This window comes from Desmodus rotundus, chromosome 7 (assembly GCF_022682495.2).
Source record: "Desmodus rotundus isolate HL8 chromosome 7, HLdesRot8A.1, whole genome shotgun sequence".
Classification (NCBI taxonomy): Eukaryota; Metazoa; Chordata; class Mammalia; order Chiroptera; family Phyllostomidae; genus Desmodus; species Desmodus rotundus.
The window spans coordinates 25,059,098-25,347,455 of NC_071393.1; the positions used below are offsets into that span (position 1 = coordinate 25,059,098).

Sequence of the window (288,358 nt, forward strand, 5' to 3'; positions counted from 1 at the left end):
AGGGTGAGGTTGGCCCTAGGAATTATTTCTCTGACTCATACTCCCCTTGCTCTTTTCACACACTCCGAATGCAGGGACTCTGGGCACCTCATAGCCCTGGGCAGAGGGAGGCCAGGGTTGGGGCAAAGCCCTGCTGGGGCCCACTCCCAACACTGAGAGACAAACAGGGAGGTGTCTTTCCCATCACCCCAAGCTATCTGGGGACACCATTGCCACACACCTCATGAAGAAGCCTCAAACTGGTTCTAGCTCTCAAAGGTGCAAATAGGCCTACTTCGCATTCGTCTACACAGCCGACAGAGAACTGAGCTAAGGAAGGAGGGAGGTGGCCTGTTAGGCATCTGCCCTTCTGTTGGAAAAAGGAGTGACAGGGCCCTCCACCTTCCGAGACTTAGGCTAACATGACAGACACAGACCCTGGCCCAGAAAAGCAGCAGGACTGTTTAGGGCACCTTGTCCCATGCTTTGTTTGTGATCATCGGATTCGGCAAACATTTACTCTGTTGACGCTGACGGTGCAAAGATGGTACAGATGTAGTACCACCTTCAAGAAAGCCACCGTGTAGTAGGAGAGGCAGGCACATAAGCAGCTTCAGTATGAAGGTAAGTGCTGAGGCACAGTCATGCGGGCAGGTCTGGTTTCTCTTCCCCAAGAACACAGGCAGTGACACACTCTTCCCCCACACATGTACATGTGTGCACACACATGCTCACTCAGAGCATAAGCTCTGTATTGGTGTACGTCCCTATCCGTGGCTGGAAGAGCAATAATATTCTAGGTGGAGCCAGGGAAGCTCTGGCAGCCCCAACAGTGAGAGAGTTTGCGCAAAAGCCACCTTTGTTACGCCATTTTCTTGAAGGTGCTCTTACTCCCGAAATTTCATTAGCTGTGGCTCACTCCATCTGAAACAAACAAGTGTACAAACCCTGTCGCATGCACGGCACAGCTGTCCTGTCCTCTCACACTCCCTGGAGAACAGAGACAACAGGTTGTCAGCTACCCAGGCCTTGGGGGTCCCAAATTTTCTGCCCCTCCCTGACTGGTTTTGAATAAGTCTCTGCCTTTCTATACCCTGAGAGCTCTTGAAATAAAATGTAGAAATGGGGTTTTACTGGAACGTGACTTTGGAGTAGTAAGATCATGATGACAGGTGATGTTCATTCATTAATTTGTTCATGTGTTGTGTCTGCATTCCACACTTGCATTCAAATGTGTCTTATGTGTCAATGTTGGTGCAAAAGTCACAAATGTGCAGCAGACAAAGGTGAGTACAATGGGATGCCCTCAGGAGTTTGCCGGGAGTGTGGGAGACATGAGTGAATCAATCAACATAAACCCAAGGAGGAAAGACATAAATGCTCTAATAAAAATGTATCAGTACAGCCCTGGCGGTGTGGCTCAGTGGATTGAGTGCCAGCCTGTGAACCAAACGGTCGCTGGTTCGATTCCCAGTCAGGGCACATGCCTGCGTTGCAAGCCAGATCCACAGTGGGGGGCATGCAAGAGGCAACCACACATTGATGTTTCTCTCCTTCTCTTTCTCCCTCCCTTCCCCTCTCTCTAAAAATAAATAAATAAAATATTTTTAAATGTATCAGGAGAATTTCTAGCAACAAGCCTGCCTACACTTACTCAATCTTTCCCCCCTTATTTTACCTACGCTAGCTAAAGAAAAGAAAGAACTCCAACCCAGAGAGCGTGGGAAGTGGGAGCTTATATCACAGTGGCCCAAGAGTCGTCTTCGGCTCGCATGTGGGCCCCGGGGACACCAGTATACTCACGGTTGTATTGACGGGGGGCGTGGTATGGAGCATGCATTGATTTGGAACTGAGACTAAGTACCATTGGCTAAACCCAATGATTTGAAAGGTTTCTCAGGCTCTGGAAAGGAAACTAGGAAAACATCATCCGTCAACCTATGGAAGCAACAAGGCATCTTGACATCCCTTTGGGGCTTTGATGGAGTTAAAAGAACAAAGTCATTGATAAGAAGGCAGAATCCCAGGCTGGTGTCACCTGAGTGTGAGGGGTCTAGGTGTGTGTTGTACACGCACACAGGAGCCCCGAAACCAGACATGAACATGTCACAAACATGAGTCCTAAACCACAGACATTTCTGCGGCTCCCGTCGAAGCAACTGAAAAGGCACTTTGAAGCGGCACTTAAGCCATAGCAGCCAGGACTTCCTCTGGGGGGAAAGGCTGTGATGAAGATCAGCTCACAACCAAAGTTTATAAAGCACGTGAGGAAACAAACCACCATGGGGTGAGGGAGTGTACGGGGATCTTAAGCAGATGCAGCAAACAGTCTTAGCACCTCAGTAACTGGAGCAAATTACACAATCTGAATGAGATTATAATATATGGATGTTTCAACTGATTAGACAGATAAACGAAGACATAAAAGTTACAAAGACAGTGGAAGCTAGTGTGGAAATGTAAAAGCAAATTCAGTGAAGAACTACATAATACTTTTACCAGTGAAAAATATGGGCACTGGGAACGAACAACCCAGCGGACAGATGAATAGCAGGTCTGTTTGGTACAACCACCTAGGAAAACAGGCAGCACTATTTTGGAAGTCGAGCATTCACACAGTCTGCAGCTCAGCAATTCCATTTCTTGGAACAAGACCAAGTAAAGCCAAGAGACATGAATAATGATGTTTATAGTAGTGCTGTACATAATAGCACAAACCTGGACGCAGCCCAAATGCTCACTGACAGAACTGCGAATAATAAACTGTGATAGAGTCACACGATGACACAATGGAACATTACAGTGCAGTCAAAACACATGAATCACAGCTATGTGCAGCAATAAGTGTGATCTTAGCATAATTATGAATGAGTGAGTCCCAGAAGACGATTTCAGCACAGAATCATTTTTATAAAGTTACACACATTTTTAAAGTTAAAAAACAATTTTATTTTTTAAAAGATTTTATTTATTTATTTTTAGAGAGAGGGGAAGGGAGGGAGAAAGAGAGGGAGAGAAACGTTGATGTGTGGTTGCTTCTCATGCATTCCCCACTAGAGACCTGGCCCACTACCCAGGCACGTGCCCTGATTGGGAATCGAACCGGCAACCTTTTGGTTTGCAGGCCCGCACTCAATCCATTAAGCTACACCGGCCAGGACAAAAAACAACTATATTTTTAAAGCCCCAGTTCTTCCTACCCTACTTTGGAAAGACCCACTTATGAGCAATGCTGGAACAAAGGAAATTCAGCTTCCATTGTGCTCTTTGTGTGACCCCAAGGGCGATCTCTTTCTCCCCTGATTTTGTAAGTGGTGGTGGACGGGGTTCCGTGGGGTCCTTGACTCTTGGCAGGGTAACAGTGGCCTTCAGGCTGAGTACCACCAAGGTCGAGTACCACTGTGTGGGAGTCACCGACGCTTCTGACTGACGCGTGTCCTGCCTCCCATCAGGGAAACCCAGCCGGAGCAGGGAACTTCTGTGGTGTGAAGGTTGGCCCATCCCCAAAGGATCTCCTCTGCCCGGTGTCATTTCCGCCTCTGCTTCTGGCCTCATATTCCTGTTACTTGAGCCAGTTTGGGGGTGGGGGACATCACAGATCACCTTGTAGCTTTGTATTAAAACTTTGCTCTACACCATTTAACCTTTTTTCCGTTAGTTCTATTAGAAGCTGGGGTTTCAGCAACTCCAAGCCCTTTTCAAAAGGATGAGTCTGGACCAGAGGCCAAGCAAACAAGCTGTAATACTTAAGACCTGAATGGGACTTAAGAAATGATCTAGTTTGAGCTCAGCCGTTTTAGTGTACGGGTGAAGGAACTAAGGCCCAGACGGGCAGATGCTGTATTATTCTTTCCATATATTTCTGGCTCCATTTGCTAAAACTTTGTTACAAGTTTTTGAGTCTGTAGTCGTGAGGAATATTGCTCTAATTCTCTTTTCTTATGATGTCTTTGTCTATTTTTGGTGTTGGATGATCCTGATTTTATGAGAATAAAATGAGTTGGAAAATGTTCCCTCTTTCTCCATTTTCTGAAAAAAATTGTGTTGAATTCAAAGTATTTTTCCACTTACTGTTTTTTTAGAATTCATATAAGAACCTATCGGGGCCTGGTTTTTGCTTGTTTGTTTTTATTTTGTTTTGTTGTGTTTTACGGGAAGGATTTTACATACAAATTCAACGTACTCAGTAGTTACAGGGTCGTTCAGACTGTTCTATTTCTTTTTGTGTCAGTGTTGGTGATTTGTGTCTTTCACCAAATCTGTCCGTTTCATTTAGGTAATCAAATTTATTCCTATAAAATTATTCATAATATATTTTATTGTCCTTTTACTGTCTCTAGTTCTCTCTTCCTTTCCCAATATAGTACGTTGTGTCTTCTCTCTTCTTTACCAGTCTAGCCAGAAGTTTATCAATTTTGCTAACCTTTTCAAAGAAATCACTTTTAATTTCATTGCTTTTTTCTGTCCTTTCTATCTTATTATTGCTGTATACCTTTCTTTTCTAATATAAGCCTTTAAAGCTAATATAATTGCCTTGTAAGTTCTGCTTAGGGGACATCCCACAAAAGGAAATGTTTTCATTTTCACTAAAATGTTTAAGTTAAATGTTTTCATTTTCACTTAACTTTTCAGTTAAAAATTTTTTTCTAACTGCTTCTATGATTTCTTTATTGATTCATAGGTTATTTAGAAGCATACTGTTTAATTTTCAAACATTTGGGGCATTTTCCAAACATTTTTTTATTATTGAGTTGTACATCTAATTTGCAATCAGGGAACATGATTTCAGGCTTTTAAATACACAAAGAATTGTTGTATAGTCCAGGATGTAATGATGTCAGGGGCTAGCCCACGTGCACTAAAAAAGAATGTGTCTCCACGACTGGGGGATGTATTGTTTGTACAATGCCGAGGAGGTCAAGGCCACTGATAGCGCTTTCAGGGCGTCTATATTCTCAGTGGTTTTCTGTTTCCTTTTTCCATCAGTCACTGAGAGAAGAATTTTTAAATCTCCAACCATAACTGTGGGTTTATCTATTTCTGTTTTCAGTTCTGTCAGTAAGGGCATAGACATTTAGAATTACGTCTTTCCTAATTAATTTTCTCTATGACTGTGACGAAATATCCCTTTTTATCTCCAGGAAAGTTCCCTGTCCTGAACTCTACTTTGTCTTTTATTCATACAGCCGCTCTAGCGCTCTTATAGTTAGTGTGTGCATAGCACATGTTTTCCCACCCTTTATTTTTTAAACCTTTTTTAAAAGACATGAAAGCGCTATCAGTGGCCTTGACCTCATCACACTTTTGAGATATGATTGACATGCAAAAACTTTATATATTTAATGTGTACGGCCTGATGAGTTTGGGGGTGAGAACACACCCACGAAACAATCAACCACCACGATCTATGCCATAAACATACACCCATCAGCTCCAAAATTTTCCTCCTGCCCTCTTTATTATCATTATTAATTATCATTGCTATTTTGTGAAAGACCACTTTACATAAGATCTACTCTCTCAGCAAATTTTCAGCATGCAATATGGTATTGTTAATGACAGGCTCCATTCTGTAAAGTAAATCTCTAGGAGTTATTATAACTGAGATTTTATACGTGGTTATAGCTGCCTGCTCCCTCCTCCCCTGGCCTCTGGAGACCACCATTTACTCTCTGCTTCTGTGAGTTTGACGACTGTAGATTCCTTCAGGTAAGTGATACCATGCAGTATTTGTCCTTCAGTGTCTGGCTTATTTCACTGAGCATAAGGTCCTCCAGGTAACATCCATGTTGTCACAGGCGACAGGATTTCCTTCTTTCAGGGCTGAATAGTATTCCATTGTCTGTCTATGCCACGTTTTCTTTACCCATTCCCCCACTGATGGACATCAGGTTGCTTCCCTGTCTTGGCTGGTGTGCATAACGCTGCAATAACGTGGGAGAGCAGATATTTCTTGGAGAGCTTGATTCCAGCAACCTTTTCTTTTCTTTATATTCAGGTACATTTTCTTTGCACTTGAGGCATTTCTTATAGAAAGCCTATAGTTGGGTCTTGCTGTTTTCACAAGCCTGAGAGCTTGTCTTTCATTTCAACTGTTCAGAGCCTTGGTCAGTGGAGAACCCTGGGAAGGGAGTGTGGTAGGGCCTCTTCCTCCCGCTGCTGGCTCATCTTCCCTGGTCTATAGAGCTGTCAATGTTCCCAGCACCTTGGTTTTGATCCTGAGAGTTTCGCAACACATATGATGTCGACATACATTAATTCAACCTGCACTAAGGACAATATTGGTCTTTTCCTGTGTTCACCGGGCCCCCGGAGCCCTAGAGAATGTTAGCTGTAGATTGCTCCCCCTGAGCACATTCTTATGTCTACCCAGTGCACAGGAAGAGACACCAGCCTGGGCCCCTCAAGGCTAAGAGAGGCTTTGCTTCTAACCTGTGATGACCCTCTGGCAAGTTTTGACATTCTGGGTTTCACTGTCCCCAACCGTAAAGTGTGGAATTTCCAAAGGACCTCTAGAGCCCCTCCCAGCCCTAAACTTCTATGGGGCTATTAATTGCTAAGGGTCATTTACAGGCAAACAGCAGAGAACATGAACTACAACTAGACAAGTCCTGAAAAGCAGCTAAGAAACAGGCTACAGAGTCTCCACAGTGGGAAGGTGAGTCGGGCCTCAGCATCCCCCTTGCGACCAAGGCTTCCTCGTCCTAACGATTTTAGTTCAGTGGCACCTGTGACGACAGGTCCTTGCCAAGGTGCTTTGACGTTGACACCAGTACAGCACTGGGGATTGGATGGATTTTCTTCAGTAGCCCCTTCCTCCTTGTCTTCCCCTCGCTCTGTCCCTGCCTTGCCCCTTAAGAACTGTGCATACCCTTGTCTGGAAAAAGCCCTCGGTAAACAAGTGTCAGTTCCTGAAGACCTGAGCTAGGACCTTTCGGAGAAGTCACATGACCCAGGAATCTCTAACGGTGCACTCGCTACTGTAGGAGCCGCTCGCCGCCCCGAGTGCTGGCCAGTCCTAACTGAGACGGGCTGTAAGCATAAAATACACACCAGATATAGAAGACTTAGTATGGAAAATACATATAGAATATCTTATTAATAATTTTTATATTAATAGCATGTGGAAATGATAATGCTTTGTATATATTGGGCTAAAATAGAGCATTTATAATTCATTCCTTCTGCTTCTTTTTATTCTTTAATGAGGCTACTAGAAAATTTTAAGTTATGAATATGGCTCACTGTGTATTTCTGCTGGACAGCACTACTCCCTAGAGTATCAGATGGAATACCTTTTGTGATAATAATAAATCTATTTATAAAAGGGAACATCCTGTGATTGGATCCTCATTACCCATTATGTAACTGCTGCTACTCTCTATTGAGGGTTTTTTTTTACCCTTCTCTCTCTCTCATATATTTTTAAACAAGTCAATCTCTCAAGACCAAATGAATGAATCTTTTTATGTTTTTCTCCTTTTTCTTTAAAATCCCTGGAGCTCTTTGGGGACGACAGTGATAGCAGGACACTGCATACATTAGCCAAGAGTGAGCCTCCGAGTAGGCTTGGGTCTGTTCCTTATCCAGGACAACCACTCACCTAGAAAGTGAACGGCAAAAGCGTAGGTGCACATCTACATCCTCCCCAGCTACACACACACACACACACACACACACACACACAACTGTATTACATATCAGTATTAAGCAATTTTCCTCCTGATTGTTTTTTTTTAGTTATTATCCTTATCGTTGGTATTGTTTTTCTTTCCCTTTTCATCTCTTGCAAACTTTGTGAACAAGGCACTTGTTTCCCTCACACAGAAGCTGCTGCAGAAATAGTAGGACTTACAGAGCAAGCTCTAGGGTCTAACAGAAGGAAGAACCGTTTCTGATTCTCTGGTAAAGACATGAACGGGGCTACAGTAACTTCTGTGCACAGAAGGAACTCTCAGAATGAGAAGTGCCAGCTGCCTTTTATCTGATCCAGGAGCGCTTTCTTGGGTAAACGTAAACCCTGCAGGGAGCTGCTTCCCAGAAGCAGGGGATGGCAAACGTTTGTGGTAACTGAGACCACCTCCTCCCCCTCTCTGCCTCCATGAGATGTGGTTCACTCGTCCATCACGAACGTCCGGGTCGAGGCAGGCATGGGCTCCCTGGCCCTAGGAAAAGAAAGAAAGGTAGTAGTTGCTACTTAATACATTTGCGGGTCCTAAGAGGACAGAGCAGAGGCATTTCCACCAATTCCCTGCCAGCAGAAAGAAGAGACTACTCGCTGGTGTGAAGCCAGTCTCACTCCAGGTCTCACCATATTTCCTGGGGACAATTACAAGAGCTCTGTATCTGGTTGCTCTGCCCCCAGGTTAGTCCACTCTGAACCCCCCTTTCCACTGCAGTCAGAGGGAACTTCTCAGATACCAAAATGATCATGTTGTGTTGAGACCCTTCAAACAACCACCCGTAATTGTTCAGAAAATGTTTGAAACCTATAACATTTTTCCTCTCTATTTCTCTAGCATCGCCTCTCACCCCGTCCTTGCAGCTTTTCTCTCTTCCTTTGGCACCTTTACTGAAATTATTCTCCCTGTAAGTTTAGTTCAATTTCACACACACCTACCGCGCATTTATTATGTCTCAGGCACTGTTCTGGGCTACCAGGGTGAAGAGGAAAAGGTCCTTAAGCTCAGGAACCTTGTGACACTTGGAATGCTCTTTCCTGCTCCATCGACCTGAAGAGCGCCTGTCATCTCTGAAGGTTCAGCCCGTGTCACAGCAGCCTGAGGGGCCTGTCTGGCTCTGCCAAGCAACACCTGTCCCTTGTGCTCATTTCTAGGACTGCACAAAGTTCACTATGAGAAAGGAGCTTGTGGCAGACTTTAAATCAACGCATGGTTTCTTTTATCAAGAAAGCCTTAGTTACAGAAAAAAAAAATCAGTGTACATCAGTAACAAATACTTTGCAGACCAACAGTTGGTTACTGGACGCCAGAAAAAGAGGATAGAGAGAACAGAAACAAGGTGGAATTTTGAATGTATAGTTGCTGATAATTTGGAAATTAAATTATACAGCAAAAATCTGTGGCTAGTAAACCAACAAAGAAAATACAGTGGGCTCATAAAAAATAATATATTAAAAAACAAAATAAAGGGAAAAAGAAAGAAAAAACAGATGGGTAAATTTTATTTTATTTTATTTTAATATTTTATTTATTTACTTTTTAGAGAGAGGGGAAGGGAAGGAGAAAGAGAGGGACAGAAACATCAATGTGTGGTTGCCTCTCATGTACCCCCAACCGGAGACCTGGCCTGCAACCCAGGCATGTGCCCTGACTGGGAATCGAACCAGCGACCCTCTTGTTCACAGGCCCGGGCTCAGTCCACTGAGCTACACCAACCAGGGAGATGGGTAAATTTTAAAAATAGCATTGTGATAGATGTAAACCCAACCAAATGAATGAATATACTGTGTATAAGTAGTCTAAATAACTCAGTTATGACCATTAGCAATTGTTACATTGGATGAAAAAAGAAAAATCCAACCATGTGCTGACCATAGGAAATGTACTTTAAACACAAAGACAAAATAAGTCAAAAGTAAGTGAATAACAGAAGATAAGAACACTAATGAAAATAAAGTTGAAGGGGCTATACTAATATCAGGCAAAACATGTTTCAGAGCAAAATGTATTGCGAGGGAGAGTGGGGGTCACCAAACAGCGGTGAAAGGGTTCATTCATCAGGATGACGTGAAATCCTAAATGTTTATTCCCCTGATAACAACGCTTCAAACATGAAGAAAAACTGATTAAATTGCCAGAGAAATAAACAAATCTACATTTTTACTTGGAGATTATGACAGTCCTTTCTCAATAATTGATAGAACAAGTAGACAAAAAATCAGTAAGAATATAGATTTGAACAACTCTTGTCAACTAACTTAACCTAAATAACACTTACAGAGCTCACCGTCCAACAAAAGAAAGCCCGCTCTTGTCTACAACATTTACCATTTTATGCCATATTCTGAGCCATCAGTCAATGTAAAAGGACTCAAATCAAAAGAGCACATATGTCGTCTGACCACAGTGAAATTGAAATGAAAATCGGTAACAGAGAGTTTTCTGGAAAATCCTCCAAATATTCGGAAACCAACAATGAACTTCTTAATAATCAGTGTGGTAAACTAGATCAAAAGGGAAATTAGAAAGCATTTTGAAAGGAATGAAAGTGAAAAAACAACATATCTAAATCGTGGAATATAGCTAATGCAGTACTTTGAGGGAAATACATGCATATATTAGAGAAAAGTCTCTAATCAGTGACCTCAGCTGTTACCTTAAGAAACTAGAAAAAGAAGAGCAAATGAAATCCAAAGTAAGCAGAAGAAAAAAATACGCATCAAAGCAGAAATTAACAAAATAAGGACAAAAGCAATATTCACCTAAAGAGCTGTAACTTTAGCACAGACTTTTTTAGATTTCAAGTAGATAATAAGAGAATATTATATGATATTTATATTTTTCTGTCCTTAACATAATACCTTTTGTATTCATTCAATCCTTCCCCACTTCCAGTCTGTGCCAGGAGGATTTATTTTGTTTTTTAGACTCCAAGGTGTTGCAAATGGAAAGATTTTATTTTATTTTTCCATTACAGTTGACATTTAGTATTATTTTATGCTAGTTTCCGGTGTGCGGCACAGTGGCTGGACATTTATATAGTTTATCAAGTGACCTCCTGATGAGTCTAGTCCATACACTGTTATTACAATATTATTGACTATATCCCCAATCCTGTCCTTTGCATCCCCAGGACTATTTGTAACTGCAAATTTGTACCTCTTGAACCGTCTGCGTCTCAGCTTTGTCGATCTATAAAATGGAAATAATACTACCTACTCTACAGGTTGAGCAACAGAGTGCGAAGTCCTGTTACAGTGCCTGACACAGACTATAGGCTAAGACCCCAAGGGAGGGAGGTTCTCATCTCCCCAACTCCTAAGTGTTGGGTGCCCGTGAACTCAGTCCTTGGACCTCCTCTCCATCCACCCAACCCCTGGGTGATCTCTTCCTCTCCTGTGCTGTTCATATCATTCATAAGCTGGTGACTTTCAAATTTCCACTTGATGGAAATAGTCTATATTTTCTTGTGGTGGTGGTTGTATCACTAACTCTCAAAACTCATCGAACTATACACTTAAAAATGATCGATTTTGCTCTGTGTAAATTAGACTTCAATACCCTGATTTCTTTCTGCCTCCTGCAGCAATGCTGGACTGTGCTGTTGGAAAGCCACAGATTCAGAGGTGTCCTTTCTTGGCAGTGAACTTGGCCCTGCAGTTTGATCCTCTTCCCCTCTCACAGCCCACCTGCAGCTGTGAGCGTGACAGCCCTGGGCTGCCTCACATTTTTTTATTTTCAACAAGGGTCTAGCCTAGGGTCATTTCCAACTCTGAACCCCCAGCTCATGGGGACCTTCTGGCTGTTGATGGACAAGTGGAGGTGATGGTTTGTGGGGGATGCCTGGAACCAAAGGCAGAGATGACCCACCCCGCTGCAAGGCCAGAGCTGGGCAGGGCGAGGGAGAAGGGGACAGCAGCCCTGAGCTCCCCTGGCCTCCTTTCATACCCCTCCGCCTAGAAATGGGAAATTCCTCCTCTCTGACCATCCTGCCTTCCGCAGATGCTCCAGGCCGTCAGGTGAGGAAGACAGGTCCCTCCTGTCTGAGGTGCTTGTCTCTGACACCCTTGGAGTAAAACAAACGCACTTCTGGTGACAGGCAGGCTTCCCCATCCTTGTCCTCATGGCCTGTCCCCAGCCAAACCCTGCCACTTCCTGAGAAAGGGCTCTACCTGGGGAGTCCTGCTCCCCTCCCAAGGGCGCCTGTCCCATCCCGCCAGCCCAGCAGGGGTTTCTGGGGGCAGGCCATGGACTTGCCCTGCCATGGGAAGCTACTTCAGTGCTGGTCACAGCCAGAAAAAGTCATGGCCTTGCAGAGAGTGTACTCAGCTCCCATGGGTGTGGCCGGGGATTCGGCCATCACTCCCAGTGATGCTGGCTCTCACCTGGGCACTTGGGTTTGCCTCTGGGAAAACTGGGAAGGGACAGTGGGGAAAATGGAACATTGGCCAGGGATCCAGGCACTTTCTGTGGACAAGAGAAATTGACGAAGAGCCTTCCTGGCCGGTCTGCACCTAACAGCACGGGCGGGGTTCAGGATGGACCTTGGGAACGCCCCAACCCAACCATCTCAGCCCACCCTGAAGGCAAGCGCAGCCCAGGGAGGCTGTCTGATGTGCCCAAGGTCATGGCTGGTGTCTGGCAGAGCCAGGACTGGACTGGGTTCTCCTGGCTGATCTTGTTTCACCTCGAAACTCTCCAGCGGCTCCCTTTGCTCCCAGAGTAAAAGCTGAAGTCCATAGGGTGCCTCTAAGGCCCCACGTGACCTGCCTTCCCCCAACCCCAGACCCTCTTTGATAGCCGCCCACCACCTGCTCCCCTCCATCCCACAGCAGCAGGTCCCCAAGCGCTCAGGCAGGCTACATGTCACGCCTCTGACGTCAGCCTCATCAGCCCTTCACCTTGGAGCCTTCGCTGAGTCCCCCCTGCTCAGGGAGGCCTCTCTGGACACCCGATTTACCATTCAGTGCCCACCCCTGTCCCCTCTGGCACTCTGACCCCCTCACCCAGCTCGACTTTGTCTTCTTTCTCAGTTTGCCCCACCTCCTAACATGTCCTTCAATCTCTTACTTATTATGTTTCCTGTTCTCATCCGCCTCTGCCACCAGAATGTCAGCTGCAGCATCTGCCATGTTCATGGCGGTGCCCCCAGCAACTACAGGGAGACCTCACTCCGCCAGTACTTGCTGAACCGAGGAGTCAGTGAGCCTGGAAAGTGCACGCGCACTGTGTGCTTGCATGTCTTTCTAAACTCCGCCCCCCTGCCGGGGCTTGATGTGAAACTTCACAAATACTACACCCGTTTTTAAAGTGTACCCCCTCAACAAGGGGTGCCTAAAACCGAAACCGCCTTCCATGGCCTGACAGTCCCCGTCTGGGACCTGAGTTGGAGGAAAAGGCCCTGTGTTTGTGACTTAGAAAGGGCTGGCACCTGACCGCAGTGGTGCCGGGAGCGAGGGGACCGCGCCTCACTGGGCAACGAGGTTCCGCCCGGTGCCCATGCGGCTGAGAAGCCCGTGGCCCTGCCACAGGGCTTGGAAAGCCTTCCCTCACTTGTTCCTTCTGCAGATGGCGTTGGTGGCATCTGAGCGACTATGATCAGGCCCGGATTTGGGGTGGGGCCCAGGATCCCATTAAAATGGGCAGGTTTTTGTATCGCTTTTCCTTTCAGAGGGGCAGCAGAGTAGGACCGTATCATCCCGTTGCCCCTTGGTGTTTGGCAAGTTTCTCTGATTGACAGCAAGCATGCCGGGGAAGGGTGTTACAGTTCCGGAGCACCAGGCCTCGGTTTTTACACACGTTCTCCCTTCTCGCCCTCCCAATAACGCTGGAAACCGAAGCTCAGAGAAGGCAGGGGACTTGTCTAGAGTTTTGACTGGTAGAAGTTAAGGCAAAAGATTCAAATTCACGTTCTTTCTAATACTCCAGGCTTCCTTCCTCAGGGCACTCAATAGACATTTAGTACAAGAACAAGTAGCGGGAGGCGCAAGACTCTGAAAGGCTGAAGCAGGAACAGGTGTGTTTTAAGAGTGGGGAGGAGCAGGTGCAGAAGGAAAGGAGAGGGAAGACATGGCCACTGAGCTACCGTGCTCGCCTCTTCCCTGAGAACAGTGGTGTCTCGTCTCACACGTGCCCTGCTTTTTGCGGCTCCCACAAAGTTTTTGGATCCATTTTCTCCTGACAGCCTCAGAACAATCTTACAGGGTGGTGTTATCTTTCCCATTACACAGATGAGAAAACTGAGATTTGGGGAGGTCAAATAACTTGCTCAGGACCACACAGCCAATTTAGTGGCAGGTATGGGGCTTCCCTCAAGTCTTGTGACCCCCCAGTCCAGTATTATTCCCCTTCCTAAGTAAAGAGAATCCTACCTCATTGTAACAATGAGTAGCAGCCACAGGCGGAGGGAGACGGGCCCAGGGAGGGACAGAAATATAGCTAAGACATTTTGACATACAAATTCCTGGAGAGTAGGGCCTGGGAGTCTGTATAAGATTTGCTAGCACCCAGCTCAGCTGCCATACCATGGGGCATCTGTGCTGAATGGTCTCCACCAGCTCCTTATGTCCTCACCCCAGAGCCTGGTCTCACCCACCTCCACAGTGAGAGCCGAGGACAGCATCTACTTGCAGCTCCCTGCTTAGGAGACTGTGGAGACCCCCAACAGCCCAGTGGGAGCCAGTCCCTGCCAGGAGCTGGTGCCACAGCCTAGAGAACAGCCACAGCTGACACAACCCATGGCCTAGGAAATCATTTGAGATATGCCTGTCCTTCATCAAATGCAGAGCCGACAGTGAGAAAACACATATACACAGTTCCAAGAGGCCGAAACTGCCCCAGAATGGAGGCTCTGCCTGGCATGAGGAGGGCACAGACCTCTGTGTGTCTGGGTTTCCTTCCCCCAGGTGACACAGCATCAGGCCCTGGGCTCTCCTCCCCTCCCCCCAGGAGATTAGCGAGGCTTCCCAAATGCTGCTGGGCTGCCCAGCTTTGCTGCCCTAAAGTCAAGCCAGGCAAACTCATCCATATCAAGGTGCTTGAGGGGCATGAATGATCATGGGGAGGACACCGCACGGGGATGTAGGGACCTGGAGCTGAGTGCTGGTGACCTTGGGCCAGTCCTCACGTCCCTCTCTGGGACATGAGAAACAGCATGATAGCACTTGCCCCCTGAAATGTCATGAGGTTACGTGAGGCCTGCGGGCAGAAGCACTTTACATTCTGCAGAACAGCAAAGAAAGGCTGGCTGAGATTCGTGATTTCTAAAGGATGGCTTGAAGTGGGGCAACTGCGGCGTGAACTGGTTGATTTCCAACTGTGGAAACTGGGGTGTGATTGCATCTTGGTGATGGACAGACTTTGGTTCTGTTGACCCTCCTTGTAATTTCTGAAATCATAGGCTCACTTCTTTTGTCCAAGTGTAAAGATGGGTTTGGAGGGACCCCGCCCTGCTCTGTCCTTTCCCAGCAGAGACAGGCCGGGAAGTGGCCGGCCAGGAGCTCCGGGCAAGGGGCCCTTCCACAGCTACGATGGACTGAGATGCTTGGCTCCCTCAGCCTCAGGAAGAAGGTGGCTACAGCTGGCTGAGAGGAAGCAGGACTCTGGCTTGGTGCTTTATCTCGGAGGCACAAGCTGGAAACAGAGCTCCAAATGCGGGCGACCCTTGAGCAATGTGGGGTTAGGGGCACCCACCCCAGGCGGTCGAAGACCTGCACGTAACTTTGGACTCCCCCAAAACTTAACCACCCTGGCACCCATGAGGGATTGGTTCCAGGACCCCCTCACATCAGCAGACGCTCGCGTCCCCGGTCTAAAATGGTGAAGACCAGCGGTTTTCAACCTGTGCACCGCAAGAATGTTAACACACACGGTAGCTGCCTATTAGTCAGGGGCACTGACCTCCCTTCCCTTAGATTGTCAAATAAGAAATAACAGCAGGCAACACAACAATAGCCGTCCAGTGTGAATAAAGCAAAATCATACCTGTTTTTTTGTCAGAACAGCAAAAATATATATATATTTGGTGTGCCTCAGAATGTTACTAATTAGTTCATGTGTACCATGAAATAAAAAAAAAAAGGTTGAAAATTGCTTGCGTCAGTCAGTGCATACCGTGGGCCCTGCACACCACCAGCCTCCCAACCGCAGATAGAAAATCATACAGGTATTTATGCAAATAAATCTGCGGGTAAGTGGACCCACACAGTTCGAACACATGTTGTGCAAAGGTCAACAGCAGCTTCAGTTGTTTCAAGTATCTCTGTCACTTTTCCCCTCCAGACACAGCGCCAGTGCTGGGGAGACTGCGTGGGAGCGGCCTGGTGACTCTGGGAGAGGTGCTAGGGCGTGCAGGCAGCGCCAGGCCAGCAGGCAGGGGCGCTGCAAGGGAGCATGCTCTCGGATGCCAGGACTAACCAGCTGAGGGAGGTCCCTCCTGCCTCCCTGTATGCAGCGACCCGGCACCGTGGCCCTCAGGGCGCCCTTCACCTCTGAAGACAGATGCTGGCTCCTCCAGGCACTACAGAAGGGCACACGTACATTTTGCAAGGTTTTTCCAGGAAGGGAAGCTCTTGTGCCAGGCAAGTCTCAACCTGGCCCCCTGGCGGTCAGAGGGGTTATTTGCAGGGTGGGTGGGTTCAAGAATTGAACCAAGTCACTCTCCACATGAGAACTGAACCCACGGCCTAAAGGCCACCAAGTCGTGTTGATGTCCCTCCCTTGCGAGGGACACTCTGACCCGACTTTGTAGGGGCCTCCCTATTACAGGATGTCATTGCACCGGTGTTTTCCTCACCATCTTCCTACCAGTTGTAATTATATAGTTCCAGCGTCCATCTCCATGAAGAAAGCCTGAACCCCTTTTATGTCGCTGGGTTCTAGCATATTACCTGTGCTCAAAACCCACGTTTCTGAAAGAGTACAGAAGTCTCAGGTCTCCCAGCTCCACCTCGGCGTGGGAACACCTCTGCCTCCGGAGACGGCCAGACCCCTGTAAACAGTGGCAGGCGGCAGTGTGGCATCCAGGCCATGCCCTGGCTCCCCGAGCTTCCCTCTCTGGGGCTGGCCACCAGGTGCCAGTGCTTGGAGTTCCGCAGGAGCGTCTAGAGGAGGGCGTGACGAGGGGGCTGGAGGGAGCAGGATGGAGTCTAGAGCTATCTAGAGAAAAGGACTTGGGGCTCAGTTTTGAAGGGGGACGGACATGTCAGCGAAGGGCAACAAAAGCCAAGCAATCCACTTCTTCCTGGCGCATCCTCACCCCGAATGGCCGCTCACTGAGCCACAGCCCACTGAAGCAGAGACCCAGCTCTCAGGTCAGACTCTGCATGTCTCAGAGACTTCCTCTGACAACAAGGGATGGTTCGGAACCCCTGGGGTAAGCTACAGGTGGTCTCATTGGTACAATATCGTGCACATAGCACTTGAGAACCATCTCAGAAGATGGATGGATGGATGGATGGATTTTTCACAAGTCATCCTAAGACAGCCTCTGACTAGCTGGTTTGTCCTTGGCCAGGAGCCCCCCACCCCTGCTGTGAGCCCATGTGCCCAGGGCTTGCTGGTGGCCCAGCTGTCCAGGAGGGCAGTCCTGTGTCTCAGCTGCCTCTTTTGGGACTCAACTGCAGATGCGGGTTGGAGGTCGAGTTCTAGAGCTTGGTTTTTCTATACAGGGGTTGGAAAGATTGATAGAAAAGTGGAAATCTTTCTATTTCTCACCGGTCTTTCTGAGAAGCCTGAAAGAAACTGTTCAAAGTTACTCCTTGCTTTCTAAATGATCTTACTCATCGCCTGGAGATGCTTACCTGACCTCCAAGCAAAGGCAGATAGCTAAGAGCTGAGATTATTGAAGAGATTAATTTCTCCATACAGGGAAATTCCCTCCTCCCCCCTTTTTTTTGCATAGGCAGCAGTTCAATAAATAATTAATGCTTGCTAATCTTCTAGCTATTCCTCCCACTGTAAAAAATTAATTGGTCTCCCATCCTCTACTGCAGAGTAACCTAGAGGTATTTGGCCCCCATCCGCCACCTGCTGAAACATGCTCCTGCTGAAGCTCACTGGTGTGTGGCAGTGACACTCAGCAGCTGTGCCAGCCCACAGGTTCGGGCCGTGAATGGGAGAGCCTCCCACAGACACTGCCTCTTTCTTCCAGAAGGCTGGGGGTTTGCAAGCACTCCTTCTCACATCTCCTCCCTGGTTGCTGAGATCCCCATTTGCAAAGGAGGTTGAGCAAGACTCATGACGGGGTGGGGGAGCGGCACTGTGTCTCTCCAAGGCCTCGGGTTAAAGATAACAAATGTCTTCGGCTCTCTTTCTGGCTTTTGCCCTGAGCCGTGCCTCAGTTGCCTGAGCAGGACTGCTGGACCCACAGGAGGCAAGACGAGGAGGGCCAGGATGGGAGGGAAATCTCCCTAGGTGGCTCCGTCCTTCCAGCCTCAGCTACTACACTTTTCTCTCTTTTAAATCATAAGTCAATCATACCACCTCCTCCAGAGGTTCTTCTAGATTAAGCCAGTGTGACTACCCGCATCCCAGTGCCTGCCTCGCCCTTTCCCCTCAGGGCCCTTTGGTGATTTTCCTAATGACAAAGTTCTGTTGAGGATTGTTTGTCTCCTTTGTTTTCTCACATAAGGACTTAAGCCCGGGTAGGGCAGACGTCATGGTTGCCCTGTAACAAATGTGCCAAGCACTGAGCAGCTGCAAAGAATCTTAGAGGAGAGAGGGGCATGTCAGCTGGAGTAACCAGGAAGAAGTTCAGCAAGAACGGACCCTGAGCCAGCACTTGGAATGGTCCCCCTTGGCAAAGCCATGCAGTAACCTGTGGGTCCCAGGGACAAGCACATGTCACAGGCTCACTCAGGTGTGTGTCCCAACCCTGCTGCTTCTGCTACTGCTGAGTAATGTCACTTAGCCTCTCCCAACCCAGTGTCTCGTCTGAAAATGCCTTCCTCGCGCAGTTGCTGTAGGGATTATGTGAGGTGACGCATGGAGACAATGTTTGCAAAGTGTGGGGCACTAAGTAAGTAGGAGGGTTCCCTGTTCTCCTCATCCATGTGGTTTCCTCACTCTGGTATCTGGCCTGGAGCCAACTGTCTTCAGGGGCACCTCCTTGTGCCCATCTTGGATTGAACATGCTAATTTCCCATCCTCCTTTCTGGTTTCTGAAGGCAGCTTGGTGAGAGAGAGCACTGTGATGTCAGCACCAGAATGCTCCTTAGGAGGTCAGCCAGCTGCTCATTTCACGAGTAGGAAAACTGAGGTCCAAGGGGCTGCAGTGGCTGGTGTGAGCTTGCTCTGTCGCTCGGTGCAGCTGCTCCCAAGCTCAGGTCCCCGATACCACATTGCCCATGACGGGAGTTCTCAGTAAGAGCATTTGTGCGTGTGTGTGTGCGCGTGTGTGCGCGTGCTCCCCTTGCTCCAGGTGCTGTGCTGACTAAGCACTTCACATGGGTTACCAATTTTATCCTCATAAAACTGTGGGGTCAGTACCATCACTACCCTCACTGGATAGACGAGATAACCGAGATGCCGAAGGTCACCAGCTTACAGTTGCCGAAGCCGATGCTGAGTGACTCCAGAGCCTGCGCTCTTAATACACTACACTCCGCTGCCTCGCCACACTACCTTCTTTCTCTCTGGGAAAGGGCTGTGTGAAAAACACCCTCCCAGTCACAGGAGTCACTGAAAAACAAGGCGGAATGCCTGCCATCAAAGCTCAGGGTCGCTCTCTTCCTCTTTCTTTCCCTCCCCTTCCTTCTTCTCAAACAGTTCAAACTCCATTAGCGTGGCTGAGCAAGACAGGCTTCCATGTCAGAGAATGGGGGCAGTGGCCCAGAGTGGGGTGTCAGAGCCCAAGCAGGGTGAAGTGGGCATCTGAGTAGGGGCTACCTGGCACAGGAGTGTTAGGGCCCCAAACAGGTAAGGAGGGCATCACCACGGGGACTGCCCAGCCGAGTGGTTAGAGCCCATGCTGACTGTCTAAGGCATGGAGTGTGAGCGCCCAGGCAGAGAGAAGAGAGATTTCTCACTGTGGATCCAGCTAGCCCATGCAGCGGACTTGCCAAATAAATAAGCACTGAATATATTAAAGACAATGAGAGCCAAGTCTTCCTCTATCAGTAAAGGAAGTTAAGAACATGAATAGAGCCCCAGCCGAGTGGCTCAGTTGGTTGAAGCATCATCCCACGCACCAAAAGGTTGCGGGTTCGATCCATGGTCAGGGCACATACCTAGGTTGCAGGTTCAATCCCCTGTTGGGGCGTATATGGGAAACAGGCAACTGATCACTGTTTCTCTCTCACACCAATGTTTCTCTCTCTTTCTCCCTCCTACCCTTCCGTCTCTCTCTTCCTTTCTCCCTAAAATTGATAAATATATAGTTGTTTAAAGATTTAAAAAACATAAATAGATTAAAAATTAGACTGAACCTCATGATTCAGGATTGGAGTTGGAGGGACCAGTGTCTCTGAGGATCTCAATACATGGCAGTCTCGCTTAGGGGACCTGTGACTGTGTGAGAGAACCTGCTTCTTTGGGGGAAGCTGGTTTCTGCCAGAGGGGCTGGAAGTCTGGGTACAAAGCAAATGATCACATCCTAAAAGATACTGGGCCCGAGGGCCCGGCCAGTCCTTCCTGCCCATCAGACAAGACGCCTGCCCAACAGGGGGAGCAACACTGTCTGCTCCCAGGTTCAGCACCACCCTGCAAACCTCCCCTGGCCACCCCTTGTGGGGACGCTATGTGCTAGTCCCTGAGAGCTGCTTCAGGTCTAAGTCTCAGATGTGTGCTTGCCAAGTCTGGGTGAGCACCTGGGAACTCACTGAGAAGACGGTGCCCTGAGTATCATCCCAGAACCACCAAACTGGGATCGCCACATGAGGCTTGGGCAGTGGCATCCATAACAGTCTCCCAGTTAATTCTTGTCCAGTCAACCTCTGGGTTCTAGATTAGGATTGGGAGCCACTAGCTTAGAAAATGGTGTGGACACTTATGCATTGCAGTGCTGGAGGAAGTCTTCATTGTCAGTTAAGAGAAAGTGAAGAAGAAGAAGAAGAAGGGGAGGGAAAATGGCAAATTGACATAATTGTGGCATCTCCCCTGTAGGCATCACAGACAATATCCTGCCTGAATTCCTTTCCCATCAACCGCTGGATCTCACAGAGGTGGGCACTCCCGAAATGGGAGGATGCCTCCAGGTTAGAGCACAGAATCATGTTTCAGATGTAGCAAAAGTGGGATGAACAATTGAAACATTCGGCCTGGCCCTGAAAGGCCTGATAAAATCATCCTACACGATAAGCAGGATTCAACCCAGTCACCTGAAACATTCGCCCATCCCTGAGGAAGTCTCCAACGTCCTGAGGCTACTAAAGCCTAATTGGCTGCACCAAAGTGAATGGCACCTTTTCCAACAAGTTCCACCCAAGCTTCCCTCCATAGCCATCTATTGAGTGGCCACTGTGGGTCAGGAACGGCAGTGAGAGCCGCACCGATGGGCCCGGCCAGTCCTTCCTGCCCGTCAGAGACAGGCTTCTGAGCAGGCACCTTTCGCTTCCAGAGCACCCCCATCACACTCGAAATGAAAAGGAGGACCCGGCAAGGGAGGAAACAAGCAGAAGTGCTTGAACACAGGCACGAAGTTGAGACTGTGACGGCGTATCCATGAAACAGTCACGTTGGCCCAAGTACAGGGCACCAGCCTCGGCTTTTCTCGGCGGCTCAGAGAGAGGATCTGATGAGGAAGCGAGAAGGTGCGGACTAAATTCGCGTTTGTCCCTCGGAGACCCTGCCACCACCATGTGGCATGGAGGTTATAGACACCCTTTCGCATATGACACGGGCCCAGGACAGTGAAATTCATAATCGCTCATATGTTTTATGTTTCGCCTCTAATTGGGACTTTGCTGGAGACAACGCCTCACCCTAAAAAAAGTGAGTCCCTGGTTGGTTGGAACAGCATCCCATACACCACAAGGTTGCAGGTTTGATCCCTGGTCAGGGCATATACCGAAGTTGCAGGTTCGATCCCCCATGGGAATTGGGGTGTGTACAGAAGGCAACTGATTGATGTTTCTCTCTCACGTCGATTTTCTCTCTCTCTCCCTCCCCCTTCCTTCGCTCTAAAATCAATAAACATATCTTTTGATGAGGACTTTTTTTCAAGTGAGTTCTTGGTCAGAATACCAGGCTCCAAGGCAGGGCAGTGGAGGCAAAGGCTCCTAGGCAGACAAGCCTGTTAACCTCCCTCAGGGGCCAGCATATTGCACTGGCACTGGCCGGCCCACCGAATGGGGACAAGGGGTCTGAGTCCCAGCTCAGGCTCTGCCGCCTGTGTGCCGTGTGGCTGTGAACGGATCTCACCTCCTGTGAACCTTGAATTCCTTGTTTGTGAATTGGAGGTAGGGTATCTGTCCTGTTTACCTCACGGGGTTTCTGTAGGTGAGACAATGCACAAGGGCTTTGCCAACAATAAAGCATGAGTGAACCATAACGTGCTGTTGTTATAATCTCGGTTGACATAATTCTTCTGTTTCCTGCCCCTTGCCCTTTGTGGGCTGGCCACCTGTCCTTCTTTCCATGGGACGCTCTGTGTGGCGGGGACAGTCTCGCTCCATGGTGGTGCCTACTCACTCCCTCGTCCATCTGGGTCAAGCATAAGGAGGCATCTGTGACTCTCACCTGGGCCCCCAGCCCAGAGCCCCTGTGCTCCACACCCCTGAGGCCACTACACGCCTCAGTCATAGCTGCGGTACTTTCCTTTTGCCTCAAATCACAGAGCCACACAAACAATAATAGGAATAAAATCCTGCTTCATGACTTTGGCTTTGGCCATTCTTTTGTTAGTGATTGGTGCCACAGCTACTGTTGTGCTAATCTTTATCCAGCCTGGTAAGGTTCTGTTTTCCATAAGACGCTTTTCTTTTACTCCATCACAACTGACTGGTTCAGAGCCCAGATCTGCTAATGATGGCGGGGCCAAGCCAAGGACCTCCTAGTACTCCCTCAAGGGACACCCGTGTTAAGGGAGAAGCTCTACATCCCTAGGTGCTGAAAGAGGACAAAGTCAGTTCTCTCATCTCCCCACGCGGGCCCCCATGGCCAACTGTGTCTTTTGCTCCCAAAGAAGAGATGGTGAATTGTGAAATGCTTTTGTGGGAAAAACAGCCACAGGGAGCCAGCTTAACGGGATTGCATCCAAAATCATGAGGTCATGAAAAGTGTCTCTTCCCGAGTTCACACAGGCTGTTTTCCAGCGCTTATCCCCAATCACTTTTTATAGGGAGCTGGGGCTGAGGGGGCGGGTGAGAAAGCGGCTTATGGCCAGGGCGCTGCCCAACCCCCCACCTCAGCCCTTTTGACTGTGGGTCCTCTCTCATCCATACAGGGTTACACCCCAGCCCCAGACACCATGCCCTCCTTTCCTTGGTCGCTCTTGCCACCATCCTTTTTCACTCATGTCGGGGAACTCCGGACGTGAAATTTGCAAATTTGGCATTTCCGTGCGTCATATTTCACAGCGCCCTCTAAAGTTGGGAGTGAAAACAGCGTTCTCTCTGCGCAGGATACGCGCAGTGGGCTGGGCACCCGGGGATGGAGCCGTCCCACCGGGAGAGGAATGAGTGGGTGCAGGAGAGGGTGGGTGCAGTGAGCACTGGTCTGGGGGTTCTCGTTCCAGCTCTCACTCACAGGACCGATGCGGCACCCCAGTGATCTCCCGAGTCCCATTGGGTTAAGAAGCTCAGTGAGTCTCTGAAGGGACTGGGCCTCGCCCGGCAGTGTGACTGGGCGGGTCAGAGTGCAGGGAAGCCTGATGGGACCCGGACATCTCTCAGGGGGCAGGCTTTCATTGCTGTTCACAGCGGGGAGGTAAGGGACGTGGCTGCAGGTAGCATGACGGGAAGGCAGGTGCAGGTGTGGGCAGAGGCCAGTGCAGAGGATGGGGTAGTAATTTTCTGGGGGTGATTTAGGAAGAACCGGCCCAGGGATTGGCCGCCCAGTTTAGGGGGCAGTTCAAATGGCGGAGAGTTAACCAATAAGAAGGAAAGGAGTGGAATCTCAGAAATGAGGTCACTGCCTCATCATGTACCTGTCACTTCCTAATCACACAGCTGGCACAAGGAGGATCACTAGTAAGGAGCAATGAGTTCTGACAAAGCTCTGCGGGTGAAGGGGGCCTGAGCGCAGGGAACACGAGAAAGCCTCAGAGAGGAAAAGTTGTTCCCACTGCCTCACCCACGAGACGACTGCCAGCAAACTCCAGTGTACTGTCTTTGATGCTAGGTTAATCAGTTTAAAATATTGTGGAGAAACGTACAGATACAAAACAGATCTATCTAGGTTTCGTACAGCTTTGGGAAGCAAGGATCTGATTGCTGAGTATTTGCTTGTGCAGACTATAGCTTCATTCACCTTTTAACCCATGGCCAAATCCTTCTGGGGATAGGGTAAGGCAATGGGGAATTCCCCAGATTAATTCGATGCAGCTTCCACAGAAGATATTAATATTAATGCTGTGCTGATATGATATAGATATCGATAATACGCTTCCTGGTTTCAACACAGCAGAAAGAGTAGGGAGAGTCCCCAGAACAAAGTTCATTGCTTTACTTCCCACTCTCGTATTGCTCTCCAAACAGTCCTTGGCATCTACGCCTGTGAACTGGGGCTTGCTCCTGGGGACCTGAAGAGAACTTTTCACACGGAACGGAAGGACCCGGTCTTCCCAAGGGGCCTGGAGACCCTGCAAACAATGGTCAGTTTGCTTCCAAGAACAGCACTCACATTTTGGTGTGTATTTTCTACAAACAAGGACATTTTTCTACATAATAACAATGCAATGGAAAAATCAGGGAGTTCTCTCATATACATTACTATCATTGAATGCTCAGACTATTCAAATTTTGCTGACTGTCCCAAAAGTGTCCAGGATCACACATTGCCTCAGTTGTCCTGTCCCTTCAGTCCCTCCATTTGGAAGTCTGTTTCCTATGATTAGACTCAGGTGATGCATTTTTGACAGGACTGCCACAGAAGTGACGTTGTGTTCTGTTTGCCTTCTGTTAGGTGGTGCCTGATTTCAGTTTGCCTTGTTACAGCCGATGTGAAGTCCGAGCACTTGATTAAGATAGTGTCTACCAGGTTTCTCCACTGTGAATTCGCTCTCTGTAAGCATGCAACTAAAAAACACTTCAATCCTATTCAAACTTTCACCCACCAGTTTTAACATCCATTGGTGTTTCTTGGTTGAATTAATTACTATACTGGTTGCCAAATGGTGAATTTCTAATTTTGTCATTACTTCTAAGTGTATATGTTGGCATTCCATGATAAGGAAAGCTTTCTCTTCTCTTCATTTTTTTACACACGTATATATTTACATCAGTACAGACTCCTGGGTTCTGTTTTACTCAATGGAATGTAATTGGTTACTAACATCACTCCTTTTCATGTTCAAATTATACCAGACTGGGTCCTGGAGAACCTTCAGCCTGGCTTCTCAGTCCTTCGACGTGTCCCCATCATTCTTTGAGCACCTTCCTTACTTTCCAGCACAAGAACATATTCCAGGGTCATTAAGTCTTTTTCCTGCCACATCCAAGAAATCAGTCCTTTTTCCAAGGACTCTTGGCTCCTTTTAGTGGAGAAGGATATTTAGAAACTAAAGGAGATCAGGCCAAGGGCAGTCAGTGCCAGCGAGCATGAGCTACAAAGAAATCCGCAGATACCTGCTGCTTGTGCTGGCCTTGGAGGTGCCTAGGCAAGGCCAAGCTGCAAACCAGGGCCAGCTGCTGCCAGTGCCAGGCCTGGGGCAACTTACCAAGAGTATGCCAAGGCCAGATGCTGCTTGTTTGAGAGAGTTTAGAAAAGTCTGAAGCATGAGCCAAAACAGGCTGTTTGTATGGAAAAGCCACTGGAAATGGCTTGACCGGGCCCACAAGTTGGGTGGGGCGGGGTCTCAGGGAATCACTAGGGTGAAACAAACAGTGAGAGTCAGGCTGGTGGAGACTCAGACACGGCGCCCACCTGCCAGCTGTGTGGGAGGAGAGCTCGGCAAAGGAACAATCACCTCTACCAGCACTTCTGTTTTGGAGAAAGATGCTCCGTCAGCTCGTTTTCTGAAGCCAGACAGTGCAGTTCCTCACCACATGTCCCTGGTGCCTTTCAAGCTGCTGCGCTGCACCGGGGCTCAGGCCGAGCGAGTCAGAGTAAGGCCATGCTTGGGCCCTCTAAAAGGAATGCTGGGACTCCAGAAGCCCACCATCTCACTCAGCCACAATCCTCCCTGTTTTTAAAAAATATTTGTTAATGTATTGCTTTTTAGAGAGAGAGGATGGGAGACAGAGAAACGTCAATGTTTTATTTCACTTATTTATGAACTCACTGGCTGATTCTTGTATGTGCCCTGACCAGGAATTGAATCCGCAGCCGTGGCATATCCGGACGAAGCTCTCACCAACTAAGCAGCCCAACCAGGGCTTCCCCACTGTGCTTTACAACCAGTAGTTATGGGGCACCCCTTCCTGGCACTGGAACCCTGGGCTAGGGGCCCTGATGTGTGGCTGGGGCCCATCGCTTCTCAAGGGGGACCTCCTCAACCAACATAGCCCTCCCAATTTCTACCCATCACACATTTTTGTGGGACTGGCTCAGTCCAGGTCCCTGTCTCTGCTGTCAATCTCGATGCAGCTTCTTCTCTATATCTTTAGTTGTGGGACTTCTGTGAGTCTAGACTTAAGGCGGTTTTTGATGATGGTCGTTCTGTAGTTAAGTTGCAATTTTGATGTGGTTGTGGGAGGATTCGATTACCGCATTTACCTACGCCACCGTCTGGCTCCATCCCCATGCACACTTTATAGTCCAGTTGGTTTCTGTACTCAGCTATTGAAAGACATCTCGGTAGATTCCAAGAGTGGGCAATTATGAATAAAGCTGCCATAAGCATTCGCATGCAGGCTTTTGGTGGACATATGTTTTCAACTCATTGGGGTGCATAACTAAGAGCTCAGTCGTTGTATCATATGGTAGGACTACGTCTCTCTTTGTACGAAACCACCAAACTGCATTCCAAAGTGTCTGTACCATGTTGCATTCCCATAACCCATGAACAAGAGTTTTTGTTGCTCTGCATCAAGTCAGTATTTGGTGTTGCCAGTGTTTTTGGTTTTAGCAGTTCTCATTGTCGTTTTGCTGGTACAATTTCTAAACAGGCTCTCCAGTGAAGGAAAAGTCCCAAACTGTTTGTAGATTTTCCTGGTGTAACTACTCCCAGCGTGGCTAATTTCAGGCAAGGACGTCGAGGAATGCAGAGCTGCTGAGAGACGTGCAGGGTTGTGCGTGGGCTTCAACACGCCATCGCCAGCACAAACAAATCCTCAGGTCAGGGAGTGAGCTTCGCCATTCTCAACAAATCCTTGTGCCGTCTCCTCAGACTGGGTGGCCACTGCTCGGTCGTGGAGGGTTGATGTCCTGGCGCTCAGAATGGGAGAGCCGTTAGGGGAGCCCCCCGCTTCCCCCCTCTCCCCACCCCCTTCCCTCGTTCCTCTGGTCCTAGGTAGAGAATTGAGTTGGCAGCCATGGGCAGTATCATTTAGATAGAGAAATTCTGATCTAGAAAGCTTGAGAAGTTCCCCATTCCCTCTCCCAGCTTCTTACTCTGTTCCCCACCGCACTCAGCTCCCCCCAGAATGGTTCTGGGGTCATCCTCTTTATCTCCGCAGCCAGTGGGGTTTCTTCAGCTTCTTGGAGGACATCGGGTATAGGTGTTAAGCTTTCTGAAGTCAGAAGACAATTGTATGCACAAAGGATTAATTTTAAAGCCCTCAGTGAGGGTTCAAGTGTGTAACTGATTCCTCTCTTCCTAGAGCATTCTTTCTGAATCATCAATGATCGGAGGCGGTAATGATTGTCTGACGATTTCGCGTTCAGCAATTACTTGATTAAAGCTAAATTTAGCTTTATCTGTGAGATTATGCTTTGAAGTGTGACCAAATGCAACCAGGCTCCGCAGGAACCAAACAGGTGCAGCCCTGAAGCCACGGCAGGGGTGTGGGAACAGGCCTCCTGGGTCCTGTGCCCAGTCTTGCCGCATTAATCCTAATCCATTTGAATGGAGGGGAAACTTCAGTACAATTAGCAGACAGGATTAGCAGGGGTGATCATCCCAGAGAAGTGAAGTAATTAGTCTAAAAGGAGAAGAGCTCCCAAAGGCCCTGGAGGCCCAGCCAGTGGCCCGCTCCCTGCTGGCTTCCCCTGCCCAAGCTGAGTGCCCTGCATCAAGCTCAAGTCTGACCTTGGGCAGGTTGTGCAATCCCTTGAGATTAAATCCCTCATCTGTTACCTGAGAACACAAGCCTTTCATGATGGACAGGTGGTCTGGCTCAGAGGCTGCGGCCATGGGTTGGAAGCAGGGGACAGGGAATTTAAAACCAGCTTTGTCACCATGGGTGCTATGTGACCTTGACCGAGCAAAGCTCTTGAGTCGAACCTGTTTCTTTCTCTCTCCTAAATAAGAAGGACGTTGATGATGGGCTGGAAAGTTACAAGGTGGCTGTGGTGACTCCTGAGCCCACAAGCGTTCTGCTGAACCTGATCTGAACCCCAATTCTTTGACCTATAAGAGTCCAAAATCCTCCCCAGAGTTTCTGGGAATACTCCCGCCATCAGGTACCTCACCGGTGCATGCTACCTCTGTTTTGCCCCCACATCAGCCCAGAGGTCAGCCCAGCCCCCAACGGCCACCGTCAATTCCATTATACACAAGTATGTTGTGAGTTCAGAGGGATTGAATATGGCAAAGGCTGCCATGGAGTGGGGTCACCTCATGCACCTCTCCACCTTTCACCACCCCCACCCCCCAGAGCAAGGTACAGACCCTCCCCACGCTTGTGGGGCACATTTTGCCCAATCCCAAGCCCCCCTGAATATCAGCTTCTATCCCAAAGCACAGATCAAAGTATTTCCCCAACAAACCAGCTTTCTGCTTCTAAGGGGAAGGCTGGTAAATAAGCTTTCCTCCATCTTGCTTCAGTCAGAACTTACACGAACGACCTTTGTTTGTAGGGTGATTTACAGACCGTCTCCACTCCTCACAGCAACCCTGACAACCACGGTTTTACAGGTGGGGAAACTGATGCTCAGCCCTGTTAAGTGGCACCTGGAATCGAAGCCAGGTTGACTCCGAGGCCCCTTCCATCCCCTGCCCCTTGGGGTCGGATGCTGAGGGGCCTCAGGACAGGCCTGGATGAACACCTGCTCTCAGGAGGGTGTCGGGAAGCAGCTCCCTCCCTGCCGGGAGCCAGGGGCGTGGAAACCCGGCTTCTGCACCGCCCCTGCCCCAGTGGGAAGCCTGCTCTCTAACCACCAAGGAGGCGCAAGGATCTTTGGCAGGGCTTTCTTAGGAGGGGAGGGGAACAGCTGCTTAGCAGAGAACTAGGGTGGGGTGCAGGCCGTCTCCCTGGCTTTTCTCCTTCCTGCATGTGTCCCTTGTCAACCCCCACGCCCTCCTTCCTCCACCCCAGCGATTCCCTTCCCGACCAGGACATCCATGCCCTGGCAGCAAAGAGAAGCGCTGTGGTGTGTGACTCCGAGAGAAAGCCAGAAGCAGAGAGGGGACAGCGGTCCAGACAGACACAAAGGAAGGCGTGGAGTGTGAGAACCGCTCCAGACACACAATCTAGGGCAAAGTGGAAGTTAGCAATAGATGGAAACAGAGTGCACGTAAGATACATATCGCATGTAAAACCACTTCTCGGTAACAAGGATAATGAGAAGTGGGTGTGTAACTGAGCGACGTAGACCTCAGATGCCTCCTCCAGGACCTCACTCTGTTAACAAAGCTGGCTGAGGCTGGTGATGAAAGGCAAGTGTAACTTTCTGAGCACGCTCCCCACCAGCCGATGGTGGCGGGAGGTGGCAGAGAAATGTGCTGGGAAGTCCGGGTAAATCAGCTTCAGGTTAGACTAAGGACTGGTTGTGGAGAATACACAAAATAAATACCAGCCAAAGGGTGACGGTTGACCATGCCACCTACAACAAGGGGAGCGTGAGGGCTGAGGGGAGGCTGTAAAACACTGCAAAGTGAGGTTCATTTTGGGGTCATCAGGTAAGCGAAAGGCACAGTTGTTGTTAGGACACCTTACCTGTGCCAGCACCCTGCAGCTCACCCAGTGCTCCCACGTGGACCATGTCCCTGCGAGAGCTGAGCAGTGCGGACTCGGCAGCTCAGCCGCCTCAGGGGAGCGTCAGCCCCTCCGCCACACGCTCCCCTGTGAATTTATGGACGTGACTTTCTCTTAGGTGCCAGGTTCCTCGCTTGTACAAGGCAGGTGCAAATGATACTCATCTCATAGGGCTTTCCTGAGGACTCAGTAGGACTCCCGTTCATTCCTTCCCTCCTTCATTCATTCATGCATTCACAAGCAGTTTTGAGTACCTCCTACATGCCAAACACTGTTCTGAGCAGAGTGAACAAATTATGCCAGAAGCTTTCTTCTTGAAATGTTCTTTCTAGCAGGGGAACGGGAAATTGACATGATAAGAAAGGGACATGCTGTATCGTATGTTAGGAGATGACGCCAGCTTTGAAAAAACCCGAGCAGGGTGGGCGGGACCACTGTGCCTCGCACATCGGACGCACTGGGTCAGCCCCAGCTCACACAGCGACCTGTCTATCGGCAGCCGCACACCTCATGCTCCAGAGGGGGGCCTCCTGAGGCTCAGAGAGGCTGATGGTCTGCCCAAGACACAGCCAGCAAAGGCCGAGCCTCTGGCTCCCATTCTGGTGTTCTCTCCCGGTGCACAGGGGAGCGGAGCCCTGTCGTAGGGAGTGGTAAAGCTTGGAGGGGACTCAGCCACAGAGAAGCTGCTGTCATCTCTGCTCTGATACCTCCCTCCCCACCCAGTGGGCCGCCAGAACTTGCTGAGCAGGACACTCCAGGGCAGCTGACAACAGCGGCTGGCCTGGGCTGCGGGTGCCTGAGAGGAGGCCTCCCACACGAGGTGACAGTTCCCACAGCACAGAGGCTGTCGGGTGCCAAGGGGAGAGAAACCAGCCTGCGGTGTTGACTCTCCACTCCTCCGACGGCTCCAGGGCTGTGGTCGGAGAGGAGGAACAGAAAGCAGCGAAGAGGCGGCCTTGGCAGCTGGCCGCAGTGGGCTCTGGCAGCGCACTCAGGCACTGCCTTCTCCACACTCGGGTGTCCATCTCCCGAGGGTCCTGGAGGCGTGCACAGAACTCCCCTGGCCAGTCCACTGGCCACCCAGCGGCCTGCCTGCACCAGGCACGGAGCAGACTTCATGCACACACAGTTCAGGAGGGACCCATCTGGGTTGTAGGTCTGACAGGCTTCAAAGTGGGAGGGACAGATTAGCCCCCATCCCAGGCCACCGCCACGTGAGGCACTGATTTATTCTGAGACCCTGCAGCCCTGCTTCTCCACAGCAGGGCCCCCGGACTCCCACCTGCCCCTGGAATTCATCTGAACACACTGGGAGTGAGCACTAAGTTACCCTCGGTACCAGGTACCATTAAGACCAGCCAGGGACCTGCCCCTTGCCCCTGTTTGTATTTCTGGTAACTGGCTCTCTCTGTGTCTCTCCATGTCCTAACAACTCGCTGATCCCCGTAGAAAATCCCATTTCTCGTCTTCCTCTTTCCAGACTCCTCTCCCATTCATCCACGTGTCAACCCGGTCGCTGGTGTCTAAAGTGCTGGAACACTCAACAAGCTTCCAGATGCTACCTGCCCACCTCCATAGGTCTTCGAATAACATGGCCTCTGCTGGTCCACCCCCTAAGTCCCGCATTGCATCACCCCAACGTGACTGCCACAGCGACAGGCTCACCTGATGCCACACTCTGCCTGGCCAGAGGGGCGCTCCCCCAAACCCGCACATGGGCCTCCCACAATCATCCTCACTGGAGAGAGCAGGACCCATCCCAGGCCCCAGTCCCAGCCTGCATCACCCCATGGCGCCTGCCTCATCCCTGCCAGGCCGCCTTCCGAGACACGAGCTAAGGTCTGGGCTTCCAGCTCTAAGAGAGCAGCATGAGGGTGCCGTGACACATTCCGTTTCATAAAGATCTTTTTTTTTTTAGTTTTTATTACACAAATTCAAACAACAAAATGTGTAAAGGAAACATTAATAGCTCCCCCCCACTTCTTAACCTCAATACTCAGAAATGCCCACTCTTAACAGTTTTCAGTACAGCTCTCCACTCTCTTACACACATATTCACACTCCACACAGAACTCTTTTACACAAAGGGAACACGTATAAGTCGTCCTGCCCCTTGCTTCTCTCAAGGAGGACATGTTTTCTTTTCGGGACATCAGTAGTGCTACAGTATTCATCGCATAGATGTCCCCTAATATATCCAATCAGTGCCACAATGATACGCAGTTAAGGGGTTTCCAATTGTTCACTGCTACGAACAGTACTGCAGAGAACATCTTGGTACAAACATCTTTCCTCTTTCTCCGTAAGTTGGTTTCTAGAATTGCTTGTTTTATATGATATTCTTTGATGGTTAATGAGGATGATACATTTTTTAACCTATGGTTGGCACTTTGTATTTCTTCTGGAAATTTCTCTTCTACCTACCCCAGTGCCTGTAGTAGGACTGGACACGCCAGCCCTCCACTTTACCTGAGCCACCACCAGCCTGCCCTTCTTCCACGGCACCAGCCGAGAGCGGAATCTACATCTCTCATGCCTGGTTGGGCTCTAACAGGGCTGCAGTCTTGGCATGCCTCTCTCATGCCTCTCCCCAGCTGGGAGTTTAAAGACCTACCGCCCTCCCACCCACCCATGGTCCCCTACAGAGCCATAGAGCCAGAGAGGACCCCACTGTCACCCAGCTGAGGGGGAAGGTGGCAGGAGAGGGCTGTGGTGGAGCATGACGAGGGACTAGAGGTGTTGAGAATGAGACTAATGCAGGAGTTTTGTCAGGGACACTCTCCAAAGCTCTGCCCCCCCATCCACTACCAGGTGGCAAAAATTGATGAGTAAGCTGAATAACAGTGCCTGCCCTAACTCTTTGACAATGTGTAGCTTTGCGATACTCTTAGCACCCTTTGGGAAATGATCACACTTGACCTGGGAAAGATGGGCATGGTGCTTATTTGGGACAGGGGGCGGAACCCAACCTGAGCAAACGTCAGCCCTTCCCCTGTTACAGAGATGAGTGCAGACCTGAGACACTCCGTTAGCTTCAGGGGCCTTACAGCCCATCCAAGCCCTCTTCCCTCCTCCCCACCAGAAGCTGGGAGACGATCACCTCCGGAGGAAGGAACCCACAACACAAGCTCTGTTATTATTATGGAAAGTGTAAAACCAGAGCAACAGGAAATCCCTGTGGCTCTACCATGCAAACTGAACCTCTGGTAGCATTTTGAAAACTCCCAGCCCGTCCTGTGTGGCCCCCTCTCCTCAGAACCTCTGCAGAGCCCAGAGGATTGGCTCTGCATGGAAAGGCCAACTCTCCTTGGGCTGTAGCCAAAGCAGATGCTTGGATAGTGACCTTGGCGTTGTTCCGGCACAAATTTGGGACTGTGTGTGCACATGGCTGGCACTACATTATCTCCTCAGAGTAAACGTGAACTTCACATATTAAAAATTACCCTAGCTCTAGAAAATATCTAAAGGAGGAGAGGGATTCTCATAGAGTGATGTGTCCACGGGCCATGCTCAGAAAACCTTCTGTGGTAGATGTTATTACCATCCCCACTGACACATAAGGAAAACTGGGCTTCAAAAGTGTTAGGGGATTTGGAGACATTGCAGGGCTGGTGAGTGGATTAGAGCCCAGGCCTCCTAACTCCATGACCAGAGCCCTGTCTAGCACACCAAGTTGATTACCTAATCCACCAACCGTCTTCCAAGTGGTAAGGAATGAGCAAAACGAATTTGTTTTCCTTCCCCATCTCTGTTCACGTATGTAAGCATCCCAAGTGGGCGATGGAAATGGAATCAGATCAAGGCCGGGAAAGCCAGTCCACATAGGATTTCCACCTGTGGAAGTGCAGGTGCCTGGACAGACACACTCCCTCCCGTTTCCAGCACCTTTGCTTGTGTTGCCGTTAGAATCAGTGGCACCTAGAGAGGTGAGGTGGGTAGGAAAAGAGCAACAAATTCAAACTCAGACAAGTTCAAAACCGGCCACGCAGAGATGCGAAGAAATTACATGCCTCTGTTACAGAGGAATTAGCCAGCACAGTGCTTCCTACGCCAACAACAGAAGTCCCTCACCATCAGGCCGTTAGCCTGCAAGCCTGCAGTTTCACGAATGAGTGGCAGGCAGTGGTGTGCTGATCGATGTCTAGCCATCAGTTCTCCAGGAGAAATAAAAGCTCTGAATTGTAGCAGGATTTGCTTGATTTCCATGCCATTTCCAACTTGAATGTGCAGCCCCAGATCGTGGAGTTAGGAAGAGGTGCACACCCCAGCCGCCAGCTCTGGCCAGCCAGAGCCCTTGGATCCGGCACACCCCCGGCAGCCCAGAGGACCTCAGGCCCGGAAAGCGGATGGAGTGCCATGGAGAGGAGGCATTAGCTCCTCGTGTACCTCCTTTTGGCGCCAATTCTTCTCATCTGTTCTAGATCATACACACCCACAGGTGACAAGGTATTTAAGAAACACAAGGAAGGAGTGAAGGGGGCAAAGGGATGCCAGCTGAGAATATTCTCTGTTGTTTCTGAGCCCTTGGAAAAGACAGTGGTCCGATTTTCTTTATTGTCTCTCCTACCTGCGCCCCTCAAGGCCAAATCTGAGGCAGGATGAGCTCCAGGAACTGAACTGATAGAGACCTCCGCCCCCTCTGGCTGACTGTACTTCAGAACACCTTTTCCCAGTGCGCTCAGCACAGGCATCTTCCCAGCAGGAAAATCCGATCGCATCACTCTCCTGCTCAAAAATCTTCCCATCCCTTCCTGTCTCTTCAAATTGGTTTAGAAGGTCACCTGTGTTCTATCCCCTGCCCACACGATAGCCTCACTTTTATGACTTGAGTTCTCATTGTAATGAATGTCTTCTAGCTGCTCAAACTAACCAGTCTCAGCTTCTTCTTACCTTCCTACATGCTGCTCCATCTCCCTGGAACTCCCCTTTCCCCACCTCCCTGACTGCCCCAGACTCCCCACCTGTTCTCCCGGTGAACCCCCTCCCCACGAAGGCTTGCCACTTGCTTCCATCCTGGATGAGATCCTGATGCCCTGAGCTACCAAGATCCCAAAGTCCCCCCACACGGAGCACCCCGCTGCGCTGCCAGCCCTGACTCACTGCCGGTCCTCCTCGCCGAGTGAGTGACAAATGCCTTACAGGCAGGGACCTGGTCTGTCTTGTTCACGGTCGGGCGCTACTGCCTAGAATGGAGTTTGATACATATAAGCACCCAGGGAAGAGTTGTTAAATGAATCCCCACCTTCCATTTATAATGCATCCACTGAGATTTTTAACATGTTCACCGCTGAACAAGGCCCTAGAGAGTCAGAAGCCAAGAGGCATCACTGATGCTGTGGAAGGTCCTCCACTCTTCCCATAAACACTCAGCCATGGAGCCAGGGCTCCTGCCGTTCAAAAGGGGGAGCCACCAGGTGAGCGGTGGGAAGCGAGACGAAAACTGTGGATTGCAGCTATAAATTATACAAATGCTTGGCATTAAAAAAGTATTTTAACACATCAAATATTAAGTCATTCATATGCTCTGCAATTACTTTATCTGTCATCAGCACATTCAGGCTATTTGAAGTGGTGACAGACGGGAAAAGAGTCCCTGCCAATTTCTCCTGCAGGTGCGCATCTGGGCGAGAGGGGAGGACCTGTACGTGCAGGAAGGGAGGGGTGGGGAAGGGTGACCGAGGTTATGAAACGGGAGCTGATGTGAGACGCTTGGCAAAAAATAAAAATTACAAATTTGCATCCTGGAGAGCCGCCGGGCATTGCACTCCCTGGGAACTCAGGTGATAATTAACTGGGCAGCTCGGGGGAGGTGAAACGGCCCTTTGCCCCCATTACCGGAGGGAGAAATCCAGGCCCAGCAGAGCTGAGGGAGTCTGTGAGGCAAAGCTAGCGGCCAGACCCAGGAGTTCTGGCTGCTCTCACCTCGTTTCAGCCTAATCAGTTAGGCTGATGGATTCTCTGAGCGCAGCAACCTGGAGAAAGTCAGGTCGTTGGCGAAGGTAGGGGGAGGGGGTCCAGGATTGCCTGAAGACTCGGACTCCCCAGAGGCCATCTGGTGAGGGACCGAGGGAGGGTCAGTCGAGATGGAGGGATGGAAGGAGGACTACATACAAGATGTTGGATCCAGACCAAAGAATTTTCTAGACAATTTTCTAGTACAGGATGTGAGATCCACTCTGCAGGAGGTTGAATCGGACCTTTAAACCCAGAGCAACAGCAGAACTTCCAGGTCTAAGAAGGCTCTCCAGGTGGCATTACACGTTTGCCCACATCCACTTGCCCCCACCTCCCCTCAGATCCCAAGAACCCAGGGTTCTGCTTCCATCCTTAGCTGCCTTCTGAGAAGCACACCCCATTCTGGGAGGGCATGGCTTACTCCCACCTCCTCCTGTTACCCTGTTATGAGTCCACACTCCACTACTCCCCCTCCCATCTTCTTCCACCATCTCTGCGTTGTCCATTCACTTTGCTTTCACATCGCACTATCTTAACTCTCTCAGTTAACCTTGATATCAAAGCTCCCCCCTTCCCCCTTCCTTCCAAACCCTTCCTCATAAGTCTGGACAAATTCAAGTGACCCCTTAGGCAGGTGAACCCTTACCTGATCCCTGCCCCAACCATTCACACCTCAGAGGTGAAGAGGCCAAGTGTAAAAGCAAATTCACTCTGCCGGGTTCATTCCTGGAAGTGATAACCTATGAGGCCCCAGGTGATGCTGATTTTCTTCCTTTGGCCAAGGCAGAACAGGGGGACAAGACTTGAAGCACGGCACGAAGGAATTGAGGCTGACGGGAGACATGGCTCCCAGCTTGTGGAGTTGTCTAGTCCAGACCGAAATAGGTTCTGAGGGTGCCCATTCTGCATGAGGCTGGAAGAGCCTCTTCAGGTCTGAAAGCCTGGGCAGGGCCTTCCTTGGCAGATGGATTAGGTGCCTCCCGATGCCAGGCCGCTCTTGCTCTGTGATGGGCAGTGGGCCACCGTGCTGAAAGCCAATTGCCAAGGAGTCAAAGTGCCAAAAACCAGTTGACTCCCAGCAAACTGAGTATCAGCCTCAGTAGGACGGTGACCGTCGGGCAGAGGGAAGGTTAGGTCCATGCGGAGCACAGCACACGTGAACTCCATTGCTCTGATTTCATTTAATAACAATATCTGACTTGTTTTAAATTTGCAATAACATTAGGGAAAGGACACTTTTTATGTTTCTCAAAATCAAGCATGGGTTTTTCAAAATTGAGAAACTTTGTTCTTGGATAATGTACATCTTTATTGGAGCAAAGGGTGGATTGAGATTCCTGCTTTATTCACTCTTGCATTTGTTCGTGCCTACAAGAAGTAGGGACTCATTTCCCCCTGAGGCAAAGCACTCACCAGGCCTGGGATTATTAAGATAAGTAAGGGCCAGTCCGCAGCTTCGAGGGGCGCCTAATCCAGCAGGGAGAGCCGCATGAAAGCAAAGAATGACCACTCTGAGGGTCCTGGGAAGTGAGGTACTCCAGGAAGAGGAGGGAGGGACTTACCAGGCCTGGCGTGAGGCAGGAACGTTTGAACAAGTTTGTGAGGAGCCCAAGCTGAGGATGAGTTTGGAAGCTGATAGTCCTGGGAGCAAACAAAACATGTGGAGGCTGAAGCACCATCATTGTTCCAAAAATGCCCCAAACGCCTCTGTGACTGAATCACATTGGATCAGTGGCAGAAGCTGAGGCAGGGATGGGGTGAGGTGGGCACAAGATTGTGGGGAGCCCTGTGTACACGCTAGAGACTTAGAGAGTCATTATGTAGGTGACAGGAACCCACTGAAGAACTTTAAAGAGGGTAGTGACACATTAGGACTGACGTCTGGAAACCTCCCCCTGTGAAGGACAGACTGGAGAGGAGGCCAGCTCCGTGTGCGGGGCGGGGGCAGAGAAGTTAGGGGATCATCACAACAACCTGGGTGGGAGAGAGGCCCCTATGCTGGAATCTCTTCCACGCTGAAGATCAGCAATGCACAATACATCTTCATTACCCACCACAATTGTGAGTCCAACGATCTTAAACATCGTAAGTTTTCAAGTGGAAGCTGAGAATAAAATTGGAATAAAAATGCAGAAACTTGGCCCTGGCCAGCCAGCTCAGTTGGCTGGAGCATCATCCCAATACACCAAGGTTGTGGGTTTGACCCCTGGTCCAGGCACATGCAAGAAGCAACTAATGAATGCGTAAATACGTAGAACAACAAGTCTCTCTCTCTCTCTCTCCCTCTCCCCCTTACTCTCTCACTCTCCCCTCTCTACCTCCACCAAATAAATAAATAAATAATTTTAAAGCAGAAACTCCAGGGGGAAAAATATGCAGCTACTGCAAAACAGAGACACTCAGATGGGTAAAGAACAAGTTTGGGAAACAACTGTAGGGCAGGAAGGAGAAGCCAGGCAGAAGCATTCCTCCCCTTCCCCGGCGGACTTAGAGCTGAACCGGAAAGGATGCAGCAGGAGCCCCACACCTGCGGAAGGAGGAGGCTTTGCTACGCAGTCCTCCACCATGTGGCCTCTGTCTGAGGGGCCCAGCCGAGGGCAGGGGGAGGCGGTTATTCACTGGCTGTTTGGCTCACTCTCCATGCAGATATGAACAGAAAGGCTTTCCCAACTCAGTGGCTCCGACAAGCTCCCTGGCAGGCCCCGGCCCCTTCTCCATGCCCGCCCGATGCCAGCAGGGAATGAATGGTGGGTGCTCCGGAACGACTGAGCCCCACATCGACTGCGCTTCGCATCAGTCCAGTACCAGCAGGGCGGTTCTGAGCCTGCCAGGCTGAGTCAGCCATCACGCAGAGTAAAGTGCCCCAGTGGCTCGTTGGAGGGAGCGGGAGCTCACAGGGCCCATGGGGAACCGGGTGGGAATAGTCAGCAAACACAGCAGGAGGCTGTCGAAGTGCCCCTAACTGCCGCTTCACTGATGACACACCAAATGCTGAAATCCCACGCCTCTGAAGGTCAGCGAGAAGCAGAGCAGAGACGCACGCACAAGGGGACAGACCTTAGCTGGTCATTTCACCACCATTGGAGAACGTTCTACGCGCCTCTGTCCCTCAGTAAGTTACAATTCCCACCCTCCAGTGGAAGAACCACAGGCTTCTCCCAGTGTATTCGGTAGGAGAAGCTGAAGTAAGGGGATGTCAACCCTATAAAAACCCAGCCAGGCTTCCACCGATGCCTCCCCTACCTTTGAGTAGTACCCCCGGCTGCGGGGTCAGGACCCCAGCTCTCTGGCGTGGGACCCCAGTCCCCTAGACCAGACTTCCACTGGGACGACATCCGACTCCTACTGACGCTGCTCTCTTTTTTCCTCTTTCATCATCTCGCTCCCCTCCTCGCATCGCACATAAGCGACTGGTTTACCCGTTGGGTCTGCCCTCTGCCTCCCCAGGCCAAGATCGGGACAGCCCTTCCTCACTCCTAGGCAGCACGGCGTGTCTGCCAGGAGTGCGGGGCCCTTCAGCAGCACGGAGGCCTGGCAGGCACTGGGCCCTCGCCACTCCTGGTGTCGGGAGACAATGACACACCCTCCTGAATGGATGGAAGCCCTCCAAAGGGGCCAAAATACTGTAGTTAGTGTTTATGACCTGCTATCTCCCGCTATGATGGAAGCGCCACAGAGGAGGTTTGTTTTGCTGAGGGATGTAGTCCATGAACCTAGCGCAGGGCCTGGCACTTGGTAGCATGAACACCTATTTTGTTGAATACCTCAGTGAAGTCAGGGCAGTAATTTTCAGGAGTATACTGTGTAAGTTCTATAGGCTTCAGAATAGCACCCGAGCACAGCGGCGCTGCTAGTTCCCGTCCGCGTCACTGGCCACCTATCGCTCAGGGACTGTGGGGAGGAAGGAGAGGAGGGAGAGACAGAGCCGCCCGTGTACAGTCCAAGGCCACGAGGTTCTGTGAACTGGCCAGTGCCCGTGAGGAGATGGGACTACACGTCACGTCCATCAGGGCTGAGTGCCTCCCCGCACCAGGATCGGGCCGGTTCGAGAGTTACCAGACGTGCACTCACATGCTCTGAGAGCCGAGGACCGCATCTCATGGGAGCTCAAGTCTGCCAGACCAGCTAATACTGCTCGCGGGAGAGCAGGGAGCAGCATGCTCAGCGCCTGCTGGAAAACCCTTCCAGAGGATCCCGGTCACTGGCCCTGGGACATGGCCCAGCTCTTGGTCCCTGGTCCTCCAAGGGCCTCTGGTCCCCTGCAGAGGTCCCATGCTTCCTGGCTGGGTCTCCCCTGGCAGAGGAACACACTCTCCCCCTCCCAAGCCCAGGCTCCGAGGGGCACACATGCTTTGCCCCTGTCTCTGCTCGAAACAGCTGGGTGCAAAGCGTGCACAGGGCACAGGAGAAGGTGCTTTCCAAAGCACATTGAGAGCCTTTTGCAGCTATTCCCGGATGCTCTGTCACCTTAATGCAGTTCTCTGATTACTGGCCAACTGGAGTTTCATCTCGTTCCTTAATGAGGCTAAAAGTAGCCAAATAATGTAGCTGTGAAGCTAATAAGGCCCCGCAGGAAGAGTCTCTCCAGTGACTCGTCCACACGGAGGCAGCAGTTTGACTCCGGAGCGGAGGCAGTGCCCCTGGAAGAAATGTCTCTTCACATCATCTGTGTTGCTTGAGGGAAACAGAACATTGTTGATTTTGCTTGTTTGTCAATGAAGCTGTAAGTTTGCTGGTGGGGAGAGGGGTAGGGAACCTCCATTGGTTCTTCAGCTAAAACCCAGTGTGACTACTTTCTAAATAAGTCTCAGTTCCCTCCATGTCTCTCCAGAACACTCTAGCCCACATCACCTCTCACCTGTTAACTGGTGCTCTGTGCCCCACCTGCAATCTTGCTCCCTTTCGTCCATGCGTCCCTCCAGCTGGAAAGATCTCCCCTGACTTCCTTCCCTAAAACCTTCCAATGGTTTCCATTGAGCCTCCTTAACCTCACCTGACTCCTCCCAACCACTCCAGTCTCATTTCTTTCCTACTGCTCCCCCTCTTACTCAACAGAACAGCCATAGTCAATCCCTTCTGTTTTCTCCTAGACACCACGCCTCTGTCCCTTCCGAGTCTGCCAGGACACTAGTTCCTCCACAGCTGCATTCCCCCACCACTGGTCTTCCTCCTTCCCTGTCTCCCTCCCTGCTGCTTTCAACCCATCTCTTCCCTTACTAACTCCTGTTTGTCTTTCTAGTCTGCCGTCTTCAGACCTTCTCTGATCCACCCACCAGGTTACACCTCCTGCTGCCTATTACCATCTGTCTAAGCTCAGCCCACCTTAACCCCCATTGATGCTTTCCAATGAGTTCCACAGGATGGAGAGCCAGCCTTGGTCTCTCTCTCTCTTGCTTCACCAACACCCCGCACATCCCTGGACCAGTAAACGTGAGCTAGATGAAAGCATAAACCCACTTTAAGAACAGATAGGAATCTCCGTCTCTCTGCTCCCTCCCCAGAACTCCTGTCCAATGTCAGCCTTTAGTTCTAGGTTCATTTCATATCCAGGATCTTCATGTTATTCAATCACACTAGGCCAATTTACCTGTTCTACTTCCCTATGAAATATCTGCTGTCGGCACTTTTTCTCATCCGCCCACTAAGTCACCTCCTTCCCTAGACAGTAAATTCCATGTCACCAAGAAACTCAGAAGTCCCCAGAAGCTTTAAGAAACGTTGAGAAATTGGCTACGTAACCTTTCCGAGGCTGTAGGGAGGGCTGGCACTCCCCCTAGAGGTGACAATGAGTAAGTACTCCTGTAAAAATCATCTGACCTGAATCCCCCCAGAATTGCTAGGTGTGAATCTGGAAGGACTGTTGGGAGTCCCCTAGACCCATAAGATCTTGAAAAGGAGAGATGGTGAAAATACCGGTCTGATATCCCTCCTCGTCCCCCCTGGCCCCCCTGCCATTCTGAACCCGCCGACTGGAAGCTCTAAGGGAGCCAGGCAATGCAAACCTGCTGCAGGTGGACCCAGGCCTGCTGCCCCTTCCTCTCTGGCAGGGTGAAGAATCGCGATCGCTAATAATGAGAGTTTGTTTTAGCCCAGGAAACAAAGATCTGAAGTACCAAATGAGAGCCAGGACCCTTTTCTGGGGGAACATCCAAGAACTCTGTTTATCACTCTCTCTCCCAGAATTATGCAAGAAGGAATAACATTGCAAAACCTCATTTCTAACAAATCTCCATCCCCCGCACAATAAAACACCTGGAGCACTCGGGTCAAATTAGGAACCATACGAAATGGGAAATGTTTGCTTGTAGACATTTTATGGTACCTGCATAATAAAATGAGTGGTATTTGAAGATATTTTGTGGGTCAGCTCTCCCTCACTGCTGCGGAGTCTGAAATGAGATGAACGGATCCCGCTGGGCTTGAGAAAGGTTGAGGGGGCGCTGTGAAGTCAACACCTGTGACTGCCCCACACAGTGAAACTGGACCGTGAGAAGAGGAGACACTGGTATTCGTGGGCAGCAGACTTTCCCATAAAGACACTTTCTCTTTTCCATGTGGCACACGCCAAATTTAGCAGGTTCCTTATTCTAACACCCTGCAACTCTGAGTCAAGACATTAAATGTTTATATTTTGTTTTGTTTTGTTTTAAAGATTTTATTTATTTATTTTTAGGGAGAGGGGAATGGAAGGAGAAAGAGAGGGAGAGAAACATCAATGTGTAGTTGCCTCTAGCGCACCCTCTACTGGGACCCTTGCCCACAATCCAGGTACGTGCCCTGACTAGGACTCGAACCTACAACCCTTTGGTTTGCAGGCCGGCAGTCAATCCACTGAGCCACACCAACCAGGGCAAATGTTAATATATTTTGAATATTCAGTAACTTATATCAGTGCTTCTCAAAGTCTAATCTACAGACCACTAAGAGGTCTGTCTCCAAGACAATTCTGGGACTCTGGGGCCCAGACTATTTTCAAAATAATACTAAGATGGCATTTGTCCTTTTCACCATGTCCCCAGCTGCACTGGTGAGTAAAACTGTGGTTCCTTAGCATGAACCAAGGTGGTGACACCCAACTTTCCTAGCAGGCATTGCGCTCTGCCTTGCCACGCACTCACAGGGGAAAAAATGCCAGTTTCATTCACGAAGGTTCTTGATAAAAGAGTAAAAAATACTCATTTTATTAAATCTCAATCCTTGAGTGCACACATTTGTAAAATGTCACACAGGACACATCGAGCACTTGGGCCACACAGTGAGGTACAATCCTGTCTAGAAAATAAGCAGTTGTGGGTTATTTGAATTGCAAGCTCGTCATTCCATCTTCCGTTGTGCTGGGGCTGGACAGGGAGGCGTCCGCCCCCTCGGCAAAAAGGTTGAATGGCATCTGGAAAACAGCTTGGCTTGTCTGGTCTCTACCATCAATTTTTCCTTCCTACTTTTCTCCTGCAGAGCTGGCTTTCCCCACCCAGTGATCTGACAACTTTCTGCTCCTTGTCTTCTTTCTTCCAGAGAGAGGATAAGGAGTGTGGGGGAGGTGACAGCCCCAGGAGCACAGACTCAGGAAGGGAGGGGCATCTGCAACTTCCTCCCAAAAAAGGCAGGTAATACCCCAACGAATTGAAAACAGGTGTTCAAGAAGAGGCAGCACACCAACGTCCATCACCGCGCTACTCAGTCAGGCCATCATTGGTGAATGGCAAACTGGCAGACCCGTACAACGGAATGTTTCTCAGCCGTAAAAGGAAGGAAATCCTGACACGCGCTGCAGTGCGGATGCACTTGAAGAAATGCGCTAAGTGAAAGCAGTCACATCTCGTATGACTCCGTTTGTATAAACTGTCTAGAAGAGGCAGACCCTCAGAGTCAGAAAGTAGACGAGAGGTGGCCAGGCAGAGCAGAGGGGACAGGAGGAGTGGCTGCCACCAGGTCTGGGGTTTCCCTTCGGGGGATGAAATGTTTTGGAACTAGACAGAGGTGACGGTTATATGACGTTGTGAATGTACTGAATGCCACTGAGCTTACATTTTTTAAATGGTTAATTTTATGTTATGAGAATGTCACCTCAATTTTATTTTTCATAGTTTATTTTTTACTGTATTTTTTCATTACTATTTACCCCCCTTATACAGTCTTTCCCCTCCCCCCGCAATCTGTTGTTCATGTCACTGAGTCTTTTATTCTTTTTTTTGCTCCATCCCTCCACCTCTAACCCCGCCCCCCGGCTGTCAGCCTGTTCTCTATCTATGAGTCTGTCTCTATTTTTCTGTTAGTTTATTTTGCCCATTGGATTCCACATATGAGTGAAATCATATGGTGCTTGTCTTTCTCTGACTGGCTTATTTCACTTAGCATAATGTTCTCCAGGTCCATCCATGCTGTCCCAAAGGGTAAAATTTTCTTCCGTTTTTACAGCCAAGTAGTATTCCACTGTGTAAATGTACCATAGTTGTTTTATCCACTCGTCTACGATGGACACTTGGGCTGTTTCTAGATCTTGGCTATTGTAAATAATGCTGCAATGAACATAGGGATGCATGTATTCTTTTGAAGTTGTGTTTTGGATTTCTTTGGATAAATTCCTCGAAGTGGAAATAGGATGGAAAAAGATATTTCATGCAATTTACCTCAATTTTAAAAATAGAGTCAGCATCGTGTGTTGGTTAAGTACTGACTGCCCAGTTTGCAATCCTGACTCTGCCACGTCCTAGCTGTGTGGCATTGGGCAAGCTGCTTCAGCTCTCCGAGCCGTGGTTTCCTGATCTTAAATTGGCAATGCCAAAAGTCCTTGCCTCACAGACCTGTGATAGGAGCAAATGAGCTAATATTTGTAAAGCACCTAGACCAGGGCTTCATATAAATGTTTTCCAAGGTGGAGATACACGAGTCCCACAGCCCACTCTGAGGAGACCCAGATCATTCCCTCCAGTTCTGGGTCTCACAGGACGGCCTCCTTGGGGAGCCAGGAGAATTTGCAAATGCCTTGGGCATGGGACTCATTGGGGGCAGAGCCTTGGTTTTAAGGACTTGTGAGATTCCTGCAAAGAAAAGAAAATGTGGGAGCTCTGAAGAAGCCACACAAGAATACTTAGAGGCACAAATTACCCAGGCCGACATCCACAGGCCTGAGTTCACTGGTCCTGGCCCCCTTCCCAGACTGCTGAGGATGCAAGGCTGTGGAGAGACTGAGAGCCGGGGAGCCACACTGCCCTCTGGCCCTAGCCCCTCAGAGCCCATGCCTCGAGCTCACCCAACCTCATCAGAACAGTGACTCCATCATTGGGTCATGTTTCCATTATGTTTTATTTCAGAATAGGTATTGCATTGGTCCAAAATCAATTCACACTCCCATGCCAATTACTAACCTCTTCCCCTTCCACAGCTAATCCGCTAGTATCTTGTGTGTCTTTTCCCAGAGTCTCTTTAAGGTGATACAAATACAGGTGTTTTCTTATTTTCTCTCTTACTTGTGAGAACGGTAGCATATGGTATACACTCTAATGCACTTTGACTTGTTTTACTTAATATACCTTAGTAATCAGTTCCTAAATAGCTTCCTGCTTCTTTTCTACAGTCACATAATATCCCTTTGTGGGGAATTATCATAATACCATTCCAGTCTTGATGGATATAGGGATTGATTCCAGTGTTCTGCTATTGAAAACTAGTGGCGATTAATAAATTTTGCACATCGTTTTTTAAAAGATTTTATTCATTAACTTTTAGAGAGGGGAGAGGAAGGAGAAAGAAGAGAGAGAAACATCACTGTGTGACTGCCTCTCACGCATCCCCTACTGGGGACCTGGCCTGCAACCCAGGCATGTGTCCCAGACTAGGAATTGAACTGGCGACCCTTTGGTTTGCAGGCCAGCACTCAATCCACTGAGCCGCACCAGCCAGGGCAAATTTTCCACATTTTTATACACGTGTGCAATATTCTATAAAGTAGATCCCTAAGGGTGTTATTGCTGGATCAAAGGTTACGTGCATTTGTAATTTTGATAGATATTTCCTAATGATTCTCTATTTTACTGGCTAACTTTAATGTAAGAGAGTTCTATTTACTCACAGATACACCAACACAATGTGTTGTCATTTTTTTTGACTTTTTCCAATCTAATGTGTGAAAAACAATATCTTAGAGTGGTTTTAATTTGCCTTGCTCCTCTTATGACTGAGGCTGAATATTATTTGTATGTATTTAGGGGCCATTTCTGTTTTCATTCCTATGAACTGTCTGTTCACATCCTTCACCCATTTTTCTTTTGAGTTTTTGGTCTTTGCTGGTTGGTATATGAGTTCTTTATCTATTAGGAAGATTAGCCCTTTTCAATGGTGTGAATTGCAACTATTTTCCAATTTTACCATATTTGCCATGCAGAATTTTTGATAGCATTTAACTTATCAATCCTCCATGCCTTTTGTGATTTTTGGATTTTGAATTATAGTTAGAAACACTTCACTGACCCCAAGGTTATAAAGATTTTAACAAAGAAATTCTCTCCTGCCTTACCTAGCGTGGCTCAGTGGATTGAGTGCCAGCCTGCGAATCAAAGGGTCGCTGGTTTGATTCCCAGTCTAGGACACAAGCCCAGTTACAGGCCAGGTCCCCAGTAGGGGGCATGCGAGAGGCAGTCACACACTGATGTTTCTCTCCCTCTCTTTCTCCCTCCCCTTCCCTCTCTAAACATAAATAAATAAAAGTATTTTTTAAAAAGAAAGAAAGAAATTCTCCCCGATTTTCTTCCAGTATTATATGGATTAAAAAAAAAAACACATTTAAGTCTTTAGTCCATTTGAATCTTTTTTTCCTTCTCCTTCAACTTTTTCTCACATGGGGAAGGGAGCTCCTTGTGTCCCTGCGCCATGCAGCCACCCCCTAACTCCCCTTTCCATCTAACCTGAACTTGGCCCTGCACTTGACTGAGACGTGACAGCAGCTGCCAGCAATGTAGACTTCAGGAAAAGGCAGCGACCCCACAGCGGTCAGAATTTCCACATGAATTTGAGCTGTCTGCAGCGCAACAGGTTCGGGGAACTGAAGGAGGCAACTGAAAGGAACCCAACAGCAGGGACCCCGATGTCGGTTGCCTCAGCCACTTAAAATTCTTGGAAGCACTGAACGGAGTCACTAGGAAAGAGAGAAAAACAGACTTAAAAAGCAACTCCCGGGCTTCAACATGTGTTCTGCGCTGGTAGAATTCGGGATGAGGATTTGAAGGACCCTGTGGGAGTATCTTTTCACTGCTCTCCCCTAATCCTGCCCAAATCGCCTAGGCTCTACAGCTGTTGGTTAGCCAGATAAACTATTTGTTCAATTATTCTTGGCCTCGATGGGGCGGCTGGCCTCAAAGGCTTTGGGCTTTATAATTCCGGCTACTTCAATCAGCCACGGCCCTCCCAGGGCTGCCTACAGGAGACAGGGCCCGTTTGAAGATCGCAGCGCTCCCAGTAAGTCCTTCCCTTCCACTCCCTTTTCATCTCCACCCAGACGGGGCAGAGGCGGCTGACACCTCCCCGCGGACCCCGATGTCGGGGAGCGGAGTTAGCGTTGGGAACGATGCCAAAGCAGAGCACCAAGGCGATAAAATAATTACAAATGAAAGGGAGATTAGCAGGGACTGTCGGGACAAATGCTTGCAAAATGGTTCCTGAAATCTTGGGCGGCACATTCTCAAAGGAGACGTCGCAGCAGCTGCTGTCTCCACGGCAACGGGGCAACAGATGCCCCATGGGGAGCACTGGCTGCTAATGTCGGACCCTGCCGAACACCAGCCACGGGGAAGGCGATGACAGACTGGGTCACCTTTGCGTCATGGAAATGGACTGGTAATTAACACAACTTCATTTTCTCCCTTTGCCTGCTCTCCCTGTGCCTTCCCTTGGCTTCAGTAGAGTCCCACTAATAAATGGCTGACAGCTGATGAGAGATGGGTCCTGTCTGGCAGTTGCTGTGAGACAGGCTCTCTTCTAGGGTTTGACCCTCCACGCTGCCGCCCTCTCTTCAGCTGAGTGCTCGCCGGAGCCCTCTGCTCAGGTTCCTCCTGTGGCTACTTCACTTCCTGTGCCCCCTTTGACAACAGCCCCAGTGGCTGTAGTTTCCATATGCTTTCCATCAGTGTGGGCCATGATGCCCCTCCTCAGAATGACCGGGTGTGCCTGTGGCAGAGGCAGGTCCCGGGGCATCGGTGACTCAGAGTCTCATCATGTGCACTTTCAACAAGCTTCTCACGGGGTTCCCGCATGCCCCTGAGTTTGGGGTCTACCGTGGGGCTCTGCCACAGTGCTCTGCTCTGCGCACTCCCCCAAGCTGGGCCTCAGCTACCCAAGTCTCCACAGTCGACCAGCTTCGCCTGAGCCTACCCAAAGGCTGACGATGGGGCCAGGAGGAGATGGAGAGTCCAGGGCTGCAGGGCCACGGTCCTGGGGGACAATACCTGGGCATCCTCTTTCTCCGGTCTGGACGCACAGTGGCGGGTGTTTTTCTTTACCTATCGTGCCTAATGCTTTGCAACTTCTGGAGGGGAGGCCGGCAGCTCAGAGGAGTGGAGCTTCCCAACCTGGAAGTCAGTCGTCTTCGGCCGTGGTGTGGGGAGACCCAGGGGAGAGGCTCAACCCCAGTGCTGGACCGTGCGCTTAGTGGAACAGGTGAGCTCCTGGACCTTTTTTCTTCCCCCACAATTAAAAAGATGAGTGTGGACTAAGTCTATGTTTATTGCACCTGGAAAACTGGCGCCAAGGGACTTTCCCTGAGCTGAGTGGAGCAAGTGGGTTTTGCCATATTGACCTAAGAGGTCTGTCCAGAAAAAGTCCAGCCACTGTTAAAATAATGAGAACAGTTTGCATGACATTGATGTAACCTGGCAGCCAAGGAGAGTGGACTGGAATGCACATGCATGAACAATGATGACTTCACTGTACTAGTCAGTGGGGGCAGTAGATGCTGTTGAGTGAGCATGTGTACTGTGTGTCTGTTGCATTCAAAATTACTGTGCAAGGACAGCAAGGAATCTGCATCAAATTTTGCATTAAGATTGAACATTCCTCCGTGGAAATTATCTAGATGATTCAGGAGGTTGCAGCTATGGGCAACTGTTGATTGGCAGCTTCATCACAACAACACGCCCGCTCATGCATAATGTCCTATACAGAGTTTTTCGGTGAAACATCAGATCACCCAGGTGACTCAGCCCCGCTACAGCCCAGATTTGGTGCCCAGCCACTTCTGGCTTTTCCCCAAACTAAAATCACCTTTGAAAGGGAAGAGATTTCAGACCACTGATGAGATTCGGGAAAATACGACAGGGCAGCTGATGGCAATTGGGAGAACTGTGTGAGGTCCCAAGGTGCCTACTTTGAAGGGGACTGAGGCATCATTGTCCTGTGTACAATGTTTCTTGTATCTTATATCTTCTTTGGGAAATGTCTCTATTTTTCGTAGGACATGGCTGGATTCCTTCTGGACAGACCTTGTAGAAGCAGGGACAATTCTGAGAGCCGTGAATGGCAGGGTGTAAAGCCGGCAAATCAACTTTTCCATATTCTGTTCTTTTAGACCCAAGTTAACTTCTGCTTCTTTCATGAAGCCTCTCAAACTCATACCACTCTCTCTCTCTCTTGAATTCCCAACACATATACAAGAGGGAACCCCCCAAAATGGAATTTTTAACTAAAAAGTGTGTATTTGTTTTTACATATTTAAACTTCAGTCACCTTCAAACTACTCTCCATATGAGGCAGTACACCTATTGAGATGTTTTTTTTCCACTGTTCAGAACAGATTTTGATCTCTATCTTGATGCCTTTTAGTGCTTCTGCTGTTTTCTGTTTCACCTCTTCCACATCAGCAAAACATATCCCTTTGAGGACTTTTTTTATCTGGGCTCAGGGCAAGGGGAATAGGGAGGGTGGGGCATAGGGGTCATGCCATATTTGGTCAAAAACTGCTGAACACTCAGCACAGTGTGGGCAGGTACACTTGTAACTCACCCATCATGAAATGGGCAAACACATTGAAAGAGTCTTCAAAAAAAAATTTCACTAAAGCCGAACACAGCCTCTCACAACAATGCCAGCTGGTGCACTGACACAGATCGGCTCCCAGAGCACCCCCCTAGTGGGGGAAGCCTGCACTGCAAGGGGCCTGCCCTCCAGAAGATAATTCTGGTTTTTCGGGGTATCCCCTCTTATATATCAGTGGCACATGTTTTAGCACAAACATGTTCTTTATTCTTAGCACTTTGCTTTCGTCCCCACATTGTAAGCCCCTTGAACACAGAGGCCACATCCCATCACCTCAGTGCCTCCCTCAGTGTCTGTCACAGCGGCTGTCCCCAGCACCACCAGTGAATGGCTGCTAAGCAGGGAGCCACATCAGAGGGAGCGTGCTGGGAAAAGAAAGTGGAAACAATATCTTTTCTGAGTACCGGCTATGTGCCAGTCTTCTTGTAAGCATCTAGCATGTATTACTCTCCTTCATTTTTACAAACAGCTACCGAGATGAGCCAACATCACAAAGGAGATGATCTGTTACAGAGAAGTTAGGGGAACTGCCCGGGGTCACACAGCTTCCAAGAAGCGAAGGCCGGATTTGAACCCAAGGAGTGCAGTTCCTGAGCCCCTGGTCTTACACACACTGTAATGCTGCAGAAGGAGAGCTGTCCCTGTGGTCATGGGGAAAGTAGATGGGGTCAGAGGAATGGAGGACATGTATGCTTCCCAGAAAAAAGGAAACTGGAGCCCAGAGTCTTTACCGCCACTCAGTTTGCAATAACCAGCAGCAAAAGGGCCGTGACCTTAACCCAGTGCCTCAGCTCTGCTTCCAAGTCTGTCCCAAAGGCAACTTTTCCCTTAGCCACAGACTGCAGCCGCCCCTCCAACTCTCCCACCTGCCCCACCTCCCAGAGATCCTTCCTTCTCTGCATGGACTGGGGGAGGGGAGGACAAGGGTGGCCTCCTGTGTCACCAGAGAGTAGCCCCGGCGTGCACTGGGACCAGGCTGTACCCAGCTGCAACTGGCAAGAGAAGTCTCAGTGCCCTAGAAATCACCCCCCAAATTAAAACAACCCCTCACCCACTTTCCAGCCCCTGCCGCAGACTTGCTTTCACACCTTCCTTGTCTGCTCACATAGGTGAGTAGTGGACAGTGAGATATTTCGAGAGCGAGAGTCCATATTCATATAACTTTTCTCACTGTATGGTGTTATAATTGTCCTATTTTATTATTAGCTACTGTTGTTCAATCTCTTACTGGGCCTAGTTGATAAATTAAACTTCATCATTGTATATGTCTGTATAGAAAAGAAACATCGTACAGGCCACTTCATTTCATTGTCCTTCACAGATACAAAGGTTTTTGAAAATTGAAGTTTTGGGGCAACCTTGCTTCAAACAAGTCCATCAGCACCATTTTCCCAGCAAGCTCAGTGACGGTTAGCATGTTTTAGTGATAAAATATTTTTCACTAAGGTATGTACTTTTTTTAGATGTAATATTATACACTTAATAGACTGCAGTGTAGTGTAAACACAACTTTTCTGTGCACTGGGAACAAAAAAATTCATGTGACTCACTTTATTTTGATGTTCGCTTTCTTGCAGTGGCCTGGATCCCAAGCTGTAGTTTCTCTGAGGAGTGCTGTATATCTAGGATTCACCGCTGCCCACGGCTCCATGCAGCCACTGAGGGCCTTGGAGCATACCCCCTGAGGATAAGAGGGGACTCCTGCATATTTATCTCATTCAACAAGTGTATCAGGTAGAATTACTGCCCGTGTTTCACAAATGAGAAAACTAACCTACATCTGTAGTCAAACGAATCGGAAGTGGCAGGTTAGAGACTCGCACTCAGGTCTGCTGGACGTGGCTCTTCCCATAGAGACTCGCACTCAGGTCTGCTGGACGTGGCTCTTCCCATAGAGACTCACACTCAGGTCTGCTGGACGTGGCTCTTCCCGTAGAGACTCGCACTCAGGTCGGCTGGACGTGGCTCTTCCCGTAGAGACTCGCACTCAGGTCTGCTGGATGTGGCTCTTCCCACAGAGACTCGCACTCAGGTCTGCTGGATGTGGCTCCTCCCACTCCACTGCCTGCGTGCCAGGCTGGCCCGGGCCTCACACACAAGACGGGAGCTCTCAAACCCCTAGGCAGGGAGCTCAGTGAATGCTGCATTCTTTTCCTTCTCGCCCGTCTTCATCCCCCCACCCCGGAAATGGGGCCAAGGCTCAGGGGAGACGCCATTTTCTGAGGTTCCTCTCCATCCAAAATTTCATTAGGCCCCTGACACTCGGACTGGCCCGATCCCCACCAGATTCACAACGCTTCAATTCAACCATACTGAATTTTCCCTCTTCTCTCCAGCCCCTACGTGAGAGAGATGAACTTTCCTAGAAGTCAAAACCCTATGGATGTGAATAAAAAACCTCTTGGACTCCGTGAAACTGCTGAGCCACTGGAGGAGGAAAGGTGCTTCGGAGCCTATCATATTCTCCTCTGTGCCCGGGGCAGTGGAGAGGCCGGCTTCGGACAGGCTAACCAGGCTTGCGGCGCCACCCCTCACCGAGCTCTCTCAGGCAGCCTCCCTGGCCCCACGTCTCTGCCTCTCTCCAGGGGAACCTCCCAGGTGTTAACTTGGCAAGAACAGGGGAAAGGAGGTGTGCTTCTTTTGCCCTTGATAAGAAACAGCCCTGGTGGTGTGGCCTCAGTGGGTTGGGCATTGTCCTGCAAACCAAAAGGTTGCTGGTTTGATTCCCAGTGGGAGCACGTGCCTGGCTTGGGGGCTCAGTCCCTGATTGGGGTGTGGGCAGAAGGCAGCTGATTGATGTTTCTCTCTCTCACCAGTGTTTTTCTCCCTCTCTTTCTCCTTCCTTTCCCCTCTCTCTAAAATTAAATAAATACAATTTTTTCAAAAAGATTTTTTTTAAAAAAGAAACCCTTCCCAAAGACGTTCCTATCTGCCAAGTGACAGCATGAGACTAGAATCCAGTTCTGTGTTTCAGTGACAGGCTTCAGCAGACAGACGTGCCGGGATGGGGCCAGGACACCTACCTCTCTCTGTCGTCATGTCTGGCTTGTTCAGAAAACCCTTCCTTCCTGCCTCCACGTATTCAAAGCCTGCTGTCCCCTCGCCTTCCAGAGTGATAAGAACCTGAGAAGCCAGGAGAGGTCACTGTTGTGAAACCGCCTTGGGCCCGGGGTGTGGGGGATCACAGATGTATCCTGGAAGAGAAGAGAAGGGGAGGAGATGGACTTTGCCTGGTGGCTGGTGTGGGGCACTGTGCAGTTTGTGCTTTTCCCCAAGAGCTGAAGTAAACCCGTTTTATGGATTACACATGGCCCAGAAGCCTGGTGGCTGGATGGAGATGCGGGGAGATGGTCCCACCCTGGAGGAAAAGAATGCACTGAAATGGATTCATTGAATATGGCGTCAACTCAAGGAAATAAAAGTCAGAGGGAGCCTCTCTTAGCAGTAATACTTCTCCAGGAGCAACACAGCACCCCCCGGTGACCAAGGGGGTGTAATGCCATTGCCATGTCATGGAAACACTGCCACCTGCTGAACTAGAGCTTACTGATTTGCCAACCAAACTTCTTTAGGTGCGTTCAATTTGCCTACTTAACTAGGCAGTATTGGGCTTTTGGAAGTGAACTTGTGAAATAAAAAAAAAAGTGAAAGTAAAAGTGGCTTGATTACTGGCACAATGAGAATCCAAGAAAAATCATTTCAAAAACACATGCTATCCATCTGTATGAGGTGTGAACGAGCTAAGGCAGCGTGTTGCAGTGGGAAAGCATGGATTCTGGAGTCGGACGCCTGAGATCAAACCCCCACGAGCGCTGTGAGCTGGGGAAACTTACAGAACATCCATCTCTGTGCTTCAGTTTTCCTCATCTTGAACGGGAAAGGTGTTACATGAAATAATGGGAAAAAATTAAAAATAAACTGTGTATAAAGTAAATTGGATGATACATACAATATTAGATAGGATTTAACAGTATAAGAAAACTTTTTAACATAATGACTTTTTCCTGATCGTTATAATTGTGCCATACTCCTGAAATAGATATATTAAATGAGAAACTGAAATTTCTGAGGTATTTTTTAAATAGTCTAGACTTTCCTTTTTCTAGATTGGCTAGTTCTGACCCTTCTCCACAGGTACTCTGTTTCTGGGGTCTAGAAACAGAATTCTACCAAACTGAGATTCCACTCACATTTGGTGAACGTTGGCCACACGCTAGACACTTCTAGACGGGCTCTTTTATTCTCCTGAGTAAAATTTAAACCTTCATGATCCATCCCCTATTTCCACCAGCACAGTCTCTGCCAAGCATATTGGAACCTGCCTTCAGAGCCTCCCAAGTACTTTCAAGATTACTCAGAAATTCCTGATGCTGGAAACATGAGGAAACCGAATGCCCATTAATAGGAGGGACTGTGATGTACCCGTACAATGAAAGACCACTGCACAATAGAACAGACAAACAGCCAGATAAATACGACAACAGGGGTGAATCTCAAATTTCAGCAGAAAACGCCTGATCATATACATACACACACACTGTGTTTTTATGAGGTTCTAGAATAGGAACCTAATCTTCGCTGGTAGAAATCAGAAGAGTAGTTTGCACAGCATGCGGGGTGAGGATCGATTACAAAGGGGACTGGGAACTTGCAGGGTGATGCAAATGTTGTGAGTCTTGGGTTGGGAGAGGGTTACACAGGAATATACAGGCAGCGGGGTGCTGGAGCCTTCCGGAGCCATCAGGAATGCTGACTGCCAAATTTTCAGGAAGTTTGGAATCCAGCTGACCATCACATTGGTAGCTTGGAAGCCCCGTGGAGAAAGTATTTATACTACAGACATCCAAACACTGCAAAGCAGGTTTGTTTTCTTATCCCACCAGAGAGCCTGTTGTTAAGAATTTACCAACACCCCAGTGTATACATTGTCAAAACTCATGCAACTATGCAGGGAAGACCTATGTATTACCCTGTATGAAAGTATACCTCAGTGAATGGGGGGAAAGCTCTTCCCACCAGAGTGTGCAGGGGAACTCTTCTGTAGGCCACTGAGTTGAGAGAGGAAGACTATAAGCAGCTTGCCTGGGGTTGACAAGGAAAACTGAAGAAGTGTTTTTGTTCGGTTGTAACGAATCTAGAGCAACAATCCAAGTCCACCTGCACGGATCAGTGTTTCTGCAGTAGCCGTGTGGGTTATCGCTTACCAGTCTCACGGTTGCTAAGGAGGAACTGGGGGCTTCTATCAGCATTCACTGTCCATCCTCTGTAACTCAATTAATTTATAAACCATCTTACAAGAAGATCCTCTGATACACAGTTGTATAGCTTTAACACATGTCATAGATCTACAGAGTCACCACCACAATCAGGGTATGGGAGAGTACCCTCGCCCCGCAAAATGGGCTCTGCCTTTATAATCACAGCCTCTCCACCTCCCGCCTCCTGGTAGCCGCTCATCTGCTCCCCATCACTGTCTGTCCTTTCAAAAGTGTCATGTGTGTGACAAACGAGTGAGAAATCAGTATGCAAACGTGTAAGACTGCCTCTGCTCAACGTAGTGCCTCGGTGCCATCCGCTGTTGTATGTATGAACAGACCATTCCTTTTCACGGCTGAGTAATATTCCACTGTGGGGAGACACCGCCACTTTCTCACCACTCACCCACTGAAGGGCCTCCGGGTGTTTCCACCTTGGGGCAGTTATGAATAAGAGCACCCATAAACATTCATATATGTTTTTATGTAAAAACAAGTTTTCATTTTTCTAGGGCATGGAGTACATGGCAAATGTATGTTAACTTTAGAAGACACTGCAAAACCGTTTCCCAGAATGGCTGTACCATTTTTCAATCCCCCCAGCAGTGCACGAGAATTGCAGTTGCTCTGTGACCTTTCCTGCAGCCGACACCATCAGTTATTTTGTTTCAGCTGTTCTACTAGGTGTGCCGTGGCATTTCATTTGTGATTTTAATTTACAATTTCCAACGCCTCATGATATCAGACGCATTTTTGTGTGCGTATCTGTATTTATATATCCTGCATACAAATCCTGGAATGGATGGGCGACTTGCAAATATTTTTTCTGAGGCTGTGTCTAGTGCTGTTATTCTCTCAGCTGCATCTTTCACAGAGTAAAGGTTTTTAATTCTGATGGAGATGGGTTTATCCTTTTTTTTATGAACCACACTTTTGGTATTCAAGAACAGTTTTCCTAAGCTTGGATCACAAAGGTTTTCTCCTATGTTTTCTTCTGAAAGTTCTAGAGTTTCACATTTTACATTTAGGTCTATTATCCATGTTGAGTTAAGTTTTGTATAAGCTATGAGGTCAGCATTCTTCTTTATTTTTATGTATTTACTTATTTTGCATGTGGGTGTCCAATCCTCCTAACATCATTCCTTGAAAAGATGATCATTTCCACACTTGCGTTTGTTGATTTGTTGGTGACAACCATTCTGACAGGTAGGAGGTGATACCTCGTTGTGGTTTTGTATGGACGTTCCTCAAAAACTTAAAAACAAGACTACCGTGGGACCCAGCAATTCCACCGCTGGGTATTTATTTGAAGAAATCCAAAACACTAATTTGAAAAGACATATGCACCCTTACATTCACTGAAGCGCTATTTATAATGGCCATAATATGGAAGTCATCTAAGTGTCCGTCGGTAGACGAATGGATAAAAAAGAGGTATACACACACGGTGAAATAGTACTGAGCCGTAAACAAAAATTAAATCTCGCCACTCGAAATAGCACAGATGCACCTAGAGGGTATTGTGCTGAGTGAAATGAGTCAGGCGGAGAAAGACAAACGTGATCTCACTTATACGTGGCATCTGAAAAACAAAATCAACAAACAAATAAAACAGAAAAAGCTCATAGACGGAATACAACCTGGGCACCATCCGATGGGGGGTGGGGGGGGGCTGGGTGAAGAAAGGTGAAGGGATCACGAAGTACAAGCTGCCGGTTATGAAAACAGTCACAGGGGCGTACGGCGCAGCACCGGGAGTACAGTCAATGACACTGTAACAACCATGTAGGTGTCAGGTGGGAACCTCACTTATGGGGGGATCATTCCATAAGTTACATGAATGTCCAACATTGTTATACCACTGAAGCCAATTTAATATTGGATGTCAACTCTAATTTATACATTGTTTTTAAAAAAGGAAAGATGATCCTTTCTCTCCTAAACTGTTTCTGCACCTGGGCCAGAAATTAGTTGGCCGTGGGCGTGGCTCCGTTTCCGAACCCCCGTCTGTCCCGTCTGTGTGTGTTGACTTCACATCCTGGAACCCCGTTAAACTCACTCACTAGTTCTAGGAAAATTTTCAGACTCTTTGGCTTCCAGCGTACACAGCTGTGTCAACTGCGAATAGGAGTCATTGGCCTGGGCTGGGGACAGAGAGTCCGGGCGAGCCCAGGGTAGAAGGGGAGCGTATCCCTCAGATGCTGTTATTAGGTTAGATGGTTTATGAGAGCAGAGTTCTCTCATTTGTGAGGTGGTAAGGAGGGGGGATTCAGATACTAGGTTAGAAAAGATGGGGCAGCAGGCAAGTGGGAGAAGAGATGAGGTCTAAAGACAAACTTAGCCTGTTCTCCATAGGCCGGGCTTTTGGATGAACCAGGAATCCGAGCTTACACCGAGGCTGTTCAGCTGGATCCACCATGGGGCTCCAAGTGAGTCTGGCATATGGCGGGTGCCCGGTGGGAGCCTGTGTAAGGTGTGTGTGGGGAGGGGGTGCTGAGAAGTCTTCTGGGGTAGAAGTCACTAGAAGGAAAAAGACTCCGGGCACTGTACACTCACCCAGGAACGAGCCTTGGAGCAGGGGTGTCCACCCTGCAGCCCACGGGCCACACGCAGCCCTGGACGGCTGTACATGTGGCCCAGCACAAAATCGTAAATTTACCGAAAACATTACTTAGTTTCATTACTAAGTTTTATACTAAGTGTTATTACTTAGATATGTGCATTTTCTACATTAGTGATCACAAACTTGAGACCTGATCAATGATTTTAGAAGATTATCACATAATCAGGGTTATTATGTGAGGACTTTTTTGTTTCTCTGCGGAGATGGATCTCCTGAAAATTAGCACGGACCTTTTTTTTCTCATCAGTTTCTATTAGTGTTTGTGTATTTACTGTGTGGCCCAAGACAACTCTTCTTCTTCCATTGTGGCCCAGAGATGCCAAAAGGTTGGACACCCCGCCTTAGAGCCTTCTCAACATAACAGGAAAAAATTTTTTCCACTTAAAACTGTGAAATTCTGGGATGTGAGCATCCCTTCTTCGGAAGCCCTCTCTTAAACCGAAATTCCAGGCAGAGAAACTGCCCCATGGACCAGCATAATGTGCGGGCAGCAGCGCCCAGCCCAGCGAAACCCCATCTCGGGCAGGGGTAGCCCAGCGGGGAGAGGCTGTGCTGTCTCGGGCGGCTACTTTGTACACAAGCACAGACATGCTCCATGGGGACCCACGATTCTGGTGACCAATTCCGCTTCCAATGGGGGACATGAGGGGATGGGAGGTCTCATGCCACCAAGCAATTCTCAAACACCCTCTGGGTGTACCACAATTCAACTCATTTTTTGACACTATTTTCCCCGAGATAGTGTCAGAACCACTGGCTAAGGGCTCAGTTTTGCAGAGAGGCCCCCACCCCCATTGCAGACACCAACGGCAAGTCCAGGTTGTCATCTGTGCTCTGGCCGACTGGCTGTAAATCAGAGGTTCCCAGAAACCCCCTCTCGGGTTCAATTAATTTGTTAGTGTGGCTCCCAGAACTCAGAGAAACATGTTATTTACTAGACTACCAATTTATTATAAAAGGTTGTAACTCAGAACAGCCAGATGGGAGAAACACTAGGACCAGGTATGTGGAAAAGGTCTGGGCCCCGTCCCCTGCCCAGCACCTCCACGTGTTCACCAGCCTGCAGCTCTCCCAGCCCCGCCCTTTGGGTTTGACCGAGGCTTCATTACGTGGCGAGGTTGATGAAATCACAGCCACTGGAGATGAACTCACTCTCCGGCCCCTCCCCCTTCCTGGAGGTGGGGGTGAGGGGCAGGGGTTGGGACTGAAGGCACCAACCACGTGGCTGGTTCCCCTGGTGACCACCCTCTCACCCTTAGGTACTTTCCAAAAGTCATCTCATTAACATGAAAAGAGACCTTTATTGCTTCATCACAGAAAATTCCAAGGGTTTTAGGAGCTCTGTGCCAGAACTGGGGACCAGGACCAAATGCGTATTTCTTATCATAAATCCCAGTATCACAAGACATTTGGTGCAGACTTTGAAGGGACTCTAGTGATCCTGTGAGATACGGTGGAACAAGAACCAGTTAAACTGGAGTCTTTAACTCACGGTATGCTGTTTCTACAAGTCTGTGAAGTCGAGAAAATTTTAAGTAGAAAGGGGAATTTCACCTTTGTGTCCGTAAAACGCATCGGCTGGCTCCACCACGACACTTTTGAAATAAGTGTTTGCCTTTTCCAACACGGCTGGAAGCTGGGGAGCTGTCTGGCCCCCTCTAAGTTGCCAAAGATGGAGGTCATTTGACTCGACTGGACGCTGCCTGCTAGTCATCACACCCCCGCTCCTGCTTACTTTTCTGTCATCCCATCAAAGTCTCCTAGCAGCTGCCCCAAAGTTCCAGGTTGTAGAATTTGCTCTTTAGGTAAAACGTCAAAACACCATTAGTGCCCCTCAACACCCGTCAGCCCTTCCGTACCCCTTCCTCCAACCTACACGCAACACTCCCATCCTTTCTCCTCCTCCCTTCCCCATTCCCCACGCCAGCACGGAACACTTGTCAGAACCCATGACCTCTGGGCGCTGGGAGCCTCCGGCAGCCCGATCCCCCTGACTTCCCGTCTACCTCCAAGTCCCAGACATCGGGGCCTCCTGACAGCTGGGTCCTTCCTGGATCCCCTCACATCACCAGGCTAAGCCAATGTTCCAAAATAGTCTCCCGAACAACGGTGACAACTGCAGGGTTATTTTGGAAGGTGCTGTGAGTGCCCGAGACTCAGAACAACGCAGGAAAGACAATTGGTGGCGTGCAGTGGGAGGCAGGGGCCCGAGGTGTGTGCAGGTGAATCCAAAAGCCTGTGTTTTTCCTAAAGGATGACCGGGGAGCGGAGGAGCCTAAATATAAAACCACAGCCAGATCCAACAGCTTTCCATCCCTAAATACACATAGAAGGCAAAGACCTGGAAGTAACTTCCTTTAAAATGGCCTTTGTTACTCTCAGAGGTTGAGCAGAATCCAGGGCCTGAATTACAAAAGGTGAGGGCCTATTGAAGCAGCAACACTTTTCTGGTGGCAGTTTCTAAAAGAGCCTGGAGTGGCCCTGGCCAGTGTGGCTCAGTTGGTTGGAGCGCCATCAGACCTCCGAAGAGCAGATTTGTTCCCAGCGGGGCGTGTATGGAGCCAACCAATCAATGTTTCTCTCTCTCTCCCTCTCCCTTTCTCTCTCTCTAAAAGCAGGGGGGCAAATGTCCTCAGATGAAGATTTAAAAAAATTTTTAAACAAAATAAAATAGCCCAGATGGGAGTCCAATTGCACATGGTGATAAAGACTAACTGGCCTTTGAAGCAAGCATAATCGGTGGGGTGGTGGGGGGCGGGGCGGGGAGGGGCGTCTACAGAAGGACCTAGGGCTTCTGAAGGTTCTCACACACTGTGTAATCGTGAGAACCCTACCGGAAGAATTCTACGTTTATAATAAAGCTCGACGGTTCTAACTTCCCTTTCCCTTAACGTCTGTTTTCCTGTATGTAAGCACCCCGACATCTGGGCACATGGGCCAGGGTTTGCCTTGGCTGCACAGATTGCAGCTCCTTCTTTTTTCTCAAATAAATCCTCTGTGGCGAAGAAACATTTAGTTGATGTTATTTTTCTGTCAACAACAGCAAAACATTTCTTCTTTATTTTTGTGAGTTTTATAAAACATACATACGGAAACACGCACAAGTCATTCCGTCTACCCCTCGCCGAATTCCCACCAAGGGAACACATCTGCGACACCAGCACCCAGGTGAGGAAACAGAATGTTACAAAATTCCAGACGTGCCCCAGCCCCACTTCCAGTCCCTACCCCACCCCACCTCCCGGGCGGCCACTATCCTGATGTCTAACGTTTTACATTTTTTGTCCTATTATTGGCACTTTTGCAGTAAAGCCAGAGACTACGTGAACTTTCCTGATTGGCTTTTTTGCCACTGGCGTAAGTTTGTGAGATTCGCCCTTTTTGTAGGTAGCTGTAGTTAATTCATTCTCACTATTGTACAGCATCTCATTGAATAAACATACCTCAGTTTATTCACCCATCCTACTGTGGGGCATTGGGGTGATTTCATTCTGGTGGCATCAGTAAGGGAGTGTTGTGAACATTCTAGAACATGATTTTTGGTAAACATGCACAGAGAGTTCTGTTGGTATATACTGTGGAGTGGAGATTACAGTTCTCAGAAATGTATTTCAAAGAAAAGAAAATAAATTCAAGTTTGATGTAGACTTGATTGCTGTGGGAAGCAGACTCTGTGATTGTGGTGGACCCCAGCTGCCCCTGGGCACTGAATGGAGCGTGCTTGTTAGGGCAGCTATGGCAGTGGGAACCACACACAAATCTCAAGGAGGTTGTCCAAAGAAGCATCCTCTTTATTCAAGATGATAAGAAAGAACTCTGAAAAAAGATCACAGAAACATTCAGATAAATAAGGCTGGTGGGCGGGGCAGTAACTGCCTTCAGAGAATCTGCGTAAGATGGATGGTCCAGTTATTCTTCGCTCTTATACGCCCAGCTCCCTGACAGCGAGCACGGTGGGTCCCCGAAGGAGCAGAGACCGGGAGACCAGGGGGGGCTGTATGCCATGCACAGGTGGGCTCCAAGAGGAATCTGTGCTGGGCACTTTCTTTTATGATTCTGGATGGAGGTGAGGAGGCAAGTGAGATTTTATTATCTTAAAAGAAGAAGATTCCATGTCATTGTTCTCTGTGCTGGACCCTCCTCCTGTGTGTGTGAGTGAAATGATTTCATTACTTCTGGCAGGTCCCCTCACTGAGGCACACAAAATGCATGTTTTTATCCTCACCCGAGGACGGGCTCATTGGTTTTGGAGAGAGAGGAAGGGAGGGAGAGAGAGGGAAACATTGATGTGAGAGAGAAACATCGATTGGTTGCTGCCAGTATGCACTGGACTGGGACTGAACCTGCAACCCAGGTTTGTTCCCTGACCGGGAATCGAGCTGATGACCTTTTGGTTAATGGGACAACGCCCAACCAACTGAGCCACACCAGCTAGGGCTACATGCAAAATATTTATGAACCATTTTAAGTCATTCCCATTCTTTTTGAAAGTGACAGGACTAATCTTCCCCTTTTAAAATGAGAGCAACAAAGTCCCAAGGAAATCTGCATTTTCTAATTTCAGTTTTAGTCAACCATCCTGGAAGTTGACCCAGTAACTAAAGGACCCAACCTGAGAACCAGACCGGAGACAGGTTCAACCTTCCACCCCAACAAGGCAGCCTGGCTGAGCCTACAGCGCCATCTTGTGTTCGCGGTGAGGCAGCTCCTTTTTAAATACAGAGCCTATCCAGCATCATTCAGATACTCAGTATTGCATACTATGTCTCACCGATACGTTAGGTGCAGAGCACACAGAGGTGAGTAGACGGTTTTGGGGTTCAGGTTTTCATCACCATATGGCTTCAGGCAATTTATTTCACCTCCCTGTGCCCTGAAAATGGCCATAAAAGTAAGAAACAGATACAGTTTCCCAGAGGTGTATAGAAGTGGAGCAACATAAGGTATATAGAACGTCTGTGGACTCAGTCATCACCCTGCACGTGGCAATGCCTGATCCTGGAGGAGCTGACATTCTTATAGGGGAGGCAGACATGTGGATGGAGCACGGAAAACGCGTGCCGGATAATGAAACAGAAACTTTGCCCATGGATATTTCTTCTACATTGACCAACACCAAAGCTGTGTTGCTCTCGCGTTTGGCGTTTAAGAACTTGCAGTAAGACTTCCTTCCTCTCAGTCAGACAATAAGCACAAACTGAAATAACAAGGAAGGACCTCCTGTGCGTCCAAAGGACTTTCAGGCCCAGGGAGAGAGCTCTCTAGCATTATGACGTTTCCAAGCTGTCTTTCTCAAGCCTTGGTTGTTACACATGAACCTATTAATATGGTATACATAAACATTTCAGACTTTTGTTTCATCTATAGCAGATATTCTTTAAGTTCGTTACATTTAGAGGGTTAACATCAGAGAATATGGTTGACAATGTGATACAAAATAGCGCAGCCTCTGTCTCGAGCTCACCCTAGCAAAGCCCACGGAATTCCAGTTCCCTCCCCTCTTGCCTGTTCTTCCCAGGGTCGCTGGGGGGCTAGAGAATGACCCCTGTGGCCACCGGACACCACCAACAACCTTCCTTGCAAGCAGCTCCCTCCTCTGGCCAGTTTGTCCTTCCTCTGCTTGCTAATAAAGCGGCTTTTCTCTCCGTGGCTCACTTTGCTGATACTAAAATCTCTCCCCTCTCTGCCACCTGGGATCTACTGTGCCCTGAAGCTGGGACTGCTAACCCTTTCAGGGATAGGACGCCTTTCCAGTCACCATCCCTGCCTCTAACCTGAGCCACAGACCCTCTGCAAAGCCACAACGTGGATGTGGGGACCTCACACCAGTGCGGGGACTGGAGGCTGCTGGTCCAGAGAACAGGCACAAGAGGGGCCTCGTGCCGGCTTCTCCGGCCAGACTGAAGACCACCAAGACACGTTTGCCTCCACTCTCTTAGGTGTAGCACCCAATAGGGTAAAATTTATATCTTACAGGCAAAAAATTACCAGGCATGCAAGAAAAAAGAGAGAAGACACCAGAAAAAATACCATCCATAACTAGGAGAAAAGGCAAACCTTAAACCAACCCAGAAATAACACAGGCTGTAGAATTAGTGGGCAAGGACATTAGAACAGTTATTGTAACTGTATCCTATATGTTTGAGGAGTTGAGGAGAGGCTGGCCATGACAGTAGAGATGTGGACAATATTTTCAAAACACCCAAGTTGAACTTCGGAGAATGAAACTACAATATCTGAGGTGAAAATGTACATCCCCATGGATATTTCATATAAAAGAGATTAACAGCATGAGATTATGCGTGAGATTAGCAGCACATTCGACACTGAAAGAGAAAAGATTCATGAAGTGGAGACACAGCAGTGTAAACCATCCTCGATCAAGCAGAGAGAAAACATACCGGACGGATGAGAGGCACGCCACCACTGCGGGACAACCTCAAGCAGCCGCCACCGAAAAGGCTCCGAAGTGGGAAGGGAGTGAGTCCCCTGAAAGCTGGAGAGCCCGTCAGAATGTGCTCTCGGCTTTATTGGAGAAGAAAGCTTTCTTTTAATGCCCAAGAGCCCGACACAGAAATGCGTGTGATGTAACCTCGCAACGGTCTGCTCCCAGACTGACGCAGCTGCCATCCCAGGGCTCGCCGTCACACCGCTCGTTTGTTACTGTTTTTCTAATAATATAAAAATAATATGTGACCAAGAAGAGGCCATTTCAGGAACACAAAAGTTGTTCAACAAGAGGTCTACCAACATAAATCATTACATTTTAACACTAAAAGAGAACCCCACATGATTTCATAAACTAATTCAAAAACAGATGTTTTCCTGATACTTAATAGCACTACACATAAAAACACTAACTAAAATAGGAATATGAAAAAACCACTTGAACATGATGAAAACTGTTTACCAGAATCAACATTAGACTTCTGCTTTCAATCACAACGAAGAGCGGAGGCTGATTCAGCTAGCCCTCGCCTCCTGAAACAACCAGCAGCTGGACCAAAGGCACGAAACAGGAAAGTTCTCAGCCACTGAACAGGCAGTGTGGGACGGCCATCCCTGAGAGGAGGAAAAGAGAGGTGCGCACCAAGTGCCGCAGCTCACCCCCTGGAGAAGCTGCAAGCTGACGCAGACAGGGCAAACGAAAGTAGCGGCCAGCGTCCTCACTGGGTTAAGGGGACAAGGGGGAGAGCTCCAGCGGGGCAAGAGGATGAAAATCTGCGAGGCATAGTATCGGACAGGCGGCCGCACAGATCTGCAGACCGGTCCCTCCAGTCCCTGGCGGAAGCTGCGTCCTGCACGTGGGAGGAAACCTCCAAGGCTGGGGAAGAACGCCGGAACCCCGGGAGGCAGGTCAACCCTCGGAGCTCACCCCGAGCCCGAAATAGTGCTCCCACCAGCCGGGTGGACACACAGCCAAATACCTGGGACACTGGGCCCAGTTCTCAGAAGCAGGTGGCCTCAGTGGGGCCAAGTCAGCCCTTGATGAGCTTCTATGTTAGACCTGGCCTATCACTGCTCAAAATCAAAGCCTCAAAAGAATGAAACTGACTCTAGGTAACTAAACCAAGCCCATAAAAAGGTAAAGGAATTCAAAAAATCCAGCACCCGATAACGTAAACTGCACACTGTCTGGCATCCAATCAAATGTTACCATGTGGGCAAATAAGCAGGAACACGACCTATAACCAAGAAAAGACTCAATCTGTTGATCAAAACAGCAATTCCAGAGAGCACAGAACCACAATTAAGTGTATTTTAGCCAAGCTCTCACACGTTCCCATCACACATCACAGCTTCTTTAAAAGAAAAAGAAAAAGAAAAAGATTTTATTTATTTATTTTCAGAGAGAGGGGAAGGGAGGGAGAACGGCACTGATGTGCGAGAGAATCATTAGTTGGTTGCCTCTCACCCGCCCCCAACCTGGGACCTGGCCCACAACCCAGGCCTTGACCGAGAATCCAACCAGTGACCTTCCCCTTCCAAGACCCGAGCTCACGCCACTGAGCCGCACCAGCCAGGCCCCCTCACAGCTTTCAGCAGCAGATGCTGACTCAAAAATCAGAGAATTGGCAAAATTCCTTTCCCTAATTTTTAGTGCTAATAAACCAAAAAGTTATTAAGACAAAAAGAAAGCAAAAGCTCAGCTGGTATAGTATTTCCTCAGAATGCTCTGATCTTCACAATTTAAAACCCTGCTTCACTTTGGGTTCCTTTCTGTTCTTTCTTCATTACTACTCTTTGGTAAATAAATGCCTGTTTTATTTTTAATAACAACATTTTATTAAAAAATATTTCAAAAACAAAAATTAAAAAAACATACCTGTAACTAACTTATGCAGGCCCACTGTGAAAGGCATGTTTCCATGTTGTCACTCTGCATGAGGTCTCTTTAATCCCAGAAAATTTCATAATGTACTGCTCCGTGCCAAGCACAGCAAGTACCATGTAAGTATGCATATATCCTCGTATGAGAAATCACGTATATTTGGGTTATGACAGCAGCCCCATCTGGCAGACATCATCCTCAGTTCCATTTTACAGGTGAAGCAGCCGAGGCATGGAGAGCTTCCAAGCCTGCACTAAAGTCACACCATCCATAACGGGCAGATTGGGGTTTGAACTCAGATAATCTGCCACCAGAGCCCATAATTTGGACTTCCGTACTATACTGCCTATAACACACAGGATGTAGAATAGATTGTCTTTTTTTTTTTTTAAATAAAACCATACAGATGTGACTGATGAAGCTTCCTCCCATCCTTTTTCCTTCCTTCATTCCCCAAAGTAACCACTAACCTGAAGACACAGAGCTCATACCTGATTTTCCCCTCCCTTGCCCCACCTGTGGGTCTCAGATGAAGACGTCTGAGTAAATCACATCACCCAGGTTTTAGCTCACAATCAACCTCCATTGGTCCACATGGACCCCCTCTTATTGTTTTTGTAAATGAACTTACAGATACCTTTGTACCCCATTCCCGTGTTTTCACACAGTTCACCCCCACAGCTAACCAGTCTAATGAGCTTTGTATGTATTTTTGAATTTCCATATATTTTTTTAAACCCACATTGATGGTGGGGCTGATGTGTGTATATTCTGCTGCTTTGGGATGAAATGCTCTGAAGATATCAATTAAATCCACCTGGTCTAGTGTGTCACTTAAGGCCACCGTTCCCTTGTTGATTTTCCATCTGGAAGATCTATCTGACGTCAGCGGTGTGTTAAAGCACCCTGCTTTGACCGAGGTACTGTGGGTGTCTCCCTTTATGTCCCTCAAGATGTTCTTTATGCATTTAGGTGCTCCTGTGTTGGGTGCGTACATGTTTACAAGGGTTACGGCCTCTTGTTGGATTGCTTCCTTTATCATTATGTAGTGTCCTTCTTTCTATCTTACTATAGTCTTGGGTTTAAAGTCTATTTTGTCAGTTTTAGGTATTTCTATCCCAGCTTTTTTTCTTCATTCTCTTTTGCATAAAATAATCTTTTCCACTCCTTTATGTTCAGTCTGTATGTGCCTTTTGATCTGACGTGAGTCTCTTGTAGACAACATATAATTAGGTCTTGTTTTCTTATCCACTCAGCTGCTCTATGTCTTTTGATTTAAGTATTTAAGTGTTTACATTTAAAGAAATTATTGAAAGATATGTATTTATTGCCATTTTATTATTTTAATCATGTTCCTCTGTTTCTCCTTCTTCTTCTTAAAGCAGACTTTTTAATACTTCTTGTAATACTGATTTGGTGGTAATGAACTCCTTTAGCTTTTTCTCATCTGAGGAGCTCTTTATTTCTCTTTCAATTTTACATGCTAGGCTTTTTGGGTAAATTGGTCTTGGTTGTAGGTACTCGCTTTTCATCACTTTGAATATTTCATGCCAATTCTTTCTAGCCTGATATGTTTCTGTTGACAGTCTTATGGGAGCTCCCTTGTAGATAACTGTCTATCTTGCTGCTTTTAAGATTCTCTCTTTGTCTTTAACTTTTGCCATTTTTAATTATGATGTATCTTGGTGAGGGCCTCTTTGGATTCACCTTTGTTTGGGACTCTGCACTTCCTGGACTTGTGTGTCCATTTCCTTCACCAAGTTAGGGACGTTTTCAGTCATTAGATCTTCAAATAGGTTCTCAATCTCTGGCTTTCTGGTACCTCTATGATGTGGATGTTGGTTCACTTCATGTTGTCCCAAATGTACCTTAAACTATCCTCATTTTTTAAAATTCTTTTTTAATTTTGCTACTATGATTGGGTGTTTTTTCAACCTTGTCTTCCAAATCACTGATTAAATCCTCTGCTTCATCCAACCGTTATTCCTTCTAGTGTATTGTTCATTTCAGATATGTAATCTTCACTTTTGACTGATTCTTTTTTATTGTTTCTATGTCTTTTTTGATGTTTGCTATCTCTTTATTGAAGTTCTCACCAAGTCCCTTGAGCATCTTTATAACCATTTTTTTGAACTCTATCTGATAAATTGCTTGCCTCTATTTCATTTAGCTCTTTTTCCTGGGGATTTCTGCTGTTATGTCATTTGTGGCATGGTTTTTGTCTCCCCATTTTGGCTGCCTCTTTGTGTTTGTTTCTATATGTTAGGTAGATCTGCTATGACTCCCAGTCTTGGTAGGGTGGCCTTATGTTGTAGACATCCTGGTGGGACCCAGGGTCAGAGCCTCATTGATCACCTGGTCCAAGTGCTCCAGGAATGCCCTTTGTGTGGATTGTGTGGGCCTTCTTGTTGTAATTGAGTCTGGATTGCTATTGGCCCATTCACTTGTGGGGCCGACGGTCAGGCTAATGAATTGTGAAGATTGTCCGTGACCATGGTGTATGAGCTGCTATGCAGGTGCTGACCCCTCAAAGTGGAATTTGCCTCAGCAGGATCTGGTGCCTGCCATGCCCCACCTTTGGAGGTGCCGCTTGTGAAGCTAACTAGATACTGCTCTGATGTTGTCTGGAGCTGGCCCCTGTGTGAGTCTGAGGCCACTCCACCAATGTCTCAGGGTATGCCGAGTCTAGCTCTCACCTCCAGGTGCCTTCAGACCTTTGAGGTGGGGCAGGCTCTCAGGAAGTCATCAGGGTGAGGTCAGCAGAGTTTCTTAGGACCTAACAGACCAAGATTTGGCCATGTAAATGGAGAGGTTTGCACCAGTCAGACATGTGAGGGAAAAATGGCCCCAGTCCTAGAGCCACACAACTTAGTCTGTCCAGGATTTTGCCACAAGCCCTAGCTGAACAGGGTGGGGCCACTGGGAGTTGAGAGTATGGGTTTAGTGGATTTCTAGCCCTGAAGGGAGGCGCGGGTGAGTTTTAGGTGAAGTTGGAAGAGTGGGCCCCCACCCTGGAGCCATATATTCAGTCTGTCCTGGATTCTACCCAGACCTCAGCACGGCTGGGCCACCAGAAGTCAAAAGGGTGGGGCTAGAGAATCTCCCATGAGGGGATGCACTATTTAGGTTGATGAGAAAGGGAGCGGGGATGGCCCTTGCCACCAAGCCACATCCTTCAGTCACTGACACCCCTGAGTCGGCCCAGACCTCAACACCCCAGCCCAGGAAGCTCAGCAGGATGTGATGTCCACAGGGTGGGGCTACAGGGAGTCCAGAAGGCGGGGCTATTGCATTCCCCCAGGCTGATTCTGTAAGGAAGGACAAGCTCCTCCTCAAGAAAGATGGTGTCTGTGGTGCAGGAGAGGAACTCAGCACAGGGTTCTGGTTGCTGTCCACTCAACTCTCTCCCCAGAGCCACAAACCCCAGTTTTTTTTTTCCATACAACTGCAGTCTGCTCCACTCTCCCTCCACTGAAGCTTGGCCCTTTAAGAAGGTGTCTGAGTTTTGAGTAGACTCCTGTTTCTCCTTGGCAGACAGAATCCCCACTGATCTTAACAGCCAGACGTTATGGGGGCACCTCTTCCCAGCTCTGGTGCTCTGGACTGGGGAGCCTGGTATGGGACTGAAGCCCTAGTCTCCTTAGGGGGAAACTTTGCAGCTGAGATATCTCTCCAGGGTCTCATCTACAACCCATGGGAGCAGGGCCAGCCTTTTTCGTGTCTCCATGCTTCCTACCAGTCTCAGTATGGCTTCTCCTGTAAGCCCTTGGTTATGACTTCTATTCCGCTGACCTCCAGTTGGTTATTCAGGTTGGTTGTTCTATATTTCACTTGTAATTCCAGTTTGGCCCTGGGAGGAGGTGAGTGTAACATCCACCTAGTCTGCCATCACCGTGGATTTCTCCATTTTTCATTTCAAATACATAAAAGAAGCTCTAAAATTGTTATTTCCTAGAACATTTAAGACCTTGCTCCCTGGCAATTGTCTTCAGTTTTGGCTCAAATAAACTCCCATAAAGATTCAAAAATACGTAGACTTTATAAACATCCTATGCTTAGGTTATACACAATACACGAAACATGAAATTTAATAAAGCATAAGAGAAATGATGCAATCAAGAGGCAAGGCGAACACAAGGTGTTTGAGGCTGCTGCTTGCATAACTGGTTTACAGCCCATTTTATAAGTGGAGAGAGCACACCGTAAAACCATGACAGTAAATATAGTAAATACATAAACCAGTCACATAGTCTTTTATTATCGTTATCAAGGATTATATACTGTACATAATTACACGCGTTCTACTTTTATACAACTAGCCGTGTCGTAGGTTGGTTTATACCTCCGGCACTATGAACACGAGTAATGTGTTGTGCTATGCTGTTACAATGTCTCCAGTGTCACTAGGTGATAGGAATTTTTAGCTACATTATTATCTTATGGAATCATCGTTTACACGTGGTCCATTGTCGACTGAAATGTCATTACATAGTGTGTGACTGTATTAGTAGTTCATTCACTTCTGTTGTTAAATACTATTCCATTTTATAGATAGAGCACCTGTTAATTATATATTCACCAGTTGATGGGTGCTTGAATTGTTTCCAGTTTTTAATATTATGTATAATGTTACTATGAATATTGGCATAGAAGTCTTTGTGCAGACACATTCTCGTTTCTCTGATACATACCTAGGAGTGAAATTGCTGGGTCATATAATAATAAGTTTAACTTTTTAAGAAACTGCCAAATTGTAGTCCAGAGTGCCTATCCCATTTTATATTTCCATAAGCAATATATAAAGATTCCATTTTATCCACATCCTCCCTAGTTCTTATTACTTTCTGGATATTTTACTATAGTAATGCTAGTGGATACATTGGTATCCCATTGGTTTAATTTACATTTTTCTAATACCAATTGTGTTAACCATCTCTTCCTGTGCTTTTTAAATATCCATATATTTTGTTAGTGAAATATCTAGTCAAATATTTTGCCCTTTTTAAATTGGGCATCCTTATTAATTAAGTTAGAAGACTGCATTGTAACTCTAGACACAAGACCTTTATCAGATAGGTGTCACTTGGAAATACTTTCCCCTAGTCTGTGGCTCGGCTTTTCATTTTCTCAGTGGTGTCTTCTGAGTTTTTAATGATGATGATGACCAATCTACCAGATTTTTCTTTCATCAGCCATGCCGTTGATGTGAATAGCTTGGGTCCTCTCTGGCCTGTCTTGTGCAGACATGTGGAAACTTATCCAGACCTTTTGGCTGTCTCACATTCCAGATTTTCCTGTTAAATTTTTGGGCAGTTCCCTAGTTCATTGCTTGTCCTAGCCAGGACTACTAGCTGAGCCACTGGTTTTACCTGTTTGTCACTGAAATCACAACTATTACTTACAGTACGGCTGAGTGTGGGTTTTCCAGCTCATTCAGAATCAAGCGAGACCCCTCTGGCAGTGAAGCTGTGGGCTTTCACCGCCTGAACACCCTGGTAGGACCCCCTACGAACTTGGGGGCAGGCTGGAAGAAATGGGGGCAGACCCAGGAAGATCACCACAGAACCTCCTGTTTTTACCCAAAGCTCAGTGCTTTGTTAATAACCACCGCCAAATTGGCCGTCTGCCCCTTTGGTCAATTTCCAGAATTGTGAAATGGCTGTCTCTGACAACCTAGTCCAGTTTATAATTAATTTGGGGGGAAGAAATGTTCCGGGAGGTGGGACTGAAAGACTGTACAGAGACTGACTCTTCCAAAAAAAACACTAGATATTTTGGGGTGTTGCTGGTGCACAAACTCAGCAGTTTAAAAATAAGCAGGTAAAGGAAAAGCATTAAACATTTATCCTGCCTTTTTGGCATGAATTCTATTTGGGAAATGGGATAGTCTTAGATCAGGAAGGCGAGTATGTGTAGAAATATTCTAGCTAATAAGTGCATAATGAGTGATAGAAAAATCACCATCAGCAATTTCTAATAAAGTACCTGATTCAGATAATGATCATTAATAAATAAATTTAGCAAACTATGTCCAAGACTTCTATACTGAAACCTATAAAACGGTGTTGGGAGAATTTAAAGAAAACCTTTGAAAAAGAGGAATATCCTGTGCTCCTATGTTGAGGGGCAGTGTAGATAATTTAATCCTCTCCAAGTAGACCTATAGATTCAGTGCAGTCTCAGTCGACCACTGGCAGATTTCGTGTGTGTGCGTGAAAACAACCAACTATTTTAAAGTAAATGTGGAAAGGCTGAAAGAATGAGAATAGTGCAGATAAACAGAAGAACAGAGCGGAAGGGCTCACGCTGTCAGACACCAAGTCATCACAATTGGACAGCCTGGTTGGGCCAGTGAATAAGCACCCCCCCTTCCCCCCAGGCACAGAGGCTGACAGTGAATGACCACAGGCTGGATGGCCCCTGCGAGGCTAGATGTCATCATCATCAGTGACGCAGTGACGACCCGCACTGGAGACTGGTGCATCTGTTACTGAGGTGGCTAACGTGGGCTTCTCGCTCCACTCGCAGGGTGAAGAGGAGGGCCAGTTTGCATTCACATGGAACCACCTGCAGTGTGCTTTCAACATGTTTCCACAGTCACACCTCCACTGCCAGGCAATGTGCCACCGCTGGGCAGGGCTTGACCTGCAACAAGCCCAGGTCACCATGGGAGTTTTGGTCATCCACTGTATCAATGACATCCTGATAGTAGGGCCCACCGAAAAACAGGTGGAGGTAGTGTTACAATTAGTCACAGTGACTAGTGAGAGTCGGGCTCTCAACCCAGATGGAGTCCAGGGCCAAGCACAGCAGGTGCAGGTCCTTAGGGGCCATGTGGGCGGGAAGCCAAAGAAACATCTCAGATTCAGTAAAGCAAAAAATGGCTGACCCCAGCTGTATCCACTAATAAAAAAGAGACCCAACATGCAGAAGGCCCCTTTGGGTACTGGAGACAGCATGTACCACTTGGGTGTTCTTTTGCCCCCACTAGTTAAGGTGACCCACAGGCACCAATTTTGAATGTGACCCTTTTGGGCAACAAGTCTCAAGCTGTCCAATGAGCCATGGCCCAGCCACGGCCTGTGGAGCCTTTGGAGCCTTTGGAGCCTACGAGCAGGGCGGAGCCACAGGTGCAGGCAACCTCCATTCAGGCTGGTTGGGGTGTGGCAACAAGAAACTGCCCCTAGGGTGAGCCGACCCCCTGGATACTGGACCCATCGTTTGCCTGAGGCAGCCACCAGACACACTCTTTGAAGAGCAGCTCTTGCCTGCAGTCAGGGCACTGGTGGAGACAGGCATGGTGGTGCCCCTGCCTGACTAAGGCAGGATGGGCCCTAACCACTGCACTCCAGTGCAAAACAATCACGCCACTGCAATGCATGTTGGGAAATATTAAGCTTCGAGAGGGTGGAGGGGGATCACGAAGCCACCTAATTAGAGTATGCTGGCGAAATCCAAATCTCAGTGCACACAACCATTCTTTCTCCCCCACCTTAGAGTCCATTTAAGTTACCACAATGGAAAATAATCCCTCCCCATTCTGTCCCTCAGAAGGCCCAGTGGTGCCAGGGCTGACAATACATTGGTGAAGACTGGCACAGAGGGAGCAGCAGGGGGAGATTCGAAGCATTGCTGGATGTCACCCAGGTATTCAAGGTATTTCCCCTCCAGACATCACGTGGGGCCTGTTGCTAGCCTGACAGGGGTCCCAACAGTCATCAATGCTTTTATCAAAGTAACACTCTCAGCACAGGTTCACATCCACAGGATACTAATACCTGTGCATGAAGCTGACCTTGAACATAGACAGAAACTGAGAGGCAGACTTTAAACGTCCCCACTGATATAAGACAGTCTTACATCATGAACTTGACGTTGCTACTTAACCCGTAGCTAAGCCACCCATAGGCTTTGTGCCCTCGGACTAGGAACTCTCACCACACCGGTTCCCTGACGAGCACAGCATGTGCTCTGCAGGGTCCAGTGCCCCTCAGAGGGTCAGGGGTACTGGGCCACCGAGTGCCGGTGCTGGGCTCTGAGGGTGCGCAGGTGGGGCATGCTGTTTGGGAATCTCGGTGACCTTGGTGTCACAAAACGACACCTGAGACCGGAAGTGCCCCACTCCTCTGACATATTAGTGTTGCCAAAGACACCCTGCCAGGAAAACAATCACACAGCCAGTTCTAAGCTACTTGTGTCCTCATGCCTGGCACTGGCATATGTGCCCGGGGGGCGGGAGGAGAATGGTGTGCAACCCGTCGTTGATTGGTGGAGATATCTAGCACCACTGCCTGCTCGCGCTCGCTAGCTCCCTGGCGTGGTGGCGGTGGACTACCCCACAGCCCTCCATCATCTGTTGGCAGAACAAGGCGGCATTCGTGTTACTGCCAGCACCTCTTTTTGTGTAAACCTCAATAATTCAGGACACAGGTGCAGAAACCCTCGCTCAGGTAGTAGGGTGATCAGCTGTATCGTCGCAGTTCCCCCTGACTTATTCTTTGATTCCTTTTGTGGGAGTAACCCCGGCACTTGGGGTTCCCGGTTGAAGACCATCCTCCAGGGAGGCTGGGCCATCTCTGGGGCCTGGTGTCTCAATAACCCTAGTACAGTGCTGTCCCGAAATGATGTGGGGGCTCCGACAGCAAACTTTAGCTGTACGAGTTGCTTAGGGGCCCCCATGGGCTCTGTCTTCACCTTCAAATCCAAGATGGCATGGTCCTGCTGGATTGGATATGCTGTATCTGCTCTTTCAGTGGCCAGGGAGGGTCAGTGGGTGGGCTATTGAAAAAGGCAGTGCCACACGCAGTCTTTCAACTCCCCCTTGGCCGCAGAAGAATGGGCCTCAGGCCTGGGGTATTTCCTTACCACAGGAGAGGCAGCCCACACAGCTGTGGGGGCTCATAGCCTTGTCCAGGAAGACCTTTCCCCATTTCAGACTCAGTGCGGCCTCTGTTCTGCTTCAATGAAGGCCCTCAGGCACACCCCAAGCACTCAGTACTTCAGACTCTGGGGGGTGGGGCAGGGATTTGGCGTCCTTCTATTCCAGCACAAGAGGGACGCATGTAAACCCTATGTCCTACCATGGCTGCCAGGGTGGAGGGGGACCCTGCCAGCCATGGGGGACCAATGCACACTATTGGAGCTGATCATGCTCTGTCTCTTCTCTAGGTGAGTACAGCACCGTTCCAGCCAGTGCTCTGCTGTGTTTTCCCTGCTGACTCTGATACCAGGTGCATTCGGACTCCTGCTCCCAGCGTCTGGCCCTGCTTTGCTGTCGTCCACATAGTTGGGGCCCTCGCCTGGGACTGAGAGCCAGTGCGCGATGTGCTACTGGACAGTTTATTTATCTTTCTGGAATACCACTATGAATTAATAATTTTTATATATTCAATGTTTTTATAAATTGCTGGCACTCTATTGGATTTTCCAGTCGGTCCCTCTCTAGAGTGCTCCTTTAAGCTGGCTTCTGTGTCCTTTTGACAAAGCTTCTGTATTTACTTAGGTTTCCCAAGTCGGAGCCAAGGAAAAAGTTTGTGCGCGGTAGTATTTATGCCCAGTTGATTCCAGCGAGCAGGAGGGAAAGATGTGGAGAGTACCACCAGGAAGGGACAAGTTGGCTCCCGGGACTTTTTTCCTGGCTGATACTTTTGAGGAGTCTTTGGAGCTATCTACCCATGGAACAAGAGTGAGGCACTCATGGATTGGCTACCATTCTCCATTGCTGGAGAGGGAGTGGCCTCTTGGGCATTTATTCCCCCCCAATTCCTAGTTGTGTATGCATGACCACTGAGTGGCTTCCTGCCACAGCTCCACACCCTGCAGGCCTTAAAGGAGCCCCGAGGCAGTAAGCAAGAGATCATAGCACAAGCAGACAGGGAAGCACTATCTGCTTGTATCTGCACAAAGCTTGTCAAAGCATGCATGAACTGTTTGCCACAGCCGTGACTGAAGTAAGAAGGAGCCTGAGAGGACTGTGAAGTGTTGCACAAGAGGTATCTAGGGCTATGCACTTTCAGCCACTCATGCTCTCTTAACTCTTGTCCATCACAGAGCCTCCTTCCAAGTAATGGCCAATCACAAATTCTGCAAGGATTCTATGTAAGAGGATTAGTGGAACAAACTGTAGTCCCCACTGCTCAGCTGGTCCTAAGGCTGTGGTTGGGATAGCCATTATGATGACCCAATCTACATTCCTTCATCTTCACCAGCACTTCAGCTGGAGACGCTTCTGAAAAGAAGTTAACCATCTCTCGCCTGCCGCCCTCTGTCCAGTATTATTCCCGTGACATAACCAAGGTAGCTTTCCACACCTTCCTTAATGCTTCTACATGTACCACACACACCACATGCTTATGTGTGTATGTAATCTGATCTCATTATTGTAAAACAAGAAGAAAAGAAAAATAAACTAAGTCTAACAGATTTATACAGAACACTCCACCCAACAACAACAGAAGACACATTCTTCTCATGTGGACACAGGATACCCTCCAGGATAAACCGTATGTTGGGCCACAAATCAAGTCTCAGTGGATCTTTAAAGATAGGTATCATACAAAGTATCTCCTCTGGCCACAACACGAAGAACTTAGAAATCAATAATAGGAAAAAACTTTAAAATTCACATTTGTGAAAAATTAAACTTAACTGTCATAAACACTCAATGGGTAAAGAATAAATCGCAAGGGAAATTAGAAATACTTACAGATGAATGAAAACAAAAGCACAACATGCTAAAACATATGGGATGCAACAAAAGCAGTACTAAAAGAAAAATTTGTAGCTATGAATGCTTTCATTAAAATCAAAAAAGATCTCAAATTAACTATATAACTCAAGAAACTAGTAAAAGAAGAACAAAAACTAAACCCAAATGATAGCAGAAAGAAGAAAAACTTACAGCGAGATAAGTAAAATAGAAAACAAAGTAACAGAGAAAATCAATGAAACCAAAAGTTGGTTCTTCAAAAAGATTAACAAAATTAGAAAATCTTTAGCTATATTGACTAAGAAAAGAATGAGAGAAGACTCAAATTGCTAAAATCTGAAATATAAATGGGGACATTACTACCAAATTTTATAGAAATAAAAAGGATTATAAGAGAACAATTGTACTGTGAATAATTATATGCCAACACATCAGATAACCTTGGTGAAATGAACAAATTCTTAAAGACACATGACTTACTAAGACTGAATCATAAAGAAGTAGAAAGTCTGAACAGACCTATAACTAGTAAGAAGTTTCTATCAGAATAGCATTGAATGTAAACTATACTTTAAATTTTTTTGAAAAGAAGATTGAGTCAGTAATCAAAATCTCCCAACAAGAAAAGCCCTGGATCTAATGGCTTCACTGGTTAATACCACCAAACATTTAAAGAACAACTAACACCAATTCTTCTCAGATGCTTCCAAAAAAATTGAAGTGAAAGAAACACTTTTTCACTGACAATAAGAGACCTGCATTGCCTGATACCAAAGCCAGATAAAAACACCCCAAGAAAAGAAAAATACAGACCAATATCCTTTATGAACATTGATGCAAAAATTCGTAATAAAATTCTAGCAAATAGAATTCAACAGCATATCAAATGAATTATACACCATTACCAAATGAAATTTATTCCTAGAATGCAAGTATAGCTCGACAGATGACAATCCATCAGTGTAATATATCACATTAACAGAATAAAAGGGGGAAATACCTGTAAGGTAATCACAATCAATGCAGGAAGAAACATTTGATAAAATCCAGCATCCTGTCAAGAAAATTACACTGAACAACAAACTAGGAATAAAAAAACTACATCAACGTAATACAGGCTATATGTGAAAAATCCACAGCTACCACGATGCTCAGTGGTGAAAGACAGAGAACTTCTCTGAGATTAGGATAAGCAAACAAGACAAGGACATTTGCTTATTTTTTACTTCTGTTCAACATAATATTGGTTCCAACCAAAGTAATTAGGCAAGAAAACGAAATAAGGCATCCAAGTTAGAAATAAAGAAATAAAATGATCTCTACTTACAAATGACATGATCTTATATGTAGAAAACCCTAACTATTCCACACAGAAGCTGGTAGAAGTAATAAACAATTCAGCAAAGTAGAAACACTCAAAAATCAGTTGCATTTTTATACACTAACAACAAAATCTGAAAAAAGCAATTAAGAAAACAATTCCATTTACAATAGCATTAAAAAGAATAAAATATGCAGGAATTAACTTAACCAAGAAGGTGAAACACTTGTACACTGAAAAGTGTAAAACATTGCTGAGAGAAAGTAAAGAAGACATAAGTAAATGGTAGATAATTTTAAGACATAATATACTCAAAGCAATCTACAGAGTCAAAGCATTTCCTATCAAATTCCCAACAATGTTCTTTGCAGAAACAGAAAATTTATCCTAAAAATCATAGGGACTTTCAAAGGACCCTAAATAGCCAAAACAATTTGAAAATGAAAAACAAGTGTTTTAGACTCATATTTCCTGATTTCAAAATTGACTACAAAACTACAATAATCAAAACAGTGTCTTATTGGCATAAAGATAAACATACAGACCAGTGTAATAAAAGAGAGATCCCGTGAATAAGACCTTGCGATATGGCCAAGTGATTTTTGACAAAGGTGCCAAGACCATTCAATGGGGAAAGGACAGGCTTTTCAAATAAATGGTGCTGGGAAAACTGGATGTCCGCACGCAAAAGAATGAAGTTGGATCCTTGCCTAATGCCATATATAAAAACTCACTCAAAATGGATATATAGCTAACATAAGAGCTAAAAGTATAAAATTGTTGAAAGAAAACATAGAGGGAAACTTCTGTGACATTGGATTTGGCATTGATTTCTTGGATATGACATCAAGAGCACCACGAACAAAAGCAAAAGCAGTAAATTGCACTTTATCAAAAGTTCAACTTTTTTGCATCAAAGGATTCTATCAACAGAGTAAAAAGGCAACCCATAAAATGGGAGAAAATATTTACAAGTCACATATCTGATAAGAGATTAATATCTAGAATATGTAGAAAATTCCAACAACTCAGCAGCAGCAGCAACAACAAAACCCAGTATATCCAGCTCAAATGTGGGCAAAGGCACTTCTCAAAACAGGTATACCAATAAGTAGTTGAAAAGATGCTCAACGGCACTAATTAGTATGGAAATGCCAACCAAAACCACACCCATTAGGACGGCTATTATTAAAAAGCAGAAAACAAGTGTTCGTGTGAATGGAAAGGAGTTGGAATCTTTGAGCACTGCTGGTGGGAATGTGAAGCAGTGCCTCGGCTGTGGGAACAGTATGGCAGGTCCTCAAAACCTGAGACATAGAATTGATCCTGCAACTCCACTCCTGAGTATATACACCAAACCACTGACAGCAGAAACTCCAACAGGTATTTTTAGACAAAGGTTCGTAGAAGCATCATTTACAGTAGCCAAAGGTGGAAACCACCTAAATATCGATGAACAGATGAAGGGATAAATGAACTGTAGTATGTATGTGCACTGGAATCATACTCAGCCTTCAAAAGGAGTAAAGTTCTGATAGATGCTACAACATGGGTGAAATTTGAAGACATGCTAAGTGAGCTAAGCCAGACACAAAAGGACAAATACTGTATGATTCCACTCATATGAAACACCTTGAGTAGTCAAATGTATAGAGACAGAATGTAGAACGGTGGTCACCAGGGGCTGGGAGAGTGAGAAATGGGCACCTGCTATTTGAAGGTATACAGTTTCAACGTGGGGTGATGAAAAACTTCTGGAGATAGTGGTGATGGTTGCCCAATAATGTGAATCTACCTAATGCCACTGTAGTGTATGATTAAAAATGATCAAAATGGTCATTTTTATGTTATGTATATCTTATCACACACAAAAGAATCCCTCACCGCTCTGCGAACTTTTTAACAATACATCATGACTATTTTCCTGGTCAATAAATATAAATCTAACTGATCCTTTTTTAAACCTACACAATACCATAGAAAGACATGCTGGGCCGTATTTAACCACTCCCACCGTGACAAACATTTGTTGATATAAATAAGGCTGCAGTCAGAATCTTTCAGGTTCTTATGATATAGTAAAGCCTCCAAACTGTGATTACTGGGCAAAGTGAATAGATAGTTAGATCTTTCTTTCAGCCAATTTTAATGTTTTTGCTTCATGATGTAAAACAGAAAGGTAGATGTTCTGCAATAGTTAGGTTATAGATTTGGCTGCAAATAACAAAAATCTCAAGTAGCTGTGACTTCTGCAGGATATAAGTTTATAGACACTCCAGGACTGGTGAGGAAACTACTGCATGAGATCATGCAAGAATCCAGCCTCTTTTTATCCTCTTATTCCATTCGTTTCCATGGCCCGAGACGGCTCACTGCCACGTCCACATTCCATTCTGCAGCAGGAGAGAAGGAGAGAAGATGGGCACACCCACTTCCTTTCAGGACTCTACCTGGAAGCTGCCTGTACCAATGCTACTCATAGCCTATTGTCCTGCACTCAGTCACGTAACCCAGCCCGGCCACAAGGGAGACCGGGAAATCACAGTCATGCTGGGTGGCCCTGTGCCCAGTTAGTACCAGGATGGCCAACGAAGACTGGATAATAAGCAGTTCTATGGTAAGGTCTTCCAAAAGAATAGTCAACCATGTCAGCAATATTTATAAAATAAACCATTTTCCATTGAATTAAAATGCCATCCTTGCCCTGGCTGGCGTGGCTCACTGGACTGAGTGCTGGTCTGCAAACCGAAAGGTCGCTGGTTCAATTCCCAGTCAGGGCACGTGCCTGGGTTGGGGGCCAGGTCCCCAGCTGGGGGCATGCAAGAAGCAAGCGATCAATGTATCTTTCACACATCTATGTTTCTCTCTCTCTTTCTCCCTCTTATGCCCTCTCTCTAAAAATAAATAAATAAAATCCTTAAAAAATTGTACATTTAAAAAACTAAAAATAAAATAAAATAAAATGCCATCCTTGTGTTTATTAAGGCCCACATAGAGTTGGATCTGTTTTTAGATGCAAATCTGTTGTATTAAAATAGCTTTGTAATAATTGTTAGCTGTCCTTATTGTATTAATTTATAGTTGTTGATATATTAGTCATTTATCTTTTGTTAACTGGTTTAAGCTATTTGATGTACATTGTTTTTACAGATCACTGTTAAATACAGTGAAACTTATTTTGTAAAAACTCGTTTGTTCTGGCACTTGGATGTTGTAATTTGAGGCAGAGATCATTTTCCTCATTCCAACTTTCAATGTTAAGAAGCATCTCTACTCATCAGTAACTACAACTAAGAGGTCACACGTTTGTTTCGTTGTCATCGCTTTATTGGAAAAGAAAACCTTATTAAAGAGAAGCCTGGCCGTAGCAGGAATCTGGCGACAAGGAACAGGATTTCCCAGGCATCCAGGACTCCACCTTATCATCCATTTAAGAAACGATGGGTGTGAACCAGTGCCAGGATGAGGGCTGGTTCAGGGGAGTGAGTTCCCAAGGTGATGGGGAATTAGAGCGGCGCTCTCCCAGCTCTGGCTCTGGCACATTTTCCATCTGGAATCTGTGGCTCCATTAGCCTTTTAACTGGTCTCGGTGCCTCTCTGCCGTTATCTCCTTCCACCAGGCTCCATTCACTCTTTTATAGAGGACATTTGCTCGAGTGTATGCCTTATCCTCCAAAATGCCTTCCTCTGACTTGATGGAAAAGCTATTTGATCAAAAGAAGCTGCACTTGGGATCCGCTCCCTTCCACCCTGCTAATGTATACCCTCCACCTTTCTTTAAAACCTACATACAGTGTCTCTTCCACGAAGGCTTCCTTGGTGGCCAGCACCATCAACTACGGATCAGTGGGAAGGCATCTCAGGGATCTGAAGGGGAGGTTCTCAACCCTGACCTCCACTGGTCACCCCAGGAGCCCATGAGAGGCACATCTGCCAGCACTCCTCCCAGATTCTGATCTGTGGGTCTGAGCTGAAGACAAAGCTCCTTCATTCTTCTACTTCCACAGGGGGTTGTGAGCAACAGGGTAGGAAACGACTTAACTAGGCCAACCCTGAACCTACAGATGAGAGCATTGAGACCACGTGATGCTACGGAGAAATTCACGCATTTCTTAGCAGGAAGCACCCCTTCCAGGCAGGACTTCTCCTTCGCAGCTCTCCCCCGCACCTAGAACTGTGCCTACCTAGTATGCGGCAGATCTGTGGGATGAATGAAGGGATGGATAGACGAACCCATGCGGCACCAAGCTTAAACTACAAAGCTGGGTTCTGGTCCAGGACGTGACACAGTCGTCCTCAGGACGGCCTCTGAGTCCACGCCCCCAGGCTCTGTAATGGCTCTGCATCTTAGGAGGTCACTATTGGTCGCAGTCTGTCCCGGGTGCCCAGGGACCAGCCCTTACCGAGCGCACACCGTAGGGAGTGTCCAGGGCCAGGGAACACGTCAGCTGGAGGAGGTCAGGGGCGTGGAGAAAAGGAAAGGCTTTGAGGGGGGAGGCACAGCACGCGCGCTGGGGCGGGGAGGGCGCGCTAGTGGCTCGGCCCAGGAGGGTGGGGCGCTCGCACCTGCTCGCCGGCGCCAGCACTCAGAGGACGCGCGGCCAGCGGATCGCTCGGAGGCGCTCAGCACAGGTGAGATGCGCGCAGTGGGCAGGGGGCTCGGACGGTGGGGAGGGGCACGGACGAGAAGGGGGCCGGGACCCGGAGGGGCGCCGGCACCCGGAGGAGGGCTGGGACGCGAGCCGGGGCTCGGACCAAGCACCGGCGGGAAGAGCTGGAGGAGCTCCCGCCCCGTCCCTCTCCTGTCGGATAGCCTGCGGCCCTGAGAAGAATGTGTCGCATGCCGGGCTGGTGGGGCAGCCCGGGCTGCCGCGTGAGCGGAGCTTCGAAGTGTGAAGCCCCCGCCGTCCGTCCCACCGCGGGGAGTAGAGAACCCTCGGGCGGCGATGGCTGTGTCTGGCCCGGAAGCCCGAAGCTGCTGTCGGCGGGCTGCACAGGACCGTGGGCTTCACACCCCGCTGCCTTGTTAGCTCCCATCCACAAAGTCACCGGTCAGACACCGTCCTGCGGCCAGGACGCCTGGAATCTACTAAGTCAGGCGACTGATCGATGGACACACGAGCCATTACTCCGCTCCCGCTAGTAGGCCGGCGGGTACGGATCCCAGGGGCGACGAGGCGAGGTTAGCAGCGGTGGGAGAGGTGCGCGTGGGACCTAAAAATAGGTTTAGGTGACCCTGCCTGGTCTGCAGGAGATACGCCCCAGCCGTAGATGTAAGAAACATGTGTGTTTCAATAAAGGAACCCTGCGGATTTATGGAAGAGATCGATTTTAAATTTAGCCAGGGGCCTCTTCTCAAAGTCACAGAATGACCATTGCCTTCCCATTCCCTCCCACTCTGTCCCTGCGTTTCTACCATTGTCCTGCTCTTCCGGGACCATGTGTCCCACTGCCCCCCCCCCCCCCTTCACTCTGCCTGACTCACCAAGGGGCTTAAGAAATTTACCCGTATTTTTACATTCATTTCAGTGGGTGCTATGGCTCAGTGTTCGTAAGAAGCAGACGTGCAATGCCGTAGCGGGGAGGGGGTCGCGCTACCCTGAGAATACAGGCCAGCCCTGCTCCAAACTGACTTCTTTGTGACTGAGCCTTTGTTGGCTTAATAATGACGCGCTTGCCCTCTGTTCCCAGTGCTTCTGGAACAGATATGGAATCGATATGACGCCTTTATCGAATTCGGCCTCTTGGTTTCACAGGGGAGAGTGCCTGACCGTATCAGTGCGGAGTGATTTCTGGCCGTGTGTTATTTGTTCTGGTGTTTTGGGAGCCAAGCATGCAATTTCCTTTTTTAAGGAGCTTTCATTTCCTCTCCTTCTTCCATGGGAGGTGGAAACAGTACCTCCGGTTACTTATCTCTTTAGATACATTTTCCCTTATATTCTGTGGGTGTTGATTGTTCTGGAGCAGCTGACCTACTGAATCTCCCCTTTAGCACCAGCTATTCTACTTGGCATTTTCCCCAATACCTCCTTGGTTGTGTCTCTTGCTGAATCTCAGCCAAGAGGACTTGGAGATAGTCGAAGTTTGGCAAAGGCTGGGGAGAAAATGGGTAAAGAGGAAGAAAGACTTCTCTCTTATCTCCCCACCACCTTCAGGTTCGAACGGGCTGCCCTGCTTCCTTGGTCAAAGTACAGGTGTTGGCTAGGTGGGCTGTAATCAAAGGTCTGTCTCTTTTCTGTAAATGCATCTGCTGGTTAAAAGGGAGAGGGGCAGTTTTGCCATCTGTAGGGCCATGCCCAGGGCCAAGGTCCCTGTTATTGCAAAACTTTTTATGATTGTGTGTCACCGACTGATGACTGTGTCTGTAGACACGGTTCATATCGAGACTTCTTTCTACAGTCAGGTCCTAAAACAAAACCCGGGTTATTCACCAGACTGCGCAATAGTGAGTGTAAGTGCTGCGATCCCCACGCTTACCGAACTCAAATTCCCTTTTAACTGCCCTCCAAACCTTTCCTGGGGCTAGAAACAAATAGGGATGATTTGAATTTTAGCTGTTTCTGTCTCTCTTGTCTGTTCTGTGGTGTAAAAATAAAATGGGTCGCAGGGGAGAAGGAAACTCAAAAGATCTGTCAGCTTTATGGGATGAAGAATTGAACGGAAGGTATCAAAGTGCACTCATGTATTCCCCTTGCAGGATTTAGATATTATAAGCATTTTCAATATCTTGTTGGTATCAAATCCTAAGGGGGCTTTACAGACGACAGGCGATTTCCACGGCAGCACTGTGAGGGAAGAGTAATAGCCGAGTTCATAAATAAGGAAATTGAATCTCAGAGATACTGAGTACCTGGCCTGGGCGTATTCATGTGTTAAGTGGTAGCCAGGACTCGAAGCAGAACTTCTTCCATGATATCACAGCCCCCTCCGGGGGGGGGGGGTGTTTGCTTGTTTGTTTGTTTAATTTGGGGGTGAGGAGCTGTGATTTGTTCAGTGTATTTCTCGCCCACCATTGTTCAATGTAGTCACAAAAATATTTCAGAGCTGAGGATAGCTTAAAGATTACCAAGCCCGATCCTCTTGTTTTCCAAAGAAGAAAAGTGGATTCAGGGAAAGTTAAGAAAGTACCTCACGTTGCTTCCCCCAATTCTACTTTGCTGAAGAAGTACAGCTCAGACCTAGGTTCCCAGTGTTCAGACTGCAGCTCGCTCTGGCACGTGGTCCCTTGAGGGTTTCCTAGAAACATAACCAACTGGTTTAGTTTGATGGACTCTATTGCTTTGAGGGTCCGTGACAGCAGACCGTAGCCTCCCTGAATCCTGCGCTCAGATGTCTGTAGACCCTTCTAGTCTTACTGTATTCCACATTCCACAGGGGAAAGAGCCTTACTTGTCTGGCTCATTGTGTCATTCCTAGCACAGGGCCTGGAATAGCCAGCCACTCAATGAAATGTGTTCAGCGTCTACCCAATAGTTGCTTCCAGGGTTGGAAGAATAATAGGAATATAGGGGTTGAGAAAAGGTAACTTTAGTCATATCTGTAGTATTCATAATAGATAATAATGGTCTCGTTCAATTAAAAAATCTAGCAACAGTCCTGACTGGTGTGGCTCTGTGGATTGAGCACTGGCCTGCGGCGAACCAAAAGGTCGCCACTTGGATTCCTGGTCAGGGCACATTCCTGGGTTGTGGGCCCGGTTCCCAGTGGAGGCCTGCGAGAGGCAACCGTTCAATGTTTCTCTCACACTTTCACATTTCTCTTCCTCTCTTTCTCCCTACCTTCCCGCCTCTCTAAAAACATAAATACATAAATAAATTTTAAATCTAAAAACAAATATGAAGAATATTAACTCTTATTAATTCTAGGTGTTGCATGTTATTGTTTGAAATTCTTTGCACATTAAATTCCTCAAAAGATAAAAGAAATCTATGAAATAAACACTCACACAAGTGTGAGATGTCATTATGATTCCATTCAGCCACAGGAACAGACAACCCTACTCCAGGACTTTAGTAAGGGGGTTCTTTTTCTCAAACAAGGAGATGTCTGGAGCTGAGGAGTCCAGGGCTGGGACGCCGCCTCTGTCACCTGAACCGCGCTGACCTCCACGTGCCACTCTCACCTGCGCTGGGAGACAGGCGCCTCTCCTGCCTATCAGGAGGGCAGAAGGCACGTCCCGCTGACTCTGTCATTTTTTATAATAGTAGTAAGACCTTTCCTGAAAGCCCCACCCAGTCGACTTCTTACATCTCAGTCAAGTAAGAACTGTGTCACATAGCCACTCCTAACTGTAGCGGAGCCTGCGAACGTTTACTGTTTTGTCAGACACAGCAAAGCGGGGAGGGATTCTGTTAACAAGGAAGAAGGGGAGAATGGATATTGATTGGTGGGCAACCAGCAGACTCTGCCCCAGTGCATTTTATAGTCACTGACTCTTTCTCTCTCCATAGGTTGTTGGGTTGTTTATTTATTTATTCTTTTTTTTGGTTTACTAAAAAATATGATATGCAGTGGGTCTAGAGGAACTTTTTTTAATTATAGATTCTGATTCCCACCCCAAGAAATGCTGACTCTTTAGATCTGGAATGGATCTATCCATCTGAATAGTAAACTGGCACTCCGGGAAATTGAAATATGAGTGGTCGCAGGAGCCCAATTTTCAAAACACTGACTTGGGGGTCCTTTAGCAGGGGCTCCTCATTTTATTTCCAATGGCTTTCTGTATCACTCCTCTTGAGGTTTTATTTCATACATTTTCTCTTTTGGTCACCATTAACAAACACACAGTTCTAGAAGTAGTAAGTCCTCAAGTCTTTCTGGAGTCTGGACTGAGCTGCCCCCTAGAGGCAGCTATGTGTAATGCTTTGGGCTATGTTTTTCTCCTATTTTCCACCATATTTCCAAACAACGTGCTATGGACTATTTCTTTTTCTTTTTCCAGGTCTAGATAACATCTGTTGACTTCTTATCTTGGAGGACGAGGATTTCTCTTCTTTATACCCCCTTATTCTATCCCATATTCACTTCTATTTCTCCCAATATAGTTATCTTCTATTTTTTATATAGCAATGTTCATCTACTGTTTACATTATTATGACTTTGCAGATATTATTCACAACTGGGCTGTATGATAAGCCATGATTTTCACACTTCCTTTCCCATACAACCTTATTCTGTCCCCTGAAGTTAGTGATTGCTCCATCGTCTTCATTGCTTAGATTTTTGAGTGCTCATTCCCAGCTCTTGTTCAAACTTTGTCAGGAAGGTAAAATTCCTCTCAGTAGAGTTAAAACTGGAGTAGCCAGTTTGATTTCTTTCTCTCTTGGAAACATTCTTGCTCGGACCCTCTTTCTCTGGGACTGGTTATTCTTCTCAGGGTCCCTCGCGATGCCTCGAGCTCCCTCGCAACCACCCTCTGAAATGCACTGGATTCCCGTTTGGGGTTCTACGCCTTCTCATTCCTTGGTTTTGCTGAGCACAGCTTCCTGAGAAAAGGCACGTGGAGACAGAGGCAGTTTTGTCCTGGAGCTGACAGCTCTGTGGGCTCTGCCGAGGGCTGAAAACTGCTTCAAGCTGTGGGGTGGGGAGGGGAGGACAGGCTGCCACCGAGAAACATTTCGGGTAAATTTCCTAAAGGGATTTTAAAAGAAAGGGTCCTGAACCTGCGTGACTCCAACCATTGTGATTTCTTTTCCATATGTGAGTAAATATTCACTTTCACACCCAATGTGTATTTGTAAGTTTATGGGGGTTTTTTTCCTTAAAGAGCACTCTCAAAATTATGTAAAATTCAGGCCCCACAGACCTGGCTGCTTTTTGAGACCTTGTGCATTCAAGCTGCACATTTTCTTCCTTCACACTTGGCTGATGGTTTGGCTGGCTGGAGAATATTAACCGGAAATAATTTCCTCTGAGAATTTTGAAAGCGTTGTTTCATCTTCTTCTGCCTTCTTAGAGTGCTGTTGAGAAGCGGGTGCCATTCTGAGTTCTGATCACTTGGATTTTGTTTTAATCTCTGGAAGTTTGTAGGGTTTTCTTTATTCCTCAGGTTCTGATATTTCATGATGTTGTTAGTTGGTGACAGGAGTTTTCGGTCATTGTTCCAAGTACTTTAAGGTCCTTTTCCATTTAAAACTCATATTCTGCAGCTCTGGATGGGTTTCTTCTGTCAGGTAACATCCTCTGTTCTGTTCTGAAACGTACATTAATTAGTTACAGGCTGGATCTCTGGGATCTGTCCTCTGCTTCTTTTTTTTTCTGCACCATTTTCAAAAAAACCCCTTTTGTCTTTTAGTTCTAATAAATCGTCCACCCCTTCTATTAAATGTTTACATTTCTACCATTATATGTTTAGTTCGCAAGGGCTTTTATTTGGGCAGGAGCTTTCCAAATGTTTTAGTTCACAGCATACTGTGTATCATGGATGCAGTATCTTCTCATATTTCCCTGAGATTATTAACTCCATATTTTTCTATATTGTACGTCTTATTCAACAGTCTACAATGTCTGTTAATTTTCAAGTTCTTTTTTTCTGTTAGTTTTTTTTGTCTTTCATGTTGAGAGCCTTATTCAAGTGTCCATGTTTAAGAATGGCATATTAAAAAAAAAAAAAGAAAAAGAATGGCGTAGGAGAACGCTGTCTGTAGAGCAGCGAGCTCCATTGCAGGGTGCCCCGGCACAGCAAGGTCTTCGGTGGCTTGCCGCTACATCTCCAGCAGCTTTCTAGCGTGATCAGTTTCTCATTAGAAAGGTTCCTTCCCTAGCCACTTATTTCTGCTTGAGAGACGGCCATTAATAACTTAGATTTATTTAGTCAATAATTTGTTTACTAGTAGAGGTTCTTGTTTTAAGGCAGGTAAGTGGCAGTCTAGGGTTCAAAGTCAGAATTTTGTTCTTGACTCTGCTCACTTTGAACTGCCTGGTGCCTCTGTGCCCCTCCGTGTGTCTTTTTTCTGTCTGTGGCACGGAGGCCATCCGAAGGTTTCCATGAAGACTGAGTTCTTTTCTATTAAAAAGAGAGAGAGAGAGAGAGAGAGAGAGAGAGCCCTGACCGGTGTGGCTCAATTGATTGCGCGTCGTCCTGCAAACAGGAAGGTCGCCGGTTTGGGTCCCAATTAGGGCATGTGCCCAGGTTCAGTCCCCAGTCTGGGCACCTGCGAGAGGCAACCAACTGACGTCTCTCTCCCTCTCTTTCTTCCTCTCTTCCCCTCTCTCTAGAATCAATAGAAATAAAAATAAAAGAGTCTGGAAGGGAATTCCTGTCCTTGAAGTTCACTGTCAAATCCGTATCATTTTTCCCTCATGCACCCTGACTTGTGATCATAAAACCATGAGGCAGAGTCATCACTTTTTGCCGTGAGAGTTTTAGACCCCATGACAACACCAGATGACATGTGTTACAGGAACGATTCCTGGTGTAGCTTTCAAAGACCTCTTAACTGAAAAGCCTGCGCGTTAGATACTGGATCTTCTGTTGTTGGCTTTTCCTTTTCAGGCAACTTCTAAGAAGACTTGCAAACTCCTTGAAGGCTGGGGCTCAGTCATGTTATCTTTGTTCCTCCATCACCTAGAGTCTAGGTCCAAGAACAATGCCTGATACATAATAAGCACTGGTTAAATGTTGCTTGAATTAAATAGACTCCGTTACCCACTTTAAATTAGCCCTTCCTACTTGTCCCCTTGCTGCTTCTTCTGTTTCTTCTCTATCTTTTTTTTTAAGAGATTGGTTTATTTATTTATTTTTAGAGAGAGGGGAAGGGAGGGATAAAGAAAGGGAGCGAAACATCAATGTCCCCCAGATGGGAAATGAATCAGCGACCTTAGGGCCCTTGGGGCAACGCCCAACCCACGGAGCCACACCAAGCAGGGCTCTTCTCCATCTTTTTATATCACTTCCTCTTGGATGATGTGACCTCATTCTCAAAGTTGATATATGAAACAGCTGTAAGAGAACACACTAGGAGGTTCTCAAACAACCAGGACTGCAGGTACAACTTCCAGTGGTGAAATCTCCCCATATCATTCTATTAAAGATACAATAATGTCTTAGGGTATCACCAAACATCTAGTCCCATTTTTAACCGCAGTTCTGTCTGGAATCTTTTCTTTCCTTGTGCTCCACACCTCACCTCTACCGCTGTTCACTTCCTTGTACTCTCTTTGACCCGGCCCCTCCTTTGATCCAAGCATTCTTGCTGTATTTGACATGTTTTCCTGCCTCCTCTCCCCTGCCTTCATCCCACATCTGGAATAGTTTGTACAAAGCACAGCGATGCATTAATTTCAGAAGACCTGCCCTGCCTATCAGGCAGACACCTTTTCACACCCAATCCAAGCCCGAGATGAAAAATCTTTCTCTTCTGGCTGTTTTTGAGATTTTTTTCTATGCTTCGGTCTCACTGGAGCTGTTTATTTTTATACAGAAGGCTCTAGGCAACAACTAAACTACAATGTAAAGCAGTGATCTGTTGATTAGTGCTTCTCAAATGCTACCATAGAACCCGCGCTCCCACGATGTGGGGGCTTGGAGGAGGGCAGCCTGGAAGAAACTGAGGTCTCTCTCAATGCTTAAAAATGCATGCTGCCCCAAAATACATCCCTGTCTGTTTTAACATGAAATCATTTTCCCCAAAATCTTTAGCTGAAATTGATACTCCAGGATGCTACTCTATATTGGTCTTATGATTTCAGAGTGATGGTAGCAACAACCGTACTAATGACTGGACTTAGGAGATAGTTTCCTCATGATTCGTGATTAAGGCTACGTTGCATCAGTTCGTGTCAGATGGAGAACTATTATTATATGTCAGACTAAGCCATGGGAAGTTTAAGATGATAAGGTCTACTTTTGAGGAGCCAAATGTCTAGTGAGTAAGACATGTAAATGCGTAATTGTAATGTGACAAGTAAGTGATAAAATCAGGCTATATATAAAGCACAGAGGTGGGGCTCCCGGCCTAACCTGCAGTTCCCCAAGGGCTTTCTGTGGGAGACAAGGCCCACGTACTGAAAACCAAGTAAAGGTGAGCCGGGGGGGAAACCGACAAGAACATCGGAGGTGGAGGAACTCGCACGAGCAAAGTGAGGCCTATTAAGATAACATTTGAAAGCTGTCCACTGGATGAAACAACATGGAAGGCATTTGCTGACATCTACAGATACGATTTCATAGCAGAACTTGGATTAGAACCCAGGCCAACTCAGTGTGGCGGTGGACAGGGAGGGCTGACCGAAAACAGAAATTGTCTTTCTAGGTTTTTTCAAGAAACTCAACTGATCCTGACAGTATTTTGTTGCATTACACAAAATCACCAAAATTCCTTCCTATCCGAAGAAAACTTCCCTTAATGCTAATCAAGTTCAATATTTCATGACTTTTCAAATAGCTTCTAATAGTAGAAATTATTCTTCATTATCTATAAATAAACCTTTTATCAGAGGTGTTTATTGGCTGTGAACTAGCTCGGGGAGATGGTAAGAAAAAGATCCACATGTTTTGGCTAAATATACGAAGTTTCAAAATTTGCAAAATTATGTTGTTTGGAGATCACACACGGAGTAAACAGATGTCGTATGGAGTGACACAGAAGCGAGTGAGTGCGGAACCAGTGCAGGGCCGTGGTTACTTCTGAGGGGGAAGTTCGCACAGATGTTAAATTATTCTGTATACCTTTGATGTACATTATATTATTCTACGTTTGAAATAGTACACGGGAAGAGAGATCCATGGTGGCTCCTAGGAGATCCAGGGTCAACATCGATTTCTGCTTCTTTCGTTTTGTGTGACAAAGTCTTAGGCTTAGTTGCAGTTGAAGGGAAGAGGCAATAAAGGGTGGGAGAAGTTCAGGATCGCCGGAAGTGGGGCCCAGATGGCACAGACACGGCGGATGCCACCAAAGGCACAGCTGAAGGAAAGACTGGTGTGTAAGAGGAGCGGTGACTCTGAAAAGAAGAATGGGTGTGGATACATATGAATTCGTAGGTGAGGAAGAGGAAATTGAGGTGAGTGATGCCTTATCGTTTCAATTATGTTAATGAGTGGGAGGAAAGCTTCACTCGCGGTGAGTGAACTCAGGTTTTGAAGGAGTGATGAGTTTTCAAAAACCGGTCTGTGGGAAATGGACAGAACAGCTTGCACGTGACGAGGGCTGGTGAGTGAAACGGAAGGCCCAGCATCTGTCTTGTTCACTGCTGTGAGTGCTGAACGAGTTCATGAAGAGGAGAGAAAGAAGGCATATTCAACTATTTTTCCTTGTTGCTTGAAAAGCCAGCCGACCTGTCAAGTCCAGCGAAGCCCCTTTCGCCCTGACCCGGGCTGCAGTGGCACCTGGGAACTGCTGCTTTGCTGCCCATTCCACAAACTGCCTTCCGTTCTCCCCCCACCGTGCCTGAACTTACTTTACGTTCTTTTCATTTTTTCATTTCATTTCATTTTTGTAATGTGATAGGGGCAAAGAAAGAAAGGTATTTTAGAAGTAGGAAATGCCCTGGAGATTATTTTCCCAACTACCCATTCAACACAGGAATTATGATCTGTGAGGTTACATATCTTGCTCAAGGTCACAGAGCAAGTTCGTAGCAGAACTTGGACTAGAACCCAGGTCTTCTAACTCAGAGGCCAGTGTTCTTTATTAGATCTTGAGAAGTAATTATATTTAGACAAGATTTTTTTTCTTCAATTTTTAAAAAAGATTTTATTTATTTATTTTTAGAGAAAGGGGAAAAGAGGGAGAAAGAGAGGGAGAGAAACATCAATGAATGGTTGCCTCTGGTGCGCCTCCTACTGGGGACCTGGCCCACAACCCAGGCATGTGCCCTGACTGGGAATCGAACTGACATGACAACCCTTTGGCACTCAGTCCACTGAGCCACACCACCCAGGGCTTTTTTCTTCAGTCTTTAATTCAAGATTCCAGTAAGAGTGCCTGATTTTCATGACAGTGTGAAAGAAGCCATTGGAAAGGCCCCGCTCAAATGCCAGCCCCCTCTGTGAAGCCCTCTCAGATCCCCTGGTGAGAGATACTCGCTCTTCTACATCCACAGGGATCGCTATCAGTGTGTGTCATGACATGCGATGTTTCACAAGTACATAGCTCCCTACTAGAGTCTAAACCCGTGAGTGTAGGGACCATTCCTTCGTCGTTACATTATTTCCTCAGCACCCAGCACAGAGTTGTGTGTTTAATACGCTCACATGAAAAAAAAAAGCAGGAATGAGACCATATTTTTGCTAAGGAACCAAACTGAGGAGGTAGATGAGCTCTTGTTCGTGGTGATTTTGTTCAGTAGCCTCATGAACTCACGCCAGAGCAAGGTTGCGACTATGATTCTGGTCTTACACGTACGGAGAGAACAACAACGGCAGTAGCAGCTGACAAACTGTGAAGACAGCGATGGACTGGAGTTGCAATACCGCAGGCCTGTAGAGCAGGCGTACGCCTTGCCGGAAGTTCAGGACTAAGCCGCAGTCACACCAGCCTGCGGCCAAGGGACAACTTCCAGCGGGTTCCTCCTGCCGCCTCTGCATTCTGCTACTAGGCAGCTCAGTGAAGAAGGAGGGGGACGGCCCTCGTTGTTTGCAGAGTCACGGAAAGCCTAGTCAGGCAGGGTTGGGTGCATTCCAAAGTCAACTCAGGCCAGAAACCATCTGAGCGTTTCTGCTGGCAAGCACAGATTCAGACAGGAAAATAACATGGGCTGCGTTCTCCCCATAACCTACTTCCCTACTGATCAAACACACATCCCACTGTCCAGGAAGGTAAAGGTTTAACAGGGATCCCCCCCTTTGGGGGGGAGGGCGGCTACTAAAAGCAAAGCATAGCAGCCTCAGTTCAATTCGTATACTTCTAAGAGAGAAGCCCCGGTTTCTCCCCAGTGAACTGTGGGACTAGGTGTAAGAGCACCATAGAGAGGAAACCAGCATTTATTAAACACTCATCCTGGGCAGCCGCTGGCAGGTTCAGTTAATCCTCACCAGGTCCCTCTGAGGCAAGTGTGACTGTCCCTGTTTTGGGAGGGGTGCTGAGATTCAGAGAGGTTAGGGAGCTTGTGGAAGTCTTTCCAGTAGCAGTGGCCAAACCAGATAGGAACTCGGGTTTGCCACTCCCTAGGTCACGCTCTCTCTATTAGTGACGATACTCCCCTCGAAAGGAAACCTGAGGAACTGAGTCTCCCTTAGGGAAATCTAAGAAGCAGAGTGCACCCGAACTAATGTAAAACGTCACTTATATCTTTTCCAATTCTACCTTCCTCCAACCCATTTGTGAGTTGGTTTAATCCCTTCCCAGAGACTCTCCAGCACGTGGGAACAGCGTGTCTGGAGGTTGATTTGAGTTTTAAGCATCCTGTTTTGTTCATTCCCAATCTAAGACAGCCTCCGGGGGTTAACGCAGTCCCCCCAGCGGGGAGAATGACATACCGTCTTCTTGGGAAAGAAGGTGGGAATGTTAGGGTACAGGGACTAAGCGACATTATCTAGCTCTGCTCTGACCACATGGGTGACTGGCTGTAGCTGCGCCTTAGGTTTCGCACGTACTGTTTGCCCTGCCTGGAGCTCCGCCCATGCTGCTGATGTTGACTTGTTTTTCAAGGAAGCATTAGTGACGCGTCCTTCTGTAATCTCTCTCCAGTTTTCCTCAAGCTGAATCAGCCCTCCCTGTATTGTAACACTCTGTGCACTCCGTGAAAATATTTAAAACCACCCAAGTGTACCTTTCAGACACATTAGGAAAAGCTGTCCCAAGAACAAAAATTATAGTTAGTAAGGTGTTGAAACCTTTAAAGTAAGCCTGACAGTTGTCTTTTGGAGTGACTTAGCAATCAAATCAATAAAAGTGTATGAAAATGTCAGTTAATTGATGGCTAGATAAACACAATATGGTATTACAGGCTGAATTACGTTCCCCTCCCCTCAAAATTATATATGGAAGCCCTCACCTCCAGTGCCTCAGAATGTGACTCTGTTGTTTGAAGATAAAGTCTTCAAAGAGCTGATGAAGTGACAATGAGGTCAGGCACTAGGGAGGGTTCTAACCCACAGGGCAGGTGTCCTGGTGACTAGAGGTCACAGGTGCGCACAGGAAAGGTGACGAGAAGACACAGGGAGAAGACGGCTCCCTGCAAGCCTGGGAGAGGGGCCTCAGAAGAGACCTAACGGGCTGACACCTTGACCTCAGACCTCCGACCTCCAGACTGAGAAAACACTTCTGTTTTTAAGCCACCCGGTCTGGGGCACTTCATTACGGCAGCCCTAGCAAACCAATACATAGGGTATGTCCCTCCAACGAAAGAGTCAGCCATGAAAAGGGGCGGGTGGTGGCGCACACTGCGGCAGGGGTACAACTTGACAACACCCCAAGGGGAAGAAGCAAGTCACAACAGACCGAATGTTGTGTGACTCAGTTTGCATGCCATGTCCAGAATAGGCGACTCCAGAGAGATACAGAGTAGGTTAGCATCTGCCCAGGCTCTGAGGGGCGGGAGGAGGACTAGGGAGGTGGAGAGTGGCCAGCGGGCCAGGGCACCCTGTGGTGGGTGATGAAGGTGTGCTAACATGGCCGTACAGTGGCAGCTGCACCACTCAGGGAATATACTCAGAATATACTCAGAAACACTGAATTTTACTCTCACTTTACGTAACTTGTATGACATGTGAATTAGATCTCAAAAAAGCTGCTTTTCTTTTAAAAGGATATGGAAAACAAAGAAGAAAACTGTGGGGAAGCGGGCTTACTGTCCACACAGTTTTGAAGGGAGAACACCCCGAGAATAAACAGTGACATAAATAAATAACAAGGAAAGGAAGGCAGCCTGATCTCTGCTTCCTTCAGGAAAAAGGGAGGATAGGAAGCTGGTCTGGAATAGAGCAGCGTCTCGCAGCCTCAGCATTATTAAGGTTTGGGGCTGCAGCCCTGGCCCCGCGTGGCTCGGGTGGTTGGAGCATCACGGGTTAGATTCCCAGTCAGGGCACGTACCCAGGTTGCAGGTTTGATCCCCAGTCGGGGCGTGGAGGAGAAGGCAGCTAATCTGTTTCTCTCTCACATGGATGTTTCTCTCTCTCCCTTCCTCTCTTTCTGAAAGCAATGAAAAATAATGTCCTTGGGTGAGGATAAAAAAGTTAAAAATGAATGAATAAAGATCTGGCCCCACAGAATTCTCTGTTCTGGGGACTGTCCTGTGCGTGATGGTTGGCAGCACCCTGCTCTTGACCCGCCTGGTGCCGGTGACTGCACCTCCACCCTCAGCTGTGACAACCCAAAAGACCTCCCAAGGACCCTGTTGAGAACTGCTGAAGAGCAGTGGACCACAGGTGAACCTTGCGATGTGCCAGAGCAGTTACCTGAATTTTCCTCCGGCTGTGCCGCCAGACGGGGCGGGAGGGCAGCGGTGCCAGAACCCGAGCACCATTTCAAAGGAAAGGATGTGTCGATCTCATGTCAAGTAGAAAAACAGGGAGTCGGGGCCGTTCCGGATAGGATTTGCCAAAATTTTCTTTGGCACCTTTTTGGAACAATTTCCACCATTTCAGGCACCTAACTGCTTCTTTGTATTTAATCAGGGTTTTCAATACTTCAAAAAAAAAAAAAAAAAAAAGCCAGTACAGGAGCCTGAGTGTCCCAGCCCAAACGTGTTGACCGAGTTTATTTCTGTTTCATTCAGAGCACATTAGGTTGTGCTGGATGAAAAGAGCCCTCGAGGGAGAACCAAGATGGCGGCGTAGGTAGACACACTGCGCCTCCTCGCACAACCAGAACTGACAGAGAATCGAACAGCAAGGGGGACCAACACCAAGAAAATAGAAAATAACCATTCATCCAGACTGGTAGGAGGGGCGGAGACGGGCACCGGGGTGGAGAGGACTCGCGTGGCTGTGGCGGGACTGAGACTGGCGGAGTGTGGGACAAATGGCGCAGGCAGTCCGAGCACTAGCAGACCCTGCGGCCCCACATTTGCACAGATAAACCCAGAGGGCCGGACTCAGAGTGGCGGAGAGCGGGGCAGGCAGAGCAGCGGGTAGCACCCCGAGGCACCACATTCGCCCACAGATAAACCGGACAAACGGCAGGGAGAAACCAGACAAACGGCAGGGAACAAAGCAGACCGCGTAACCCAGGGCTCCAGCTCGGGGAAATAAAGCCTCAAACCTCTGATTGAAAGCGCCCCTGGGGGTTGGGGCGGCAGCAGGAGAGACTCCCAGCCTCACAGGAGAGGTCGTTGGAGAGACCCACAGGGGCCTAGAGTGTGCACAGGCCCACTTACTCGGGAACCAGCACCAGAGTGGCCCAGTTTGATTGTGGGTATCGGAGTGAAAGATTGAAATCCGGAGGAGAGTGAGGTGGGAGCCATTGCTCCCACTCGGTCCCTCCCCCACGTACAGCGTCACAGCGCTGCAACCAGCATTACCCCGCCCTGGTGAACACCCAAGGCTCCGCCCCTTAAAGTAACAGTCGCGCCAAGACCAAAAAAAAAAAAAAAAAAAAAAAGGCCCAAATGACAGAACACTTCAAAGCTCCAGAAAAAATACAACTAAGCAACGAAGAGATAGCCAACCTATCGGATGCACAGTTCAAAGCACTGGTTATCAATATGCTCACAGACTTGGTTGAATCTATTTGAAAAACAGATGAAAAAATGAAGCCTATGCTAAGAGAAACAAAGGAAAATGTACAGGGAACCAATAGTGATGAGAAGGAAACTGGGACTCAAATCAATGGTGTGGACCAGAAGGAAGAAACAAACATCCAACCAGAAAAGAATGAAGAAACAAGAACTTGGAAAAATGAGGAGAGGCTTAGGAACCTCCCGGATGCCTTGAAACGTTCCAACATCCGAATTATAGGGGTGCCAGAAGGAGAAGAGGAAGAACAAAAAATTGAAAACTTATTTGAACAAATAATGGAGAGCTTCCCTAATCTGGCAAAGGAAATAGACTTCCGGGAAGTCCGGGAAGTCCAGGAAGCCCAGAGAGTCCCAAAGAAGCTGGACCCAAGGGGGAACACGCCAAGGCACATCATAATTACATTACCCAAGATTAAATGCAAGGACCTACATCCAAGATTACTGTATCCAGCAAAGCTATCCCTTAGAATGGAAGGGAAGATAAAGTGCTTCTCAGATAAGGTCAAGTTAAAGAAGTTCATCATCACCAAGCCCTTATTATATGAAATGTTAAAGGGAGTTACCTAAGAAAAAGAAGATCAAAAATTGGAACAGTAAAAATGACAGCAAACTCACAGTTATTAATGGCCACACATAAAACAAAAACGAGAGCAAACTAGGCAAACAACTAGAACATGAGGGTTGTCATTAAGGGAGTGGGAGGGGGAGAGAGGGGGAAAGGTACAGAGAATAAGTAGCATAGATGATAGGTGGAAAATAGACAGGGGGAGGGTAAAAATAGTGTAGGAAATGTAGAAGCCAAAGAACTTATAAGTATGACCCATGGACATGAACTATGGGGGGGGAATGTGGGAGGGAGGGGGGTGGGCAGGATGGAGTGGAGTGGGGGGGGAAATGGGACAACTGTAATAGCATAATCAATAAATATATTAAAAAAAAAAAAAAAAAAGAAAAGAGCCCTCGACTGTTGGTTTCTCCCGCGCTTTGTGTTCTCCGGGGCTCGCTGGGAGCTCTGCTCCCCGTCGCCGCACTCTGGGATCTGGGCTGATGGAGGGGCTGCCATAAAGACCACTGCTAATGACGTGGCAGAGGGAAGTGCATTCTGGGGGGGCCGGGTCTTGAACTGGCAATTATGTGTTTCAGCCATAAATAACAAGTCACTCTGGCTCACAGCTCACAAGACCCCACCCAGGCACAAGAGGGCCACACAGCACAGTCACACCATGTGCCTAGAAGACAGAGAGCCAGAAATGTTTAATGAACAGCATGACATGCTTTCCAAGTACTCTTCACATTGCTTTCCCTCCCTGTTCATCTAATCGATACCCACAGTCGTTTGTAAATATAAAAGCAGGACATCACCACGGCCACACAAAATGGGGTCGTATTGTAAGAGGTGGTTTCTGTATTGCTTGTCTCAGCCGACTTTACCTCACAGAAAGCCTTCCAGAACAGCTGGTGTAGCTCTAACTCACTTTTTTAACGGTTACATAATACCACATGGTGGAGCTAAGCCATAATTCATTAAGTCAAAGGCATGACTGGGACGCAGTAGAGCCCAGGTTGTCTGTGTGATTTGGTAGTCATATATATTTTGGATGCTGTCACCGCAGATCGGGAGAAACTGGCTTTCACTCTTGCCCAGCTGTGAGAGCCAACTCCTCAGTTCTCCTAATGTTGGAGAGTGCTGGTTGCTAAGTGTTGGCAGAAAACAAAATTCACTTCTCTGGCTGCTGCTTCTTGATTCTCCCACTCATCTAGATACATCCCTTCCCTCACAATTCCTACTCTCCCCAGCCAAAGGAAGGGAAGATATGGGCTTTATTAAAAACAAAGGTGCCATATGTTTTATTTTTAGCTCCAGACAAATGGCATCAACCAAAATTGCTCCTCTCCTCTGCACCATTTCCTCTCTCTACTTTTTTTAAAGACGTTTTTTAAATAATTTTTTTAATGCTCTCCTGAGGACATATTTATTGATTTCAGAGAGAGAGGAGTGGAGAGAGAGAAACACCCAACATGTGAGGGAAACATTGATTAGTTGCCACCCTGACCAGGGATCGAACCCGTGACCTTTCAGTTTTCTGGACGACGTTCCAACCCACTGAGCCACACCAGCCAGGGCTCCTCTATCTACTTTTGTGATTCTTCCTTCCTCTCCTTTCCTTGTTCCCCACTCCTCCTTACTCTTACCTCCTTTTTCGACACCTTTAATTTGTCTTCCCTGTCACTTACCTCAGGTGAGAAAGAGAGAGAATGTAGGTAGGGAAAATAGTTGAAAACAAGGAGTACAAAGAAAAGCACATCGAATATCTTACCCAAAGTATGACCCTTTCCTAGAGGTCTCTTTAGACATGAAATGAAAATTTGACCAAACCGCTAGCCTTCTTGGTTGCCAGCCTTAACTTAAAGCTACTACCTCTCCAAAATATTCAATCCTCCCTTCATACTCGCATTCTGTATCATGTGATATCAAAAAGGAGTGAATATATTAACATTTAAAAGGAGATTTGTCTTTGCAGAGGCGCCTTCTGATGTTTTCCTACCTGTGGGTTTTCCTTAGAACAATGTGTTTTATAGTGTGACGCCCACCCCGTTCCGCGTACACCAGGGTGCTCATTCCTTCAGCGTGTGCTTCTTTCATGCTTTTAAGTTACTTTTTAAAGCTGGAGTTCTCAAGGACTTAGAGTATTTGAATGTTGTTATCCAAATTATTAGAAGTCTAAATTTTTTAATTTATTTTAATTAATTATTTTTTTAGAGAGAGAGCAACACTGATTTGCTTTTCCACCCATTTGTGCATTTCACTGGCTAATTCTTTTCTGTGCCCTGACCAGGGATCAAACCTACAACCTTGGCGTATCAGGGCAATGCTCTAACCAACTGAGCTACCCTGCCGGAGGCCAAAGCCTGAATTTTTATTGTTCATTTGAGGTTAGTTATTGCCTTGTGTCTCCTCATAAAAACTGACCTATCCTATATCTTGACCACAAGTTGTATAATGTAACCAATCTAATAAACTAAGCTAATAATTTGTTATGGGAGAAATCTGCCTCCCTCACTCCTCTCCCCTATGAGGTCAAGGTATTCAGCCTCCAAGTAGCACAAGTAAATTTGAAAGTGGTTCTGACAGACAGGATGCAGGCCGTATGGATGTGAATTTCAAATCAGGTAAAAGGGAGTGGGGGGCCAGGTGTGGACTCAGAGGCCAATAAGGACTCTGCCTGTATTTAGGGAAGTCCTCAGAAAAATGGGGAAGGGCACAGAGAGTTTGCAAAGCTGGTTTTTCTGCACTTCTGGCTAGAAAAACAAAGGAGCAGAACAGGCCTGACCTTGAAAGGGAGTTTTTTTTTATGTTGACCACAAAAATTAACTCAAAATGGACCATTCATTTAAATGTAGTATGCAAAACTATAAAACTTCTAGAAGATAACATAGAAAAGCTCCATGCACTTGGGTATGGTGGTAAAACACCAAAGACATGATCCATGAAGAAAGAAAAATAAGTCGGGCTTACTTAAAATTAAATTTTCTGCTTGGCAAAAGACAAAAATCAAGAAAATTACAAGACAGCCCTGGCTGGTGTGGCTCAGTGGCTTGAGTGCTGGCTTGCAAACCAAAGGGGCGCTAGTTCGATTCCCAGTCAGGGCACATGCCTGGGTTGCAGGCCAGTCCCCAGTTGGGTGGTGTGCAAGAGGCAACCGACTGATGTCTCTCTCGCACATTGACGTTTCTCTCCCTCTTTTTCTCCCTCCCTTCCCCTCTCTCTAAAAAAAAAATAAATCAAATCTAAAAAAGAAAATTAGAAGACAAGCCACAGACTAATAGAAAATATTTACAAAAGACACATCTGATAAAAGATTATTATCCAAAATAAATAAAGAACTCTTAAAACTTCATAAGAAAATAATCTGATTTAAAAATGGGCTAAAGACCTTAACACTTGACCAAAGAAGATATACAAGTATAAGCACATGAGGAGATGCTCCACGTCACATGTCATTCGGGAAATGCAGATTAAAACAGCGAGACACCCCTACACACCTATTAGAGAGGCCAAATTCCCAAACACTGACAACACCGAACGGTGGGGAGAATGTGGGGCAACGGGAACTCTGATGCACAGCTGACGTCCACGTAAGAGACATTTGAACCTATAGAGAATTTTTGTGAGTTTATTTGAGCCAAAATGACGACCACGGCTGCTGGGAAGCAAAACCTCAATGACTTGAAATAATGCTCTGGAGAAGGGCAGTTTAGCACCTCTTTTGATACATCGCAAACAAGGGAAGAGACAAAAGGGGTTACATGAAGTCCATTGGTGGGAGATTAGGGAGGTGGAGAAAGCAAAGGCCAGGGACACGCTGGGATTGGATAAAAGGTAAAATCATACAGACACCTAGTTCTTTCCCAAAGGTGGGTAAAGGATAGTTCACACTCAACAATTAACATGATAACAGTAACAACAGGGGGTTGTGGTCTCAGCTCTGGGGAGGTGGTTGTACCCAAGGCCTTCAGAAAAAGGGACTTTACCTTGACATTCCAAAGACACGTTACCATAGATGCAAAAAGATAATAGGTTCGGTTAAGGTAAAGATTGACTCGTGTCAGGGAAAAGTACCAGCCTAGGACATGACTACCTGCCAGGGCAACTTTCCAATTCAGCCCATCCTTTGCGGTGGTTACTCGCGGTTTCTGAGTCTGCCTCGGAGGCCTCCCCTGAGCTCGTCAGGTTAATAGGCAGCCCCTTTTCGTGCACACTGGTGGGGATGCAAACCAGTACAGCCACTTTGGAAGACAATTTGGCAGTTTCTACAAAACATATTCTTGCCATATGATCCAGCAACCTCATTCCTTGGTATTTAGCCAACGGAGAAAAAAACTCACGTCCACACAAAAACCTACACACAGATCTTTGTAACAACAGCTTTATTCATAATTGCCAATTCTTGGAAACAGCCAAGATGTCCTTCTGTAAATGAATGGATAAGTGAACTGTGGTGTATCCTGGCCACAGAATATTTGGTGCTAAAATTAAATAAGCAAGCCATCAAAAAAAATGGAGGAAACTTAAATGCATATTACTGAGAGATGACCCCATCTGAGGAGTCTGCATAGTGTATGATTCCGAGCATATATGACATTCTGGAAAAGGCCAAAGTAGGGAGACAATGAAAAGGTCAGTGGTTGCCAGGGGAGAGGGTGGGGGGAGGGATCAATGGGAGAGCACAGAGGACTTTTAGGGCACACGTCTGTTATTTTACGTAAAGTAGCCAGAGAAGAAAGAACCATTTGAGCAGAGACCCAAGCGAAGGAAAACTGTCCTGGGAAGAACAGATGGTGCTGGGCCCCGAAGCAGGAGTGGATGGCGCTTGTCGAAGCAACCGAGGGGACCCTGTGTTGCCCCCTTGGTCGCTTCAACAAGACGGGCAGGAGAGATCAGGGAGCAAGCACAGGATCGTGTGGGCCCTGGCAAGGATTTCGGATGTATTCAGCATTAATAATGAAACAAATGATTTCGGTAAATGTGAATGTTGTAACTATGGTGAAGGGAGAGGTGGTAAAGGGCGCCAGGAGGTTGAGAGAGAGTGCCTGACGACAGTAAATGAACAGGTGGCAGGGCGCACACAAATGAACTAGAATTACGGAGGTAATTACCAGGAAAAAAAAGCAGCAGAAGGAATGTAAAGGGGTTTCCCTGGGGAGGTGAGGAGGGAGGGAGCATGGGGCTGCTGCTTTTCATTGTAAACCTTCAAATGCTATTTGACATTTTATGAACTATAAACATTTTTTAAAAACTTGCGAAAGTTCTTGACGAAGGTCAGAAATCGCAACTGTAAATGGATCAGGCACAGAGCAGCCCTGACGGGGAGCTGGTGCCAGAGGACAGGGACACCCCAATGGCCAGGGCTGGCTCCAGCTGCGCGGAGCGCCGGTACTCTCTCTTCCTAAGTGGTGTTTTCTAGATCACCGGCAGCGGCTGTTTTTCTCCCAACCTCCATTTCTTTAGGGCCCCATCCAGGCCATGAGAAAAAATTGATCATTTTCCTTCTGAATCAAGTCTAGATAACACTCATAATTCGGATCCCATAGCCTCTGCTACTGTAAATAGGATAAAAGAAACCATTTTGACTTGTACTGAATCTGAATCATATTGGCCATGTGCATTTATCCTAGAGCTGCATCCAATCTCCAATTTTTCAAATTATATTCCAGTCAGGTGAAAATGAGACTGCACAGTCCTTCGCATGTCTTTAATCACAGTGAGATTTGTTATCGATTTGCATTATTTGTGAATTCCGTTCATGTCTTCGCTCATTCTTCTGCGGTCTTCTCCCTCACTAACCTGGAAAGGCTCTGTAAGGGAATATTGCAGCCTACACATTTTACGGGATGACTGCCCTGCTCACACCGCGCCTGGACATTTAGACCAGACCTTGAGCTTAGGCTTCCCACCCCAAGTTCTGGCTTTGCTTTTCCCAGGCTACCTTTTAAAATAGCCACTTAAGAGTTAAGCCCTCAAAAACTAGTGATCTCCACCCCACCACCTTACAGGTAATAGGCGCCTGCTCCCCTGCTCTCTCTCCCCTGCTCCTGGCGATCTGGGGTGGAAGGCTGCCCTTCCCAGCTCGTTGCCCCTCCCCAACCCCATCCCCGTTTCTGGGATCCGTCTGAAGTAGTGAGCCTGGGATGCTACTGCCTTTGTGTGAAAGTATTGAAATTGTGCCTTCCATCAAAACGACCCTGTGGTTTTCACTTCCCCAAGGGGGGAGCTTGGATGCTAAGGGAGCTCCCTGCCAACTGTGTGGGTTGCTCTTTTCCTTCTCATTCACTAGGTCATGGTCTGCGTATTCTTATTCCAAGGCACCAGCTCCGCTTCTCAACACAGGTACCCAGTGATCATGATGTTGCGGGTCTGCCTTCTGACGTTTCTGGTCTAGAAAATGCCAGTGTTGGTGAACACATTTTCTAGTCCCCTCCTTTATGTTTGCTAAGGCTTTTCTACCCTGACATCAGTATTTAATCCTCCGGTTTTTCCTCCTTTTGTTTACCCACGTTTTTAAAGCCTCAGAGCAGCGGCATCCGCTTGGCATCGACTCACTCTGCAGAGAAGCCTGCAGTGACTCAGCACCTCTGTTTTATGAGAACGAGCACATCCTTCTTCCGACGGCTTCTGAATTGGAGTCCTCAGTCATGCATCGCACTCCCTGCCATGATACCCGTTCTCCTTCATTCGGCCGCCTAACAGCTTCCCCTCTTTTGCAGGCAGCCTAGAACCCCGATGGCCAACTTCAAGGGCCATGCTCTCCCAGGGAGTCTCTTCCTGGTAATTGGGCTGTGGTGGTCAGTGAAGTACCCCCTGAAGTACTTCCATCAAAGGCGGAAGGGGAGCCAGCTGACTCGTCATTATCAGCGTCTCGAGATCACCGAGGCCGCAATCAGAACTTTATTCCCAGTCATCGGTAAGAAGGGGGGACACCTGGTCCAGGGGGTCTCCCCATCATACCCAGAACCCGCAACCCGTCTTCGGGGCCCTGTGAAATGGATGTTCCCCGCTGGCGGAGATGAGAGCACAAGGACGTTCAGGTGTGTGCTGGGCTTTGCAAAGCTAACAGTTCACAGCACGTTGCGTCCTGGCGCACTGTGGAAAGCTACCAAATCAACTACGTTCTTGACCCTAGAGGGCCGTGGCTATAGGATGTAGGACAGAAGACATACTTTATGAAAAAGACAAAAGAACAGAAAAAAAAAACCCCAAAAGAATAAGCTCATGTACATGAGTTAGGAGAAAGTACTAAATGAAGTATAGTTTTAGGAAAATCCATCAGTTTTTTCCCAACTGTCTCTCCACTAGAATCTCAAGAGTGAACACCCTACTCATGGGCACACCCTCCCTCTCCAAATCTCACGCAGATATGGAGAGGGGAGTTCATGCTGCAAGGCCAGGGAGAGAGATGGTGGAACAGACTAAGGAGCCCCCAGAGGGCTGTTTGGGAGGCATCTTCCTTCACTCTGCCCCCTGCCAACAAAACCCACCCACTTCCACTCATCATCTGCTCCCTCCACCCGTGGCCCTCAAGGAATGACTGGCACCAATGGGGGGTCTTATTCTCTAAGTGCATTTGTCCCTTACCATCTCTGACCTACAGTTCCCTGGGAGGAGCTGAAGCAGTAACAGTAGCTTCTCTTGGAGTTAGCAAAGGTACACAGCTTCATTTGCCTGGTCCGGCTGGATTTTGCCATTCACCAGCTATGTGGGCCTCAGAAAGGCTTTCTCATCTTTCTGGACCTGAGAAGCGACAGGGACCATATGGCTGTAGTGGTAAAGGCAGCACCGACCTATCCTAAGTAAAGCTGGAAGCATTGCATCGGGGTGAAAGCAATACTCATCCGCCAATCATTTCTTGGATTCCCACCATGTGCCAGGAACGCCCTGGTGTAGACGCTGAGGCTACAGTGGGGAGCTGAACAGTCTGTTCTCACAGGCCTTCCATTCCAGTTTCACAGGAGCCTCCCTTCCCTGGGTCGTTTTCCCCAACTCGACCCTTCGCACATAGATTCAGAAAGGGGGTGGGTCTGAGGGGAAGTGTTTGGGGAACAGGGGCCAGAGTGCCGCCATGAAGATTCTGGGCACCAGGCACAGAGAGGCACATCTTCTGCCTGCCAACACAGGTGACAGGAGAAGGGGTGAGAACTGAGACCCACCCCCAACTGCACACACCTTCTGATCCCAGTTGCTAAAGTTGGCATCTCCTAAGAGGCAGTGTGGCCAGAAACACCAAGGTCAAGTGCTTAGGACACCGAGACCCAAAGCTATGGGAAGAGCCAAGCCCACAGAGCCCAGAGGTGCCTGGGAAGAGCGCTCACAGGACGTCTGCCCCAACAGAAACTCCTGGAGCTGCTCCCCTCCCTCAGGTGCGCCCAGAGGTCCTCACCCCCTCTGTCTGTCGGCTCGGACCCTGTGGTTTTCAACGTAGTCGTTGCCTTCTCACTGCTCACTTGGTGGAGGGAGCCCAAAGATGCAGTCACCCACCACACTCTCCCTCAGGTGACAATGCCTTACTGTCATCTCAGCTATTGGACAGGTGTCCTGTGAACCTGTGTGGCTATGTTTCTACTGCTTCTCCCCCTCCCCCCATGGATCCCCGTCCAAGGAACAACAGCGACAAAGGCTACACAGGCTCCTCAGGAAATACCTTTGTACCGAAGCAGCAGAGTGGGTCCAGTGAGCCACAGGCCACCTTCGCCCACATCCTGGCCTCACTCGTGATGCAGGGTTATTTTCTGCGGTCGCCTGTTTGTCTTGGAACTCCTCTTCCCTCCTCAATTTCCATTCTCATTTCCCTGCAGGGATCTTGGCAGAGCAGTTTGTTCCAGACGGGCCCCACCTCCACCTGTACTCGGACAACCACTGGGTAAAGCTGATGAATTGGCAACACAGCACCATGTACCTCTTCTTTGCAATCTCAGGAGTCACCGACCTGCTCACCTCTCTCTTCAGCCACGTTCCCTTGGGGCTCGACAGACTGGTTATGGCTGTGGCAGCATTCAATGAAGGTAACTCAGTGGTAAGGGTGGGAAAAAGGAAGAAACTGACAGGTTGTGATTATGAATGCTTGGGGCACAGTAGACCGGAACTATTGCAAATATACTAACCTGCCCCAGAAAAATGCAAATCTCTGACCTTCACCTTGAGCAGGCTCGGCCCTATGCTCTGGATGGAATAGGTGACGTGCTCCCTAAAGCAAAGCCACCGGCTAACAGCACACAAACTCTGCCGGCCCTGCCCCAGCCCACACTCTCCCCCACTCACACCCTGGGAGTTCTTGTGCGCGCATCTACACAGAAACACACACCTGTCCAGAGACTGGGTGAATGCCACCATGCAAGAGTGTGACTGCCTGTGGCTTGGGAAGAGAAACCCCCCATTCCACCCCGACCCTGCCGCCTGGACTCCATCACAAATAGGAGACTCACCCAGAGGCCAGGACAGATCTCCCAATAGAACTCATATTAAGTGGGTCATAAAAAAGCATTTTTTAAAAAAGATGCTTTTTAAAAAACATGGTTACATTTTATTAAGATTTTATTTATTTACTTTTAGAGAGAGGGGGAGGGAGGGAGAGAAACATAGATGTGAAAAACATCAGTGGACTGCCTCTCACACACCCCCAACTGGGGACCCTGCCCACAACCCAGGCATGTGCCCTGACTGGGAATTGAACCAGTGACTTTTCAGTTCCCAGGCCAGCACTCAATCCACTGAGCCACACCAGCCAGGGCAAAAAGCATTTTGTAATCCAACAACTTCACTTACTTCTGTACCTCAGGAAGAGCTGCAAAAAGGTGAATGAGGGCAAAACTGAATTTCAAGTAAACACCCACACAATTTGTCATAAATCAGCAGCATTCACTTACCCATCTTGTATTGAACCCTACCACAGATTTTTTTAATATATTTTATTGATTATGCTATTACAGTTTTCCCATTTCCCCCCTTCACTCCACTCCATCCTGCACACCCCCTCCCTCCCACATTCCCCCCCTATAGTTCATGTCCATGGGTCATACATATAAGTTCTTTGGCTTCTACATTTCCCATACTATTCTTACCCTCCCCCTATTTTCTACCTATCATTTATGCTACTTATTCTCTGTACCTTTCCCCCCTCTCTCCCACTCCTATTCCCCCACTGATAACCCTCCATGTGATCTCCATTTCTGTGGTTCTGTTCCTGTTCTAGTTGTTTGCTTAGTTTGCTTTTGTTTTTGTTTTAGGTGTGGTTGTTAATAACTGTGAGTTTGCTGTCATTTTTACTGTTCATATTTTTTATCTTATTCCCTTTAACATTTCATATAACAAGGGCTTGGTGATGATGAACTCCTTTAACTTGATCTTGTCTGAGAAGCACTTTATCTGCCCTTCCATTCTAAATGAAAGCTTTGCTGGATAGAGCAATCTTGGATGTAGGTCCTTGCCTTTCATGACTTGGAACACTTCTTTCCAGCCCCTTCTTGCCTGTAAGGTCTCTGTGGAGAAATCAGCTGACAGTCTTATGGGAAGTCCTTTGTAGGTAACTGTGTTCTTTTCTCTTGCTGCTTCTAAGATTCTCTCCTTCTGCTTCATCTTGGGGAATGTAATTATGATGTGCCTTGGTGTGTTCCTCCTTGGGTCCAACTTCTTTGGGACTCTCTGAGCTTCCTGGACTTCCTAGAAGTCTATTTCCTTTCCCAGATTGGGGAAGTTTTCTTTCATTATTTTTTCAAATAAGTTTTCAATTTCTTGTTCTTCCTCTTCTCCTTCTGGTACCCCTATAATTCAGATGTTGGAATGTTTAAAGATGTCCTGGAGGTTCCTAAGCCTCTCCTCATTTTTTTGAATTCTTGTTCCTTCATTCTTTTTTGGTTGGATGTTTCTTTCTTCCTTCTGGTCCACACCATTGATCTGAGTCCCAGTTTCCTTCCCATCACTATTGGTTCCCTGTACATTTTCCTTTGTTTCTCTTAGCATAGCCTTCATTTTTTCATCTAATTTGTGACTAAATTCAACCGAATCTGTGAGCATCCTGATTACCAGTGTTTTGAACTGTGCATCTGATAGGTTGGCTATCTTTTCATCACTTAGTTGTATTTTTTCTGGAGCTTTGATCTGTTCTTTCATTTGGGCCATTTTTTTTTTTTTGTCTCGGTGCCTGTGTTACATAAAGGGGCGGAGCCTTAGGTGTTCACTGGGGCGGGGTAACGCTGGTCGCTACACTGTGACGCTGTACATGGGGGAGGGGCCAAGAGGGAGCAATGGTGCTTGTTCCACTCTCTGCCAGATTTCAGTCACTCCCTCCGTGACCCACAATCAAACTGGGCCCCTCTGGTGCTGATTCCCGAGTGGGTGGGCTTGTGCACGCTCTAGGCCCCTGTGGGTCTCTCCAGTGACCTCTCCTGTGAGGCTGAGAGTTTCTCCTGCTGCCTCCTCAAGCCCCACAGGTGTTTTCAATCAGAGGTTTGAGGCTTTATTTCCCCGCGCTGGAGCCCTGGGTTGTTGGTCTGTCACTTGGTCCACCAGCTGCTGCCTCTCCGGCCAGCTGCAGCTTTGCCCGCCCTGCTCCACAATCCGCCACCTTGCTGGGTCCGCCGGCCACCACCTTGCTGCGAGTCCTCTCCACCCCAGCTGCCTGTCTCCGCCCCTCCTACCGGTCTGGATGAATGTTTCTTCTTTTTCTCTTTGATTGTTGGACTTCCATACAGTTTGATTTTCTGTCAGTTCTGGTTGTTTTTTGTTTTTAAATTGTTGTTGACCTTTTGGCTGTGCAAGGAGGCACAGTGTGTCTCCCTATGCCTCCATCTTGGCCAGAAGTTCCTACCACAGATTCTGTAAAGAGATTTAAAGATATATCCTTTGCTGCCTACACCCACTTTACACACACAAACTAAATTTCATCTGCATATTTGTTGTCCTGTAACGTTACATAAACGCACTTTCCAAATACTGAAAAGCCAGGCTTTGAGAAAATCCTAGTAATGGAGAAAGTCCAGGACGAACGCTCTGCCGTAGAAACAGGCAACTCTGATGGCCATGACCGGCTTCGTGGCAGGTTTTCTCTTCTACCACCACGTCCACAACCGGCCACCCCTGGACCAGTACATCCACTCCCTCCTGCTGTGTGCCGTGTTCGGAGGGGCGCTCAGCATCTTCTTGGAGGTGATTCTTCGGGACAATATCGTGCTGGAACTTTTCCGAACCACCCTCACTATCCTTCAAGGCACCTGGTTCTGGCAGGTAATTGTCCTAATGCTATTTGGGTTGAGGGGCCCCAGCAAGCGTGTCCAGGTTAAGTCCGAAGATGCAGCAATAACACTCCACGTGGGTGGGCTTAGAAGGCCACGTTCCTTACCTTGCTTGCCCCTGGCTCCGTGTAACTTTCTCCATGAACGCCCTGCGGATGCGTTAGCAAGCCCAGTCTGTGGAGCACATGAAGCGGGCAGGGTACACGTGGCCCTATCTGCCCGCCCGAGTGCCAGAGGCACTAATAGCATCCACAGGATCCTCCTGCTCACCTGTCCGCCTGAGGTTTGGTTTGCAGTAAGCCTGGCCTAAAACCAGCTAACCTCGCCATTTTACTGTGCAAAAAGGTCTTTCTGTGCTAATGCAGGTATGGGACATGAGGTGCTGGGGAACACCTGGTCTGGCGACCCCAGGAGGGGAGCGTCAAACGACAGGGCTGACTTCTCTGTGTATATAATCCACCAGATTGGGTTTGTGCTGTTCCCGCCCTTTGGAGCACAAGAATGGGACCAGAACGACCACTCAAACCTCATGTTCATCACCATGTGCTTCTGCTGGCACTACCTGGCTGCCCTCGGCATCGTGGCCGTCAACTACTCTCTTGTCTACTGGTATGCCCGCAAGATGACCTTTGCCCAGTCTCCCCGTCCTGACCAACCCTCTGCCCCGGAGGTGTGTCACACTGCACCACTGCTGTTTCCAGGGACCCCCCTTTCATAGCTGAGTAGTAACTTCTGCCACTGACACCAACTAAATGCCAAGTTCTGTGCAACGAACTGCACACCTACAAGTGAGGGGGGTGAGGCTTTGAGAAGGTCACGGCCCTGACTGGGACAGGAGCCTGTGGGAGGGCCAGGCTGCACAGGCGGTTCTGATGGACTGCAGGCCGGGGGCGTGAAGGAAACACTCTGCACTGGGCACCAGCCCCGGACTGCAGTGCCTGCTCTGTCCCTCACTCACCCTGAGCCATCACGGACTCCTGTCCCCTGAGACCTTGTGACAATCAGGTAACACAGGCGGCAAGTGCTCTCCAAAGCACTCTTCAGAGACAATACTGGAATTCCTGCGCACTTGGTTTGTCCCTTTGGCGTATTACCCAACCTAACCGGTACCACTTTATGAATGGAATAGGCACTGTCACACTCTGCAGATGCGAAGACCAAGGCTTCAAAAGACTAACTTGGTCACAGTCACTCAACGAGTAGACGGCAGAGCCCCCCGTCTTTCACCGCAGGGCGAGAGTGACTTTTGGCACACGGTGGTGTTAGTTCTGCTGTGCCGTGGGTGCCCTACCTTTTCCCCTGGATCCTGATTTCCCTACCCAAAGCAGACACACTCCACCCAGAAAGGGCTCCACGGAGGCAACTCAAGGTCACAGTTTCTTTTAGTTCTGCTGCCTGGTCAGTGAAATAATAAAAAAAAGGATGTGGGAGACCTAAGTGTAGTCTCAGTTACAACATTAACTAGTGAGTATTAATCATGGTCTATCTACTAACGAATGCTGAGAAGTCAGATATGCAATCACCTGTTTAATAGAGACATAAAGGAAATGCTTCAAGAACAATCCGATGCCCTCACATTCTTGGGTGAACCAGTAGGGAATTTGAGGGCTCACTTGTCTCCTCCCTGTTTCTGTCCTACAGCCTTCTGACTCGGCTAAAGAGGCGCAGGGAAGGAGAAACCATTGGGATTCGGCAGCTGAAGTCAGACTCCACTGCCCAGAAGGCCCTCTTAAGTGGCTCAGATGAGGACTAAGAGGCCATCGATCATAAACGGGGTGGACGAGTCCCTTTGAGCAGAAACAGTGACGGCGTCTCCAGGGGTCCCATGTCCCCTCCACTGCAATGCTCACGCTGGTCTGCTCTTCCGGCTCTCCACACATGCACCTTCTCATTTAATTGGCTGAAGTCTGTGTGGGCGTTGGCACCCTTAATAAAGAGAAATGAAGCGAGCTTTCTCTGTGGCTCAGAGTGGAGAGAAATCAGAGGCCCTTAAAGCTGCAGGACAGGAAGTGGCCTCATGGATGGTATGAATCCAGCAAAACTCGCTGCTTTTGATAACATATCCCTTTTCCTCCCAAGAAACAGGCACTTTCGTATTAGAAAGTAACTGAATGACAGTGCCTTTATTTCACAGATGCAATTCTAACGTGTACTTTTTAAAAGTAGTAATTCACAAACTTTGGTGTGTTAAACGTTACTTGTTAAACATCTCCTGATTATAAATTTCAGAGAACTGTAACACCACTGCTGATAAGTGACAAAGTTGGGCCAAAGGTGATTTTTATTTTTTAAATCAGGAGGCTAGTTAGTGGCCCAGCTGGGAGCTGGGATTGGATGTTCTGGCTCCTCCTAAGACAATGTTCACAGAAACCCGTATACCGAGGGAGGGAGAAAAATGGCAGGTTATGGAAGGCCCTGACTTTGGGGCTAAATGCAAAGGGTAAGAATCCTGCAAAGAACGTGAAGCTTGAACTAATAACACAAGTCTTGTCACTCTAGTCTTGGTTCTGGTTCTTTTTTCTTTTAACTCCTTCAGCAAGTGTGTATTAAACAGCTATTGTGCACCAGCACTGACATGGCTGTGCGGATGAAGAAGTGTGTGTCCAGCAAGGAATCCACGGTCTCGTGGGAGAGATGCAAGCAGTGACAGACAGGGGGACTGGTGCCACAGGGGTAAGTAAAACCGCCATGAGAGACCACGGAGGGAGGCCGAGCAGGGAGCTGCCCCATTGAAAAGCACGTCCCGGGCACAACAGCAACTGGAGCCTTCACAACGAGTGAAACACAGTAAGTCAGGGGTGTCAGCCTCGTGGTGGCCTTCAAAAGGCCAAATGTAATTTAGGACTGGATAAATGTAACTACCCCTCAACTAGGGGCAAGGAGCTCTACAGTGGGCCCTTTGAAAGCGACTGCGAGGCTGATGTGGCCCCCGGTGAAAATGAGTGTGATGCCCCTGCATTAAGTTCTATCAAGTGATAAATGTGGGTCAGGTCAAATGTGAAGGCCCCTACAGACTGACCAGTGCCGTCCACCGGCATGGCCTTTGTCAGACTTGAAATGTGTGTCTCGCTGGTTTCTCATCACAACCACCTCTGACATAAGTACATCTGGTCCTTTGGGGAAGTTGACTAGCCTAAGGCCACACTGAGTCGTAGAACCAGCCTCCTGCGGGACTCAGAAGCCACCTTCTTTCTCGCTTTCCCCTCTGCTACCCCACACAAATGCGGCAGAGACCACTTACACGAAGCACTGTGTGTGCTTTGGAAGAAACGCTGTACTCAGTGGAAGGTCACCTCCACGGAGAGCCAGCATCTCAGAGTTGAAGTCGCAGCTTAGAGATTAGGGAGGAGGTACTTGAAAACATCGATTTAATTTTTAGAAGAGACCCATGGGTACCCTTTCAGGATCCACTTTGGTTAGTGAGCAGAAACCCAAACATTCACTCAACAAGGACTAGAGGACCTACTATTGGCGATCAGTGTAACCCATGTTCTTCCCTGAGGGGCTGGAGGTGGGAAGCAGCAACCTGTTCTCGCTTTTACTTCCCCAGTGGAGCGCTCCATTTTGATTTCAAAGGGGCGGGGCAGAGCACTTGGAGGAAATGTAGTGGTTTCTTCAGAGGGCGAGGCGAGGGTGAGGTGTGAAACCTTCACAGGAGTGACCAGCCCCGTGTGAGCACCCCCAGACATGGCAGTCAAGGACAGACCCAGTCTCAGACACGCAGTCTGAATAATCCTACCAACCTGTCAACCAGATACTCAAAGACCCCAGGGCTGCCACGGGTTCCTCTGGAACTGTCCCCCCCAACACACACCCACCAGAGCCACCCCCCTCTGCTCGACCCCTGAGGTGCACGACCCGAGGTGCACACCCAAGGAACCATTTGGCGCCAATGCTGGTGACGTCCCTTCACAACGCCAGCAGGGGCTGCCAACGTGGTGCACCCCGCCCCACTGCCCAGGGAGTCCAACCCCACTGGCGTCCTGACACCTGACTGTCCTTAGGTGTGCGTGTCTGCGGCCACAAAGTAGACAGGCAGTCAGGTGACTTCAGTAAATACAAGTGTGGGGTAAGGCTGGGGCTGAAGGTAGGAACTACTTTTATGAAGTCATTTGTCAAGTAAATTCAGAGGGAGTTTATTTTAACCAGCAGTAAATACCTGAGACAGGATTCCACAAACATCTACCTTTTTCTCATTTAGAAACTGTGAACTTTTCTGTGAAGTGTGACTCTAGGACCAATGACATGCAAATATCAAAGTAGCACAAACAACAGATGCAGCCTCCTTCCCGCAGGTTCCTTCCCTGCAGGCCCTCCTGCTCACCTCGGTGCCAGCTCTCTGCCCCTAGAAATCTCCCCCTTGCCTCAGCTGACTCCCCTCTGCTCCTTGTAACCCACGCTCACCGCTCTCAGCTCGCCCCGCTCTTCTTAGGAAGGCAGCTGAGAGGGTCCTTGACTTAGGACCACAAAACTGGGTTTAACACCCTGGTTCTTTGTAACTGCAACCGACAGTTGCATTTTCTCAGTTAAAACAGAGGTGGTGACTACTTTACAGGACTGCTTTAAGAACTAAATGAGGTGTCTATGAAGCCGCTGTCACCCACAAGCCACTCAGCAAGTCCCTGCTCTGCAACGTGCCTGATGACCAGCCTTCCACAGGCACCCCTCCACAGGAGGCCACCCCAGTCCTTTCCCTCCACCTCCACACTCAGACCCCATCAAGTTCCTCACTAGACTTCTACAGATGGAAGAAACATTTTTAATAATCTGGATACTCTCGAGTTAGGGAAGCCCTGTCACTGCAGAAAAGCTTTCCCACCGCCGCCCGGCTCCAATACGAAACAGGTATATATTCTTAACCACCAGTGTTTTAATTCAGTTTGACACTTGCTAGTGTCACTCCAAGCTCCCCGCCGGTAGCTTGACAGAGGCTCAGAAGGACGACACAGCCCAGATTAAATAACTTGTGTACTGAGACTGACTTCTTTTGTGGCTGGTGCTGTCTAGTACAGACACCCGCTCTCTTCCTGCCATCTCTACTCTGGAATGAAAGTCAGCAAAGTTTTAAAGAACCATATAAAAGGTATCGTAGGCTGGAGGGCCACATGGTCTCCATGGCATCTATTCAGTTCTGCCTCCAAATTGAACTCACTCACAGATAATACATAAACGAAGGGGCATGGGCTGTGTTCCAGTAAACTTTATTCACAAAACAGGTAGCCAGTCCAAGGGCTGTGTTTCGCTGACTCGTGCTCTGGAACAGAGCAGAATGTGCCATCTCTGAACTGAGTTTGTGCTGCAGAAGCAGGATTTCCGCAGCTCTCACCTCCTGCGCCCACTGACAACTCGCCCTGGCTGTGTGTGAGCAGGCTGGACGAGGACGGCCCGCAGGCGAGGATACAGACAGCAGTCGGGACCCTGATATCCCCCTTAAAGAGGTAGTGCCAAACCAACCCCCTTCCGGGGGACCCACGTAACCCCCGCTTCCTATGTCCCGCTCCCATCTCAGAGCCTCTCCATTACTGTGCAGTTATCCAGTCAGCCACCAACTTAGAAGAACCTTGCTATTCTCACATTCTGGTCAAAAGAATAATCAGTTTTTAAAAAAATAAGTTACATAAAAATTTATGGACACGAAACTCCTAACCAGACCATGAGTCACGGAGAAGACCACGAGTTAAAACATTCGATCCACATACGTCACGAGGCTTATTTGCTGCCTGTACTCTGTACTGCAAGCCCTCCCTCAGCACCCTGCTCTCAGGAGAGAACTTTGGCTGGTGTGACAATTGTGACCACACAAGTTTGAAGAGCGGCTTCTCCTGGATCAGTACAGAGCAGACCTGGAGAGAACCTTCATCAGCGCCCCCTACGTGGAGTGTGGCCGCAGAATCCCAGCCACTGCTGCCACCATCCCACCACTGGCCGTCCTTGGACAGGGGAGCTTGGAGGAAGGACGGGCCTCGCGGCCCTTCCCTTCGGCAGCAGGGCAGAGCAGGCATGGGCATTCAGGAAGCCATCTTTCTCCCAGAGTCACTGCTGTTCAGGCACCTGCTTGGGAGATGGAGCTGTGGTCACAACGACAGTGGAGACTGCCTTGGAGGAATTCGAAGCTGTTCCCTGTTGAAGATGGGACGCGGGCACAGTCTGGATGCGCACCTGTTTGCAGAGAGAGCGTCTGATCAGCAGATTGCAAACGGGCTCATCAGCTGAGAACAAACAGCAAAGGAAAGAGAGAAACCTGGTATGGCCAACAGTTCACCCCAGACCTCACCTGTGTGGCCTGACCTTGTTGCTGAAGCTGCTGCAACTGCTGGGCAGTGAGGAAACTCACAGGCTTGTTGCCAGCAATGAGCTTAGTACCCGCGGGCATGGTGGTGAGGATGATGTTGCGGCCTAACCCACCGAGGCTGTGGATGGAAAGCAGGACAGGGTGTTACCTCCCGCCCAGAATCGGGCCATGTGTGGAGGGAAAAGAGGGTGGTCTGGTGACAGTGAAAACCCCAGCATTCTGGACCGAAATGGAAACCATCTCATGAGCCGAGCTTTCCGTCGGCTTCTCTGCTTCCCGTGACGAGAGGAAAGAGCAGGCCCAAAGCTTGCCACTGCTCTCCACACCTCGGTCAGCAGGAGTAACGAATGAACAGGGCCCCAGAGAGGTGTGTGCTTTTGGTCAGAAACCCACCCCAAACAGCTGCCTTGAGACCACAGAATGACTCCCTCACACCCTTTATCCGTGTGTTAAGTCAGGGCCACTGGAAGCCCAGGCTCCCGAGTGAGCCCTCGCACCTCTGACCTGCCACACCACAGGGCGCAGGCGTTCGAGGGCAGCCCTCCCCAGCACCCGCAGTTGGGTCACCGTCTGAGCCACATTGGTCCAACCCCGTCCCAGCGGCTCCTGCCCCGTCCGTGCTTTTCTCCACAGTCTGATTCACCACCCCATCGTACTTCACTTTATTCCCTCTCCCCACTTGAGGACAGACGGCATGGATGTGTCTGTTTTAATCACTGCTCTGTCCCCAGCACCTGAAGTAGTGCCAGTTGCTCAATCAATCTTGTTGAGCACAACAGGACGTACCAAGGGAGAGCCCCCCAGAGTGCCCTGCCCAGCCCTCACTAAACAAGCACTTACTTGGCTCCGAGGTTGCCTTTGATGATGGGGGCTGTGACCACACTCTTGCCCTTCATTGGCTGGCTGATCACAGAGAGTGGAACCGTAATCCGCGTAGGCAGCTTCCCCTAGAGAGGAGGAGGACACCAGGGTATGAGACAGGAGATGAGAAACCCGAAGTCCGCGTCCGGGGCTGGACGAGCCGAGAGCCAGCACTCAGCGGCTTCCAGTCCCTTTGCCCCACGGGGTTCCCATGGCCCCGCAGTGCGGCCCAGGCAGGGCTTCATCAGCTGCCGCTGACCGGCCGCAGCTAAGGGCTCCTATGCTACACTGAGGGTCACCTGATCTGTCCTCGTCCCCTTTCATGCCGCCTAAAGCACAGTCCGTACGTAGGACTGCTCTTGTCAGGAGTAAATGTGTACCTAGACCCCAAAGGAAGACGTGGGCTCGCTGCAGCACGGTGAGCGTCTGGGCTCCTGGGGGGGCCGGGGCCTACTCCTCCGTGCGCCCCCGGCACTCGGCCCCCCACAGCTGCCTGCGGGAGTGGGAGGCGGCACACGGCCATTCACGAGTTAACTCAGGACGTGCACACCTGCTGCCCCCCTGGACTGACAGCCTTGCCGGCCCTGCCGGCTTGGGCACAGACCACATTCTCCAGGTGCTTTCTGTTTCTCCCAGAGATAAGAGGAGGTCAGTTAGGGGACATTAATCATAAACTCAACCAAGTGAAAGTCCAACCTCAAAGCTAACAAGGCCTGAGAGGAACAAAAAGTTGAAAGGCCTAGTTTTAGGGATCTCAGGGTGGCGGAGATGCGGTAATTCCATCACCGGTTTTTGGGGCTGCCTGGTTGTTTAACCCTTGGTTGGTAATACAATTTATACAGTAAAACCCTCTGATGCAAGCCCCGGCCAGGTGGCTCCGGTGATTGCAGCATCATCTCAGACACCAGAAGGTTATGGGTTTGATCTCTGGTCAAGGTATATACCTGGGCTGTGGGTTCAATCCCCAGTCGGGGCACGTATCAGAGGCAACCAACCAATGTTTCTCCCTCACGTGGACTTTTCTCTCTCCCCGCCTTTCTCTCTCTAAAATCAATACATATATCCTTGGGGGAGGATTAAAAAAATGATTCAAGATTCATAGAGAGCAGACTGACAGCTGTAGGGGGAGATGGAGGGATTGAACAGAAATGGAAAAAAAACAAACTCATGGATGCAGACACCAGTGTAGTGACTGCCGGCGGGGTGGTGCGGGGGGGAGGGTCTGGGGAAGGGGTGGAGAAGAGTACAGGGAGTAAGTGGTGATGGACAGGGACTGGAATTGAGGTGGTGACCCCACAACAGTGCACAAACGCTATGCTGTAGAACTGTGTACCTGAACCCCATATAATTTTGTTAACTAGCGTCACCCCTATTAAGTCAAGAAAAAAAATGATTCAATAAGGGTGGTTTGACAGGATGCTAAAAAAAAGGCATCAGCATGTCCTACGGGCGAGCCGGCTCTAAAGAGGCCAGGTGCTCAGGTGCAAAGCTGCGTCAGAGCGACAGCCAATCAGAAAGCGCTGAGAGATGCCGACAGGCAACAGAACAGTGCCTCCAGGTGGATTTACTTACGGTTTTATTTTGTTAATGCCTTAGTCCAGGGGTGTCAAACTCATTTTCACTGGGGGCCACATCAGCCTCAAGGTTGCCTTCAAAGGGCCGAATGTAATTTTACGACTGTATAAATGTAACTACTCCTTACCAGTGAAGCGAGGAGAGTTCGGCGCTGCTGCCGGTAGAAACAAGGTGCCGAGCCAGATAAAACAAGGCGGGCCTTGTGTTTGCCACCTATGCCTTAGTCGCTTAAACACTTTTCAGGCCACCAGTACGGCAACTGGAATCATCCCTTCGTGAACTGGCCTAACTAGCCACCTAGACAGGGAAACTCAACGCTCCCTAACCCACCTAACGCTCTCTGGTCATACAGCGCAGGGCAAAAGCAGGTTTCAGTTTTAAGTACACAAAACAGAGTTTACTCTTGTGTCTGTATTTATTCATTATTGTATTCTTTTCCACACCAACAACTGTAACCTGCTTTTGCCCCACCCTGGTATGCACCAGAGCAGAGACGGGGCTGAAGCCACCAGGTGGCAGCATTCTGTGTTGTGAGGAGGGTCCACGGGAAACCAGAGTGGGTCAGGCAGCAGCTTCCTTTCTTCCTTACTCTGGCTTCTGGGACATGAGAACCTAACTGTTTCCTTTTCAGCCACACTAAACACATCAGGGTTTGTGGGCTGGCTGGCTTTACTAACCTGCGTGTCCTCCTCCACCACTCTGGCTTCTACCCAAATTACTGGGGTTTCATTACATAGCTCATTCAGAAAAGTAAAACTATGTTTTATCCTGTCCACATAAAGATACAGAACACAGCTCCTTATCCAGAAGCCGCATGAACACACCTGTATCCAGAAACACACCTATGTTAACACGAGGATTTGGTTTATGCTAAGTGTAGCATTTCAAGTTAGTGGGGAAGGGAAAAATTAGTCAATGATGTTGGAATAATCTGAGAAACATAAAATGAGATCTCTGCCACATGCTATTCAAAAAGTTACATTTCAAATGGATTATCAGTTATACTTTTCTTAAAACTCTGAAAATATTTCATGAAAATACAAGCTAATATCCTGGGGTAAGAAGGCAAAAGACATAAAACCTAGGAACCATAAAAGCTATGTTGATAGATCGATCTAATCAGACAAAATACCCACAGAGCAAAAGGCTCCCTCTGTGCAAGGTTAAAAAATGACAGAGTGGAAGAAAGTATTTTCTGCACAAAGAATTAACACCCAGAAGATACAAAGGGTCGCCTTAAACTACGAAAATGCCAAACACCCCAGAAGAAAACTGGCAAGGATGTATTCACTGCAGGAGAGCACCGGCCAGTGTGCACAGGACTGGATGCTCGACCTCACTGAAGGTCAGGGAAACAGAAAAGAACTCGTTCACCGCCCTGGGAGCTACAGGAGGTTAAACCCCCACGGTACCCAGCGCTGGTTAGGGTAGGAGACTTGAGGATTGGACTGTAAGCTGGTGTGGTCTTTTTGGCAGCACAACTGGGCGTCTACACTTTCAAGGTGTTACCTCCATGGCCCAGCGCAGGCACCTCTGCTCCAGAAACCCACACATGCATCCATCTACTCACACATGCATGCTCACTGGGGCACCGGCTCCTGACAGGGGACAGCACCCTCCGACAGGAGAATGGCAAAAGCGCATCCCTCCTGTGGACCACCACAGTCTCGCTCAGGAGAACAGTCGGTATCTGTGGGGGAGCTAGGATGATCCCCAAGGCATGTTTTTATATAGACAAAGCAAAGCACAGAACAATATACAGACTAAGGTCTCTCTCAGGGATTTTTTTTAACTATGTGTGTATGTATAAAAACACCTGGAAGGAGGGCTAGATGGGTAAATGCCAAGATACCAACAGATATTAGCCCTCAGGAAGGGAGAACTAGAGGGTTGTGAAAGAAATTTTATATTTTACTCTAGATACTTCGGCACTGTTTTAATATTTTTTTACGAATGTATGCTGGTACTACTTTCATAAATTTGTTTCAAAAAGTCTAGTAGTAAATTAGCCTGTTCGGGTCAACTGAGGTGACAGAGAACTTCCGTTCCTGAAAAGAGGGGCTCCCTGGGCGGAAGGGCTACTCTTCACCACCATCGGTACTCACAGCCTGTGACGTGGAAACCACCGTAGTGCTGACAGGGACCTGCCGCACAGTGGAGGCTCCTGTGCCAATGCTGATGGGGGTGCTGGCTGCCCCGGAAGCCACGGCCACAGTCTTGGACACAGCAGCATTCACACTGGGCAGGGACACCGCCGAGGTATGGACAGTGCCAGACCCGCCGGCCACGGCAGAGCCCTGCTTGGCGTGGGTCGCCACTGTGATGGTCTGGCCTGCTTTGGGAGGCATCACTCCCAGGCCCTGCACGATGCGGATCGTGGCGGCTGGCTTTGCTTCTGAAGAGGCCACTGAGCTCTTCCCCTTCTGGTCTGCCACACTCACACCAAGTGCTGGCATCAAGCGAAAGGCTGAACTCGAGGCTTCTGCTGGCTTGAGGTCAGGAGTCACCTTGACCACAGTGGTACCTGTTGGCGTGACTGAAGGGGCGCTGGCGGAACTGGCCTTCGCAGGGCTGTCAGCGGCATGCACGGGATTGGAAGTGACATGTAAGGTAGCAGAGATGCCTTTGCCTGCAGTGCCACTTCCTGCTCCGAAGAGGTCCTGGGTCAGCTTGACCGTGGTGACCTGGGACTTGGCCAACGTGGCCATCATGTCCGGAGTGATCCGCAGAACTGTCTGGCCTTTGGCATCTGTGGTGATGGAAGAGGGTGGCAGACGCAATACATCCTTACCCTGGATACGAAAGTTAGTGGCTGTGAGTGGAATGCTGCTGCCTGTCTGGGGCTTCACGCCAAGCTGCCCGGTGACTGCCACCTGGGTGGGGAAGAAACAGCACTGACCAAGGGTTCGTAACGCCACGTGGGTGCAGAGCACAATCAGGCAAACCTCCCCTGCATGGGTATGAGCATTTCCTATATTTTTCTAACTTTTTACTTTTAAAAATGATAAACGTTCACAAAAGGAGAGAATAGTATGACAAATCCATGTACCTATCCCCCAGCTTCAAAGGTTATCACTTTGTCAGGCTTGTTCCATCTACCCTCTCCTGAGGTCCGGGGGCCCGAGGGGGGAGGATAAAGGACGAGTGCGAATATTTTTAAGTAAACTAATATAGAGCATTTTGCTGATCGATACTTTTATATATATCTCTAAGCTAGAAGACTTCTTAAATTAAAAAAGTAATCATGTATTATTATCTAATAGTACATATTCACATCTCCCCAGTGCTCTTAAAAACGTCCATTCCCAGTTGCGCCAACCTCCACCCTGAGAGCAGTACAGCAGTGTGGCCCAACTCCCGTACGTAACGGACGCACCCCTCCCAGCCTCAGGGACTCTCTGTCACACGAGCACTCCCCCTCTCTCCACTGGACCACTGCCACCAGAATGCAAACGTGCTGTGACACGTCCCGTCCACAAACACAACGAACCCCCGTGGCCTGCACATCTCCCTCCCCCACTCCACTCCAGCCCCAGTTCTCTGCTCTCTTCAAAAAGCCAAATCGCACTAAAAATTACCTACCTTCACTGTCTCCATTTCTCTGCCTTACATTCTCTTTTAAACATGTTCCCCAAAAGCCACCAACCCAGTGGACCCAGTCAGGTTCACGAGTTACCCACACCCAGCGAGGGGTCAATCCTAACCCTTGCTTCCCTCCCCCTCACGCACCTGGTGCCTGCGTTGACCTCAGGGGCACCTTTTCCTCTCCTGGCCTGCCTTACAGTCCCTGCACCTCAGGTAACCATCACCATTGATCCAATCACTTGAGCCAAAAGCCAGAGAGTCAATCTGGACCCCCTTCTCTCAGACCCCATATCAAACCACCAGAAAATCACAGACCTGACCCTGCACCCTGAATTTGGAACCCCTGCACTGTCACCCCCCTCGATGACCACTCACAGGAAGGCAGCACGACCTCACCCCTGGACCACGGCAACCGCCTCCAACCCGGTCTCCTGCTCCCTCTCCTAACCTCTCTAGTCCGTTCTACACAGCAGCCAGGGGCGTGCAAACCGGATCGAGCCATTCTGGCTCACAATCTCTCCACGGTTCCCTACCACGCTTGAATCAAAGTCAAAGTCTGACGTGATCTAACCCCTGGAGACCTCTCGAGAGACCGCGTTCCAACACTTCCACACGCGCGCTCATTAGGCCTCGGCTGCTACTGCTTTCCTGTCCCCCCGATATTTCTGACTCAAGGCATTTCACTTGCTCTCCAGCACCTGCAATGCGTTACCTCCAGCTCCCTGTAACATGGCACACTTTCCAACCTCATTCCCCTCTCAAATGCCACTCCCCACATGGGCCTTCTCCGGCCGCCCCAGCTGAACTGCGCACTGCACTCCACACCCCTTGCCTGCTCACTGCCGCTCACAGCCCCGCCAGCCCCGCCCTGGAGTACCCGTTTGCCCCCTGGCTCTGCGGGAATACAAGCCCCACGAAGGAGGGACTTAGTCTGTGCAACATACTACTAAATCCCCAGTATTTTCGACAGTGCCTGGCACACACAAAGTACTCAATAAATACTTAATGAAAGAAATGTTACTTTATCACTACATGGCCCCATTCCACCTGTAAAAAGGGATGGAAGTGCCTGGTCCACGGTGCTATTAAGTTCCTTACAGCCACGACACAGTTAGCGCAGCGCAGGCGCTAGCTGCTATTCTGCCTGACAGTTCTTTGAGGTTCCATGGCTGGCCTCGCATAGTCACAACCAAGAAAGGACAAGTACAGTCTTCTACCAGCGGTGAACTGAAACGCCAGTGAAGCATGTAATGTTACACCGAAGACTTTAACTTAATTCATGGAGAGTCTCCTCCCAATTCAGAAACTCAGCTGCTACGTATGAACTAGACGGAAAGGGGCAGTGGAAACCTCTCTGGCAGCTGCAGAGCCTGCACTGCCCTTGGCGGGAAGGCGTACTTGAAACGCCTGTGAGCTGAGGGTCAGAAACCCCTGATCACGGAGACCTCCGCTGTCCTCTGCTTCAGGACAAAGAGGTCGGGCCCCACCCACCTGCTTGATAATGTTCTGTCCACTGACATTCTGAATGACGGTGGCTGTGGAAGCACTCGGAGCAGAGGTCCCAGGAGAACTCGTGGCGGGCTTGCTCGCAGGGCTGGCTGTGGCAGGGAGGCTTGTCACCGTGAGCCCCGTCTGCCCGGGCCCCGGCCGCTGCACGGTGGCCGCTGCTGTCTGGGCTTTGACTGGAACGGTGGCCATTACCGTCTAGTTCAGAGCATGAGGCCAAGAGCTTAATCAGACACTAAGACGCAGACCGGCATGCCACCCCCCAGGGGTGTGCCTCTGCAGGCACTTCTCATCTAACAGGGCTCCCGCGCACCAGTCTCTAAAACAGCATGTGAAGTCCCTTCGCTTGGGTAGCACACCTTTCATGTTCAGAATGACTCCACACGTAACACCCCATCCCTACATACTGCGGGCAAACAGTATGCCCCTGTATAGTACAGGACGCTGGGGCAGAAGACTTCTCTCGAAAATTGCACGGCTACGTCTAGAGGCACATCAGACAGGGCCTGAGATTTAGGAGCACAGGCCTGGATTTCACACCACCTCCACGAGGGACCTAATATTATAATGCTGGGTAAATCACCAAGCTTCTCGGTTCTCATCTGCAATGTGTAAAGTAGAACTCCTGAAAACTCTTACTCAGCTGTGAACATTAAATGAGTTGTGTGATAAAGACCGTCATCAGGGGACATAGCATAAGGCCCCTCAGTCCTCATCCAGACTGCCCACCACGCTCACAGCCCACCTTGGGGTCTGCTGTCCCTGTTTACCTGGGGCACAACTTTGGTCTGCGTAGCAGTGGCTGGAATGCGAATCTGAGGTCCTGCTGGATTCGGTGGCAGTGTCTGTGCTGGCCCGGCTGACTGCTGAGTCACAGCAGGAAGGTTAGACTGGGCCACCACCCGCACCTGGGGCAGGCCAGCCGAGCCAGAGTGGCCCACAACCCGGGCCGCGGCCTGAGAGCTGGGTGGAGTCTGACTGGAGGCCGGGGAGAGCATCGTTCCCAGCTGTGGCATTGTTGGTGACGACACCAGAAGAACACTAGGAGGAAACGGGGGGCAATGATAACTAACCAATTCAGGACATGCACACAAGAGGGCTTCGGAGGGAGAAAGCTAGAGAAGGAAGAGAGGAGCTTACCCGGAGCTAGACTTAGCTGGTTCCGAGACAGGAACGGGGCCGCTTTTGTTGACCACCGAAACTGGCGGAGGGGAGATAGGAGTGGCGGGCAAAGCTGGAGTGGTGGGGGTCACAGGTGTGACTGGGGTGGGAGGCATGCTGGAGTCACTGAGGCTCATCTGGCTCTGCTCAGAAGGGCCACTGCTGAGGACCTTCATTGAACTCTCCTTGCTACTGGATTTCTGTACGTAGAAGGTGAAGAGAAATTCACGTGCAGACTTAACAAAGGCACGCTCAAGGGAGGCAGGGCCCACGGTTCCTGACACGCTGAGCTATGGGAAGGCCTCACTGCCACCTTCCCTGGCACCACTAAGCCAGGCGCTCTGAGGGAGTCACTTACCACCTTAGATGAGGGCTTAGGTTTTTGCTGAAGGGCTTTTCTGGCTTTAGCTGCCGCTGCTTGTGCTTGGTGAATCCGCTCTACAAACGAGAGAGATGCTTCAGCGGTAGTTTAACCTCAGCACAGTGAGAAGGGGGGTTCCATTAAGAGCCCAGGCTTCGCTGGGGGCTAGGGCCTGCTTATATGCCACTGAAAAGCATCCTGGAACTGGGGCAGAAAGTCAGGAGCAACCCTACACCAGCTGGACGCTGCCCAGAGGCCTCACACACCGAATTCTTCCTCGCTCCTGTCACGATGCAGGTAGATCCACAGCTTCCGTCCAATGTCGTATTTCACGCACGGGTCTTTTTCATAATGCAGGCGATCCAGTGCACCGCTCACGACTGTATTCACCTAGGAACCAGAAGCGTGGGGACAAGGGACAAGTCAGACTCAGACACCGGAGAAAAGCTGAGTGTAGTCACAGTTGCTGAACTGATCCCGTCTCAGCGGCAGGGCAGCATTCCCAAAAGCTCACGGGGGATCACATGCCCGAACACGAAACACTAAGATTCCCGAAAGACTGAGCTGCTGTCCAGAAGGTGACGATGACCTTAGACCCTTGGAAGCGGCAAGAGAGCTCAGAGTCAACTTTGTGCTCCACTAGCAGTAAGGGTCTCAGGTTATCACTCTTCACCTGCCTTAGCACACCCTTCTTTCCTCTTCTTTCGGTTTTTAAAAATTTATGTTACTGTATATTTCCTGTCAACATTTCTGAATTCCTTTCTGGAGCAAACCAAAGATAGCCTCTTCTCTGTCCTACCTGAGTGCTGGTGACATCTGGAGCGAGAAACTGGGAGTCCTTGAGCAATTCACAGATCTCTGCTCGTGTGCCTTCCCCATTAGGCAGCCGAGCCGCCGCGTCTCGAACTGGTGGCACGAGGAAAGGAAGAGTCCATGAGTCGAGCAGGGTTGCTGCTGAGGAACCCTTCCTCTCCCGCTCAGCTGAGGAAGTGCCCCAGGTTTCCCCACCTCACCTGGCCACAGCATGGGGCCACACTGCCCTCTAGGGGCAGGCCCCTATACACTCATCACCCTTTCAGCCGAGACTGAACGTGACCCCTTAGGACCATGATAAACTAAGGTACAAAACCGTGTATTGTTAGTGCCGTGTTGTTGTGGGAGAAATCGGATGCTTTCTTGGCACATGACAGTTGTCACAGACACCTCAAAATATCATTTCCATGCATCACTATTTGGAAATTACAGGAGTTTTAAGACCTGCTGCTAGATCTTGTCATTTAATATCATAAAAATATGTAGTATTTCTGCACAAGAAATTGGTTTTAATATTTTGATAACTCTTTTCACATGACTGGTTCCTCCTGAAACCCTACATATTGTATTTTGTGCATTTAAAGACCCAGTTCCGAGAAGAAGCCCACAGGTTTCACCAGGCTCATGACATGCAGACAGGCTGAAAACCTCACGTTTAAAGAACTCGAGTCTGGAGGAAGCCGATCCCTATACTCGTGCTAACTGCTACCTGCGAACAATGCCTGCAAGAAAACAGACTGGAGTGCAGACGTCAGGGAAGAAACACTAATTCCAGATGAACCTCTGGGGGCAGAAGCCCCCTCCCAAACTCCAAAGCCTCCTAAAGCTACACCTGGCCCTCAGAGCTCTCCCGTGTGTGCGGTTGGGGGTGGGGGCAGACAGTAAGTGCAGCTGGCTCGAGAAGGAAAGCGATGGTACCCAGTGACAGGATGGTGACATAGGCAGGCCGGTCGGAGCGCAGCAGGGAGTGCTCCCGCGCCTTGTTGAGGGAGGTCTCCTTGTCAAACACGCCCTTCACGGGCCCCACCACGGACTCAAAGCCGTGCATGCGGAAGGTGAACGCCTTATGGGGCTGGCTGTACCTGTAGCGCTCCTGTCAAGAGAAAGGGACAAGGCTTGTAGGTCAGAATCAGTGCACTTCTCTCCACAAAAGGGTCAACCTGGAGAGACCACACGAGAAGCAAACAGGCTACTCCAACTAGGAATACTGAGCCACCTACAGTTGGGAAGTATGCTCCCCAAAGCCCGAGCCACTGGCCAAGGGACAAAAAGGTAAATATAAGTGTGTTTTACTAGCTAGAGGAAAAGGTCATCAAAACATTTCTCACCCCCTTTCCTTATACCATTTCTGCCCCCAACACACAACCCAACCAACAGAACACCTAAGGCTGCAGGTGTGAATTTCCTCTGAGAAAGTGGACCCAAGAAGAGCCGGCCTGCATGGCCTCCCTGGGTATTTCTTACCTGCTCCTGAAAAACTCGTTTTTCCTCCCCGGTACTGGGCCGCACCACATAGTCAGTTCTTCTAGAACACAAAGAATTTGGGGGAATCTAAAAAAGCTGAGCTCACAAAAGCAGGGAGTAGAGCTATAGTTTTACCAGGGGCTGGCAAACGGGGGAAACGGGCAGACGGGGGTCGAAGGGCACAGACTCGCAGCTGGGAGACGAGTAAGGCCCGGACTCCGGTGCACGGCACACTGACCGCAGGCAGCAGAGCTGTTTGTTCCACAGCTGGGACCTGCTGAGACCGTACCCATTCCCACCACACCCCCCCCAAAATCAGTACTTATGTGAGGCGATGCATGTGTTAACCTTACTTTGGCAGTCACTTCACAATATACACATGCATCCAATCAACACAACATTATATGTTGATTATATCTCAGCGGAGCTGAGGGAAAAGACAGGGGACCACCCCAGACTGGAAAGTCAGGTGAGATGCGGTGACACAAAGAGCTCAGGACCAGGCCTAGAGGTCAAGTGACCCGCATTCTCGCCTCGGTTCTGTCCCTAACCTTCAGCCAGCCACTTCACCTCTTGCCTCAACTTCTTTCTAGGTAAACCGAGGAAGGTGGATTGGATGAATCACTACAAGTGGGTCCTGAAGGAGGGGAGCCGCGTTGAACGGCGGGAGCGTGCGGCCCTCCTGAGGCACGCCGAGGCAGGTGAGAACCGGCGCACCTCTAGGATCTCTAGCGCCCATCGCAGCTCTAACACGCTAAGAACTGTGAGAGCAACCAGGGCAGTAACGTGAACTAGGGTTCACAGGCCACCCCCCACTGCTAGAGGGTCATACTCACACCCGAGGGACAGGTGTTGTGGCATCTGCGCCGTCTTCATGCTCTTGCTGGAGAAAAGCACAACGTGAACAGGTAAATGGACTAAAGAATTCTGGCTAACATAAGGGCTCTGGAAACCCAATGGGAAAAGTCTGCTGTCTTTAAAAACCATACCTTACAGAACGCCTGGTCTTTGGTTTCTAGCCACAGCTGGAAGAGTGCAGCTAATTCCTTTTCATTATCTTGGGACTGGCCTATCAGAAGAATTAAAAGACAAAAAATAATAATAAAGCAAATTAAGGTGCTGCTCAGAATCTCCCCTTCTCCTTACTTGCTGTGCTTCTGCCAGAGGAAGCAGCTCTCGGGACCTGCAGCCATGGCCCTCTGCACACACTACCCACTCAGCCTGTACCGCTTCCGCCGCTGGCTGCCTGGACCACCCCTTCTCGGTGTTCCCCAACTACATCACTCACTCAGTAAGTATTTGCTGACAGACAATGAGTGCTGGTGAGGATGTGGAGAAAAGGGAACCCCAGTGCACGGTCGGTGGGAATGCAGACTGGTGCGGCCACTGTGGAAAACAGTGGTAAATTTCCTCAAAAAACTAAAAATGAAACTGCCTTTTGATACAGTGATTCCACTGCAGTGAGTGTACCCTAAGAATCTTGAAACACCAATTCCAAAGAACTCATGCACCCCAATGTTCATAGCAGCACTATATACAAGAGCCAAGTGCTGGAAACAGCCTAAGTGACACTGTCAGTAGACGAGTGGATCAAAACACCCTGGTACATTTACACAATGGAATACTGCGCAGCAGAAGGAAAGAAGGAGCTTATACCCTTTGCAACAGCATGGATGGAACGGAGAATATTATACTACGTGAAGTAAGCCAGGCGGTGAAAGACAAACACCATATGACCTCACTTTATAAGGGGAATCTAATGAACAAAATAAAGTAAAAAGCAAAATAGAACCAGAGGCATGGAAACAGGGAACAGACTGGCAGTGGCTGGGGATGGGGCATGGAAATGGTGGAAAGAAGGGGAAGGAAGTAGTCAAAAAACATGCATGAATGACCCACAGACACGGACAATGGTGAGCAGACTGACTGTGGGAGTAGGGGCGGGCTGGGTGGAGGAGGGCAAAGGGGGAAAAATTAGGACAACTATAATGAAATAACAGTAAATAGATAAAAAATAAAATAAAAAATATTTGCTGAGCAGCCTCTATGTGCCACAGTGCGCGCTAGGTTAGGGTCATTCCCTCATGAAGTTTACAGGCAAGCGAGGAAAGAGCACATAACGAATCAAGTCTGAAAGCGGCAGGTGTCTCAAAGGGTGTGATGAGAACTTACCCTAGGAAAGTTATCCTGTCCTTGGCGGGGTGTGGCGGTGATGGTTAGAAAAGGCTCCTTCTGGCTAATGAGGGCACAAAGGCACCGCCCGCAGGGCCCAGCAACAAGGACGCCCAACGGCAGGAGAAAAGCCAGACTCCCCTTGCCCTGCCCAGCACGAGACAAGCACTTTGCCCGTGTCCTCCTCTGCTATCACTTGGTTCAGACTCCTGCTGTGGCACTTGTCACATGATGGTACCTATGTCTTCTGCCCAGACTAGCAGCCTGCCCAGGTCTGCTGGGTGAAGAAGGCACTGGCCAGGGCCTGGCCTTCTCCAAGGCTGCTGAGATGACCTCACCAGGTGCCCCACCTATTGTCACTAGCCAGTGCACAACACCACCACCCCAGAAAGCTCGGGGCTTTCATACCCTGCGCCACTCCTCGCGACTCCCACTCTGCTGTCTAGAAACTCGACCTTGTAATAAGTTTTCCTACAGCCACTTCTTCCCGCAACACTCCCTCCACTTCCTTGTTCAGTGTTTTGCTGCCGTGGGATGTGCTGGCTATTTATTCCCCCACAGCCATGCCCCTCAGAGCTGAGGTCCGCTCTCAACCCCGTAACTATCTCTCTCCAACTCTTCTGAAACACCAAAATAAAACAAAAGCCAGGTCCCTACAGCTCTTACCACCCCCTCGCAGGTACTTCCCAGTCCCTCCTCCCCACGGCAAGCTGGCCTACCTTGCTCCTCACCTGCCCACGCCCCACCAGCCTGCTGGGAAACAACCACACCCACACGGATGGCCCGTCCAACACCCTGGTCCTTGGTTCTGTGACCTCAGAGACCTCCTGCCTCCACCCCACCCCAGACACTCATTCCTACAACCAGCTGGACTCTGTCATTATCTCCAACTCCATCTTCCCAATGCCCGAGCCAGTGTTTCTCAACCCTGGCTATACATAAGAATCACCTGGGAACTTGTAAAATACCCAGGCTCGGACCCCACCCAAACAATCAGAAGGTCCGTGGGGAAAGCCTAGGCATCAGCATTTTTCAGAAGTTCCCTCCTGAATGCAGTATATGGCCAGGGCTGAGACCCTTTATACTAATCCACACATTCTGCCTCCGGACCCCCATCACCGAGACTTCATCCTTGCTTACCTCCTCCCACCAAAGCACTACCTGGACTCAACAGAACTGCTCATCCACTCCTCCAATCCCATCAGCCGCCTTCCTTCACACGGCCCTCCCTGTGCGGTCTACAGCCATCATTGCCACCCTTGCCGACACAGTACTACCTACCACCTCTGCTCTTCTGTCGGCACCACTCCCATCTACACGACCCACATGTCCCAAGCCCCAGCTCAGACAGCTGAGGGCTGCCCAAGAAACACGCAAAAGAAGTACAGAATGCCACTACCAATGGATGACAAGCAGTCTCCACTGGCCCAGCAATGCCCGGCCCTCTGATGTCGTCTCTGGTCAGGCTGCTTTTCCATGCTCCGCACCGCCTACTTCCCCACTCTTCTCAGCTCCCCTCTCATGCACAACAGACGACCTCACCTCTCTCACCTACCACTTTAACAGCAAAGCCGCAGTACTAAACCCCCTCAGGGTTCCAACAATAAAACCTACAAAGCCTACTGCCCTGAGCCCATCGTTTCCACCCATTACAAGAAGTGTGAGGCCATCTCAAGCCAATCCCTTCACCCCTTCTCAGGAATTCACATAGTCGATTTTCCCTTCGCTTCCACATCTGCAACCTTTCTTCCCACTGTACCCTTTCCATCAACGCTCGGGCTCACCCAAAATTTCCTCTCCTGGCCACCAGTTCCTGTACTATCCTCCCCTCTCCGGCTACACCTCTAGAAAGTTGTTTAGACGGTCAACAAAAATTCTACACAGAGTCCCTTTAAAACGGAGCGGGCACTGCCGCGCTGGAGCACTGCCCTGCACCTCTGCTGCCTCACATCTTCGGAATGTTACAACTGGGCAAAATAACCTTTGGCCTGGGCCTAAGCAACCTTGTTTCCCAAAAACTGTTTGCAAAGATAACAAGACAGCAGTCGTTATGACTACTGGACTGATGACTGCCAGTTACTGTTGCTAAGTTAGCTTATCTGAACCAAAGGAAGGTCGACCCTCCTTCTATTGATAGGATTGCCCCCCCTCTTTTCTCATAAATACTCATTGCTCTCGTTTCCTAACTGGAACATTATCTGGGCTTCTGCCTGAATCAGTGCTTCCCAAATAGCTATTCCTTTTCTTGATCTCAAATCAATGCTTGTTGCTCTCACTTCGAAAGGCTTTTATGTTTAGTTTAACAAGATCCACCATCTCTTCAACCAGTGTGTACAGGTAAATGTTTAACTGGCTGCAAAGAAGGGAGCCCTGACTGGGAACATTTGCAGATTTCCACGGTGCACGTCAAGGGTCAGCTAACCGGCCACCTGTTTTTGTAAACCAAGTTTCACGGGCACACAGCCAGGTCTGTTCATTTACATACTGTCCACGGCTTCTTTGCACTGTGATGCCAAGGCCGAACAGATGAAACAGAGAGCATCTGGCCCACAAACTTAAAACACTTAGCATCTGGCTCTGTCACGTTCGCCACCCCTGGCATACGGGCCCCACTGTGGCTGATGTCAAGCCCCCAGCCCGAGAGAGGAAGGAGCTGCGGTCAGCTATCACAGGTCGCCTTCAGCTCGCCACTGTCCTTAACGTGCGTCATTCTGATAAGGCATCACTCTTACAAGAAATTCATCATTTCTTCCAGGCCCACAAATCCAGTCTTTATCTTACTAAACCTTTTAGAAACAGTCAGGGCTAATGACCACTGCCCAGTTGGACTCTCCCATTACTGGACTTCCAGGATTCAACCACCCGTGGCTTCCTCCTAACTCTGCAGTCACCTCCTCTCCCGACACTCGCCCACACAGCCTCCTCTGCCTCCATTTTCTCAAGGCTTCGTCCATTCTCCTCGTATAACACTTTCTCCCTATGCCTTTGACTTTCCATACCCTACATATGCCAACAACTCTCTACGCTCGAGTCTGGTGTGGAGTCTAAACCCGTGTATCCTATGCCTATTCAGTATCTCCACTTAAATGCCTCCAAGGCAGCTCAAACTCAGCAAACCCAAAACTAAGCTCATGCTACTCACCCTTACCGAAGTCGGGCCATCTTCCACAGCTGCCCCCCTCAATAAGTGACGCCTTCCTCTGCTAAATACAAATCTAGCGCAGGGAGGTTTGACCGCCCTCTTCCTTCACTCCCACATCAATTCACAACCAAGTCCTGCACTTTCCCCTCCTAAAACTTTCTTAAATTTAAATTCTTCCTCCCCAGGTCAGAAATGATTATCATCATCTCTACATAGGCCTGTGTGACCTTTTGGAACCGAGTCTTCCCAGGTACCACTGACCCACACTGCCCCCTCCATCTGGAATGCCGGTCCCTTCTGTCTGCCTGACTGCTTCCGAATCATCATCAATGTCTCTGCTCACATGCTCCCTCCCCAGGAAGGTCCTCCCTGACTTTGCAGGCTACACCAATGCCTCATTATAACGTCTATCCTTTCTGGTCCTTTCCCCTCGAAGAATGTATGGGTCTGGTAGTTCACGTGAATGACTATTTGTTCCCCAAACAAACCTTAAACCCCACGAGGGGAGCACACGGTCTGACACTTGCAAACCATCATATCCCCTAACACAGCACCTGACACCTAGGAGCTGAATAAATGCCATAAAAATGGATGAAGTCTGCTGCTTTCAGGGCCTTCTCCACGCATCTCCTCACGGACCGCCCGAGAGCGCAAAGAGAAGGTTACGAATTTCAATGTAAAATCCACACTGACTTTCCTCTTTATCACCGTCACCAGGTAACAGTCACCCAGTTACTACAACTTACACAGTAAGTGGAGCTTCATAAACTTAAAACAAAAATAGGAATCCTGTTCCTTATGAAGAGCTCATCCAGAGCTGTCCAACACCTTGTTGCACATCACCCTCGATTATGAAGCCCATTTTAGGAACGAAAAATAACTACACTATTATAAGTTAATCGAAAACCATAGGTACAATCAATATAAATACTGATTCTATTATAAAATGCCCCTGCGTATTTAAACGTAACCGCACCAGAGTGCACCGTAATAGAAGGGCTATTCCGTCTCAGCTTCAGTGAGCCCAGTCCAGTGGGGAGAGTGCAAGGGGTGAGATTCAGACCCCGAGTACCAAAGGGGCCTTTTACTGAGCAAAACAAGATTTAATATTGCTCTTTTCAACCTCCTACTGGACTACACTACTGAATGGAAGGCAAAAGAAGACTGAGGGAGGAAATGAGAGAATGAAAACCCAGTGTTATGTGTAGGTAATTATGAATTACTTACCAAGCAATTTCCACTGCTGGGTTTTCTCTTTGAATTCAACAAATGGAGAGAAACTGGAAGGTACAGCTGCAAGAAACGGAGGATACAAACAAGACACACAAGTCAGAGAGAGTGCTAAACTCAGAATAATGAACACCTCCGAGCTCTGAGATAACTTCTGAATGTTTCATGGTGTATCAGGACAGCAGAGACCTCCAAGGCAGGGCACTATGCAAAGCCATACCGGTTTTAGCCAGTAAAGCTGCAGTTCACTGACAAGGCGGCTGGGAGTACTGACCCTACAGAAAAAAGCTCCTTACCGCGGCTTTCTCCGGCAAGATACTGCAGGGCTGGCAACACCAACTCCGCCCAGTTGGGGGCGGCAGAGAACCAGCTATTGAGGGAGCTGGCTGGAGATGACTGCCAATCCAACACCCGCTCTTCTAGCTGCAGGAAAGGAGAGGCAGACCCAGTTAGAGTCCTGTGCCACACCAGCAATTCCATGGATGTGCCAGAGCAAGCTGGGGTCTATCTGTCCAGCGTGCCCAAGACAGAATGCAAGTTAGCTGCAGGCCTTGGGAGCAACCCAGAAGGCTGCAGAGCACTGAAAATTTCTACAGTTTGAAAACTCTGATGTACATCTGACTTTCCCTAAACTCTTACCACAGGAAGGCTAGACTGCCCCTCCAGCAGCAAGATCTCCAGTAGAAGAGAGAAAAAGCTGGAAGATATTTCATTGATTCCAAGGCAAGGCTTGAGGTCTTCAAGAGGCCTGAGGAAAGAAAAACGAGAGAATGAAAAAGACCCAAGAACACATCCCTAGGTTTCCCTGGTTTAGGCCTGCCCAGCCTCCTGTCAGTCATAAAAAAGTTCAGCGAAGGACCACACCACACACTTCCCCTAGCAGGACCCCCAGGACTCTGGGCTAGGGGTTCAACACAAACCGGTCCACTCGAAGCACCAGTACTGGGCACACCCTTTGGATTACCCTTTCACCCACGGGCAGTGACCTCTGCGGCCCACTCACTCCTCCTTGATAGCAGGCACTGCCAAGGGAGACGGGGCCTGCGAGAGAGGCGGCATCCCTTCAGCACCGCTTAGGGGCTCAGCCAGGTCCTCCGCCTCTGACTTGATCGTTTTTATCTTCTTCTTCTTCTTCTCGTCTTTTTCCTTAACCTTCTTCTTAAGGACAGCCAAGTCATATAGGGCTGGGAAGAAAAAGTAACACAAATCACAGAACTTCATTTTCTACATTAGGAAGTGAGAAGTTTCAGCTGCATATTATTTGCTCAGGTCCTAAAAGAAAGACAAGTCTCAAAAATAAGATTTGGTTTTTTTACCAAACCCAAAGAGTGATTTGCACATTAACTTTAACAGTTATTAAGGAGCCCATAATGATCTGCTGTTCTGACTTTATACTCACTATCTGCCTATAAACCCATAGAGGCAGTAACAAGAAAATGTTATCAGCAAGAAGAAAGCTGCGATTTCATTCATTTTCAACATGGAGGCGGGCTCAGGAAATTTACCACCACCAGGTGATGGCGCCCGAGAGCGGATGTCCTGTACCTGCTAGAGAACCTTTCCTGCCAGCGTTCACTCGAGTCATGATGTCATTGAGTGTCAGGTCCCCTGTGAAGAGGTCCGGGTGGTCCTAGAGTGACAGTCAAAGAGTTGTTATGGAGGCCCAAGTACAAAGCTCAAACCGCTGGGGTCTTGCCAATTTACCCAACAGATACGTAGACGTTACGTGCACTTAAGGAAATCAAGTTGAATTAAAATTATACAGGGATAAAAACTGTTCTTTGTAATGAGCCATAGGAGAACCCAGTTCCAACCTTTCTATTGTACAGCATTTACAGTTTACAAAGCTCTTTCGCATTCCTTATCTTATGTGATCTTCAAATAGTCTTGTTAAATACCATCTTTTAAAGTCTGAAAATGGGACTCAGAGAAATGAAGGGATCTGCCCACCACCACGGGGTAAGTGGAAAAGACAGGTGGAAAAGTCAGTTCTGACCTCTGCTACCGGACTCTCCCCAGCTCACCACTCTGCCCAAGGCAAACTGCCTTCTCTTCCCTGCGCTCTCTGGCTTGGCTGCACTGGAACTGCCTTGAGTCAGTGGAGTACCAGAAACAGTACAAAGGGGGAGGAGCCCTGCATCTCACTCAGCTCTGCCACTTACTGGCCACAGGGCCAAGGACAAGCTCCTTCGCCTCTCTGAGCTCTGGTAACATGGATATGATTCATATACCAGTCCTGAGTGAGGATTAAATCACACACTATGTTAAGCATGCCCTATAAAGTCGAAGCACGTGTCTTCTCACATCTCTGGGTCTCCTGTCCTCTCACAGCGAAAAGGAAAGGAAGCAGAAAGAAAGTTGTGACTATCTGTATCTTCCCTACAAAAGCCAACCCAGACATTTCAGACTGACAACCGCCAGTGACCACACCCCCTCTTCCCGGTCTTACTGGTTGGTGTTTCCGCTTCTCGTGGTGCTTCTTTAACATTATCTTCAGGTCATTGTCCCCCAGTTCTATTTTATCTGAGAGAAAATGAACCAGACCACAAAGACGAGGTCATTCACTCACATGATGCTGAAATGTAAAACCTCTCGGGTCACCTGGGATATTCCAAAGGAAGGTGTTTCTGAGTGTCCCTCTGACTGCTGCCCTACGAGCACCAACAGTCCTGACCCGGCCACAGGCCAACTCTTCAGTTTCTACACATCGGTCAGTTACAGTGACCTCAGTGACTCAGCCGCTCCTAAAACATACTAAAGGTTCTTAACTCTTCTGATTCCTAGCCCAATAAAATTCCTTCTCTAGTTTCACAGGCTCTGGTCACCCCTTTTGTTCTATTATCAAGCTGTCCCTTAGTATCACTATTTTGTTTTAAGATTCTGCTTTAGCCCAAAATACCAGCTGATCAGCTCCTAAGAAAAATTTTCAAAGCAAAAAAAGGAAGGAAAGCAGGCCTACCTACTTGTAAAAAGTGGAATTGTGCAAAAACTTCTCCAAATTCTCCCAGCAGGTAAATCCTAGTCCCCACCTCCCTCTGAGGGAGCTCTTGAGTCCCCCCTCCAGAATACCCAGAACATCCACAGCACCAGCCGAGTTCTCACCTGCAGTCTTCATATCCGTGGTTGAAAGTGTGGGCACCACCCTCAGGGGCACTGCAGGGCTAGGAGAACGCGCTGGAGAGCTCGGAAGCCAAGAGCTGAGATCTTCAAAAGAAAATTTTTCTTCTAAGTCCAATATGGCTGTGGACTCCAATAGGGGAGATTGGGTAAGAGGCCATTTGGGTTCAACAAGGGTAAGCCAACAACATGGAGGCCAGCATTCCACCATTCCTTTCTGACCCTACGCGTTCGAACTGGAGCACACTCAGGTCGTTTAAACGGCTCTTCCAGGAGGAGAGGCTTCAGCAGAGCGACGGGGCCGCACTGCAGCAGGCCACCAGCCACCACTACTCTCCTGTGGGGAAAGCAGTTCTCTCAAGCAGCACAGCAGGACCTACTGCGGAGAGAGAGCCCTGCCACCCGGGGGTTCCTCTCACCTACGCAAGCGCCACCTCACCATCAAAGGTAAAAATGGCACATAGTCATGCCCTACCTAACAGCAAGGCCCGGCCTTCAGACAGACAGGTGGGATGGCTTCTCCCCTGGGGAGCCAGACGGCTACCACTGGCTCCAACCACACGACAAGCTGCCGGTGCAAATCCAGTGCCTCGGCTACCCCACGTGCCTGAGGCCACTCACCCTCTTCATCAGATGACGGGGCTGTGTCCCCACATTCCTCCTTCACTTCCCTCAAGATCTTCAAGTAGCGCTGCTGGGTCCGCCGCTCCCGCTCCTCAGCTGTGCGGGACGGTGAAGGGCGCTTCTGCCGGAAGGAAAGGACCGGGCCGCTCCGACGGGCCCTTTCCAGAAGGTTCTGGGCAGAGACCAGAGAGGGAACACATCATCATCGGAAGCCTGGTCTGGTACATTCGCGAAGTCTGCATTTTCTTGTCTTCTTTGTTTAACAAGCTCAACTCTCTCCCTCTCGATCACAAAGAGAGATACACGTATGAGTACGCCAAATAAAAATGGCCAATTTTGACTATTACATGGGAGAAGTTATAAAACTGAGTGTTGAACCGCTCTACCGAAAATGAATACCCATTACATTCAGTACTAGACACCCACATATCTCCTCACCGAAGCTTAAACCACTCAGAGCCGAACAGCTCTGGGCCGGCCCGGGGCCGCTGAGCCTGGGGCGCTGCCTGCCTGTCGGGTCACCCGGAGGCCCACGTGCGCTCGCGCATCCATTCCTGAGCAGCTGCTTCTCTTACTAAAGCCACGATGGCCCTGAAAGCCATTTGTCTGTCTTGGTAAATACTGAAGCCACAAGACTTCATCAAGTCCAGGAGGTCCCTTCTTATTACTGTATTAACAAATCTGAAATCAGGGTCCGTCTTAAACCGGATCATGAGATAGGATGACAGCTGAATTGTGTCACGGCTCCATTGGCAGTGGTCTTTCCTCAGTGGCATCTTTGCTGTTTCGTGCCCGAGCCACTCCTTGTAGCCAGGGAAGCTGTGAGTTCACCGCCCACTCTCAGAGGCAGCTCCCAACATGGCTTACCCTGCGGGACGCCAGAATCTGCTTCAGCAGCCGGTGGAAATACTGCTGCTGCGAGCTGAGGTATCGCTTGTACTGAGACTTGAAGCACAGCTGCCGATACTTGACCACCTCAGGGTTAAAGTGTCCGTCTTAAAAAAAGAGGTACAACTGTATACACACCAGTCAACAAACATTTAATCTGCGCTTGAAGTGTGGTAAACTCTATAAACTGGAATACAGTATGGGGGGGCGGGGGACAACATCCACTTACATGGAGCCCGCAGTCCAGTGGGAGAAACAGCAAACAAACAGGTAAACAGATAAAGGATATTCAAATCTCTGAAGTTCTATAGGGAAATTACTTAAGAGAACGGTAAGGAGAATTGAATCCAGAAAGGGATCTCTACAGAATGATACATAAAATGAAGCCTGATTGAAGCAACTGTTGCAAAATATTGATGACTGATAAATAGAGGTGAAAATTACATGAATGTCCATTGTATTAGTTTTCAACTTTTCTGTATGGTTAAAAGTTTTTAAAATGGAAAACCAGGAGGGATGTAAGGAACATGGGAATTTGAAAAATAAGAAGTGACGATGGGGGAAAGGCGAAAGGAACCGTGTGCGCTGAAGTGGGCCTGGAAGCACGTCCCCACCTTAAACGTGTGGTGGCGAAAGCCGAGGCAGCCGTGGCTGAGGTGGCCCGAAACGACCTGGGAAGGTGGGCCGAGATCAAGCCTAAAAGGAACGTTTAGGCCATGGCACAGGTTTTACTGGAAGTGCAAGAGAAACAGTCTGAAGGGTCTGATGCAGGAGAGTGACGTGGCTGGGAGAGAAAATCTGCAGTAGTGGCCTAGGTGAGGACCATGGCTTGACGCAATGCTTTCCCTCCACTCAGTAAAGGCCAAGACCCCAAAGGTGGCCTGCAAGGCCCTTCGTGACCTGCCTCGTGCCACCCTGGCCTCATCTCCCACCACTTCCCTTTCCTCTCCTCTGTCCCCACTGGCCTCCCCGCTGTCTCCTGAACAGGCAGCCTGCCCTGCTTTTTCGAGGCCTTTGTATTGAAAGCTCCCTCTGCCTACAAAGCTTCCTATTAACACCCAATATTTTCATGGTTTATTCTTTCAGCCTTCGTGAAGTTTCTGTTCAGATGTCACCTCCCTGGAGAAGCCGTGCCCAAATACCACATCTAAAACAGTTCCTTCCCTGCACTCTAGTCCCACTCCCCTTATTCTCTGTTGCCCTTAAACTAACAAACACCACTTATTTATCACTTGTTTTTCTCTATTAGGATGTAAGATCACTACTCTATCTCCAGAACTCCAAAGAATGTCTGGCATGTATGAGCTGCTTAGTACATAGTGAAATGAATGGAAGCAGGGAGACTTGGGATACATTTCCGAAGGAGAAAGATCAGACCTGCCGACAGTTTGGATGCTGGGGCAGGAAGGGAGCAATGGAGAGGTCAGCTGAGCACAGTCCCTAGATCACTGAACATGAGCAGCTGATGCCACTGCCGGAGCCGGGGAGGTCTAAAAGAGGCCCGCTTTGGACACATTAGATTTGGGCAGGTAGGCTATGTTGAGAATCGAGAGGGAAAGACTGCGGAGCTCATCTCAGAAAGCTACAATAAGGGCTCAAAGCACAAGGTGTTCCTCTTTTTCTCCGACTGCCCTAATAGTGTCCAAGGTAACTAAGAGCTACAAACACTTAGAACAGTACCTGACACCTAACTGCCACTACCTAAGGGCCTTGCACATATTAACTCATTTAATCTTCCTAACAACCCCATAAGGAAGGCACTACTACGTCCTCATTTTACAGATAAGGAAATTGAGGCGCAGAGAAGTTAAATAACTTGCCAAGGCCACATAACTACCAAACGGGAAAGTCAGGTCCGACTGCAGGCAGCCCGGAACTCCCGAGCCCAGCTCTGCACCACCCATCACGCTGCCTGCCATAGGGAAGGGGGAAATCTGAGCTTCAAGAAACGGGCCAGGAGTTTAACGTGACTAATGCTGTTTGATGTACAGAAGTTGGACTGACGTTCTACTTCTTTGCCTCTGTGCTTCTTCGAAGTTACATTCCTTCACTCTTTAGTTTCCCTGACTTTCAGGCAGTCAATAAATGCTATACCTCTGTTAAAATAACATTTAGGCTACAGCCAGTTAAAGAAAATACTTAAATTATTAGTCATTAATAAATTAAAATAGATCATTAGAATTTGTTTCGGACATGTGGAGACGGGGCCCTGCAGTTACTCCACATGAGGGCAAACATTCCACAAAGTGGTGTTCTGAGCAGCTCACTCTGGCAGCCGTGTGACGGTGGCTGCTGAAGCAGCCCTAGCAAGAGTCATCCGTGAAGAGGTGGGGACTGCAAGTGGCAGCCTGGAAGTAGGGATGACACCTGAATGACAGTGACAGAAACTGTGAGTGGAAGAGGGGTTAGCAAAGAAAGGGGGATGGGGGTGTCAAAGACCCAGGAGGAAATCCAGGACAAGAAGGATCCCTGATGCAAAGGGGAGAGAAGTGTCAAGACGGAAGAAGTGGCCGAGGCATCAAACACTCAGAAGGTCAAGAAGAGACCTAAAGAGCATCTGCCGGTTTGGAAATTACATGCTCGTTAAAGAGACACAGAGTAGGGGAAAAACGCTTACTGAGACAACTGGTGAAATACAATGAACATGGACTACATATAACAATGTGTCGATGTTAAATTTCATATCAGATACAAAAAAATATTTCTCTATTTTCTATATTTTTTATATGATCATTTGTGGTTATGTAAGAGAATATTCTTGTTCTTCAGACATTAATACTGAAAAATTTAGGGGTGCTATGTCTGCAATACCCTCAAATGGTTCGGCGAAACTAATAATACAGTAGAACCCTGGTTCTCAAACTTGACTCGCTCCAGAAGGCTGTACGAGAAGTGATTTGTTCGGAAACCAAATCATTTTTTCCCATTAGAAATATAGGCCTCAGCAGGAAAGGGTTGTTGAGTCGAGAACATAAGTTTTATTTGACAACTGAGACACGTTTTTCTATGAACTTGTTCGAGACAGGAGACATTTGAGAACCAAGGTTTGACTATAACAGTGATAACATGTACAGTGAAGATGAGAGAAATGTGGTGGAATGTTAATAACTGGTGAACCTCATGAAAAGTATATGGGTGTCTGTTATACAGTCTTGTAATGTTTCTGTGGGTCTGAAATTTAAAATGAAAGATTAGAAGGGGGAAGCAGCGAGAGCAGGCCTTCGGGCCAGGAGGGAACAGCCACTGGGCTCAGGGCAGAACACCGAAAGGGGCAGCTCCAAACACCTTTCCGGGAGTCTGGAGATAAAGGGAAATGACAGAGGAAGGTGAAGGGGACAGATGGTGAAGGACTTCTGTGAGCATGAGACCCCTGAACACACCTATAGGCTGGAAAAGAGTGAGTGGAGTGAACATCCAAGCAGAGGACACAAGACAGAGGACAGGCAGCTGAGGAAACGAGGTCCCAGAAGCGGTGACAGACAGTAGGATCAAGCGCAGGGGTTAATGTTAAGCAGAAGGAAAAAAATCCTTCCCCTGAGACGAGTCAGACAGGTCAGAGCAGAAATGAACTAAGTAAGCTGAGGGGGAGGCAAAGGATCCTTTCCTTTATGAAATAGGAGGCAAGGGAGTTTGATAAGCATTTAGAACTTAAGGAAAAGGTGAATGTTTTAAAAAGAACCAGGAAAGATAACCAAACATACAAGAATACCAACAAGAAATGAGAGCTCACACCTGAAACTAATAAAATACTGTATGTTAACTGCAGTTAAAACAATTTTTCATTAAAAAAACAGCAACGATAGCTAAGACTGATAACCACAATAACCACAGTAATGCGACTGTCTTCAGCAACCGTGGGCTGAAATATGACACCGGACAGGGTGAAATATGCAGAAACTCCGGCCTTGACACTCCTTGTTTGTGTCCTTACCGGACTCTTACATCGTTCTGGGGGAAGATGACAGCAAAACAGACAGAGGTAACGTGACAGAAGGGCCCTGACACGGCTCCTCTAAAACCACGCAGGCCCCACTCGAAGAAATGGTTCATGCCAAGCGGAGACCCCTGGCTTCGGTGAAAAAGCCTCTGCCACCCTCAGAGGGGAATTCTTCTTTAAACTGATAACCCACCAAAGGAGAGAATGCTAATCTTAAACCCGTAAGAGTGAGGTTTGAACTGTATTTGCAGCTGCCAAGTTCTCCAGTTTAATAAAACTGAAGGAGACGCACTGTCCTGAGGGCCTCCTTCCAAAGCAGCTTCTCCGCAGGAAGGGGGAGGGGGAGGGGAAGAGGCTTCCTCTGCTCCTCTCTACGGGACAGAGAGAAAACTGTGACGTAAGAGTGGTTCCAAACCATTTCCAATCCCCAGTGTAACGACTGATTCGGGAAAAGAATCATTACCAGGTGCTAAAACCACTGAGTAAAACAAAGGCTTTTGGGAAATAAGAATATCCCATGGTCCCAAATGTATCACCCCACAGCGTGCTTCTGAATTACAAAGAAAACAAGGCACCCTCACAAACAGTAGGTCTGACAGACCTCACTCAAACAAGGGACCAAACACGGCATCACCAACGCCGGAAAGATGACATCACGTGGTTCCGAAATGATGGTGGAAAAGAAAGAACATTTCCCACACAGCATTCCAGGCAAAAATGTTTAACCACAATCTCACTGTGAGAAAATAAGAGGACAATTTCCCAGAAGGCAGGATGTTTTACAATTCAAGTGTCCTAGGCTCTTCAAAAATGTGTTTTAAAAGACGGGCGAAAAGGGTAGAGGGCACCAGACTCAGCTAGGAGACATGACCCTTGACTCAGTCTCGGACTCTAGAGGCGACTACAAAGGACATCTGGGAACAACTGAGAAAATCTGCACGTGGGGTGTTCTGTGATACTACTTGCTCAACCTAAAACGTCCCGGGTGCGACAACAGAGCGTGACCGCGGGGAGAATGTCCTTGGGAAGAGATGCATACACGCCGCAGTACTTGGCTGCAGTGGCGCGTTTTCTGCAGAAACATGTATGTGATTCAGACACATGCATACATCCAACACTCATGTGTGTAATAACGCAGATAGTAAGCTATTAAAATCTTCTAAACACTAGTCATACAGGTGCCTCTAAGATGTTGGTAATGTTTTATTTCTTAATCTGGGTGGTGGTTTTGCACAGCTGAGTTCATGTTATAATGAATCATCGGGCGATATACTTATGATTTATATATTTCTTATGTAAGTTAAAGATTTTATTAAAAAATAAAAGAATGTCCTAAGCATCACGTGTTGCACAAAACCACTCTGCAAGTCAATATCGGTACATACAAGTAAGTAGAATAAAACGAAGAAAGGCGTATTCGCCTAAGTGAATGTGTTCCCACCGTCCACCCCTCTCACAGACAGACTGCTGAGCTACACACCTCGGAAGAGCTTCTGGGCGATGTGCAGAGGGTTTCCAAAGCGGAAGTTCTCTCCAGTGAACAGGGCCAGCACGAGCTGACTTTGCTGCTCGGTGTTGTCTTCAGGAAAGCGAGGCAGAAACTGCCGGAGGTGCTCACGCTGAGAGTCACTCAGAACTTCTTCCCACGTGGAGAGGCTGACCACATCAAAGAATATCTCGGGCTAGAGAACGAGGAAAAGCAGGGGAAAAGCAAGGAAGAGAAAAACTAGGTCTTTTACTCAGTTTTTTGTGTATGAGTGGTAAAACAGACATGACATAAAATCTACCACCTTGTCCACTTTTACCTGTACGGTTCAGTGGCGTTAAGTCCATTCACGCTGTTAGGCAACCGTCACCACCATCCAAGTTTTAAGTTTTTGACACAAACTAAAATTCCACTGACCGCAACTCAATTCTCAAAACTGAGAGATTTGTAAAAACTACATACAAACCGAAGTCTTATACCAAACAGGAAACAGTAATCCGTTGGAAAATTATCTCAGTAGAGAGAATCCCACTTGGAAACCATTTCTGCCAGAAAGGGACATGAGGGCAGATGCTGGAGTTCAGCCTAAAGGGAGTCGCAGGGAAGAGTTAACCGGGGAGGAGAGGACCTGAGGAGCTGAGGTCACCTGCTGAGAGAGAAGCAGCAGGATGGAGTTGGCTTTCAACCAACAATTACATGCAGGACATCTTCTGCGTGCCATGCACTAAGACGAGGACTGCATACATACTGTCTGGAAGTGCGAAAAATTCAACATCGATTACCACGCAGTTTAAGAAGTTTCCCTACAAGCACACAGGAGAAGCACCCATCCCAGTCTTAAGGCTTCAGAGAACACCTACCCAAGGAAGTGACAGTTTAGACAACGAGGGACAAGGGAAAGAAAAAAAGATGGTGAGGAAAGAGGGTTAAAAACCCAAGAACAAGAAGAATTAAGGCAATGTGTGGCTGGCATGTGGACAGGGAGGGAGAGGCGAGGCAGCAGACGGTAGGAAGAGGAGCCAGCGCCCTGTAAGCCCTGTAAACACGTTAGGTACTTGTGACGTTACCCTAAGGACAATGGAGAGCCTCCAGAGGGTGTAAGGGGGAGACAACCTGGAAGTCCAGCCACCTTTTAGGCGTCTCCGCATGCGTGCACCAAAGCACCTCAGGCTCAGTGTCCAACATCTTCCCCTGCAAACCTAGTTTTGCTCACCACTGTATGCCCAGCATCTCAGAGGCTGGCATAAAGTAGGGTTTTAAAACAAGTGTTTGCTGACTGAATGACATAAGGAGGTTTCCTTCAAAGAGTATGCAGAGAAAACACGGAGGGACGAGGGACGTATCGCAACTTTAGTAGCGGTTACTTCCAGTGGGAGAAGGAACAAGGTAAGGGCAAAACGTTGGCTTTAATTTTATCTAATTTTTTTTAAAGGATTTTATTTGTTTAGTTTCAGAGAGAGGGAAGGGAGAGAAACATCGATTGGCTGCCTCTTGCACACGGCCCAACGGGGTCCCTGGCTCACAACCCAGGCAAGAATGTGCCCCGACCAGGAATCAAACAGCAACCTTTCACTTTGTGGGATGATGCTCCACCCACTAAGCCAGCCCCAAGGGTCAGGGCTAATTTTATCCAAAATGTTGGACATACTGTGAAAGAAAAATCTGAACCAAATATAAGTAAAAAAAAAAATTATCTCCTAAAATTGGAGGATGCACAGATGAATGTTTTACGATACTTTATACCTATCTTATGTTTGAAGTACAGCAAAATAAACAAGATAAACAAACATGTCTTAGCACACCTAGTGCCTTGCACATAGTAAGCACTTAATAAATGGTAGTCACCTTAATAATAATGCAATTAGAGCCTGCCCGTGAAAGTGGTCAAAAGCATGCTGATATACTATCCCAGGGCACATACTAATAATTGATTAGAGGGTTACCTTATAGACGCAGATAATACATTTGGGTTTGGTTCCTTGATTCACAATATGGGTAACCTTTTTAATGCAAACATACAAATAATTCTACTCTTAAAACCCAAAACTTCTTGTTAATTGCTGAAAATTATCATGTTAAAAACAGGGCTTTATAACATATTACCAAGTTATGTTGACACATTATTAATCATGCAGAATGTAGGTTATAATTTCTTCCTTAACCAGATGATTGAATAGACTACACACACACACACACACACACACACACACACAGAGATTCCTCTGGCCACAATGAAGAAAATGAAACGGAAAGGAGCACTGAAGACTGGAAAGGTTGGAGCAGTGGCTGTGGGGGCAGAGAGGAGACGTTGGTGGGGACGCAGCGACTTACATCCTCCAGGAGGTCCTCGGGCAGACTGACCCTGGTATCCCCCAGGAGGCAGTCCTCCATGATGCGTGTGCCGTGGCCATCTCCACATGGACCCAGTTCCAGGGGGTCTGTCAGCATGTGGTCCAAGGAATCCATTGTTTACGCTCCACAGGCAATCTAGACAAATACGCGCAGTCACACCGTAACAGGGAAAGGCACAAGTCCCAGGACCTGACTGACACCTCCAGAAACTGCTCTGGCCCAGAAAGTACTCAATCTCAAACCTGTTCCTAATACCTCATCCTCATGCCCCGACCACAGCTCAGCAGCTCTTTCTTCTCTCTCCCTTCCACCACCGCACTCTCCTCTGAACTCTCAAACCTGAGCAGACCTCTCGTTACTCAGCGTGCTTCTAGGGCAACTCCCAAATTCATAGAATTCCTTCTAGCTTCATCTCACACGTGAGCAAAATGAGGCTTCACAAACAGATCGGCAGAGTCCGTAATTTAGGACTTCCCAGGCCAATCACCTCTCCACTGTAACACAATTTAACAATTAATTGTTTTTAGCAATTAATTTTTTGTTCTTTCACAAAAGAAAATTTACTGAAAATCCACGTAGACTAATAAAGCTCAGCCACTAACAGTAGGTTATTTAATGGAAGCCTTTAAGCGCTAGGACTTTCTCATATCTCATTTAATCCATACAACTGTGCTAGACAGGGTTATTGTAACCGTTCTACAGATGTTAAAAGGCTCAAAGTAGACAAGTAAGTTGCCCAACCCCAGAGGCAGGACTGAAGTTCAGGTCTACCTGACTGCAAACCCATTTCCTAACTCTACACACAACACGTCATATATAAAATTCCAATTTAACGCACGAAAAGGGAGCATCTTAATATGACTTCATTAGTCCAAGTAAACTGCAAAGGCTCCAACAACCTGGCCACGACAACCAGTAAAGTCGTGACCGCCCACTGCAGCTGGTCCACCTCCTATTCATGCCCACACAAGCGTAATGCCATTTTTCTCCTTCCTGTAATAACTGAACACAGCTGGTCACCTGTAGAAAAGTACGTATGAGATCATTTCAGAGAGCGTTTCATAAAGCTGATGGCGAGAACCAGTCTAAAGCTGAGGCCACAGGTTTGAACACACTTAAAGGAAGAAGAGCTTAAACTCCATCACCCTAAGTCTCTATTTCCTATTCCTACTAAATGGGCTAACAAGCGCAGTAAAAAAATGGAAAGAAAATTACAGGTAACAGTCAAAACACCAAACTGCTCGTCTAATCGCAGTGACTTTGGCCAACATCTTACCTCACCAGGTGCCAGAGAAGGGGAGCTGGGCCAGTCCTGGATTCCTGCAATGAATAGTCTCTAGATGGGTGATAGTTTATACGGGGTAATGTGCTCATGTAACGTAGTTAATGTAATGCCTTCTCATTCGGAAACCCTCAAACATAAAGAGAAGATCTGTAAAACTACGACTAAGATAAGCATATTTCCACTAAATTATTTCTTCAAGTTATCTTGAAGAGATTTCAGATCTACGGACGATCGAGTCAGCTGGGTGCCCGCCAAGCAACTGCACCCCTTTCAGCGATGGTGAATTTACAATATCCTGGACATTCCCATGGCATTTATTTCACTAAATAACTGAAGCAGGTAAGAAAACACGTGACACAGGCGTTTCACATAAAACAGAAAACAAGGAAAAGCAACCTGATGCTCAGAGTGAAGTCCTTCTAAAAGAACTGACACAGAACAGGGTCACGGCTGCAAAGCCAGTGCTCTCTACCTGACTCCTCGGAAGATCACCTACCTCCGCTTCCCAACTCGCTCACAAGCGTCTTCAACTCAGGGATGTGGAGCTAAATTTCATCTTATTTAAGTGGTAACCTTTGCCCTGCTACTATTCTGGACAGGCTGTCCAAATACAAAAAGCGGAGCTGCCAGAAGGTTGGAACCCCGGAAGCCAAGGAGTTCTAAGTCTTGTGGCTGCGGGACCTCTTTTCTAGACCAAGCAGACCTCCCCCAATGGCTTTTCCACTGCACCTGGGCTAACCTTTCCTCCAGGACCCTCCCGCCAAAAGAAGCTATGTCCTAGGCTCCCTCCGGAGCAACCCCTCGCTCCAAATCCGTCGCCAGCGGCAAAGTCAACCCCGTCCCAGCCCAAGGCCCGGGTCTCGCCCCTCCAAACTGCACCTCAGCGCCCCGGGCCCCTCCCCCACACCACACCTAACCCTAACCCTAACCCCCACCCACCCGGGCCACCCAGCTCCCACAGGCCCACTCTCCTGCCCCGAGCCTATCGGCGCAGCGACCCTCGGGAAACCGAGCCGCTCCCTCCCTCCGCTCCCCGGCAACAACTTAACCCTTTAGCCGCCTAGGGCCCGCCCTCACCGCTTCCAAAGGCGCGGGTCTCGCAGCCCACAGCACTCCCCGACCCGCGGGCTCCTCGGACGCGCTCGCTCCCGCACGGCGTCTCTGTGCGTGCACGCTCCGGGCTTGGACGATGGGAAGGGTGGGGCCTGGAAAATGCCGGGGGCGGGGCTGCGCTGGGCGGGGCCTGGAGTGGCGCGGCGCAGGGCGGGGCCAGAGGGTACCCGCGGGAAGGGGCTGGGGGGTCGAGAGGCTCTACAGCTCACGCGGGTGGGTTAAGGGATGCAATTTACAATCGGCTTTAAGATCTCAGCAGGTCTAGAAGTTTCCGGAGGTTGGAGACGGTGTCGGTAATTTTTACTTGGCCGCGAACCGAGGCTCCAAAACCCGAGTGACTGAATGCAATTTTATTAGGTGAGGCTAGCAGAGAGCATACCCCGCTCCAGACACTGTGCTAAGCACTTTCTATCCACTATCTTTGCACTACAGCTGTATTTTTTTTTAGTACTGTGCACTATTAGTTCCCGTTTTATAGTTGAGGAAACAGCGGTTTCTCGAGTTTTATTGAGGAGTACGCGGACTCCATCCTAAGCCCCAGTGTGTCCCCATTTCTCTCAGGTTCCTGGGCCCTAGATGTTCGAAAAAGTACATACAACGAAGAAATACATTTTAAATTAAACTGAATACGTTCCTCTACGTCCCTTTCTTCCTATTCACTGGCTCTTAGAACGGCTTCAGACTGCACAGCGACTCTCACTAGTGGTGCAGAGAGCATCCTCAGTTCTTGACTTGGATGCACCTACGTCAGAGAAGCTGGAGGGCCCCCTAAATGTCCCTCCCTGGTTGGAAAATAGTGGCTTCCAAATAAAGCCCCATCTCTGCTCCCCTGCTGGCTGCAAGCCTACTCTTAGTTCCTGGTAGAAAGTTGGTAGGTTCTTCAATTAGAAATCACCAAGTGAACGAGCAGAACAACATCATTCCACAGTCATAAATTCTCTCACTTGGAGTCTCAGACCAGACTAGAGTGAATCAAAGAGTCAAAACACTGTAGCTTGTAATAGTGAAAAAGTAACAATCTCGGTAGTTCTTGTAGCTTCACACATACTAACAAGGAAGAAGTTTATTTAAAAAAATATTTATTAATTTTTACACCTGCTGAGTAGCACAAGACTATTAACACTATAACTCACTGAATGTACATTAAATGTTCACATTTAAATAACAGGATAGGGTCAACATTTTCAACTCATGGGTCAGCTAGCTTTAGCATCTCATGAAGTGCTTTTTTGCCCTAAGAGTTTTTCAAAAGGTAATTGGAAATCAGAAAACAATTCAAGATCAAAACAATAGCTTTCTCCAGAGTTAACAGGAGTTTTTCATGATAAAATGTCTATTACATGGGCACAAATCAAACAATAAAAATGTTAAATCTATATGTAACTCCAAAATTTTCACACCGCACTGATTGCAGTCTACAGTGCCAGTGTGTCTTAGGAAAGGAAACATTTTAAACATTGGCTGCGTACATTTTTCCCCCCAAATGGAGTCTTCAGGTGGCTTATAATCTGCCATCTCTTCAGATCCAAGTCCTTCTGAAAATGGGTTCCCTTGGACAAGTGTGACCTGATGTTACAGCAGCGTCATTTGGCCTGACTGCCACGCGCATCTCTGGCGGGTAACATACCAGTTGGTTTTAGAGGCTTTACTTCTTCCACATAAGGACAAAAAGAAAGAAAGAAAGAAAAAACAAACTTAGATGGGAAAGAGACAAAGAGGTCCTTCCACATTTCCTTCTGTGTATTTTAAAACTTGAAATAACCGGCATAAAATGAACATTCCATTCAGTGATAGTTTTCTATTTTAATCAATGTTGCTCCTGAGGGGAGGGGAGGTGCCTCGCTGATTCAAATTAAAAAGGACCCAAGAGGGCCAAATTTAAGGTATAAAAACTAAACTGGATCTTTGTGAAAGACTAGTATTCTTCACCTAGCAGGTCTTTCTAGACTGGACCCTAGGTAATTTACAGTCATTACAACGTGGGACTTGTCGACCCAGAATCTCTATTTGTGATTCAGAGTCAATTTTTTCTGTTGAAAACACTGACATGACCTCTTTGTTACCAAAGATATAGAGTCCATTTTCAGATTCTACACATTTCCCAAGCAACTTTCTCATCTTGTCTTGGGCCCCAAATTTTCAGGATAACTAAATGAATGAGGTCTTAGAAATAAAGTGTGAAATCTACATATTAGTAAAGTTATTTCAATAGAATGGTTTACTTTTCAGAAAGGTTATCTTTACCATAAAGAAGCTACTATCCTTAATTTATAGAACCAGTTTTTACCCAGAAATGTAAATAAAATAAATTAGTGACTTCATTTGAAATTTAAGTTAGGTCTTTCTGTCCTGGAGTGATAAATTCTACCATCAGTAATTATTCTAAAAGTGTGTTAGTATATCACAAAAAGTTGTTATACATACTGATCTCTGCAATGTTTTATGTGAACAATTGGAATGTACAGTAAAAAGGAGGGAGATGTTTTCCCCACTGAATTCATAGCTATCAAAGTGGAATACATATAAGCAAAACTATCACCAAGGCAGATCTTTTTCCTTTCCCTACTAACAGTGTAATATTCATAAGGATTGGATTTCTTCCAGATCCCTTAACGGAGCGATTTTCAACTGGTGTGCCGTAAGAAGTTTTAAAACATGCAATACCTGACCATTTAGTCTGGGACACTGATCTTTTTCCCCGTAGGCTGTCAAATTAAAAAGTGACAACAGTCAACACAACAGTAGCTGTCTGGTGCAAATGCCCTGTCTTGAAGCATAAATACACATATAGGTTGTATAATAATGAGTTGCAGGCTTATTGGTCACATGGCATAATAAGGTTGCATCTGATTGGCTAATTCTTGGTACTAGAAATCCTTATATACAATTATAGGCACCTGATTTTTTAAAAAGTCACTTTGGAGCAAAAGGGTAGGTAATTACTTTTTTTGTGGTAAATCAATCAAAATTATACCTATTTTTTGCCAAATTGGCAAAAAAAGGTATTTTTTGGTGAGCCGCAGAATTTTAGGGATTAGTTTATGTGTGCCCTGAGATGAAAAAGGTTGAAAATCTCTGCCTTAACACGCTGCAAATGGTCCCCATGTTCTTATTTTCCCCTAAGTGTGAAGTTGGTCATACCAAAGGTCCAGATGAGTTGCAGTATGTTTCAGGTAAAAGTGGTAAGAAATAAGGAGGGCCACCTTCCCATCCAACCTTGAAGAATGTTCATTTTAAGAAAGCATCAGAAATTCTAAAATACACTGAATGCTGTGAGTGAGGACTGAATGTACACTGGGGGAGAGAAAGGAATTCATCCTTTACCAATGACTGGCGAAGGGGTCCTGCAAGGCAGGCAAGGTTTCAGTGCTTTCTACTTCATATGTCCATATATTGTCTCAGTAATTTTACTTGGTACCGACGTCACCAATATGTCCTACACAACCACCCCAGAGAAGGGTTGGCAAAGCTTTACTGGAGGAGTTTCAATTCGGCCGACAACAAGCAACCTTTTCTTGTACAGGGAGCCCACCGTGTGGAATAGTAAAGATCTATTAGTGAGATCCAGCAGGACATGGCATTCTGACCTTATCTGCTGAGGGCCAGTACCTGTACTACCAATAGCCTGACATGATTTTTTTCATTAAAAAAGGAAAGTTTGTTTTTTTTTTAAATCAGCAATAAGAAAAATTGAGATGACAGTTTTTCTTCAGAGCATCACTGTCAACCCTGTGTTTCATCATTGTTCTCTTCATATTCAATAGGCTCCCTTGTTAAATCACGGCCAACTCAGAAGATGAAGCAGTTCTGACCTAACGCACGCCCGTAAAACGCCCCTTCTCCTTTGGCGCCACAGCTTGGAATCAAGTCCAGTGGCCATGGACTCATCACATCCTTTCTCCGCCTTTGGTACAAACACGATACACCACTTCATAGTTCCACAAAGGAAAAGTAAGGCTTATCGATGTGTTTAAAAAAACAAAAACAAAAACAAAACTCAAGAGCAAGGCGAAGTTTCTCCATCTTGAAATCTACTTTCCACTGAAAGAGCTCCATTCCATGACAGAAACTCCTAGGGTTTGAAGAGTCCTTTTGGTGAAGATGACTTCGATAAAATAAGCCACAGTGGTTGTATGAGCATCAAAACCGGTACCTCCAAACTCTTGAGTGAATGATAAATCTTAAAAAAGAGTTACAAGTGTCAGAAGCTTTCCAATTTATAAATGAGAGAAGACATGATGTGACTGCTTGATTCCAGCTCGAGGATGGAAATTAAGGTTTAGTGATATGCACTTCCCTGCTCCCATTCCCGTTGGTGGTGGTTGTAATGATGTACTGTGTGGGTGGCTGTTGGCTGGTGGTCTGGGGGTCCAAGTCACTGTGCGCAGCTGCCTGAACCTGGACTCCCCCAGAGAGGGCAGAAGCTTGCTTGTCCTCCAGCTCTGGTTGGCTCTCTGATAACACATAATGACCCTGGAGCAGAAAGAAAGATCTTTAGACATCTGAGGCTTAATGGGGGACAGGGAGTCTAGAGGGCTGGAACAGGCAGTATGTAAAGGAATATTACAAGGGGAAGCTAAAATAGGCACCTGTGGGAGATGCCTTACCACAGTGTTTTAGAGAGAATGGACCAGTCACAGTAATTGACTACAAAGGAAATTTAAGGGAACACCTTAGTTGTTCTACTGAAACGTATAGTGAAGAACGTCACGTACAGAAATTTGCATCACGATGGTAACCTACAGGGCAAAAGAAACATTTGCTATTGTGCTACTCCTTAGAATTTAGCTTCCTAAAGTAGGATTGCTATCAGTCCACTAAATTTTAAGATTAATATAAAATGGATCAAAGGAGAGTTATTATCTAAAGTCTCATTAAAGAGGCAGAACAGCCCTCAAGACAAGTAGTCAAGATCAATTGTTCCCAGACTTCAGAATTTTAAACACCAGCAAAATTAAAAGTAATGATCAATGGTTCCAAATTTTATTCTGCCAAGCAAAGTCATTTTTGAAATGCTACTGTCAAATAAGAGATATTTTAACACTCAAAAGCATAGGAAGAACACAATCTTAGGATAAAGTCCCTTACACATTGAATAAATTTAGCTTTATGAAAATATATGCTGCCTTTGTATTTCCTCCTTTTTCCCCTGACCATGATATCTGACTCACAGACTGCAGCTAGCTATAGCCCCATGTTAACATTTTAAAGACAGCATGTGTTGGGCAGAAGGGGAATTGGTTGGCTACTAGACAGAACAAAAGAAGTCACAGAGGAAAACGCAAGCATTGGCCTTTCCAAGCACTGTCCAGAAAAAAGGCCATAGGCAAATACCTATTTTATCTCAGGCCCTAGGCTCATCAATCAACTCTGATTGTGACTTGCTGTCCCATGTGGCTCTTTCTTCAGCAGGAGGGAGCTGGTCCTCAGCCTAGGGCACACGGACCCCTAGGTGGTCCATAACTGGGCTTCTGAGAGTCTATGAACCCCCCCCAAAAAGTACATTACATTTGTGTGTATGTGCATTGTGGCAGGGGGAGGGGAACACCCTTGGCTATCATCAGGTTCCCAAATGAGTTCCTGGCCAAAAAATGGTAGTCAGTGGGTCCCACAGACAGCAAAAATTTCATTGATTATACTATTTTACACTAGTTATTGTTTTCATTGACAGCAGTGTTATTCAGGACATACACATAGCTCCAAATCTAGTTAATATGAGTTTGGATGCTAAAAAATGAGCTCTCAGTATGCCTTGGGGGAAAAAGTCAGGTTTTGACACCACCAGGCTCGCCTGGTACTCTTTGAAGCCTCTTGTGAAACAATCTTCCCCTGGGAACATCCTGATATTCCCATCCACTTAAGAGTAATTTTCACTTAAATTCACATACTCTGTCTCCTAATAACACAGAGGCAGGTCAGAAGGAACCAGGGAAGATAAAAACAGAGGCTGCAGTTATACTCCACATTGACCTGCCTAACCTAAATATCGTAAAATGATGTATGGTAATGTTCCTCACCTTGGGGTAGCTGAACTGTTTAAAGTGGTTTGAAGGAGCCCCTAACAGTTTGGTTCTGCCATTCTCGCCCAACCCAAGTTGATAACCAACAGTAGTGAAGACTCACATACATTCCAAGAAGCACATAAAAAGGTGATCAATTACAAATTTATATGTATATGGACCCAGGAGGTTCACTATAGTTATTCATGGATGGGTATTTATCGAGCATTTACTATAGCCCAGCCTCCTATGCAAGGCACTGAGAATAGAGAGATAAAGACAAGATGACCCAGCTTTCAAGAAATTCATCATCGACGGGGAAAAGACAGACGGTAAACCAATAATTAAAATAAACTGCAATAAGGGATATAATATAGCTCCGCGAGTTGTTATGGGCACACAGGGGAGGCGCTTCTCACTCCGACGTCGGCAGCTGGGGAGAAGGCAGGGGAGGGCAGACGGGTGCAGTGGGGTGGACAGGAAAACCCTCGCGAGCAGCACGGCTTACCGGAGTGACGGCCTTCACTTGGCCAGTGGTGACAGGAGTGGCCACACCACTATCGGTAATCACAAACTGTCCTGGCGGAAGTGTCATCATTTGGATTTCAGATGCTGAAAAACAGGAAATAAGCCCATTTCAGCGGTCTCAGATTTTAATACGAGTTGTAGACCAGTGACCGCATTCCCCACTGAGACACAGTCGTGGGTTTGTTTGCTGGGAGGGTCCTGTGATGATGTGATTTCTTGGCGTAATAAAAGCATCTCTGGTAAGAACTGGTCACATGAGGTTAGGAGAGTTACCAAATATCAAAAACAATCCATGTGTCTCCCTCAAATGCAGCTTCTGAATACCCATAAAGACAGACATTCAACAAGGTTTTAAAACATTGAAGTAAGATACAAAAACTTACCTGTTAGTTTAATATTTTTATCTTTTATATTCACATTAGAATTAGTGGCACGAAGAATCCACTATTGCCTAGCAACCACAGATTGACCTAACTTGAGTTTTATTTCACCACCAGTCTTATTAGGGCAAATTAAAAACAAAGTTCACCAAAGCACCCAGTTGAGTCTCTAAATAATATTTTTGTACTTAGGGACCAGAAGCTTCCTGGGAAAATGGCTGATTCTAGAGCTGGGGCAGAAAACATAGCATATGAACCTAGAACATGGTGTCACACCAGCACGCAAGATGCTATAGAAGACTACAGGGTCATGTAGGAAAAAACACAGGAGCCAACCCGAAGATGCTCCTATTAGCTAAAGACGGGACACCCTGAGCATCACTAAGGATGACCACTGCCATGGTCTGAGACACGTCAGATGTGCTGAAAGTCCTGAGTGCGTGGCAGTACTAAGACACACACACATAGCCCTCATTGGTCCCTTGCCTCATCCTAGGAAACCACTCACGATTTTGAAAATTGGTAAAGAAAGGAGAGGAGCCAGGTGCTTAAAGCTGTCATTCCACCATTCCCGTACAAACTCTATGTCAGAGTAACCTGGTCATTACAGTAAAATCATGTTCTTCAGTGGAGTTTTCTAGCTAATCAGTGTATAAAAACATAGAACCAGACAATGATAACTTTGCAATCCTTAAAGAAATAGTGGACCAAAGGCAAAAGAGGCAACCAAACACTGTGTGCCTCCTGGTGGAAGCACACACCGCCAGCTACGAAGTCTCGGGGAGAAACTGAACCTGACTCCCACTGAGCCTCTAGATGGAACTGCTAGCCTACAGCGAGTGAAAGGGACACAAGAAAGCATCTTAAATGATAAGCTAGGGGCGCCAACAGCAACATCCATGTGGGATTTTGAGAAATGTGGGAATGGGGAAAACTCTATAGTACCGATGACCCAGTTTCTTCAACACACGTGTTGCAACTCAAAAGACATAATCAATTGCAATGTTTGACCCTTATTTGGAACCCAGTATGAATAAACCAACTATTGAAAAAATGTATGAGACAATCACAGAAATATGAGCACTGACTGGATATTTGATGGTATTAAAAGATTACTGTCATTTATTTTTAGATGCAGTCACGGTACTGGAGTTGTGGGGCTCAAAGGAGACACAGTTGGCCTTGAGTTGGTAACGATAATGAATGGGCCCGGGTCATCCATCACACTGTTCTATTTTTGTATATTCCAAGATTTTTTCCTAATAAAAAGTCTCAGTTCTAGAATCTTTCCTTCAGTTTAGAATGCTAGCTCATACTATGATCCCCATGACTGTGTTCCTCAGTTCACATTTCTCCCATAGCAATTACACTGAGTGTTAAGTGTCTGTCTATTTATCAGGACTCTACGGGTATTTACCATGACTAGACCCAGCCCTCACTGGGCCCACCAACATTTCAGAGAATACACTGGAAAAATAACGAAATGGAAGAGCTGGAGCCTAACTCCTAGCCAGACCTATATAACCTAGCCAAAGCTCAACCACAACAGAGACAAACCCCACGCCCCGCCCCATGCAAAAGCAGGGGGAGACCACCGCTGGCCTTCCTACCTTCTCAGCCCCTGCTCCTCCTCTTTCCTACCACTGAGGTCTGTTACCTCTATTCCTGTTCCTTCCTCATCTTCAGTCATAAAGGGCTCACACTGTTCAGCTCATCCCCAAGCCTGTTACCTAGTCTGATCTTTAGCAGCCAGATTTTACTGCTTCTGTAGCACTGACCTCTGGGCTTTGAAAGCAACTGCTCGTATCTCTCTCTCTCTCTACTAGCTAATGATCTTTTTGAGCCAAGGACCACCTCCTTAGGAGAGGCAGCGCAACGGGGTGGTTAAGTGTAAGCTCTGGAGCCAGACCGCTTGGGTTCCAAACCTCCATTCACAAGTCGTGTTCTTCAGACAAGTTACTCGGTGCCTAAATACCTTATCTGTAAAAGACAAATAACCAGTGTACGCACCCCACAGGTTGTTGTGAATACTGAGCATGTATACAGGTGTTTAGAAGCTTCCCTGGCACACAGTAAGAGCTTAATGAAAGCTGGCTGACACTGTTATCGTGCGGTATTAATGATGTGAACATTAATCTTTTGTACACCCGGGGTCTAGCACACTGACTGGTATACAGGCATTCACTAAATATCGGTGGAAGAGACGAATCAATACTATCTACATATCCTACATCCATCTATTCCACCATGTACACCCCCTGCCTACGCTTCCTCCAGCAACGTCCCTAAAGTCTGCAAACTGGGCGGCTCTCGAGTGCTGCCTTGAATTCTGTCATGAAACCGATTCAAGTACGTGCACTACAGCGCGAAGCAAATGGTCACTGATACTTTAATCTAGAAAACCCATCCTAACGCTGAGGGAACGATGGCCTATGGCTGCAGGTTCCCCACCCATGACCTGCAGCGTCACCCCCGTATTTCTTACAGTAGCCACGGAAGGAATTCCAGGTGTTGGGTAGGTACGTGTGCTGCACAGAGGCGCTCTGCTGCGGCTGCAGAGCCTGGCCTTGCGTGGATGCAGCGCCCTGGATGTGGGAGGGGCTGAGGCCCTGCTGAGACTGCTGGGCCGAGGGGCTCAGAGGCTGCCCGGCTACCTAGAGAGAAAGAGCAAGCAAGAGCAGAGAATTACGAATGCCCAATATAGTTAAGACTCACAAATAACTGAAGAAAATCAGGCTAAAAATTACAATATTCAAAGTACCGCTGCTAAAATAATAATATTTGAAATACAAACAGAATTAATGAAAAGTAATCATAACAATAAAATCCTACTTAGTCTTCAAAGGATTATCTCCAAGGGTATCCAAAAAATTGATTTCAGTAAGCTTATTAGAAGTTATATGAAGGTAAATACAAATTATCTGTGTTACATGAACTTAAATGATTGAGAAGCTACCAACTTACCTGTGCCACAAAGCTAGCGTGTAACACAAACTGAGTCACAGCCTCCATCAAAGGGTCCCACAGCCCCACAGTCGGCGGAGAGAAGCACGGGGTGCATGTGAGCACCGTGCAGAGGCTGCCCCTGCCGCCAGGATGAAGCCCGAGCTCCCGGGCCATTCACACCTGCCAGACTCCAGCGCCAACCCACCTTCCCAACCTTTCCCCCAAGCCTCATTTCCCGTTACTAACCTAAACAGTTTTCTGTAAATATGCCACAATTCCCCATCTCTGTGTCCTCATGCAAATGAGGCCATGTGCAAATCATAATGCCTTCCCCAACAACCAGGTCAAATGCCTGACTCAAACACCACTTCTACAAAACTGTCCTTGATTCCCTGCTGACCATAACCTTCTGAAGTCCCAGGACTTGGCCATATGTCCACAGGGCTCTCAGACCCAGGCATGAGTGATCTCTGCAGGGATCTCGGTTGGCCCTTCTCTGGTTGTGCCTGAGAACCTTCTCTTCCTCCTACGAGGCCAAAGAATGTGCCACCTGGAATGTGTGTCCCCTTCCAGGCCTCACTTTCGGGTCCACAGCCTCCATTCCCTGCACCCACTTCAGGGCCTTTACAAGCCTCTTCCTTGGGTCTGTACTCCACTGGGAGTGGGCCCTGGCTGTGGGCCCTGGCTTCTGGATATGGGCCCCTCTAAGGCATTTGGGCCCCCAAAACCTAGGGGGCAGCCGCAGGATCACCATTTGCAGGGGTGTGGACAACCACAGGATCACCATTTTCAGGGGTGCAAAGCTGGCATGTGGGTCAGGGTGTCTGTGGGTACATGGGGCCCTGGGAGGTGCAGGACAGAGCCTGGGTGAGAAGAAAGGGGGAGCAGCCCTGGGGAGGTGGTCCCTGTGCCATCAGAGTCCAACAAGGAACAGTGCAGGGAACCTCCTGGCTCTCAAGCCTCAGGTTTCTTTGAGAGACTTAAAAGTGTGCTGCTAGTAGGGGTGGGAAACCTGGGGCCCCTGGGGAGAGAGGCTGCCTGCACTGGGAGAGGGAGTGAGAAACCTCACACTGGGAGAGGAGGGTGGCAGTCGGGTGGCCGGCAGCACGGCCCCCTGTCTACCACGCCTGCCCCCAATAAACAGGAAAGTAGAGAATGTACATGTGTGCCCCAGCATCTCCACAGCAACTGGAAGGGCGCAGAGCTGGCAAAAGAGGGAGAAAGCCTTCCTCCCAGCTTCTTCTCGTGAGAGCTGGCAGCTGCTAGTGCCATCCACGGTGTTTGGTAGGACATACAACTAGCTTTGAATTGGCACCATCCATGCACCATGTTATTCAGTATCAACTGTTACTTTACCTGTATTTCCCAACTTTGTCATTGTAAAAGTACGTGTGTCAAGTTGGAAGATAGAACATATTTTAGTTAATGGTTGGTTAGCTTGATTCAAGACTCATAAGTACTCCAACACATGGTGTGTGGGTTGTCATTCGCGCCCTTGCCCTGGAACCTGTGACTGTCAGGGTGGGCCTGCAAGCACCTCCACGGTACAACACCTTCACTTCACATCCTCTTACTTGCACATTTGCGCTGTCTCCCTACTAGACTCTAAGCTCCTTGAGGACAAGACCTAGGAAAGTTTCATGCGAACAATAAGGATTTAGTAAGTTTTTTTGAATGGATCTAGCTAAGCTGTCTTAAAAAACAGACTCAATCATACAAACAAATAATACTCCTCAAAGTCACTGTTGCAAAATTATAGAAACAACTTAGCAATTGCAAACTATTGCCCGGCCTTTAAGAACAGGAAGCAAAGACAGTGCTGTCTCTAGGACATCATATCACAGGGCTCCATTTGGATAGAAGCCAATCACTTAGTGTGTGTCCATTACCAACAGAAGAATTAAGGTCCAAAACAAGCAACATCATTTCAATAGTGGAGGAGACTAGGTCTGAAGATACTGTCTCTTCACTCATTAACTCTTCACCTGAGGCCACATTAACCTCTGTGAGCAGTTTACAGAGCCGTGTACCTGTGAGGACGACGCGGCTGCGGCGGCAGGCTCGGTGACCTGGATGTGCTGCACCTGGATGGCGTGCTGGGTGTAGGTCTGAGGGTCATGGAGCTGGCCCACATCCACGGTGGACTGCTGGGACTGGTGAGGGGAGGTGGCCTGGAGGGCGGGAAAAAACAAACACATTCTGATGGAGGTGAAGGGAAATCTTTCCAGAGAAAAAGGATTGGCTTAACCCAATATCCTGACAGAAATACAAGAAGAGAGAGAAGTTGAGATCCAACGCTTCCTCCCAGAGAGCTCACCCCTAAGCCAAGCTGGCACACATTGGAGAGAAAGACAGTTTTTAAAATTAAGCTCATAAAACATAAGCCGCTAACACTATTAAATTCTGAAAGAGAAGGAACCGAAAGAAATATAGCTTTTGATAATAAGCAGCGTGAGAAACTCAGGAATTGAAGATCTTTTTCTCTTAAATTTCAACTAAATTTATTGACCTACTCTTTATGAGTTAAAAGATATCAAAGAAGAGAATTTGCTTACAGCCTGGCACTATTAACCCACCAGAACAGTGGCTCCTAACCTTTCATGTATCACAGACACCTTGGAAAGCCGGGCCAAGTAATAACCCTTTCCCAGGACCACGTGCGCACGCGTCACGTTACAGGGCAAGTCCAGGGAGTCGCGGGCTCCTCCCACGCCTAAAACTAAGAGCCCTCCCGTAAGAAAGGCGAGATAAAGGTCAGGGCCATGCAACTTCCGGTCTCCTGCTCTGGTGTAAGTGTGCAGTTTTCAGACCCCAAATTATCCCAAAGCAACAGCTCTGTTCAGCGGGGCCTGCAGGACACCTGCTGGGCATAATTAAATGAAACCGAGTTCTGGGGGGCGCGTTCTTCCCACTGCCTGATCAGCAAGAACGAGCTACTGATTGCCTGGTAGAGGAACACAGTTACACACCTACAGCAGCGATTTTCAACCTTTTTCATCTCATGGCACACATAAACTCATTACTAAAATTCTGTGGCACACCAAAAAATGTTTATTTTGCCGATCTGACAAAACATAGGTGTAATTTTGATTCATTCACACCAGACGGCTAGTGTTGCGTTGGCTGCTGCCATTTTTTATTTGACAGTCTCAGGGAAAAGAGGTCAGTGCCCCTGACGAAGTAGCCTGGTACTGCATGTTTTAAAAATGCTTGTAGCACACCGGTTGAAAATCGCTGGTCTATGTAATAAGGTACTAACTGATACTCAAAGATTGGTTCAATATGATTCTTTACAACCTCCCACTGATGTAAGCCATTTGATGCCCAGGTAAGGGCTTATCAGTCTGGCTCCTCACCATGTAACGAACCTGGGTGATCAGGGGTGAGGACTCAGAAGAGGCTCAGAAAGGGTCTGCACGGGGACAGCCCTGCAGCAGCACCGCTACGGTACGTGCTGGAGCCTGAACTCCCGTGACTACTCTACACAGAAATCTCTGGCGCTACTAAGTCCAGAGCCCTCTGTAGGCCGTGGCAGGGAAGTTCTATGACGCCTTAGACTCAGAATTCACACACAGAAGCACACGGCGTCGGTAGGTAGGGTCCCAGGCTGGCTCTGACAGCCGGCTACTTTGGTTACCCTCGGTGCCCTATCCGCTGGTGATGATAGGGCATTCAGGTAGGGGAAGGGAAACGAGCGCAGTCCAGTACCGGGGCCACTTGCACCACTTGAAGCTGAATGTGCTGAGGCTGCTGAAGACCAGATGTGGACTGCGACACGGGGATGTACTGCACCCTCTGGTAGTCCCCTTGCGGCGTCCGGTAGTCTGTAGTTAGGGTCTGGGACAGTTCTGTCATGGCTTGAGTCAGCAGGTCTGTTGTCTACAAAGTCCACACAAAACACATTGGTTGATAACACATTAGCTCAGTGCTCTTAAATCCTACAGAAATTGAATTTGTATCACTGGTGCGTCATGGAACTTACAAATTAGCCCTGAGCTCAGATGGAAAAAATTCCAAAATGAGGAGATGTCGGAAGATGACCTATATATCCCTATCTTCCTGTCTGTCAGGCCCCACAGAGTCAGCCTCAAGGTTCCAGCAGTCTTGCAGCCAATGAGCAGCACTGGGAATTTCTTTTTTTAATTATATTTTATGGATTATGCTATGTCCTAATTTTTACCCCTTTGCCCCCCCTCTACCCCGCATCCCCCACTCTCTCAGGCAATTCCCCCACCATTGTTCATGTCTGTGGGTCATGCATATAAGTTCTACTCCATTTCCTATACTATACTTTACATCCCCATGGCTATTCTGTAACGACCTATTTATACCTCTTAATCTCCTCACCTTTTCACCCACTCCCCCAAACCCCCCTCCCATCTGGCAACCATCAAAACACTCTCTGTATCCATAATTCTGTCTCTGTACTTGTTTGCTTAGTTTGTTTTTTAGATTTAATTGTTGATAGATTTATATTTTTTGCCATTTTATTGTTCGCCGTTTTTATCTTCTTTTTCTGAAACAAGCCCTTTTAACATTTCATATAATAATGGTTTGGTGATGATGAACTCCTTTCGCTTTTTCTTGTCTGGGAAGCTCTTTATCTGCCCTTCCATACTAAATGATAGCTTTGCTGGGAAGAGCAGTCTTGGCTGTAGGTCCCTGCTTTTCATGACTTTGAATATTTCTTGCCAATCCCTTCTAACCTGCAAAGTTTCTTTTGGGAAATCAGCTGACGGTCTTATGGTAACTCCCCTGTAGGTAACAAACTGCTTTTCTCTTGCTGCTTTCAGATAGTTTCTTTATCTTTAACCTTTGGCATTTTACTTATGGTGTGTCTTGGTGTGGTCCTCTTTGCATCCATCTTGTTTGGGACTCTGTGTGCTTCCTGGACTTGCATGTCTATTTCCTTCACCAAATTAGGGAAGTTTTCTTTCACTATTTTTTCAAATAGATTTCCAATTTCTTGCTCTTTCTCTTCTCCTTCTGGTACCTCTATGATGCAAATGTTGGATTTCTTGAAGTTGTCCCAGAGGCTGCTTTATACTATCCTCATTTTTTTGGATTCTTTTTTCTTCTTGTTGTACTGATTGGTTGCTTTTCGCTTCCTTATGTTCGAAATCATTGATTTGATTCTTGGCTTCATCCACTCTACTGTTAAATTGTTCTTTGTTTCAATTAATGTATCCTTCATTTCTGACTGGATCTTTTTTTATGCTGCTGAGGTCCTCACTAAGTTCCTCAAGCATACTTAAAACCAGTGTTTTGAACTCTGCATCTGATGGATTGCTTACCTCCATTTTCTTTAGCTCGTTTTCTGGAGATTTGATCTGTTCTTTCATTTGGGCCATGTTTCTTTGTCTCCTCATTTTGGCAGCCTCCCTGTGTTTGTTTCTGTGTATTAGGTAGAGCTGCTTTAACTCCATGTCTTGGTAGTGTGGCCTAATGTAGTAGGTGTCCTGAAGGGTCCAGTGGCACAGCCTCCCCTATCACCCAAGATGGGTACTCAAGGTGCGCCCTTTGTGAGGGCTAAGTATACCTTCTGCTTGTAGTTGAGGCTTGGCTGCTGTTAGTAGTTCAATGGGAGGGATTTGCCCAGGCCAGTCAGCTGTAAGAACTGGCTATGACCACTTACCACCAACCTCTGCTGTCCATGGAGGGTCAGCTGTGCAGGGGCAGGGTGGTGTGCTCCGACATGGTCTGTTGCCGTCCACTGGGTATACTGGCCCTGGGGTTTCCCAGTTAGTGCAGGCCAAGGTCAGCCCCCACCTGTATTTTGCCTGGGGCACCCTGCCTGATCTGTAAAGCAGTCTGCGATGGCTGACACTTGTGCTGGGCTTGGAGATTCCCAGGCAAAGCTGTGAATCTAGGCTGGCTACTGCTAGGGCCAGGCCTGTGGCTGAGGCCAGCTGTTGCTTGTTTGAGAGGATTTAGGAAGTTGTGAAGCATGAGCCAAGACAGTGTTAGCCAGGTTGATGAAGTCTCAGATATGGTGCGTGCTTCCCGACTCTCTTCAGAGAGGGTTTAGAAAAGGGACAATGGCCTCTGCTTGCCTTGATGCCAGACACTTCAGTCTCTCCCTGTATACCACTGGTGCCTTTCAAGCTGCTATTCTGGTGCTCGAACTCAGAGGGAGTGAGTCTGAGTAGGTGAGTCTGTGTGTGGGTTCTTTAAGAGAAACTGCTTGGGGCTCCAGCAGTCTCTTCCACCAACTCAATCCCCATTGATTTTTGCAGCCAGAAGTTATGGAGACTTATCTTCCTGACACTGGAACCCTGGGCTGGGGTGCCTGGTGTTAGAGTGGGACTCCTCGTTCCTGAGATATCCCTCCTGAATTTTTATCCACCACACAAGGATGAGGGACCAGCCCTTTGCACATCTTTGCTCCTCCTACCAGTCCGGGTGGATGTGGTTTCTTTAATTCCATAGTGGTCAGACTTCCATTCAATGTAATTTCTGATGGTTCTGAGTGGTGGCTGTTCTATTTTAGTTGTAATTTTGACGTGGTTGTGTAAAGAGGAGAACTATCTCTGCCTATGCTGCCATCTTGACCGGAAGTTCAGCACTGAAAATTTCTTGCTACCCCTTTCATAGAGGAGACCTAATCATAAGCATCATGAGCACAATGGGCTACATTTGCAGCCAATTAAATAACAAGACAGACCTGGCTTTGGCATTGAAAGGCATGCAGAGCACTGAAGGTGACGCGGTGTGCTTACCAGGCCCTCACTTACCACCACAGTCTCTCCCGTGGTGCTGTCTGTGGTTAAAACGGCAGGAGTAGCACTGATCACAGCTGTTGTCAGGGGGGTGTGCAAAGCGTTAGGGAGCTGGGCATACTCTGGGTGCTTCTTTCGAATGTGTTGTACCATCTTGGTCTGAAAAAGTATGGCAAAAACCAGGGATAATTACTGGAATTACTCATTTTCAGTCTTTCTCACATGCAAACCCTCCAAAGGTTCCTAAAGTCTCTTATGTTATCCATTTAAAAAAAGGCCAGAGCGATGCTGACTCTGCCCTTCCGAAAGTGGCACAATGCTACGAAAGGGGGAAAAAGACGAGGCTGAAGAGAAATTAAAGAATCACGTGACCCCACACCATCAGGCAAGGTAGGAATACCGCCACCCCCAGCACCCCCTAGTCCCGCCAACACCTGCAGCAGCCAATCACAACACCCCCAGCCACAACGACCCCCTTTTCAAGAACCATCACTTGAGTTCCCATCCAGTAAATCTGGAAGCTTGAGCTTGTGAGCCCTGAGCATGGGCTGTGCCCACAGGAGACCCTCAGCAGGCGGGCCGAGAAACGAGGAACCCAGTCACGCACTCAGGCCACCACACGGTGCTCATTCTGGGGAGAGCCTGCCACAGGCTCTTCCTAGCCTGTCCCCAGGAAACAGCTCCTTAGCACCCCTGTCAGCCCCCCTGTCAAGTCAGGAGCCATCAGAGCATCTGGCAGAAGGCACCTTCTCTCAAGGTTCCTAAAATCATGGCCTTAGACGCCGTCCCTTACCTTGCTGCTGTACTGTTTGGAGCAGTGTGGGCAGCATACAGGAGGGGTGGCTATTGTGCCAGTGAGCTGGGTGTGGGTGCTCAGCATGGGGTCGGGTTCTCCAGGGCCCGCAGGACGCAGTTTCCGAATGCTCGGTGGGAGCTCAGCCCCGGGATGGTTCTTCAGAATGTGGGCTTTCCTCTTGCTGGCACTTTTATAAACCTACAAATTCAAATGCTTTGCCATGACAGCAGTACACGATTCCACTTTCCTGCTTAAAGCAAACCATCTAACAATTTCCTGTTCCTTTCCAATTACAAGGAAAGGAGGAAGAGATGAGTGTAGCCCAAGATGAAATAGATACCATGTAGCCCCCAATAAACAGATCTAGTGAGAGATATAAGGATGTAACACATATTAGAATAGAATAAGAACTTCATCTAGATATGCCAGGCATATTCCCTGAATTTGTATCTCTACGATAGCAGTGGTAAAAATAGCTTTTACCCTAGAGTTTAAGAGGTGGATACACAGTCACAGAGAGAGAACCATTTCTAAGGCCAGGGCCTCCTTTAGGAAGGAGGAAGCCCTCCTATGATGTCTATATTAATAGTTGACTACCAGATGCCAAGGCACCTTCCAAAATGAAAAGTCTAACAGCAACGAGTACCTGTAGTGGTGAATCTACGCTTAAAAAAATTCTTACACTTAAGCTGACATAGCTACCTTGTGTAAGGAAACAATGAAACAATAAACAGGTTGTACTCTGTCATTTTTGTAACTGAACAAAAATAAAGAATGAAATAGTACCAATGGAGTACTCCACCACAAAACTTTTTCACTTCCTACTCGGTCTTCTAGAAATCCAAACTCCATCATATGTCTTACAAACTGGGTGCTGAGAAATTTTAAATGAATCCATGTACTCAGCTCTTGGTAATAAGACCGTTCTTTTATAATAAAAATCACAGGGAGAATGAACAACAAGTAAAACCAAGTCAACTAACTCTGAAGAAAAAATGATGGCTCAACACGAGGCTACACTTCTAGCCCTTTCTCGTCGGGATGGAAACATACTGAGAGACAGGGAAGCATCTGCGGAGAGTAACTGCGAGGCCCTAGCACACTGTTCTGCGCGCAGACAGACGGCTTCGGCGGGGCTCCCGCTGAGACGCCCTGCCGAGGGTAGTCTCCGTTTACCTTATCACAGTACTGACAAAAGTAATCACGGTTGGGTTTTATGATGGGTAGAGTTAGCTCTGGCACCTCTTCTATCTTCATGTCTGGGTGCCTCTTTGATAAGTGGTTTACCTAAAGAGAACAAAAAGAGAAAGAGAAAAAGAGACCCCGTCAGGAACAGAAGCCAAGGGAACGTCTCTGGCAGGGACGGCTGGAAGCTGACGTTCTCTGACTGGTGCCCCAGACAAGAAGGCCTCTGGCCAGAGCCGCAGTGCCAGGCCCACCTGCCGGCAAGGCAAGCACAGCCAGTGTCAACAGGAACTCAGCAAGTTACTGAAGGGCACTGGGTCCCTGCGGAGCCCACTGGTAGTCTTTGATGAAAGAACGGCTGTTGGGAAAAGGAAAGTTACGAAGCAGCAATTTCTTTGGCGAACTCTCCGGACGCAAACCGGCCTGTCATTATTTCGTGCCCTAGCCTTAGAGGGGACCCTGAATGAGATAAAAAGTAAGGGCCTGCAGTTTAAATAATGCTCCACGACTTCGGCTCCTTGTAGAAATACAAAGTCCTCACTTAACATTGTCAGTAGGTTCTGTGACTTTAAGCAAAACAACGTGTAACAAAACCAATTTGACCGCAGGCTAATGGACAGGAATAAGAATTAAGTTCCTCTTGGCATCTCATCAGCATTATAACAAAACTATGTTAGTTACTCTAGGACACGCTTACTCTGGCTGCCCTGATGTTTCAGCTAACCTGGCTCCAGCCTGCTTTGGTGAAAAATTTCCTCCCGTTGCTGTTTCCTACCCAGAAAAGAGAGACATTAAGGAAACAGTCGGGGAGAAGGCAGAGACCCCACGAGAAAGTATGTTCAGGAACACAAATGAGAAGAGGGAACTAAAACACAGTGAGACCAGAGACTGAGAAGGGTAAAGCAAAACAAAACTGGTAATGGAAAGTGATAGCTATAGACCTCTCCCAATGAACCGTGGCGAAGGAGGACGAACGGAGACTGGGGAGGAGAGAACAAATCGGGAACTGTCTGCCCCGGCTTTCCCCCTGGCCACTGACAAAACCCACGGAAAAATCTGTGCGGAATGTGATACGAGGGCTGTCACCAGGAAACAGAAATGGACAGAGTAGAGGACGACGGGCGGAACCCAGAGCCGCCGGGCACTGACCAGCATGCCTCGTCTCCGGAAGCCCATCATACACAGGCGGCACTTGAACGTGAAGCTGTCGTAGTCAGTGGATGTGATACGGGGCTTGAATGTCTTGGAGCGGCTGATGCGGTCCGCTTTCTTGGCCTCCCGCTCAGGATTATGCATTCTTTGCATGTGTTCCCGTAGCTTGTCTTTTCGCTATTAAGAGAAAAATTTTGAAAAGCAGGGGAGTGAGAAGTGGGGATAGAAATTTTTTAATGGAAGGGGTATAAAAAAAACTCAGCACCAGTAAGTAGTGACCACAACCTACCAAGAAGCATCTGAGTGGCCACAGCGGCGCTCGGACATACAGGCACGTGGCCAGAGTGACTAGGAGAGACCCTGTGCCTCCCACTGGGCCCTGGCTGAAAATGACCGTTCAGTGTCAAAGACACCGATTTTTGAGAGAAAAAGAAAGACTCTGCATTTACGTGGAAAAGATCAAAGGGCACATGGGTAAGTTTGGTAGGAGAACTACAAGACAAATTGACAATGGATGGTAGGTGATACTGGATTTACAAAGCCCTGTGTATACTCGATCCCCACATGTTTAACAAACACGATGATATTCCTCTAAGTCCAGAATGACTTTAAGTAAGACTCTCTAATCGTATGGCTTTAGAAATTCAAGTGAACAATTACACAGTTTGCCATGGATAGAGCACATGGTCTGGGTCCAGTGTGATGATCTAATCTAGTGACACGGGTTGATGTGAATCCATTGGGAAAAAAATTAGGCAGAGTCCATCCTGAATAGAAACAAAATTTTAAAAATGCCAGCTCCCTTATCCACTGAGGCTCTGTTCTTGAGCATGTGATTAAACATTCCTTATGCAGATTCTGAACCTTTCTGCCACACCAGCCCCTCCCATCTTCTGGTGCAGACTAGAAGGTGGAAATGCAGCGCAGGGGGCAGATGCAGAGGTTCCAGAGCATCCCTGCTCTCTCTCACCCAGCCACCAGCTCTCTTCCTGACCACCAGCCTGCTGGCCAAGTCCACGGCCGCCACCACCACATGCAGCGACACACCAGCTCTCCTCTGCAGGCCCACCCTGCAGTTGGAAGTGCCCGGGTTCCCAGACTCCCAAGTCCCCATCTGAGCACCCAGACCAGGCTGGCTTTCACAAAGGCGCGTTGATGACCTTTCTCTGAGCCTCAGCTTCTCCTCTCAGACTCTTACTTCTCCATCTTCTCCTACAATCCAGTTCTTTTTCCTACAGGAAAATCCCTTATCCCATAATACTCAGAGTGGTTTGGCTCCTCTAACTGAACCCTGTCTAACATATTGGATGGAAGTAAAACAGAAGCAGGAAAGTTTTCTTTTTACATATATGCCCAGGTGCTAAAGTGGTATCTGGCACAAAATAATCAAAAACTGTTACATGGGTAAGATAGACAGCCAACCAGCTGGCATCACAAACAGGGATCCCTTTACCCAAGTAGGAAAAACCTAGGCCCATTTGCACTTCTCACACTACTCCTTTACAGAGTTCCAAAGCATGCTACTATGTATGAGAAGCCATGCACTGATACTCTGTAACACTCATGCCACGAAGCTTAAGCTTTGAAAATTATTTCTACTCTCTTTAGAATGTTGCCACATTCTGCAAAACTGCATCCTTGTAAAATGATTTTCCCTCTCCTGAACCCGCTTCTGACTTTTTTCCAGTTTCCATGACAACACGACCTACAAACATATTCAGTGGGTGTCCCTCGATGACATCTTCGCAGAATCATCTTATTTCCTGTTGAAGCATTTTTTATTGTTTTTACTTTTGTTTGTTTAACTCATATCTCTGAGTCTCCCGTGGGTTTTTCCTTTGCTTCTTCTAAATTTCAGGGAGGTCACTGAATTTATTTTTTATTCTAACCAGTCTAACCATAAAAATCTAACATTTTATTTTTATTTTTTATTTTATTTGAGTCATTAACATTCCCGAAAGCAATCTAAGCCCTCTCCGCACCCTACAGAGTTCCCGCCTCCATCAGAGGACAGCCCTGCCGCCTTTAAGGCTCAGTTATCAGGCTCTCAGACTTAACAAGTGCTCAATAAAATTCTCCTGATTTGATAAACAAATGAATTGTTCACTTAGGAATTCCTCAACAGCAATTTAGTTATACTCATCATATATTTAGATTCTCTTAGGAGATGCATTATCACTCTGTTTGGGGATTTGAATGAAAAAAGTTTTGGGAAATTAAAGTGAGTTTCTTTCCTTAATTTCTTCATAATAACTAACACAAACATGAGTTCTTTGAAAGTAGGTGATAAGCTGATGAACCAAGCAGGCACTGATCCTTCACTGGGCGTGACTGCAGGGGCCATGAGAACCAGCTCAGGCTGCTCGTCGCTCACACACCTTAAATTGCTTCCCACACGTAGAACACAGGAAATCTTTGCGGTCTGAATGTCGCAGCATGTGGAGTCGCAGTTTGTCAGGGCGGCAGAAGGCCTTGTCGCACTCGGTACACTGGTAGATCTTTTCTGAGTGGAAGCTTCGCACGTGTTTTTTCACCTGGCAGTGAAGACAGAAAAAGGGAACTCAGGCACCAAAGGAAATGACAAAAGGCAGTGCATCAACGCTAGAGGGCGCCAAAAGCATTGCCATGAACTTTGTCAACCAGGTGGAGTCATCCAATCACAATTGGCCTCGGACACACACACACACACACACACACACACACACACACACACACGGACACACACACACAATCCCTACCACAAAGTGACAAAACAAGTAGCCAGAAGCCTTACAAATCTCAACCTCCCATTCGACTTGAAGAGGAGGAAGAAAGCATGCAAAGGCCTGATTACGTGGAACCCACTTTCTTTTCTTTCCTTTTTTTTAAGATCAAAAGCAGAGTTCCCTAGGACTTCAATGAATCTTGCTTAAAAAAAAAAAAAACCTACAGGAAGACAAAAAATAATTCTTTCTCACTTTTTCCTACCTCCAACTTGTAGAGAAACAATTTAGCCCCTTTTAGTAATGGGTTCTTTCATAACTTTCTATATAATCAGGTTCTGAAGAATTAAAGACATGAATTGGATGGCATAAAACACATTACTCATTTATGAGGACAAGACAGCACTAGCGTTACTTCCCCTTCACTGGGACTTACTCCCTGCACTTTCAGATAACTTAAATAAAGGCATATGGCCTTGAGCTGTCTTAGCCATCAGTCTCCAAAGAAGAATTGTGGGTGGTAAGCAGTAACTCATAGCAAACTACTCCTGTAAGACAGTCTGCGTCATTGCTTTTTGCCGTCGAGTCTGCCTTAAGGCAGCTTTTCTCATCGTTTGTGTGAAGTGATAAAATTACCAAGACTTCCAACACTAGCAGAACTGTGATTAAATCATAGACTACTTTTGCTTTGGGAATTTTTTTTTTAAAAAGACTATTTTTTACTAGATATTTAGATTAAATTATTCATTGACCAGCATATAACAATATAACCACTCGAAATCCAAGAGAAATCATAAATACGCGGGAAATCGTCCACGCCCATTTTGTTCCAGAACACAGTACGGGGAAGGAGACCAGTGCTGGACAGGAAAGTACATTACATAACAACTTTCTCTTTGTTTTCCTCCGAAATACAGGACCTTAGTGAAGCAGGACAGGAGAACAGTGGCAGGAAGACAACGTCCCCAGGCCAGGAAATGGGAGCAAATGTCTTTAACCTTTGCCAGTACCCACTTTTGAAACATTATAATCAGATAAGAGTGTTTATTACTTGTCATAGCACTTAAATGTTTAAGTGCCAATGTCTGATTTGGGCAATTAAGATGGTTATTTAGAAGGGTCATAATAACCTTGTGTTTAACAAAAGTATTTTGATTGAAGAAAAATTCCTCTCAATTGTGAAGCTGTGACAGAGAGGAGATGAAAATGCAGGAGGCAGGCAGTCTCAATTTCACAAAAACTCAGTTTCTTTCACCAAAAGAAGGAAGCATGGGGCAATGTCAGTAGGAGACACTCACCTGGATAAAGTCCGGGAACCGCTTCTTACAAGTGGGGCAGGTGAAGTAGCCGTCATTGATGTGAACGGCCACGTGATCTTTCAACAGATCCAGGCGGTCAAAGGACTCTGGGCAGAAAATGCAAGAGTAAGTCTTCTGGTCCGAATGGAGCTTCATGTGGCTCTCCAGGGACGCACTGCTGATGAAGCCCTTGTTACAGAGGTCACAGGTCAACGGGCAGTTCCCCTCCCGCCCGTGGAAGCGCAAGTGCTGGTCCAGTTTGTCCTTCTCCCGGAAGGCCTTCCCACACTGCAAGCATTTGAAGGGCCGGAAGGACTTCCGAATAAACAGATGCTGAAGAGCTGCATTCTGAAAGACACACACAAACGTGATTATTTAGTGCGGAAATTAAGTGTGGCTCGCACATTCAGAGAGAAAGATGAGCTCTGCCATCGCAGAGTTCCCCCAGAAATTAAACTCAGGACACGCAGTTGAAAAAGACTTCTCTGGTGAGACACTGAAAACGAAGCCATCTCAAAGAAGTTCATCTTGAAAAGACAAACATTTTCTGTGTTTTGTTTTGCATCTGTGTATATGTTTTCTCATGAAAGGATTTAAGTAACATTCAAAAAACGTATTTCCAATAGAGGACTTGTTCAAGGAAACAAATCCCAAAGTGACGGAGACTAAAAATCGAAGATTTTGGAGAAATGACTTGGGACAGGTCGCACGTGCCTGAGTGAGGACGGAGCAAGCCAGCCAAATGTTACTGTGCGAGTCCTTGAGAAGAAGAATTCGAAGCTCGATTAAAATGTTCAGCGAAATGAAACGTGGTAAGGAGAGGAAGTGGAGGGTGTACCTGGCAGGGGCTGGGTGAGGGAGACGATGGTAAGGGGGCTTCTGTGGAGGGTGACGAAATGGCCTGAAATTAGATGGTGCTGACGGTCACACAACGGTGGGAATATTCTAAAAACCACCATGAAGGGTGATTTTTAGGGTATGTGAATTATATCTCGATTTAAGAAAAAAGAATGGAAAGAGAAGCAAAGGGTACAGATTCGCGTGAACATGTGTGTCATAAGATAAGGTACATGGGTGCGCATCATCATGGAGCTTGTGCATTTAATCAGCCCCGGCCTAGAAAACGCAGAGGACAAGATCTCGATGAGCTAGTTAGTTCCGTGGTTAGAACGCCAGGCTAACCGAGTCAGGCTCATGGCCTCGCTCCCTGTCTAGACCCCGCGGTTCTGCCCCCTCGCCCTTCTCAGTCACAGGCTGCCCTTCTTGCATTGACCAGCCAGGAAATTCACGCAGGTGTTACGTCCAAGTGAGAGAATTTGGATACTCAGTGCAAACTCATTCTACTACTGGAAAAACAGCTCATGCTCTAGGAGAGCAGATGAACAGAACCATTTCACTCAGATAACACAGAATCAATACTTCAGTTATATTGTAATGAAGTCTCATTCCCAAAAATACGAAAAAAATCCTTCAAAAACATATATGCAAATGGGTATGCTTATGTAAGTACAAGGGAATAGTAACTGAAGGACTAGTGGAGCTCTTAATGCATTATCTGTGCAATAAAAAAAGTACAATGAACAAAGTTTAAACCCTTAATTTCAACTTACTTACAAGCAGCAGCTTCTAAACTAAATTTGAGGTAAAGTAGCCATTTAGGGAAAAGCAAAATAATCGGTTTTGATTTTGCGACAATTCTGAACCTCGTTACTTCACAACGGAAAACCTCCTTCTCAGGGCCCCTCACCCAGGGCGAGGAGAGATGCACGGCGCGTATGTCTGGAGTGGAGAGCAGGTGATTCTCGTCCCCTCCAAGCTGACTGGGGATGCTGCCAGGCTGCATCAGGGCTCACTCTCCTTTGCATGGAGAGCCCTTGGAAAATACCTTATTTCATAGCGAGTGTTCAGTAAAAGTTTGACAATTAATTAAATGTACTTCGCATGAAAATCAAAAAGAATTATTTCAAGACCTTCCCTGTGGCGCCTGCAGAGGTCTTTCAGAGCAGACCGTCTTCGCACCAGTCACAGGGCTTTCTTTCACCTCGCTGCCCCGCTCAGCAGGCGCCTAATCTTTTCACTCTACAGGCCCTTGTTCTACACAGAAGCTCTCAGTATTCTGGCTTCTTTCAAAACGTTGTGGAAATATTGCCGATAAACAAATGCTCTGCCGAGGTCCGGGGAGTCAAGATTCGGAGAGCTGGTGGCACGTGAGAATCACTTCCCCGTCCACCCAAGTTCACCAGAGTTTCCCGGGGCCGACACAGCACACAACACCTGACCTCAGCCTCACTGGGGATGCCGTTTGTCCTTGGGTGCCAAATCTAGACGGCAGCTTTGTTTCGATCCATTATGCTAATAAGTCTTCTGTCATTGCTGATTAGTGTGAGTGTCCTCAGACACTTGATTTAAACTGGGCAGCCACCTGGCTCCACTTTCCGAGTTTATGGACAAGCCTTATCCTTATCCTCTTTTTCATTTCCATGGAGCCCTGAATACTGTCTAAGCACTCAGAAACTAGATTGCATTTCTCTGATCGAATGATGCTAATGTAATCCTCACATTACAGGGCAGTGACTGCTGAAACCATTCCAACCCTGTGACCGGCCTACAGGCCATTTCTACCCTCTGGTATCTTCTGTAGTTCAGAGCCACAGTCGGCACACCTTTCCGGAAGAAATCATGAAAAATGGTGAAGCCCCGCCAGATGGATCCATCACGGGTCTTCTGGTCCCTGAGTGACAGCCAGGCAGCCACACCACACTGGAGGGCGCATCAGCTGCTCGAAGGGTGCCCAAATGGTGTGGCAAAAATTTCATTGTCAGTCCCCTTGACTTACAATGAAATGAGGTCTGAGACAACAGATTCTTTGAGAAGATCATAATGTGTTTCTGCAGTTTAATATTAATAGCTACAGAAACCTAAGTTATTGACTGATTTTCATATAATTTTGACCCTGCATTCAAAGCCCTGCCCAACAGATCTCATGCACTGCTGTCCCTCACTGGGCACCCCAGCCCCGGGTCAGGCCGGCAGGCGCACTGCCCCGTAACCAGGGGGAGCACGTCCCTGTGTTGGGCCTCCATCCGATGGCCGCCCATCTTCCTGTCTCTCTTTCAAGGGCCGGTTTAAGTCTCACTTCATCTATGAATTATTCCCCGACTCCTTCATCTTTTTCTTTCCTTTTTTGTTGGCTTTTCACTCTTTCAAGTTCCTGTAACAATTACAGGCTACATGTTTAAATGTAGCACTGAACTGGAAGCCCCCTTACGGTAGCAACGTCTCGCCAGTTACACTGTAATTAGACTCCTACAGGGCAGCGCCCCGTGACACCCTGTTGTGTACACACACAGTGCTGAACACACGGTCAGAGCGCAATCCCATCCCTAAGTCGTTCGCACTGTCCTGGAGCTGGAAGCGGCCCTGGAGATCACTTAGTCCGGCCCTTCATTTGGGACATAAGGAATCAGCAGCCCACGATTTCCTCACTGATCTATTGGAAAATAAACCATCGTTCTCCATTGACTAATTTGCATTTACTGTAGCAACCAAACTGTAGCTTCTACCAGGATTTAGCAAGTACAGGTTGCAGAGAACAGCAGGTACAGCAAACACTTCAAAAACATTCTGTTATGTAAAACACAGGAAACAAACCTACCTGCAGCTCCAACTGAGCAGGCAGCATTAGAGGAGAGAAAAATAGTTACATTACCAATTGGATTGGAAGACTTCCTGTCAGTTGGTCATTACCAACCTGGATAGAAAAAATGAAAAAAATACATAGCCCTACTTTTTAGAATGTGTGAGAGGAAAAAATACCTCAACTATGACTGACCTTTGCAAAAGCCACATGCACGTGGCTTTTGCTCTGACACGAGAAACCTTGTACCAAAACCAGTAACCCAACTCATTCAAGAATACAAGGACAATCACGGCTAGATTATGCTTGTGTATCTACAACTTCACTCTACACGTGGGCTTTAGTCTCTTTTTCCCTCAAAAGAAATTACATCTAGGAAGCATTTCTATGGACTTAATGAAGAGTCAGAATGGCCAAAGCAGAACAGACAGTAATTGGGCAAAAGAGTGAAATGCAGACGGGGAAACAATGTAGAATGATGTATGGGAAGGTATTAGTTCATAGCCTTTTGCCCTTGTGGTCTGTATTTATATACGTTTATATGTCTTTTTGAAATAGTATACATGGAGCCAAAAGTGCCGTATGTTTCCACTGCAGGCGCCTCACCAAAGCTATTCGGCCTCAGAGGGCGTGGAGCCCTCCAACACTATCGCACAGCTACGGATGTTTAAGCGCATTTTCACATGGAGGCATGGACTAGACTATCTTTCAAGGTCCCTTCTAGCATACAGGCAAACAAGAAGACCAAACGAAATATAAGCTGCACATACGCAAGTAAGGAGACCAAGAGAAACACAAGCTAAAGATGTGATCCATCTAGAAACTGTAAACCCTGGAAAGTTATACAAAAAAGCCCCGCCATCCACACATCAAGTACTAATAAAAGTCTTCACACATCCTGCTCGCAACCACAGGAGCTTAAGTAATTGTCTCCTGAATGCAGACTGTCAGCCCAGGCGCTTTCCTCAAACCCGTATGGTTCTCCACGCGCATCCCAGGCAGCTCCTAACTCCGCCTCACTGCTGTTTGTGAAACCAGAATAAAACACACCTGCCCTGGAAGCCATGTGGCCTGAAGTCACCGTGCAGGTCACATGGGTGAGACGCTGACCTCCTCCCTGACCTACAGCCCAAGGTCCAGCTGTCCCGGGTGTGGGGGTTGTACCTGCCATGTCGACCTGGACACGGGTCCGCTTTCCCTGACGAGTAATGACACTGGCCAGTCTCCCCTTGGAAAATGCAGATAACGAAATGAAGTTACCCAACATGAACTTCAGAGCTACAATTAGCCACAGATTAGCCCGGCTTAAGTGTAGATAGTTACTACCATTAAATGTACTCATTTCTCCACTTCCAGCCTGTGAGTGTAGGATCCAGAGAGCTGCTCTACCGCAGCAAGACCCATCCAGGAGCTACCAAAAGCCCAGCTTCTGTGCCCTCACTAAACGGATCAACTCTAGGACCCGCCACCCAGCCTGCTGCAGGACACAAAGACACGGAGAAACAGTTAGTCCTTTCTTCCAAAGTAAGGGGAGTAAGCGTATAGTAAGCTAGATGCAAGAGTCTGAAGTGGATGGTGAACACCCGGGTTGGAAAACACAGCATCTTTCCAGATGGCTGCCTGGAGAAAGGCAGCGCCTAGTGAGGGAGGGGCTCTGCTTCCCACTTACTCGGATGCGTTTGGCCCGGCGCATGTCATCAGCTGTGAGGGTGCTCGGGGCAGGCAGCACACTCTCCTCGTGCTGGGGCTGCAGGTGCAGGCTGTGAGCTTCCGACTCCTGCTCCAGAGAAGACGGGGTTTCCTGAGGCAGCTGCGGGATCGGGAGAGCGGTCTGTTCTGGTTGATCCAGCCCATTCAGAGTGGCTGGTTCAGCCTCATCAAACTGTTCCTTGGGGGAAAAATGTAGCAAATCCTGCAATTGCAATAACCAGGAATTATTTCTTACCTAGACAGAGATCAGTCCTAGATGGACTGTCAGCTAAGGTTCAGAATTACTGCTTATGTTTTAAATGGCTGGCGTCATAATGCTCAGAAGAAATATTCTCCTTCTGGGAAAGTTAATTAAATAACTATCCATCGGAAGTAAAAACTATGATATATTCCAGATTGCTTCATGGGAAAGGACTGTGACGGGGCTCTTCTGGAGCATTATAATTTTAATTTTTAAACTAATTAAACAGACTACTTCAACAATATCTTAAAAGAAGCAAACACTTAGGACAAGAAAGTAGGGGTTTTGTTCTCAGTAATACTTGCAAATATATTTTTCTTTGCCTTTCTCTAGTCACACTTTAACTACCAGGCAGCCAAGGGCTGGTGCGACAGAACCGTCAGCCCCTGAGGGGTGTCTGCACTAACGCAGCGCCAGTTCTGGAAGTACCCTCAGCGAGCGCCTGAGCAGGAGCTCCTTCCCGCCCACCCCAGTACCTGTGTGCCGTCGTCACCCTTTTCCCCGTTTTCACTGGTTATTTCCAAGCGGATAAATTTGGGAGGGCGCCCCGGCCGTCGACCTGGGCCAAATCGCCTCTTGCCTCTTCCCCTTCCTCTGCATCTTGTTCTGGGGACAAGAGACTGGGGTTATAAATAGTCATGGTTGCATAACACTCCATAAAAAATATGCTCCCCAAATCTTGATTTTCCTCTCGCTTTATTACAATACTTTTCCTGATTCTTTTTCTAATGGAAACCATTGTCTTTGCTAATATACGCTTTCTAAATTTCTCATCTTTGCTGTCTACAAAGCTCAAAGAGATGTCTTAAATTATTCAGGAAAAAAAAAAGGAACTATAAAAATTTAAAGCACTGACACCATTTTGCTCCTGAAAAGTATGAAAGCTGGGACACATCTCTGAAGTGATGCGGGAAGTGCAGGCAGGACAGAACACGCCATGCCTTCACAGAGTATAACCCCAGAGACGAGATTCCGCTCTTTCCTCTCCCATTGTCCTACCTCAGATTCCTTCCAAGAAATGTGGCTTTCCAACTGTCCAAAGAACTTTCTTGCTTCACGTTAAGCTTCTGGAAGGCCAGAACAAATTTCTAATTCGACCATCCCATAATGGGCCTAGCAAACATCAAATAAACTTTATCCCTTTAATAGCGTTCTGTTGTATAAACACTCCTTAATATAAGGGATTCAGAAAGTCCCTCAACTTCTTTTAGAAGATGTGCGTGTGTGATGTGCATAAAATTAATCCGATCATGCTTTATTCACCCACTCATCTATTGAACAATTGAACAAAAATTGTATGTTTTTCCAGGAAGTTGTAATGTAGTTTCATAACGGAAAATTCTGAACCGTGGCAAATGTAGAGACTGCCACAATGAGCCCGAGCACCCCCTGCTTAATTTCAATGCTGCCAACTCGTGGCCAGTGTTATTCCATCTGCAACACTGCCATGTCCCCACACACATACTCACTCGGTTATTTTGAAATAAATCCCAGATACTATTTCATCTATAAACTGTTGTATGTATCTCTAAAACATAAGGAGATATATGTGTATATCTCCACAACACCACTATCACACCTAAAAAAAAACACCGATAGTTTCCTCAGAATTATTAAATCTAGTCAAAGTGCACATTTTCCAAATTGTCTCAGGTTTCTTTTATCAGTTGGCTAGCCAACATTTTCATCCACTGTGTGTGAACGCACTAGGCTAGGCACGAAAGATAGCAAGTTATGTGCCTCGGGTTTTACTGTCCAAAGCCTAGCAAAGGCACCAGGCCTATAAACCGAAATCACAATATACTATAAAAGTGCTAACAAACAGAGCCAGGAACAGACAGCATGACTTACCTCTCACTGTGTCCTCCACCCCCTCAGACACTTACTCCCCTGTACGTTTATTTGGTGTTTACTCTAGACTTACCCTAGACTCGTCATCCTCAGTAAGTGCAGAACCCCCATTATCTCAGTCCTGTGCGTCGCCGCCCTGCCTGACACCACCTCCTAGCTTTCCATCTAATTCCTGGACTCAACGATCCTTCCACCGCAATACCACTCCGATTCAACCCTCCGTCAGCAGTTGGCAGTCCTGTGTCCTCTTGATGTTTTCTGTCCCTTAATCCACACATAAACTCCAAAGTCATTCACTTCAGTCCCTCCCCTGTGTATGCTCTTGACCCCCATCCCCACTGCTGCCTCGTTTCTCTCGCTGTGTTGTACGCGCTTAGCAAAACCACAACACTATGCAACCCAACTCTCTGCCCACGCTGCATGGCACTCCCGCAGTGAATGAAGCTGGAAAATGACCCACAGCTGTGCCGGTGGCCACACTTTAAATTCCTGACCATGGACCTCAAGTTGAGTTCCTAGTGTCGCAGGCAATCATACTGAACCTCCCTAGAACGTTTACTTTCCCACTTCCCTGAATGCCACTCCACACCATCTCCTCTCTTTTCAAATCCTGTAAAAGCTGGCAACCCTACGTCTGTCCCACAGGTACTCTCCTGTTCCAAACCACTCTCATTCTTCACCCGAACTGTTGACACAGCATCTAACTGAACTCCCTGTCTTCACTCTTGCTCCAGTATTAGCTAAAATGTTTTTATTTTTATCCCGGGTGGCATTTTAAAATATAATTGACATCACAATACTCCCAGATCAGAACCCTCTAAGGACTTCTTACAATGAAATCCAAATTTCCCCTCATTACCAGTAAAGCCTACCCCCTCTGGCTCTGGCCTACCCCATCCTGTATGATTCTCCCTCATCCATCTTTTTTATATAGTGGAATTAAACATACAAGGAAGGAATTTACTGCTAAAAGAAGTTTGAAAGTCAGAGATGCAGATTTTTTCAAAGGTGTACGCTATCTCAAGAATTCGTATTTCAGAATTTTGAGTTAGGGGAGGTTTAACTAAGGTCAAAGGTTCTCCTATTGCTGGGCACTGGTTATGCTGGCAGAGAGCAGTGGACACTGAGGATGGGGATGGGGTGGGAGTGGGATGAGAAGATAAACAATTTCCGTCAGCAGCCTACCTGGTCACCCGTCTACACAGACAGACACAAAGACACTCGTTAGTTGGTAGACAATACTGAAATGAGTCTGGACCTCGACAAACTAAGTTTTTGAAACCTTCCCCATTGTCATACCTGCTAAATACATCCAGTTTCTCATCGTGAGAGTTAAGATGCTGTTGCAACTGCTCCGAGCTTATAAATCGGCGGTTACATTCATAGCAGGGCCAGTTCTTCTCTTGCTCTCGAAGAACTACAGTCACAGAAGAGAGTTGACAAAGGCTGATGATCCACGGATACCAGGACCCCCACCCTTCTCATTGCACCACAGCCCAGAGTTCATACACATGCAGTGTCTGCTCTTTGCATTACTGTCGAAAATCAGAGGCTAAGGTTTGACAGAGAGCAGCTTTTAGGGCCTTCTTTTCTGGTGCATTTGTGTAAGACACCAAAGGAACAAACACCCTCATCTCCGAGCCGCCCCCAGTACTCTCGCACACGCCACACTGGAAAGACAGAGAGCGCTACGATGGAAATCCACATTCAGATAACCCAGTGATTCAGACGCAAGCTTCATAATCTGAGGGTATGCTTTATCACAGACAACTTGAAAATCAACACCTGGCATACCCACTCTGGCAAACTGTGCAGAGCTGACATATGCATGCCCTGGGAACCACAACTCCACTCCTAGGGGTACAGCCAACGGAAACACACCCCTGTGCTAAGAGACACACAGGAATGTTCACAGTGGCAGTCTCCATAATGTCCCCAAACTGGAAACCACCCTGCTGCATAGTAACGAACTTAGCCGGCTTTGTCCCTGGTTCCTGGGAAATAACCCCCAAATCTCTGGTCTTTCCCAAGTAGTATGTGTTCCAGTTGCTCACTGAGGTCGCTGCCCATCCCTGTGTTCACGCTAATGAGGTGGCTGTGTCAGGGGCTGGCTGTGCCAGAGCCCAGCCACCTGACTGCAGACTGCTCTGAGCGAGGTGCCAGCCGCCAGGGAGTGGGGCAGGGGCTGAAGGGTACCTTCGACCACAGGGAAGATGACTCAGGCGTCACGCCGTGTAATGACACCTCCAGAGAAACTCCGGGCAGCGAAGCTCAGGTGGGCTGCCCTGGCTGCTAGGGAGCCAGGGAGGTGACATGGCCCAAGGACCTACCCGGTGTGCTATTGTATGAACATCCCACAGTTCACTTACCTGTTTTGTTATAGATGCAAACTTGGCTTGTGAGGTGCGATTCTGACACCGACCACTCGGAGTCAGGGCACACAGCAATGAGAACGAACAAATCACACTACACACTAACATGGATGACTCTCACAAACACAATACTGAGCAAAGGCGTGCTCCAGAAGTGTGCCTGTCACACACTTCTATTTGCGTAAAGGTCGGACACAAGCACATGGTGCCTGCAGGTGGAAGTCGGGAGAGTCCTCACACTCGGGAACGAGGAGGGATGGAAAGAAGGTGCGAGAGCTCTTCCAGGGCACAGGCCCCGCTCTGTTTCCTGATCTGGGTGCGGGTGACACGGTATGTCCCCTTCACAAAAACCCATCGAGCTGCACACTTATCATTTGTGCGTTTTTATCTATAGAGATTGTGCTACCCTAACATTTGTGTTAGAAGCAAAGTCAATGCCGCCTTGCCATGCCCTCAGAGACGACTAAATCTAGACAGGGATCAGCCTCTGACCTAGGTTCTAATTTAGTACGTGGAGGTGTTCATTAGGTTAAATACCATTTCCCAGCACCCGGGAAAGAAATGTAAACATGTCACTGTCATCTGATCCTAGAATTGGACAGGCATGTGGAGCTCTAAAAAATCTACTGGAATATCTCCTTAAATATTTTGAAGTAGAAAAGTTAGGGACTGCATAAAGATATATATAACTTAGAATTCGTATACAAGATATTAAAAAGTACAACTACCTTTCCTTTCTTCCTCGGAAATGTCATGAATTTTCTGGTTCACAAACTCAGCGTAGGATGCAGCGTACCACACCTGCAAGAACCGAGAATATCGTCGTCAAAAATGAAAGGACAACGATGAGTATTCTCTGCGTACTTCACTTTTTAAATTGTTCTCCTGCTTGTATAAAACAAGTCAGGCTTTTCCACAGCCCATGGCAAACAAACTAACAACAAAAAGAAATCACACTGTGGCCCTGACCGGTGTTGGCTCAGTTGGGTGGGCATTGTCCAGCAAAGCAAAAGGTTGCAGGTTCAGGGCACATGCCTGGGTTGCAGGTTTGATCCCCAGGCAGGGCATGTATGAGAGGCAACCAATAGATGTTTCTCTCTCCCTCTCATTCTCCCTCCCTTCCCTTCTCTCTAAAAAAAAAAATAAATAAAATCTTTAGAAAAAATATCACACTGTGGACCCACCCCTTTGTTCACTTGCCAAAACACATAGTGTGTTTTCTTTTTCCTTTTTAAAAAAATTGTTTTTGTTATTAGAACAACTTCACAAGAGATAATATTAATGACTCTTCATCTAAATAAAACAGAGTCTCTCTTGATTGTTTTTATCTGTATTTAAGCACAGGTTTTCACACAGCTCTAATCATAGAAGCTTCCAGCCCTACCAGCCACCAAATGGCTCTTACTAGGTTCACCAGTGACTTCAAATGCTACCACACCCTCCTCAGTCTCTTCCTGCTTCCCACCGCACTGGCTGCATCTGCTCCTTGCCTGGCTCTTCTTCTTCTCCCTGACTTCTAAGTATTGGTGCTTCTCCTAGCTTAGTCCAAGTCCAGGGCCTTCTCCATTTCCCCTAAGGTGATCACCTCCGTTTCCAACCAATGCTGTGCTAATGACTCCTAATCCGGTATCTCCATCCCAGACCCTCCCTGTTCCCCCCACACACATTCTACTGCCCACCTGATATTCTGGATGTTTCCCGAACAGCTCCAACTTCACATGTCCAGGACTGAATTTAAGATGCTCCCCTTCTCCCCTGCTAACCCCAGCTCACCTTTTCTACTTCAATAAACACCCTACCTCCCACCCAATTGCTCAAACTTAAAACCTAAAAGGTATCCTGGATTTCTCAGTTTTCTTCTGCAACCATAGCAAGAACTGTTGATTGCTCAAATGCTCTTCACCTGTTTCTGCCACCAGGCTGCATGCCAACACGAGGTCTTGCCTGCTCTTCTAAAGAGCCTCCTCTTTTCTGCTCTTGCTCCCTCAAGCCATCCTCCCTCCACACAGAAGCTAGAGTGGTCTTAAAGCACCATCATCACATTCCGCCGTCCCCTGCTTAAAAGCCAGCGACAGCTTCTTATTTCGTAACAAACCCGAAACGCCTGACAGCCTCCTAAGGGCTCCGTGATCCGGCCCTGCCTTGCCAAGCAATCTCGGCTCTCATCATCCCACTTTCCCTTTTCTTCAACCGAGAGGCCTGCTGTCCGTTCCTCACACGTGCCAAGTTCTTCCCCACCCCGACCTTTATTTGCCCTTGCTGTCTCACCACCAGGGATGGAGGGCTCTCCCCCGCCCCCCGCCCCTAAACCTTCTACACCGCTGGCCCCTTCTCATCAGATAGTTCTCAGGCTAATGAACATTCTTCAGCAAAGTCTTCCCTGTCCATCAATCGAAACAGGTCCTCTTCTGTTATTTGCTCTTTTTGCACCATTTGTCTCCTTCCTAGTGTTTTGCGACTATTTGATATTATTTGCTTATTTACATCTTTCTGCTTACCTCCCCTCTAGAACACAAGTTTCTGGAACATGGGGAAACCAGTCCATCTTTTCCTAGTGTCTAAAACCTAGCAGGAGTTCGACATATTAATCCCTGAGTGAATTAATCATATATAATTGCTATGGAACATTATCTTAGCAATATGAAAATATTTATTTTGAGAGTCTTCAATTTTAACTGTCAGGTAATATTCCACAGCATCTGCAATCTAATATTTACTTAACCATGACCATACGGTTGGATTTGTAGGTGGCTGTGATCTCGCTGTTATAAATTCTACCCTGGCCCATCAGTTCCAAGATGCGCATTTCTCACAGGTCAACACCGCACAGTCAAACACACAGTGTTTGACAATCACGGCCACGAGGCGTCCAGGTGTCCCTGCCGGCTCACTGCTCCCACACAAGCCAGGCAAGCTCTTTGTGCTGTTCTCAACCTCACGGAGTTGGGTGCTGCCCTGGCACTTCGTGAGCTGTGAACACTTGCCAAGCAATGCAAGTGAAGGCAAAAAAGCAAAAACAAAAAAAACTCTGTTGTCTACCTCAGAAGAACCAAATCTCGCCCTGGCTGCTGTGGCTCAGTGGATTGAGTGCTGGCCTGTGAAGCAAAGGGTCACGGGTTCAATTCCCAGTTGGGGCACATGCCTGGGTTGTCAGGCCAGGTCAGGTCAGGTCCCCAGTGGGCAGCATGTGAGAGGCAACCACACATTGACGTTTCTCCCCCTCTCCTTCTCCCTCCCTTCCCCTCTGTCTAAAATAAATAAATAAAATCTTTTTTTAAAAAAAGAAGAAATAAATCTCAAAGCAACGCAAGGCTGGCGTGATCGATCACCTTGCAGAACCTCTCATTAAAGTATCAAGCCTCAAACAGTCAGAAACTTTCTAGTGATGGACCAAAACCACTTAACTTTCAAGGACACATGGCAAAACTTGGCTCAGTGAGTTAGGCATCGTCCCACAATGCAAACGTCACCACTTCGATTCCTAGTCAGGGTGCATACCCAGGGTGCAGGTTCTATCCCCAATCAGGATGTGTGCGAGGGGCAATCAATCAATGTTTCTCTCACATCTATGATTCTCTCTCTCTTCCTCTTTCTCCCTCCCTTCCCCTCTCTCTTTAAAGAGAAAAAAAAACTTGCGTAAGAGGGCAATCACTCGGGAACATACCCAGACGTCATAGTGGAGCCCTGACACTAACAACGCTACACTGTTCGCAGCACTGACGACACAGAGGATGATACATCCAGAAACGCATGAGCACCCATGACGGAGAGAAGCAGCGACTCAGCGAAAGAAGTCAGACCCCACACTCAGCAGCTCCTGCCATCACCAAACTCTTTTGCCTTCAGGTGCCTTTTTATGTGTGTGTGATGTGATTTCCAAATTATGTTTACCTAAGTCTAAAACAGCTCATGCAATTTGGATAAAATAACCATTTTTGTGGATAAAAAAGCACTGTATTAAAGTTTAACTGGCACTTTTTTCTTTAATGGTGCATAAAATAAGGGTGTACGTTAAAGCCGTTAGTATCCGAGTCACGAAGATGTGGCATTACGAAATTCTAGTGTATCTTGCTCTATCTTTGTTCATAATTATTTCCTCAGAGTGATTTTTCAGGAATTGGGTTTACTCAGCCAAGAATATTTTTGCCATATACTGCCTGAAATATTCTATAAAATACTGCAATTCTGTAATAAATGTTCCTGTATCTTAAAATTCTCACATTCATTGTACTGTACCCATTTATTTTTGCTAATTTAAATTAAGAAAAACAGTAACCCGTAGTTGTCTTAAGGGTTTTAAAAGTGTTAACATTGAAAGCATTTAAAAATATTTCTTACCTACTTGATTCCTCCTCCGAATAAAGCCTTTTCCTGGCATTTGGTCATTTGTCCATCCGCATGTGGTGAGGTCAGAGTGTACACCTCTCTCTGTTTGTACACTTAATCATTCTACTGTCTATTACCACTATTCCCCCCAATTCTCTGTTTTCTTCTCATCTGTTGTTTTGGTTATTATACTGAACTATTGTATTCTTATCTAGTTGTTTGTCTGTCTTTACCTCTATAGTTGCCATAAAAGAGAAAATAATCTCCCCTCCACAGTTTAGTTTTATCTTGTCAAGAATTTCTTGGGATAGATGGTGTGAGATATAAATCGCCTTTTATGTACTTTCATTAGGGTGTGTGGATTATCTAGTTGACGGTTTCAAAGACACAGGTTTTGTATGGTTTTTGAACCAAGTCTAGGTACGCCTTCCACCTCTCCCTAGGGAGGGCATCTAGTCTCTCTTTGACCACAGTGAGGCGCTGTGCAGTTCCGTGTTCTCGGGTTGATACACTCAGCCCTCACCCATTTTTTCACTTATATCAGAAAGCTATAGAGTATTTTAGCACCCTCTTTGGGCTATGTTTCTAACATAGATTTTTTTTAAAGGTATCTTCACTTGGAATCATAGAAGAATTTTCATTATGTCATCGAGTTAATATTTATACAAATTCCAACAGAGTTATCCCAAAAAACATATTCCTGAAATCCAAAGTCCATGAATAGAATTCCTTGGGCAAAATGAGTTATTGGGATAAAGAAAAGAAATCAAAGGAGTAGGAAGGACCGGTCAGAGCACACATATGCATGACACGCGGACACAGCCAAGGGTGCGGTGACAGCAAGGGAGGGGGACATCTGTAATAGTGTCGGCAGTAAAAATAAAGTAAAAAAGAAATCTTACCCATGCATCTGAATTCCATTCAATAAGATGTCCTGTTTGTCACTAACTCCTCTTTCGTGTGTCTAAATCACGTTAAGTGACCCCATCTTTAATCACTCCGTCACAAAACCAGCCTGCTCCCCAATCACTATGTCCTTAACCCTTGGCCTAGTGCCTTCATGTGGCCTTTGACAGACCGCAAGGTCATTCATTTTTCATTCTCTTCTACGTATGGGATTATTATAGCTGTACAGTACAGAGCATGTATTCAATAAGTAAGTGAATTACAAGGAAAGAACCGTTTTTGTAAGAATCCCACTTCGGCCCTGGCTGGTGTGGCTCAGTGGGTTGGGCGTTGTCCCACGAACCGAAAGGTCACCGGTTCGATCCCTGGTCAGGACATATGCCTGGGTTGTGGGTCGGGTCCCCAGTTGGGGGCAGCGAGAGGCAACCAATCAATGTTTCTCTCACACATCGACGTTTCTGTCCCTCTCTTTTTCCCTCCCTACCCACCCCAATAAATAAATAAATAAATACAATCTTAAAAAAAGAAAAGAAAAGAAAAGAACCCCACTTCCAGGGGGGGAAAAGTGGAAACGCATTGAATAACCGCAGGTCCTAGCAGAGGCCCCGCTGACCCAGCTCTGTACCTTCAGTTCCTGCTTGGGCTCCACATTTTTTATTGTCGTGTAATACACGTGGTGGCCGTACTGGTAAGCCACCAGGTTCTGCTCCAGATGATTCTGGGCCGGACGTACGAACATCATCCAGTTACAAAGGGTCTCGTCAGACAACTCAAACCATAGGTCTTCATGCAAATCCCTGTCTTTTCTGTCCCCTTTATCAAGAGAAACCTGCAACCCAAGAGAAAGTTAAGACCCACACCAAAAGATAAAAATCTTCAGTGTGATATGCATTGATGTCATAACACATAAAATATTGCTCCTTAAGTTTCCCATATATCCTGAGTCTCCCCTTTGCATGGATCCTGGCATTGTGTCCTGCCGACTGTCACAGGGAAAGGTTACTTGCCAGAGACCCGCCTCTAGGAGAATTACCTGGTGAAACCTCAAAGTTAACCACCTGACTGAGGAGCTTCAGCTGATGTGTCATCATCAACCCATTAACCAAAAATGCTGCAAACAGGCCAGAAAATTTCATTTGGGATTTGACTGCATTCATTTAGAATATGTAGCCTGTATTTCGTTTTATAAAATAATATTCTGTTTTGAAAATCTTGAGCATTTACCAAAAAACACCTCCCCACGACAGCAGCTACACGCATCCCAAATGTTTCCCTTCCCACTGCCCTTTCTTGGTTCTCTAGAGTGGCTCCTGAAGAGGCAGACAGCAAGGGGTTAAACAGAAGCAAAAGCATCAACTGTAAAAAACAGAGATCAGTACAAACATACTTTAACGGGCAATAAACTATTCTTTAGCAAAAGATTCAACATCTGTTTCAAAAACAGAAAAGTGCTTTTCTTGAAAACATTGTTGGTACTGAGCAGATTACATGAGTCTATATAATCCTCAGTTCTAATCAGTTGGAAAAAACCAAAGCTGTGAGAGCTCCTGTTGTGGGCTGAATTATGTCCCCCAGGCAAAAAAACAACAAAAAAATCCCACCTTCATATGTTGAAAGCCTAGCCCCCAGTAGCTCAGAAGGCGACTATATTTGTAGCTCAGGCTTTTAAAGGGGTGACTAAGTTTAGCTGAGGTCATCAGAGTGGGTCCTAACCCAACCTGACTGCTGCCCTTAGAAGAAGACATTGGGACACAGAGAGACACCAGGACACTGTCGCAGGCAGAGAGGGACGACCACATGCCGAGGCAACAAGGGGCAGCCATCTACAAGGCAAGGACAGGGGCCTCGGAGACGACCAACCCCACCAAAACCTTGATCTTGGCCTTCTAGCCTCCAGGACCATGAGAAAGTAAATGTCTGTCATTTAAGACACTGGGCTGTGCTGTTTTGTTACAGCAGCTGTAGCCAACTAATACGGCTCCTAAGAACTACACCCTTCAGAGTTACTCATACAGTGCCTTAGCAAACACCAGCTGCAGAACTGACTTAGGAGCCCTGGCTGTTGTGGCCCAGTGAATTGATTCCCAGCCTGCAAACCAAAGGGTCACCAATTCGATTCCCAGTCAGGGCACATGCCCTGGGTTGTGGGCCAGGTCCCCAGTAGGGGGTGTGCAAGAGGCAACCACACATTGATGTTTCTCTCCTTCCCTTCCCCTGTCTCTAAAAATAAATAAATAAATAAATTTTTTAAATTAAATTAAATTTTTAAAAAACTAAATTAGAAGACTCAGTAGGAAAACATGTGCCCCTTTAAAACATCGTAAGAACAAGAGTGAACTATGAATAAAGCATAAATTACCTTCAGATGAATATAACAGTCTTTCAGCTCGGACTCCCTGACGAGGGGTCCCTCCACGGGGCCAAACTGGGTGCGCTTAGGGATGCGCCTCTTGGAGAACACGCCTCCAAGGAAGCGATCAATGTAGAGCACCAGGGGGAGGCTGGCTCTCGCTCTGGTGAGCACGGGTCGGTTGGGGATGGGGTGCAAGGGGCCATGCTTCGGGCACACCGAAGAGTGTGCGTTGTTACACTCTTCACACCCTGCGACAGAAAGAGAACCTGGGAGTCAAATCTTTCAACATGACTTGATCTCAAGTAAAAAGTTCTAAGCTGAAAAAATCCCCAAGTTTTCAGGCTGAAATTCAATTAACTCCTGCAATTACAGGGCCCATTCAATTGTGATATATTAGCTTTCATAGACTAATAAAATACTGTACTTTTCCTCTAAAGTCAGGCAGAATTAGCTGTGCCTGCCAAAAATAATACGCAGACTGTGGCTTTGACTTATTTCTGTACCGGATATTAACTCAAATAGTGGCCACTAAATTTACAAATCAATTATAACATGTCTGAAACGAAAAAAAAGAAGAGCTTATTAGACTAAACATTACAAAATTTGATGAGATGAAAGAAGTGAATTTTATAATACATAAATTTTATCTCAATAAAGCTGTTTAAAAAAAGAAACCCTGACAATGCTGTTTAATCAGCCTTTTCAAAAGCAAGTACAGAAGCCTCATTGTCTGGGCATGTCTGACAAAAGTGGGGAGAGGGCTGAGAAGTCTGCGAGCTCAGTGCTGGCTGTGCGAAGACAATGCTGAAACGTGAACTTCACACCCCGGCCTTCATGCACTGGCATGACCCAGGCAGCCCAGCCCTCAGAGGACGTGTGCTTTCGGCTCGTCCTCCGAGTGTCCACACTCTCTCCCTCGTTTCCTGCAGCGCCCATCTGTCAGCTCACTGTCAGAGGTAGATGTACCGAGCCACAAAGGAGAGAAAAGTGTGACTGGGCCTCTCAGAGGTCATACTCATGTCTCTTAACAAATTCAATTCACCAATCAGACTTTACCCAACACTGGCTCTGTGATGATCTATCTGGCTGAGGAAATGGGTATTTTCAACTTCAATAATTGGCCAGTAGTGGAGAGCTACTTTGTACTAATGTCTGTAAGAGAAAGCGGCTTTCTGCATATTTGACTAAGGAGTAGCCTTGAAAATATATGAAACCGAGGAAAAACAAATGAGGCAGTTCTCTGTCGGACATGAACAAGAACATCGGCCGCGTGCACACGGGCTTTCCCACCATCGCGTGGAAGGTCCCAGGAGGAGTATGCAGAGACCACAAAGCTCTGAACAGCCTGGCTTACTCAAATGACTGAGATAAGAACTCCACCACAGCAGCAGGAAAATCGATGGAAAGAAGCAATGACCTGGTAGGTGGAAGCGGGAACACCCTCCTCCCCAGGCAGGCGACGCAGACAGGCAGTGAGTGCTGTGCTGGACCGCGGGCACGCTGGAGCCAGACTGCCTGCGTCTGAATCCTGACTCTTGCAGCAACTGAGCATGACCTTGGGAAACCTGCCTACCTCCTAAGACTGTGGAGAACATGAGCCAAGTCGGAGAACACAAAGCGCTAGTGCCTGGAATACAACAGGCGGTTTTAGAAGGTTATTATGAAAAGACGTAAAGCAGTAAAGAAAACATATTAAAGCTGAAATTGTTGCTCTGGCCAGCGAGGCTCAGTTAGTTGGAGCATCATCCCATAAACTGAAAGGACACGGGCTTGATTCCCAGTCAGGGCACATGCCTAGGTTCAGACCCCAGTTGGGGTGCATAGGGGAAGCAACTAACTGATGTTCCTCTCTCTCCCTTCCTCCCTTCCTCCCCATGCAATCAATGAATGTATTCTCTGGTGAGGATTTTTTATTAAAACTTTGTAATGAAATTGCTGAATATTGCACCAGAACTGGGCAAACTTACCACAGTGGTTTGGGAGCCCAAGTTCTGGTATCAGAGAGACGTAGGTTTGATGCCTGATCCACCACTCACCCTACGTGACCCTGAGCAGGCCACCTCACTTCTCCTGAGCTTCGGTTCACTCACCAGTAAAATCGGGACTCGAGACAGTGTCTTCCTCCCTCACACCCTGTTGTGAGGCTGGAGCGGGGGCACTGCGCCCACACACAGGAAGCCCTCACTCACAAGCGCTAGCTGGTACTCACACAAGTCGTGCGGGTCGAAGGGCCGAGGTGGATCTGGCTCCCAGTCATCCAGGTCCGTGTCTTCTCCATCTTCCTCTTCTTCTTCCTCCGTGTCCTCATCTTCATCCTCTTCCTCTTCCTCTTTGGCCTCCAGTCTACTCATAGGGTTCTGCAGAGTAGCCAAAGGGTCTGAGCCATCCACACTCTCCATTGAAGGTAACACCTGGCTGTGTACCGGCAATGAGGCCTGGAGAAAGTTCCAACCGCAAAGTTAGCACACATTCGCTTTTAGTCGGCTGGCACACACGGACGCACTCGGAATGCAAGGTTGGGGTGGCAGGTGTTCTTCACCCTAGCTCCCTTCTCGGCCCTGAGAGACGATTTCCACCCAGCAGCTGTAAAGAGGAGTCTGCCTTCCTTTTTGCTTTCTGTGCCCCACATCGGGGCAAGCTGATGAGAACTCCTGGGGTGCTCCCCCCTTTGACGATGGCAGGAGTTTCACACCTGACCACATGCTCTGGAGACTGGCACTGCCCCCGCCCCTCCACCCCAGCAAACCTGAGCCCGCCTCCTTTCCTTACTCACTCAGGCGGATTCAAACCTGCTCGAGAGGCCTGGCCTGCCTCCCCAGGGGCTTCAAATGTGTAAGCCTCAAACCTTCCCATGCCCTCTTGGTGTATGTGTGCTGGCATCGGTTTCGACATCTGAACTCAGCTTTGGGCGGGGTCCCTCCCGCTTTCAGGGCGGCCACACGGTGTAGGTAGTGATTTGATCTACCCTCAACCACCACCTTTAGAACTGAGCATGTGGTACGACGTGCAGGTGGTAGCATTCCATGGTTAACAGCTCTCCTCTTACACCTCAGAGAGGCTGTGGTGTTTAAGGGAAGAATGAGAGAGACGTCTATTGTTTCATCATGCTGAAGTTAGTCTTTTGCAAATAAGAAGAGGTTTGGGTCATGTACTGGATCAATGCTACTTTACCAAAAATGCTGGCAGAAAATAAGTGGTTACCTCGAAGAGTTTTCTCACTTCCTAAGTGTGTCATAGATTATAGACCTGCCCAGATTCCTTTTATCTGATCTTATTTCTCACCCAATTAACACCCTAAGTCATACTCAAGTTACATCCCTTTCCTATTTAATAAATACAACAAGTTTTTGTTTGTTTGCTTTTGTTTGGTGTTTGTTTTAGAGAAAAGGGAAGGGAGAGAAAAAGAGAGGGAGAGAAACATCGAGGTGCGAGGGAAACATTGATTGGTTGGTCGCCTCTCTCTCGCCCCAGCCAGGGGCCTGGCCCACAACCTAGGCATGTGCCCTGGCAGGGAATCAAACTAGCAACTTTTGGCCTGCAGGCTGGTGCTCAATCCACTGAGCCGCACCAGCCAGTACTACAGCAAGCTTTTTATAAATGTCTACTCCCATTTTCTTTTTACCTTCCCATATGTTGTTTTCCTCTCCCAGGATGCCCTCCCCGCACCAATCTTCCACACCGGTCATCATGCTCCCGTTTCTCCGCGAACCGTCCCTGACTGCTCTCGCCCTCCCTGCCTCTGCTCTGCTCCTGTGGCACTTGGAGTCACAGAACCCCGCTCCACCTCACTCAGCCTCTGCTGCCACATTTCCTCCCCGCACAAGGCAGCCCAGGGCACGTTGGGGAGATGGTTTCTGTGGAGTGGACATGCCCCTGTGCACATCGTCCAGGCCCCAGTGGGGACCTGTGGCCTCCCTCTCAAGTGAGAGAGAGTAAGTCCAACCCTTCGGCCACGTGAAGGCAGGGCTTCAAAAATGTCAAGACCAAAAACCTCGACTTCTTCAGTCATTGCTCCCATGGCCAAACTTCCAGGCCCCTCACCATCCTGCCTTCCTCGCTCATTCCCCAGGGGGTCCCACACCCTGCTGGTCCAGTCCAAATGTGCAGACAGAAGTCCCTGAGTCCCTTTTTCCCTCTCACAGAGTGCCACTGGACCACTTCTCTCCCCCTCAGGAGTGAAATAGCTGATTTTCACTTGAATAGACTGGCTTCTCATTTATCTCCAGTAAATTTCATTTTATTACTTTTTCTGTTCTTCCAGTCTGCCAAGCTCTTTTAGAATTGATTCTGTCATCTCCGTATTAGCAATCCCTCATAGCTTTGTATCCACTGCCAAACACCGTCCACTCTTCAGGGAGTTTGCACTTTTCTGTGAGTCCATCTTGACTCTCTACGTGCACCTCAGGGAAGCAGAGCACAGACTTTGGAGTCACACAGATTCAAAATCCTGGCCCCACTACGTAGCAAGTTAACAAACCACTCCGAGCCTCAGTTTCCTCGTCTGTAAAATGGACATAGTGACAAACCTATACCTAATAGGCTGTTGTGAGGACTAAGTGAAATAATTATGTATATGAGGCTAGCAGTAAAGCACTTGGCTTTTAGTCAGTGTTTAATATTATCATAAATTCTGTAAGGATCAAGATAATATCATATACTTCCCTCTACACCTTAAAAGACTTCTGAATATCAGGTACTCGACGAAGATTAGTTTGTGAAAATATATTTGGCCCCTTGGGAGATGGCATCAATCCCTCTAGGCATCTAAAGGAACTCTGCCACTAGTCACAGAAACATCCCTTCTTCAGCTTCTTAAACTCCATAATGAAAAGGCGTGTGTGTGTTTACAGAGCCTGCCTGCTACGGCAGTGAAAGACCTTCGCCCAGCATTTGAGATCCTCAGGCTCAGAAGGCAGACACAGTCAGTGACCTCAAATAGCATCGGCATGTTTTAGCACGCATTCACTTCACCCAGGAGCCAGGACTTTTACAGGACTTTCCATCTCTGAAGCTCAGGGCCTTTTAGAAGCTTTATGTGGGAGGACAAGATTCTAGGAGCTGCTTCAGCTTCAATAAAAACGGAATAAAATACACACTGAGGTGAGGACTCCACAAGGAGAAGAGCAGGGGACTTCTGGCAACAGAACTGCGTTCGCCACCTCCCTTCCGCACCCTCCCCTGATCCTGCCACAAAGCCACTTGGTTCCCACTCGCTATCTCAGAGCACAGTTCCAATATCGCCCTTTATTCTAAGCACTTAAATTTTATGCCAACGTTAGTGATGAATGTTATCACTCGCTGAACAAACCAAAGCATATTTGCTCTGGTTCCACCTCTGCTCCCCGTAAATTCCTTATCTCTTTGCAGAGCCGACCTCAAAGAATGAATTCAGCAATTCAGAGTTATTCCAGTGAAGCCGTGATGTATTTTTTCCCAAAAGATGCTGCAAGAACGACTGTGGTCAGGCAAGATTACTGCTGGCTCCTCGCCACTGATGAGAAGGCTGACATCAAGTGGTGCCAACGACCTTCTACAAGACTATGGCGAAGAAGAGGTTTGAGTACTCGGCACTCTCTGGAAACACTGACGTTAAAGCGGAGACCGAACACATACCAGAATCGTGCAGACTACTGTTGAAAGGGGATGAAAAGGTCGATGGCAATCATTTCTAGGTAAAATCGGCGTGTTTCCAGAGAGCATGGACCTTAACACACAATAGGCATGCATTATGAATTTGTTTAATTAATAATTCAAATTCAACTGGCACATCTGAGAGCTAGGCATATTTCTAAATCCCTTTGAGGCTGGGGAACACGGCTACACAGTTCCTAAGTGGCAGAGATGAAGTCAAACTCTGACCCTGCCCTGCTTTTCCACTCCATCAGAACGGCATCTGCGGAGGTAAGTCTGTTCAGTCTGTTCAAGGAGGGCAGGAGAGGAGATAACATCACACACACCTGAATACTGGAGCCACAGGTGACCACACCTGCCCCGAGACAATAGCCAGGCAGTGAGGTGGGGAGCAATATGTGCCAACTCTACTTACAGAAAAAGAATACGGGACAAAAATATTTTAATCCTGTGCATTTTGTCATGCACAGTAAAACACAGTAAGAGGAAAAAGAATTTGTCCAACTTATGGTACACTTTTTTCTCCTTTCCATTTAATGTCACTCTCTGTAATTATTTCTGAAACTCTTATGATGCATTTGCATTTCGGGATACAATTTATCTGACAAGTGAAACATGGAGCTATGCTGGACAGCAGCAAACACAACAGAATGCTTCTGGGTTCCTGCTGAGACCAATTATCAGTGCGGCACACTTCCTTCTCCGTGGGTGGGGAGTCACACATGGTCACTTTCCGCAACAAAGAAGAGCTGTGCTGCGAGGTCTGGACGGTACGGAAGCCTTTCTTAAGAAGGAGGGATGCGTACATGAAAAAGGCTTCAAATGGATTTTGCCACCCCTAAAAACGATTGACAATAGGAACCTTTTTTTGCTAAGAAAATTTTTTTTAAACAGCATTTATTGTCTGTGTTAAACCCTCACTCCAATATTGTATCCAGAATTCACCCAGGTCACAGAATAAGCTGACAATCAATGAAGTCTTATAGCCATAAAAAATAAAAAAACAAAAAATAAATCCTGTGCTGGTTTTATGCTAAGCCAATAGTTACACGTCCTTGTGATGTCGGTGTTCACAGAGCTGAGTACGACTTTCCTTTCGTACAGACCACGAAACAGATTGTTTCTAGAGACTGGAGGAGACGAAGGACTCTTTGAGGTGCAAATGGCAACGAAACTTCTAATTAAATCTACGCCTTAATATAAAACAACAGGATACCATTTTGTATATCAGATTGGCAAAATATTAAAGAACACAAATACCCAATGTGGCAAGGGTGTGTGGAAATGGGCATTCTCACATACTGTTGGTAAGAATATAAATGTTTTCAGCTCCTGAAAAGCAATTTAGAGAGTCTTATCAACATAACTTTCCCATTTATGACGACAAATTTCAAACATATATCAAATTGCCCCAGCTGGTGTGGCTCAATGGATTGAGTGCCAGCCTGGGAACCAAAGGGTCACCAGTTCGATTCCCACTCAGGGCACATGCCTGGGTTGCAGGCCAGGTCCCCAGTGGGGAATGCATGAGAGGCAACCACACATTGATATTTCTCTCTTTCTCCCTCACTTCACCTCTCTCTAAAAATAAATAAATAAAATCTTTAAAACAAAAAAAAGTTAAAAAAAAAACATGCATCAAATAGATAAAATAGTATAATAAACCTCACGCACCCATCACTCAGCTTCAACAATGATCAACTCCTGGCTAACCTTATTTCGATTATTTTGGCACACACTTTTGCCCTCACTAGATTATTTTGAAACAAACCTCAGGCATTATACATTTCCATCTGTAAACAGTTCAGTAGATATCTCTACAAGAAAATGACTTTTAATTTTATATATTATCATATCTAAAAAAATTAATCATTCCTTATCATCATTAAATGTCCACTTAAGTGTAAGGATTTCCCCAGTAGTCTCATAATCTTTTTATTTTTTACCACTGGCTTATTGGAAGTCTCCTTTAATCTGTAAAATCCACATTCCCTTTCTTTTCCTTTGCAATTTACATATGGGAGAAACAAGGCCATTGGCCCCGCAGCTTCCCACCCTATGGATTTTGCTGACTGCATCTCTGTATATATGCCTTTTGACTTGTTCCGCTCTGTCTACCTTGCTTCCTATACGCTGGCAGTGGAATTTAGAGAGTGGATCAGATTCAAGCTCACCCTTGGGGGCAAAATATTTCACGTGTGGTGGAATGCAATAGGAGGTACACAACAGCAGGAGGCCAATAACGAATGGTTCTCTCTTTTTCGTGATACTGACAATGCTCCTAGGGCTCAGCTGGTCCCATCCGCTACAGACCGCGGCATCAGTCTGCTCCTGCCGGCTCCAGACTATGGCTGATTATCACTGCCTAGATCCGTGATTCATTAGAAGATGAAACCCGGTGATGTTCTAAGCCAGTCATGCCCTCTTTAATTCACTAGTTGGAATGCTTCTATAAAGAAATTTCCCTCATCAAAGAATTGTTCACCCAAGTACATTCAGGGAGAAAGGCTGAATTCTTCCCAGTCGGTCATTTACCAGTTTCCTGAATAATGAATGCAGGGGTCCCCTACATCCTCAAAAAGTGACCAGTATGTTATTTCTTCTAATATCAGTATGAGCTTATGGAGTTTAAATATATTTAATGTGTTTCAATCACTGCAGGTGTTTTCCTTTTTTCATAGGTCAAATTGTCCCATTTTTGGACCCTACGAGTCAGTCATGGGTTATTTCCACGGAACTCCAGAACAGAAGATTGCACTAGCTTCCTTGCATTGTGATAAGACAAGATGTTCCAGGCACATCTTGTGCATTTCCTTCCCCAGAGCTGGAACTGCTATTTCCCTAGGTAGCCCTAATCCCTCGTATTAAAAAATTGTATTTGGAGACTGTATCAGCTCACTGCTACTGGATAGATGAATGTATCTAAACCTTTCCAGTCCCCAGAACTAGAAAACACGTTTTGTTTTGTTTCTTGCAGGAGAAAATACATGAGTTCATACTGATATTCCAATTCAAATTTAGGATTCTGAGGTTTTACTTAACTTGTTTTATTTTTATATTTGCATCTTATCTCACTTTAGAAAAAATCTTGGTTCTTAAATAATTTTTAATGCAAATACCATTAGCCTCTATCATTTCTCCTTGGAGAATTTATTTTAAGGAAATAATTTGATATATCTATGACAGTGTTCTTCATAGTAGCAAGAAAACAATAGGAAATAACCTACATATAAATAGAAAACAACAGATAGAAAATAGTATATCCCTACAATATTGGGTTGGCCAAAAAGTCTGTTTAGTTTTTTCTATAAAATCAAAGACACGTTTTTCATTTTCACCAGTAACTTTATTGATTTGGATATTTTGAGTGTGTCGGCTGCCTCCTGCTGTCGGCCTCTAGTGGGCAGAGGCCCGGGCGCTGCTCAACATCTTCCAATGCGTCAGACGGCCCCGCAGCAAAGGATTATTTGGCCAGCAGGTCAACAGGACCAAGAAACTTCACAAACCACTTTGGACACATTTGATCAATCACAGCACCTTCTCCATACCCTGCACAAATCTTTTTTTGTGTTTCAACTGCATTTTTACCTTTCTTGAAATAATAAAGCATATTATGCCAAAAATGTTATATATTTTATTCCATCTTCAATATTAAATGTCTACACAAAAATTCACCAATTTTGATGTTTTTTTTAATGCAGGCTGATATGACAGCTATTACAATACAATCTAACAAAATTGTTTCAAATGAAATTGAAGACAACTAAACACTACTACAGCCTTCTTATAAGAGAAAACTAAATGAACTGTTTGGCCAACCCATAATACTATACAGTTAACAGAAATGATGATGAAGCTAGAATGATGAAGGTTCCATCAAATTTAATTTAATATCTAAGAAATGGGTATCAAGAGAATACACAGTGCAGATGGGTGGGTAACATTCCAGGGAATAGTAATGTTCACAGCATTATCTCCAAACAACAATGAGGCAAAAAGGCAACCCATTACCTGCTGAGCTGTTGCATCCTGTTGGACGTAAGCTACCTGGCCTGGGTCTGTAAACAGAGTCTAGACAAAAAACAAACAAACAAAACACAACAACTTAATAGATCTTCAGACAACTCGCTTAAACAGAAAAAATTAGCCTGCTGGTAGGCACCAATTCGTGGGAGAGTTAACACCCATATAGCTAGTAATAATCCTTCATTGATAAAGAAGCTAAAGATAGAAATCTTACATTTAGCTAAAGCCTTTCATTCAGTGGCACCCAAGAGATTGTACGAGGTAACCATCCCACTTGGCTAACAGACTTCACGACTTTCCTCTCAAGAAATGCCCCTCCTGAGGTTGAATGTCAAGGCTACTAAAGAGGCATGTCATGAGCGAGGGTGCACATGCTCACACTTAACGCTAAGTATCACAAGGAGCAGACCTGCGATTAAATGAAAATGGATAAAGATACATAAAAATGCAGAAGGGTACTGTATAGGCAAGCATTACAGCTTTTTCACATATAGAATGCACGCTCATTACCAGAAGAGAAGTAGAAGAAAAATAAATTTAACTAAATGTTCCATAGATTTTATTTCGAAAAAGGCCAGTAAAATCATAATTTAAAAGAAAGTTCTCATAAACACATAATTTGTGTCACGAAGCAGCAAAGCTGATGAAAGAAAAATCTTCAAAATTATCTTAGCCAAGGCACTACAATCCCCAACCTAGAAAAAACTCTTTCCCCACAAACTTTTAAGAGACTTCAATTTGCCCAAGCCTTTAACAAACGTCTGGGAATAAGAACTATAGCTAAGCTTCGACTGCAGAGAAATGTAGAAGAGAATTTCAGCCAGTGTCGGATTCTTAGTTTTCACATTAAAAACTGACCAGAATTCAGGCATTTAGTAACATAGTAATGCACGGAAAGCTGGGCCCAGGGAGGGGGCCATGCCTGGGTGGGGGCCCCCACAACCAGCATCTCTGTGTCTGCTCCTTTCCTGTCGATGCTGATTTGAAAGGCACCAATTCGGTAGGCCCCATATTTTCTTGGAAATGACTAGAGCCTTTTGATTAAATGTTGCATATAAGGGCAAATTTTTATTACCAGGGTCCTACTATAGAAGTATGGAACTTGTTTTTTAAAATACGCCTAAAGGTGCTTTTGTACAGTGTAAAGTGCTAGCAAGAGAAACTATATACTGGGAAATATCTGTGTTATACATTTGGACACTAATACCCCAAGTCACTGGCAAAAAAATTAAAATAGCTATAATTGTATAGCTTTTACCTTTGCTCTATTGCAGTCCTATACATCAGTAAGATATTAATAATAAATAGCAGTTAATAAGCTAGTAGGACCTTTTGCTTACACATTTAACTGTAATCATCTGTATGTTTTCACCGATCCATCTTTGAGCAATGCAGAACTAACTGCCATGCCTGGCCTGTTTGTTGATACTTAGGAAAAGTAACAGTTGACAGTCTAGTCCATGATCACTGGGGAGAAGAACTGATACAAGGCTGGTGCTCTAACTCAGCAATTTTCAACCGGTGCGCCACAAGAATTTTTAAAACCTGCAACACCTGCCTTTTTAATCAGGGGCACTGACCTCTTTTCCCTTAGACTGTCAAATAAATAAGTGACAACAGCCAACACAACAACAGCCCTCCGGTGTGATGCTATGTGTTGGACCATGAACACGTAAGTCATCTCCATTGAGCTGCATCTTATTGGTCACGTTGCATAATAAGGTTGCGTCTGATTTGTTAATTCTTAGTACCAGAAATCCTGATATACAAGTATAGGCACCTGATTTCTTAAAAAGTCATTTTAGAGCAAAAAGGCTAAGTAATTACTACTATTATTATTATTTTTGTAAATCAATCAGAATTATACCTACTTTTTGTCATATTAGCAAAAATATATCTTTTGGTATGCCACAGAATTTTAGCAATTAGTTTACGTGTGCCATGAGTTGAAAAAAGGTTGAAAATTGCTGCTCTAATACATTTAATTTAAATAAATAAATCATATCTTTCTCTGCCAAGCTGGTTATAAGCTCCTTGAAAGCACAAATCTTATCTAAATATTTCCTGTACCAACAGCCACGGTGGTGACTGGCAGAGAGAAAACCTAAGTAATTAGTGAATTCACTGATGACTAAGCGAACTAGACACAATACTCATTCACATGCCTGAGCGGCTTCCACCGGGTGGATGTACACCAGGGTGTGCTCGGGGCCGTCCACTGACGCGTAGGAGGCGCCGTCTGCCGTGTACACCACCTGCTGGGGCGGGCGAACCTGGTCGTCGGCGGCGTAGACGATCTGAGCCACGGTTCCAGCGTCTGGAACAAAGTGTACCTGAGGCGAAAGGCAGCAAGTATGTAGCATCTGCCCCTGTAGAACAAAACCAATCTCCCAAACCACTCTCACAAAGATACAGAGCAGACCGAGCTCGGCACACATGTGCATTTCTCAAATATCCCTAATGCAGAATGGGGACTGATACGTCCTCATTTAAGTTGAATTACTGACTTGGAGACAGGAGCCAAGCACCTTGTCACTCACTGATACACTGCCTACTATTAGGCAGCTGATTTAAATTCCCCTTTGCCTCAAACATCCCATGCAGATATCTCTTTGGGGGAGTGTGGAGGGGGTGCGTAACTGATCCTGGAAGTATGACCAAAGATTTCTGGTTAACATTTCCAAAATACAAAATACAAATTATTCGGTAATGTGAAAAAATATGTCAAGACTCGAAAGCCAATTGCTCTTAACACATCATAAAAAATTCTACTTTGTAACTAATAGTGCCTTTCAGCAGACACATTAAAATAAGCTCACTTTCTTTCCTACAAGTTCTTTCATACCCCAAGGCTGTACTGGGGGCATCTTGGTAAATGTTTGCTGAATCAATGACTGTAACAGAATTCCTTGCCAACTAGAAAAAAGATGAGGAAAATTCGAATGAAGTACTTTTAAGGGGTTCTGGACAACTATTTCAGTTGTCAACAGGGTAAATAATTTTGTAGCTACCAAGAACTAAAGCAGAAATTGAATTTTCTAAAATGTTTTCTGAGTAGTTAGCTTTGGAGGCTTGAATTCTTGAAGGCTCAAGTTTGGCGCACGGCCCGAGGCTGATACTGAAGGTGCAGGAGCAGATGGCCAAGAAGACATTTGGGAGAGAAATAATTTATGCGCTGGTGCTGAGGTTGAGCACTCAGAGGTTGGAATCCTTACTCTTATACTGTCTTGGCTTTGGACCTAACTTTTTTTCATTTCCGCTTTCTCCAATGGAGAATAGTAGAAACAAAAGATGATACAGACTAATTTAATCCCCACAAAAAACCTGGAGAGCAAATGCCATCAAGCACCACAGAAATAAAACACACTTTCACTTCTACACTACAGAATCAGTCCACCCTCTACATAAATTTAATTTGTCCGTGAAGACAGAGTTTATACACTGGAAGAATTAGGCTGGCAACATACTTGTGCTGCATATTTAAGTGCTGCAAGATCATTCTGACTTCAGATTTGTTCATTAACATCAAAACCTTGCACGGGTTTCGGTGCTTTAAAAAGGCAAAAAAAACATTTCCTCTTCAACTTGGTCTTGGCCACTCACTACTCTGCTAACCCAGCATGCCCAGCTGGGAGGAGGGGCGGCTAGGAAGAGAAGGGGGATGAGGGATGAGGGATGGGTGGTCAGCTCCGCTCCCTACCACTGTCTGGTTACCCACGTCTGGGGACCCTGGCCACACACTGCCATCACCACCCATTGTTTCTACATTGTTTTCTTTTCTTCTGTTCTTTCATGGACTACATGTCTGTTTATGAACAAACCATACCAAAACACAGAGCCGAATGAAAGTAACTGTCAAATGGTTTCCATGAAAACAAAACGGTATTCTCAATGACTCTGCTAGAAGTATCTCTGGAACTTTTTTTTTTTAAGTATTTGGACTCAGCCTTTTCAATCATAGCAGATAATCAATTTTATTTACTATAATATTTGTTATATTGCTTAAATGAAATAAAATGTCTATATTTAAATGTTTCAAGTAACATCCTCATTTTGATAATAATATTGTGAGCATGGCATTTAATGAATAATTAAATAAAAACTACTGCTTATTATAATGCTTAAAAATTAAGTTTTATACTTTGGTGACATATAAAACATGGCTCCATATGACTGTCGACTCTTCTCAAATGCATACCAAAAATGCAGAGGTTCGCCTTTCCTATAAGAACAGTCAAAAGAACAAGTAGCTGGTTATGATAGCAGTTTGAAAGGCAGAGATCACAATTATAGCAGCATTTCAGTAAGTGACTAACGTCCAGAGTTACTGAATCAAGGGGACAATTTTCAATTAGAGGTTTACATTCCTAATTTGAAAAGAAGAGAAAGCCACTCACTTCACAGACACACCTCATACTTCATTATGCGCAAAGAAGCAAAACCAGAGACTAGGTAACACCAGAGAAGCACACTTTCAGCACCAGCAACAAAACAGAACAGAGAGGCCCCACCGACTGTGACCCTGAGCGGGGAAAGGCGGAGAGGCTGCTGAGCGGCAGCTCCACTCTCCTGCACCACACCACACATGTTGACAGGCGTGCAGAGCACGGACACGCTGCCTGCCCCTGACCCACCAGGTCTGCAGGCCAGCGCCCTCCCCACCGTTCACCACGCTACGGAAACTGCTGTCTAGCTGTCAGCAATCTGTGCCCGACCAGCAAACTGCTCTCAGCACCACGCTGGAAAGACTGCTCTTCACCTGTGCCGCGCTCTCCTCGTGTTCTGCAGATGCGGGCCACACGTGGGAGCTCTCCTCTTTGGAATCCATCCTTTCCCAACTGGACAGCTCCACGTCCCGGGCACCTAGGGCAGCGTGGGGTGGAGGATGGTCATCCGTCCGCCCCGTGAGTGCTCATGAAGGGCAAAAAGACGTCTCTGCAGTGTGCCTGAAAAAAGAGAGAAAAGGACCAAGACTATAAATAGATGCATACATTTTAATAAATTACAGTTTCAACCACGAGGAGACAAATAAAACCTCCTAAAAGCTAACACACCTGGGCAAGAAGGTAAAAGTAGAGAAATTATTTGTTGTAACAATACAAGTATGGCATGCTTGCTATGCTCTAGGCACACATGATACAAAGTACTTCTCTTCAGAAATACTTCAGGTAGCACTGACTGGTGTGGCTCAGTGGCTTGGCCATCATCCCACAAACCGAAAGAAAGGTCGTCGATTCGATTTCCGGTCAGGACACATGCTTGGGTTGCAGCCCAGGTCCCCAGTCGGGGATGTGCAAGAGGCAGCCAACCGATGACATTTCTCTCCCTCTCTTTCTCCCTTCCCCTCTCTCTAAAAATAAATAAACAAAATCTTAAAAGAGAAATACGTAGTGTAGTCCTCTTAGTTCTCCTCAGTGGGAGAATGAGGTTGTTCGATGCTAAATGCAGGTGAGCAGTGGGCCACCCCCAAGTCTGGGGGCTGCGCAGCACTGGCCGTCCCCTCTCTTCCACACGTGCTTAGGCACGGAGTTCCTATATCACCTATTCGAAGTGAACGGCAGAAGAACAAAAGTTATAAAACCAGCAAAACATGGCCTGCAGAGGATGATTGGTGAGTATAAAGATAAACTCTGTTTCCCTTTTGGTCAGTTCAGGAGTGACTAGGGAACAGATCCAAAGCCCTACCAAACATCAACGTGCACTTAGTCCACATTGTAAAACCTTGTTCTTTTCCAAAACAGGCACTTTAAGGAAATCAATCTTCCCTTTTGATGATGATAAAATGCTGACATTCTGAAAGTCCCAAGAGAGGGCTGCTGTACAGGGCAGCGGGGCAACCACTCCGGTAAAGCAGCCTATAGACAGGAAAGGTCAGCCTGCCCGCGACCCAGCCAGGGTTTTCTCCGCTGCTAGAGATGAAGGCAGGGAAGTCTCCCCTCCAGGGGCACTGAGTTCAAACTGGCTATTAAGAAACAAAAGACTTAGAAAGAACCTTTTGACCCTCTTTCTTTTCCTGCCTAAGAGATTAAAATGGAAAGACCTACTCCAGGGGGGAATCTTAGGATGCTTGCCTTAGCCTAATTTGAATAAGTATGTTAAGTAGGAGGGCTTCAGGTAGAGGCTTCTTAGCTGGATACCCCTGGTTCCACTGCTGGCGAGTTGCCTCGCAAGAATTTGACTCCCACGTGTGTGCCCGGCTGCTCCTCAGACACCTGCAACCTGCCCGTTCTCACAGCCACCCCTTCTTCTCCTGTGTCCGAAATGCCACGTATACCCAGTGCTGCCTCCCTGTCTTCGAATGTTCATGCTGATGTGAATTCCCTATGCACATGTATTAAAATTTGATTTTCCCATTAATCTGTCTCTCTTAATTTATTAGCCCAGCTGGAAGAACTTAGAAGGCAGGAGGGAAAATGTCACTTTTTTAGCTCCCACAGGGGCCATAAGCTGAGAGGACGTTCTAAGATTACACACACTCCCATCTCTGAACCAGATCAAGGCCCAAAGACGAAAGAAAGGAAAGATACTGGAACACCCAGTGTTGGGGCCTAACTCTGAAATACAGAACTGCCACGTCCAAGTGCACAGCAGCCTCTTCGGAGCCGAGGAGGAGCCTGCTCCTGCCGGACAGCACCAGGTCCGCACCACCCCCCAAGCCCTCCCACCACACACACTGCTCCTGCAGGCACCCTGCTCCTCCTCCGTCAGAGAGTCCTGCAAGCAACGGCCACGTCCACCAGGAGGTGAACGCAGAAACCAGGGGACAAGGGGGATCTTTCTGGAAGAAATGGAAATGTTCTATATCTTGTACCTGGGCTGGAGTGGTAGGTACATGGGGAATAATGTGTCAAAAGTCAAAAATCCATTCAATTAAAATATGTGCATTTTTTCATGTATAAATTGTAGCCTAAATTTTTTTAAAACTCCTTATAAATAGCACTATTTAAGCAAATATTAAAAGATATTCAGGGTGAGTTGTACAGTATGTTAATGACACCTCAACAAAGCTGGTACGTTTTTAAAAGGAACAAAGACATTAAGAAACCCAGGAATAAGTGTCAACAATAAACAAAGATCTATACGAATAAAAACACGTTTTTCTTTTGTTCAAAAGGACATAAAAGGTTCAGTATTAGGAATCACAAAATGTTCCATATGGGAAGCATTTTAAAATTTTATTTTTAAATAATTTCAGACAGAAAAGTTACAAAAATAACACAAAGAATTCCTGTATTTCTTCACTCAGCTTGCCCAAATGTGAGCATATCATGTTTACTTTATTATTCTCCTTTTAAAATGAAATTGATCGAGGGGACATTGGTTAACAATGTTATACAGGCTTCAGGCGTCCAATCAGTATCGTCTGTACACGGCACTGTGTGCCCGCCACCCAAAGCCAAATCCCCTTCTGGCACCGTATATGACCCCTTCACCCTTTCGTGCTCCACCCACCCCTCTTCCCCCTGGGCACCGCCATACACTTGTCAGTATCTGTGGGGTTTTATTTGTTTGTCCTGTTTATCGGTTCGTTACTTTCAGTTTTATATCCCACACAGGAGTTAAATCATGTGGCTCTTGGCTTTTTCTGTCTGACTTATTTCACTGCACATGATATTCTCAAGATCCTCCGCGTTGTCATAAATGGCAGTATTTCATCTTTTCTTATGGCTGAGTAGTGTTCCATTGTACACACGTACCACTGGTGGGAACGTAAACTGGTACAGCCACTATGGAAAACAGTATGGAGTCTCCTCAAAAAATTAAGAATACAGTTACATATAACCGAGCAACCCCTCTTCTGGGTATCTACCTGAAACTTTTGAAAACATTTATTCGCAAAGATATGCGCACCCCTATGTTCACTGCAACACTACTCATGGTGGCCAACACATGAGACAAATGAAGTGCCACTCGGTAGATGGCTGGATGAATAAGATGCGTACATCTTTGGCGGGTGTGGCTCAGTTGGAGCATCACACTGCAAACTGGAAGGTTGCAGCTTCGCACATACCTGGGTTGTAGGTTCGGTCCTGTCAAGGTGCGTGCGTACAGGAGGCAACCGGTCAATGTTTCTCTCTCACTGCAACGTTTCTCTCCCTCTCTCTCTCCCTCCCTTCCCCTCTCTCCAAAAATCAATATGCATGTCCTTGGGTGAGGACTAAAAAAAAAATAGTACATATATACAATGGAATCCCTCTCTCTCTCTCTCTACCTGAACTATTTGACAGTATGTTGCAGATACAATACCCTTCTAGTACTAAATTCATAGGTGCCTATTTCCAAAAAATAGGACATTTCCCCCCATAACCATAGTACTAGGATCAAAATCAGGAAGGTACCAGTGCAACAGTACTATTGCCTCATTCGCAGATCTTATTCAGAAGTTGCCAACTGTCTAATTAATGCCCTATGCAGAGAAAGAAAAGACTTCTCTGGGGGCCTGCAATTCAAGCTGGTATCACACACAATGCACTGAGCTGCCATGTCCCTGCAGCTCCCTCCGACCTGGAACAGTCCCCAGTCTTTCCTACTTTTCCATGACCTTGACATTTTTGAAATACACAGGCTATTTGTTTTTTCAGAATATCTCTTGATTTGAGTTAATCTATTTCTTATGATTACATTCGGAAGATGTATTTATAGCAGGAATACCATAAGAGATGTGTCCCTCCTATATGGGGTTTTGAGTTTCTTTCAACTCGGTTCACCGATTGTACAGATACTCAAGTGCACACTAGGCACCGGGCACTGGGATGTGATGACGACCAAGGCTGGCTCATCCCACGTGCTAATGAAATATACATAGCCCAGAGTGCCTTGCTATATTTTTATGTGTTTTTTTTAAGTAAGATGTTATACATCTAGGGTTTTTTTTTAATCTTCACCCAAAGATACATTTATTGATCTCAGAATGAGACAGAGAGAGACAGAGGGAGAAAGATCAGTTGGCTCCTACACACGCCCCCACTGGGGATCAAACCCACAATCTTTTGGTGTACAGGACGACCCTCCAACCAACTGAGCCATTCGGCCAGGGCTGTATCTGTTTTAATGTCTAGAAAGTTGTTTATTGTTTCTTTCATTTTAATTTTATTTATATCTTTGTTAATAGGCAATAAATTCAATTGACTCAAAATTCAAAAGGCACAAAAGGGTGTACAGTAGACAATCTCCCTCCCTGGGATCAACTAGCGACTCTTCAGGAGCAACTTATATGATCAGTTTCCTGTCTATTCCTCCAAAGACATTTTATGCATATACAAGCAAAAACATATATACTCTCTGCCTCTCCAATCACAAATAGCAAATGCTATTGATTCTGTGCAAAGTAGCATCTCTTCTAAACCTTGTCTATTCCACATAACGCCATACTTCTTACACTGTTCCATATCCTTATAGCATTTCCTCACTCCTTCGTATAGCTGCATCACTTCACTGTAAGAATATGTCGTAACTTATTTAGTCAGTATCACGTAGATAAACATTTAGGTTATTTCTGACCTTCTGCTATTACGAGCAACGCTGTGGACATCCATGTGGACAACTCTGGACGTCCATGGTTTTACACGTGTTAGTATCTGGAACTCTTTTAAAGTCTCTGAGGAAAGATGCTGAGTAAGTTTAAGTAGCAGTAGGACCATGAAATCATCATTAGTTTCTCAACTCCAGCACTGGAGCTCGCCTCCCTGCACCTGGCGCATGAGTGCACCGCGGACACACAGGGAAAAGGGCTCACAGGGGAGGCAGCAGTTAGTTCAAGAGGAATAGTGGTCAAGAGCTTGGGCTCTGGCCTGGATTTGAATAGCAATTCTGGGACTTAACTGACCTTGGGCAAAACACCGAAGTTCCCTAAACTCCTCTTCCTTTTCTGGAAAATGGAAACCATAGATTTTGAGAGAATGACATGAAATAATGCATGTAAAATGCTTAGCACAATGCCTGCTACATAATAAATGCTCAACATATTATCTTTTAAAAAAAGGTATCCAGTCATATTGCATTTTTCTGTCTGTCTGCCTCCTCATCTCCACTTCTTTCAAGGCAAAGAATGTGTCTGTTCACAAGAGTAACTAGATCTGGCATGTGACAGGTGCTCAGGGAGTTGTACGGAGTGGTTTAAAGATACCGCCCTGTGCGGCGGGACACCGAATCCCCGCCACAGCAATCAGGGATGGCTTCTACGGGAAGGTGAAACTTAAAGATGAATGGGAGCAAGTAAGCAAAAATGGGAAGGGGCAGACTGAAATATCTCTGTTCTAATTCTACCAAAATATAGAAGGAGACATGACATGACATAAAATGCCAGTAACTGATTCAGGCAAGCATAAAGGAGAGAAAAAGGGAAATAGCTACCTGTCAGTGGTGGAGCGGAACAACAGGACAGCTAATATAGGCACAGGACAGTTTGTCAGTAAAATTCAGCCATAAGGAAGCGACGTGCAGCCAACAGTAGCAGTTCCCGGTCATTTAGAACACTGTTGGCAAATAAAGAAGCCCAAGGTGGTTAAAACCCTTCAGTTCAAAAAGTGTCTGGAGTCCAAACAGAATACCCAGTCACGCGCGCTTGTTCTTTAGGATACAGTTATAAGACCTGTTGAGCTTCTGTAACTACTAAGCTACTTAAAACATCAGTGTGACATTGTGTAATTATTTATTGTTTAATCAGTTGTTCGGGAAAAATGAATTCTAAGCATGACTCAACGCTAAGTCACTTCAAATCCTCTAGCATTAGTGTCCTTGTCAGCAAAATGAGAATATAAAATGCTTTCCAACATCCTAGCCTTCGCTCAGATGGGAAGCAATCAAGTAGAAAGTCCACAGAATCTGAAGTGGCGTCGTGGCTTCAGACTGTCTTGGCTGCTCACCAGTGATGTAACCTGGCCAAATCACTTACACTCTCAGTACCCCCCTGTGTAAAGCGGGGGTGGGGGTTACCCCCTAGGGTTCTTGTGAGGGTCACAGGGCACGGGCGAGACTTCCAGGTGCAGGACCTGGCACGGAGTAGTGCTCAGACACACCAACTTCCGCATTTTACAGATGGGCTTAAAAGAGGCTCAGAACTGTCAAAATATTTCATATTTTCAAAACCTAACAATTTATCAAATAATAAATGCCCTGTGCATGAACTTCCTTTATAATAAAGCTTGCCATGTTTGTTATCCTTTTTAACTGCATGATTCATCAAGCCCTGTTGATATTTTTTATCTGCCATTTTCATTATTTTATTTTTCAATTATACTTGACGTTCAATGTTATTTTATACTAGTTTCAGGTGTACAGGAGCCCTGTTGACCATGATTGACAGGAGCCCAGCAGGAGGTATCCAGGGTCGCTTCAGCGCTGTCCACCAGGCAGGTGCTGACAGGCTCTGTTCGCCCCCACTCCTCACCCCTTTGCCTCTTCCACAGACCCTAAAGAACCCGAGAGCCAAACTATACTTTATCTAGAAAAGTCACCCATATTCCCTTTACACATTGTCCAAAATGTTACAGACTTTATTTCCAGGAAGAGAGGGACGGGCTTGCCTTTCTATCCTCTCTAATGACCTTATTCAATAAATATGTATTAAGAAACTTAGTATGTGTCAGGACTGTTCTACACCCTTAAACAAACATCAGTGTATCAAAACAAAGTGATATTTGCCTTCTTGAAGTTTCTAGTCTAGTTACTTTTTCTTGAATAGTGTTGTACAGTTAAAAGTGTAAGCTTTAGAATCAGGGTTCTAGGCTTCTTGATCTCCATGTGCGTAACAGGTGTGACATCAGTAAGCCACAAAATGGTGCTCAGTCTCCTTTGGAAGTCTGAGTCATCTGCCCAGGCAGAGGTTGTAAGAATAGATCTGTATTTCATTAAGTCTCTAAAGCACTTTTTTCACGTTAGTATTTCTGAACTGGGGATCTATTTCACAATAGCAGTGTCCTGCAGTTGCTACCAACCAGGTGGCCGCAGGCTGGTGGCCACCGCCAGCTCCTGCTTGACGTTGCTCAGAGCCCTCCATGAGTTCTGGCCTCGCTTCCCTGAGTCCTGTGTGTTGTCAGCACTGGACACCCTAACTGCCATTTTAAATGTCTTCAGAAAGATGACACCGCCCTGGCTGCTATGGCTCAGTGGATTGAGTGCAGGCCTGCAAAGTGAAGGGTCACGGGTTCAATCCCCAGTCAAGGCACATGCCTGCATTGTGGGCCAGGTCCCCAGCAGGGGGCGTGTAAGAGGCAACCACACATTGATATTTTTCCTTCCCTCTTTTCTCCTGATGTCCCTCTTTTTCTCCTTCCCTTCCACTCTCTCTAAAAATAAATAAATAAAATCTTGAAGAAAAAAGAAAGATGACGCCATAGTTCAGCATTACAATTGAAAGGCATGGGAAAAGCAGCTGGCCATATATTTTATCAGGGAAGCAAATATCCATCATTGGAAAAATGACCTAGCAACCACACCTATGGGGCCTGGGTATAAAAGACAGGAAGGTGGACGAAGCTGTCATTAGTGAGAACTGTGGAAAGACTGGCCTACCACAGGCTGAGGAAGAAAAGACCAGACTCACAACTCCCCGAATGGGCACCAGTTGCTTGGAGAAGATCCCTGGCAACAGCAGAGGGCCCTCTTCTAAGAAACCTGAGTTACCAATACCCTTGATGGTACAGAGACACAGCAATTACTCTGAGTCACAAAGTGATTCCGGAAGTGATGGAGTTTAGAGAATAAATTAACTTATTTCACTTATATTTTCCCTTTCCTGTGTGCACAAATGTGATAAAAAAAATCTATGTCTAAATAATAAATCTAAAAGAGCTCTTTCAGTAAGTATATAATAAAGATTTTAAGTGGTAAAAGTACTTGTATCAGAGTTTAATTGGTAAGGCCTTTTTCTTTTGTAATGATACGCGAAACGATTGGGTATCTTACCATCAACACCTTCAATTAATAAAATATGGTAACATTTGGAATCACACAGCGCCGTGACAGACATTCAAGAAATTGCAGCAATTTTTTCATGCTTTGTGAACATCAAACAGAAAAGAGTTAGCAAAACCCGGCTCCCATGATATTCTCAATCTGGTGGGAGAGATGGGCACAGAGTGCTTCCCAGCTCTCCCAGGTGAGGCACAGAGCACTTCCCAGGTCATCCAGGTGAGGGACAGAGCACTTCCCAGCTCTCCCAGGTGAGGGACTCAGAGCACTTCCCAACTCACCCAGGTGAGGCACACAGCACTTCCCAGCTCTCCCAGGTGAGGCTCAGAGCACTTCCCAGCTCTCCCAGGTGAGGCCCAGAGCACTTCCCAGCTCTCCCAGGTGAGGGAACAGAGCACTTCCCAGCCCACCCAGGTGAGGGACAGAGCGCTTCCCAGCTCACCCAGGTGAGGCACACAGCACTTCCCAGCTCTCCCAGGTGAGGCACACAGCGCTTCCCAGCTCACCCAGGTGAGGCACACAGCGCTTCCCCGCTTTCCCAGGTGAGGCACACAGCACTTCCCAGGTCACCCAGGTGAGGGACTCAGAGCACTTCCCAGGTCACCCAGGTGAGGCTCAGAGCACTTCCCAGCTCTCCCAGGTGAGGCTCAGAGCACTTCCCAGGTCACCGAGGTGAGGCACAGAGCACTTCCCAGGTCACCCAGGTGAGGGACAGAGCATTCCCAGCTCTCCCAGCTGACTAACAAGGCTGGGCACTGAACCAACAATGGAGTGTCCTGGCGGCCCAGCCTGCACACCTCTAGCTACCAGTCCCGTCCCGCTGCTCAGCCCGCAGCCATGCCCCCTCATCCTTCGCCAGCCCTGTTCCACCACCATGGGGCCTTCTGTGCTGAGAGAAGCCACCACTCCAGGACCACTCGGGACTGGGGTTGAAACGCTCCCTTTTCATCACCTGCACATAGAGGTGGAAGAGACCTAAATTTGCCTTCAAAAGTAAGTATGTACCTGGGATCACAGGTGAAACTATAAATACAATTTCACTGTAAAATGTTGGTTATTGGCATACTATGAACCCTCAGAAACATAAAGAATCCATACAGATCTGTACTGGGTGGTACCTGACCCACCAGACACATCATTGTTTAAACGGAAAGAGGTGCACCACACTCCAGACTTCCCCGGCTCACGACAAACCAACTGCGTGAACTGCTGGTTCCTTCCCTGAAGTCCGACACTGGACACGCCCGGGAAGAAGTTCGAGGGAGAAGGGAAGGGCCTGCAAAATGAACACAAAAACTGCCAGGAGGTTGAGTCGCACAGCAAGTGGGAAGTGGCGCACAAGTCAGGGCCTGCGCCTCTGGGGATCTCCCCTAGGGCACTGCTGCCCCTGCCTGGGTGTGAACTGGACCAGTGTTTAACCAGAGTCCTGACCGTAATTACCTATAGCTCTTTCGCTTAATTTTCTTTTCATTTCTTGAAGCTTTTTGTCCTTGACTTCCCAGTTGCAGAAACAGTCTTGAACTTTGTAGCCCAAATGAAGGAAAACAGCATTACCAGCCATCACAATAGTCAAACAATTAAAGGCAGGCAGGCAGAATAACATTTTTTTAAAAATGGGTAACCCCTACTTAAGAGCTAATGGGACTTCACATAGGGAGAGCTGAATATAAAACTTGTGTCAGGCCTTTGAAGGGTGGTCACTCAGCAAGAGACAAGGATTTTTTTTTTTTTAATTAAAATGCCCTCCCTGTTTAAAAAAACACATGTTTTGTTTTTTACTTTTCCAAGGCCCTTCCTTTTGTCTAAGACAAAAGTTCTAGATACAAGTTAGCTCATTACAAAATACTTTAAGAACTTTAGAACTAAATCTTGTGAGACTGTTAAAAATCTCTGAATAAAAACTACACATCAAAGAACAGTTTGGTGTAGAGTAACGAAGGGGAAAATCCGTAGCATAGGAAGACTCCGAGCAGGCAACCTACCGAGGGAAAAAACGACCAAGATCCAGCAATATACGTACGTGAACAGTTCTATGCAAATGTTCCAACTCTCTACACCAAACACCATGAATTACGTTGAGTGACTTGGTAATAAATGAGGACACGTGGTGACTTGTCTGAAGAAACCAATGCGGCAAGAAGCACCATGGTAGAACCTTCCAGTAAAGGCTGCTTGTCCACTGAGTAACGATAATTCAACTGTGTTGTCCTTGAAAGTTATGTTACGTACTGTATTGTGGTTCTCAGAATACAAAAAGGTTACTTACTAACAATCTAACTGAAATAAAATAAACTTAGCTGTAATAAAGATTTAAGAAACCAGATGTTACACTATCAGTGTTTAAACATAGCTAGAAAACAAAACTAAATATATTAAGGCAAATCAGTCACCTCTTTATAATTTCATCAAAATACTTTTCAGCTCCATAATTAAGGTTAAATGTTTTTTTATAAATTGTGGTAACTGAAAAAATACAGGGCTAAATAGTATAAGATAAAAGGCGGATAAAGCCTCTTGTGAAGATATAAAATGAGACTTCTGGATATAATACTTCTAAATATTGCAGAACTTGATGGACAAGCACTTGTGATGTTTAATTTCCGGGGACCTACAACAGCCCTCTGCCAGTGCGCCGGGCACCCGCAGGACTTCCCGCAGAGAGCAGTGGGGAGGCTGTAGCCACTCCTGGAGGCCTGTCCTGGCCCCACCCTCACTGTCGGCTGCCCTAGTACAAAGTCCCTCACAGATCTGTGGCTCAGTGTCATCGCCTGAATATGGAGACAGGAATACGGTTTATAGACTTTGCAGAGTCATAAAGAGGATTAAATGAGTTAATATTTTCAAAGTTCTTAGAACAGAATCTAGATTATGGGAAGCATTTTATATGTCAAATGAAAGAAATGATTAGGGTCAATTCTGAGTCACAAATTAAAAATGGTAGAGCAAGAAGAAACTAGGGGAAAGGGAGAAGGGAATGTAAAAGGGAAAAGAAGAAGAAAAGAGAGGAGAGCAACGAAGAAGCAGCAGGAGGCAGAATATTCTAAAACCGAACAATGAGGTTGGGAGGAAAGGCGGGGAGAGGACTGAAGGTATAGAGTGCAGGGGGTGTTTCTAAGAAAGCAAGAACTAAACAAGCACGACAAGTAGAGGGTTTACACTTAACTGATTTCTAGAACAAATAGTTGTAAAACAGAAAAGAAAAAATACCCAGCTTAGTTCTAAACGATGAACAGGAACTAAGCGGACGTGGCAATGGACAATGTCAAAATGATACCAATTTCAGCACCAATTCCCATCCTGGCTGAGAAGGAGAAGCCCTAATAATCCATCACATCACATTTCTCAGTTTTAAAAATTCACAGCATATTATTAGCGTTGAGAAAAAGTGGGAATGAGTAGTTAATAAGAATAACAACACTTCAACCTAGCCTGGCACGGTTTTCCAAGTGCTCGCGACAACGCTGTATTTGCTCTTCGCCTCAGTGCTGTGGGAGGCTGGTGCAGTGTGGTTGTACGTGTTACAAAAGAGAAAGTGACTTCGGAGAGAGGTGACGTCACTTGCCCACAGTCGCGGGTCTGGTCAGCTCAAGGTCCTCCCATTTGTTATCTTATCCTACCATGACCCCAACTGAAGAGTGACTGAAAACCCACAAGTGAGGGTGGAGTAATAGGACTGAAATATTTTTAATCCCATTCTGAAGTACAATAAACACATTTTTAGTTAGGGGAAATATGCCTAAGGACCTAGAGGTTTCTGGGAAAGTAAATAAGCAGGGAAACCAGGCTCTCATAAAGGTTTTTTAGCAACTTTTAAACTAAAAACAATGAGCCTTTGACTAGGTCCCAAATAAAAAAGGTGTTTTTAATGAGGCCATTACAGAGTCAGAATATTTCCATGTAAACACAGAGGTCTAAGAGTAAAGACTAAGCATGAAAAAGTGACAAGAATGGGGTCCTCCAGGTATTTCTCCTGACACCATTCGCAATTAGTGTTTGCTTTACATGTTAATAATCAAGCAAACAACGAAATGCTTAAGATTGCAGAAAAACTCTAGTTGAAATTGTATCCATTGGAAACAGAGCTCCAGAAAAACCTTTAGAAACCAGATAAACAGTCAATGGCGATAAATTCCAGAGTAAGCAGCATTTTTTTTATCCTCATCAGAGGATTTGTTTACCGATTTTAGACAGAGAGGAAGAGGGAGAGAGAAACATCAATGTGAGAAACATCGCCTGGAAATCAAACCCGAAACCTAGGTAAGTGCCCTGACCAGGGATGGACCCCGCCTCCTGTTGGTGTACAGGGACAACACTCCAACCAGCTGAGCCACCCGGCCAGCCCAAGCAGCACCTCGAACATCAGGACACCCAGCTACCTGTCACAAAGAACTATTGTAGAATGTGTCCTAAAGAAATTTGCATAATTTGTTTCTGGCCATCATCAAGGACAATACGGTATAACCAGAAGAGAACTGAACCAAGGTTTAAAATTTTTAAAAAAGGGGAAAAACCTTATTAGAAAACACAGGATGACAAAAGCAGGCAAGAAATGAGGCCAATCAAGCAGGTCTGAACCGGTAACCTTGGCCTTCTCTTCCTCTTCATCTGTGTGTCCCTTTGCCCTTCCACTTCCCATGCAGAAATCTTCACACCACACAATGAATCCTACTTTTTCTTGTACACACAAAGGGCTTCAGAGACGATCAACGAAAGGTTTTCTTCTGTGAAAGAAGGTTCTCTTTTCTAGGCAGCATTGTGGCACTCCTTTCTTGTGCCTCAAAAGAGGCGGCAAGCAAATCTTTCTTCCCGTCAACCCAAGAAAGCTTTTTTCCCCTCTAGTTCAGATTAGAACTTTTCATGTACCAAAAAAGGAAGATTGATCCTCCCACCCCATTTGATGGTTTGTTAGCAATGCATCAGAACCCCATCAAGTCACTGAAAAGAACTCTCCACGTTCACCCAAGGAAAAGAAAAACCGAGGTTAAGAGACTGACTCATTGGGGGTCTTAGCCTGACGATTCTACATTAAAGTCCTTGAGAGTTCAAAAGGAACCAGCTCTCAGGGTGAGTTCTAAAGAATGTACACCCTTGATGTCTGCCTTTCCCCTTTCACACAGACCAGCTGGTTGGCTGGAAAAACGTGCAGGCAGTTTCAAGGAGAAATCTATCCACAGTCCCCTATTCTATGTTCACAAGAGTTTAGGTACAAACCTCACAGCCACAGAATGTATGGCAGGCAAAAGCATGCAAATCATCAGCATCCAACTGGCGAGGTGTTCACAAAGTAAAGGGATGTGGACCAAAGAACGGAACACCCCCAGCTCCTGAAAGCCTTGGGGCACCCTCCCCCAGAGGCACCCACTTCCCCCATGATCCACTCCTCCACTGGCCAGCTGCAGAATCCCACCAGAGCCAACTCCAGGCTGGTTCTCAGTCTCCGTCAGACTGGAAGACCAGGCCTGCCCCAGGGTTTGATCTTCTGGGGTCACACACAGATTTTGAGATGTTTCCTAAAGCCCTTCTTCCTTGGTGGAGCCTGCACTCCGATTTTGGTCTTCCCAGCAAAAATATGGGTTTATTAAAATGTAATTCTCCAAAGTCTGAAATTCAATGTATGAATTACATATTTCCTCTGTATACAATGGAGAGAATGCCACCCCCCTTCCACCAAAGACCACCCTCTCCACCTGGCTGCTGGAGAGCCTTCTGATCCCCTCAGGCTTCACCCCACCCCCCGTCATCTGCAGCTTCGCTCCCGCCTTCCCTAGTGGAACATTCATATCAGCAAATCCACACAGTGTCTCCTATCTGTATTTTAATTTTACTTATTATATATTGATCAAAATTAAAGAGTGTACACTATTCTAAACATGTTTTATTTTAATAAGATGTTTACATTACACAAAACATTCCCTGGAATCCACTCTCTGCTCATTCTTGCACACAGTAAAAACTCAAGAGTTTTCTACAGCCCACCTCCACCCTCAAAACTGGGCTTTGATCCCCACCCCTTGGGCTGCGCTTTTAAAAATGTCTACTGCCAAATTCAAGGCTCTCAGAGGCTGTCCTCTAACTTGACCTCTCCACAACATCCACACCCTCCTTCAAACTCTCCTAACACTTGGCAGAAACCTCCCTGGTTTCCTCCCATCTCTGCAGCTCCTTCTCAGCCCCCTTACTGCAGGCTCTCTCCCTGCTCTCCTTCTCTTCCCGAGCTCCGGGCACATCCCAGCTTTCAGGGCTTTTGGAGAAACTCTACCTGAATGCTTATCACATCCTCCTCCACCTTCAGATTTCAGATCCCAGAATCAGCGGTACCTCCTCAGGAGGCCTTTCCTGTCCACCACGCCCCTCAGATTACTCTCCTTTAATACTGTGCAAAGCACCAATCATCAAGTGACGCATATATAATATCTGCGCATTGTCTGGCCACCCCTTCCCCTGGAATGACAGCTGGAGAGTGCCCTCACCCTCGGCACCTAGAACCATGCCTGACACCTGAGGCCAGCAACTACTGTTCCTGGAATGAATGTAGGGTACAGTCTTCTCCTGCCTTAGGAGGGAATTTTTTACTTAACAAAAACACTCTCAAGATGGATTCTCATAAATTAAAAATGTATTACCATTTAGAATGACGATGCACAACTGCTTCCACAGTTAAGAAACTAGGTGTATACATGACATTAATGTTTGTAAATGAACTTGAATGGGCTGGAAAGAAAGAAAACACAGAGAGAGAGGGAAGCAATTTATACATGGCATTATATAAACTAACAATCGGAATATTCTGAGGGAACTTGAACTCAGGCCGACCATGCAACGGCGTAGGTACACGGAATCTGTTGCTCCCAAGTTACACGAAATCAGTATCAGCCGTTGAAAATGCCAAGAACGTGCTGTAAGTCAAATCTGCAGTAGAAGAAATTCTCTGAGAAGTCCGATTACTATAACTCAAGGTGTATGTCTTGATGTGTGATGTAGTTACTGAAGTTTTCACATCTGTGATCTTGTGTCATGCCATGACAATGCTGTAAAATTACTGTATTTTGCCATATATAATGTGCACTTTTTTGCCACAATTTTGGAGGGATAAATAAGGATGTGCATTATACATTGGTATAATGATCCCATACCATGGGTATAATAATCCCACGTATAATGTGCACAAAACGTGGGTGCACATTATATACGGTAAAATACGGTAGTTCACATATCACCACCCTCATACACAGATGAGTTGAGCTCACAGTGGTCAAAAAGCAGGCTCAAGTAGGCACGCCAGCTTCAGTGGTAAGGCAGTTCTGGGACAAGAATGTACATCTCACTCCTCTCCCCAGGCCTCCGACATGCTTTACCTAACAGGCCGGGCAGAGGTTCCGAAATGATGATGAGAACTGTTGGAAAGAACACATGATCAGTAGTCCCTCACATACAGGCCTGTGGCCAGCCCTTACGTAGCACCTGGTGCCTTAACGTGGCCACCGGTAGCCTGCCATTAATCAAACTTCCTCTTTTCCCAGGTCCGGTCCTGCTGCATGATCTGGATGAGAAGCAACCCAGCTGAGAGGCAGGAGGCCTGGTTTAGACCCTTCAGCTACATCTACTTGCTAAATGACTGGAGCAAGTTAATTTACTTCACAAGCCTTAATTCCGTCATCTATGAAATGTGAACAATAATAACCGTTCTACCCCCTGAGGCAGAACTATGAAATAATAAGGTGAAACTATGAAATAAATGAAATAAAACCCCATACCTGGCACAAAGGAAAAGACTTGAAAATGTTCTTTGTTGTGGCTGTTCTGGTTATTAATATAATTATTACTACACCCTAACCACTCGTGTTCATTCCTGGGGTTAAAAGGGATGGCACCTCAGCTTCTTTGCCTGCTATTGTGCAAGCAGAATATACTTGGAATTCAAATCACACTCAAATCATACTGTAAACTCTCCACTAAGAGTTTAGGTTTATCCTAAGAAAATGTACAGGAGGATACTGTAGCTTCAGAATAATAGCTGAACATAGTTTTTGTAGCCTGAATTTCAGCAAAATGTTTATATCTTTTACTATTTGAGGGCTCCAAACAGTACTAAGCAATGTTTTTTATAGCATGTTAACTAACTATACAAAATTGCCTTTGTTGATGCCATTCTAGTTTATATATGCTCATTTTTGTAGTGTATTTTTTTCAAATACTTTTAAAAAGATTTTATTTATTTATTTTTAGACAGAGGGGAAGGAAGGAGAAAGAAAGGAAGAGAAATATTAATGTGTGGTTGACTCTCACCCCCACCCCCACCCCCACCAGGCAGGTGCCTTGACTGGGGACCTGGCCCACAACCCAGGCAGGTGCCCTAACTGGAAATTGAACCGGTGACCCTTTAGTAGCTCGTAGCCTACCACTCAAACCACTGAGCCACATCCGCCAGGGCTGTAGTGTATTTTAATCCTCTCAATTTCATTCAAAATTCTGATAGAGCAACAGATAATACCAAGTATTGGTTAGGATGCAGTAAACTAGGACCCTCACACGCTGCTGGTGAGAATGTAAAGTGGTGCAGACACTGGAAAACGGGCTGGAAATTCCTCTAAATGCTAAACATAGTTAACAAGTGACCCAATGACTTGTCACCAAGGTATAACAAGCTCGAGGGAACTAAAAACATATGTCCACATGAAAACTTGAACATGAATATTCATAGCAGCATTATTCATAACAGCTATAAAGTGGCAAGAACCCAAAAGTCCACCAGCTGATGAATGGGTAAAATGTATTATCCATACAGTGGACTATTACTAGCCAAAAATAAATGAAATACCCCGAAAACTTTGTTGGGCTAAGTGAAAGGAGTCAGTCACAAAAGACCACGTATTGAATGATTCCTTTTATATAAAATATGCTGAATAGGCAAACTGACAGAAATAGAAACCAGATCAGCGGTTGCCCATGGAGTTGGGATGAAACAGGGAATTGCGGGGTGATGGTGAAGGAGGTATGGGGTTTCTCTGGGGTTACGAAAATAAACCGACTGTGGTGACAGCTGCACCACTGTGAGGACACTGACACCAGAGTTGTGCCCTTCCAGTGAGTGAACTGGAACGTATGTGAGTTACAGCTCGATAAAGCTGGGTTTGTTTTGTTTTGTTTTGTTTTCAAAAAAAGGGCATTTAAATTGATGCAAAACTTCTAGGGAGTTATAAACATTAAGAAAAATACATATATGTGGTCTGTCCAGAAGGTATCCAGCCATGTAATCAGAAAAATAGAGATATTTATTGAAAAACATACAAGATACAAGAAACGTTGTACATAGGACGACTCGAAGCCTCAGTCCCCTTCAGAGTAGGCACCTTGGGACCTCACACAGTTCTCCCAATCGCCATCAGCTGCCCCATCATATTTTTTGGAACCTCATCAAATAGTGTGAAATTTCTTCCCGTTTAAAGGTGATTTTAGTTTCAGGAAAAGCCAGAAGTCACAGGGCACTAAATCTGAGCTATAGGGGGGTTGAGTCACCTGGATGACTTGATGTTTCACTGAAAAGGTCTGCGTAAGATGTGATGCTGGGATGCATGAGCAGGCACAATGTTGTGATGAAGCTGCCAATCACCAGTTGCCCATGGCTGCAGCCTTCTGAATCATCACAATAGTTTCCGTGGAGGAATGTTCAAGATTAGTGCAAAATTTGATGCAGATTCGTTGCTCTACTCGCTCAGTCAAGTACACACGCTCACTCAATGGCGTCTACAGCCCCACTAACTAGTACAGTGAAGTCGTCATTGTTCATGTATGTGCATTCCAGTCCACTCTCCTTGGTGGCCAGGTGACATTGATGTCACACAAACCATTCTCGGTATATTAACAATGGCTGGACTTTTCCCGGGGAGATGTCATATATACACATATATATGTATATGTGTGTGTGTGTGTGTATGTATATGCATGTATCTTCTTCAATAAATGTCTTATTTTTCATATTACATGGCTGGATACCTTCTGGACAGACCATGTGTGTGTGTGTGTGTGTGTGTGTGTGTATACAGAGAGAAAAAATAATACTTGCTACTTCAGTAAATAGAAAAGCATTTCAGGCATTTCTGGTGAAAACAGCTTGAGAAAGTTTCAGAGGCAAGAGAAATTTAGGACATGCTCAAGGACTAGTTACTGTGAGAGAGGAAAGCCTCGAACTGTAGTCAGGATGGGCCTACAAAGGACTTCAGGTTGAAGTCTCACCTCAGAACCACCTGGGGACCTTTTCCACCAGTGAGAGGAAAGACACACTGCAGTCTCGCTCCTGAAAACTTTGTTCCATCAACCGCAGAGGCCAGGGAAAGAGCAGGAATCTTTGTTTATAAACCGCCCCACGCGATTCTGATGTCAACCAGATCTAACTCTCGCCCAGTAAGGAAAGAAAAGCATTTTATCGTTGCAAGCACACTTTTGGAACATCATCCTGGAAGTAACCTGAGGGAGTGAGAATAACGAGGACGAGAGCTGCCCTGAGCACTGCTGAGCCAGCGCTGGGCAGAAAGGTCAGAGCTCTGAATTCCTGCTCCGACTTGGCGGTTAACAGATGTTCGCACACAGACCTTTGACACTCAGAGCCTTTCCTTAAAAGCAGACTTTTATATCACTGAAGAAAAACTTAGCAAGAATCCTTATTCCTTTCTTAGAAACTTACCAGCCTCCCTAGTATGTTTATGATATTTAGGTCTTAGAATTCTGCAAAGGCTGGGTGCTGTTCTTTGGTCCTCCTTGCCAACCAGGCTACTCTCACGAGCGTTTGGTTTTCCAGCTTCTCTTCACCACACGGTAACAAGGAAATTATTCCATACACTTCTCAGGAATATTTTTAATAAGTTTTGTATATAAATACGGACCTGCGAGGAACATGTGAAAACTGGAAGACTGATACAAGTGACTCACCAAATAATATTGAGTATCCATATTTTTTTACTATGAATAACACATTTGCATAGCTCCCAGTACAATTCTCTCCAGCTGCCTTTTTGGGCAGTGGCATTCATTTGCAAGACAAATGGCAGGGGTACAGGTACAACCTGTGGGCCTGGTACCCCTGAACACAGCAAGCTCACTGGCCCACGTGTCTCAGGCTCTTCTGTGGAATCAGCAATGGCAGTAACTAAATAGGAGACCTGCAGGTGGGTCTTCTGGGGCCCTGAAAGCCTTTCTTACAGGTGGTTCTGGATGGTTACTATGAAGCCTGATGATCACAAATACAACCTGTTAGTATAAAATACTGGATAATGTAATGAGGCATAATCTTAGTTAAGTATATATATAAGCTGTTTCCTAAATACATACAGTCAAGTGCTTTAAAATTTTTAACGGGGAAAAAGAGTATTAAAATTGCTTAAGAGGAAATCGTTCTAGAGCACAACTTTCATAATTTAACACTATGTATATATTGCGAGCGAAAACAGGGAAGCTACGCATTCACTCTACCTCAACCTCCTGGAACACACACAGCCTTTTATTCAAGTAGACTCAACCATGGCACTGACCCAGGCCTAAAGCAAACTGGTACTGGTTTGAAGGAATTCCCTTTATATCCGATTCATTCCCCCTGTAAACAGGTTAATGTTGGCTTCACCTTCTGTTCATTTTTAAATTCTCATTCCTCAACCTCAGTCCTTTGTTCGCAAAGTAACATATGAAACACAGAATTGTCAAAAACAAGCATTTGATTAACATGATGGTGAGCCCAGTAAGGCAGTTATCATTGCCTTCATTAAAAACTCTATCTGCCCTGGCTGGTGTGGCTCACTGGATTGAGTGTCGGCCTGCAAACCAAAAGGTCACCAGTTCAATTCCCATTCAGGGTACATGCCTGGGTTGCAGACCAGGTCCCCAGTAGGGGGTACACAAGAGGCAACCACACATTGATGTTTCTCTCCCTTTCTCCTTCCTTTCCTCTCTAAAAATAAATAAATGAAAATAAAAACTGTATCTTACTGATATATAATTAAGATTTGTAATCTAGCCCTGACTGGTGGCTCAGTAGGTCGGGCATCATCCCACAGAGCCTAATGGTCACCACTTCAATTCCTGATCAGAGCACATGCCTGGGTTTCGGGGTTGGTCCCCAGTTGGTCCCCAGTCGGTTGCCTGTCATATGTACCCTGAGGACATGTGAGAGACAACCAATGACTGTTTCTTTCTCACATCAGTGTTTCTCTCCCTCTCTTTCTTCCTCTTTACCCTCCCTCTAAAAAATGTTTTAAATAAAAATAAATTTAAATAAAAAGATTTGTAATCTAAATTCAACCTCCTCCATCTTAATAAAACTACAATAGTAGGCCCGCATCCATTGGTCTAATATTCAGAGTTGTCTTCTATAAGCCAAGATGTTTCTTAAAATGTTTTCTCAGTACAGAGTAGTGGGAAAATGCTGGATGTGAAGGCAAGTAAAAGTTCTCTATCTCGACAACTGGAATAAATCCACCTGTGTTACCTAAGCCTCAGGCTCACTGTTCAGATACAGTTACATGTTCGTTACAGTATAGTACAATGGTATGGAGCAGTGATTTTCAACCTTTTTCATCTCGTGGCACACATAAACTCATTACTAAAATTCCGCAGTGCACCAAAATATTTTTTTTTACTGACTTGGCAAAAAATAGGTATGATTTTTATTCATCCACATCGAACAGCTGTTGTTGTGTTAGCTGTTGTCACTTTTTTCTTTGACAATCTAAGGGAAAACAGGTCAGTGCTGCTGACTAAATAGTCAGGTGTTGCACATTTTGAAAACTCTTGTGGCACAACAGTCGAAAAAAATCAGTTACAAAGAATATTACAAATGTTAACAACTACTTAAATGATGATCACCAAGGCTAAGTATTAGATTATGAAAGTATCTTATCCAGAAATGTCTAATTTTCAATCAAAAGACATTTTTTATACATTACCATTATTAAACAATTGATTTGGGAATAAGCATCTCTTAACTGTAGGCAAGCGCTCTCTCAACTGATTTGGCTAGAAAACATGTACACTTCAACTTAAAACTGATAGCATTTTAAAACTAGATGATTAGCATTTTTTCTTAAGGAAAGACAAAATAGTGGCATCGCGCTCCTGTGCAGGAGTCTCAGCCACGTCTACTCTCCGCAGACACTTCTGGATCATTTCGTTCAGATGTCGACTACAACATCGCTGCCTGGATTCATTTGCAAATCCAGGGGAGTTAAATGAGACCACAAAATTAGAATCCCCTAATAGATGCAGCTCTTTGCTTTTAAAAACCAGCATAATCATAGTTCATCTGATTAAAAACACATACTGTGGAAATTCAGTGTTACTTAAGCAAAAAGCCAGTGGGACAGTAACAATTATAGCTACTGCCATTTACTGAGCTCCTATCACACGCCAGGCCTTGTGAGTCGTCCTGAGTGTTCGCATCCTCAGTATGTCTCTAAATGTTTAATACTCAGATGTCTTGAGGAATCCTCACGAAACAGGATAGTGCGAAACTAGGAGAATTCCTTGGCGAGTGGAATAGGGAAACTGAGACAGAGAGCTGAACTCAAAGACCGAGCAATTTACAGCCAGGTGCAGATGGTCACCTCCTGGAGATAACATCCTGGCCTCAGTGGTATTTCAGCTGCAGGCTAGAAAAGCAGCAAAACCAGGTGGGCCAGAACCAACTGCAGTGGCTAAAGACCCCCTGCCTGAAAGGGCACTCCAGGAGAACTGATGCACATTCTGCTGAAACCCTCTCTCGTCCTAACGTTCCCTCCTGCAAGAATGAAATAAAAGCCTCAAGACAAAGGACCCAGCCCCGCCCTCTCCCTCTGGGGAGCAGCCCTACCCATTCCCTTTCCTTTCTTTTCCCCCCACTTCTTTCTTCCCAGGCAATGGGCAGCTGGCAGCTGGTCCTGGGCTGACCCCCTGAACCTGTCCCCAAGGCCCCTTTTTCTTTGACTTCCCTGTGAGCTGAGGCAGCCCAGCCTAGGCTCTCCTGCTGCTGCTTCTATGCTAAGCCCTTCCTTGTTTCATTGTCCCAAGCTTTAATAAAGAGATTCTCATAGTCACCTGGACTCCTGTTGCGAACCCCCACACTACTGCTGGCCCTGGGCAGATCCACTCAGGGCCAGGGCCCTGTCCAGTAACACTCACTGATAGGGGGCTCAAGGTTGGAAAATTTTAGTTTAAGTAATAGCTAGTAAGCTTAGTAATCATTGCATGTAAAAAGCTATTGTTCCAGGAACTGAAGGTATGACCCGCCCTGACTCCAGGAGACCATAAGCAGTTCCACCTCTGTGCCTCAGGAGGCCTGCAAGCAATTCAAGATGTTATCTGAGCCTCTGTGCTCCAGGGTGACATGACCACCTCCCAGGACATAGCTAAAGACCACTGTGCCCAGGGTGAGAATGTAGCAGTTTTCTTATTCCCAATTAACTATTCCCTGAATTGCAAACACCTTACCTACATTTTGTTCTCCTTATAAAAAGGGCCGGCCCTGGCTGGTGTAGCTCAGTGGATGGAGCATTGGGCCTGGGCCTGTGAACCAAACAGTTGCTGTCTGGATTCCCAGTCAGGGCACATGCCTGGGTTGCAGGCCAGGTTCCCAGTAGGGGGTGTGTGAGAGGCAACCACACATTGATGTTTCTCTCCCTCTCTTTCTCCCTCCCTTCCATTCTCTCTAAAAATAAATAATTTTTTAAAGGGCATTTTAAAATGGAATGTACGACGGTCCATCAGGGTATGAATGCACCATCTTCTCAGATCACTGGCCTTCTGAATAAAGCGCCCGTAAAGACTCATCCCTGTCTCTGCTTATCGGGTCTGGTGTGTGACAGGCAGGCAGCACGAATGCCAGCGATCTCTTCCGGTTTCATCACAACAACTGAAAATGGTTATTTGTCCAAAGTCAGAGGGCTGACAAGTGTGACTTGAACCCAAATTCTCTTTATCACGGAGCTTAACCATCTATCTCTTCCCTCTGCTGCACAGCGCTGCTCCCAGGCAAGGCTGCCAAAACCCGAGCGTGGCTCGGACCTGCTGCTAATCCCGAGGTCTCCCACCAGATGATGCAATCCCTAGGCGAGGCTTGATCTCAAAGGAACCAGAAAGGTTGTAATTTATCAGCCCACAAACAGACTGAACTGGGCAAATTAGTCAATAGCCAGAGTTGAGATAACTACAAACTCATAGCGAAGGTTACCCATTATAAAAATTCAAGTAATTTTTTTAAAACACAACAATATTTGTTAAATGCCTATTCTGTGCACAGCATTGTTTTAGACGCTGAAAAACAGGCTGAATATTAAAATATTCATCAGAAAGAGAAAATATAAATAACATTTATTCACTATTGTGGGGAAAAAAAGCTACCTGTGGGAACCAAACCAAACAGAACACAGCAGCCCGCACATGTCAACTGAATCAGTTCACACCAAGAAAAGTGATCACTCTGAGTATTTCTCTAAGGGTGGAATTGCTGGGCTTTAGAGTCTAAATCTTTGACTTTCTAGGTAATGCCTAATTATTTTCTAAAAGAGTCCGACCCATTTATGTTCCAACCCGGTAGGAGTGTCCTTTTGCTCAGCAACTTCAGGACCCGGCATCGCCGACTTTACCGCGGGTGCCCGGGAACCTGGCGTTCTGCTTGTCGTCTGCACTTCCTTCGTTGTTAACGAGACTGGACGCCTTTGCAGGTGTTTATCGGACATGTGGATTTCTCCTTTTCTGAACTGGCTGTTCAAGACTTTTGCCTAGTTTTCTATGAGCGTAAGTAACATCTTACTTAAGAAACCCTTCTGTACACTGAGATCATGAGTAAATTCTCCTATATTAACTTCTAAAAGGTTTATGGTTTTAGCCAAGTGTTGGAAACAGCCTACATGCCCATCGACAGATGAGTGAATTAAAAAACTGGGGCACATTTGCACAATGGAATACTAAGAAGCAGAAAAAAAGAATTCCTACCTCTTGCAACAGCATGGATGGAACTGGAGACCATTATGCTAAGTGAAATAAGCCGTTTGGTAACAGACAAACACCATATGATCTCACTTATAACCGGAATCTAATGAACAAAATGCACTTACAAGCAAAACAGAACCAGAGACATGAAACATGGAACAGACAGACAGCTGTAGGAAGGGAGGTGGGAGGGGAGAAATGTAAGAAAGGAAAGGGGATTAGTCAAAGAATATGTATGAATGACCCACAGACAAGAACAACAGAATGGGGACTGACTGAGGGGCGGAGGGGCAGGCTGAGTGGAGGTGGGCAAAGGGGGAAAAATGGGACAACTGTAACAGAATGAACAATTAAGAAATAAAGGTTTATTGTTTTGCCTTTAATCTGCCATGCCTCCTGGGTCATAGATCAATGTTCGTCTGAACGTGTATGAAGCCGTTTCTGGACTCCCCGTGGTGTTCTATTGGCCTGTTAGCCTATCCCAATGCCAGTACCACACTGTTTCAATTATTGGAGCCCTTCATCTCTAACAGAGCAGTTTTCCCAATTTCTTTTTCTTGGTCAAGAGAATCTTGCCACTTACTGGGCCCTGACAAAAATTTTAGTATCAGCTTGTCTGGTTTTTAAAAAGTTGCTGGGATATTAAATCTGTTAAGTCAAGTTTCCAAACACCTGACACCTTACAATATTGAACCTGCCAATCCTCGAGCCAGTGTGTCTTTCCACTTACTCAGGTTTTGTTTAAATTAACTTAAGAAAGCTTCAGAATTTTTTCTGTAAAGGTCTTACACATATTTTGTTAAACTTAAAATATATCTCCTACAGCTTACAACAGTTGAAAATCCATGAATCTGAAAAAAGATACTTTTTTTTAATGTATAAAATCATATTTTGATGAAGTATCTAGAGTTTGGAATAAGCATGTATAAATATGAATATGTACTTTCTTAAAATGTTTAAATGAAACAAAGTTCATCGAAGCACAATTAACACTACACAACTAAGTTTTAAATCTAGGGTTACTGTTTTGTGGTTATGTCATTTCAACAGGTTCAACATACTTGAGAAAACATACATGTCATGTAACAAGTGTCCTAAACACCTATTAGTCACGGGTCCTTCTATTAAACAAATCATGAAGTACATAAAATCCAGAGTAACTTCGTCCGATTCCAGAGAAAAAGAACGAAAGAGAGGAATACAAGGTGAGCAGGAGACTGAGACCCTGAATCCACACACCGCCTCCTGAGGCTGAGAAACACAAATACCCTGCTCCTGGTGTGAGCTCCCACCTCTCACGTAACTCACTGCACTCCGTCCCTTTTTCTCATTTGTGAGGCAGGTACTACACGTGCGGTCAAGGCCACCCTTCAAGGAGGACACAAAAGCAGGTGCCTCAGAAAGGACACAAAAAGCGAGGCAAACACGAAGCAATACTTATAGCTGTCCCACTGTCAGAACCTTCATTATAAGGTCTGTGGCAGGACCAAAAATAACCCCCAATAGACTGGCCCGAAATCTCGAACAATGCTCCAAAAATGGCAGGGAGGGTAAGCACACAAAAATAAGGATTTTGAAGAAAAGGAAGAAAACTTCAGTGATCACTTTCAATGTCTTAAGTTAATTGTACTCACTTCTTTATTCCTCCAAACCTTTTAGACTATTAAGTGAAAGGCATTGTATAGGAGCGGGGCTAAAAATATCCATAGCTTTGAGGAATTTATAACATGTTTAGGAAGCAAGAAAGAAGCACAAATCATTGCTATAGGATACAAATCAAATACTCAATAAAAGTGACTATTGCAACAAAGCAGGACAGAAATGCTGCGGGACATTTACAGACCAAAAAGATCACTTTCAAGTATGATGGTTAGCAGGGAGGAATATGTGCTTTTAATCAGCTCTACTGCAGGGGTTGGCAAACTAGAGCCCATGGGCCATGGGACACCTGTTTTGGTGTGGCCTGTGAGCTAAGACTCGGTTTTTACATTTTAATATAGTTGAAAATGTTCTTTTTTATGGCTGAGTAGTATTTGGTGAAAGCATAGATGGACCTGGGGAACATTATGCTAAACCAAGTGCAATAAGCCAGTCAGAAAAAGACAAACACCATATGATTTCATCATATGTGGAATCTAGTGAACAAACTGAACTAACAAGCAAAACAGAGACAGACTCATAGAGAGAGAGCAGGCTGATGGCTCTGGGGTAGGGGGCAGGGGCTAGGAGGTGGGGGGATCAAACAAAAAGGAAAAAGCACTCCTGGACATGAACAACAGTGTGGTGATGGGGGAGGGGTGAAGGGAATAAATGGCAATGGAAAAAAATACAGATAAAAAAAGAAAAAATAAACAAGAAACCAAAAAAAATTTTTAAGTAGTTGAAAAAACTCAGAATAATAATATTTCATGACATGTGAAAGTCCTATTCAAGTTGAAGTTGAATTGGAACACAGCATGCTTTCTCCCTACAGGGGTGGAGGTTGGTAGTTGCAACAGGGACCACCGGCCATAAATATTTACTCCCTGGTTCTTTACCAAAGAAGTTTACCAACCACTGCTCTAGAAGGATGGATGTGATTTTAGCAGGCAGAACTGGGGGAGGAGAAAGGAATGGGCAGAGAGGATAAGCATTCCATCCATTCAAGAAATGGAGGAGCTCCTGACCGGTGCAGGGACAATGGGAAGACCAATTTGGCTGAAGCAGGGGGTCCAAAACTCGGTAAATGTCACTGAGCCGCTGATTACAATGTGCCTTGTCAATGAGCCATTTTTACTGTTGGGGTGTGTAATAACAAGAATTCTCCTAGCTAGTCTATGAGATTGGTACTATTATTATCCCCATTAATAAGGAAACTAATTAATGATTTGATAAACTAAGGCTTACAGAAGTAATGGGCCCAAGGTCACAGCCAGTCCACTGAGCTGAGCTATGAACAGGTTCCTTCACCCCCAGAGCCCATGCTGTCAGTGCTACGGAGGCGCATCAACCCTCCATGGAGGGTGGTGAAAGGAATGCCTCTGCAAAGGTCAACTAGGGCAAACTGTCAGGGTTTTCGAACACAGGTGTAAAAGAGTACGATTTTTATCTGTAGGCCGTGATTCTTTAACTGTGTACAAAAGGACAGTTATCCCATAAGCTGGTCCAGAGAGTTCCACACTTAGAATGAAACTACTATGGCCTTTTCTTAAATCGCAGGAGAAACACTTATGAGCTTCATTTGCCCAGTTTTAAGTTCCTCCCAGAAATCTATCTCAAATCTTTGAAATATGATACATGACAAAAAACAGGCCCTGGCCAGGGAGCTCAGTTGGTCAGCTCATCGTCCTGACAGCCAAGATTGCGGGTTTGATCCCCAATCAGGGCACACGTAAGCATCAACCAATACGTCCATAACTGGACAGAACAACAAATCAGTGTTTCTCCTTCTCTGTGTGTGTGTGTGTGTGTGTGTGTCTCTCTCTCCTTTCCTCTCCCTCTCCCAAATCAACTTTTTAAAAAAATTTTAAGTCAATGAGTAAGTAACAGACCAAGTTTGGGAAAATTCAGTTGCTTATGCTTAGCTCAACTTTTCTGTTAATAGATTATGTGTTCAACAGTTGTCATTTCATTATCTTAAGTTCAAATGATTAATTGAATATATTAATTCAATAATAGTTAACTCAATTATCTGGAAGTAGTTAACATTAAGGTGTTCTTCAAAAGAATAATAATGCTTCTGTGAGAGCTAATGTAAGCACTAAAATAATCAGATACACCTATTAGTAGAAACTAAAGAACCAAAAAGATAAATGCAAAAAAAAAAAACCCAGAAAAAACAAAAAAAAAATTGTATGACAGCACTACTTGGGAACACTCACCCCTACTGGACTGTCCAAGGTCGCACTGTTCAAAGAAACACACAAACACACATGCAAGCCACGTGTACTAGTACTTTTTTTTTAAGTAAAAAACAGGCTAAATTAGCCGTGACTGGTGTGGCTTAGTGGACTGAGTGCCAGCCTGGGAAGCAAGGGGTCGCCAGTTCCATTCCCAGTCAGGGCACATGCCTGGGTTGCAGGCATGGTGCCCAGTGGGGGGTGTGCGAGAGGTAACCACACAATAATGTTTCCCTCTTTTTCTCTCTCCCTTCCCCTCTAAAAATAAATAAAATCTTTAAAAAAAACAGCTAAATGCATTATATTTTATTTAACTTAATACATGCAACATATTATTTTAACACGTAACCAATACTTTAGAAATAGAAATGCTTGGGGTTTTCTCATACTAAATCTCAAATCGGGCATGTATTTCACAGTTACAGCATTAGCCATGTTCCCAGTGCTCCAGACCACACTGGACAGCTCAGATCTACACAACAGCTACTCTAAAGATCACAGCAGGAAAGAGGCTATGGACAGCAACCAGACACTGAAAGTCAAGGGCATGGGTTAAAAAAAAAGAGGGGGGGAGTATTTAGCTCCAATATTCTCACGTTGAGAGTTCAACTAAGAAATGAGTAACAAACATCATTTTAGCAGTACTGATTTTATAATGATTGTTTTCACCAAATTTTAACTGCCCTTGCTATAGTGGTGATTTAGGGTTATCCATAACCTCCCTCCTCCCTCTCCATTTTCTCACCTCCTTCCAATTCTCTAAATTATTTCAAAGTTATTTAAAAAAACCTGCTTCCAGGTGCTTTCCATAATCGGAACAAACTTAAAACACAGGCACAGGAAATAGAAAGCCATTGCAGGATTTTGCAAAGGGACTGGAAATAATGTTTCAGCACTATCCATGAAGTATCAATGTCACAGAGGAGCTGTAGGAAATAAACTGGAAAGGCACCAGTTCAGAATGTTACACATTAAGTCTGGAACTAGGGTTACCGCATTGACAATAAAAGGACAGAGGCCAGATATCCTTCAGTAAGGATTCAACTAAATCATGTAGATAGTATAATACCAGAAGACGGAGGGAGACGAAGGCTTCAACAGAGAGTGACCGAAATAATAAAGTCAGAAAAAAACACCCCCTCCCCTTCCTGCCCTTACCCCAGTACTCCAGCAGAATTTGAGCAGAACCATTCTGCAAAGATGTGGTTGTAGCAAACATTTGCTTTTTCTCAACTCACTACTGTTGCTACACCAGACCAAATTCTCATTTGCTATGATAAATTTTAAGTACCTGCCATAGATTTAAACAGTAGTCAATAAATTCTGCTTGTGAAAAAACATACAAATTACTGGACAGGGTGTGTCTACACATTTTCAAAAGGAGGTGGGGTGGGGAAAACCATGTATTTTAGTGGTAATAGGTCAAAGTACATCAGCCTTCTATTTTAAAACGCAGTCTGACCAAACAGTACCAACACTGCCGTGACAAGATGTTTAGTAGTTTACTATTTTTACCGAATGAAATTATGCAGTTTACCAGTACTTGCACTGTGAAACTAGTAAGGAAATCAAAATTATAGCTCATATTTCTCAGCTCTTTGAACAATTCTGCTTGTTACTCAGAAACCTATCCCATTAGGTTATGCACTTAAATGGTAAAATGAGTCAAATATTATAATTCTTTTAATTCAAAGCATTTCATGATACCCCCTTTAATGAATGGGGGGAAATACTGAAAGTGGCAAAGTATCACTGAGGTCATAAGGTATATATCTACATTTTTTTTAAAAAGATACAAAAACCATGTGCCATAAGGACAAGTTTGTGAAAATGTTATTATGCACACGTAAGATTTGAAGCAAAGTATCAGCAGGGATTATCTTTGGTAATTGTACTTTAGGTAATTTTTTCTCTATTTACTATGTTTTCTACAATGATCAGAAAAAAATAAATTTATACAAGTGGAAATTGAAGCAGGGCCAATCAATTTATGATTATGTTGGATTGAAATGTGCTCCCTTGTATCACCATAATCTCTAAGTAAAAAGCCTGCAGGATCATTCAAAGACACGGACTTTGCCTTAGTTATGCTACATACTCGATAACGTTCACATGCACGATACGTATACAGCGCACACATTAATATGCGGTGGAGCGTGCTACAAAACATTAAACCAAAAATGGCTTATTTAGAGAAACAGCTGTTTAGCACCCTTGCAAAACAGAGCAGAACCAAGAGTGGGTGCTCAAGGAATAAATGTGTAATAGGAGTCACAAGGTGGAGAAAATGTCTTGGTCCAAATTTTAAAAATGTAAATCTACTCCTAAATTTTACACTTTAAAATAATTCGTTTTATGACAATTTCAGCTCAATTTATGAAAGGAGTAAACCTATAAAATACTTCCTAAATACCCCAGTTTGAATCAAGACTGTTTTAAACCTGGCTTTGCTCTAACCAATCCTTTGTTTTTGTTTCTCAATTCTACAGCAACATACAAGGATTGTTAATCAGCGTAGATAGAAGCCATGGTGTTGCCGGGGATGGAGTGGGTAGGAGAGTACTAAAAAGATACAATATACCTTCCTGCCTTCGATGAGCTTAAAGCAATAAAGGAACGGGTCAGAAAAAGAGGCCACGAAACAATCCCGAGTGATTTTGTTTTTAGTAAAGGTAAATACTGTGGAGTCTGAAAGAACTTTGGGAGCTGATGAGCCAGCCAGGCAAGATTTGAACAGGCGAATTAGACAGGACTGAGCTGGGTGGAACTCATCACACATTTAATCCTCGATGACAGCACCCCAACCAGCCCTCCTTGTGCCTAAACGTACACAAATACCGACTGAAAGTCGACTGAAACCCAGCAAATCTAAGCCAGGCTAAACACGCACGTACAAGAAATGCAACAGCTGTGCGTTCACTTAGGAGATAGAATACCTAATACCTGGCTACAGACTAACCAATGCTTAATGAAAGCGAATGATCGGCTGGAAACTGTAACATCAAGCGGCTCCCCAAAGGCCTATGACTCCCGCCTTTGCACACGACAAACAGCGCAGGTGGACCTCCGCTCCGCCCAGCCCACCCCAGGCCACTGTTTCCGGAGACTGACCCCAACGGGCCATCTCCAAGCCCTTCCAAGCGGGGCCTCCCCGGTCCCGGTGACGAAAAATTGTAAATAAGGAACGGGACACCAGCAATCAATGGCAGGTGGCGGCGCGGCCTCCCAAGACAAAGCAGGGGGCCCCTCCCGTGGAGCTCTTCGCGGAACGAGTTCCCTGCCCGTCGGCCCCGAAGGCCGGTGCCGCGCCCCCACCCCCGCGTGGTCCCCCGGCCCCGGCCGCCGGAGACGCCCCGCAGCATCCCGAGCGCCCGCCCAACAGCCGCTGCAGGAGCGCGCCGGGCGCCCAACTGCCGTCCCGGCCCAACCAATGCGGGCAGGGGAGGAGAGGTGCGCGCGGCCAGCGGAGCATGCGAGCCACTCCGGGGTCGCAGGGAGGAGGCTGTGCGTGGGGAAGGCAGGGACGCAGCGGCGCCGAGGCCATCGCGGAACGCAGCGCCCGGAGGGACTCCTCTAGGGGTTTTTGCCCCTTTCCCCTTAGAAGGTGCAGATGTTTGACCCCCCCCCCACCCCGAGTGAGGTGCCGCGTCCCAGCCCTGGCTGGACTGTACCATCGGGCGGTGCCGCCGGGATTTCTCCCCCCCACCACCACCACCATCAATCCCCCCCCACCCGGGTCCGCGGTCGGTTGGCCCCGGCCGGGCTCTGAGACGCGGAAAGAGCTTGGCGCCATTTTGGGTGGGACTAAGCAAAGACGAAACACCCTCCCAGTCGATGGGGTACTCTGGACGCTGGCTTATCCGGTTCCCTTAATCCTGTAGGTACTTACACGATGTTGGGTGAGGGGAGCTGGAAGATCAGCGGGTCCCCGATCCTCTCTCCCTAGGGGTGATGGAAATCAATCCCCCCCCGCCACCTCCAGGTGGTTCTTCCCGCCGCAGAGTGGGAGCAGCATAAAAGGCGGGGCGTCATTACCATAATCTGCCTAGCAACCTGATCTCGGCGTTATGTGATTGGCTGACTCTGTAAACCCCATGCCTAGCCTAGAGACGAGTAATGCTGGGGCGAACTGACAGGCCCAGATTTAAGACTCATGACGAAGATCCCGAGACGCTAATTCAGTCGGCAGAGAAACCAAAAGGAGATTCACACAATGGCCCAATGAGTGAAGGCCTCTTTATTTCGTGCTCTGCTGTTCCTTTAAAACCCAATCAAAGAGCGAGTCTCAGGGAGCGTTCGTCTGCGTTCATACTCTAAGCCAATCAGAAAAGCCGACTCCTAAGGTTCAGAGCGACCCGTCTCTGAGCGTCCCGCGGGCTCCGGGACCGGTAAACGGCCGGCCTCCGCGTCCCAGGTGGAGAGGTTGGACTTGCCGGTCGGGGTTCCAAGCCAGCCCCCCACACCCCAGAGGCCCCGTGTCCTGGTGCTCCGCGCGGAAGCCCAGTTCCAGGCCTCGGACTCTAGGGTCCCTGGGGTGTGCGCTCTTCCATTTCTGACCCGCCGACTCTGTTCAGTCCCTGCCAAACCCTGAAGCGCCTCATGCATCTTTCCCCTTACATTCTGAAAAAGGAAATGTGAAGTATTATTCAACACTGGTCAACCAATGATTTAACTACTTTATTAACCTCAGGATTCCATATACTGAGGTCCTTTAAAATTGCCTTCTCAAAGGGCCACGGAGTGCACACAAATAAGCTCAAGCTTTGGAGCAAGAAACCCAGCTCTAGTTATCCCTAATGTGAATGGCAAGTAGATCTGGAGAGACCGGGGAACTTCCTACCTTCAGGAAACGGGCCTATCCGTAACATCTACCTGGCTAGGTTATTTTGAAGATTAAATGAGATTTAAGTGTAAAATGGCACACTAGAACTTAAATTACGGTAATACATCAAATTACTAAACCAACCAAGAAAAAAAGTGGAAAATATCCTGGTGGGGGAGGAGATGGCAAACTTAACAATATCCTCTTTCCTGTTTTATTTTTTTAAAAAAACTGGAAACAAAGTTGAAAGAATGGGAGAACATGATGTTTTTAAAACTCCAAGACAATTGACTACTTTGTAACCAACTTTGTAACTACACCGTGCCTTGTTCCTCCAGACTCCCGTGCAGGCAGCACTGGACTTGGAATAAAGGCTATCAGTAAACACTTGTGGAAATGAATTGCACAGAAGTGTGAATTGGGGCCTGATGAGGCAGAACTTAGTATTCATAGTAGGAGATACTATTAGCTCTTAACTGGATCTGAAAGTCAGATGCCTTAGGGAAGACTGTCGGTTAAGAGTCATTCTAATGTTCCCTTTTAGTACTGGGTAGATAATGCCAGAGGTCCGGCAGGTCCACTCCTCTACCCCTTGGCCTCTAGAGAGAGCTTCCCCCATTCTGAGATTTGACATTATTACATCCTCTCTGATGAATTGGAATGGTCCCAGCTGAGGTCTGTGGACCAAAAATGACACCAAGGAACCCAGAAGGGAAACTTGCCATAAGGAAATGAGGGAGGCTATGTGGACTGGAGGCCCAGCTCACCATCATGGACTACGGAAATGGTCTAAAACTTCAGAGTGCACAAATATTACAGATAGGTCCCACCCCAGATATTTATTTTAGTCAGAAGGTCTGTTGTGAAACACAGGATTCTGCATGTTATATAAAATTTTTAAATAATTTTTTCAATTTACACACAGTAAAATTCACCCCTTTCAGTGTACAAGTAATTATTGACTATGCACTATGTCCAGTCAGTGTTCTAAACAATGAGGATAGTACGAGGACCCTTCCTCCAAAAAGTCCCTGCTCTCATGGACCTTGCATTCTAGGGGAGGCAACAGAAGAAAATAAGGTAATTCCAGGTGATGGTTGGTGCTATGAAGAAAATAAAGCTAGAAAATACAAAAGGAATGGAATGCTGGCAATTTAAATGGGGTGTCAAAGAAGTCCTTTCTAAGATACTAACATCTGAGCTAAGACTTGGATGATGGACACAAGCCACCTATGTTAAGATCTTGGAGAGCATCCCAGTCTGAGAGAAGTGCCCATATAAAGGCATGAAGGAAAAAAATCCTGGTGCGCATATACTAATTCCTTCTTCCAATGAATGATGATGATATGCCAGGCACTGTCCTAGGTGCTTTGAGAAAACACAACACATTAAAAATCCCTACCTTTCAGCATCTTTCAGTCCAACACACTGAAAAACAGGAAGAAGGCCGGAGTTGCTGGAACACAAGAAGAGGAGTATGGTACTACAAGAAAACTTGGGGAAATAGGCAAGGACCAAATCCTGTAAGGCTGTGAAGGCTATTGTATGAGAGTTGTTATTGTATTTAAGTGCAATTTAAAGTAATTGGTGGTTTTTAGCAGGGGTATGACACCACTTAAAAAAAAACCCACTCTGGCTGCTCCATGTTTGGGGAGGGGATAAGAAACAAAGACAAGTTGGGTAGTTAGGGATCTGTTTGTCAAGCTCTAAGCAAGAAATAATGGTAATCTTGACTGAAATGGGGAGTAAAATAGTGTACATGAGGAGGAGTGTAGGAACAGATATATTTTGGAAGTAAAGCCACAGAACTTGTGAATGGATGAGCTAATGGGACAGTGTAGATTTCTGGTGATGACAACCGAGTGATAAAGTTGAGACTTGAGTGACTAAGCAACTGTTGAAGCCTTAACTAAGAAATGCCTGTATCAGTAAGAGTTCTATCATAGTCATTTAAGCTTCAAATATCTTTTAGAAATCCAACTGGACATGTGGGGCAGTTAGAACTCGAGGAGAGATCTGGGCTACAGTATAATTGTAGAATTCATCAGACAATGAATTGTATTCACATGGGATTACATGAAGTCTGATTAGGTAAGGTCATCGTGAGGATTAGATGAGGGAGACAGCGTATAGAGTAGACAGGAAAGTCCAGGACGAAGCTCATGGAAACTGCTGAATTTAGAGATGAGACACAGGGAAGAGCCAAAAAGAGGCACTGAAGGCCCGTAAAACAGAACAGAAGAGGACGGTGTTTTAGAAGCCAAGGGAAGAAAGAACATAGTAGTCAGCTGCAGCTGATGTTGCTGAGGGTGAAGAAAGATAAAGACAGATAACCTGTATCCTGGCCAGGTAGGTCAGTTGGTTGGAGCATTGTCTCAATGTGCCATGGTTTGTAGGTTGGATCCCTGGTTAGGAAGGGATCCAACCTACAAAGAAGCAACCAATGAAGCAACTTCTGTCTGTCTGTCTGTCTGTCTCTCTCCCATCAATTAAAAAAAAAAACCCACATTACCTGTGGATCTGAAAAAAACGGAGGTGGAAGCAGCTTCAGGGCTGGGTTAGGAAACTTGGGAGTTACCGAAAGAAAGAGTGAGAGGTGAAGAATGGCAGGTGTTGCCAATAGTGTAGAGATAAGATAGGCCAATAAAAACAACTAGAATATTGTGTATGCTGTTTTTAAAAGACTTTTTTAAAAAATGCATAACAGTGAGGAATCTACAAAGGTTTAAAAAAAGTCAGTGAGTAAACATGGAAAGTTCCTCATCACAGAGGAAAGCACACTGATAAGAAAAAGGAAAGCTGGGAAGAAAAAAAATATATTTGGCAGCAACTGTAACAATTCTTAAACTTTTTTCAAGCAAGCATGATCAATGGCCCTGACTGGTGTGGCCCAGTTGGCTAGGTGTCATCCCACAAAGCAACGGGTTGCCTATGCGATTCCTGGGCAGGGCAGAAGCCTGCAAGAAGGACGTCCACGAGACGCATAATCAGGCAGAGGGAAACTTGAAGAACAGGGTCCAGAAATAGTAAAGCCAGGGGCGTGGAGCAAGCCGAGCCCGGCCTCGCTAATTTCAAAACCCACCGGTTCTTCATGGCAAGAATGTGAATCCAGATGGTATGACTGATCCGCTGAACTACCAGAGGGCGGTGTGGCCCCATACTGATTTTCTTTAAGGATGGTTTAGAAATGGGAAAATGTTAACAAGTTGGGCGATTTGGATCTGTTGCTTGTTGTCATAACTGTTTTTCATCCACACACCAGGACAAGGACAAATGGGACTGATGTTACCGTGAACTCCGCATTTATTTTGACCTTCATTTATTTGGAGCAGAGGCATTGTTTTTAAGAAAAATACGTCATGTAGGTTGTCGGAAAATAAAATGCATTTTAAACTAATACGCGACTTTCGAAAGAACTTGCTGTTATGGGGTATCTGCTTCTGTTTGTGGCCCAGACTCCCAGAGATCTTAAGTCGCAAAACTGGATATGACTTCCAGTTCCAACAGCTGCAGTCATGGGTGTTGGAGAAAGAATTGTAAAGGAGGTGCCGTGCAGAAGAAGCCTGGGCAGTTAATACGGAGAGAGGGAAGCTACATGAAGACTTTAAATCAAGTCATATCTGTCTCCATGAAATATGGTCAAAGAAAAAGAGAAAATGTATGAAATGGAAAAGTATTTTCCATCAAACATTGTTACTTTAAGAAAACACCCTGTGGCCCTGACTGGGTAGCTCAGTTGGTTAGAGCACCATCCCGATAGGCCAAGGTTGCAAGTTCAATCCCCAGTGGGACACACAGAAGAATCAGCCAGTGAATGCATAAATAAGTGGAACAACAAAAATTGATGGCTCTGTCTCTCTCTTCCTCCTCCCTCTCTCCCTTTCTTTCTCTCTCTCAAATCAATACATTAAAAGAATTTAAGAAAAAGAAAACACCTTGAGGAATATGATTCAGTTTGAAAATTTTAGACGATAATTTAGATTTCATTAAGAGGGAAGCTGTGCAAGCAAGAATTACTATTTTTTCTTGGTCACAGAGAACATTTTGTTAATTTGACCCCAAAGGCAAGAGAAGTAAAGACCAAAATAAATGAGTGGGACTATATAGAAATGAAAAGCTTCTGCACAGAAACAGAAACCATCAACAGAACAAAACGGCAACCAATCAAATGGGAGAAGATGTTTGCAAACAACAACTCTAAAAAAGGGTTAACATTGAAAATATGTAAAGAACTGATACAACTCAACAACAAACAAACAATCCAATTAAAAAATGGATTTTAATTTTTTTAAATCCCCGGCGGGGTGGTTCAGTTGGTTGAAGCATACACCAAAAAGTTGTGGGTTCTATTCCCGGTCAGGGCACATACCTAGGTTGAAGGTTCCATCCCCAATTGGGGTGCAAATGGGAAGCAACCAAATGATGTTTCTCTGCAAGCAAGAGTTATTATGGATATAATGAGTATACTGTGGTTCCTCTCATTTGTAGAATCTCGTTTAAGAGTAATCACTGTGCTCTGGCTGGGTAGCTTAGTTGGTTACAGTGTCAACCCTATGCGACAAAGTTTCGGGCCAAGGTTGCCAATTCCATCTCTGGCAGGGGTACATACAAGAAGCAACCAATGAGTACATAGATGGGTGGAGCAACAAATCGATGTCTGTCTCTGTCTCTGTCTCTCTCTCTCCCCCACCCCTAAAGTCAATACATAAAAGAGAAGAGTAATCATTGTGAGAAAAGTTTTCTCTTAGAAATATAGTGTCAACACATACCTGCAAATTAATACCAAAGAGAAACTATGGCATGTAAGGATGTTAGCAAGCTTCCAGCCAAATCAAATCTCCTTACACATGAAAAACAATATACTGGAGAAAAACTTACAGATATAATGAATGTGGACAAACCTTTAACCGGAAGCAATACCTCAGGGGCCATGAGAAAATGCATAATGGAGAGCGTGCATTCATGCGAGCGCTGAATGTAGTCAAGTGTTTTCTCTCTTCCTCCCTCCCCGTCTCTCTCCCTGAGTGCGCTCTTTTTTTGTTTAATTTTAGAGAGAGAGGGGAAGGGAGGGAGAAAGAGAGGGAGAGAAACATCAATGTGTGGGTGCCTCTCACATGGCCCACACCGGGAACCTAGCCTGGGACCCAGGCATGTGCCCTGACTGGGAATCGAGCCAGCCACCCTTGGTTCACAGCCCGCACTCAATCCACTGAGCCACACCAGCCAGGGCTCTTTTTTTCTTTTTTTTAATTTTTAAAAAGATTTTATTTATTTTTAGAGTAAGGGGAAGGGAGGGAGAAAGATTGGTCAGTTCCCTCTAGAACTCACCCCAACCAGGGTTGGCCAGCAACCCAGGCATGTGCCCTGACCAGGAATCGAACCAGTGACCTTTCATTTTGCTAAGCAGCACCCAACCAACTGAGCCACACCAGTCAGGGCCCAAGTGTTCTCTTGAATCTCATCCCTCACTCTACATTTAAGAATGCATGTAGGTTAGAAATTATGTAAAAGGGATAACTGTGGAAAAGCCTTCAGCTGTACTAGAAAAACTTCATACTCATCATTCTAAGAAGAAAGCTTATGAATGTGGGAAACTTTCTATTCAAATGTCAAGACTCAGGAGACCCCATGGAAGACATGCTGGAGAGAAACCCTGTGCATATGAGGAATGGGGGAAAGCCTTCAGTAACAAATCCCATCTCACAGATCATGGGAAAATGCCTACTGGAAAGAACCTCCTGAATGAAATGAATGGGAAAGCATGTTTAGCTAGAAGCAATACCTCATTAAAGATGAAAATGTTCATCCTGGGGTAGGAGGGGAACTCTAGGAATGTAATGAATGCAGAATATATTCAGCCAAAAGGAAAAAACCTCATTATTCATCAAATAGTCCATAGAAGAGTGAAATCTTATGACTGTAATAAGTACGAGAAAGCTTTTATTCAGAAGCCAAGCCTCATTAGACACCAGAGAAGTCATACTGGAGCTAAACCCTATGCATGTAAGGAAGGTGAGAAAGCATTCGATGGCAAGTGGAAATTCGTATTTGGGAGATACCCTATCAGTACAACGAATGTGCAAAACTCTCCAGGCAGAAGCTATACCTCGTTAAATATTACAACGTTTAGATAGGAGAGACAGTCCATGAATGTACTAAGCGTAGAAAAGCCTTCTCTTGAATCACACTGCTTGCTGTACACACAAGAACCCATACAGGTGATAAACAGGTGATACGCAAAGCGTGCGGAAAAGCCTGTCGCGGTGTTCCAACACTGCTCTATGAGAACCGACTCTGAATGCAATGTCCATTAACAGGTGAGTAGGTAAATACATCCTGTTATATCCATACAACGGAGCGATAAAACGAAAGAAACTATAAGCACAAGCAACAACATAAATTAGTCTCAAAATAATTATGCTGAGTACAATAAGCCACCAAGAGAGAAAAAGCGCACCCGCTTTGTGCTTCCATGTATGTAAAATTCTAGGAAATGCAAACTAATCAGTAGTACTAGGAAGCACATCCGTGATTGCCTGGGCAGGTGGGTGTGGGGAGGAATTACAAAGGTCAAAAGCGAGACTTTTGAAAGTGATGACTGTCCTCTTTTTGACTGTGGTGACAGACTCATGGACGTGCACTTACGAGTATTTCAAAGCTCAGTAAGAGCCCACTTTAAACGTGCGCAGCTTAATGGGTATCAGTTATGCCTCTGTGAAGCTGTTATTACTGCTTCTAGGATTTCTGACAATTGTAAGTCAAGAAACATTTTAAATTGGTTGAGAGTTTGAGGAGAATTTAATCTCCCTTTGTTTATAATATAATTAAGATTTACCAAAGTCTCTTAGGTTTTTTAGGTAAACATAATATAAATAGAAATACTAAAGACTAAAATATAACATAGAACAATAAAACTCTTCTAAAACAATCTAGGATACACTGTGTGCCATCTCCTCTAGAGACACAGGTAAGCTTGTTCACCACGATTTGAACTGCAGAAGCTCTAATGGAAAAAAAGAAAACTGTAATGGAAACAATAGATATATTTTAATTACATGTAAATAAAAACTACGGGTATATAGACTATGAACAAAGTCCATAAACAATACATTAACATTTCTGCTACACAAAAAACAAAAAGTAATTTCCTATAAAGTTTTAAAAAGAAGCAAACAACCCAACAGTAAAATAGACAAAGGGTATTAATAAAATGACAGGGAAGAGCAAATCCAAATGCCAAAAAGCACACCAAAGCCCTGACAGGTGTGTCTCAGTGGGTTGGGCGTTGCTCCACAAAACAAAAGGTCACCAGTTCGATTCCCAGTCAGGGCACATGCCTGGGTTGTGGGTTTGTTCCCCGGTCAGGGTGTGTATGAGACTCAGGTGATTGATGTTTCTCTCTCACATCGATATTAGTCTCGTTCTCTTTCTCCCTCCCTTCCCCTCTCTCTAAAATAAGTAAATAAAATCTAAAAATATTTTTAAAACCATATTAAAGGATTTGCAAACTTTAAGCATCAAGGAAATAGAAATTAAAGTAATTATTAGATATTACTTTATATTCATCAGAAACTAGTCTTTTAAAAAGTAGCATCTATTGTTAGAGCACTTTCATGTAATGCTAGTGGCATTATGAATTGTTGCAGTCTTTTTGGAAGACAAGGTAGTAATGTCAATTAAAATTAAGTATGGATACATATATATGTATAACTGTGGATACATATGTATTCATATTTTAGGAGACACTTATATAGTTGTTTAACTCAGCAATCTCCATTCTGAGATTCTACCTAAAAGGAAAAAAAGCACCAATATCAGGTGTTTAATGGAGCATTTTTCATGATGGCATAAAACTGACAATTATCAAAACATAACGGTACATCCACACCATAGTGCGATGTGCAGCGATTAAAGGAAAGGAACCAGAGCTGTATCAGTGGGCTATTTGCAAGAAATATTGTTGTATAAAAAAGGCAAAATGACAAAAGTGTGTTGCATCAGTCAGGACTCAACTGTAGAAACAGAATCAGTAGGGACACACATCAGGGGATTTATCTCGGGAATTGACTCTCAGGATTGTGGAGGCTGGCAAGGCATGCACAAAATTCACAGGGCAGACCATCAGGAAGGGCAGACCTGAAATCCTTGTCAGGCTGCAGCTCCAGTTCAGGGCAGAATTTCCTCTTTTTCCTGAAGTACCAGTTCTGCTCTTAAGGCCTTTCAAATGATTGGATAAGGCCACACCCCCTTAGATTATCTAGGGTATTACTTAAAGTCACTGATTATGGATTTTAACCACATGTACGACCTACCTTCCCACCTGTATTAGTGTCTGAGAGGGCAAAACACATTGACCATATAACTGACCATCACATGTGTAACATTTCATTTCTGAAAAACAAAGAAAGAAAATCCCTGTGTATTTATGTGTGTACATGAATATGTTATGCAATTATCTGTATATTTGTAAATATGTGTACAGCGCATATGAGTTGTGCATATGGTGGAGCACTGAGAGAAAAACATCGACCGGCTACCAGGCTGTGTGGGTCAGGGTGACGCAGATGGAAGGGCAGCAGAAGGGGAGGACAATGCCAAGCAAAAAAAGAAGGAAAAAAAAAGGACTGCAATGTAAAACACATAAAATCCAGGATATATACCTATTATCATGTTTATGGATTTATGTTAAAACTACCTATGTGACTATAAATATATAAAGACATTTAAAAACTAAAATATATAAATGTTTAACAAGTATTCAATGGATAAAAGAGTATTCATGGCTTGTAATTTTCTGAAACATCACGTTGAGAGAAAACCACAGGCCCCCAATGGTGTCACCCGTGCTAAAAGCCCAGGATACCAAACGCAGATTAAGATCCGATCCAACTGCAGTTTCAAACCCTCCCAGAAGCATAAGCGCAATCACCTGGCCTGGGACTCAGTGGTCAAACACCGGTAAGATGATCTCTCATATGGGCCCTCTCCATCCCCCATAGGAAGAAGAGGCAATTTGCAGATACAAACCATTCAGCTCTAGTCCCCCAAAGAAAAGAGATCGAGGCCCCCCACAATCCTTTCTCCCTATAAAACCCCTCCACTTTGTACAACCTTTCCGAGCGCCCTTCTAGTTGCTGGGCGGGTGCTGCCCAATTCGTGGATCGCTTAATAAAGCCAATTAGATCTTCAAATTGACTTCATTGAATTTTGTTTTCTAACAATCACAATAAAAAACACGTGAACATGTTCTTGTTAAATATCTCTTTTAAAACACCAACAATATGAGTATTAGTTTTCTAGGAACAGATAGCTTAAAAGATAGGAGGCTAGAAATTCAAAATCAAGGTATTGGCAGGGCTGTGCCCCCTCTGAAGGCTCTGGGGAACATCCTTTCTTTCCTCTTACTAGCCTCCAGTAGTATCACCACCTGGCTCTAGGACAGCCAACCACTAAACACAGAGAATTGCACTGGAGAAAGATTGGCTATTTTATGATGAACGGTGCCAGGCAGGAGAAGAGGAAGCTAATGCTCAAAAGCTAGACCTCTCCAATCCAGGATTTGGGTGGGGTTTTCAAGGTTTAGGGGGGAACAGATATGCGGAAGTGTTGGTGGGGCAAGGTGTAACTGGAGGACCTTGGAGCTTGTTATTAATGGTAAGGGGCATTAGCACTGAATCTTCCTGAACAACAGACCCTTCACTTTTGAAAGGCTTCCAGTGTTCAAGTTCCAGTGATGCCCCAGTGTTACCTGCCTTGTGGTTCTTGATTTTCCCAAGATAGAAATTGAGAGGAAACCCTAGAGGAATTTCCAGACATTTTATTAAGCTTACGCTTGAGCAGAAAGGGAGGCAGCACAGAGGAAAGACAGATCCTCTGAACTGGCTTGGGGAGTGGCCCTGCTTGGATGCTTTTATAAACTGGAGACAAAGCCGACTTGTGCAGAAAGGCGGGCTTGCGAAGGGTTCTGGGAAGGGAATTTGCCACGTCAGGGTGGGGTTATTTCCTCCTTCTCTCAGGTTGCTTGACGACTGTCTTGCCCACGGGTGGCAAGATGACCTGGTTGCTCCTTACGGTCATCCCAGGAAGGTTGTGCAGCAGCCAAACCTTGATAAACTGAGCATGAGGAACAGTGGTGGTGTCCATGCCTCTTAGCCACCTGGTCTTCACTTGGCTTCCTGGCCATCCAGTATTTTTTCATTGTTGGCCCGAGTCCCTATCGTGTCTCACCAGTCCTTCGGTTCCATGGGTGGGGGTGGTGGGTGCAGGGGGTGAGACTTTTGTTCCAGGTGCACCTGAAGGTCAAAGTTCTCTCCTTTGCATATGCTTCCGATGCAGGACTTTCAGCTTTGGTCTGTTGTCTCTGAAAAACAGCTCAGTATCTTGTTTCACAGGATGGGACTGTTTCGATCTGGTTTTGTGGTCACGCTGGTGGCGCGCACAACCCTGGGCTTCCCTTGGCTTCTGCGTCGTCACTTCACTTTCTGCCATCAGCTTCCTTCACGTGGCCATCTTTTCTCTCTGTGCATATGTGTGACTCCAAGTCTCCCTCTCTTTCGAAGGACAGCTGTCACTGGATTTAAGGCCCAACCTAACCCAATAGAACCTCACTTTAACTTGACTGCACCTGCTAAGACCCTATTCTCAAATGAGGGCACATTCACACATGCCAAAGGTTAGGGTTTTAACAGATTTTTGAGGGGAACACAATGAAACCTACTACAGTATCCAACTTACAATCAGATGAAGCATTTCTATAAAACAGAGTTAACAACTATTCCACATTTATTGCAATTGTTTAATACTGCCCTGGAAGCACAAAGCAATGGGATAAAATATAAAACAAAAGTAAAAGATAATTATTAGAAAGGCAAAAACAAAATCACTGTTGTGTGCAGAAATCCAAAGATGCGTTGAAATGCGATTAAATCTATAAAGAGTTTGAAATAGGGACCAGACACAAAGTAATTGAATACAAATTAATTGTATTCCTAAATAGTAACAATTATAATAGGAAACGTCATGGAAAAATGTGTAAGTATGAAAAGCCTACTAAGCATTTAGCTTTGTCCTTCAAGAAATAAGATGTGTGAGCCCTGGCCGGTGTGGCTCAATTGTTTAGAGCATCGTCCCACACACCAAAAGGTCACTGATTTGATCCCCAGTCAGGGCACTGGCCTAGGTTGTGGGTTCAATCCCCAGTTGGGGCACATGCAGGAGGCAACTGATTGCTGTTTCTCTCTCACATTGATATTTCTCTCTCTCTCAGTGGAGGATAAAATAATAATAATCATCATCCCTTAAACAAAGAAATAAGATGTGAGATGACTCAGTTACTAAGAAGGACTTTCTGGAGTTCCAGGAGTCCAGCTTTCTTCTGCTCCAGGCACACCTGCCCTGCTTTACCATGTTGCCTGCAGTCTGCTCACTTGCCAAGGTTATTTTTGACTCTCTGCCCTGCTCACAGAGGGCAGGAAACACATCTGGGTGCTTGATCTATGATTCTCTTTTTTCTGATCCTATCTGATGGTTCCCAAGTGATCTGTAGTGGTCTGTAGGTTGCAGCCCAGCAGCCCCTGGATACTTTTCCTTGTGGCTAAACTGCTGGAGCAGCTGGACTGCAACTTGTTGTTAGAGAAGTTCACTTCCTGAGCAGGAGCTGGTGCTACGGACGGTGGCCATTTGCCAATTTTTTCTCCTCTTTATAGCTTGAATTCAAATCTAGCTGAACGGCTGAACAATGATGGGCGGGGGGGATGGGGAAGGACAGGAGGTTCAATTCCCAGTCAGGGCACATACCTAGGTTACGGGATTGATCCCCAGTCATTGATCCCCAGTCCCAGTGCATGTGATCCCCAGGCCACATACGGTAGGCAACCAATCAATCCAATCAATACTCTCTCTCTTTATTAATTTATTGAGAGGGGAAGGAAGGGAGAAGGGAGGGAGAGAAACATCAATGTGTGGTTGCATATTGTGCACCCCCTACTGGGGGGTCTGGTCCTCAACCCAGGTTTGGGCCCTAGACTGGGAATTGAACCCGTGACCCTTTGGTTCTCAGGCCAGCACTCAATCCACTGAGCCATACCGGCCAGGGCCAATGCTTCTCTCTTGCATCGAAGTTTCTCTCTCTCCCTTCCTCTCTCTCTAAAAGCAATTTAAAAATGTCCTCAAGTGAGGATTAAAAAAAAAACAACTTTAGTGAAGTAGGCTAAGAAAATGTGAATGACCCATTTTCAAAAAGATAGCTTCCAGAAAACATTAAAGAAAATACTTTCTAAGAATGTTCACTAATGAAACATTCAGAGAATTGGGCGGGGGGGGGGGGGGGGCGCAGCAGTTACCTAAAATTTAATATTTGAGTTCTCTCACCACTCTTGTCGCGGGTCCAAGTGGTAGGGGACTCAAGAGTTGGAAAATTTTAGCTTAAGGAAAAAGTTATAAATCTATAAGTAATGTGTATGTTAAAGCTTTTGTTTCAGAAACTACAGATAAGGGCTGTCCTGTCTCCTGGGAAAGCAGCTGACCTCCTGGGGCACTGCTAAAGATTACCACCTGGGGACAACTGGAGGCATCGGGGCCTTTGTGTTCCAGGGAGAGACAGAGGACCACCGCCCCACCTAACAGCTAACTGCCCAGGACAGGAATGTTGCAGCTTCTTTCACCTAGTCCTCCCTGAATCTCAAAGCCCTCACCACACCTTGTTTATTCCCTGGTATAAAAACGTTGGCCTGGGAAGAGAAGGGAAGATGGTCTGGTAGGGTATGAACCCGCCATCTTCTCAGATCGCTGGCCATTTGAATAAAGCGCCCATAAAGATTCAATCGCTATCATTGCTTATTGGATTTGGTAGTGACAGGCAGCCACAACACTGGTGTCTTTTCCGGTTTCATATATTGGCGACTCTGCTGGGACAGACTTTGGGACTCTCCAGTAAATCTGGGTACTTGGTGGGGAGTCCCATTGGCTGCCTGGGCCGAGAGGCCCCAGGGGTTTGGATTTGGAGAATCCCAAGCAGCTGCCAAGTGATTTCACGTGGGGATTCTCCCCCTCACTCCTGGCACCTCTCGTCGTTTATCGTGTTTGATTGAATCATTGTGCTTTCTGGTTTAGGTTAAAATCCTGGGTCACGACTTAGGTCGTCTGGTAAAGGTACCTTTCTGGGTTGCAGAGCTCTGCCTGTAAAAGGATGTCTGATCTGACTTGGGTACCTTCTGTATGGAGCTCCATCTGATAGAATGGGGGGAAAAGCCTCCCTTCCACGAAACAGCCCTTTGGGGCCAGTTCTGTCTAATTCGTTGACTTGTGAGCATATTTCTAGAGCATATGTGGTTTTATTGTAGTACTGTTCTGTTTGTGTCCTGTATAATTTAGACTCAGGAGAGCGCTGGTCACTGAATGGGTCTTTAAATTACTGTGTTATACTGTAACTAGAGTTGTTTTGTCAAAACTCAGGGACCGTGGGACAAAATGCCTTCCCTAGAAGTTTCTTTTTGAGTTTACATGATAAAGATGCATGCAAAATTAAAAAGAAAGAAAGAAAATAAGTTAATGGCTCAGAGAAAAGGGAATTTGCATGTGAAAGATAGAAGCTCAGGTCTGAGAGAGGGACCAGGAAGATCTAGATATTATGACCGCTGCAAGCTGGCCAGAGTTCCCACAGCCCCAGGGGGTCTACTCCGATGAGGGAAATGGGGAAAGTGCACCTGAACTGGCATCAACCATCTCAAATCTGTCAAGGAACCAAATCTGGTGGAGGAAAAGCCCCTCCCGGGGCAGGGCAATATCCTTTTCGGAGACTTTCAGTGGGAGCAGGGCCAGAGAGCCAGCCTGCGGATAGTATTGAGCACATACTCTGTTTTCTACATCGGATCTGCTAAACTGGAAAACCCTTCTTATAGAGATGATCCTGCTAAAATGACTGATTTAGTTGTGTCAAGTTTTGCCACTCATCAGCCCAGCTGGGCAGACATACAAGCCTTATTGAATTCTTTGCTTACAGGGAATGAGCAGAGGCTGGTGTTGGATAAGGCAAATGAAGAGGCTCGGAGGTTGCGTCAGGAAAATCCAGATGGGGCTCTGGGCCCTCCCAGGGCAATACCTCTGACCAAGCCCAACCAGGACCCTGATGGAGATGGCCTTCCTCTCTTGGAGCATTATAAGAGGTGCCTCCTTGAGGGAATGGGGAACGGCGTCCCTGAGCAGAAAAGTCTGAGTATGGTGCAGGCGGTGCAACAAAAGTCCACGGAGGACCCCAGGAGACAGTTAAGGAGATTCCTGGGGATGGCAAGTGACTGCTGCATTTGGAGTCCAAACTTTGGGCTCATTGCCAAACCACTGTCTAAGGCCCTGAAGGGACTGGAATAGAGCCCTTCAGAGTGGACAAAGGAGTGCACTCAGGCTTTTGAGTCCCTGAAGGTGCACCTGGCTTCTGCACCGCGGCCTTGGGGCTTTCAAACCTACTGAAGCCCTTTCAATGATATGTGCGTGACAGACAGGGCATTGCCCTAGGATTCCTCACCCAAATGCTTAGTGACATATGCAGCCTATCGCATAATTGTCAAGGAAAGTAGATCACACTGTCCAGGGGTGGCCAGGCTGCTTGAGAGTGGCAGCTGCCTGCGAGCTCTAGCAGGAAGCTGAGAAGTTTTCCTTGGGAAAGCCTGTACCAGTTATGTGTCCCAGCAAGTGTTGAGCCTGCTGGAGCAAAAGGGAAATATGTGGCTCACTGCTGGAAGAATGGGCAGGTACGAAGCCATTCTTCTCGACAATCCCAACGTCTCCCTCAAAACTGTAAGTTAAACCCTGCCTCTCCTCCAGAAGCCTGACTCGGCTGTGCTAATACATGACTGTGTTAACATAAGTGTATGATGAAGTGTATTCTAGCAGAATTGATGTACAGGGCCATCCTTTAGAAGAAGCAGACTGGACTCTCTATACAGATGGAAGCAGTTATATGGACAGAGGAAGCAGAAAGGCTGGGTGTGCAGTTGTGACTCTTGAAGGAGTAGTGGAGGCCAAGGCCTTGCAGCCAGGAGCCTCTGCTCAGAAAGCTGAACTGATCACACTGACAAGGGCGCTGGAATTGTTGCAAGAAAAGAGAGTGGTTGTGTACACCGACTCAAGGTACACTTTCTTGATTTTGCATGCACATGGTTCAATCTGGAAGGAGAAAGAACCGTTAACCTCCAAATAAAAAGATTAAGCATGCAGCAGAAATTTTAAAATTATTAGAGGCTGTTCAGGTATCTTTACAGGTGGCAGTCATGCACTGCCCAGGGCATCAGAAAGAGGACACTAAAGTGGCTGGAGGAAGCAATCTGGCTGAATGGGCAACAAAAGAGGCCGCTAAAGGAATATTTATAATGCCCTTGATACCTGTTCTGGACTTGTCCCAATTTGACCCTGAATATTCGACTGCAGACTTAGAGAAAGCTAAGGGCTGGGGTTTTGATGGAGAAGGTCCTGATAGCAGATGGAAAAAGAATAAGAAAGGAGTTATACTGTTTTCCTGAACATTTAGCAGAACCAGTCGTGAAGCATTTGCATAAGGCCACACACTGTGGAAGAGACTCATTAACCACCTGTGTCAAACTGGCTCACAGGTCCTGGAATTTCTAGAGCCATAAGAAAAGTAATTGCTAGATGTGTTGTGTGCTGGAAGAACAACCTCAAAACAGAGCCCCATCAAAGGAGAGAATGAAAGCAAGACCAAGGACAGTGTCCACTTGAGAACTGGAAATAGACTTTACTCAGGTGCCAAGGGTCTGAGAGTGGAAATAATTGTTAGTCTTTGTTGACACCTTTTTCAGGATGAATAGAAGCTTATCCTGCTAAAATGGAGAAATCCTTGGAGGCAGTGAGAGCTTTACTGAAGGAAATAATCCCTGACTTTGGCTTCCCTGGCAGCATCCAGACTGATAATGGACCAGCTTTTGTTTCAGAAATTACACAGGAGGTTAGTAAATTTTAGGAATTAAGTGGAGACTCCTCATGGCATGGAGACCTCAGGCTTCTGGGAAGGTAGAGAAAATGAATCACACCTTAAAGAAAAATATAGCCAAGCTGTGTCAAGAAACTCATCTCCATCGGGATCAAGCTTTGCCTACTGCCCTGCTCAGGATAAGGGTGGCTCCTTGAAGTGGGATTCAGTTGAGTCCCTATGAAATTGTGTACGGGTGGCCATTTCAGGTCACAGTTGGGGTGGGAGATATGTATATATATATATAAAAAACTGAAGGTAAAGAAAATGAACATTTAAGTCAGACCTTAGCTGTGATGAATGACCTTGCCTGTATGAGAGACTTCTCCCACACGGGTTTGCTGTGGCCCTTTGAGCCTGCAGACAAGGTGCTACTCCAGATTTGGGTGACAGCACCTCCAGAAAGCCAACTAGGAGAAAAGTGGACTGGACCTTGGGACATACTCCTCACCACCCCCGCCGTGGTGAAGTTGGCAGGAACAAAACCTTGGACTTGTCACACCAGGATAAAGAAAGCACTGGAGGAAGACCTGAAAGTCATCTTTAACAAACAATGACTCATGTTCTCTTCATTATCTCTTGTTTAACCCCTTGTTATGAACAACTTATTCCTTTCAAACAAGTTGAAAATATTTGGATATATTTAGCAAAAATTGTTCTGAATATTTCTGACTTTTGCTTTGCAGGAGGAACTTACGTTTAGCAGACTCTCGCTTGATGTTTTGTAGGTGTTTGTACTCCCTTGGAAAGCCTTAAAAATTAGACTGCGTTTGAGCATATCGAAAAGAAAATGACCTCCTCCGATATTTATAATCGGGGACCAGTGGTAACTATAAAGGACAAGGAAATGTTTTCCTTAAAGGTCACTAATGTACCCCAGCTAGAGAGTGTGCAACTTTTGTCAACTGTACTACCACTGTCTTGTGCTCTCAGCAGGTGTGAAGATGAATTGCACCATCACCACTGACGTATCTTATGTTTATGCTCATGCTAAACTGCCAACAGGATGGTCTCTGATATGTAGAATGACTGTCTATTCCTGTGTTACGGCAAACAGCTCGGGGGGACCATGCTCTCTGGGAAGACTGACGGTGTTTATGCTTCAGAAGCCCCACTTGACCCGGGTTTGATGGGATCTCTCCCTTACACCCGATTGTATCAGTGACTTACGCCTTTTAGCCCTGCTGAATATGTGTCTTTAACTATATTTGTAATGCCAACCATGGTAACTTATTTGAATGTAAAAATAAGCAAATTAACCTGCGCTGTGGCAAAAGCTTTGAATGCCACCTCTCAAGCCATCAGTGCCATTAGTCAAGAACTAGGACAAGTCAGAGAAGCAGTACTGGAAAATCGTGCAGCTATAGACTGCCTTCTTTTAAGGCATAATCGTGGACGTGAACAATTTAAAGGACTCTGCTGTTTTAACTTAACTGGTAGTTCACAGCTCATAGGACATAAAGTAAAGCAAGTAAATGATGTGGTGTCCCATATAAAACAGAGAGGGATTCTTTGGTATAGACTTGTCTAAACTAACCTCCTGGCTGCCTAGTACACCTGGTCTTCCAGAGACTTTTATTGTTTTTGTCCTTGTCATTTTCTTCAGTATCATAGCTTGTTGTTGCCTACAGCGTGCCTCCTTATGTAGGTCTGCAGTTAGGTGTATTCCCCTTGCCCCCCGCTACCAGACAGTCCAATGCTAAGTTCTGATCTCATAGAAATGAGATAGTTTAATACTAACAGTGGAGAATGATAGGGGACTCAAGAGTTGGAAAATTTTAGCTTAAGGTAAAAAGTTATAATTCTAGCAAGTAATGTGTATGTTAAAGCTTTTGTTTCAGAAACTACAGATAAGGCCTGTCCCGGCTCCTGGGAAAACAGCTGACCTCCTGGGGCACTGCTAAAGATTACCACCTGGGGACAACTGGAGGCATGGGGGCCTTTGTGTTCCAGGGAGAGACAGAGGACCACCGCCCCACCTAACAGCTAACTGCCCAGGACAGGAATGTTGCAGCTTCTTTCACGTAATCCTCCCTGAATCTCAAAGCCCTCACCACACCTTGTTTATTCCCTGAGATAAAAACGTTGGCCTGGGAAGAGAAGGGAAGATGGTCTGGTAGGGTATGAACCCTAACAGGTTCTGAGAAGGGTAACATCTCAGATCGCTGGCCATCTGAATAAAGCGCCCATAAAGATTCAATCGCTGTCATCGCTTATTGGATTTGGTAGTGACAGACAGCCCGAGCGCTGGTGTCTTTTCCGGCTTCACAAGCAGCCTAGGTGTTGGGAGAAGTGGCCAGGCAGCCCGTGCTCAGGAAGGCTCTAGGCAAGTCGCAGCCTGCCGCCGCCATGCCCGCCAACCCGGCGACCACAGAGGAGTTCAAGAGGAGAGTGGTGAGGTTGTCAGCTACACCTGCTTCTGCAAATGTAAAAACGAAGCCAAACAAAGCGCTGGGAAGGATACATCCACAGACAAAAAAGTGCAAACAAAAGGGAAAAGAGGCCCAAGTAGCCGATCGTGAACCTAAAGATCGATCGGGGAAAATGAAGAAACCAAAAATGAGGGGAGTCCAGCCTCAGATAAAGCAGGAGGAAAAGAAGCCGAGTCTGATGACTACCGCATAGCTCAGCTGGGCAGTGGCCCCTCTCTCGTAAAGGCAAGTGTCTTCGGAGTTCCGGAAGGAGGGAATTCCACCTTACCCCATTTTTTTTTAAGTGTGAATGCTTTTATTAAAGAGGTGAAGTCATTTGCTGGTTGTTTATTTTTGGGTACAACCAGGAAACAGTGGGATATTGAATATGGGAGGCTTTACTTGCTTTGGATGCCCGTTTAACACCCCGTAGATGTGGTAGGTTTTAAATTCTATAATGCAACACACACTAAACGGCACTTTGCAGTAAGTTGTGCATTTAATGCCTTGACCATTTTAAATTACTTTTTAAAGTTGTTTAAAAAGATTTTATTTGTTTATTTTTAGAGAGAGGAGAAAGAAGAAGGAGGGAGAGAAACATCGATTGGTTTGCCTCTCACGCCTGCCCAACTGGGGACTGGCCCGCAACCCAGGCATGTGCCCTGATCGGGAATCAAACCGGTGAACTTCTGGCTTGCAAGCCAGCACTCAACCCACTGAGCCACACCATCCAGGGCTTGAATTACTTCTATTCTCTCGTCGTTGGTAGAATTGTTTCCTAAAGAAAGCCACTCTTTGATCGTGGCTCTCCCTGTCATAATTTTACACACTCTGTCATATCTTTGGTGCGGTACTCCAATTTTCCTAGTAACTTTGTTAGTATGTTGTGAAAGATTGAAATTTGATTATATAGTATATATGACATCAAATTGTGAATTGGTAGGACTTTAATGTAAAAATATATCCACACTTGAATATATTGGTACTTGATACACTATTAAGGAAAATTAGCCACATTTCAAGCTGGAAACGAAACCGGAAAAGCCGGCGTTGGAGCTGCTTCTCACCACCAGCGCCGTGAAGTGGGGACGAGGACTGAGTCTTTGCGGGCGCTTTATTCAGATGGCCAGCGGTCTCAGAGGCAGCCGGCGGGTTACGTCCCCTAAGAGACAGTCTTAACATTTTATCTCTAGACGGACCTGTTTTTATAAGGAGAAGAAAAGTGTAGGGAAAGGGTTTGGAATTCAGGCAAAAGGTTAATCAGATGAAAGCTGCGGTCTGGTAATTTTTCTAGCATCCTTTCCTCTGCTGACCGGGATTCTTGAGCCGCATCCTGGGCACTGGACTTTTTCTCCCTGGGGCACCGTGGCTCAGATGCCATCCTGATCGCCTGTGGTCCTCCTGGGGCACAAAGGTTGAATTGCTTGTGGGTATCGCGGAATCAGGTGGGGTCCCGTCTCACAGCCCAGTTCCTGAAACATTAATTACTAAGCTTACTAGCTGTAACTTAAAGCTAAACATTTTTCAGCTCTTGAGTTGCCCCATCAGAAATACACTGGAATAACTGTTTAGAAAGAATCATAACTACATGACTTCTCTGCGTTTTGGTACATAGGTTAAGAATTGTGAACAAATTGAAATGTCTGTGGACTTATTCTCAAAACAATAAAATCTCAATTTTGAAGAAAAATAATTTATTTTAAATTGTTTTATTTTATTTTATTTTAAGACCCTTAATTTATTTTAAAACCTTTCATTAAAAAAAAAATCAGTGAAGGGGAAATTCTATTTTGAGTTAAACCCCTCTATTTGTATCATGTTCTACAGCTTGCTGACCACGCCTTTCATGGGTGGCCCCATTTGCTCTGAATGAGATCACAAATATAATGGCAGACCAAATGGTAAACCGGAGAAGTCTTATGCTAAATGGAAAAAAGGAAATGGGAGATTATTTAGAAAACAAAATCCTAAGCCAAATATGGCAAAGATTACCATCCACAGAAACATTGTTCTGAATATTTATGGGTAATCCACGAATAATCCTCAGAAATAGATATTGCTGATGCAAATCAGATGAAAAGAATTTAGATGGATTTTTCCAGCACATATGGCAATCGAGAAGAGTAAAACATGGGGATACTGGCTCCAGGGCCGTGGATGCATTATTTTAAAGACTGAGGGGAAACGAAGCGCTGTTGTTAGAGAAATAAGCCTCTGTTAGTAAGGACCACATTTCTCTGATTACCAAAAGTAGGAGACTAAGAAAGGAGAGGAAAACTCCATTGTACTCTAAATGTCTACCATGATACTTCGTGTTTGGATTATTTTATTTTATTTTATTTTATTTATTTTTAGAGAGAAGGGAAGGGAGGGAGACAGAAAGGGAGAGAAACATCAATGTGTGGTTGCTTCTCACATGGCCCCCACCGGGGACCTGGCCCACAACCCAGGCATGTGCCCTGACTGGGAATCAAACCAGTGACCCTTTGTTTTGCAGCCTACACTCATTCCACTGAGCTACACCAGCCAGGGCTCATGTTTGGATTTTAAGTCGCTTGATTCTTTTACTCCTTCTCAGCAAACATTGACAAGAGACAGATATTGCACAGATTTAAATTCAAGTAGGACATTTTTGCTTAAAGTGTTTTTTCTTTTCTTTTCTTTTCTTTTAATTTACTCTGCTCCTAGGGTCCTGGATGTAAATATTCTCTTAACTTCTCTTCCTTATCATGTTAAAGTAATCAATAGAGAGCTTGAAAATTAAGCAGGAATTTTCCCCATCCAGGCTTCCTTTCAAATCCTAGTATGGCATCCAATTTCTTTTCATTTTAGTGAAGACAAAAATTTTAAAAATTAATATATTTATTGATTCCAGATAGAGAGGAAGGGAGAGAGGGCAGGAGGGAGGGGAGAGAGAGAGACATTGGTTGGTTGCCTCCCATAAGCTCCCCTACCAGGACCAAACTGCAAATTATGTATGTGCCCTGCCTGGGCCCTTTGTGACCCAGAACTTTTGGTGTATGGGACGATACTCCAGCCAACTGAGTCACACTGGCCAGAGCAAAAATCAAAATTTGTTACATTTTTTTCCCTCATGAGGAAGAAACATTAATTGCCAACACTTACAAATGCAATTATTGCTGATGACTACGTTCCTGGTGGGGGGGGACACTTTTTAGTTGTTTCTTCACACAAAAGTAACCTACACAGGCAAAAATCTCAACAGTTCAACGGTTCAGGTTGTATTCATACCCTATTCATACATGAACTGTTAAAAAGTGCTCCCCCATGTTAGAGAAGAAAATTAAAATCATAGCTTTTAACCTTGAGACTATGAATTCCTCTAAACTTTTTATGCAAAGTGCCATTTTCAAGTTCATATGTGTATTTCTTCCAGGGAGAGACTTCAGTTCTTAGCACATTCCAAGGAGTCCAAGATTCCATAAAGACTTAGAACCACTACCCTATATAATTATTGAAAACAAGGGGTTTTTATATTGAATTCCGTGCACTTTCTAATTAGCTATATCAGCGCTTCCCAAATTGTGATTCACACACAAATCATATGGGGATCTGTTTAAAATGCGGATTATAATTCAGAAGGTCTGGGGTAAGGTATGAGATTCTGCACCTTGTTAAAAGAAAGATTTTATTTATTTATTTTTAGAGAGGGGAAGGGAGGGAGAAAGAGAGGAAGAGAAATATCGCTGTGTGGTTGCCTCCTGCACGCCCCCCTACTGGGGACCTGGCCTGCAACCCAGGCATGTGCCCTAGACTGGGAATCAAATTGGACCAGTAGTCCCTTGGTTTGTGGGCCAAACTCAATCCACTGAGCCACACCAGCCAGGGCGAGACTCTGCATTTCTAACCAATTCCAGGGAGATTCTGTTGCTGCTGGTCAATGGGACACACTTTGAGAAATAGCAAAAGATATGGCACACCTGAAGAGGGTCCCATGCAGAGTTCAGAAAGTGTCACTCACTCAGATGTTTCTAACACTGCCCTGATTTTGTCAATATACCCCGATGTCCAACGAGGATACGAGAATAGACACTCAGCAGCATTACTTTTGCCATAATCGGAATTGTTAAAAAACAAAAGTTAACCAAGTAAATTTGAAGACTCTAATTGGCTTTGTTAAGTGATTCATGAATTGGGCAACATCCCATCTAGCCCCTAGAAGGGTTTTTATAGGAAGAAGGGTGGGTCAAGGGACTATTAACAAAAGAAAAAATTATTTGGGGGCCTGGAAATATTTTCTTGGGGGGAATAGAGCAGAAGGGTGTTTCGTTTGTTTTGTTTTTTAATCATGAAGAGGGCGGATGGAGAGGGCTCCTGTAACAGTTTGCTTACTGCTGCCTGACCACAACATTCCAGACTGGTCGACTAAGATTGTGTTTCTGGGAGAGGATGAAACTACAATTAGATCAGATATTAAATCTAGGCATCATGGGCTTTTAGCACGAGTGACGCCATTTTGGGCCTGTGGCTTTCTCTTTAACAAATTAAAGATTATATTTGTGAGATGAAAAGTTACACCATTCCCCATTATTTAGAAGGTCTGAAACTGATTTTTGCAGATTTCGTACATCATCTCTGACTGAATTTCCTATTTTCGTGTTTCTTCTGTTAAACTTAAAAATCTTTAACTTCCATGACTGAAATCATTTTTTCAGTAAGGTTGTAGTGAGCCCAAAATGTTAGCCAAAAACTGATCTTGGAGCATAAGGTCTAAACTACCAGCAGCATGGCTAGGCAGAAAAAAACCCAGCGTGTTTGTTGTCCCAGAATTTTGCAAGCACTTTTATCCATCACATAGGGGAAAGCCAGAGGAAAGAGGTAGTCTGAACGCATCTACAGGAGCTGTAGGGAAAGGGTTCAGAGCTGGTGAGGCGGGGCCAGTTCTGGGAGAGCAGAGTCTGTGTGAAGAAATGTCTGCTCCCGTGGAGTGGCTGTGGGCAGCAGTCTGGAAAGCCTACGAGTAAGCAAGTGAGCAGAGGCTCCTGGAGCTCAGTGGTGCCTGGCTGAAACAATCTGTGCAACAGCCACCTGGACATGAATCTGAAATTCCAACAAGCAAAACAAGAATGTGAGAAGCCTTTTGTTGGTTGGCCCTTAGCCATTAACAGAGTAACAGTTCTCTTTCTCTCTCTGGCCACTGTCATGTAATTTAAAAGAACATTTCAAAATGATTTTCTTATCACGTCCATCCCCTCCCCACCAATCCATATTGGTTCCAATTGGTTCCACAGAAACAGTTCAATAACATGCTGTCTGTTCTCAAAATGATATAAATTGATGATGTTCCTGGTCATGGTTTCCTTATCTTCAAGACTGTGAAATGCTGCCCTCTCTTTTTCATCCTCAGGCATATAAAATCTTGTTAGAAACAGGTTTAGAAATAGGCAAAACAAATGCATTTTATTATTCCAATGGGTGTCACAGGAAAGAGACCAGGAATGTGTGGGTTCCTGACTTCATGCAGGAAGGGTTTCACAATTCAAGTCCAGGTGATTTTGAGATAACACTTATTAAAGCTGGCAGTGACACGAAGGAAGGGCTTAAAATAGAAGAGGCAAGATCATGGCAACCAGAGTGAGCACAGGCAGAGCTGCCTTGGCCCTTTAGGGAGAAAGTCACAGAGGCAGAAGCGAGCCAGCTGGGCCGCGTGGACTCCGAAGGCAAAAGGAGAGCCCTTGGTGAGCTGCCATTGCCTGCTGCTTCCCCAAATGCAAGTCTCTGGGGAACCTTTAGAGCTTAGAAAGGAAGCAAGGAGACACGCCTGAGGAAAGAAAGGAGGTAAGGTGTGGGTGTGCCCAGGAAGAACATGCACTGGGTCCTTTGTCTTAACAGTTTTTATCTGTTTTCTAAAAACAAAACTTTTAGGAGAGATCTTAGGGGAATATTCATCAGCTTTCCAAGTGTGTCCTTTAATATGCTGATGCTTCAGAATAAGCGTGTAGAGAGGTCAGGGTCATTCTCTGGTCAGTTTCACCTTCACAGAATAGCACCAAAGAGGGGCCAGGCCTGAGATGTGTCTACCCCAGGATAGCCTGGAATGTGTAAACCATTTGCTTCTAAGTGTCCTTGGTTAGGGAAGATCTTGCAGTTCATTCATTAGCTGGCTGTAAATTGCTGGGCCACCTGTTTAGCTCTCTGCCTCAGTTTCCCCATTCCACTTGCCAAGGAATTTTCCCAGCTTCTTACTATCCTGCCTCTTGGGACAAGACCATCTCTTTCTTATTCATTCACCTTATTTTTCTTCTCATCTGCTTATTATGATTGATTTACTCAAGATCATCTGTACCTATCTAAAAGTTTTGCCAATATCTGAAACTTAACATCAAAAATTAAACAACTCCTCTTACTTATTAATATGAATCATCCATGACCAAACAACTTTGTAATCAGAACCTTAAGATTTTGTCTGACTCTCTGTCAAGCTCTGAACTTAATCATTCACCAAGTTCTATGATATCATCCTCCTTATTGATTCCTATAGTGATTCAGGATTTAAAATGAGAAAAAGAATGTAGAAGTACATCAGTTTTCTTCCCCCCAGCCCTAATCAAAAGGTGCAGCTTCCCCTCTGAGATCTGAGGGGAAAGACAGCAGCAAAGAGGAAGAAAAGCTACTAAACAAGGGAAAGGTAGTACAAATGTACTGTGTTGTTCACAACACCTCTTAACTGGAGAGTAGGACCAGAGCCATTTTTAAATCATGCCATATGGCCCTGGCAAGGTGGCTCAGTTGATTGGAGCGTTGTTCCCTGCACCAAAAGGTTTCAAGTTCAATTCCTAGTCAGGGCACATACCTAAATTACAGGTTTGATCACTGGCTGGAGCCTGTATGGGAGGCAACTGATTGATGTTTTTCTTTCACATTGATGTTTCTCTCTCTCTCCCTTCCTCTCTCTCCAAAAATCAATAAAAACATATTCTTGGGTGAGGATTAAAAATAATAATGCTAGTGCTGGGTTCCGGCCAAGATGGATGCATAGGTAGAAACCCTTCACTTCTTCGCACAACCAAAAAGAGGATAACAACCGATCTAAAATCAATAAACAACCAGAAGTGTCAGAAAATCAAACTGCATGGAGCTCTGACAACCAAGGAATTAAAGAAACAGTCAAACAGAACAACCAGACTGGTGCCCGGAGACCAAGAAATAGGGCCCAAATGAAAGAACAGAGCAAAGCTCCAGAAAGAGAGCTAAGCAAGGAGGAGATCGCCAGCCTATCTGATGGAGAATTTAAAGCCCTGATAATCAAAATGCTCACAGAACTGATTAAGCTTGGTTGAAAAATGAAAAATCAAATGAAATATACCCAAAATGAAATAAAGCAAAATATTCAGGGAACCAACAGTGACAGGAAGGACACCAGGACTCAAAGCAATGATTTGCAACAAAAGGAAGAAATAAACATCCAACCGGAATGAATGAAGAAACAAAATCAAAAAAAATGAGGAATCTCTGGGGCAACCTGAAACATTCCAATATCCAAATTATAGGGGTGCCTGAAGGGGAAGAACAACAGCGAGAAATTGAAAACTTATTTGAACAAATAATGAAGGAAAACTTCCCCAATCTGGCAAAAGAAATAGACTTCCAGGAAGCCCAAGAAGCCCAGAGAGTCCCAAAGAAGTTGGACCCAAAGAGGAACACACCAAGGCACATTATCATTAAGTTACCCAAGATTAAAGTTAAAGAGAGAATCCTAAAAGCAGCAAGAGGAAAGGAGAGAGTTACCTACAACGAAGTTCCCACCAGACTATCAGCTGATTTCTCAAAAGAAACCTTGCAGGCAAGAAGGGGCTGGAAAGAAGTATTCGAAGTCATGAAAGGCAAGGACCTACATCCAAGATTACTCTATCCAGCAAAGCTTTCATTTAGAATGGAAGGGCAGGTAAAGTGCTTCCAGGTAAAGTCAAGTTAAAGGACTTCATCATCATCAAGCCCTTATTATATGAAATGTTAAAGGAACTTATCTAAGAAAAAGAAGATAAAAATATGAACAGTAAAATGACACCAAACTCACAACTATCAACAAACAAACCTAAAAATTAAAAAAAAAAAGAAAAACAATGAAAACAAAAACTAAGCAAACAACTAGAACAGGAACAGAATTAGAGAAATGGACATCAATCACATGGAGAGATTTCAATGGGGAGGGGGAAGGGAAGAGTAGGGGAGAAAATGTACAGGGAAGAAGAAGCATAATTGGTAGGCATAAAATAGATGGGGAGAGGTCAAAAATGGTATAGGAAACAGAGAACTCAAAGAATGTATATGTACAACCCATGGACATGAACAAAGGTGGGGGGATGCTGGAGAGTTGGGGGGTACAGGGCAGAGGGGGAATAAAGGGGGAGATTTAGGGAAAACTGTAATAGCATAATCAATAAAATATACTTAAAAATAATACTAATGCAATATAGTATAAATGGTTAATAGCCTGGGCTCTGCTGTCAGACCTACTTCCAAAACTATTTGTTAGCATTCTTATGTCTCATTTTCCTCATCTATAAAATGAGGATAATATTTGAGAGTTATCTACCAAATTATCCATTCCTCCTCCTCCTCCTTTTTTAAAAAAGATTTTATTGATTTATTTTTAGAGAGAGGGGAAGGGAGGGAGAAAGAGAGGGAGAGAATCGTCAGTATGTGAGAGAAACACTGAACCAGCAACATTTTGCTTTGCAGGACAATGCTCAACCAACCGAGTCACGCCGGTCAGGCCTCCTCCTTCCTCTTTATTAACAAAAATTTATTTGATGATCTTGCAGCCTCCCTTGCAAATAGAGCCGACCATGAGACACATTCTGGTCAAAACTATGTTGATGGAAGTCCTTGAGAAGAGATACCCAATGCCCTTTCTCTCTCTCTGGAAGATGCAATGTCGAGAAGAATCAGTGATATTATGACCACAAAAATGAAAGACATTTGCTAACAACAGTGAAGTGAGAAGATAGAATGAAGCTGAAATCTTGGTGACCTCATTGAGTCACACATGGAACTGGACTCAGCTCCTTATTAAATGGGATAAGAAATCAGTGTCCTGACTTCTTTAAATTCTTGTGTTAGGTTCTTCTATTGCATCTAACACAATCCTAACTGATACACTATTTCACGGAGTTATTGAGAATGTTATTAAATAGTGTGATAAGAAATTAACACAGGGTCTAGTACATAGTGATCAAGCAATCAGTTTTGGCAGTCATCATTGTCATTATTATTATTAGTATTCTCCATGGCTCCTTCGTTCTTCCCTGTCTCAAGCTCAAGCTTTTTACATTCTACTTGATTTCAACAACGTCAGTCAAATCGAGGCACTCATTACGTTACATCTGGGTTATAGTCAACCCACCAAGTGTCTTAGTTGTACCTTGAAAGGTGAAGATTTTCTAGAGAGAAGGGACAAGGGAGAAAATGGTGTCAACACAGGTCAGGAGGTAGGAAAGCATAGTATAACAGAAACCCTGTGCTTTTCTGGAGGATTAGTGGAAGATAAGATAGAAAGATAGGTCAGAGCCAGATTGTCAAGAGTTTTTATGACTGGCAAAGGAGTACACCAAAGAATTTGTAGTATATTTTCCTATGGAAATTTTAAGGCATTGTTTGTTCTTGTTTTGACACAGGAACCCATACTGAATACAACAAAAAAGTAAAAATATTTGATGCTTTGGCTTACCTGGCTAGATTTAGTTTGCTCAATCATAACATGAGGAAGTTAAAGCAGGTGCTCTCAAAGAACCGTGACTGGCCCTGGCTGGTTGTGGCTCAGTGGACTGCGTGCCAGCTTGTGAATCAAAGTTTCCCTGGTTCAATTCCAACTCTGGGCATGTGCCTGAGTTTCAGGCCAGGTTCCCAGTAGGGGGCGCATGAGAGGCAACCACACATTGATGTTTCTTCCCTCTCTGTCTCCCTTCCCCTCTCTAAAAATAAAAAAATAAAATTTTTAGAAAAGAAAAAAAACTGTGACCATTCTAATTCTTTGGAAATTACAAAAATACTCTAATACCCAAGGTTGAGTAAGAACCTCAATGTCAATATCTGATGCAAACTTATTCTTCCATTCATTCATTTTTTTCTTTCTATGTAGTTAATTTATATTGTGCCACTTTGCATATGCAGAGACTTTCTGCTTTCTCAAGTCTCATTGAAAGTCAACCTCAATTATCCATAATCATTGGAATAATCTTCCTCATAAACTTCATGAATCTATAGCATCAGTCCTTGTTCCACCTAGTTTTACACTCCTTTGTCAACCAGCTTGGTTCCCTATCAACCTTAGTTCTCTCCAGTTTGCTTTCTTCATTCTACATCTCATACATGATGCTCAATTCTAAGCCAAACAGAACATCAGCTTGTGAATCAAATACAATATAATAGTACAAATGGTTTAATGAGTAATAAATACATCGTGTTTGTTTTTTAAAATAGGTTTATTATTTTTGAATTATAGTGCAATGTCAAATATAAAAGAAAATAGGCAAAATATTTAAAAAGAATAAGTAAGTGCCGTGGCTGGTGTGGCTCAGTGGACTGAGTACCGGATTGCAAAGCAAAGGGCCATGGTTCGATTCCCAGTCAGGGCACATGCCTGGGGTGCGGGCCAGGTCCCCACAAGAGAGAGTGGCAACCCCACATTGATGTTTCTCTCTCTCTCTTTCTCCCTCCCTTCCCCTCTCTCTACAAATAAATAAAATAGTTTTAAAAATATAAATAAATAAATAAATAAAAAGAATAAGGAAGTAATACCACCATATGAAGGGAAAGGTGTTACCTTTGGGGGGTATTCTTTTGTCAATTTTTTTATGGCTTTTACACAGTTGTAATCATTTTGAATATGTAATTTGTTTAACTTAATATTATAGCACAAACATTTGCCATGCTATTATATTGGATTTATGTGTAACTTTTTGATAGCTATGTATTTTAAATTTATCATGAAATATTTAAAACATATAAAAAGATATAAGGAACGGTGAAATGAAAATTCATAAATCCTTATGGAACTTAAGAAATAAATCATTAACAGTTCAATTGATTCTTTCTGTGTGATCTTCCTCATTTGTAGCTCCCTCTTTCTCTACCATAGGTAACGACTTCCCTAAGTTTGGCAGCTATTCAGTCCATGCATTTATCTACGCTTCCACCACATACGTATGTATCCCTAAGTAATATGGAGTCTTATTCGCATGCTTCAAACTCTATATAATTAGTATCATAGAGTGTATATTCTACAACTGGCTTTTGTTTTCTTCTTAATATTATGTTTATGGGAGTCACTCATGTCAATTCATATTTGTTATGTGATATTTCATCAAATTAATATGCAATAATTTCTCCTGTGTTTTAATATTGACTATTTAAATGCTTTGCAACTGTATATATAATGTCCTGACAAATATTTTTCTGCATATTATTTTTTTTATCATGTAGGATTATTCTCTTATATGGATCCCAGAAGTGAAATTACCAAGAAGCATGAACATTTTTTAAGATCCTTGACACATATTGCCAAATAGCTTTCCAAAAGGATTATACCAATTTTATATTGCCACCAGAAATATATTAATCCCTTGTTTTATTACATATTTACTATTCATGCATGATAGTACTAATTTTTTCCTTTGGGTGGCTTGATCAGCAAAAGGTGGTATTTTGATTTCTGGTGAAGTTGAAATTGAAGATTTTATTTCTTTTTAGGGAGAGGGGAGGGAGGGAGAAAGAGAGGAAGAGAAACATCAATCAGTTGCCTCTCGCGTGCTCCCAGCCGGGGACCTGGCCCACAACCCAGGTATGTGCCTTGACTGGGAATCAAACCGGCAACCTTTCATTTTGCAGGCCGATGCTCAAGCCACTGAGCCACACCAGCCAGAGCTGGTGGAGTTGAAATTGAATAATTTTCCTTATTATCTATTAATCATATTACCTTCTTCATGATCTGTCTTTTTATGCCTTTTGCCCATGTAGGAGAGCAGAAATTCTCCTTTTGCCCTTCTAGGTTCTTTGGCCGGTCTAATAATCAAATTAACATAAGACACATTAACAGGAAAAAAAGCAAATTTAATTACATATCTATGTATGGGGGCCCATAAAAATATGAGCCCCCAAGGGCAAGTCAAGCAGTTGAGGCCTATATGCCATCGGAGCTAAGGAATGGGATAGGGCCTGAGGCTTCCAGGGGGCAGAGGGGATTCACAGCACCATATTCTCACGTTTGGGAGATGTTCAGTAGATGTTTGCCCCGCCACACAGGTAGGTCATTCAGATAAAAAGTTGTCTTTGATAATAGTCTTCTCTCTGAACCAGGCCCCATTCCCCCTCTATCTAAATTCTCTTACGTAGTTAATGGAGAGGTGAAAGTTTTCTTGAATCTGCTGGGTCTTGATTGCCTTCAGCTCAAAACAGTCCATGTGTCAAAGTGGCACATTTTGGGGAAATGCATTCTGAAACCCTTTACCCATCCAGACTGTTGGAGATTTATCTCACCTTAATAGTTTTTTATAATACAATATATTGATTTGTTGTCAAATTTGCTACACATATTTTTGAGATTTGGGGTTTTTTTTTGGTACATGGTTTAGTTTTAAAATAATGCCTATAAGTATATAAATAAAAGGTTTAATAATGGATTCTATTATGATATGAACTTGTTCATGTGGGCGGGCAATTGCAGAATAGAATAGCACATTTTGATGGTAAAACCATTAATATATCATCAAATTTACAAATGTATATGCTAATCTGAAATTGGTTAAATTTAAGCTCTTTTAGTGGTTTTAACTCATTCATTTCCCAGAATAGCATTTCCAAAACTGTTACATCTTGACTCCATGTAGTTTGTAAAGTGTGAGCAACCTTAATAGCCTATAGTTTAAATTTTCTTTCCTTATTTATTCACTTATTTTTATGTTTCCCTAAGAAAATAAGTAGCAGTTCAAGTCTAAATGACCAGTAAAGTCTTTCATATTATATTCCACTAAACTTGTCTAATGTTAGGAAAATTAGCACTTTTACTGTTTCTTTATGAATGTCTTGTACTTCGAGGAGTGAGCACTTGGGCAATTTGAAAAAAATTTTTTAATTGATTTTTTTTTTTTTTAGAGAAAGAGAAGAACGTTGCGAGGGGAGGAGTGGAAGAGAAATGTCGATTTGTTGTTCCATTCATTTATACATTAATTGGTTGCTTCTTGTATGTGCCCTGACTGGGGATCGAATCTATAACCTTGGTGTATTGGGACAATGCTCTCACCAACGGAGCCACTCAGAGTGACACCTCTGCAATTTTAAAATGAAGATTTGACCTTTAAAACAATTTGAGACATAGATTGAATGAATCAGTGGTTCCACTCTGAGAAGAAGAAAAAATAGTGTCCTTTATTTACCTTTCTTATACATCCTCTGTTATGAAGAAAGTCCTGGGAATTAGTAGACGCCTCCTTAGAAGCCTCACAGAATTAATATAACTCTTAACAGGTCAAGACAGCTATCGATCCACCAAGAGGTATTTATTGAACACTGCTTTAGGTTCAGGCCTGCCGCAGGTGCTAGGAAATATAAGGAAAGTGAGTAAGGGGCCTTTTTAGATAGAGCAGAGTGGGGAAGGGAACAGTGAGAAATCAAACTGCAGGTTGCTGAACCAGGTTGAAATGGTCTTTTGTAACCGGCTAAATATTATGGAATTTTTCCCACAGCAATTGGCCGCCTTCAGATATTTGTTTTCTTTTCTTTTGGCCATGGAATAAATCAGTGGGCATCTTTAAATGCACAGGTATGTACGGGGCTACTTTTGCCACATTTGCAACACCATGAATCTCATTAAATAATACAATGTTGCCATTTCTCTTTGAATTAAAAAATGTGTTTTAGAAAGATAGTTCAGGAGACAGTGTGGAAAATGGACTGCACGGAGGAAATATGGATGGAGGGTGACCACTGGGAGATTGATTGAATAATCCAGGTGAGATATGATGAAGGTCTAATGTTGCAAGACACCATGCTAAGCACCGCAGGGAACACAGCGCCGAACAAGACATGGCCCCTGCGTGAAGGATGAATGAATGAAAATGTCAGACCGCATGCTTGTTTACCCTAACCTGATGCCTCTGGAGATGGTGATGTAAAAAGGTATGAATAAAGGACTTTCATTAAAATCCTGCTGAAGGTCAAAATTACAGAAAGCCATAATTCCTGCTTGATCTTTTCAATTTGACTCTGTTGTCTCCCATGTCTTTATGCAACCAATTTACACACCCAGCTGTCTGTGGTTTGACCAAGCAGGAAACACAAGGCAACGGGAACAAAGCAGTCAGCAGTTGCCTGGACTTGTTAGTGGATGTGATCTCAGTTTCTAAGGCCTCGCTGACTCAGCGACAAGAGGAAAACAAAAATCTCCCCTCTCCAGCTCTGGCCAGCCAAGCTGTGACAAGACTGTCAAAGTCCACAGCAATGGTGACCTCTTTCTACTGCCCAGCTTGAGCATTTGCTGTGTCATCGTGAGGCAGGACTGAAGTCTCATACTAAACTTGAATAAGCGAGTCGGGTAAATCATTTCCGGGGCTTGGTATCCGGAGCCAGGTGGCAAAAAAGACCAGACCTCCTTCCCCTGCCCAAGGCTCCATTACTCACCCGGGCTCTGGTGGGGCTCCAGCTCCAGCCCTGGGGCCCAGACAAGAGCTACTGCAGCTCCCTCCCTCACCTCTGCTAAGGAACACTCAGCACGGAGACTCATCCGGTGGGAGGAAAGAATGGGATTCAGAGTCAGATATGGTTGAATACGACCTTTGTAAAGGCCGCGTAGCCTCCTGCGGAGTCAGTTAACCTCTCTCAGCTGCAGGTGTCTCCCCTAGGAAGTAGTGGTTACGACGTGACCACACACGTCTATGTGGAAGAACAGATGTGCAACACCTGGCGGTCTCACGCTTTGGCTGGTGGGAATGCAAAATGGTGCCACCTCTTTGGAAAACTGTTTGGCAGTTGCTTTAAACGTTAAACATAAATTTACCACCCAGCAATTCTACTCCTAGGCAGCCACCCAGGAGAGATAAAAACATAAGTTCACACAAAGGCTTGCATGCGGATGTTCCTAGCAACAGCCTTCCTGAGTGAACCACAAAAACATTATGCTAAGTGAAAGAAGCCAGACCAAGAAAAATCACATATTGCGTAAGTCAGTTTACATGAGGAAAGGCAAATCCAGAAGAAGATAAATCTTAAAGTAGGTTACAGTTGCCTAGGGCTGGGGGAGGCTGGGGGAGAGTGACTTCAAATGGGCCCAAGGGATCTTTTGGGGGTGATAGAAACACTCTAAATTGGATTGTGGCTATGGATGCATAACTCTGTAAACTTACTAATGGTTCTTGACTATCAACTTAAACTGGTAGAAGTTTATAGCATATAAATTATAACACAATAAGCTGTTTTTAAAAACCTACCAGCATGTAGTAGATACTCAATACTATAGTGAGTCACTAACATTTAATCAGCATTTATTGGTGAGTGACTTTAGACACAGTACATATCTTAGTTCAACTTAACATTTTTAAAACATTTTATTTATTTATTTTTAGAGAGAGGGGAAGGGAAGGAGGAAGATAGGAAGAGAAACATCGATGTGAGACAGAAACACCAATAGTTACCTCTCCTACGTGCCCCGACGGGGACCAAACCTGTTTCTCAGGCACGTGCCCCGACCGGGAATAGAACAGGTGACCCTTCACTCTGCGGAATGACACCCAACCCACTGAGCCCCACTGGGGCATCAACATAACTCTGATTCCTAAGGGACATTTTTAAATATCACAAACTTTCACTTTCAAATACCACTTTCACTACTTTTCCATATCTACTTACCATGTGTGCAATTATCAACTCAATATTTTTCTTTAAACAAGATAAAACACACTTTAAAATCTTATGTAAGTTTATGTAAATACAAAACCTTGTATCATTATGGTAAACGGAAAACTAGTATCATTTGTTATGAATAAAATATACCGTGCAAATAAACACGAGAAAAGCCAAATGATCTTAGTTTGTGGGCAGATGGTTTTTCCTAAAGAAGTCTTGCTCTGTCTGCTTGAAAAAGGAGACTGGAAATGTTAGAGCAGAGGGTAAAGGCGGGGATGAGTAGAGGTGGAAGGATATTTGGCTTGGGGTGGCGATCGCAATATAATATACAGATGACATGTTATAGAACTGTCCACACCCTGTCCAGTGTGGCTCAGTTGATTGGAACGTCATCCTGTGGCCGAAGAGTTGCAGGTTTGGTTCACGGTCAGGGTGTGGGTTCCATCCTCGGTCTGGATGTATATGGGAGGCAACTGATCGATGCTTCTCTCTCTCCCTTCCTCTCTAAAAGCAATGAAAAAATGTCCTCTGGTGAGGATAAAGAAAGAAAAAAAATTGTATATCTGAAACCTATACAATTTTATTAACCACTGTTACCCAATTAATTCAACAAAAATAATTTTGAGAAATGTTAGAGAGATGACGTAAGCATTTCTCTCTGATGGAATCAGACCCGGAGATTGGGATTCCAGACTGAGTACAAAGAAGGTTTTTTGTGCCCCCATCATCTATGCAAAGCCGAAAACAACTGCAGTCTGACAACTTCCCAGGGCTTGTCAGGAGGCAGCTGAGCCTGCTCCTGCTACTGTATCATTAGGCCCCTGCGAGTCCATAAAAAGGAGAGGTCTGGAGAGTCGCTGGGAAATCGTCAGGCCTGGTCAGGGGTGAGGTAGTGTGCCTTGGCTTGGGGCAGTGAGAGGCCTGAGAGAATCCCTCACAGGGACCACGCACAGTGAGAACGGAGATGGGTCTCCCCTCAACGGAGGTTGGGATTAGTCTCCAGGCCTGGAGCTGCTGCCCCAGCATGGGGTGTGGAGATAGAGGCCTCGGAGGAGCCCGGGTGCGCCCCTAGTGGAGACTCCTGGAATGGAGGCCGAGGGACTCGGGGGTGAGGGAACCAAGCGGGCCCCCTGAAAGACTCAGGCTCACACCACTGTGAGAACCGAATTTGGACACCTGCAGCCAGGAGGCAGAGGCAACGCAGCCTGGAGAGGTTCGGCCATCCCTTACGAGGGAGGCATTTCCCCCTCTCCCTTCTTTCCCCAAATAATGGGAAAAGAGATGCAGTGGAGCGTAGCAGAGGGAGATAAGTAAACATTTCATGCTTGTACTCCACTTGATTCAGACTGTTTAATACTGGGCAGAGAAGGATTAAAACAACTTTAAAAGATCTCACTTTCACACTGCCATTCAACTAATGCGTATAGGGAAACATTTAAATTATCCTTGAACCTCCTACAGCAGGGGTGTCCAGCTCATTGTCATGGGGGGGGTGCGGGGCACATCAGCCTAGTGGTTGCCTTCAAAGGGCTGAATGTAAATTTCAACTCCTGAACAGTTAAGGAGTAGTTTCATGTATACAATCCCAAAATTATTTCGGCCCTTTGAAGGCAACCTCAAGGTTGATGTGGCCCCCATGAAAATGAGTTTGACACCCCTGCCCTACAGTTTTGGGAAGTGAAGAGTTAGCTGCCTGCAGCCCCCACCCTCCAACCCCAGGACTGCCGACTGGGGCACTGAACATGTGCTAGAACGCTATTGAAGCTACCCTTCCTCTCAGTATTCATAAACTTTGGTGTCTTTTCCAAGCGATGGACATCGGGGCAAAATTTAGTAATACTACATACCTGGACAAAATGACCATTTCTCTCACTTGCTTTGTTTTTCTTGTCCCTTACTGACTTCTCCGTTCTTCCCTTTCCTTGGTCAGCGAGGGCGAATTCTGTCTACTGCCCGCCACTGGGCTGAGTGAGAAACCAGGGCTGGAATTTCCCAAGGCACTGTGGGAGGGAAAATGTTGGGGTACAGAAACCTCTGCCTGCAATGGCCAGAGTTTGAATTCAGATTCTGCCTCTTGGTACCTATGTAGCCTTGGACAAGTCCTTGAACTTCTTGAACTATATTTCTTTATCTGTTAAATGGGATGAATTATAATATCTGCTGCCCAGGTTGTTGTGAGGCTCAAATGAGGTGACATGAGAATACGCAACATACAATTCTATAAATATGTTACTTTTTATTACCGTGGTGGTGATTTTTAAAGGTGCACCTTTATTTTTTTAAATATATTTTATTGATTATGCTATTGCAGTTGTCCCATCCCCCGCTTATTCCCCTCCACCCTGCACACCCCCTCCCACCCGCATTCCCCCCCTTTAGCTCATGTCCATGGGTCATACATATAAGTTCTTTGGCTACTACATTTCCTATACTATTCTTAACCTCCCCCTATCTATTTTCTACCTACTATTTATCCTACTTATTCTCTGTACCTTTTCCCCCTTTCTCTCCCTCCCACTCCCTTGTTGATAACCTTCCATGTGATCTCCATTTCTGTGGTTCTGTTCCTGTTCTAGTTGTTCACTTAGTTTGCTCTTGTTTTTGTTTTAGGTGTGGTTGTTAATAACTGTGAGTTTGCTGTCATTTTGCTGTCCATATTTTTTATCTTTTTCTTAGATAAATCCCTTTAACATTTCATATAATAAGGGCTTGGTGATGATGAACTCCTTTAACTTGATCTTATCTGAGAAGCATTTTATCTGCCCTTCCATTCTAAATGAAAGCTTTGCTGGATAGAGCAATCTTGGATGTAGGTCCTTGCCTTTCATGACTTGGAATATTTCTTGCCAGCCCCTTCTTGCCTGTAAGGTCTCTTTGGAGAAATCAGCTGACAGTCTTATGGGAACTCCTTTGTAGGTAACTGTGTTCTTTTCTCTTGCTGCTTCTAAGATTCTCTCCTTCTGCTTCATCTTGGGGAATGTAATTATGATGTGCCTTGGTGTGTTCCTCCTTGGGTCCAGCTTCTTTGGGACTCTCTGAGCTTCCTGGACTTCCTGGAAGTCTATTTCCTTTGCCAGATTGGGGAAGTTCTCCTTCATTATTTGTTCAAATAAGTTTTCAATTTTTTGCTCTTCCTCTCCTCCTTCTGGCACCCCTATGATTCAGATGTTGGAATGTTTAAAAATGTCCTGGAGGTTCCTAAGCCTCTCCTCATTTTTTTGAATTCTTGTTTCTTCATTCTTTTCTGGTTGAATGTTTCTTTCTTCCTTTTGGTCCACACCATTGAGTTGAGTCCCAGTTTCCTTCCCATCACTATTGATTCTCTGTACATTTTCCTTTGTTTCTCTTAGCATAGCCTTCATTTTTTCATCTAATTTGCGACCAAATTCAACCAAATCTGTGAGCATCCTGATTACCAGTGTTTTGAACTGTAAAGGTGAACCTTTAAAAAGTAATTTATCACCCTGGCTAGTGTGGCTCAGTGGATTGAGTGCAGGCCTGAGAACCAAAGTGTCGCAAGTTCAATTCTCAGATTAGGGCACATGCCTGGGTTGCAAGCCAGGTCCCCAGTAGGGGGCGTGCGAGAGGCAACAACACATTGATATTTCCCTCTCTGTTTCTCCCTCCCTTCCCCTCTGTCTAAAAATAAATAAAATCTTTAAAGTAAGTAAATAAATATTTTTTAAAAGTAATTTGTCCAATTAAGGCATGTATGTATGCTTTAACATCTCTCAGAAACATAAAATTGAAAAACAAGAATAATTTGTAGAAACATACACAATGTAATTCAATGTTGATTTTATTTTCCCAGCTTTATTGAAATATACTTGACATATAACATTGTGTAAGTTTAAGGTATAGAATGTGATGATTTGGTACACATATATTGTGAAATACATACCTCTACAGTAGGGTTAGTTAACACCTCCTTCACCTTATAATGACCATTTCTTTGTTGTAGTGAGAACATTTATGATTTACTCTTTTATCAGCTCCCAAGTACATAACGATGCAGCATTGTTAGCTGTAGTCACCATGTTGCACATGAGACCCAGAGCTGGTCGTCTGTGCTTTTTGACCAGCATCTCATTTCCCCCACACCCAGCCCCTGGAAACCACCACTCTACTCTCTGTTTCTGAGTTGGCTCTTTCAGATTCCACATAGAAGTGAGATCATACAGTAATTGTCCTCATCTGTCTGACTTATTTCACTTAATATAATGCTTCAAGTTCTATTCATTCTTTTGGGGCAGGATTTCCTTCTCTTTCATGGCTGAATAATATTCATATATAGATCACAGTTTCTGGATCCATTTGTCTGACACTTTAGTTGTTTCCATGTCTGGGCTATTGTGAATATGCTACAATGAATATGGGGTGAAGATACCTCTTTGAGACAGAGATTTCATTTCCTTAGCTATATACCCCAAAGTGGAATTGCTGGATCCTATGCCTGTTCTATTTTTAACTCTTTAAGGAAACTCCATACTGTTTTCCACAGCGGCTGCACCAATTTATATTCCCAGCCATAGTGCATAAGGATGCTCTTTTCTCCATAGCCTCATCGACAGCTGTTATCTTTTGTCTTTCTGATAGCAGCCTTCCTAATAGATGTGCGGTGATATCTCATCATGGTTTCGATTTGCATTTTCCTGATGACTCGTGATGTTGAGCGTCTTTTCATGGACCTGTTGGCCTTTTGTGTCTTCTTTGGAAAACACTGTGAATTTTAAAACATGAAATAGTGCTCTATGTTGTTCATGAATACATACGTGTAGGAAAAGTACTTCAAATGTGTGGGAAAATACATTAAATTCATGCCACTGGTTGCTCCGGGGAAAAGGGGGCCAACAGGACTGAGGAAGGGTGCACAGGCGCTTCTGGCAGAGCCATAGTATTTAATTTCTTCGAAAGAAGACAGGGAGAGAAATATTCAAAGCAAATATAACAACTTATAAACAATTGTTCCATCTGGGTGGTAGGCACATGAGTGTTTACTGTGTTATCCTCAATGCTTTTCTCTTTTGAAAAAAGTTTCCTTTTTTTAAAAAACTGTTTAGTTCTTAAAACTTTTTAATTTTTCAATTACAGCTGCCATTCAATATTATTTTATATTAGTTTCAGGTGTACAGCATAGTGTTTAGACAGTCATGCAATTTACAAAGTGTCCCCCCTGATATTTCCAGTACCCACCTGGCACCACTCATAGTTATTACTATATTATTTTTTAAATATTTTATTTATTTGTTTGTTTTTAGAGAGAGGGAAAGAGAAGGAGAAAGAGAGGGAGAGAAACATCGTTGTGTGGTTGCCTCTCGCATGCCCCCAACTGGAGACCTGGCCTGCAACCCAGGCATGTGCCCTGACTGGGAATCAGGGCTGGCACTCACTCCGCTGAGCCACACCAGCCAGGGCTGTATTACTATATTATTGACTATACTTTCTGTTCTGTATTTGACATCCTTGTGACTATTTTGTAACTACCAATCTGTACTTCTCAATCCCTTCACTTTTTTCACCCAGCCCCGCAGCTCCCTCCCATCTGGCACCTATCAGTTTGTTCTTCCTATTTACGAGTCTGTTTCTGTTTTGTTTGTTTATTTTGTTATTTAGATTCTACATGTAAGTGATATCATATGGTGTTTGTCCTTCTTTCTCTGTCAGACTTATTTCACTTAGCATAATACCCTCTGGGCGTTTTCATGTAGTCACAAATGGTAACATTTCATTCTTTTCTATGGCCAAGTAATATTCCACTGTATGTATATACGTACCACTTCTTTTTTATCCAATTTTCTATCGATTGGCACTTAGGTTGCTTCCATGTCTTGGCTACTGTAAATAATGTTTCAATGAACATAGGGGCGCATATGTCTTTTCAAATTAGTGTTTTGATTTCTCTGCATAAATATCTAAAAGTGGAATTGCTGGGTCATATGGTAGTTCTATTTTTAATTTGTTGAGGAAACTCCATACTGTTTTCCACAGGGACTGCACCAATTTGCAATCCCACCAACAGTGCACAAGGGTTCGCCTTTCCACATCCTCCCCAACACTTGTTTGTTGATTTATTGTTTTCCATTCTGACAGGTGTGAGGCGATATCTCATTGCGGTTTTAATTTGCATTTCTCTGATGATTAGTGACATTGAGCATCTTTTCATATGTCTATTGGCCATCTGTATGCCCTCTTTGGTGAAATGTCTATTCAAGTCTTTTACCCATTTTAAAATTGGATTGCTTATTTCTTTTGGTGTTAAGTTGTATGCGTTCCTTATAAATTTTGGATATTAACTCCTTATCAAATGTGTCATTGGTGAATATCTTCTCCCAGTTGAAAAAAAATCCTTAAAAAGTGTTTCAGCTCAATATTCATAATCTGGAGAAAACAGAAAAGGATGGAGAGAAAACAACAAAACCTCAATAAAATAACGACTCTCAACATTGACTGGTACAAGTTCCGCCCATCTATTTTATGCATGTACGGACACAAAGGCAGGTAAACACAGCTGGATCATGTTATTTTGTGAAACCTAAGGCACCTGCTGGCAGCTGGGTTGGATTGCTCTGGGCCCAGGTGTCAAACAGCAGGTCTTATACAAATAAAACTGTTTCCATCACTCTTTTCTTATTGAGGTTTCTGGTTTATAAAATTGCCCTTTACAAAAGCTCTGTTGTGTAGAGTGTAAATATTTAATTTAATCCACATCCACTCACGTCTGTCTGGTGTTTGTTTTTCATTTATATTTCATTGTGTGATCTAATGCCAAATTCATCTGCCCATTCACTCCATTAAGTTTCGGGGGGGAAAAAGCAAAATCATTTTTTTTTGTGTTGTAGTTATACCAAATGTTTAGGTGCTTAACTAAATTTTTCTGTCTTCTTGGTTTAGAATTATTTTTATATGTATTCTCCCACCTGAGAAATCGATAAGGATTTTTTTTTTCCTCTCCAGTCTCACTTTTCAACCACTTACTACTTTCAGTTTGGGTTCCAATTCAGGAGCTGGTTAAGGTTAAGGTTTCAATATTCAACCAGTCAAGAAATCTGGATTTGGCCTCTAACTGGAAAAGCCAACCAAAAGTCTGAAATTGCACTGCCTGAGCTCTGGCTGGTGTGTCTCAGTGGATTGGAGCACTGTGCCCTAGACTGCAGGGTCGTGCGTGCCATCCCCAGTCAGGGCACGCACCCAAGTTGCTGGTTTGACCCTCAGTGGGGGCAAGTACGAAAAGGCAATCAATTGGTATCCTCTCTCACACTGATGTTTTCTCTCTCTTTCTCTCTCTCCCTCCCTCTCTCCCTTCCTCCCCTTCCTCTTACCCTAAAAACCAAAGAAAAATGTCCTCAACAAGAAGAAAATAAATAAAATCGCACTGTCCAGTATAGTAGCCACCAGCTACCTGTGGATAAGTTTAAATTTATTAAACTAAACAAAATTTACAACTCAGTTCCTCGCTCCCACTAGGCACATTTCCAAGGGCTGCGCGGTGACCTGTGGCGTCTGCGTGGGGCGGCACAGATCCAGAACTCAGCCGTATCTCAGAAAGGGCTGTTGACAGGGCTGGTCTGGAATCACATGGCCGCAGCCAGGGTCATTTCCTGCACTTGCCAGATTTTCCACTGTCATCTCCCAAACTTTGAAAAACTTATGCGGAAGACAAAGCTGATGAGAGCCCTCTCCATTCTTCCCTGGAGACGGCGATTCCTGCTGTGCAACTTGGGCTTCTGTCCTCGCCAACATCTTTGAACCCTTGTAAGATTTTCAGCTAAAGCTCTTACCAAGAGTCAGAAGTAGATTCACCCCTCTAAGGCTCCTTGTTATTTTGTTTGTGAAAGAGTTTAAAAGGATATGAAGCAAATTTAATAGGCAATCCACTTTCATTCTGAGACAAACTTTTAGTCACTGCATCCATCTATTCTCTTTTCGGAAATCAGACTAATAGATGCGGAGTCTGGAGAAAGTGACCAAGGCGTATTCAATGACTCCAGAAGGTCAATAAGCGGTCACAACTCAGAAGGCCGCAGACCTTTACAGAAGACATGCTCTACAGGCAAATAGGGTGACAAGATAAGCTAATACCTGGTAATCTCTGAATCAAGGAAAAGTAGGTAGCAAATCAAATTCCCGATGAGTCTGTCTTTCCAAAATTCACGAGGAGATTTTTCTGACAGCTCTCTCAGGTGTTTCTGTGATCTCACCTAGTGCACCGTTACTTAATTTTTCTTTAAAAAAAATAGATTTTATTGATTATGCTATTACAGTTGTCCCATTCCCATCCCCCTCTTTATTCCCCTTGGCCCTGCACACTGCCTCCCACCTATGGGGGTGCTCCACCCACAGAGTCCCCCCATCCACCACGGATGAGAATAAGTCTACCAAGACATGATCTACTTGGGGAGGGAAGGTGGCCGATCTCTCAAAGGAGAAGGGCCAGGAGCCTGTTCTTCAATGGGCTTTTATTGGGTTCAATTTGCTCAAGAATACAGGTAAAGCTCATTAATCATTGGCAGGCAGTAATGATCAAACAATAGATAACAAACAAAGAACTCTGAGGGCTTATTCTGAGTTAGGGTCAGTTAGCTAAAGGGCCATAAAACTGGGGAAACAAACTCATTCTATGCTTGGACCCTTATTTAAATTGAGGGTATTAGCAAAGCAGGTTTCACAGGATTTTATGCATTCTTTCTTAGGCCTGATGGCCCCAGGCAACACTCCCTTTCCAGCACATGGCTGAACCCACCTCTGGCATTGTTTCAGGCTTAGTCAGGCAGGGGAAGTATGACAGTCAAGAGATTATGCGATGTCTTCTCGCAGACAGAGTGAGGACTCAGGCTATGTCAAAGCCGAGGGGTGAGGGTCCATCACCCCCTTTTTCTGTAGTCCCCCAAGTCCTACCCTGAGGGCCCCTTCATGACCATGCCTGTCTTAGGTTGTCCCTCCCTTGAGGAATCTTACCCGTCATTGGCTAACCAGTCATCCACCAGGGGCCAAGCAGGGTGAAGTAAAGGGGGCAGAGGCTGTACCCCTGTCAGGGAGATAAGCTTTGTCTCCTTAGTGGCTTATGGTCCCAAGGTCTCTTTACTCACCCTTAGCCATGGGGGGTTACAGTTTCTGAAACCAGGCAGGGAAGTTCCCAACACCCACCCACATGCCCCCCCTTTGGTTCATGTCTATGGGTCATACAAATAAGTTATGTGGCTTCTCCATATCCTATACTATTCTTAACCTCCCCCTGTCTATTCTGTTATTTAATTTTTCACTGGGTTTATTCTCCCTCTGCATTTTTCCATTTGGCTTTTATGGAAGTGTGCTCTACGGTTATTTTAGAATGAGTCAATATACCATTTGAACTTTAAATCACAAGATTTTATTAGAACACCTATAAAGTATTTATTATTCAACAAATAAAGGTATGTCCTTTGCAATAATTGCCTTGGAGCATGTGTAAAGTTAAAAACACTCAGAAAGTTATTTAAAACTATAAAAGCCTTCAGCCAATGACACATTTTAGGCATCAGGCCACTTTAAATCATTTTAAAGCAGGTTTCACAAAATTCTCTCTCATGGAGAAGCCGGCTGAAGAATGATAGATGTTGGTCCACACTGGGAAGGAAGGCAAGCTAGAGGCTTCACCAAGATGGAGCGAGTTACATACACAAGGGTCCTCCACAGGGAGCCTCTGTTGTCTTCAGTCCCCCTTCCCAGGAGGATTTGGGGCCTGGAAGTTGATGTGCCCTACCAGGTCTCACACCGGCGCAGGTGGGGAGGCGGTCGCTAGGGCAACCGAGTCTCAAACCACTTAGGTCTTTAATAGACATGATCCACACTTACAATTTCCCTTAGAAACAAATGGCAGCATGTTCGATCTCCAAGATGAGTTCAGTCTCCTACTTTTGGATTTTCGGAAACAAAGGAAATGAATCCGATGAGTTTTCGTTTCATTCTGTGAGTCTTTCCCAAGCGCTAGGCGAGGATGAGCACTGCTTGCTGTGTTGTCTCCACTGCCTTCGCTTCAGTTCCCTGGAGGCTAACCCTCACTTCCCCGCTCCCCGCCTTTGCCTCTTCTCAGTAACAGTAATGAGCTTGGAAAGAGGATCTGAGGTTTTCATCAGCGACAGAGTTACTTACTCGTGACAAGTAATCCCACTTGCTGTTGAGCACGTTATTTAGGCAATGCGCAGACCAACTGTGTACCTATACAGGCTGTGTACCTATAGCCACGTGCTTATGAAAAAGCCTTTTCCGAGGCTCCGCCTAAGACCCAGATGGCTCAGAACCTTTGGAGAGAGGTGCCAGGAATCTGCATTGTAACGAGTTCTTGTCCATGATTCTTACACTAAAATTTAAGATGGAATGGATGGCAGAGAAAAAGGTTTTCTATGTCTTTTATTATAAAGAATAAGATGAGTCAGAAATTCAGCTAAATCTCTGAACCAGAACAAAACCCAAATTCATTGAAAAATAACTCTGGGCAAAAAGCAGTAGATGAATTTGAAAGCTGTAAGTACTTCTGAGGAGTCTGTGCCGGCAAGCCCAGTGCTCCTACGTTCCTCATTTTCTGAGCTCCTTCCCCTTGTAGGTCTTCTTTCCTCTGGGTTGAGACTATCTGCAAGTGCTCGTCTTCACTTTTGCTATTTCTCATTTGTATCTGGAAAATGAAAAATAGACATTTCTGTCCTACATACCATGTAAAGTTTTTGTAAAGATGGACCAAATGAGATGATATCTGTAAAAGCAGTTTGTAAACTAGAAAGTGCTTTACCAACATTCCTGGGTCTGGAGAATAGTGAATTGCATTATTCTTTGACTAATCTTTGTCATTTCGAAAAACTCAGTTACTAATTCAATCTTCTCTTCTGTAAATTAGGACCATGTCTTTGAATCATGAGTGAACTATATTATGGTACAATCGATTTATTCCTTGTTTGTCTTTGCAATGGAATTAACTGTGGCAATTTACGACGATTATCAAGACATTCAGATAAGACGAGTTTCTTCCTAAATGTAGATACCTCATTCCTCTCATGATTCTTCATATTGTTTCTTTTCATTTTTTGAACATTTTTTATTTACTGATTTTTTTAGGGGGGATGAGAGAGAGAGAACATCGATTTGTTCTTCCACTTATTTATAAATTCATTGGTTAATTCTTGTATTTGACCTGACTGGGGATTGAACCCATAACCTTGGCATATTAAGATGATGCTCTAACCAACTGAGCTACCCAGCCAGGGATATTTTCATTTTTGCTATTTGTTTTGAATTACCTATTTTGGTTTTTAAATAAGTAATATATTTGCAAGAATCAAAAAGTATAAAAAGCTATAATATAAAAAGTCTCTTTGCTTCTCCATCACCCTTTTATTCCAATTCCCACCTACTTTTTATAAGTAATCACCCTCACGGAGTTCTTGTGTATACTTCCAGAGATGATGTTTATGCACACACAAGCAGATATAAGTACATGTTATCATTCCTTCTGCTTTTTCATGTGATGCAAGCATATGCTATTATGCTCCATATACTATTCTGAGCTTGTTTCACTTAACAATATATCTTGGAGATCTTTCCCTAACCCAATATAAAGAGTTTCTTCAATCTTTTTTTAGAGCTTTAGTAAGTTCTATTGTATAGCTGCCCTTGATTCATTGAACCAGTATCATCTTAACGAACTTCTAGATGCATTCCAATCTTTTGTCATTATAAAGAATGTTGTAATGAATAAATTTGCACATTCATTATTTCCCATTTGTGAGTATATCTAGAAGATAAATTCCATATGGCTCATTTTCTAGCCTCTGAATGTTTTCGTTGATTTTTGGGGGACTATTTCCAAGTTGTGCACATCTCTCTTCAATTAGAGAAACCAAAATTGTCCACAATACCTAAAAATAATCTTCTCAGTGCTGAATATAACAGGATTGTTTTTCACTCTTTTGTTCTTGCAAATCAGATCTGCCAGCATTGTAAATCAGTTTTTAAAAATGGCCTAACAACTGTTCTACAAAATAAAACTTATTAAAAATAACGACCTAGCGTTGCTGAAGAACGTGAAATAGCGAAGCACCGTAATTTCCAGTTACATTACTGCTATTTATTTTTACACATTCCCCCTCTTTAACACGTCTTCTTTGTTTGCATTGCCATGTTAACGGAAAGCTTTGATTACAGTCAAGGTGGCACGTACACAACAAGGAAAGCAGTATGAACAGGGGGTAGAATGTCAAGTACGTATGGAGGCTAGATGTTCTGATTCAAAGTATTTCATCTCAGCCCTGGCTGGTGTGGCTTAGTTGGTTGGAAAGTCATTCTGTCAGCTGAAAGTTTGCAGGTTCAATTCCAGATCAGGGTACATAGCTAGGTTGCAGGTTTGGTACCCCGTCAGGGTTTGTTACCCGGTCAGGGTGCGTACGGGAGGGAACAGACTGATGTTTCTCTCTCACATGGATATTTCTTCCTCCCTTTCTCTCCTTCCCTTCCCCTCTCTCTAAAATCAATAAGCATGTCCTTCGGTGAAGATTAAAACATAAATAAGTAAAATATTTCATCTCATTATCTGATCATATGTCTCAATTTTAGCTTCAGAACATACAATCACCATGCAAATATGGAATACCATTAGCCCAGGAATTTGGTAGCTGTAGCCTGTTAGTGTTTAAGGTGTTAGCAATTGCTTGAGAATGTCCCGCTTCCCTTACTGTTAATAATGCTCAATGATTCAAAGTGACAGCAGCAGACAGGAATAGTTTCTAACTCTAAGGAAATTTTGAGGTATTTACTAAGCACACACTACCCAAATGGTACTACATCGGGTTTGGTTTTTTTAACTTTAAAAACGACATCAGGTTGTTGGGGGGTTTTTTGCCCTGACTGGTGTGTCTCAGTGGATTGAGTGCCTGCCTGCCAACCAAAGTGTCTCTGGTTCGATTCCCAGTCAGGGCACATGCCTGGGTGGTGGACCAAGAGGCAACCACACACTGATGTTTCTCTCCCTCTCTTTCTCCCTCCCTTCACTTCTCTCTAAAAACAAATAAATAAAAATTAAAAAAAAAAACTACATCAGTTTTTGATAAGAAATGGAACTTAAATAATGGAAAGCCATAAACAACTCCAAAAGTTCACTTTAGTGAATTGTCTCTCATTATCATTTTCTCTATGTCTTACCTGTCCCTTTCTTTCCTTTTCTCACTCTCCAATCTCCTTTTGGCAGAATTTCTCAAGCAGGGATAAATTGACTTAAAAAAATGTCCTTGCATTTCCTCAAGGGAATGGCTAGGAAGGGGGCTAGCAGTTTGAGGAACTAGGAGGTCCTGGGTGACATGAAGTAGATGGATAGTTGGGAGCTCACTTTGCTTGGTTTTCATCAGACACCTCTGAACTCAAATCAGAATTGACTTATAACATAGCTGAGCGATAGAAAAAGCAGAACTCAAGATCGAACACCCAAAAATTTTTCAGAAAAACTAAGCAAAATGACATAAAGAATTATATAGAAAACCTATTGTTTTTTTAAAAGATTTTTATTTATTTTTAGAGAGGGGGCGGGAGGGAGCGAGAGAAACATTAAATGGTTGCCTCTTGCACACCCCAACCCGGAATCTGGCCTGCAACCTAGGCATGTGCCCTGACTGGGAACTGAACTGATGACCTTTCAGTGTGCAGGATGATGCCCAACCCACTGAGCCACACCAGCCAGGGCTAGAAAACCTATTGTTGAAGGCTTGATTCCTCAGACTTATCTGCACCCTTTATCACTGATAATTCAACCTCATAGATCCTGAAAGCTTCAACCTTAATCTATCTAGGGCAGCAACCAAGAGCAAAAGATTAAAAACAATCACCACAAGAATACAACTCCTCTTGCAAGGACGGGTTATTGCCCCATAGATCAGCTTTACAACTTGAAACTGTTATGACCTTTTTTATATGGTGATGTTAACTCGATCTTCTACTATTCAAGTATCACTTACCCTGACCAAACATGTCAGTTGATCCATTTGCCTTATCATTTATCTTTACTGTTCTGTGTGCGCTTCTGCGTAAACATGTCCAGCGGATCTGAAAACACACACGGTCAAATTCAGTTGGCCCCTGAGCAACACAGTTTTGGACTGCTGCGTCCACTTAGATGTGGATTTTTTCAATAAACACTATAAATGTACTTTTTCTTTCTTACAATTTTCTTAGTAACATTTTGTCTAGCTTACTTTATTGTAAGAATAAGTATATAGTATGTATAACATACAAAATATGTGTTCATCAACTGTTTGGGTTATCAGGCAGGCTTCTGGTCAACAGTAGGCTATCAGCAGTTAAGTCCTTGGGGAGTCAAAGGTTACATGTGGATTTCCAACTGCATGGGGATTGGTGTCCCTAAACCCCCATGCTGTTTGAGGGTCAACTGTATGTGTATCAAGTACAGCATTCAATTCTGTCTGCTTTCTACAGGTTTTTCATTAGGGACAACCTCTCATTCTTCAGTTTCACCCCTAGATACTTTTTAGCATGCATTTTAAAGGGAAGAAAGTTTCTCACATAACCACAATACCATTGTCCCGTCTAATGAATTTAACACAAGTCAAGTGAATCTTCATTCCATTATATTTTAGCATGGCTATGTAATTTAGTGTGTGACCGACCACCAGCAAAGTACAGATGGTACAAGCCTGGCTTTCTGCAAAGATCTGGAGCAAACCTGGTTGTTCCGAGATTAGCAACATCTGAAGGCATGACGGTGGGCTTAGTCACCACTCGGTGACTAGCTCCTTGTCTGATCTGCAACCCATCCAAAAAAGGAGCAGACCGGGTTTACTATGGCATATCTGGAAACGACTCAAGTCTTCAGCTTTCACCGGGTAAAACCTAACAGGGGATTTAAAAGCCGATTTAGAATATGTTTCTGGACTGCTGGATGCAGAGCTCTTTTTATCTTAAAATAGTACAAACATCATCCAGCGTCCCTGTAGGGCAGGCGTCCAGGAGCTGCTCTGAATGCTGCTGACTGTGCTTTTCAGGAGGTGTGCCAGAAAATGTGATCAGGAGCCACTTCTCATCAAAAGAGAACCACACTAAAGCGCCTCTAGAATTCAGATACCAGGTCACCTTCTGAGAGAAAAGCTTCTGAGAGTTAGCATACATTTACTTCAGTTAGTCCCCTGCAGAAGGAATAGTGTTGTGGGGGGATATATGGGAAATCCTTACTTCCAACAAATGGGCGGTGAAACCTTTGGTGGTACGTAGGCAGCATGCATCCAATCTAGTGCTTAATTTCTATGTAACATGGAACAAATAATCTGATCTCTCTAAGCCTCAGAGAGTTATTGTTAGTATTAAATTAAAAATGAAATGAAGTGATTTTTAGTTTCTCATATACCTTGATATGGAAAACAGCTCCCCAAATAGCTAATATGAGTATTTGGTCTCACGAAATCTGTAACCCCATTAGCAATTGATGTGTTATCTTTTAGTTCTACACGGCAAACTCTTTTGAGTTTGGTTATCGTTAAGTTTGGTTACCTTAAGATAGTATTGTATTTTAAGGGTTCTGATAAGATCAAATTTCTCACTGGTAAAACTGAGGGCTACTATGTGGCCCAGAAATTCTATTTTTAGGTATATACCCAAGAGAAATAAAAACATACATGCACACAAAAATGTGTGCACAAATGTCCATAAATTATTGTTTATGATAGCCAAATGGACAAATAAAGGAGATGTGTATACATATATAACCACATCTTGTTAAGAGTATTATTTGGCAATAAAAAGGAATGAAATACTAATACACAACGTAAGACAGTTGCACCTTGAAAACATTACACTTAATGAAAGAAGCCAGTCACAAAAGACCACGTATTTCATGATTCCATTTTATCGGAAATGCCTAGGAGAGGCAATTCTATAGATACAGAAAGTAAGTGGTTGCCCAAGGCTTGGAGGAGGGGCGCTGGGGGAATGGGGAGTGACTACTGATGGAGTTGGGGTATCTTTTTGGTGAAATGAAAAGTTGTAAAGGTAACTGGGATAATAGTTGCACAACTCTGTGGATATACTAAAAAGGTTGAGTTGTACACTTTAAATTGGTGAATTGTATCGTATGTAAACTACATCTCAATAAAGCTGTTACATAAAAAAAACAAACAAACAGAACAAAACAACAGCAAATAAAAAACCAGAAATAGACCTTGGGTTCTGAGGAAGCCCTTCTTACGCAGCTCCACACACTCTGACATCTCTTAATTGAAACAACAAACGAACAAACGACATTATCTATATAAGTCAAAGAAGAAGAATATGACCTATTAGCTTGTTCTACATCTTATCTTCAACTCCAAGGTTCTCAAGTAATTTAAATCCGAGTGGTTTCATAGACT

The 288,358-nt window shown here is 45.9% G+C and overlaps 3 protein-coding genes across 17 annotated transcripts; 1 reads left to right on the forward strand and 2 right to left on the reverse strand.

The window, feature by feature from the left end:
* Nucleotides 1-82,567: 82,567 nt before the first annotated feature.
* Nucleotides 82,568-112,948, forward strand: TMEM45B (transmembrane protein 45B). 2 transcript variants are annotated; one of them, XM_053927604.1, is made up of 6 exons: nt 82,568-82,684; nt 104,936-105,132; nt 107,021-107,227; nt 110,260-110,444; nt 110,916-111,061; nt 112,094-112,948. In XM_053927604.1, the coding sequence occupies exons 2-6, from the start codon at nt 104,952-104,954 to the stop codon at nt 112,203-112,205; spliced, it is 831 nt and encodes a 276-aa protein (XP_053783579.1). In that variant the 5' UTR covers nt 82,568-82,684; nt 104,936-104,951; the 3' UTR covers nt 112,206-112,948. The 2 variants fall into 2 exon arrangements, with proteins under 2 accessions (XP_053783579.1, XP_053783580.1); XM_053927605.2 differs by having other exon boundaries at nt 82,616-82,684; nt 104,940-105,132.
* A 1,563-nt stretch (nt 112,949-114,511) lies between these two features.
* NFRKB (nuclear factor related to kappaB binding protein) lies at nt 114,512-149,480 on the reverse strand. Of its 10 annotated transcripts, none has more exons than XM_045192701.3 (28): nt 149,381-149,474; nt 148,295-148,338; nt 147,368-147,512; nt 146,998-147,153; nt 144,661-144,862; nt 139,223-139,350; nt 138,353-138,527; nt 137,717-137,818; nt 137,064-137,137; nt 136,160-136,244; nt 135,618-135,798; nt 135,254-135,362; nt 134,911-135,037; nt 134,612-134,677; nt 129,060-129,139; nt 128,907-128,953; nt 128,071-128,131; nt 127,525-127,699; nt 126,593-126,699; nt 126,060-126,183; nt 125,791-125,870; nt 125,412-125,632; nt 125,042-125,312; nt 124,257-124,469; nt 121,286-122,053; nt 117,585-117,691; nt 116,727-116,862; nt 114,512-116,611 (listed from the first exon to the last, which is right to left on the reverse strand). In XM_045192701.3, the coding sequence occupies exons 4-28, from the start codon at nt 147,130-147,132 to the stop codon at nt 116,486-116,488; spliced, it is 3,900 nt and encodes a 1,299-aa protein (XP_045048636.2). In that variant the 5' UTR covers nt 147,133-147,153; nt 147,368-147,512; nt 148,295-148,338; nt 149,381-149,474; the 3' UTR covers nt 114,512-116,485. The 10 variants fall into 10 exon arrangements, with proteins under 10 accessions (XP_045048636.2, XP_071078017.1, XP_045048630.2 ...); XM_071221916.1 differs by having other exon boundaries at nt 128,071-128,128; nt 137,717-137,854; XM_045192695.3 differs by having other exon boundaries at nt 137,717-137,854.
* A 998-nt stretch (nt 149,481-150,478) lies between these two features.
* On the reverse strand, nt 150,479-237,155 carry PRDM10 (PR/SET domain 10). Of its 5 annotated transcripts, XR_008427359.2 has the most exons (23): nt 236,805-237,155; nt 204,934-205,120; nt 202,340-202,507; nt 200,160-200,219; nt 192,727-192,952; nt 190,524-190,765; nt 188,790-188,993; nt 183,661-183,733; nt 181,860-181,977; nt 179,186-179,315; nt 178,428-178,670; nt 173,122-173,469; nt 171,500-171,655; nt 169,119-169,298; nt 167,961-168,071; nt 166,782-166,982; nt 166,004-166,147; nt 162,978-163,148; nt 161,300-161,440; nt 158,809-158,977; nt 155,924-156,027; nt 152,741-153,889; nt 150,479-151,064 (listed from the first exon to the last, which is right to left on the reverse strand). XR_008427359.2 is itself a non-coding variant. In XM_024557281.4 (22 exons), the coding sequence occupies exons 2-22, from the start codon at nt 205,000-205,002 to the stop codon at nt 153,689-153,691; spliced, it is 3,459 nt and encodes a 1,152-aa protein (XP_024413049.2). In that variant the 5' UTR covers nt 205,003-205,120; nt 236,805-237,155; the 3' UTR covers nt 150,479-153,688. The 5 variants fall into 5 exon arrangements, 4 of the variants coding, with proteins under 4 accessions (XP_024413049.2, XP_053784579.1, XP_053784578.1 ...); XM_024557281.4 differs by having other exon boundaries at nt 150,479-153,889; XM_053928604.1 differs by lacking the exon at nt 236,805-237,155 and adding an exon at nt 213,368-213,387 and having other exon boundaries at nt 150,479-153,889.
* Nucleotides 237,156-288,358: the final 51,203 nt, after the last annotated feature.

Coding starts and splice junctions, on each gene's coding strand:
- PRDM10 (XM_024557281.4), bottom strand. CDS start 205,002: ATGGATTCCAAAGAGGAGAGCTCCCACGTGTGGCCCGCATCTGCAGAA. Junction 192,953..200,159: donor AGGATGCAACAGCTCAGCAG/GTAATGGGTTGC, acceptor AACTTTCTCCAG/GCCTCATTGCCGGTACACAG. Junction 181,978..183,660: donor TTCCGAGGAAGAAAGGAAAG/GTAGTTGTACTT, acceptor CTGTGACTGTAG/TTCTTCGAGAGCAAGAGAAG.
- TMEM45B (XM_053927604.1), top strand. CDS start 104,952: ATGGCCAACTTCAAGGGCCATGCTCTCCCAGGGAGTCTCTTCCTGGTA. Junction 107,228..110,259: donor TGTGGCAGCATTCAATGAAG/GTAACTCAGTGG, acceptor GCTTCGTGGCAG/GTTTTCTCTTCTACCACCAC. Junction 111,062..112,093: donor AACTACTCTCTTGTCTACTG/GTATGCCCGCAA, acceptor TCTGTCCTACAG/CCTTCTGACTCGGCTAAAGA.
- NFRKB (XM_024557130.3), bottom strand. CDS start 147,132: ATGGATTCCTTGGACCACATGCTGACAGACCCCCTGGAACTGGGTCCA. Junction 136,245..137,063: donor AGAAGCGGAAACACCAACCA/GTAAGACCGGGA, acceptor CTGTCACTCTAG/GACCACCCGGACCTCTTCAC. Junction 129,140..134,611: donor CCAGCAGTGGAAATTGCTTG/GTAAGTAATTCA, acceptor TTCTTCTGATAG/GCCAGTCCCAAGATAATGAA.